Source organism: Gymnoscopelus microlampas (assembly GCF_963454915.1).
Source record: "Gymnoscopelus microlampas genome assembly, chromosome: 19".
Classification (NCBI taxonomy): Eukaryota; Metazoa; Chordata; class Actinopteri; order Myctophiformes; family Myctophidae; genus Gymnoscopelus; species Gymnoscopelus microlampas.
In genome coordinates, this window is record NC_139956.1 from 22,405,752 (window position 1) to 22,678,637 (window position 272,886).

Consider the following 272,886-nt stretch of genomic DNA (forward strand, 5'->3'; position numbering starts at 1 on the left):
TGTAGTGCACTGTCACAACCTGACGGGTCCTTTGTCTAAAAAAGCCTCATTTATACTTACAGTTGCACGCTGGTGTTCTGCACAGAACATAGGAGATCTACAAGCTCACGACGCGTTGCAGCGCGTAACGGGTTATGAGCTTGTAGATCTGCTTTGTTCGGTTGCAGTGCGAGGCTGTACACATCAGGCTTTAAACAGTCAAGCATAGGCGGGCCGTCATTGATCCTGACTCAATTTGACATGCAACGTGCATCTGTGTGTCTGCCTGCGTCTCTCTGTTCTGATCTCCACATTTCTTCTTGTCCTTCCTTACATTTCTTACTCTCTCGTTTTTCACAGCTCACCCTTCCATTTTCCTATTCTCTCCCTCTCCCTCTCCCTCTCCTCTCTCTCTCTCTCTCTCTCTCTCTCTCTCTCTCTCTCTCTCTCTCTCTCTCTCTCTCTCCCTCTCTTCCCCTCTGTGTCTCTCATCCCTCTTCTCTTCATAAGTTATGTAATGCAGCATGACAGGACATTTCAGCCAAATTTGCCTGAAATGCAGAAGATGGATTTTGGGTACAAAACAGGAGGGGTGTGGGGGGGGGGGTGTAAAGAATAAAATCCCTGCATGGATTTATGCCTTTTTTCTCTTTCTTTTTCTCTTATCCCTCTAAAAGAGGGCCTTTTGGGAGAGCAGAGTATTATATGAGCCACTCTACAGTTCCAGTTAAGAGTGACATGAGTGTTGTTGCCCCTGCATATGTGTTTTGAGCAGCCCCTGCTGGCCACAGGCAGATTTGCATCTCAACGTTGAGGATCGTTGCCATGGATGGAAAGAGCAGTGGTTCTCAAAGTGAGATCCGGGGACCCCCAGGGGTCCTTGGAGGGGTTCCAGGGGGTCCCCAGCAAAAATGTGTTAATACAGCATCCCAATAGTTTAATCCATTTACATGTTGGCTATTCAAAAATAGCTAGTTAGGAAGATTTTTGAACTAATCTTCTCTTCTGGGGGTCCCTGGCACAAAACCTCTTCAGTTGGAGGTCCGCAGCCAAACACATATCAAATAGGGGGTCCTTGGCATGAAAAAGTTTGAGAAGCACTGGGAAAGAGATACCAGAATTGTCCTCAACTCAATTACAAGTACTGTTACTCGATTTAAATGTCTTGAAATCTTGAAAGAACTACTGGTTTAGAAGGCATTTGTAGAATCGGCCTCAGGTCTTAATGGGTTAAGTGGGTAAGAGAATGACCCCCCCCAAAGGCCACTGCAGCATCCTGACTATAACCATTTCAATATGAATACATCCAACCAGCCAGTCCCTCTCCAGTTCAATATGAATACATCCAACCAGCCAGTCCCTCTCCAGTTCAATATGAATACATCCAACCAGCCAGTCCCTCTCCAGTTCAATATGAATACATCCAACCAGCCAGTCCCTCTCCAGTTCAGAGCTGCTCTCCAAAGTGCTGAGCATCTTCTCTTTATGACAAATCTGTCTCATAGAAAATGGGTTCAAAACTGAAATAGAATCTCCTCACGATTGTGTCACAACAGCATAACTGTAGGCTACTCTGTAATTTGGTGACTTCCCAAAAGTAGTTCAGTATAATACTGATCTACTTTAGTTGAATGTACACCTTCTGATTTTAGAATGTTCTTTAAAAAAAAGTACAATTATGTGGCAGCTATACAAAGTAACAAGAGTATAGGGGCGGCAGTGGCTAAGGATGTAGCTTGGTAATATCAGAAGGTCCTCGGTTCGATCCCCAGCTCCCCATGGGTTAGTGTCCAAGTGTCCTTGAGCAAGGCTGTGGACCCCTAACTGCTCCACAGCGAGCAGGTTGGTACCTTTCATCATTTCCTCCGCCATCGATGTGTGAATGTGTGTGAATGCGATTCACATTGTTAAGCGCTTTGTATGAAGGTGCTATGTAAATGCACCATTTAAAATGTTTGCCCTTTACTTCACTTTCCCCGGATTATTGCTACCTCTTCAAGTGCATTCATTGATGTATAATTGTGCTGAGATGACAGGCTGTTAAAGGTTCTCTTTTGGTGTGTCTTTAGTTTGATGTGTGACGGCTCTTTTCAAGGTGGACTATACTTACTCACTAATCCTTCTCTTTGACCCGGAGGTGGTGAAGAGAAATTGTCGATGCATCTACTAATCTCTGGTGCAAAATCACTTTGGCAAGCATGAAAATCAGGACAGAGCCCTGCAGTGTCTAGAACAGATCAGTACCTGTGTGGACAGGTGTGCTGGGCTCAGTTGTGCTCATTTTGTGTTTTATTCAAGGAGGATTTGTTTTCCAGTTCAGAGTTAAAACTACAGCAGATTAAATAAATACAGGGCACATAAGTGTACACGTTTAAGTCTGAAGCGCTGTAGCCCACACATATGTTCACAATTAATTACTTGAGTAATTTTAAAAGCCAGTACTCTATTAATTCAAGTATAAATTTGACAGAGCAACTTTCACTTGAAGTTGAGTAGTGACCAGGAGTATCTATACTTGGAGTCAAGTACTGAGGTAAGTAGGCTACTCTACTCCACCACTGGACACTTCTGAAGCGTATGCATGCTTTGATCCCCAGGCACCCCAGGAAGAGTAGCTGCTGCAGCTGTAACAGTACAGTAAGCTAATGGGATCTAATAAATAAATAAAATATTCAATGACGGGACACGTTAACCTCCTGGCCTTGAGATAAAGTCCATCTGGTTTTGAAAATGCTTCAGAGGAACAGCTTAAGACAGTGGTTCTCTCACACCTTTTAATTTCAAATACCCCCATAACTCTGACATCGTACAAATGGAACCAAATGGACCCATAAGGGTCCATTTGGTTGTATTTGTACACTCTCAGAGTTACAGACCTGTAAAGGGTCTATTTGGAACCCCCTCAAGGAACCCTGGGGGTCCCTGAACTCAACTTTTAGAACCCACTGGCCTAGGGCAAATCTAATATATGATGACCATCAGACTTGTTTGTGTTGAAGAAGGTTAGATATCGGACAAATCGCGGTCCCCTCCTGCATTGGTCCCTGCTGATGTAACTGATTATATTGTGAGAATTATGCCTAATTCAATGTTAATTTCTAGGCGCTGACTCAACATCAATCAGCATTTGTTAACAGACTTTAATGAGCTGCGGTAACCTCATGGGCGCCATAGCTGATGTGGCAGTGTGTGTGTGTGCGTGTGTACACACGTGCGCATCCATGCATATAAAGTACTGATCTTTCTTGAGCAGTGTGTGTGTGTGTGTGTGTGTGTGTGTGTGTGTGTGTGTGTGTGTGTGTGTGTGTGTGTGTGTGTGTGTGTGTGTGTGTGTGTGTGTGTGTGTGTGTGTGTGTGTGTGTGTGTGTGTGTGTCTGAGATGGTGAAAACCGCATTCGAGCACCGATGTCTGTCCGGAGGAAAAAAACACGTATGCTGATGACACCATCAGAAACATAATCGTTGCTGTCAGGCAGAAACCTCATATCTGCATAATTCAAGTTTTTATGTGTTTTTCTCCATAAATGAATGCCCTACTTCATCACACAAGAGTGTCGCACAGAAGTACTGAAAATAGCAAATCTACAAGCTCCACATCGCGACACGTTGAGAGCTTGTAGATCGGCTATTTTCAATATTTGAAGTGTGTATCATGTAGACCAGTGTATCATGAAGACCATTGGTTCTCAAAATTGTTCATGTCAAGGACCCCCAAATCAATGTGTTTGGCCACGGACCCACATCTGAAAATATTTTGTGCCACGGATCCACATACAAGATGTGTGCTGTTAAAATGTTTCGTTTTTTTGTTGTGAGCTTGTAGATCGGCTATTGTCAATTAGCCGATGTATACGGTTAAAGTGGTTCAACCGATTTTAATGCTATATTAAAGAGGTGGTGCCATGGTTTTGCACTTTTTCTTTTTGGCATGTGTCTATGAGGTTGATAGAACTTCATTAAGCCCCCTGGTGGTGTTTTTATTGTGTTTTATGTCTTCTCTGACTATTTTGAGTTTCTACCTGGAGGCTGAAACCTTGAGGGTCAAACGTGCCAATAGAAAAACAGCCCTTTAGTGACATAGTAAAAAATATACCCTCCCCCTCATTATCATAACACAACAGGTGTGGGCATGAGGAGGAGGAGGGACTAGGACAGGTGGGTGGTGCTAAGGTGGGGGAGGAGGTGCTAAGGTGAGAACCAGGTATACTTAATTAACTGGAGGCGTGTCCACATAAAAACATAATTTTAACAATATCTGTACACTTTTTTGAAAACATCTTCCTCCTAGTATTACCATAATACCTGATGATCATGTTTTAGGGGGGTAAAAAATCACTGAAAATCACGGCACCCCGTCTTTAACTTTTGTTGGGAACTAATGGTGTATATAGATAGATAGATAGATAGATAGATAGATAGATAGATAGATAGATAGATAGATAGATTAGATAGATAAATACAGAGTAAGGAAAGTACTGGCAAGAAAAACAATAAGAAGCACCATCAATACAGAACAACATTATACAACAGTATGCAATAGTATACACCTATACAACAATCCTATTGATATATCTGCACAACAAACAAGCTAAGAAACAATTTATTGCAGTTGTGCTAAGCTGCGTGGTAATACATCAGTGGGACAGAATAGCTGGGATCTGCTTCGATGTAGCTCATTAACATGAACCCATTTTAAAGCATTGATATTCTTGTTTGATTCCCCCCTGTTTGTTGCAGTAATGAGATACACAGTCTAAATGCCTATTCCTATTACCTTCATCTTTTTACAGTACAATTCTCGAGCAGTTCCCTTTGTACAGTACTGTATGTGCAGATATGCTGGGTCAATAAAAGTGATTGTGAATGTTGATCCTGATTATCGATTGCGATCTAAGAGGAAACAGTAAAGCTCACAAACAGCTGCGTAGCCCTGCTGAGAGTCGTCAAAGTGCAACGTCAGCATCTGCCATTCCGAGGATATCTTTGATCCCTGATGGGTGATAAATGCTTATAGTACACAGTGAGCTTATACTGTAGATTGGCTATTTTAGCAACTTTTGTTTTACATTTTGGAAATTCTTGGAAGTTTGTTTGAAAAGTTTGGAAAATGTGGGAGAATTGGGGAATTTTCTTTCCTTCTTTTTTCAAGTCAAGTCTTTGGAAATATTGGGAATTTCTTTTACCTATAATAATGACATGTCTAACATACATATCGTTGATGTCAGGCGGAAACCTTGTACCTCCATACTTATTATGTTTTATTGTAAATTAATGTCCTACTTCATCATACAATAGTGTCATATCTACAAGCTCACAAGAGCTTGTAGATCGTTCATAGACACACCATTTCGTCTCTGTCGGGTGGAAACCTCATAGGACCAAAACTGTTGCTTTTCAGGATTCAAATTAAAACATAGGAAAAAAATCTAATCTGCAAGCTCAAAATGTGTCACTCCGTGTCGCTTTTTGAGCTTGCAGATCTGCTATTTTGGATACTTTTGAGTGACGCTGTAGTATGATCAAGTAGGGCATTCATTTACGAAAAAGAACACAAAAAGTAAAAATGGCGATAAGATGTTTCTGCCCGACAGCAACGATTTGTTTTACCAAGAGAGGACACAATGACTTCTGTTTAAGTGGCTCAGAAGAAAAGTCCCCTTTACCACTAGGGACAGAGAGTGACTACTATACAACCCATCTTTGCATACAGCATGACAAAGCACTTCCTAGAATGCTTGTTTGGCAATTGAGATGTCTGGAGAACTTCAATCAGCTGTTGCCTCTCTCTCTCTCTCTCTCTCTCTCTCTCTCTCTCTCTCTCTCTCTCTCACATCTTTCATTTCTTGTCTCTGTTGGCTTTTGATTCGTTAAAGTTCCTTGGAGACCCAGCCTGTTGAATCTGTTGTTAATGGCTCATGGCCACAGGTGGCTTCCTTCGCACGCACGCACGCACGCACACACACACACACACACACACACACACACACACACACACACACACACACACACACACACACACACACACACACACACACACACACACACACACACACACACACACACACACACAGATCCCAGTGGTCTCTCAGGATGATAACCGCTCAGTAAATGAGAGGAGCAATTGGGGACCCATGCTTTGCTCAAGGTTGGCGTCCCCTGTGGTCCGGACATGATAGAGTCTCAACTCAATAGACACACACACACGTCACACACACGTCACACACACACACACACACACACACACACACACACACACACACACACACACACACACACACACACACACACACACACACACACACACACACACACACACACACACACACACATTTACTGTACACCCTCCCACCACCATCCACCCCTACCCATTATTCAAACAGAAGATTCAATTTAATCCACTTAATTACACAATTAATGAACTTGAGCGGTGATAGGGGTGGGGTGGGCTCTGGGGCCGGGACGCAAGTGTGGTCTCTGTCTGGCGTTAGCTCCAGCAGGAGATAGAATCCCATACAATTATCCTGTATGCACTTGGCTGGTGATCAGATGGGACTTCTATAGCGCAGTGCAAACACATCTAATGCCTAATTTATGCTCCGTCGGATGACGCTGTTGCACGCAGAAAATAGCCAATTTACAAGGTCATACGCCGAAGTATAAATCATTCTTAATGATAGCGATTGCGATTATGGCTTGTGGGGGACTATAGACTATAGACCTCTGTGCTGTTAGAGCTAAGGTAATGGGCGGGCGAGGGAATGAATGGCTGCCTAAGTGAATGGATGTGTAATTAAAGCATAGGGCACAGAATGAATGTAATTAGCTTATGTATGTGGGGTGTAATGGCTATAGGCAGACGTTAGGAGGGCTGCAATCCTGTTGAGGGAGAGAGGAGAGGAAAGGAAGGCAGGGGAAATGAGGAGAAGGATCTAAGGAAAGGATGCTGCAAAGAGGGGCAGAGAGAAAAAGAGAGTGAGACGGGGGGAGAGAGAGAGAGAGAGAGAGAGAGAGAGAGAGAGAGAGTAAAGTCCTTATTCAGGTCTTTTCTGCTCACCAGTCACATCAAGGCTCCAAATCAATCCTGCAAATTGGTTTGTTCCCCCTACAAGGTTACTAAAATGACGGAGGGATGGAGAGAGAGAGCGGAGAGATGAAGAGAGGGAGAAGGAGGAGGAGAAGGAGGGGATACGAGACGAGAGAGATAACAAGGGGGGTGCACATCCAATGTTGACATATTGTCAGATGCACAGCAGCTCTATTTGTTTGAGCGTGCGCGTGCGGGTGTTTGTGTGTGTGTGTGTTTGTGTGTGTGTGTGTGTGTGTGTGTGTGTGTGTGTGTGTGTGTGTGTGTGTGTGTGTGTGTGTGTCGGTGTGTGTGTGTGTGTGTGTGTGTGTGTGTGTGTGTGTGTGTGTGTGTGTGTGTGTGAAGCAGGGTGAAGGCCAACAATGAGGCTGTTAAACTGTGAAGGGGTGAAGGATTCGGTTGATTGTAGTTGAAGTGAACCATCTGAATTATGGCATCCCAGCTCACACACTACTCTGTCCAGGTGGTAAATAGGTGTGTGTGCGTGCATGTGTATGTGCACGCTCGCGTGCGACCATGCCCATGCGCGACCATGCCCGTGCCCGAGCGTTATCATTTGTGCGTATCAGTGAGCAAGTCTGTGTGTGGGAGAGTTTGTGTTCGTGTGCATGCTACTGTTGCTACCACTGTGTGTGTGTGTGTGTGTGTGTGTGTGTGTGTGTGTTTGTGTGTGTGTGTGTGTGTGTGTGTGTGTGTGTGCGTGTGCGTGCGCGTGCGCGTGCGCGTGCGCGTGTGTGTGCTAGCATGTTTGTGTACAGATGCTCCTGTAACCCTGTCACCATGAAATGTGGAGCCCATTTCCTTCTATTCCCAGCTGAGACGGTGGAATTGGAGAATAGATATATAAATAATAATAAAAACGAATACAAAATGGCCATCGCAACGATTCTGTTATTCTTCCCCTGCTGACCCAGTCCTGGTATGTCTGTGTGTGTGTCTGTCCATGAGCAAACGCACGCATGCATGCAAACTAACCAAATAACAACAACTAGAATTGTCGAAGCTCAGTGTCCGCTCTGAGATTGGGAGGTCGGGGTTCGGTTCCCAAGCCGGGTCATCCCAATAACGATAAAAATGGAGCCCAATGCCTTCCAACTTGGCACTTAGCATCAAGGTTGGATTGGGGGTAAGTCCCTGCGACATACTAGTGTCATGTTCATGGGGTGTACTTGTACATCATGGCTGGGGGATATACTTGTACATCAAGCCACCTCACACTACAGAAACAGGAGATATAGGCTTCATAGGCTTCATGGCACATGGCTCAGCTTTTGTAACTAAGCTGAGCACATGGCTCAGCTTAGTTACAAAAAATAAACTGTATTTTGTGTTTACAAAACTAACAAAAATTAACAAAAATGATAAAGGAAATGTCCTTAGTATTAGTCTTCGTCCATAACCAATATTCTTCGAAAAATGTAAATTAAAATAACCTTGGTACGTGTTGTGTGTTTGTCTCTCTCTCTGTCTGTCTTCCAGGACAACTTTACGCCGGAGTGTAAGTTCAAGGAGTGTGTGTTTGAGAACTACTACGTGACGTACTCGTCCATCCTGTACCGCCAGACGCAGTCGGGCCGGGCATGGTACATCGGCATCAACCGGGACGGGCAGGTCATGAAGGGCAACCGCGTGAAGAAGACCAAGGGAGCCGCCCACTTCCTGCCCAAACTCATTGAAGGTAAAACTACTGTTTATCAACCAGTGGTCCGCAGACCGCTATTGGTATAGCATAATTGCAGGTGGTCCATGGCAGTATGTAAAAAAAAAAAAAAAAAAAAAACATTCAATGGAAATGGGCGAACATTTGACAAAAATAGTTGATTGTTTTACATCTGTGATGATGTGACCAAGCATCAACGAGCACACTGACAACGACGATGCATCCAAACTCATCATGCACAATCTGAAGGTCACTTTATGCTTTGAGCGACAAGTGGCGAATACGTGTCTCACAATGTCCTGACTTTTTAGCATTCACACTGTTTGAGAGATTTTGTCACCACAAAATGTAAACAAGGAAGTGAATGTAGTCTTCTGCTTCTCCATGGTAACAAAGCTTATTTCACCTTTTCAGCCAGTCCAGAGTATGTGACAATTTATGAAGGCGTCTGCGACCTTTCATTTTTCCAAAGGCAACGCAACACCCTCTGTGAAGGTCCTCTGCGTCACATTTTTGTCACCTTGATGTCACTTTCGTTGTGCGAGGCGCCGTTTGACCCTTGTCGCGCAAAGCATAAATTGTTAGCATTACCGCTCACGTGTTGCCGGCTTTAGTGGAAAAGCACATGGGTGTCACTGACCTCTGTCTGCCCCTCTCCCGCAGTGGCCATGTACAGGGAGCCTTCACTGCATGACGTGGCTGAACAGAGTCCCCCCAGGAAAACACCCAAGACCTCCAGCGAGTCTCCCGCACACCAGAATGGCAAGAAAGACCCTCCATCTAAAACCAAAACAACACCCACGTCCTAGCACTCACAGACTCGGTGGGGTGGGGGGTCGGGTGGGGTTGAATGGGCGGACAGGGGGAACACTGGGCACCAGCATGCTCTGGCAGGCACCTTGATGGCGCCACTAGGGCTAACACAATCGCCGACAGTGACACCAGTCCTGTGAGGACTCACGTACCCACAATGCACCGGTGCAAAAAGCCAGAGGGAGCAGTGTGGGACCGGGCAGAGCCGAGCCTCACTTCGAGCAGACGGTGGCGGCACCGATGAAGTGGCGCCTGCGAGGGAGCAGTGAACAACCATGAATGGAAAACATCTCAAGGTGGGACGGCTGCCCTCGAATTGAACAACGCTCCGGAAGGCTTGGCTCTGTCCGTCCCTGAGGCAGGCCAGTGAGACGTGGCTTTTAACTTTATAGACTTTGTGTCCTGCCCACCCCACCACCGCACCCCCACCCCACACACACACACACAGCAGCCCCCATCCCGACCTCTCCTTATTTAACAACGTCTGCGAGCATCGCGGTCCGGTATATAAGAGCAATAACTTCGCGGATAGGTGAGCAACATCGTATAGCGCGCATCGGCCATTTTGCCCCGTGCGGCGTGTGGAAATCCAGCCAATGCCGGAAGGGAGAAACCCACTTCTTTGCGGAACATGTCTTCCTGGTTTTACCCCAACGGCGTGGCGGTCAAATACGTCCCCGACCCCTGTACGAATGGGACACGTGTCACAGTTACTGGGCCCCCAAAAGGCTTCCATGTTAATGTGATGTTTGTCACAGAGCCCTTTGGTTCCTGCCACCATCTGCTAAGCTTCCATCGTCCAAGTGTCAGCGACTTTTGAGAGGTGGCCTGGATACATCGTCTGCCCACGTGCGCATGCGGTGCGGTGCACGCTCTCTCCCCAACGCTTTCCATTCACCTTTGGTGCGATTTGATTAGTTTTTGACACAGAGTCAATTTTCCAGTCGGCAGCACAAGGAACACACTTTCCCCACACACTTTCCACAAGCGCACGCACGCACGCACACACATACACACACACACACACACACACACACACACACACACACACACACACACACACACACACACACACACACGCACACACACACACACACACACACACACACACACACACACACACATACACACACACACACACACACACACTCATCGTCCTCCGGGTCTCTTAATGGAGTCTGTGACTGATCAGAATCTCTCCACTCCTAAAATGAGAAGCAAAGCACTCTCCAGTACGCCACACACACACACACACACACACACACACACACACACACACACACACGAACACGAACACACACAGTCACTGACACATACACATACACACCAGTACAGTAATGTTTGTGCACGTGTTAACGTTGCATGGTTGCAGAGAGGTGTGTGTCCATGCACACGTGTGTGCTGTATACACTAGTAGCCATTAACACAACACACTCCCATCTCTAAGTGATGCATGAGAGGTAGCGTTTGCAACACACACACACACACACACACACACACACACACACACACACACACACACACACACACACACACACACACACACCCAGGACCCCAATGGAAGAAAGGACATTCCTTTGATATGATATTGGTTCTCTGGTCTACACAATCTGCAGGAAATCAGTGAATTTCATAGAACGAGCTTCCTTTTATTCTATATTTTGAATAAATGTTTATTGAAAGCTGTGATCCGTAACATTGATGCCCTATGCAGGTTTTGAACTCGCTAATACTGGGTGCGTTCGGATATGCGCACTGGGAGCACACTCACGTATTGGTTTGTATTGGACTCAGCGCCTTATATCCGAACGCACCCACTGAAAGCCTGTTTGGGGCAGACGATATATTGCCTTTTGAGCTTCATGCAATACCACCTGTCAACCAGTAGTGGTCCTATACCCGACCTCAGATTATAAATGTCTCAATAGAAGAGCAGGGAGACCAACTACAACCGCCACAGTTGTGTTAGTAATTTTGTATTAACATACTCTACCACACGGATTGATCAAAATAACATTTTATTCAAAGAAAACAGGTTATCGATTGCAGCTTTAACCATGAATAATACATTTTTGTGTGTAAGCAAAGTTTTTAAGCGCCTGCAGATTCCCAGTGTACCCCAATAATACCCCTGTTTTGTAGTGTTTCACCCCCCCCCAGAGCAGACCTCTGTGGATGTTTGAGGCTTGGGTGTGAATCATCTCTGTCGGGTGGAAACCTCTCCTGTTCAAAATTGTTAGATTTCAGGATTTAAATTCAAAACCCGGAAAAGTAGCAGATCTACAAGTGCGTCGAGCCTTTGGATCTGCTATTTTTTATGCTTTTGTGTGACGCTGATCAAGTAGGGCTTTGATTTACAAAAAGAAACACAAAAAGTATAATATGGAGATAAGAGGTTTCTGACCCGACAGCAACGCTTTGCAACATTTACCAGTATTTGGTTCGACCTAGCGCCATTTCTCACTGTCAGTCACACCCTGGTTCACATTCATTCAGTTACACACACATTCACCCCTGGGAGCTGCCCTGTACAACCACGGTCCTCAATTGTTGGCCACCACTAGTCTGGCCCGGTCTTTTTTTTTTACAACATTGGTGTCGTCAATTGTGCAGCCGATGAGTCCCGATTTTCGACCACTTTCAACCTGGTGTCCCTGTTTTGAGAAGATTTACAAACTCAAACTGACGCATTGTGAGCTTGTTTTGCCCTATTCATTTTGAAAAGGGTTTAAGTTCAGTTTATGTGTATTTTATATTCAATTGTATGATTAAGGTTCTTTTCATATATTGAGGTTTAACATATATACTTAATTTTAATTGTTTTGTCTATCAAATCAAGGTTTTTCAAATGGATGTCCAGATTTTGCAGTTGTTGTTTTTGTTGTTGGTTCTACAAAATATAGGTCAAAACATCGGTAATCTGTGAAAATCGGGATTGCATCGGACCCAAAACTGTGGCGTTGGTCGGGCTCTAGTTTATATCTCAGAATAGGCTTTAGAAAGGCCAGATTCTTCACGTTCAAAGACTGTTGATCATTTTGTCTTTGCGACTATAAACGTACACTCATGTGACTGCTGCTACTTTAACACACACACACAATCTCTTCACATCTAACTCAAGTGTTCTCAGAGTCTTTGGTTATTATGCAAAAGAAAGCCAAGCCGTCTACACCCGCCGTTTCAATTATCTTTGTTGTAGAGTATAATAGCGGTGTAAAGGGTTCAATCATATTAAGGCTATCATTTCAGTGATAATAATAAAACAATGATAGCTTTTGTTAAGGGCAACGATAACAAACCAAAGTGATGTGTAATTAAAATAGGTGTGATTAAAAACAAGGTCGGCGTAGAAGTCAAGGGTTGGCTTTCTTCCATGTTTAAAGCAATCGCAGTTTTATGCAGCAACGAGGCAATACTGGAACCTAAAGGAAAGAATAAGGCATTTTAAGTTCTTTCAGTTTCTGGTCCTCTTGTTCCACCAGATTTGTCCCTGTATTATATGTTATTTGATTTGATCTCTCCCTCTTTTTTTTTCAGTCAACAGAAAAAGCAATCATTTTTCATAGCGAAGTTTCTAGGTACAATATGCTGTGCCCGGTAATTGTTTTTGCCTAATGTTTATGTATTGCGGGGAAGGAGGGAGGGAGGGAGGGCTCTTCAAGGGCCAGATTGATGAGCAATGCTCTAGGGAGAGGAGACGAGGAGAGAGAGAGAGAGAGAGAGAGAGAGAGAGAGAGACACATAGACAGAGAGAGAGAGAGAGAGGGTTGAAAAGAGGATGAGAGTGGAATAGAGAGAAGCGGAGGATGAAGGAGGTTTAGGAGTTATGATACTACACCCCCCCCCCCACCCCCCCCAACCAGCCAGCATCCATCCACTTCAATGCATGCATTTTATTTGCTCCTCTGTAAGGCAGTGCTGTAAATAACAGTAGTTGGTGGTAACCCAGTGCAGAGCGCCGGCAGCCAGCTGTGTCACACTGTACTGAACTGTCTGTGTCAGATGAAGACTTTACTGTCGTCCTAAACGCACTGGTTCTAAACCTGTGGGCCGGGGCCCACTGGTGGGCCTTGAGGCTGTTGCAAGTGGGCCCCCAAATAGTTGGCAAAAACTTAGATGGGTGGGTCAGAAAAAGTTTGAGAACCACGGTCCTGAAGCAAGGAAGGCAGCAAAGTGTGTGAGGGAATGGAAATGAAGCACGGTATTAATCGGGAGCGGGACCGTAGGGGGTTCTGCCCTCTCTGTCCCTGGCTGCGTTTAGCCCACTTGAAGCCCACCGGGGGATTTCAAACCCCACCCTAATATGACTAACGACCTGAATTAAGCTCTTAAACAACCTTGAGCCGGGTCTGTTTGTCCAGTTTGACCCTCAATCCATCCCCGGGGCTGCTAAGTCCACAGCCCACTGTTTGAGAATTATTCACGAGGCGATTACATTACTTTAATTCAATGAGGCTCCTGATAAGATTTATGGAAGATTGTCAATAAACAAGAGAGATGGAGAGGAGAGGGGGGGAGGGAAGGAGAGGAGAGGGGCTCCAGGAGTTTTTTTTTGTCCAGAAAATGGATATAGCCATGAATTTTATGACACAACTGTTTCTTTTTAAGGGCTGGGATATGTGTGTGTTGCAATACTTTCTACCTAATGTGTCATGTTAAAAAAAAAGTGTCTTCAGTATCCAAACAGATGGTAAAGCAAAAAAAAAAGCAAAGAAAAAAAGAAAGAGGGAGGGATACAAGGGCTACAATATTAGTTCTAGTAATAGTTTGAATGTGCTCTGTGGGAGCACCACGTACTGTAGAGCAGACCACCTGCTGTAGTCTGAGAGATTTAGACATGTAAGAAATTAGCATAGGTGTCTGTCTATCTGCCTGTCTGCCTGTCTGCCTGTCTGTCTGTCCGTCTGTCCGTCTGTCTGTCTGTCTGCCTGTCGGCTTGTCTGTCAAACGCACAACCATCAGCTCAAATGAGTCTCTCACGCAAGTCAAGCAGACATCCCACTGCGACCCATGCAGGTGTTTTGTTAGTGCCGTTTCCTAGGGCTATGATTGAACCCCCCCCCTCCCCTCCGGCCATATCGTCCCCTGAAACTGATTACAAAGCAATGTGTTTCACTACAGACAAGCATCAGGGGCCCTTTCTTCCCTGTAACAAGCCAGCTCCACTTAACACTAGCATCTTTATTGTTGATATTTATATCTTCATATGGAACTCGGGGGAATTAACACTCCCCCCCCCTCCACTATATTTTTCTAGGTTTGTTAATGTTAAAGTAGTCCATGGCACATTACTATTATCCCATTTAAGATGTTATGCAATGAGTAATGGATTTAATATGTAGGTTAGTTTACTTGCATCCATAGTTCAATAAGGCAGATTACTGCAGTTTCCTGACCATTTTTCCCAAACCCAGATCATTTAGTTTTGTTTCCCTGGGCCATGGATGAACAGAAAAGTCGTGTATAGTGTGGGATATTATGTGATCTAGTGTTCTTGCCATTATTCATATGTTTATGTAGGAATACAGCTCATCAGTTTATAATCAAAATACAGAAAGTGTCTGTTTGCAGTGTTAGTTACCTTATTTATGTTTGTGGGAAGTTGGAATTATAAAATAAATAATAATTTAAACTTGCGGAAAGCATGCGTGTGTGTGTGTGTGTGTGTGTGTGTGTGTGTGTGTGTGTGTGTGTGTGTGTGTGTGTGTGTGTGTGTGTGTGTGTGTGTGTGTGTGTGTGCGTGCGTGTGCATGTGCGCTTGCCTCAGTACATTATAGTGGTTTGTTTGCTGTGTTTATGGTGTAGGCCTACTTAACCATATTTCAAGTGTTTGCGAGGGGTCTGGAATCAGCTTCTTCCGTCCCACCCTGTCTGCTCTATGGCCTTGGGGAGGGCGTGCGATGGGATGGGATGGGATGGAGGGATTGTTTCACCTCCAGTAATCCAGTGTGAATCACACACTATAAAGACTGATCGCCATCCATCGCCGCTCATCGACTCGATGCTTCCCCTGCTGGCATCAGAGCTCTCTTCACACACAGCTTAACCTCCCTGATGAATGCCTCTGGCTGCTCCAAAATGTTAACCTCTTAAACCCTCTATACGAAAAACGGACCTGGAGTTGCAATGCTTAATGGTGAAAATAGTGATCTACGTTCACAGTATTTTTGGCGAACCCCCCCCCCCCCCCCCAAAAAAAATAGGAATGCTGGGGTTCAAGTGGTTAAACAACATCGCGTACAGACACACACGCGCGGCTCGCACACACACACACACACACACACACACACACACACACACACACACGCACATGCACACGCACACGCACACGCACAGACACACGCACACGCACAGACACACTGCTGTGTGTGTGCGTGTATGGGTGTATGGATGCGTGCGTGCGCATGTACAGACCTGAGTGAGTTAATTGATCATCGTGTTCCACATACCACAGAAGGGGGTTTTAAATGATGGAGGTTTCCAGATTTCCCCCACTTGCTTCTATCTCTCTCTCCCCAGGGGGGCCCAACCCCACACTTCACTCCCCATTTCTCCCGAGTCAGGAACCCCTCCCTTGCTTACTGAGCGAATTGGAACTGCAGAGTAGGTCGTCTGGGGTTCTGAAGGAGAGCGAAAAAGAGCGAGCAGGGTAGGGAGGGAGGGAGGTAGGGAGGGAGGGAGGGAGGTAGGGAGGGAGGGAGGGAGGTAGGGAGAGAGAGGGAGGGAGGGAGGGAGGTAGGGAGAGAGAGAGGGAGGGAGCACAGCGCAGAAAGGCGTGTCACTATACTGTAGCTAACCGGTGTCCCCGAAGCCTCCCTTTGAAGTTCAACTTCCTCTCCCCATAACACAACTTCCCTTCAACCCAACGGCGGGGCAGGGTGTGTGCCTGTTTGTGTTTGTGTGTGTGTGTGTGTGTGTGTGCGTGTGCGTGTGTGTGTGTGTGTGCGTGTGCGTGTGCGTGTGTGTGCTCCACATGTCTCATGATCCATTTTTCTACATTCGTCAACATGTTTGTCTCTTAACCACTGTCAACCTGGTGTCCTATATGGCGAGCGTGTTATTGTAGGTGAAAATTTCCCCAATTAAAAAAGAAAAATGCGTTTCCCCAAATCCCCTCCCCCCCTCTATATTTACCCCATACATTGACTATCGACTATTTCCACTACTTGTTGTAAGAAAAAGTATATCGTCTCTGTCGGTTGGAAACCTCATACTGAATGTCCAAAACTGTTACTTTTCAGGATTCATATTCAAAAACAGCAAAAGTAGCAGATCTAGGCTACAAGCTCAAATCGAGCTTGTGGATCTGCTACTTTTGTGTGACACTGTTGTATGATAAAGTATGGCATTCATTTACGAAAAAAACTATAACAGTTAGAATATGGAGATGGTTTCTGCCCGACAGCAACGATATAGCGCTTAAGTTGGTTGAATGTGTGTGTGCATACTGTATCTCTGTGTGTGCGCCCGTCTTTGACCGAGGAGAGAGATTATTAGTGGGAGAGTCAGGGAGACTAAACTAGAGAGAGAAAGAGAGAGAGAGGGGAAAATAGAGGATAAATCAGAGGCCAAATCAATGGGCGCCGGTCCCTGGGCACAAAGCAATAAACTCCATTAACAAGGTGCAACCACATTAACTGGGGGAGAGCGGTCAAAAGGATGAATATTGATATTGAAACCAACCGTGTGTTTTATTAGAGCCTTTATTTTTCTAACACTTCGCCCCCCCTGTGTGGGAGCTGGGGTTTGCCTGTTACGTGTGTGTGTGTGTGTGTGTGTGTGTGTGTGTGTGTGTGTGTGTGTGTGTGTGTGTGTGTGTGTGTGTGTGTGTGTGTGTGTGTGTGCACGTTGCTTTGAGCTGGAGTCCCTTCACCACATCTGCAATGCAGCAGAAAACACAAAAAAGAGAGCGAGACGGAGGAAGAGAGGGGGCTCACGTGCTTTGATGAAAGAGTGATGCCACCGAACAGATATTCTCTCTTTTGTGGGGGGCTTTGTTAAAGAAAGGGCTTTTGTGTAGGAGCCCAGAGTGAAGGAACCCCCCTACCCCCACCCCCACCTCCCTTGGTATTAGCTAACAGATAGGGACTATAGAATCAGCCAGGTTTTTTTTTTTTCTTCGTTTAAAGGCACACCCAAAAAGCCCAGGCACATCTGCAATGCACATACTGCAGACCTGCACACAGCCAAGCCAGTGCACATGTGGCTAAATAGGGTGATCTTTATGTACAAATCCAGAGTGTGAAAATTGACCTATAATGGTTCACTTTTACAATCTCGGGATTTTGGTCACCAGAGAAAATGTTGTCACTGTAAGTTTCCGACAATCGCAAAAAGAAACTTTGAGACCGTTTTTTTTTATCCTAAAAACGTCAACAACTGTAGATGTTTGTATTATTTCAAAGTACATTATAACTAAGGGCGTATTATTAACTATTCTGTCCAACTGCAACTTGAATGGCACTGAATGGCAGTGGCGGTCTTGGAGCTTTGGTGCGGCGCCTCACCCTGGGGGCCCCTCACTCTGGGGCTCCTCACTGTAGGGGCTCCTCACTCTGGGGCTCCAACTCGCTGCCGCCTGCCTTGCAATGTTGACATGCAACGTATGAGTGGTTTGGCAGAAACTTACAGCGGAAATGTTTCTTCTCTGGTGATTGGGTCGGGAGTTTACTGGGAACCCGCCAGTAACCCCCCCCCCCCCCCAACTACTTAATGTACACCCATTGTTATGTTGGTGGCGTTACACTGTAAACCGGTGGTTCTCAAAGTGGGGTCTGGGGACCCCCAGGGGTCCTTGAGGGGGTTCCAGGGGGTCCCCAGCTAAATGAGTAAATTTAACTTTAACCCTATATACTTCGGCTATTTGAAAGTAGCCGATCCACATGCTCACAACGTGTCACGATGCAACGTGTCGTGAGCTTCAATCTATACAAGCTCTCTATCTTGTAGAAAACAAAAACAAACATTTTGAATATTTTTGAAACATTTTAACAACACAAATCTTGTATGGGGGTCCCTGGCACAAAATATTTTCAGATGGGGGTCCACGGCCAAATATATATTAATTTGGGGGTCCTTGAAATGAAAAGGTTTGAGAACCACTGATGTAAACTATGCTATACAAAAAAGAAAGAAAGTATTGTTATTAAAAAAAAGAGCAAAAAAAAGTGTATTTATTTATTTTTGTTAAGGAGTCAAGGATTGTGTAGATGTGTATACACAGATTGTGCTTTGGGTCTTTCTCAGTATACACTAAGTATTGTGTGACTCTTGTAAAAGAAAACAATTTGAGAAAATCTCAGTGGATCCAGAAGGGAATGTGTGACCCTACTATGGTATACCTCCTGATGCCCTCTGTGAAACATTGTCCGTCTGTCCACCACACGTGTCCGTTGACTTGGTTTGTTCATCTTCGCTGTTTGAGTACATGTCTGTGACTTTGCCCCCCCCCCCTCGCCCCACTGCAGGACATCAAAAAGCCTGATTTATACTCACGGACCTTGAAACCCACTCTACTCTAGAAACGGACTTAAGTTACAACTGCACTTGGATTGCTTTTTCCCGTCTATACCAAACCTCTTCACCAAAAATAGACGATCTACAAGATCACAATGCGTCGCGTTGTGAGCTTGTAGATCGGCAATTTTTGGCTAATGCCCCCCCCCCCCCCCTAGAATATGGATGCTGGGGGTCAAGTGGTGGTTAACCCCTGAAACCATGAGAATCCTCTGCCACACACCTGTCGATGGGAGACTGACTGACTGACCTTCATCGTTTTGAACGGGATTGGACTTTATTGGCTCACAAGGCAGCATGTGGACTGCTCACTCACCGTCTGTCTCTCTCTCATCTGAGCGCTATACACACAAAGAGTTAAGCTACCTGTGTGTGTGTGACTGTGTGTGTGTGTGTGTGATGCAGTGATCAACTCTCTGACATTGGATTTGATTTCTTTATTTTGTACTGCATGGACGATCCAAGTTATTGTGATAAAAGGTCTTCCAGGAAAAAGAAAAACAAAGAGACTGGTTTTAAGGAAATCCCATAATCTTATTTTCTTCTCTTGTCTTCCAAAGGCAAAAACAAAAAAGAGTGCTTCAGTCTTCCAGCTATACAAAGCCACAACAATGACACTATTTTTCTACACAAAACAATAAATACGGGCAAAAAAAAAGAAAATAATAATAATACATTATATCTCTATATACAAATATATCCATGCGAATGTGGGTTCGGGGCGCAATACATCCCCCTGTCACTGTCAAGGTGGTGTGACACGACTCCATCATCATCATCTTCATCATCATCATCGGATGGAGGCAGGATGATGCGAGGAAGGTCAACCGATATGAATGAGACATGAGCCTGAGACAGGTGCAGGGGGGCTGCCAGTTGTGCGCGCCTGAGCGAGGAGACACAGACGGACGGGACAACAAGCATGCATGCGCCAATCATTTACTGGACACCTTCAAAGAAGAAGAAGAAGAAAAATAAAGTCTTTACCCCCAATATTTACTCTCCCGCCCCCTTCGCCCCCCATCCCTCTCCACACAACTCTCCAGCCCCTCCCCCCCGACCCAGCCCACCTCCCCTTGTCTCTGCATTTGCAATATGATCTGTATTTATTTCTATAATATCTTACACAAAGTCAAGGGAGACATATTATTGGATATAATTGAATAAAACAAACTAATATATTTGTATGATTGTAACCACTGGTCTCATGTGCATTTCCTTGAGTGTTTGGATGTCTTTTCTACATAGAGCAGTGGTTTGAAGTCTTTATACCTTGCAGCCCCCACACACACACACACACGCACGCACACGCACACACACATACACACACACACACACACACACACACACACACACACACACACACACACACACACACACACGTGCATGCACTCACACATGCACGGACGCACACACAACACTTGTGTTTTTTTAAACAAGGTAGCCCCTTAAATACTTCTCATACAACGAATAGTTAAGTAGCTGATCTACAAGCTACTTTGTGAGCTTGTATATCAGCTGATAATTTTAGCTGTTTTGAGAAACTTTTTTAAAACTCTTGAAAAATACAGACACATTTTTGATAATATAATGTCCCAAAAAAGCAAGTTATGATTTTGATCAAGTTATGATGTTTAACATTTTGTGGTTTGATTGATTGAAATCTTTATTAGGCAAAGGAATGTAAAACAACACAGTTACATTTATAATACTTTTGTCTAAAAGGTCCGACCAAAAAAGTCCTTGCGGACTTGTTTCCGTTGGGGTCCTTGGGTTACCTTTGTGCATGTCATTATAGCCAACGCCTTGTAGATTGGCTATATACAAAGTATAAAATGTGGCTCAAGTTTAACTAAAAAACAAAAAACATTATTACTTGAATAACCAGGTCTCAAGTTCCCTTACTGAATACGATGATTACTTTGAATTGTGTTTTTGTCACTTTGCTTCCTGAATTTCAATCTTGAAGTTATAAGCAAATTTAACACGTTTTTGCAATTGTCATCATCTGCAAACTAGTCTAATTAATCACATAACTGTGCCACTTACCAAGAGTGTGATCTTTCCAAAGGAGTCTTGATTTGAAGTCATACATTAGCCGTTTATCACGTTGACATTCCATGCTTTAAAGCTTTTCTGAATCAAATCCGTCCAAATGAGTTTAGATTTTTCCCTGGACTGATGTCTGACAGCGAGCTGGAAGAAATATCTGAGTTTGAGTGATTGTCAAGAAGAGTTTTATTTCCGCCTTTGATATGTGCCTTGGTTGTGTGAACTGTTAATAGTTAGCTTCTATCGTAATTAAATTGGCAGAGAGCCAAATGGCACTGACAGTGAGTGGGTCACACTGTTAAGCTTATAGACAGAGATTCTGCAATTTGTTCGGGTATTCTGAGTGAAACGGCATGCTTGTTCAAGCAAAACACACAGGCAGGAATGTGAAGTACAACATTTGCTGGGGTAAAGGCAAAGAAAACGAGAGGAGAAGCACAAATGTCACTGTGCAACTACTTTATCGGTGAGAAACTGATCCATTGCCTCCAGCCTACATTAACTCACATGAACCATGGTGTTCCTATTCTGGGGCCAAACACTCAGCAAAAATAGCGTATCTACAAGCTCATAACGTGTTGTTTTGCAATGCCTTGTGAAATTGTAGATCGGCTATTTTTGCCGCAGATATTTGGTATGAATTAAGGAGAAGGCCTGGGATAGACCCCTGAGGGACTCCGGTCAAAGAATATAGGTTTTAAATTGCTAAAGAAATGTACTTGGTGAATTTTCTGTCATTCTGCCAGTTGCATCGTTGTCATTTCTCCTCAATTATCATTGGCATGACAATGTCTGCATCACTTTAGTGAGAATGGCCAGACAAATAATCCATATGATATGACAAACTCCTGGCTGCTAATACCCTGAGGAAGAATGACACCGACACAGCCCTCCAGTCAAACACATGCTACTGTAATGAATGATAGAATGCTTCTGGCAGACACACACCAGCATTATGCTCACCCTGAATCAATTGGTTGGCACTGGTAAATTCATCCTAAAACTGGGGTTTGTCTTCTTTATATGGTTACTGTAATTAACAGGTAATCATCAATTCTATCTTAAGACAGTGACACCTGTGATCCACGAGCCAACTGAAGCAGAGGACAGTTGGTTTCATGCCCTGACCATATGCACACACAAAAAAAATTGGTTCCTCATCGGTTTCCTTCTGTGGTGCTTTGGGTTGGTTGAGGACGGTGCTATATAGCATTGTTCCCCAAACTATTGGTTTGGTCTGATCCATTTTCAGGTCACAGACCCATTTTTATGGGTCACGAGTAAATATATTTTTATGTGTACTTGTAGATTGGCTATTTTCACTAGTTTGGGTCCCGGGGAAACACCTAATTTGGCTTTTGGGTCTTGACCTAAAACGTTTGGGAAACACTGCTACGTAGAACTGCTGCTGTACAAATAAGCTGTTCGGTCCCTATGGTTCTTTAAAGATTCTCTACTCTTCAGCTTAGTTTAGAATAGTCCTTAGTCAATAGCACCATTTGACAAAGGTGCTATATACAGTAGCACCTTTAAGATAGGTGTTATATAGCACCAAAAGAGGTTCCTACGGAGACCCTTAAGGCTAGCAGAATTTGTTTTTAAGTTGCGGTAAAGTCATATATGATGCGGCCACGACTTATTAACTTGTGCGCACAAGATCCTTAAGTTGATCCCACTCCTTATTTATCATTTCTTTATCCAATAGCCACATTGATTGATTCAAGTGAATAATAGCTTCAACCCAAAGCCTTTTGTGATGAAATGTCCATATCTTTAGTATTATTCTGGCTGTGGTAACCTTCCCATGTCTGCCAAGACCTGTCGGTCTATTCTAACTCAGTGGCAGACTGGCAGTGGGCTCTGGGGTCCCCCAGGTAGCAAAATTAATATACACAGTAGCACCAAAACCTGTTTACTTCAGCTATTTGAAAATAGCAGATTTACAAGCTCACAATTCGCTTGTAGGACATTTTTAGAAAAATCGTGAAAATAAAATAGAATATTTTTTTCTTTTAACACAAATCTTCTCAAAATGGAGGTCCCTGCCTGGCACAGAATCTCTTCAAATGGGGGTCCACTGCAAAATACTTATCAATGACAAGCAAATGTTTGAGAACCAACTGATAAGAAAATAATATTGGCTCTAAGTCTGTTGGACATAAAGGTAGTAAGTGAATTTATTTGGTTTAAATAAAGTTGTCTTAGTTTTTACCATGCGCCATAATGTCCACAAAGCATTGTGATAGTATTTTATTTATTTATTCTGTATCCTGTGTGTTCTCTCTCCTGATTGGATAACATTGGAGCAGGAATTAATATTTTCTGTGTATTAAAAAGCTGGAGAGACAGGGAGTTACTAGTTACTGACTATTGTAGCCTAATGATTACTAGCAGAATATAGAGCTATTTAACATGTCTTTTTTTTTACAAATAAATATCACTTACCCTACCTTTAAAAACAAAACCAGAACCTTTCATAAAATATTATAGATAGGCCATTAGGCCTAGTATGTGTGTAATCCATAGAGTTATGGTGTAACCTCTCTTTAAGTAAAGCCAGTGGTATAAAAAGTAAGTAGGAAGTACTTTTTTTTTTTTAAAACTCTTTATTTTCAGAAGTTTTATCAAACAATACATACAATCAAATAAAAAAAACAACAGAAAAACAGCAGTAGAAATAAAACATACAGGTAAAAAACAAAAACAGAACAGAAATAAATAAATAATAGAGGTCATGGGACATTTGGTACTAGTAATAATAATAAGACTGAGACATGTTGACAATATTGAAGATCAAATACAAAATACAATATACCACAGGGAGGATACAAACCTCATCAAGGATCTGGCTCGCTATCTAAATAGTCCAGCCACTTCCCCCATCTTTTTTCACCCCTTAAGTACAATTTTGAGTTTTTTTTTTTACTTTACTGGAGTCTTTGTTATTATTTCAAAACATACAGATTCACCACTTCACCATATTGGCCATAGATATGATATTGGCCATTTGAAAATAGCCAATCTACAAGCTCACAGTGCATCGGGATGCGCCGCATTGTGAGCACTTTTACTCAAGCAAATTTTGAATTCCGGGCTTTTACTTGTAACAGAGTATTTCTACATTGCAGAATAGATACTTTAACTTTAGTAACACACGTGAGTAATAGCCTACTTCTTCCAGTAAAGCCCATGCATGCAGGCAGCAGCAGAGCCAGCAGTAGGTCTGGTCCTGCCCCGCCCTCCCTGTGGGGGGTAATGTGAGCGGACAGGACAGCCGTTGGCCTGACTGTCTGAGTGACACACGACAACAACTCTCTCACAGTCTCAGGACTGAACAAGAAGAAGTCTCATGCCAGGATAGTCGCACTGTGTAGGGGGAAACGACACCATAATAACTCGGATTTACAGGGAGCGAAGAGAAGCGGAGTTTTCTCAGGGCGACTTGTTGGAGTTCGGTTCAGCCGCCCGTCCGTCGCCATGAAGAACCTGGACGTGTTGCTGCTGGCGTGTTGCGTGTGGAGCCTGTGCGCTCCGGGAGGTGAGTAATAACCGTAAAGTAGGCTACTGTGTACTTAGCCCGCCCCTGATACATGACTGTCATATATTACGATTACGTGACAGACAGTCATGGATGAACTTCAAGCTGGTGTTTGCACTTTCTCCCCCTTTGGCCCGTACATCTATAAACGCTCAGATTTCAAATATAAAGTGCTAACCCCATGGCCACGGATGTTAGGATTCTGTACGGGCCCTCGGTGTGATGCTAAGTGTGTGGCCATGAAGGTGGGCTCAGGCAGGTCACAGGTGTGCAGGAAATCAGTGGTTCTCAACCTTTTCAGGCCGCAACCCCCATCCCCCCTCCCCAAAATAATCATATTTGAAGTGGGGACCCCTCAAAATAATCACATTTGAACGGGGGACCCCCCAAAACAACCATATTTGAAGTGGGGACCCCCAAAACAACCATATTTGAACAGGGAACCCCCTACCCTGACAAGCACTTGGAAGTGTAGGAGTTGAGGCATTACATTTAGTTTGACTCAGTTCCACAGATACATATTGTGACAATAGCTGATGTTTGACTAGTTTGCATGGTATAGTTTGATGATTACTTTTGATGTGGTCTTTTCTTTTCTCTAGGTATTTAAAAGGTCTTAAAAGTCCTTAAATTGTCACTTTACTGTCATCTGGGACCCCCCCCCCCCCCCAAACCTTGTGGGCCTATAGGTTGAGAACCACTGACATAGAGGAACTGCAACACAGAACACAGTACTTACTACTAACCACTTTCAACCTGACCTATTTTGGGCATCTAATTTTGACAATTTTGACAATTTTGACAAGTGACAATTAGACAAAAAAAATCCAAAATAGCAGAAGTAAGCAGGTGGTTAAGAGAAAGCCTGTGTATTTGAGCATTTTAGTCAGTGGACTCATTCGTCATTCCCCTTTTTAGAGTTCACCTTGATTGATCACTGTTCATTACAGTCAAACAGCACCCACAGGGACTGATCCGTTTAAAACCAAGTCAAACATCCCGCTGAGAGTCAGCTTTGTCAGCTGTAAAGGACCTAGAATGTCACACCTTATGAATGGAACTATTTGTCCTTGTAGTTTTTTTTACAATAACTTTGATAGCAGTGGATCACTCACATAAAAAAATCTAAACCCCCAGGGGTCTATTACGGACCCTCTATTTTCCCTCTGTACCTAATATCATTGCCGAAAATAGCCGATCTACAAGCTCACAGTTGTGATGAGCCAAGTTTTGTAGATCTTCTATTTTCGCTGAATGGCCACAGAATAGGGACGCTAGGGTTCACATGGTTAACTCTGAAAGGGTCAATTCTACTCTCAGAGTTCAATGAACACTCCACATTTGACTGTGTGCAATAGGCTGGGATTGTGCCATCATGTAGGAAATAAAACAACAGGCAAGACATTCTATCATACAGAAGGTTACTCTCCTCTTCCTCTGCTTCCATCTTCTGTCTTTTATTTAATTCCATCCTCTTTTCCCATTCTTTAGACTGAGTGACACAGTGTTTGTTCACCTGTTAGACCTTTTCTTTCAACCTTTATTTAACCCAATAAGACCTGAGGCAGATTCTACAAATGCCTTCTAAATCAGTGGTGCCAAGGAGCCCCAAATTGATATGTATTTGGCCGCAGACCCCCCCATCTGAAATTATTTTGTGCCAGGGACCCCCAGAAGAGAAGATATTTATGATTTAAAAAAAATACATACAAAATAGCAGATATACAAGCTCGCAGCCCAGCACGAAGAACCACTGTTCTAAATCCTAATAGTTTTCTGAAAATGTTGCTTGTTAAAGCAACATCATTAGGCTACAATAGTCAAAAAAATGTTTAAAATGTTCCTTCCTTTTCAGGGTGGCTGAGTTACAACTTAACTACAGCATTTGTTAAAAAAAACTAAAACAACTGCAGTTAAACATTATTATAAAACATTTTGCTGCTTGTACCCCAACATTTCTGTATGAGACTATGAGTAAGTGGCAAAATAATAAACCCTTCTTGATTCCTCATTATAAATCAAGTTGTGAAACTGCCTCAGTGGCAACAATGAGTCAATGTTGGCTAAACGTCGTTGCAAGGTTAAGTCAGACGTTTCTAATCAATCTGTACTTTAAAATCCATTAAATAGCAATAACAATACCTCCCCCGAGACCATTTGCTGCATGTCACTCCCCTGTTCTTTTCTCTCTCTCTCTCGCTCTCGCTCTCGCTCTCTCGCTCTCTCTCTCTCTGTGTGTTTCATGTCTGTCTGCATACTGTGCCTGTCAATAAAGGCTCAGAAAGACCGCAAAATAACCAAAAGTCAGGAGAGGGGGATGGAGAGTCTGCCACCTCAAGATTCGCTACCTACAGCACTGGTTCTCAAACTCTTTCATGTCAAGGACCCCCAAATGATATTTGGTTGCGGACCCCCATCTGGAAATGCTTGGTGCCACGCCACCGTTTCTTTTCAAATAGTCAATGTATATTTTCTAGGTTTAGAAACATTAGCTGGGGACCCCCTGGAACCCCCTCAAGAAGAACGCTTGGGGATCCCTAGTCCCAACTTTGAGAACCGCTGACCTGCAGTATGAGAGTTTGACTTTTTTTCCAGCCATTACTGTATTTGTTGTTTGTTGTGTCCATTCTTTTATTTGATGGTTCAAGTTCAACTACCATTCCCCACAAACACCCTGAACCATGGGATCCATACCCCAGAATATGCATGCTATTAGGGGTTCAAGTGGTTAACAAAAGTGGCATTTTAAGTTTTAAGCACATTTTTTTTTTTTTTTCTTTAATAATTTTTATCCCACGATTTTGTAACCCATATTTTTTCACCCAGTGCCAATTGCCTATGTAATCCTGGGCGCTACTCTCCCTCTGCCAGCCTAGGGAGAGCCCAAGCTGAAGCTCATGCCTCCTTCAATGCATGAGGAGCAAGCAGGCCGCTTCTTATCACCTGACAGGGGGGAGGTTCCCTGGTTTAGACGTAGCGCGTGGAAGGAACACGTTATTCCAACCAGTTCCTTTCCCCTCCATCAGGCGCCCTGGCTGACCAGGGGGAGGCAGTATAGTGACCAGGATTACTGCATGTTTTTGTGAGGGTATTAACTACCCTGGGAGACACGGGGAGAACATGCAAACTCCACACAGAAAGGCCCTTTCACCAACCCCACCTTGGGTATGGGCACTAATGACGCGGAGGAGAGAACACGCCCACAGCGTCCCCGGCGGGAATTGAACCCAGGACCTTCTAGCTGTGAGGCGACAGCGCTACCGACTGCGCCACCGTGCCCCCAAGTTTTAAGCACATTTTAATTTTGATAACTTTTGCCACAATAATCATGACATGTAATTTTCATATGGTCCCATCCCTACCCTGGAACTAGGATGGTTCCTCTTTCCACTCGCTATAGTTCCAAACAGCTCTTTTCTTGACTGCTAACTCTTTTTTTTTCACACACACACTATTTTTTGTTAGGGTTAGTATTATGGAGCATAACCACTTGAATTCCAGCATCCATATTAGTCTGGATGGAAGATTAGCTAAAAAATATATAGATTTGAGGTACAAATGTTACAAAAGTTACAAATGTTCGCTTCAAAATATATATATATATTCAAAGATTTGCTCACATTTTCAATATTTTTCAAAAATAGCAGATCTACAAGCTCATAGTGGGCACAGAGTGCCACATTATGAGCTTGTACATCTGCTATTTTTGAATAGCCAAATAAATCTTAAAATGACATAGATGCGTTCCCGGATTGAATGGGTTAACATCTTTGATTGATTGAATACTTTATTAGTCAGAAATGTAAACAGCACGAGGTCGGCAGTGAATGACACTCCTTTCCTTTCTATGGGATTTAGCTGATAGATGGTTTTTCAGGCCTGGTTTGAAAGAAGCCAGTGGCAGTGATCCAATTTTTTTAAAGGGATGGTGTCTGGGCATTCCACATTTTGGTGGCAGAGCAGTAGAATGAGAATTTTCCCATGTTTGATCTATAACTGGGTGGTACCAGATCGTTGTCACTCCTTCTAGTGTTGTGGCTGTGGGCGTCACTCACTTTGGAGAAGTACTTAAGTCAGGTTAGAGGGTATTGAGGGCACAAGTCACAAGTGGGCCCATTTCCGACTCAAATCAGCAGCTCTGCCTCAAGTGGCCAAATAAGCGAAGTCCTTAGTCATGTCAAATACTTTTTACTTAATTCTAGCTCAGGGTACCGAGTCAATTTAGCGGTAGTAACAGTATTAAATGATAAGTCCCCTCTCCTTCTTTTGCCTCTCTCTCACACGCACACACACACACACACACACACACACGCACACGCACACGCACGCGCACGCACACGCACACGCACACACTTTACAATTTAGGTATTTAGCAGACGCTCTTATCCAGACTCCAGAGCAACATTGGAGTGAAAGGGTTGAAGCCTAGTCAAGAAATGACAGGGTAAATGGTCACATAAATAGAGTGCAATGAAAACAATTAAGTCTCACACACACACACACACACATATACCCTTTGTTAACGAGTGCAATTTATAGTCTCACTCCCAGACGCAGACAGCCATTTAGTTTCTCCTCTTGTTTCCTCATTGCCAGACAGGACAATTTAGAGGTGGGTTGATAATTATTCAAGTTATTGCTGTCAGCTCCCTTATGCAGATCTAGTAGTATAGTGCCTCCTTGGCAGCAGAGCGATGTTGCTTGTATGCATTTCTATTTGATTATTTAAAAAACGAAATCAATTTGAATAAAATATTATTTTTATTCCTTTTTTTTCTTATTTCTTGTGAGCTTGTGAATCGCAATTTTTGCACGACACCGTTGTATGACGAAGTATACTACAGGGCTACCGGGGTCCCCCAGGGTTCTATACTTAAGTTGAGTGTGTAATTCAACTTCTGGAGGAACCCTGTAAACTGCCTGACCCACCTAGACAGCTTCAGTATATTTTCTTATATTAGCAGGTTGCTCAAAGTAGCTGTACTTTGCTCAAAAGGCTAAGTTGAGCCCCCTCCTTTTTCCCCTCTACACCATCTCTTCACCAAAAATCCTAGTCCTAGCGACCACCTCCCTAGTAGTACCCCTTCTTTTCGGCCGCCATGCGTCACCTGGCCTAGCTAATGGAGGTGCCTTACCGGGTGATGGTTGTCATTTATTCCTGTCAGGCCTGATCCCGGAGGGGCCACCGCTGTGCCAGGCGTGATGAATGCTGCGTCACCAGAGCCGCTGATTATAAACGCTTCCAACCTTCCAGCATGGGAAGACGGGAAACGCACAGTTATGCCAGCGGGCGTGGGGTCATTCTGTCTGGACAGGGTCCTGCTTCACAGGGCTGGTGACAGTCAGGCACTCACAAGGCTGTCAATGTCTGTGTACAAACAGTATGCTAGGTCCTGCCAACTCCACAGAATTTTATTAAATTAATCAATCAATCAATCAATCAATCAGTTGTCTGATTATCTGTCTGTCTGTACGTACAGTATTTAGCTATTTGACATTTAGCGGCCGCAGCCATTCTGTGGTGGCGACAAAATGAAGAAATGAGATGGCTGCGGTCAACAACATCCCCTGATAACGAATGGACACTCAAGGCCCAATAATGTATCACAAATACGTCAAAATCCAACTATTGCCTGATATGGCCAGTTTTTATATTTGGCTATTTTCATAAATCCTTCATAAATCGTAATCGAGGCAAAAGTTTGAAATAACAGCAATATTGATTTGAAGTCATATCGCCCAGCCCTACACTCCGTCCTACCATCCTATTGTTGATTAATTGAATACATAGGACCACAATGGAAACACGTTTTTTTGTATCTGCGTGTACCTTGTGCCGTTTACATTTCTGACTAATAAAGTATTCAATCAATCAATGAAAAACCATCCCGTTTGTCTTCCTGTGCCTGCAGACACAACGGAGGGAATGAACACTCTGATGAAGAAGCTCTTCTCCAACTATAACATGAAGGTGCGGCCCGCTCCCACCGCAACACACAGGGTGCCAGTCCGGGTGGGCATGATCCTCTCCTCCTTTGTCGGCCTGGTAAGGGACCACACACACACACACACACACACACACACACACACACACACACACACACACACACAGACACACAGAGAGGTGGAAAAAGTACTCACATTTTTTATTTAAGTAAAAGTATCAATACTGCAATGTAGAAATACTCTGCTACAACTTACAAGTAAAAATTCTCATTATACAGAATGTCGCATTTCACAAGTTTTCAAAAGTTTTCAAAGAAAATAGCAGATGTATGTTCTCTGCAGAACCCCATCTGAATTTATATTTCAAATATATTCCAAATATTTAACTTTTTCAAGATCTTTTTGAAAATAGCAGATGCGACTCGTTGTGAGGTTTAAAGTGCTCATGTAGCTTAGTCACTTCTTTGACCTGGCTGCTTATTTATCACACAATCTGGCAACAGTACACATGATGGTCACAAAGAGAAGTCCAAAGCGCTTCAGCCAGTTGAAGGTAGAAGGGCTCCGTGCTCAACAGAGACAACTTGAATAAGAAGAATAATACCAGGGCACTTCAGGAGTGACTACCCAGATAAAATGCTCACTGGAACACTCGACTGGGTCTGCACCTTTTATCATTGTGCAGGGCTGACTGACGTTTCGACTTCCTCAGAGTCAAACGGGTATTTGGGTAGTCTCTTTTGAAGTGCCCAGGTATTTTCCTCCTTTACTTTCTCACACACACACACACACACACACACACACACACACACACACACACACACACACACACACACACACACACACATTTTCCAGTGCGTGACATCGCCCAGTACAACTAAGTATAAAATAGGTTACCTGGCATGATGTGTACACTAAGTGAGTCAGTAATATTTTATATACTGCACATAGGTCCTTTCTTAAAACAAAGTTGCAAAGTGCGTGCTGCACAGGATGCAGATACGGTACAGAAATAAACAACATAATAAAACATACAGTATACATATTCAGTTAATAAATAAATGACAGCCCCCTTTGCAGGGAAGGCAAGTGGGTAGAGAAGGTTGAAGCCCTTTACACACTCAGCTGATCTAACAGTGAGGCCTGTTCCAGAACTCAATTATCAATTTGACAGATGAACTTTCACTTGTATAGTTGAGTAACATCTGTACTGGGGGTTGAGTACTTTGTCCACCACAGGGTGTGATGATTGACCTTGTTGGTCAGACGATCTGAGTGGCCGAGAGATGGAGTACCGATGCAAAAGTTTTGACCTTGTGTACATGGCCTTTTACAGAATGTGATAAGCCAGGTTCCCAAATGTTTGAATCCATTCAATCTGGGAACGCATCTACAAATGTCTTCTAAATTCTAACAGTTTTCTGAAAACCGTATATTGTTATAATATCAGTGGTTCTCAAACCTTTTCATGTCAAGGACCACCCAAAATGATATGCATTTCATCTAAAAATATTTTGTTCCAGGGAATGTTTGCTTTAAAAAATATATATTCAAAGATTTGCACAAATGTTCATGGTTTTTCAAAAATACAGAGTGCTGCGTTATGAGCTTGTAGATCTGCTATTTTTGAATAGCCAAAGTATAAAATAATGGCTATAGCTAAAATCTAAAATGACACAGATGCGTTCCTGGATTGAATTGGGTTAATTTCTAGGACCCTAATTTTGTTGCATTAGGCCACGGACCCCCACATAACTCTGAAAGTGTACAAATGGAACCAAATGGACCCATTTATGATAAGCAGGTTCTAATCTATTCTATACTTTTAATGGGGAGCCAATGAAATGTTGTGAGGAGTGTGAAGTGGAATCTGTTGTTTTGTGTTCAGCACAAGCTGCAGGTGGGACAGGATTGCCTGGCTGAGACAGAGCGAGAAAAGAGCATTGCATTAGTCAAGTTGTGAAGAAATTGGGTTATGATTATGAATTGTATTAGTAAATCTAGATCTCTGCTTGATGGCATTGATTCGTTTTTTGTTTTTTTTTGCGATGTTCCAGAGTTGGAAAAAGTTGATTTATGTGTGGGTCAAAGCTGAGATTTTAAGTCAAAGATTACGCACAGGTTTCATGAGGAGGGTCTACCATAGGAGACCAGAGGGCCGATATAGTGTTCCACTTTCGACCAATTTGTTACAGCTAATAAGAACGAAGATTTTTTTTAAACATTTGTTAAATTTAATGATAATGTTTATACATTTTTTTAATGTATGTATTTTTGTCAGAATTTAGCTTAATGAAGTCGGATGACATCCATACCACATTAACCCTGGTGTCCCTATTTTGTCATGTCGTTATAGGCAAAGATTTTCCAAAACAAAAACATTAATAAAACAGCAGATCAACAAGCTCACAACATGTCACATCGTGATGTGTTGTGAGCTTGTAGATTGGCTATTTCTGCTGTTCATCGTGTGAGCAAGTAGGACTTAAATGGTTAACCACTCAAACTTAAACCCCCAGCGGTCTATCCTTGGTCCCCTGTTTTCCCCCCTTTTTTTTTACACAAAATCTCTTTGCTGAATATAGCAATACTGTAGGTGAATGTTTGCCTATTTATGCCAAATATTCACCTATTATGACATGCCCAGAATTGGAACACGGGCACACACACACACACACACACACACACACACACACACACACACACACACACACACACACACACACACACACACACACACACACACACACACACACACACACACACACACACACACACACACACACTCTCTCTCTTGCTCTCTTTCCTTCTCTTCCCTTAAACCTCCCATCAAGGTCAGTCACACTTGAGGGGAAGCCACATGGGTTCCTGACTTCTGGAGTGGAACGATCTTGAAAGCTGACCCACTTGGAAGCTCAAATCCCCCCCCAACACCACAGTGTTGCTGTTAGCATTCTCACACACATACAGTACTGTATTCAACGCCAGTCGTGTTACTCATGGCAATGGTCTTCTGGTCCATACAGGAAGTATCAGCTGCTAGGGTGGTGGGGTGGGCGGTAGGTGGCTTAATAGTCCTCTTTCACATCTCTATCTCTCTCTGTCTCTCTGTGTGTGTGTCTCTCTCTCTCTCTGTCTCTCTCTCTGTCTCTCTCTGTCTCTCTCTCTACCAGCTGTCTGCCCGACATTCCTCCCTGGGTTTTAAATAGCAGGTCTGCTTCAGAGGAGTAATGCACCCCCTTGGACAGTCAATCATACCAACCATTTCCCATACAAAGGCACACGCACGCATTGCATGCACTCACAAACACACGCACACACACACGCACCTCCCCTCCCCCCCCCCCCCCCCCCCCCCCCACACACACACACACACACACACACACACACACACACACACTGACATGTTGTGAGCAGCTTATAGATCTGTTTTCGGTGCGTGACACCAGTATAAGTAAAAGGCACAACTCCAACCCCTAAAACTAAAAGTGAAAATTGTCCTCACAGTGTCTATTTCTCGAGTTCATACACATTACACTTGTTGGGACATTTGGTACTTACAAGTATAGTAGTACACACACACACACACACACACACACACACACACACACACACACACACACACACACACACACACACACACACACACACACACACACACACACACACACACACACACACACACACACACACACACACACACACACACACACACCACAGCTGTTGTGACCTCAAGTTATAACCCCTTTATCTGGGAATGTGTGATTCCAAAAGGTTAATCCTGTGAATTATGGTTCAAAGTAAAGGACACCTCTGCTGATTTTGTTTTTATCTGAATCATATTCTTCTATTGTGAGAGGACACATGAAAGTCTGACCAACTGTGACACTTTCTGGTGTGTTCTGTGCCTCCAGAGCTGTCTGTCTGTCTGTCTGTCTGTCTGTCTGTCTGTCTCTATCTCTCTCTCTCTCTCACTCACTCACTCACTCTCTGTCTCACTCAGCCTAGGTGAAACGCAGCATTTTACGTTTTTTTAAGTCATTATTTTCAGCGCTTAAAGAGAGAGAGCACTCTCGAGACAGAACAATTTGGTAAGTGTTGTCAGATTCTCACATCCTTCTCACAATATTAACGATATGAATCCAGTAAAAAAAAAAAACAATGAACTCGCCCTTTAAAAGCAATTACAACTGAAGGCACAGTAGGCTACCAGTATTCACTGCACCTAGAAAAAATAAGGTCTATCAATCGAGGTTGATGTTTTCAGAGCGTATAGATGGGGGAAACGTCACTATAATCCTTCCAGAAAGGATAAAACGGATGAGTGAATCTTCTTCTAATGCCAGTGCCCTTGGACAGATGCACCATATCCTCAAGGAGACATTTAGTTGCTCCACTGAAACTGCTGTGAGAGGGACTTTATCTTCTATTATGTTCTCATACTCACAGGAGAGAAATCAAGAGATTAACGGCACTAAAAAGACATGGTCTCTTTTCACATTGGGTCTGTGATAGAATAATAATAAGCCCATTAAGACCTGAGACCATTCTAGAAATGTCTTATAAATCCTAACAGCTTTCTGAAAAACGTATGTTGCTACATCAGTGGTGCTCAAACTTTTTCATGTCAAGGAAAATGGAATAGCTTAAGTATAAAATAATGGTTAAAGTGGTTAAAATCTAAAATGACACAGATGCTCTCCCAGTTTTAATGGGATAAAGGAACTTTCATTATTTTGACATTATTTGCCTGTTTAGACATTTCTCGAAGCCCCGAAAGAAAGACCAGCTTAGTGACTGGTGCCTGTCGCTGATACAGCAGCCCTATTGTAGTTCCACTTCTTCCATTTGTTTGGGTTTTTAAAATTTCATGCATTTTCATTGTTTGCTGTTTTACTCTGGTTCCCTTTTTGTTATTGTTCTTTTATTGATGCTAATTGTGGTCTAATTATTATCAAATGTATGCAAATCCTGACATTTATGCAAGCATTTTCATTCTCCCTTTTAGAATATGAAAAATGAAGAAATGAGCACGGTTGTTGTCATGGATATGGTAAGTTTGTTTGTGTGTCTTCGCCTCACAGTGGTACCTCATGTTACTGCATGCTTGATGCAGTACTGCTACGTGGATGTGGTTTGCTTGTCATCCTAAGGGCCTTTTCACTCGGGAATTGACTGACGCGTCTAGTCATCAATGAGAGGTCATTATTAAGGGGAGTTGAGGAGGGAGGGGGCAGGCAGTCTGACCGGTGTCCAATGAAAGTGTTGCATTCGTGCTCGTCACGCGCACACGGCCGCCCCCGCCTAAAGAGTTGAATTGTGTTGACCTTTTTTGGTATCTATTCACATGTGGTGCACAGTGCAACCCCGCGGATCCAGGCGGGTCTCGCTCCCCTGTGCGAAAAGCCCCTAATACTTAATTAATGCTCCGTTGTACAACAGTGTTGCTTGCTGAAAGCAGACGATTTACATGGTCACAACTAGGGCTGGACAATTAACCGAAAGTATATTAAAAAAACAATATTTATTACCAATATCTGATTTATAACTGAATAATCGAGAATGTAATCATTATTTCTTATGTATCAACCAATTGACATGAAACAATTCAAATAGATTTTTTTCTAATCGACTAAATCGATTAATCAAAGTAAAAATAGCTGAAGTCATATCGCCCAGCCCTAGTCACAACATTAACTTGTAAATCAGCTACCCAATTCACAAGCGGCATCTCACAACATGTATGACATCATCACCCAATCATCCTACGATTAACTACAATCGTGCTTAATTACATAAACATTTTCATTTGTACGGCAGTGGAGAGACACTGGCGTACACATACAAATGAAAAGGGAATCACTCACGGCAAACAACACACAACACCAATAATTGACTCGGAACATGATAGAGCACTCATATTATATATTATTACCACCTGTGAACAGTACATCAATCAACAGGCCTAATCATTACACATGTGCGGCGTATGCAAGCAATTCCTCCACTCACATCATCTTGACTAACTCAAGCGTGACCCCCGTAGCTCTGATGGCGATGTGTTTATCAGTGTGAGACCCCCCCGACTCATCTGCTTGGAGCTCACACCGAGCAAAGCGCTGTGAAAACCCACTCCAAAAAAACAAATTGCTCGCTGAGCGAGAGCACTCGCCGTTCCTAATCGTAATGCGCGACGTATGCGGAATGAGAAATTATGCTAATGCGAGTCGATATTATGCATGAACGAACGCGCATGGATATTGTCCCCCGTGGTAACGAATGCCAATGGCAGCGAAATTAAAAATAAATTGATGAAATGACAAATTGTTTACGTTTGTAAATGGAAAGGTTTCGCCTTCTGTCTCTTTCTGTTTGGTCCCGCTCCACTGCACGCCGTGTTTTCTTTTTTGCTGTTTTGCTCCCTTTCTATCCTTTCACTGCATTAAAGCTGCAATCCGGAACTTGTTTTGATAAATGAAACGTTATTTTAACCAATCTTTATGGTAGTGTATGTTACTATGTTTATACATTATAACTAGTGCATCTGCAGTGGATGGAGGCGGTCTCCCTACTCCTCCATTGAGAAATGGAGGAGCAACTCTGGTGTCTGGTAAGGACACCTGCTGGTCGACAGGTAGTGCTGCCCGAAGCTCACATGCTTCAGGCAGTACTACTTGTCTATATCTCCCCTGACCAAGCATTGATTCCATCTTGGCAGAGCAGTAGAAATTGGGTCTTTCACACCCAGGTTGGACTTAAAACCTACGGATTGCAGCTTTAAGTGTTTGTCCCATTCAAACAGTAGCTATCTGCAGTAGATGACGGGAGCACTAGACCAGACACACACACACACACACACACACACACACACACACACACACACACACACACACACACACACACACACACACACACACACACACACACACACACACACACACACACACACACACACACACACACACACACACACACACATTACTATACTTGTGAGAGAAACCTTTTAGGGCTGCATTGAAAATAGCCGGAAAGTTGCTGATCTACAAGCTCACAATGCATCACTGCGAGACGCTTTGTGAGCTTGTAGATCGGCTATTTTTCGGTGTGTGACATCACTGCACAACTAAGTATAAAATAGGGAAAACTTTTACCCCAATCCCTAACCCTAAGATTTAGAGGTTAGCCTAACCTATAAATCCTAACCCCAACCTGAATCTATTCATAATTGTAAGTCTTTTTTTTTGAAGCGAACATTTGTAACTCAAATATTTGCTTCTGGGGATTCTACAAAATAACGTCTTCTAAATCCTAACAGTAAAAAAAAAAAATATATATATATGTTGCTATAATATCAGTGGTTCTCTTTTTTCATGTCAAGGGCCACCCAAAATGATATGTATTTGTCTGCGGACTGCCCCATCTGCACACATTTTCACGTTTATGTTTTTTCATCTGCTATTTTTGAATAGTCAAAGAAATCTAAAGTGACACAGATGCGTTCCCGGATTGAATGGGTTAAACCATAAAACAACCATTTATCTTGTGAGGACCAGATAAATGGTCCTCACAATGTCTCACAGATTTCTCAAATTCTACTATAGTTGTGTGGGGACATTTGGCACACACACACACACACACACACACACACACACACACACACACACACACACACACACACACACACACACACACACACACACACACACACACACACACACACACTGACCCATGTCACTGATCCTGGCAGGAATGGACAGACCATCGATTGTCGTGGAAACCTAAGGAGAACGATGGGATTGAGGTGTTGCGTATTCCCGCTGGGAAGGTTTGGCTGCCAGACATTGTTCTCATCAATAAGTAAGTAGTGGAAACACACTGCGGCTGACATTCACACTCAGCACTCTCTCCTCAAACAAACAGCTGAAAGTGAATTTGTGCCCCTGGATGTTTGGGTCATGTTGTTGTGTTTTTCCACTTTGTGTGTGGGGGGGCTAGGGAAGCGTTTAGTTGGCAAACCCTAAATTAGTTTTTCAACCTAATTCAGAATCTTGTTTGTTTGTTTGAACTATTTTCCACTGTATGTAAACTGAAAACTCTCAAACTGAATTGGAAAAGTTAGCAGGGAACGACTGTCTGGTGTGTGTGTGTGTGTGGGGAAGGGGGGGTGGAAATTATTTCAATTATTAAAAACAAAATATTTTTATATCAATGCATTGCTGCATTGAAATGTAGAACATCTCCCAAAAGCATATTTGAAATGGGGCTTAAGTGTTAATTATTGAGCGGTGTAGTCGCTCCTATAAGTGGGTTTGGGACCCATCCGTGGCGAATGTTTTTCTTTCCGTCACGAAAATGTGACTTTCGCTGTACTGTGATTGGCTGTGACGTACTGTGATTGGCTAGCGAGACGCATGATGAAATTAATAACCAATAAATATCACCAATCACTTAAAAAAAAAATACTTTTTTTTTTAAGTGAGCTTCCATCACTGTGATGACCACTGTTGTTTTTGAGCACCGAGCGGTGCAAATATACAAGTGTCACAGCAAAGGGTCTGAATACTTATCTTTGCAGGACGTGCTGTGATTGGCTAGTGAGACACATGATGAAATTAACTTAAAACTTCGCTCATAAATAGCACCGCTCACTTCACACTGGGTGTGATTTTTTTTTTTTTTTTGGGTCCCTGGAGTCCCTTCCTAGAAGTGCAGTGTCAAAAGTATAATATTTCTATTTGAAACGTTGCAGAGTGAAAGCCATGTGCTTGCAAAAACACTATTTTTTATTTATTTACCGGTACTATAATACTCAAGTAAATGTACTTACTTAGTGTCCACCACTGCATAGATGTATAACACTCCCCCACCACCACCACCACAGAGGCCCGGGTTCCATCCCGGCAGCGGTGCCTCCAATTAACACACCTGGCAGCAGGAGGTGGGGACCGTGTCCTCCTGGCTGATCAGTGGGACTCCTCGCTGTCAGCTGACTCCATGTGGATCACAGCACGCATGGGGCTGTCTACTATCTCCCCTCCACAACGGTGGGGGTGTTGGCAGCAAGGTCATCACTGTTAATTAACAGTAACGAAATGATGAATACTAGATGTGTGTGGGGAAAAGATTTTTTTTAAATTAATGAGTAAATAGAAATGAGGCTTTACAAAAAAACGATAACATGACTAATTAACATGACTAATAACTAAAACTAATTAAAACCATAGAGAAGATGTCCTCAGATTTTATCTTTGTGAATTTATTTCATACGTACATAAGTCTACAGTATTTTGGGTGGACCATTTTTTTTATTGGTGTTTTATGATGTTTTGTTGAGTTTTTATTACATAATACTTTTTCTGAGCTTTTTGAGTCGTGTCCTTTACAAGTACCCCACATTACAATCAAATCTACGAGCTCCGTGGCCTTGTGGTTAGTGTCCACCCTGAGACTGGGAGGTCAGGGTTCAATCCCCAGTTGAGTCATATCAAAGACTATGGTACCCAAAGCCTCCCTGCTTGACCGTCAGCACCAAGGGTTGGATTGGGGATAATTCCCTGCAACACACAGTACTAGCGTCATGTCCAGGGGGTGTACTTGGACATCAAGCTGCCTCGTGGTTAAGGAAACAACAGATGCTGTAGGCTCCTGACCTACAGTATGGGCCACATGGCTCGGGAAGACTGCTTAATTGCTGTACTTTAAAAAACTAAAACTTACATCAAAGTTAATAAAAACTCAACCAAAACTAAACCTTTTGAAAAAACACTAACTAATGAGCAAACCCTCTTTAAAAACGAGTTAAAACTAAACTGAAATTTAAAACAAGCAAGTAGAAATGAAATAAAAATGAAAAATGCCAAACTTTAATAAGCTTTGTTGGCAGCGACCATAGGCAATGAAAAAGAAAATGTGGGGGTAAAAACTTAATGATAACTTTTCAGAAAACAAACAAAGAAACAGCACAGCTCCCTGCCATGACCAACTAAATCCTTTGGCAATGTATTCGCTTTGCTGTTGCTAAGTCTTACTATTTCACAGAGACTGTAGAGAACCTTGAAAAAGCAATACTGCAACTTCCCAGCCATTATTGCCAACAGCGAGCCAGAGTAGTGCTATTGCACTGTACACAAAGTACACCCAAAAGAATACTGTATGCACAGCACAGCGTGGGCACTCGTACATCGGAAAAGCTATATAACAGCACTTAAACTAGTTAAGATACTCTCTGGCTTCGATTATAGTCTCTGCTTTGGGCCATTATTATTCAGTACAAGTGATCAGGTGAATGCACTTATCGAGTGCCCCCCTTTTTATAACGTGAATGTATTCTCTCTCTCTCTCTTTGCCACACACACACATACCCTTCGTTGCTATCGGGCAGAAACCTTGTATCTCCATATTTCAAAATGAATGCCCTACTAAGTAAGGCATTAATTTGGAAATAATAATCATACTAGTGTCAAGTGAGAGTGAAAGTGGTTAAGTGTGTTTCATACATATTTAACCAATGAAAAGTATTAAGAGCTTGTGACTACATTTATTATTTTGTCACAAGCTATTTCTTTTAAAGTTAATTTATACATTGGATCCATTGGATCACAGGTTCTTTTTTTTCCATTTCCTGAGTACTGTAAGTAATGGTTTTGGACATACAAGGTTTCCACTCGACAGTGACGCCTTTGCCTTGCTCATTGTCGAGGCTCCCATTAGCTGTGCTGTAAATATCCCCAGTGCTCTGCTCGTCAATGCTTTATAGGCAATTAAGCAGCATGACTCCCCAATAACGGATCGGATGGCACAGCTCAGCTGTCCCGGGCGCGTGCACACGTACACACACACACACACACACACACACACACACACACACACACACACACACACACACACACACACACACACACACACACACACACACACTGCCCTTTTCGTTATGATCAATGTTTGTCATTTTTTATCTCACCCAGCACCTTCACAGGGACAGAGAGTTTAACAGGGGTTTGAGGAGACTTTTCTCCTCTCCAAGCCACCAGGGACATAATAGCCAGCCCTGCTGCATGCTGACAGGCTGCTACATTCACGTGTCTAATTGTCGTGATGTCTCTGTTGTGTATTGTATTCTTCTGAGTTTAATGGCTACAAGACGTCAGCCTCGACGTTAGCGCTGCTGCGCAGACGAGGCCGGGTATAGGCTCTCGTTCTCTGGTCCGCTGTAAGAAACCCCTTATCTCCATACAGTATTTTAACTTTTTGAGTTTTTTCGTGAATCAATCTAAATCGAGCCTACTTGATCATGCCACAGCGTCACACAAAAGCATCAAAAATAGCAGATCTACAAGCACGAAGCTTGTCGATCTGCTATTTTTTTATTTGAATCCTGGAAAGTAACCGTTTTGGACATACGAGGTTTCCACCCGACAGAGACCATATGCATTGACCACACTGGCTTGCGAGGCGTCCTTGTACTTCAGAACTGTAGCTGTTATTGCTACATACATACATACATACATACATACATACATACATACATACATACATACATACAATTGTTAAATTGATCTAATGGATTATTTAAAACATCTAGCTCGTTGTGAGCTTGTAGATCGGCTATTTTCAGGGGTTAAAGTGGTTAAACTTATTTTTATGCTATTTAGCTGGGGTTCCCCTGGAACAACCTCAAGTACCTGTGGGGGTCCCCCAGATGCCATAGAACTGTGACCATATTGAGGGCTAACTGCAGGTACGGTATAGTAAGGACTAGGGTTGTCCGATATTGGCTTTTTTACCGATAACCGATATACCGATATTGTCAAACTCTTAATTACCGATACCGATATCAACCGATACCGATATATGCGGGGATTATTGTGATTAGGGTAAGCTCAAATTTCATATCACACACACCATACAGTAAGAACTACTGTAAATTATAAAAAATTAAAAAAAAATCAACAACCGATACCGATATATGCGGGGATTATTGTGATTAGGGTAAGCTCAAATTTCATATCACACACACCATACAGTAAGAACTACTGTAAATTATAAAAAAAAAAAAAAAAAAAAAAAATCGAAAACCGATACCGATATTTTCCGATATCGATTTTTATGCTAATATCGGCCGATAATATCGAACATCCCTAGTAAGGACATAGTGATGTCAATGAACAGAACGGAGACTAGGGTTCTATCTACAGTACATAGTTAGATTTATTTTTACGCTGTTGACTAGAGCAGTGGTTCTCAAACTTTTTCATATCAAGGACCCCCAAATTGATATGTATTTGGCCACGAGCCCCATCTGAAAATGTTTTGTGCCAGGGACCCCCAGAAGAGAAGATTTGTGTTATTCAAAATTTTCCAACACTTTGATTAAAAAAGTTGAAAAATAAATAAATAGCGGATGTATAAGCTCACAGTGTTGCACAAAATTATGCGCTTGGGACCCCCTGGACCCCCCAAGGACCCCTGGGGGTCCCCGGACCCTACTTTCTCAACCACTGGACTAGAGGCTTGCCAGTTGCCATCTATGAGAGTGTGTGTGTGTGTGTGTGTGTGTGTGTGTGTGTGTGTGCGTGCGTACGTGCGTTCATGTGTGCGTCTGTCTGTCTGTGAGGAGTTAAGTCCCTTACACACCTGGAGCGTGTATTTCGTGTGATTAATTAACAGTAATTTAAACTGCTGTTTGTACATCCACAAAGAACACCAATATTACGGGGCCATGAAGCCACCGAAATTATTTTTTCGAAACAAGGTCAACTTTTCAGTGCGAATAAAAGCATCAACCTTTGTGCTCAAGGCGTAACCAAATTAATAGTTTGATGTGAAATATTCGCAGACCCAGTCCTTGTTCGCTTGAACTCGTCTAACACACAGGAGGGAGGGGACATCAGACATGTGGGACTTGGGGACGATTTGAGTGTCAGCCAAGTCCAAAGTCGCACAGTAAAATCCTACGTTAATTTAACTTTGACAGTATAAACATGGACCCAAATCCATTTGGGTCCATTTTTACACTGCCACAGTTAACCATATTAACCATGACATCCCTATTTTGGGCCCTTCGTTATAGGTGACATTTTTAAAAGATTTTCTTTTTACAAACTCCAGAATTTCACAATTTTGTTTTTGTTTTGTTTTTAAATATATTTTTTTAGGCGTGTATGCCTTTTAATGATAAGAATACAGTAGGCTGACAGGAAATGGGGAGAAAGATGGGGAGTGAATGCAGCAAAGGCCGTAGGGATTGGGAGTCGAACCCGCGACACGCTGTCAAGTTGGATTACCAGCCTAGGTGCCCATACAGTTACGCCAACTTGTCTGGGCTGTATTTCACAACTTTAAAACATTTATAAAAAAGTAGATCTACAATTTCATTGCATAGATTTTACTGTGTGCTAATATCCACTATCCACAAAGTATTTCTATTTCTACAGACAACTGTTTTCTATGTTGAACTCCAGCAAATGAGTCTAACTAGCGTAGCAGTGTGAGGCCTCAATTAGGTGATTTGCCTGTCGTTCTCTCATCAGGCACCGGGTGGAGCCAGCGAGCGACAATGTACAGGTAGCAGCCATCAAACTCTTCCTCTCTGGAGGGGCCGGAAGGCTGTGGCTGACTACTGCTGTGGTTACAGGGGGTCCCCAGCAAAATGATTGATAGTTAGGAACCAAATAATCACGCTGACAGTGTACAAATGGCAAATGTAAAAATAGAACCAATTATGGGGGTCCATGGCACTGGGGGTCCTTGAAATTAAAAGATTTGAGAACCACTGGACTACTGTTCAGGGTCCCCACGGTCATGAAATTCCTGGAAATATTTTGAAATTAAAAAAAAAAAAATCCAGTACTGGAAAAGGTTTGAAATTGATCAAACATCATCAAAGGTCCTGGAATTTATCAAGGGTCCTGGAAAAATATTTGGCTATGCATTGTTTTTGGCTATTGATTTTGTTAAAACAAAACATTTTCATAAACATGAATAATATTACACGAAATATGTAACATAAGTAGTTTTTCGCCGAACGGGCTGTGTGACGGCAGCCTAATGTATGTCTCAAACTTTATTTTTGCTACACTGCCTATCTTTGGGCATTCTACATAGGAGTAAGAGACACATTATTGCGCCGAATGATTGTTATATAGGCCTGGAAATTGGGCTAAATATTCTGGAAAAGTTTTGGAAAAGTTTTGGAAATTCATTGCTAAAAATGTGTGGGGACCCTGACTGTTGTACTATGTAGTAAAATGTCATTGCTTTTAAGTCTCTTTGTGTGTGTGTGTGTGTGTGTTTGTGTGTGTGTGTGTGTGTGTGTGTGTGTCTGTGTCTCTCTCTCTTCCCCCATATTTCTGTTCCTCTGTCTGTCTCTCTGTCTGTCTGTCTGTCTGTGTGTCTGCCCGCCTGTCTGTCTGCCTGCAGTAATGACGGTGTATTTCACGTGGCTCTGAGCGTGAGTGTTCAGGCTTACAGCAACGGCAGGGTGACCTGGACACCCCCTGCCCTGTACCTCAGCTCCTGTGGAGTCCAGGTACACACACACACACACACACACACACACACACACACACACACACACACACACACACACACACACACACACACACACACACACTCCATTAAAACCGGGAAAGAATTTTAGATTTCTTTGGCTGTTCAAAAATAGCAGATATACAAGCGTCCCTGTTCTTGTAGATCTGCTATTTTTGAAAAAACGTTGAAATTATTATTTTTTAAGTATTCTTAATGGGTTAAAAAGATGGTAGCCTGCATCTTTCTAGCTGCGTGTGTGAACGCAGCATCACAATCACTGCAGCACCTTTACCTTTTCCACCTTTCTTCCTCCTCCTCCTATGACCTCCCCTCTCTCTCTCGTTGTCCAGGTGACGTACTTCCCGTTCGACTGGCAGAACTGCTCCATGCAGTTCCGCTCGTACACCTACGACGCCACCGAGATCGAGCTGCACTACACGCGCGACGCCAAGGGCAAGGAGATCAAAGAGATCCTGCTGGACGACGGCTTCAGCGGTGGGGGAGCTGGGGAATGATGGAGGGATGGGGGGGGGGCGGATAGAGATGGGTGGAAGGATGGAGTGAGAGACAGAGACACAGGAAGGAGAGATGGATGGATATATATATGTGGATGAATGTATTGTTGCTGTCGGGCAGAAACCTCCTATTCCATATTTTAACTTTTTGTGTTTTTTTCGTAAATTAACGGCCTACTTGATCAGCGTCACACAAAAGCATCAAAAGTAAGAGATCCACAAGCTCGAAATGCGGTGTGAAGCGACGCGTTTTGAGCTTGTAGATCTGCTGCTTTTGCTATTTTTGAATTTGAATCCTAAAAACGACCAGTTTTGGACATAGGAGGTTTCTACCCGACAGAGAAGATGTATGGATAGATGGTTAATTATAGATTTTATTTATAACACACTTTACATTCTTGCAAATCTCAGAGTGCTAATCATGAATGTATGCATATGAATGGATGGATAGATGTCCTTGAAAGGAAAACGTTTGAGAATCACTGGTTTCGGGGGGGGATTCCGCCTCATTCGCCATGTGAACGCTGTCTCCCACAGAGAGCGGCGAGTGGACCATCAGACACAAGCCCAGCAGGAAGTTCCTGAGCGAAGACAACTTCGAGGACATGGTGTTCTACCTGATCATCGAGAGGAAGCCCCTCTACTACCTCGTCAATATCATCATCCCCTGCCTCCTCCTCACCGTCATTGCCATCATCAACTTCTACCTGCCCCCCGACGCAGGTAATGGCCACACACTGCTGACAACACATGGTGGCGCGGCCATGTCTGTCCGTCCGTCAGTCTGATCACACCTACTGTATGTCACACTGCCGATCCGAGTCATATTGTTGGGGGCTTTGTCAGAGTACCCATTGTACCTCAGAAGCCTGGTGGCCAAATCTGGTATTGCAGGACTTCCGTGTTGGGGACGCTACTGTGCATGCTTCTATCGTCTGAAACGCTAGTGCGCCTGCTCTATTGGCTCCAACGTTGGAGCCAATATAGGAAGTAGAGAGGTCCTTCCAGGTGCTTCATGCGCTTGTGAGCAACTTTCATTGAAATGAATAGGTGGGGGCGGGGCAGTCTGCCCTCTAGATATATTCTAACTCTATGATGTCCACCTATTATGACGTGCTCAGAATAGGAACGATCGGTTCATCGATCGGTAATCTTTTCTTCAGTTTATTGGTGAGCCATTTATTACTGTAGAATGGATTCAGCCTTAAGGTCTTTACACACCGGGCGACACCGGCGAAAATAGCGAATATACGCAAAATTCGGACTCGTTCCGAATAATTAAAAGACGCTTTTTCGCTTCTCTTTTTCGCTCCATGTACGGAGCCATTGACTTTATAAGGTTTAAAAAAAAAACGCATTATTCGCACGAAAAAATCGCCCCGGTGTGTAACAACCTTCACACACCACTGTACCCTTTGCATTCTACCTGTAGAATGGTTTCAGCCTTAGACATTATTGAACCCTTTACCTGGGAGAGACATAAGAATGGCATTATTCCCTTCAGTCACATACTGTACAGTGGAGTGAATGGCCTTATCTGTTTAGAAAAACAGCTCAACTCACAACACAAGGACACCTAGAATATTTGTGTGTGTGTGTGTGTGTGTGTGTGTGTGTGTGTGTGTGTGTGTGTGTGTGTGTGTGTGAGTGAGACCATTGCCACTGCTTTGACATTTAGTCACTGGGGATATACTCCACTATAGCACACATTTGTTCTCAACCCTATTCATGGTAAATCAATACTAAACATGTGCACACCGGTGTTGCAGACGGGGAGAGATTACAGTCATTATTGGACAATTACAGCCGTGAAGAGTACGACCCACCCTTGCGTTATACCAGGGCCATATTACAAATCGTTCCCATTTTGAATTTCATGTGAACAAAGGTTTAGACCCCCCTCGGTGTAATGAGACCCTGTTCTCACAATCACTCTGCTTATTTGAACTCAAACCCTTCGGTATTATTCACACCCAACTGTGGAAATCCCTTCGGGAGTCCTCTTTTATTACCCAAGGGGGAGAGGGCGTGTGTGTGTGCGTGCATGTGAGAGAGAAGGCAGGGTTAAGGTTGAACAAAACACGTAGCTGCATTGGGAACTCCTTCTATGTATATGGCTGAGTCTTGGTGACATGATTTGGACGATTTGGTCCGCTATTTTTTAATAGCCAACGCTAAAATCTAAAATGCCACAGATGCTTTCCCGGTTTTAATGGGTTTTAATGCCAAAAACACAATTAAACCGTTCAATTGTGACAATTGATCGTCAAGTAAAAGATCACACCCTGTGTGAAGTGAGTGGTGCCTTTGATGAGCCCCGTATTGACCCCGTATTGATGTTGTCATCAATGTTTGTGGACAGACATACATACATACATACGGACACACGGACAAAGTCATGTATAGGAGTGGTTGCCTTCGGCACCACTCAAAAATGTGATTGTGACAGCCCATGTCCATGTGTCTTCCAGGTGAGAAGATGGGTCTGTCCATCAACGTCCTGCTCACCCTCACCGTGTTCCTGCTGCTGCTGGCGGACAAGGTCCCCGAGACCTCCCTGGCGGTCCCCATCATCGTCCAATACATCATGTTCACCATGATCCTGGTCACCTTCTCTGTCATCCTCAGTGTGGTGGTGCTCAACCTGCACCACCGCTCCCCCAACACGCACAGTATGCCCATGTGGGTCCGCAAGGTGAGGGCCCTCTGCCAGCTGTCACCTCTCTAAATGTGACGTCCTGCTGTGAGTGGGTCTCTTGTTTGTTTGTGTGTGTACTCTACCATGTGTTACTATTGTCATGGGGGCCAGCTGTCCCCACAGGTGTTGTAGAACTTGAGAAATCAAAACGTGTGAGTCATGAAAGAAAAATGTTGTTTTCGTGGGTTGGGTTTACAATTAGGAAAGATTCATCTTGGGTTTAGGATGAGGCACATGGAGATATTCTGTTTTCAGTGTGTGCGCAACAGTGTTAATTTTGTTGACTAAGACTAAAAGACTAAGATTTTGATATCTAGTCGACTTAGTAAGACTAGACTAAGACTAAACCATTTCAGATAACTAAAATAGGACTAACTAAATGGTGTGTTATTCAAAAGACTAAGACTAAAGACTAAATCAGAATTTGATGTCAAAATTAACACTGGTGCGCAACTAACTGCAACTCGACTGTTACGGTTGGGTTAAAAATGGCAAAGAAATGGTAAAAATATCTCTTATTGCCGTCCTAAAATGCTGATGTCCTCACAAGCATAGTAATTATACATTTTGGGTGTCTGCATACCAGAGCATACCAGAGATAGTTCACCCCAAAAATAACTTTTTTTCTATGGATTACACACCCCACAGAAACTTGAATTCATGGAGATTTATTTGTTTTTTTTCGCATTCCTGAGACAATAATTTGATGAACGGCTGCGGCTCCGGTAAGAGACTCAAAGTGTCAACTTTGAGTCTCTTACCAGATACATTAGCATCCTTTCGCCGGTCATCAAATTATTGTCTGAGGAGTGCGACAAAAACAAAAAAATCTTCATGAATTCAAGGCTTCATGGGGTGTGTAATCGATAGAAAATAACTATTTTTTTGGGTGAACTATCCCTTTAACATCTGCAAATGTTCAATGTTCAAGTCTTCTTGTGAAATGAACATGATCATCATATTCTGTATGACTGTGTTGTGGCAGTAGTAATGACAGTGAAGAACACCCTCTGGTGTAATGTTGTGGAATTGATATTTTAGGCCAGAGTGCTGTTTGAAGCCGGGCAGGATCTCCTTCCAGAATGAATGGTAGCAGTTAACCACTTGAACCCCAGCACCCATATTCTGGGGGGGAACATTAGCCAAAACTAGCAGATCTACAAGCTCACAACATCCTCTCAGGTCCGTTTTACCAAGAACAGAGGGTTGAAGTGGTTAAAAGAACAAGGCATAGACAGAGCATTGAAATAATGTATATGCCATACTCCAGCTCTACAGCATTCATAATGTTAACACATTTGTATTTAAGACAGAAAACTATTTCATGGATGAAAATAAAACACAAGCAAATAGTAAACTTAAATGTAAATATTTTGGGACTTTTGGGAGATGCAAATTATGAATTAATACATTGATACAACTAGAAATACTGCACAGAAATGCACTAGAAATACTGCACAGAAATGCACTAGAAATACTGAAGATGCCTCCGCCAACTAGTTGTTGTTTACATACTGTATGTGTCTGTCCAGACTCATAGTATAGTATATGGAATGAAGACTTTGAATGAATGAACATGTTTTGTGATGTCACTGTCACCTTGACCCTTTGACCACCTACTACTAATCTGTTCATCCTTGAGTCCAAGTGGACATTTGTACCAAATGTCATGACATTCACTAAAGGCACTCCCGAGATATTACATTCACACGGTTCGAACAGACATGAGGTACTGCATACTTGTACCAAATGTCATGAAATGCCCTCTAAGAGTTCCAGAGATATCGTTCACAAGAATGAGACAGACATGAGGTCACAGCCACATTAACCTTTGACCGGCGACTTCTAATCAGATCACAATGTTGGAACGGAAAGACGGATGGACTTTGATGGACTTTCGTACAGGCGGACAATCCGGAAACTCAATGCCTCCAGCCAAGGCTTTCGCCACCGGAGGCATAATTATCATCAGATGAATCGATTACGTAAAAATAGTCTGTGTGTGTCTGTGTGTGAGATCATGAGCACTTTAATACTTCAAAGGCCTGCGGTCATCTTTGTAATCATTCGGTTTTGGAACTTTGCTGTCATGGATTAAACCCTGTGGGGCTTAAACTCCGTGGATCATAACCAACTCCCTTTGACCGCCACGTGCGGCAGCGCCATCAGAACGGCCCAATGGAAGCCGTCCCTCGCGGCCACCCACCCACCCCGCCATGTTGCATATCGGAACGTCCCGCCGCCGCCAGGGAAAGAACGAAAGCCCCCCCCTCCCCTCCCTTTTTCTGCTGTCAGGAGATTTTCCGCAGCTATAGTGAAGATAAAGGCAATCTCTGTGACAGCTGCCTGCTTCATGTTCCTCAGCTGTAGGGACTCAAAGCGCGGCCGCATGACGTCAGGCCCATCCGGCCTGGCAGCACCCACCCAACGAAAAAAACCCTGCGGTGCCTAAATCTGCCTTTCAGCATTTCCTCGCTGTCGTGTGGAAACCTTGTATGTCCAAAACCGTTAGCCTACTTTTCAAGGAAATGGAGCGAAAGAACCTGTGTTCCAATTGATCCAACGTAGTTATTACTTATTAATGCTTTTCATTGGTTCAATGTTTATAAAACCCACAGACAGAAGTAACCACTTTAGCTTTAAAAATAAGTGAATATAACGGATCAAAACGGCGCATCGCGATGCATTCTGCAAACATAAAAAAGTTTGACGAGGTTTTCCGCCCGACAACAACGATATCCTTCTCAGCAGGGGGCCGACAGTGATGCCAGGAAGGCCGGGATGTGTGAGGAGAGTGGGCGGGGTGGGGGGGGCTTCCTGGTTTGAGTAATGAGGTGGGGGAGGAGGGGGGGGGGGCTTCAGGCTTTCTAGTGAATTAAGGCCCCGTGATTTCTCCTCACCCACCAGAATGTCATGTTATACCATTAACCTCCATCAATAGCTCTGGCCCTTTACATTATTTAAAGCCAATTATAAGACTGGTCACCCCTCCCAGTGGTGTTAAGTAACTAAGTACATTTACTCATGCACTGTACTTAAGTACAATTTCAGGGTGATTTTCTTTACTACGGGAGTATTTCCCGTTTTTGTTACTTATACTCCATTACATCTCTGTGGCAAATATTGTACTTTTTTACTCCACAACAATATTATTTGACAGCTTTAGTTACTAGTTACTTTGCAGATTTAGATTACTACAATTACTTGCAAAACATACATTATTAACCACTTAATTGCTAATTTATACTTCAGCTGATCGAAAATTATAGCTGATTGCTGTTTTCGAAAAGGTTGGACACATTTAGAAAAAAAGATCGAGTAACGTTTACTTTGGTTCTGTTGCCAATACTTTGGTATTTGTGTCCTTTTGAATTCAGGACTTTTACTTGAGTATTTCTACATTGTGGCATTGTCACGTTTACTTAAGTAAAGAATGTGAGTAGTTCTTCCAGCACTGCTCTGCTCAATAATCTCCTCAGATCAGCTCAGATGCAGGACGTCTGTATGATTTAATGGAATGGAATTTAAATTTAAACGCTTTGATTGGGTGATGGAGAGAAGAAAGAAGTCTTTTGACACTGTGTGTGTGTGTGTGTGTGTGTGTGTGTGTGTGTGTGTGTGTGTGTGTGTGTGTGTGTGTGTGTGTGTGTGTGTGTGTGTGTGTGTGTGTGTGTGATTGCATTACTATATATGTGAGGGCAAAATGTCCCCACAACGAGACAACAAGATAAGTATAGTAGAATTTGAGAAACAGACATTGTGAGGACGATTTTCCTGGTTCTCACTCACAAGATAAATGGCTGTTCAATTGAAAAATGTATTTTTTAGGGTAAAATTCACACACACAAGCAATCATAAAATCGTCAATCGTCACAAGCATAGTAATACCACCATGCATGAGCGCACGTTTTTGGGCATGCATGTGTGTGTGAGAGAGAGAGAAAGAGAGAGAGGGAGAGCTTTAGATAATTAAATGGAGATGGTATTAATGCAGTAAATGGGACTTTAATATCGTTGCTGTCGGGCAGAAACTCCTTACCTCGCGTCACCAGGCGTTCCACCACTGAGGAAAGCCTGGTATTCGTTCTAAACTGGCCCGTGTGATCCTCTTTAGAAAAAACGGGGGAAAAAGAATCCTGGTCGGTGTCACATTGTTTTTGTTCCCCACATAATGAGAATCAATTCGTTTAGTCGCGCCACGAGTTAGAATAAAAGATGGTTATACCAAACGATTATTATACCAAATGAAACGAAATGATTATACCAAACTAAACACATTTTAAACTAGGGGAATCGTTTTGGAAGTCCCGGTCTTGTGTTCCAGCCACCTGACGACGTAAAGCTATTTCCACTCCGACTGGATCAGTAACCCGAAAATGGTATTGATCCCAGGCTTCTTATCTCCATATGCTAACTTTTTGTGTTTTTTCGTAAATGAACATACCACTTGATCATACTACGCGAGCGTAGCAAAAGTAACAGATCCGCAAGCTTGAAAGGCGGCGCGAAGCGACGCGTTTTGAGGTTGTAGATCTACTACTTTTGCTACTTTTGTATTTGAATCCTGGACATACAGCATGAGGTTTCCACCCGACAGAGACGACATTAAGTGGAAATGCTCAGTGTTCAGGCTTCAGGCGTACATGTGTTATCTACATGAGATCAGTCTACTATGCTGCCATGGATTTCATCTTCATTCTATTAGTAGTGATCATCACGCACATGGAATGTGACCCACTGGAAATAAGCTCATCAAATATTCCCATTGATCACACGTACCTTACATGCGGCGGTGGAATACAGACCGTGGACAGATTTAAAGATGCAATTATGGTTCATGTATCATTGAATTACACCATGTTATATTTAATAATCATTGACATCTGTCTATAGTATGTGTATTTTCCCCCCGGCATGCGTGTGAATGCATACCTGGGTGAATTTTGTGGTAATAATAACCAGAAAATCACTAGATGATTTTTATGAATCACTTTCAACTTCAATTTTTTCCATTATTCTCCAACATTTACAAAAATGTAAAATTAACAACAAATTGCGAAATTACCTTTATTAATCCCATGGGAGATTCAGTTTCAGCTTTAGCCAGCTGGTGGCTGCTCAGAGGCGAGGCACTCGGTGGGGGCTGTTAGGGGTTAAGTGTCTTGCTCAGGGACACATTATGCAGGGTGGGTAGGGAGGCGAACCGGTGACCTTCTGGTGACCAGACGGCCTCTTTGGCCACTAAGCTCCAGCCGCCCAGGTACAGCCGGCCTCATTGTGAAATCAGGTCTCAGTAGTTGGAGTGAATCTCCTCCGGGCTCCATGTCCTATTTTCACACTCCAGTGGTTCTCAAACTTTTTAATTTCAAGGACCCCCACTTTAGCATGTAATAGGGCCACGGACCACCATAACTCTTGAGAGTGTACGAATGGAACCAAATGGACCCTTAAGGGTCCATTTGGTTCCATTCGTATACTCTCAGAGTTAGAGACCCATAAGTGTACATGTGGTTCCTAACTATCAATAATGTAGCTGGGGACCCCCTGGAACCCCCTCAAGGACCCCTGGGGGTCCCCACTTATATTCTTGACTTATTGGTGAGCTGTTAGGTGAGAACTATAACAGGTGTCTAGGTCAGCCAGGTTGAGGTCATTGGAACGTGACGTCATTTGATTTGACCTCACAGCAATGATTCTCAGCCTTTTTGTTTTTTATTTCAAGGACACTCAGTTTGACATGCATTAGGCCACGGATCTACACTATAAAATCTGTGCGTATGTAACAATGAGAGCGTACAAATAGAACCAAAGGGACCTGTAAAGGCCCATTTGTTTCCATACTCTATGTACACCATACACGCTGAGGAAGGCTTGACGCCGAAACGCGTGCGTGTATGCCCGTGCCTCACTTAAAAAGTGCCAGAAGGACTTCGGAGTGCTCGCTACTCTTTTCATACTTCATCCATATGTACACTCTCAGAGTTGCAGACCTGTAAGGGTCCATTTTCACCCCTTCTGGTCCCTGGACCCTATGTTGAGAAACGATGCCTTACAGTGTGTTGATAGTGTGCAATGGATGTTGCTTAAAAGACACCTTTCCTGATTCTGAAGCAAACTTCTCTGTTCAATGTAATGGACACTTTTACACTGTGAGCTAAAATGTTGAAGTATGTCGTCAGTGTCTAGGATCACAGTTTTATCTGAGTCTACTTTTAGGGCCAGCCGCGGTTGCGGCCGAAAGGTTCCCGGTTCGATCCCCCGGACAGGCGGGAAAACTCTGGTTGGGGAAGTGAATAGCCACCACTTACCCCTCCCCCAACACACCTGAAGTGCCCTTGAGCAAGGCAATGAACCCCCAAACTGCTACAGTGGAGCTGCTCAGTGGCCAACAGTACAAGACTGTGGTTGTACTGGGCAGTTCCCAGGTTTTAATGTGTGAGTGTCTGTGTGAATGTGAAACAGGACGTTGCTGAAAAAGAGAACTTGTGCTCAGTCAACCTCCCCTGGGTAAATAAAGGTAATACAAAAATAAGTCAGTATGGTCTGCAGATGTGCAGCTATATGGTAGATATACTCTAAAGGCAAATTATGCTAAATAGCACTAAAACAGTTCTTTGGCTCATAATCATAGGGCAACCTCTTTTGGTGATATAACACCTATCTTAAAGGTGCTACTGTATAGCAGCTTTGTCAAACGGTGCTATAGAACCATCAGCGGTGCCTCTAAAGAACCATGCAGGGACTGAACAGCTTATTTGGGTGGCACCTCGACCGTCCCAAAGAACTGCTGATGAACCAGTATTTTGTGAAATGTATACCATAATATTAGTTTGCAAAGAGATTTGAGGAGAAGAGATAATTTTACATACTTTGAAAAAATGGCTTTTGGTAGTTAGGAAACTTTTAGTAGATGATCATGGATCATGGTGCTGTAAATCAAACTATAAAAAACAATTTGACCATAGTATGAATCACTGTAGTGGTTCATACTATAGCTGATCAGTGTGAATGGTTTTCATAAAAGGACATAGTATACATCTGCTTTTAGTTTAATTAAAAGCCTTCAAAGCCCCTATTCGGAAATTATAGGCCATAATAAATATAGGTGTTTTTATGTAGATAGTTTAAAACTCATGTGTATTTCATTTCAGGGTTTTATGGGTGTATGCTGGTGTGTAATGTGCATATCGTTTTACTGTGTGTGACACTAATGATTTCACACTATGGGTTGTGCATTCAGGAGTTATATTCACACATACTGTACATGCGTCTCGCATGTGTGCGATCAGCATGGTTTCAACCTTGAGTCCCTGGTAGTGTCATTGAATGCGTTCTATGCATTCTGAGTTCTAGCTTATAACACAGGTCAAAATTCAATATATTCATATTGCGGAACTGTATGCTGGCATATTATGAATAGGTATATATTAACAGAACAATTATATTCTGTATACAAAACAAACATATACAGTGTGGGTTACAAATTAACGTGATAACATTGAGCATCTGATAGATCCACGACAATTCGTTACTGCAGATGTGGTACGTCATTTACATGTATAGGTGCAAAATAGAGTAGTTGGATACCCCTATAATGTCATTCGCCGCGCCTCCGCCCAAGTGGAGCATACTATGAAACTCTGCTCTCATTGTGTCTCTGTCTGTCTGTCTGTCTGTGTGCAGTACAGTATGTGTGCACTGCACTGCCTGTGTGCAACCAACAGAGTGGCGCCAGAGTGCAGTCAAAACACACACACACACACACACACACACACACACACACACACACACACACACACACACACACACACACACACACACACACACACACACAGTCCGTAAATGCACAATATTTTCGAGCTGCGTTCACTTCCAGCGTTCGCGCGTCTTACTTGTTATAATATCAATGGTATCAATATCAATCAGCCAGGTTAGTCGGGAAAATAACCTGTTTGTACCAACCAGAAAGTCACCCAGCTCTCACCATTACGTTTTTAGCCACTTTAAACCTTACATCCCTATTTTGGGCATGTCAAAACAATAAAAAAAAATGAAATACAAATTAGATTAGATTAGACTTTATTGTCCCAGAGGGATACTTATTTTCACCGCCTGTTGAACATAAAAAACACATAAGAAACAGTAGCATTCAACACTACAACATACAGGTAAAGACAATACAATACATGTAATCTACAAAAAACATCCATACTTCCCAACACACAACATGTCAGCGAGGCAGTTTGTTTAATGCTGCAATGGCTGAGTGGACAAAACTCCTTAGCCTGGCTTTGCCAGGCTGATCACGTGGACTCACTCACGTGAAACTCCTGCTAAACTCCTGCTAAAGGCCAGTGGTGGAAAAAGTACTCACGTTTTACTTAAGTAAAAAAGTATCAATTCTGCCATGTAGAAACACTCTTGTAGATCGGCTATTTTCAAATTTATAAATATATATAGGGCTGAAGTGGTTAGTGTGTTTTGTAGCCTAATAATAATTAAAAATCTACAAAGTAACTACAAGTTTTCAAATAATTGTAGTGGAGTTAAAGTATAATATTTGCCTCTGAGATGTAGTTGAGTACTGAAAACTGGAAATACTCCAGTAAAGTAAAAATACCTTAACACATTCACTGCCAGGGGTTTTCTAAAACAGGCTGCAGCCTCTGCCAGCATTTTTAACGATTTTCTTAATTTTCAAGTAGTCACAGAATATTTATCTCGAGTATGATCGATCCCCTGATGGTTGCTAATCACAGAGGGTTTCACTGTGCTTCCGCAAAAAAAAAGGTACTTGAGTAGATGTACTTAGCTACTTTACACCACTGCTAAAGGCACAATTTTTCCATCTCTAAGTCATCTCCGTCCAGATGACATTATCGTGAAGTGATCTGACTTGAGGTGGTGATCATCAATGTCATGTGCTATTGTGAGTGCTAGGCTTGGGATGGCTGTCCTTCAGCGGCTCTGTTGATGACTGTGTTAAAATGTTTCGAAAATAGCAGATCTACAAGCTCACTACGCAATGCTTTGTGAGCTTGTACATCATCTCTTTTCTAATAGACAAAAGTATAAAACAGGGCAAAGTATAAAATTAAAGCACAAGGACACTTTAGTAGAAGTTTGGGTTGCGTAGTTACCTAATGTAACTTGTCCAATTGGGGAGATATATTGCTCCGTTGCGCTGTTAATTAGAAATGAATAATCCCCAAATAGTCTCCTCATTGTCCTACTTGGTGAAACAGTTTTTCAAAGTCACTGGCTTTTAGCACATGAACGAACGCAAACAATAGTCAATGAGGAGACTATTTTTGGATTATTAATTTCCAATCAACGGCAACACAAGGCAATATATCTCGCCAACTGGACTAGTTTAAACCATGACAAGGTACAAGGCACAACCCAAGCCTCTACCAAAGTGTCCTTCAAGTGATTAACAGTAGTTTTCTCCCACACAGTGCATCTGTCTGTGAAAACAGACAGATGCACTGTTGGAGGAATCCTTGTACAGGCCATTCTGTGGCCAGTCTCCTGCAGAACAGAGTCATGTAGAGTACAGCACTTTGAACAGCTGCTCTATTTGCATCTTATTGAATTTGCCAGGACTACATTGTGTGTACCAGGGAGCAGTGTAGTGAAACATGGACAGGAGGGAAAGTCAAACTCAGTCCAACACAAATAGAGGAGGATAGAGCTGGAGGGAGTTGTGGTGGAAATAGTAATGTAGTGCCTCAAAGTTTTGCATTATACTTATCGTTGCTGTCGGGCAGAAACCTTGTATTTCCATAATTTCAATTTTTTAATTATTTTTTATTCATTAATGCCCTACTTTGTCATACTATAGTACCTCACAAAAGTAGCCGATCTACAAGCTCACATGCGTCGCAAGCTCTTAGATCTGCAATTTTTAAAAAAAAGATTTAAGTGAAAGTAGTTAAGTGTGTCTGTGGGTTTTCTAAATATTTAACCAATGAATAGTATATACAAGAGTAATAGGATCCATCGGAACACAGGGTAGTTTTTCCATTTTCTGAAAAGTAACCGTTTTGGACATAGAAGGTTTCCACCTGACAGGTCAAAACCTTTGGCCGTCTTTAGTTGGCTTTTTAAAAAACCTGTTTTTTTTTATTTAATTTCATGAAAAATAAAGTTTTTTTTATTTTGCTACATTATTCCCAGAGACATTAAAGGCTTTTAAACTAAATTTATAGATTTGTCTCGTCTGAAGTGTGCTTGAAGTTACCCTAAGGGCTTCCGTTTCATCTATCAAAAGTAATTATTTTACATTAAGCGGATTTAAGCATCGAAAGTAAAAGTGAATTACCTTAATCCAAAACTGCCCCTATGAGCTTTATGAAGATTATTTTTTATGGCACAGTATTACAGATGAAAGTTTAAGGAAATCCAGTTTTAGTTTTATGTTTGAGGGTTCTTTTTGAATACTGAAAGGAAATTGCATTCACCCATGAGAGACAAGGAAGAGAAGAATCTCCCTTCACTTCAGTCAATTCAAACATATCACATATTGCAAATCGTTGCTTTTGGGCAGAAACCTTCTCTCCATATTTTTGTTTTTTCGTAAATTAATGCCCTACTTGATCATACTACAGCGTCACACAAAAGCAGATCTACAAGCTCAAAACACGTCACTTCGCATGCTTTTCAAGCTTGTAGATCTTCTTTTTTTTTATCCTGAAAAGCAACAGTTTTGGACATATGAGGTTTCCACTGACCCGACGAAATATGCATTTCCTAATACAGTGAATCTGAACCTGGGGTCCGGGCCCCCCTTGGGATCCCAGGCCTCGTCTGGAAGTAGTCCAACATGTTGCACAAAATCATAACTTGGTTTCATCCACTGTTTGCCTACAATATAATTATGTTCTTAATGTGATATCAAACAGTGGTTCCCAAACTTTTTAGCTTGAGACTCAAAAGAGAAATTTGATGTCTCCCCGGGACCCAAACCGGGGAAAATAGCAGGTCTACAAGCACACAACTTGTAGATCTGCTATTTTCACCACTTGTTAAGTATATACAATGTATTATGTATGAAATTCTTTTGTAAAATGTTTGATCTTTTTTTTTTGTCTTATGAAATAATAATTAACGCAATTGTAGGAAGTGAAAAGGGATATTTACTGGTGTAGATGTAGGCTACTGTACTGACTGTCATGTTCTCTCCTCCGTCAGATCTTCATCCACACGCTGCCCCGCTACCTGGGCATGCTGAGGCCCAAGGTGGAGACCCCCCTGTCCCTGGAGACCCTGTCCCACCGCCACCGCGACAACATCATGGCCATCACCCGTGCCGGAGCCGGAGACGAGTACTTCATCCGCAAGCCCATGAACAACTTCATCTTCCCCAAGGCCAACAGGTGAGGCCAGAGGGTCATCTGGACCGGTGTTCCCCCAGCGCCATGGGGGGGCGCCAAAGACCACAGGGGCGGGGGTCTTGTCTGTTTGGAGGTAGTCTAACCAAAATTCATAACTTGCATCTTTGGGTCTATATTCAAACAATCTCGGAACCCAGAGTACAACTGAAAAGGAAAAACAGCGACCGCTGTTCGTTCCTCCTCAGTTACACTCTGGGACAATGCCGACGAAGCACACGTGCGCAAGGAAACCGGGGTTTAAGTCTGCCTTCACCGCTCCACTTCCGGGTGGTGCGACTACATTTTCATTCCCACTAACAATATTTCTACACAGAACACTAACACCACTTCTCCCAGAGAACATGGATCGTTTTGGTTATAAGCCCACTTGTTTCTATGATGAAAGAGTAAGTTCAAATGTGAATATCTTTCCGTGGGTTTGTCTGCTCCGCGGACGCTATTGTTAAATTAGTTTTGGTTAGTTTCCAGCAGGGAAGATCGACGGACACGTGAATCCCGCCCACTACATTTGATTGGGTAAAGCGCGGCCTGCTTCCTGATCTGAAGGCACGCCCACTCCCACACAGTGTGTACACGTTCTGACGAACCTTCAGGACAGATTCCAACGCAGTGCAGAATCTGTTCTTGAGAGATTAATATTCAAATAAATCCCAAATTTTCTACATTTTTCAAGATTGTTCCCAAATTGTCCAAAATAGCAAGAATAGCCGTTCTACAAGCTCACACACTTGTAGAAGAAGTATTTCGTTGTACAAGAAGTATATAGGGCTTAAGTGGTAAACTCTTGGTTATACAAGTGTGTGTGTGCGACTGTGCATGCGTATGGGGGGCGTCTCAGTTTATGCCTGACCCAAGGAAAAACTGTTGGGAACCACGGGTCATATTGTTGCTGTTGGGGTGGAAACCTCATATGTCTGCTATTACTTTTCAGGATTCAAATTCAAAAAACGCAAAAGTAGCAGATCTACAAGCTCAAAACGCTTTGCGCCACATTTCTGCTTTTGTGTGACGCTGTAGTATGATCAAGTAGGGCGTTCATTTACAAACAAAACACAAAAAGTTAAAATATGGAGTTGACCGGTTTTTTCCCAACAACAACAGCATGAATGTGTGTTTATTATGGAAGTGTTATCTTGGGGTCAAATGGACAGAGCGCTGCCTTGTCTCTGTCACTCCTACTGGGAGGGGGACTTCACTGCACTGAAGACACAGGGGGTTACGTGTTTGGAGGAGGGTTCTCAGCAGCAGTGGTCTAAAGTAACTAAGTGCATTTACTCAAGTACTGTACTTAAGTACAATTTTGAGGTATTTTTACCTTACTGGAGTACTTCCAATTTTCAATACTTTTACTTCTACTCCATTACATCTGATCTCAAAGGCAAATATTGTACTTTTACTCCACTATAATTATGTAAACATTTTTGTTACTATTTACTTTGTAGATTTTGATTATTATTGCAAAACCGCTTCATACTTATATATTTTGGCAATTTGAAAATAGCCGATCTACAAGCTCACAACGTGTCGCTTTGTGACTGGTTGGATTTTTGTACATTTTATACATTTGACAACTTGTGAAATGGACCTTCTCCATAATGACTACTTTTACTTTTGGTACCTTAAGTATATTTTGATGCCAATACTATTGTAGTTTTACTCAAGTCAATTTTGAATACCCTAACTTGTAACTATTTCTACAATATGGTATTGATACTTTTACTTGAGTAAAAAAATGTGAGTACTTCTTCCATCACTGGTCCAGGGATACAAAGCTTTTCCAGTCACGACCTGCTTCTCTGACCTCAAGTGTGTGTGTGTGCGCGTGCGTGGGGAGGGGAGCTTGTGTTGCATACAAAGCAAACCTTTCTTGTGGAGGACATGCAGGTCAGGCCAGTGGAATGATAAATGAATGAATGATCTGCATTTTATTGATCGTTTTTTTCTCAGCAGACGTTTTCGCTGACAAGCCTAGGACCCCGGTGAACCCCTTAACCCCGTTCAAACTGCACGCATATGGGATGTGACAACCGCTCTCATGAAATGATTACTGGCACGAAAATATTTATTATATGGTCATTACCTTACCATAACCACATGAACCACGCTAGCATCTCTATTCTGGGGTGAACGAGGGTCAAGGGCAGTGGTGGACAATAACTAAGTACATTTACTCGAGCACTGTACTTACAGTAAGTACATTTTTGGAGTATATATATTTATTTTTCTGCAAGCACATGACTTTAACCCTGAGACAAGTGAATGGCCACCACAAGGGGTGAATTCCCCTTCCCCAACACAGCTGAAGTGCCCTTGAGCAAGGCACTGAACCCCCAACTGCTCCAGTGGTGCTATAAGACTGTGGTTGTGCTGGTCAGCTCCCAGGTGTGGGTGTGCGTGCACGCGTGCGTACCAGGGTGTTGCTGAAAAAGAGCATTCGTGCTCAGCATACCTACCTGAGGTAATTAACTCATTCAGTGCCAATGAAATAAAAAAAATATTGCAAACAGTGCCAGCAATTTTTCACTTTTTCAAGTAGTCACAGAATATTTATCTCCAGTATAATCGATCCCCTGATGGGCGCTAATCACTGAGGGTTGCACTGTGTGGTTTCACAAATGTCAACGAGGTCATTGGACCTCGTTGACATTAATTGTCTGCCTTTTGAAAATAACATAATAACATTGAAAAATACATAGTAAAAAAAGTGCTCAGGAGCCGAGATACAGCCTTTATCAGTAATAAGTTAAACAAGAAGTGAATGGAGCAGCAAATCTTCAAATGATGATATATTGGTACGTTCTTTTAAAAAAAATGTTTTTAAACACGTCAAACACCTCATTGGCACGTTGCGCCATTGCGGTAAAACACGTGAAACACGTCAATGGCACTCAATGAGTTAAAGGTTATAAAAAAACATCCGTTGCATTTCAGGTCCTACTCAATAAGGACATTTGCGTTCATACATACAGCCCCACCACTTCAAGTCTGGATTATATAACAGTAATGTCCAGGTTACAGTGCATGTGTGAAACCACTATACATTTTAAAATAGTTAAATTGTAATATTATCAAACACAATTGTCCAAACATATCAGACAGATACATTTCCCAAAAGAAAATGCATGTCTAGGGATATCAAAAGCGAGGCATGTGGATCCCCATCCCCTTAGCAAATGGAACCCTGTCCAAAACTGTTGGATTTCAGTATTCAAATTCAAAAGTAGCAGATCCATTAGCTCGAAACGCGCGTGTGGATCTGCTACTTTTGATGCTTTTGTGTAACGCTGTAGTATGATCAAGTAGGGCGTTCATTTTCGAAAAAACACAAAAAGTTAGAATATGGAGATAAGAGGTTTCTGTCCGACAGCAACGATATACAACATACATGGTTGTGGATGTGGTGCGCCTGATGTTGATGTGTCAGCGATATTCTGCTGATGCAACTGTGTTTAATGTCAGCCATATCTAACCACCAGCAAACAAACATCACCTTCCTCTTCGCCTTTATTTGGTGACACAGACGGATGATAAAACGGTGATAGACGACATAAAAGCTCAGTGTTCTTGTGGTGGTGGGTTGTAGCTTTTTATTAGGACCACCTTCACTGTTGTGTCAAACTTCTGAAGCCATCCATTGCTACTATGATAAACATAAACAACATGTCTCCCCTCATACTAGAGGCCTATATGTCTGGTTATATTGTCCATCATATCTTTTATGGACACCATGTAAAGATATTGTACCTTTTCTCAAAGGTAACGATGTATCCTTGTATTGGATGCATGGATGCCAAACTTTGCGTGACATTTGTGGCACTGAAGCAATATAAGCGATGCTTGAACGCTAGTGACCCTATTCTGGGGAAAGGTAACAGCGTTCCGCAGTCCGATGGGGGGAGCTACAGTATACCCATGGGGGACCCCATTCAATTAAGTGTATAGGGTTTAAGTGGTTTAACACGTTCCTCGATTTGTAGTTTTATACATAAAATGGCTGTTGGGTGTTGTTGCATCCTCGAAACTTCCTAGAGTGTGTGTCAGTGTTGAGAGCAATATACAATATGGTTGTGTGTGAAAGTATACATCCAGAATATATAGTTAGTCTTGAATATATATCAGTCCTCTGACAATATTTGGTAGTTCCTATTATTGTCTGTATATATAAAACATTTTGTACTGGGTAGCTCCCATGGCATGAATTTATGTAATTGTAAGTGTGCGGCAGGCGTACAGTAGCTGTTAATCAGCATCTGTGCTTGGGTAATTCTTGCTGGATAAAACAAAAAGCTGTTTTAAAAAATACAAAACAAAAACATTATTACAATTGGATTCAGGCGGTTAGCAGACACTCTTATCCAGAGGGAGACTCGAGTAAATTGCATGAACCTTAGTCAACAAACTAAATAGTCAAGTAAAGTGCAAAGAAAATCTAAATAACATTCTTAGCATATCTGGACAAGCAAACAGGATGTCTATCTATCTAAATAACAACATGTGGAAAAAATAGCCAACATCTGCATGCTACAGTATAACTAACATATATCAAAGGCAACTCAAATTGATACACGGAAAGTGCTAGGGGGGAGAGGTAGAGTCTGAAGAGGTGAGTTTTCAGACTGCAGTAGAAAATTGGGAGTGGGGAAAAATGAGCCTTCACATGCAGTATACAGTATGAATATTCAAAATGACTTCACATGGCTTGTGTGTGAATGCTTTCCCAGAGCTCCAGCCCTGAGTGGGTGGCATATCAATGTCACCGTATTTATCTTGCCAGTTTGTACCTGGCTGCCAACTACCACGCTCTTAGACTTTGATGTCCTGTAAGCTCCCAACAGATGCTCCCCTGCACACATTTTCATGTCGAGGAATACAATTTGAAAGGCAGATCTGCTCTTCTACCGAGACATTTAGATCATTTAGGGTAGGACCACTACTGGTCGACAAGAGGTATTCCCCGAAGCTCAAAGCGCAATATCTCCCCTGTCTAAGCTGGCGTTCTTTGTTAGTTCACTGACTGAATGTTCGTCTCTCGTAAAGGGAGACCTGGGTTCAAATCCCTGACAGAACATACAGCACATTTTACAGACTTAAAGCTTAAGCAGACTTTACAGCCTAAAAAAAACTAATTAATAGACACTAGAATACTAGGTGTACCATTTAATTCAAGCAGCACTCACGCTCGTACGATACAGTACAGTACAGAACAGAGACCCTGCTTTTCTTCTCTGCACACTGTCATATTCCCATTGTGGAAATAACAGCGACCAGCACAAATTGTCACTGGCACGTTAGCCCTGGATGGTTTGTGTATAGGTGAGTGGAGGGGGGGGGGGGGGTGTGGGAGGGGGGTGTTGAGGAGACTCTATTAGTGCAAAATGATGAGGCAGCAGTATCCCTCCAAGCCTCTCCACACACACACACACACACACACACACACACACACACACACACACACACACACACACACACACACCTCCTGACCATGCTTAATTGGGTTGTAGCCGGTGCCTTGGCTCCGTCATCGGCCAGTTTTAGTTTAATTATTGTGTCTCAGCGGTCCTGTTTCTACTCGCTGACGAACTGACACCGTGAGGGATGGGAGGGGTGGAGCGAGGTGGGTGGTCAGAGAGAGAGAGAGAGGGACGTGGTGTGACCATCAGGTGACATGCCAAGTGGAGGATTAAGGCCCTCAATCGGATTTGAAGGACCATGTTTGGTCCCCTCCCAATGGTACTGGGCTGGCATTATGCCTCTCTCTCTCTCTCTCTCATTATGCCTCTCTCTCTCTCTCTCTCTCTCCTTCTCCCTATCATTCTCTCTGTCCCTTTCTCATTTGATCTTTCTCTCTCTTCCCCTTTCTCTCCATCCTTTCTATCCATTTTGACCTCTCTTTTCTTATCACTTTCTCTCTGTCCATTTCATACTCTTTTTGCCTCGTCTCTCTCTCTTGCCCCTTCTCTGGCATTCCTCTCTCTCTTCCTCTCTTGACCTCCCAGTGGTACAGAACGATGTCCCCAGATCACACACCGCCTTCTTACGTTCATCCCAGCATCAAAACATAGTGCTTCATCCCCTCCTTTCCGCTTCATCTCTTTCCATGCCTGCTGAAACCGTTCACTTCATTTAACTGGAGTCTGTGCCAGTGTCGCCATATTTTGTGAGAGAAATAAGCAGCCAGGTCTACGAAGACAAGCCCAAAAGAAGCGACTAGGCCACATGAGCAGTTTAGACCTATACACTGTATACATCGGCTATTTGAAAATAGCTAATCTACACGCTCACAATGCGTCGCAATGCTTGTAGATCTGCTATTATCAACAAATCTTGAAATAAATTGTGGAATAATTTGAAGATTTTTGAAACTTTGAAAAACAAATCTGGTTCGGGGCTCCCTGGCACAATTTTTTTTTTAGATCAGGGACAAAGGGACAAATACATATTAATTTGGGGGTCCATGACATAATACAAAAATTTGGAAGCAAGCCCAAATCCCAATATTTTCAGGCAACTTTACAGAAAAAGAAGCCCAAAGTATAATAATAAGCGGGACATGGCAACACTGGTCTGTGCTCGGCCTCAGGAAGAGCCTGGATTGTCCTCTGTGAGGTCACAGCCTCAGTGCCCGCCACACACCAGCAGACAGAGGCAGTGTATCGTAGCATTGTAACCCCCCTGCCGCTTCCTGCACGGAATACCAAGCAGTACCCCCCCCCCGCTCCACACACACCAACCAGACAGATAAAAAGTCGGTGCTTGTCGTGTGGAAACCTCGTCTGTCCAAAACTGTTACTTTTTTCCAGGAAATGGGGAAAAAATAACCTGTGTTCCCCATGGATCCATTGTAGTTGTTATTTAGTCACAAGCTCTTGTAACTACTTTTCATTGGTTAAATATTTATAAAACCCACAGATATACTTGACCGCTTTCATTTTCACAAAATTTGCTAAAATAGCAGATCTACAAGCTCACGACGCGTTGTGAACTTGTAGATCGGCTAGTTTTGCTACTTTTGTGTGACACTGTAGTGTAGTATGATGAAGTAGGGCATTAATAAAAAAAATGTATAAAGTTAAAATATGGAGATGCAATGTTTCTGCCTGACAGCAACAAAGTCTTCTTTATGATCCCAGTATGCAACCCCCAAGACGCAGCGCTCCACTGCCCTCCGGTGGTGAACAGCCTGAATCGCAGTTCAGTTGAGATTGTGTGTCTTTTCTCTCTTTTTTTGGGAGAAAGTCTCAGCGTTGACCTGCGTTGTCTCCGGAAGTGGGGTGACAGGTAGAGGTGTTTAATTTAGGAGGTGTTTCATAATGGAGCAGATGTTTGGGATGTAGCGGTCGATCCTGTGAGCCAGCTTCATTTCCCCTCACAGTATTTAGATTGGGAGCAGGGTCATTACACAGTAATTAACTAAAACTGTAATTAAAACTGAAAGGTAAGAAGTGCTATAGATTATTATTTTAGAGATTGTGTCTCTTAAGCAGCTTGGCATCTCTGCAGGATGCAGCCTATGGAAATCCATACTTGCATGTCATTGCTCAAGGACACTGAACCTCTCAAGGCACGAAGACTCTCTCTCTTGACAACTTCTGGCAACGTGCCCACGCGAGTAACACACAAAGTCCCAGTAGACTATATCACAATGCTTGAATGTTTGTAAACAAACAGGTATTTCCGGGTAGAATGTCTATGGATGTTTGAGTGTCCAGAAATTAGCTACTATGTCTAGTTTGTCCAACTGTGGCTATTTATAACAAAATACTATATTTCCAATAGTCGATAACAATTTAAGTGTTCTGTTAAGGTTAATTGATGATACTGCTCCAATGCGACGCTGACGCAGTTATGCGTTATCTAGCCGGAAATACATTTTGTGACATGTCATGATTATTCGGTCTATAGACCTTTTTACAGCAGCCATTTTGACATGAAATAGTAGAGTAAACATAGGTGTTACCAATGATACTAATTAAGGTTCCATTACATTCAGGTCAAAACAGAGTCAGGTTGCTGCTTTTTATTTGTGCAAGTTGGCTAACTGGAAATACTGCTACAAAATGGAACATAACCTTAGAATCATTGATAACACCTGTGTGGGCCTTATACTACTGTTTCCCAAACAGTGGGTCGGGACCCATTTGTGGGTCGCGGACAGATTTTTGTTGGCCGTGAGTAAATATCCCCTTTTCCTATATTTAAAAATATATATATATTTCAAAAGATTTTAAAATGTTTAAAAAACACCATCACAACTTTTCGTCAATTAAAAGCAAGTATTTCATGAACAAAATCAGAAAATCTAATAATTTCCATAAAAAATGTAAAAAGTAGTGAAAATGTGAGCTTGTAGATCTGCTATTTTCATTGGTTTGGGTTCCGGGCAAACGTCTAATTTCTCTTTTGGATCTGGAGCTAAAAAGTTTGGGAACCACTGCCCTATACTATTGTCAGTATACAGTATGGCTGCTGTGAAAAAGGTCTCTTGCCACACACAGACACAGCAGCAGACTGCAGAAGTTTCCCTGGGCTAACCCCCCCGGTCGTGAATGTCTCTGTGAAGAAAAAGTGCAGGCTCAGCAAACCTGGCATAGATAAATAAAAGGTTCCCCCACACCTACGGTATACAGTGCCTCTCGGTCAGCTGCAATCTTTTATTTAGCTCGTAATGCTGCTCGGTCGCTCGTGACGGCGGTGAATAATATAACGCCACCCCAGAAAGCAAATTCTGAAACGTTATTAAAAGGCACAGACTAAAAGGCTCTGTGTCAGCTCTCTCCTCCCGGTTTCCCACAGAAACCGCTGGCATCCCATAACGGCCTGTCGGTTGACCGGTTCCTTGGGACGAAGTGAAAAAAGTTAGCACGCCTGTGTGTGCGTGTGTGTTTCTTAGTTAAAGCAAATGAGTGCAGTCAGCAGATGTGGCAGAGTGAGTGTGTGAGGAGAGCGGAGCAGCACCTCTCACCTTGTGTGTTAACCACAGTGAAGCACAGGGGTATACAGTATGTATACAGTATGCACAGATTCATTATCACCTTTAATGAATCTCTATACGCCACATTCCTCATCAATGTCAGTGTGTGTGTACTGTGTGTGTGAGATTGTTAGAGTTTTACAGTAATACAGTGAGTGAATGATATCTGACACACCTGTCTGCTTTGTGTGCATGTGCGTGTGCGTGTGCGTGTGCGTGTGCGTGTGCGTGTGCGTGTGTGTGTGTGTGTGTGTGTGTATGTGTGTGCGCAGGTACCAGCCGGAGGGCATGTGCACGGACCTGAAGAAGTTCATAGACGGGCCCAGCACCTATGTGACCCTGCCTGACGAGCTGAAGTCGGCCATCCAGGCCATCACCTACATCGCTGAGGCTCTGCAGGCTGAGAAGGACTACGAGGCTGTAAGTCTGTCTGTCTGTCTGTCTGGGTCCATCAATCCCCATGTCTCTCCCTCTGCCTTCCCCTCTGTCCAGGCTTGGGCCGATTTTCGATATACTGTACTGCATAGATTGCAAGATTTCCCAAATATCGCGTCTCTCTTTTTGAAGGGGATTCATCTCTGGCTGTTTGTCCCTCTGTCTGTAATCTACCAGTTCTGTCTGTCGAAACATTGTTTTGTTCCACATTTTATTTCCGGCTGTCCACAAGTTTCTACTGAAGATTAGTGTTATATAAGACGCGCCCACAAAATCTTGATCTCACGGTCCACCACAACCGTAAGGTTCACCCTCACAGTTGTACAGATGAAGTTCTTGTGGGCACAAGATCAGGATTCCACAGTCACGTCTTATATCTGGAGGCCACGGCACCTTTCCTCTCCTGTATATTGCCTCTGTCGTTTACCCTCTGTTTTCCTTTCCTCCTCTTCCCTTTTTCCTCCTCTTCTACCTCTTTCTCTCCTTCATCACCCCAACACCCTTCTCTCTTCTATTTCCTACACCTCTCTCCCTTTTTACCTTGGTGTCTTCTCCTCTGGCCCTTCATGATCCTCGCCACCTCTCTGTCTCTGTCTCTCTCTCTTTCGGTCCACACTCATCCAGTTGAAGGAGGACTGGCAGTACGTGGCCATGGTGGTGGACCGCATGTTCCTGTGGATCTTCGTGGTCTTCACCACGTTCGGCACGCTGGCCATCTTCGCCAACGCCAGCTTTAACCACACCCCCTCTGACCCCTTCATGCACTAGATCATGGGTCTTCAACAGTGGGGTCCGGGAACTGTCTGAAAATACATATTAACGTGAATCCAACACAACGCTACACATTGACAGTGCTGTCAAACAAGTCTATGAAGCTATCTATGAAATCTATGAAAAAGTTTAATCTGCAACACAATTTTATACAATTATGTAGTGAGGGGGGGATCCCTGCTTCATCTCTCTCACCTAAGGGGCCCTTGGACTGAAACACTTTGAAGACCCATGCTCTCTAGATCCTCTGGATACCCTCAAATCAACTGCTCTCCTCTCTTCTCTTCTGTTCCCTTCATGCTGATACATACTTAGTATGGGCTGTGTCATATGGCATCAGCGACGTCACGTATTTTCAGGACAAGGAAAAAAGAAGCAGTGTTCCAATTGATCCAATGTACATAATGATCTAGTCACAAGCTCTTGTTGATACTTTTTATTTGTTCAATATTTATAAAAAATAATGAAATAGCTGAAAAATCGCATGGCAACAGGTTGTGAGCGTGTAGATCGGCTATTTTCGCTACTTTTGCGCAAAACTCTTGTCCAATGAAGTAGGGCATTAATTTACATTAAAAAACTCAACAGTTTTAGTAGGTTTCTAACCAACAGCAACGATATTTTGTCATTTTGTGATATGATAATGACACGTCGTTTTTGTTATACGACACGGCCATTCAAGGAAGTGTGAATCGGCCTTCAACCTTCAGCGGTGCCTTGGAGTTAATTAGATGAATGGACGGTCATGTCGTTCCTCTACCATTTCACTATTTCAGTCATGTAAACAACACTATGCAGTGCAGTATGAGTCACATTAGCTAGCGCCCAAGCAGTTGCACTAGCTCTATGTTATGTACACTCTCAATTAGAAGTGACACAACAAGATTTAAAAAAATATTTAGATGAGCATTATGCCTGAAGATCTCACTGACTATCATTGCTTTAACCACTTCAGCCCTATTTTAAAATAGCTAAAATTGCCGATCTACAGGCTCACATGTCGCATCGGGACACGCTGTGAGCTTGTAGATCTGTTATTTTAAACATGTTTGCCATTTATTATCACCTATAATGACATCGCCAAAATAGGGAGGCCATGGTTGAAAGTGTTCATTCATTAATTAATTAATCATGGAATTACATAAGAAAGTCACATCTAGTGAGGAGCCCCCTGCTGTGTATAAATTCCTGTCCTTCATCATTTCCCATCTGCAATGCTCCGAAGAAAATGTGCCCCAGCTTTGAGGAAATCTGTATGCCATAGTATGTGTCCTACATTGATTTGAGTGTCAAGTATACTAGCCTAGCCCTTTTTTAAGTGTACTACAACCGTGTATGTATATAATCTATTCTAATATATTACTAATATATTAATGTGCCAGTTAGGACCCTCGGTCTGAACCCAAGAGTGTGGAACCAATGTTAGATATCTGTGTGGTGCAAACATGTAAACATAGGGAGAAAGGCTGTTAATGTAACTCTAAGAGTATGAATAAATATTGACCCAAATGGACCTTTACAGACATATATACAATATATTACTGTTGTTGTCAGTATTTTGTTTTGTGAAATATACTCAATTCTGTTTATAATCGTTTGCTTGTAAATTAAATAGTTCCATTTGTTGAGTCACAGAGAGATTGTTTAACTAGTGTAATGATAAGTGTGTGTGTGTGTGTGTGTGTGTGTGTGTGTGTGTGTGTGTCAATACACCGTAAAGAGTGATTTATATTTAGCTGCGCACCGAAAACAGCAAATCTACAAGCTCACAACTTGCAGCACCCGGGATGCGTTATGAGCTTGTAAATCAGCTGTTTTCAGTGCGCGACACCGGCGCACATACGCATAACGGTGGCTTCGAGGCCTTGAAACGTCATATATTGGATCTCTCACTCAGCATCTGGCATATGGTGCAATTGTGACAGGTCAAAGGTCAAGGTCGGCAATGAGCCACGCGCCCCGGACTATGCACACCTCCCGGGTGTTTTAGAAATGCATATGTGGAGAATCTGAAGGGTCCACTTGGGTCAGTGTTTGCGCTGAATTAACACAGGAGGATTTTACTGTGGTGTGTGCCTTTCATTTCACTGTGAGAATGTGCTGGAGTGTGGCGCCGTGCTTCACTCATATTTCTATAGCCACGGTAATCCCCATGTGTATTTTGGCCTGCCGTGTGTGTGTGTGTGTGTGTGTGTGTGTGTACGTACATGTGTGCAGAAGCTATTCTTGTGTGCCACAGAGCCCCCAACTTGATTCACCAGCTGTAGCAATAGATGGTGGAATTCCCATTATATAGGAAACCTGTCCTGTGCACCCCCCTCTCTCTCTCTCTCTCTTTCTTTCTCTGCTCTCCCTTTTGCTGTCAAACGCTGCATGCATTTACCTTCACACCCTTGCTCTGCATTTCATGTTCACACACACACACACACACACACACACACACACACACACACACACACTCTCTGTTAATCTGGTCTTGTGGTGTTTTTGTTTTTTTTAAATAAAGATCTGAGGAGGGATATCAAAGACTCCATCTGTTGTCAGAATGTTGTTATCGTGCCATGAGGAGTGTAACCCTGGCCTCGTCACCTGCCACCCCTGCTATTTATAACACACACACACACACACACACACACACACACACACACACACACACACACACACACACACACACACACACACACACACACACACACACACACACACACACACACACACACACACACGCACGTACGTATTTGAATTGGGGCCAAATGTCCCCACAACATCGTAAAATGTGAGAAATAGACATTGTGAGGACAATTTTCCTGGTCCTGACATTATAATAACAGATTTTGTAACAGATTTTGGAGAGTTTACAATAAGGAAAAGATTGGGTTAGAGGGTTAGATTAGACAATTATAGACAGAGGTTAGATTAAGGGGTTAGGGTTGGAGTTATGCCTGCCTTATACTTTGTTGTGTGCTGGTGTCGTGCAACCGAAAATAGCCGATGTACAGTACAAGCTCACAACACGTGCACGACACCAGCACAAAACTAAGTATAAACAGGCGTAAGTCCCAATGGGGGGAAATCTGTAAACAGAACAGACAAGCTCAAAACTTGTCGCTTCGCACCGTTAGTATATGGAAATATGAGGTTTCTGCCCGACAGTGACAAAATGTTGCTCATGCATAATATGTGCAGCAAGGCAGCGAGTGTCATTAACAGAACCATTCGATCGCAGAAAGTCAGCGATCGTCGTTCTCTTAATAACTGATGTCACCGTCCCAAAATCTGGTTCCAGTGGACGCCCAAATATTGATTTACAGCTATACTTTCCAAAATGTTTCTTGTTTATGCCCACAATTACTGGCTATATCCATTGGTTTTGTAGAAATGTGTCGCAATATGAGGCCTTACATATAATTTAAAAAAGTATTATATGTAGCTGGCCCCCCATTTATAAAATAAATGTAAATGTAAAATAGAATATAAATAAATATAACTAAACTAAAAAAACTTGTCCCCAGAGTTCTCAGGTGCCAACTGTTGTGCTTTGCAATCGTTTGGAGTTGACAAGACAAGTTGTCCCGTCAGGCCAAACAGGGCGCACATTCGATGTGATGGCGCGCGCACACACACACACACACACACACACACACACACACACACACACACACACACACACACACACACACACAGAGGACTTATATTGGGAGTGACAGCAGGTTCTGTGCCATGTTTATTTCCTGCTCTCAGCTCTCAACCTGTCCTTGATTTACAGCATGTTTGTGTTTCCTGTTTCTACTGTTAACCCTGCCCGTCTGTCATGATGCCACACAGAGACAGTCAGCGGGCTGGAATGACCCGACAGGGGACAGAGAGGTGGGTGTGTGTGTTGTGCCTGGGGGCTCAACCAGTTAGTGTGCTCTGAGTTGCGAGAACTCGGCTTTGAATGTGACTCCGGGGACCTGTACCGTGTGTTTCTCCTCTCTCTTTCTCTCTGCCCTCGGTTTCCTGTCCGGCTAGTGGCTACACAGTTACAGACCTCAATGAACCCCCTCAATGAACCCTGAGGGTCCCTCGGCCCCACTTTGATTGGTTAATCATTGGCTAATGATAAAACACTGGCAAACTGTGTGTGAACCTGCTGATTAGATTTTTTTGGGGGGAAAAACTGTTATTGAATAGAAAGCAATAATTATTTGCATATTATTTGAACATCAAATTTGAACATTAATGAAATGTTATGGTCATAATTTTAAATAACTCGTCAGGAGGCACTAATTGCAACTCTTATTTGTAATGTTATATTCTTAAAAAGGTGAGTTATCATTCATAGCATCATATGCTAGCTATGTTTTTTTTCTTGCAGTTTCCCAAACAAAATGTAAGTAGAAAAGTAGGGTCAGAGAGGCTTATTGTCGGTATCAGCCGAGAACGCGGTAGTCTATCCCCGTTTCAATGTGCCAGACTACAGGGATTAAAGTTCTCAGTCCTGGGGACTGATTTCAGTCTTGAGGATTCCATGTGCCATGTTTAAAAATCAAAAATCACATATTGGGACATGGTCTGAAAATAATTTTCAGTCTTGGGATTCTTTTTTGCTTTAACCCCTGAGACTACTAGAAGATGGATTGCTGAGGTAGAGCGCAACACCTAACATCAGCTCCCAGTAACTACCGCATAACGTGATACTCATGCGCTTAGGTGGTGATTCCCAGGATGAACCCATGACCTGGTGCTCTACCGACTGAGCTACCCGGACACTAAGTATAATGTTGTAGTTGGGTGAAGTGGATACTTGGATTGAGAAATCAGGGAAAGAGTACTAAAGCCAAAAAAGTTCAAGGAAAATGGCAAAAATAAATAAATAAAAGAGGGGGGGGGGGGGCAACAGAGGATAGACACATTGTAGTGACTACAAATAGGTTGATGCCTCAGGCCCTGTTCTGACACTCTTAAGCCTGATTAATACTTGCGTGCCGGTGTTGTACTCAGTAAATAGCAGATACAAGCTCACAACGTGTGACAAGTTTGACCCGTTGTATACAGTATCTTGTATATCTGCTATTTACGGCATGCAGCACCAGCGTGAAACTAAGTATAAATCAGGCTTTACTCAGAGCAACCTATCACAGCAACATAATCAAATCCTCACTCCTGTTCACTGACCCGTAAGGGTTAGAATGAAATGACCACTGAGGATTTTACTGTGTACAACAGAATCTCCGGTGAAACTTTGTAACGATCTGTCTGTGTGTCAGTCACTCAATACTGCTGGATTGAGGTGTGTGTGTGTGTGTGTTCTATATAAAGTTCAAGTTTTGTGTCTGTCTGTGTGTCTGTGGCAGGCAGGCAGGAAGATATTGCCCAAATATGGACATGCCAATGTCTTGTTATGCGGATTATGTTGTGTGTTGTTTACAGTACTTACTTACGTTGTGTCTGACACCACAAAACTATATGGAGATCACCGACGTCAGTGCAAATCACCGTTGTTAGGCCACGGTTTCGGTCGTCCTGTGCCATCAGACCAGAGCTCGAACAGCGAGAGAGAGAGGCAATAGCGGTAGAAAGAGAGAAAGAAAAAGAGGGGGTTTCAGAGGGCACCTATTTCATCCACACATTGCGCAATGACGTCGGACCAGAGCTCGATCGGTGAGAGAGGGGGGGCAACAGAGAGCTTATTTCACCAACGCGATATGAACCTAAACATCTGTGGCTGATTGACACAAAGAGGGATGGGGGGGGGGGTTTGTACAGCGAGTGGGAGAGAGAGCCTATTTCACCCATGCAATAACCTGCATATGCAGGTACTAATGCTGAGCCGGTCATCGCTCCGCCACGCGCTGTCACCACAATAACCTCTGCAACGCCAGGCAAGCTGATAATGCAGTGCCAAATGCCATGTTTTGTGCTTGTATGTTTATCTATGCACACATACGTATATATTTTAAATACTAAAATCACAACATAAGGAGGTGAAACTTCAGATCACGTCCTCAATATCTTGACAATGACATGTAGTGCAATTTGGCGGACAAGGTCAGCGATGCGCTAGTTTTAGAAATGCATGCTGACAATCTTTGCTCTTTTCCGGGAAACATTAATGATGGCGGGACTTAAATAGGGAAATGCAAGATGAATCTCTCCATGACAATGCACTCGTTGAGGATTAGCTCCTAGACGGGCAAAGATGGGATTACCGCTGTTAACAGCTAACCAACCACATGACTCACTGAAACGCAGTCAAGTGTGATCTAATTGGTTATTCATTCAAACGCCGCGACTCTAACTGTTCTTCAGAATTAGAAGTGTCTTGTGAGTGGCCAGCTTTAGTTCGTACCGTGCTTGACAGCTGGCGTCCCACCAGTGTTTCCAATGCCCTGCATACCAGACACTAGGTACAGTACAGTAGCACACTGGGCATGCCTCCCATTTCACCACAGGACAGAAAGAGAGGGGGGGTGAGATGGATGCACTGCACTTTAAAAGCCTGAGTGGTGTTTTGACCACTTAAAGGCATAGTTCACCCAAAGAAATTATTTTTTTCTATAGATTAGTCACCCCATGTATACTTTGTCGACAAGCTCACAACGCGTGTGCGCTTGTCGATTGGCTATTTTCAGCGAAAGCTTTCCCCACAATAACAGAAAACAGAAGAGACACTAGTATAGAGCCCTGAGGGACTCCCCTCAACCATATAGGGTTTAAGTGGTTAACTCTTGATAGTATACAAATGGACCGAGCATCCATCTATATGAAGACAGCCAACTGTGTTCATATAGATGGATGCTCGCCAGTGTCCATCACCACAGTCTAGGGGTTCCAATCCACATACTTTACTCCTGCACCACTCCAGTGCCCGTTCTGACAGGCTGTATTGGCAGTTCCACTTGCACAACACACCCGTAGGTCCTCGGCGTTACACACGCCAAGTTTGAAGTCAATTGGTCAAACGGGTCTCGGTTATGTGGAGGAAATACACGCACACACACACACACACACTCTGTGCATTTATGGATATGAGCATTGTGTACATAGTTTATGTAGGTTTGTATGTAGTATTTTACAGTGTGGCTCCTGTGTGGCGAGCCGTCTAATAGACTGTGTGTGTGTGTGTGTGTGTGTGTGTGTGTGTGTGTGTGCACACGTGCGTGCGTGCTTGCATCCGGGGATTATCTTGCAAACCACTGGATTGAGACGCTCCAAGTATCTTGTGCACGCTGCCATTACTCTAAGGAAGGAACAGTTTTAAACCTTTTCAAATATAACATATTTGAAAACTTTATACTGGAAGTCAAAGGAGAGGCAATGTGACAGCACTGTCATTATTCCGTCATGATGTTGTTTTTGGGACGACATGTCCTTTGTGTTAAGGCCCAGAGCGCCAGAGCGCAAATATTTCATTGTATTTTTAATACAGATAATAATAAAGTTGAACTTGAAGCTGAACTTGGAAGAAGAAAGTGGTGGCTGCCCAGAGACAGAGAATGAGAGATGGGAGGTTAAGGTGAAGCACATTGCTGTCGGGCAGAAACCTCTTATCTCCATATTCAAACTTTTTGTGTTTTCTTACGTAAATTGCCACCGTACTTGATCATACTACACTGTACTATGATCAAGTACGGTGGAAAAAACAACGCTGTAGTGGTAAGTACAGCGTCACACAAAAGCATCAAAAGTAGCAGATCCACAAGCTCAAAACTTGAATTTGTAGACTTGCAACTTTAGCTATTTTTGAATTTGAATCCTGAAAAGTAACAGTCTTGGACATATGAGGTTTCCAGCCGAACAGTGACGAGCAGCATTGTCCCAGATCTGAGATTGCTGGCTGGCAAGATGCCCACCCTCTGCAGGAGATGAGTGCCATCCCCCTGCAACTCCTCGCTAAGCTTAATTTATGCTTTGTCGCAAAAAATAGCTGACCTACAAGATTGCGACGTGTTGCGGATGCAACTCGTTGTGAGCTTGTAGGTCTGCTATTTTCAACGCGTGGCACTGTTGTTGCGATGAAGTACGAATCGAGCTTTAGCCCCCCTAAAAGCCCATCCCACCCCCTGCCAGGGTGGGGTCATCACCTTTTGCTCAACCCCCTTGTCCCGCACACAAACAAATATAACCTCGTTGTCATAACCCATGGTCATCCCCCCCCACCCCCCTCCCCCTCCACCATCCCCACACAGCCCTTAACCTCTGTTTTGGAGCACATGCCGACAGGTGCCTGTGGTTCCCATGCACAAACACACTCCCTCCCTCCCTCCCCACGCGCCCAATGAGGCCGTGGTTTTTCACTCGGGGAGCCGTGGTCATAGATGAGGCGTAGGAGGAAGCAGGGGGTGGGGGCTTAACCGTAGGCGATTAGCATTTGGCATCGGTAGAGGTTGCTAGTTAGCTGTGCTTGTGTATAGACTTCGGAGCTGAGTGTGTGTGAGTGTGTGTGTGTGCATGTGTGTGTGTGTGTGTGTGTGTGCGCAAGGGTGTTCTTTTTGGTCATGTCCCTCCATCTGGGTACCTTGGTGACGGAGGATCGAGGGCCCCACCCCACAAGAGCGGACGCAGTGGGGAAGCTGTGGTCCACCGGCCGGCCGGAGGGAAAGGGCAACAGCCTGCCAAGGTGATCTTTAGTGGATTATTGACAGTGAAGAGGACAGTGACGGATATGACAATGAGGATAGACACTGTTCTTATCATCTTATGTGGATGCCTCTGTCTCACTTCCACTGGTAAGCCAGTTGTGACAGACGTGCATGGTGTTTTTCTGCTTGTTTTGTACATTTTACATTTGTGACTTGTGTGTGACTTGTGGTGACGTGTGTGGAGATGGTGTAGTGGTGATTAAAGCAAACAAAAACAACATGGAAACATACATTTTCTTGTTCGCCTAGCATTTAAAATCGAGGTGAGCTGTCTTCCTCTGTTGTCTTCCACTGTAAATGATGACAAAATGCAACAGTTTTAAGCTCTTTCTAAGCTCGACACCCAAAACACAGACTCATGGTCCGATGCAGGCTGTGAGTTCCTATGCCTTTTCAATGTAAAATGGATTGATTTTTTTGCACTCCATATCTGAGATCTTTGTTGTTGGAGAGAGAGAATGGAAGCGAAAGAGAAACGAGTGTGACTGCCTTTGACCTTCACCACCTGCAAGCCTGGTGGTGTGGGGTTGGTTGGGTTGGGAGGTTGGTGTCCCCCTCTGAGGGTGTCCACAGGTCAGAGGGTGGTGGCTGTGATCTCCCTGCATATCCCATCTGCTGTGTGTGTGTGTGTGTGTGTGTGTGTGTGTGTGTGTGTGTGTGTGTGTGTGTGTGTGTGTGTCTGTGTGTGTTCGTGTGTGTTCGTGTGTTGGGGAGGCTAGGTCTTTCCCTTCCTATCTCCTGAGTGAGTTGCAGAAAGCTCACAGGTGTTAGAAAAAAGCCTCTAAAACAAAAGTCTAAAAAATCCCACAAAGCTCTTGTCCCCCTGTGGAACAAATAATGAATGATATTAACAGTTCATTGTTGGATAATCAGAGGCTATTTTTGTCCTTGATGGAGGCGATATGCCCGCTATGCCTTTGATCCCATTCCCAAGCAGTGTATCGATTACAATGACTGCATTCATCTTTCACTACCAACAACGAGAACGACCACCACCTGGTCCCGTGGTCCTGTCCCCCTGTGTCCATTATCTGCATTAGGGGACACTAACAGAGTACTCAAGTAACAGATTTACTTGAGTATTGAACTTAAAGTAAAATTATAAAATAGTATCTGTACTTTACTTGAGTATTTGTGTTTTGGATACTGATGACTTTAACTTTCCTGCATTTCAAAGACAAATATTGTACTTTTGACTCCACTACATTGCTAGCCTAGAAAGGGGGGAAAGTACATTTTGAAATAACCACTTAAGCCCTATTTCAAATCCTATATTAAAATTGGCTTAAGTGAGGGGCGGGCGGGCGGACCACGTCACTCTGAGTCACATCACTCTGACTCAGACATAACCATAAACAAACCTGATGCGCCCATATATAGGCATGTCACTATGTCTCTGACATAATCATAAACAAACCCTGATATGTCCATATATGGGCATGTATGGATATCCAGTTGTCCAGAACAACCGATCCAACAATATGTCCAGTTTTGGGCATGCCAATATACAAGGAAAGGGCATATACTAATGACATCAGGGATCTCCACATATGGGCATAAAAGTGACACAGACAGACAGGTACAACGGGTACTCTGACAAATCCCCTGACACCATGACTCAGACATATCGGTCAGATCGGCGGTGGGACGAACTCTAGATGTGAGGGCAGCATAGCGGCCCAAACCTCTAGTATAATGAAAATAGCGGATCTACAAGCTCAGCTCTGACGCGTTATGTATTATTTTTAAATGTGTTCGATTTTTGGGATTTCTTCTTAGTACTTTTGAGTACTTCTGACTACATAAGTATAAATTTGACTGAGCAACTTTCACCTGAGTAATATTTCACCAGTAATTTCTATACTTTGACTTAAATACTGGGGTTGAATACTTTATGCACCACTGAACCTGTCCCCCTGTGTCTATTATCTGTGACTCTTTCACTCCCCCTCGCATGTTGGTTTCCCTACATGGGAGGAAAAAAAGTCACAGCCAATCTATGCTTCGCCGTACAACCGCGTTGCTCGATGAAAGTCAGTTATTTTCGTCAAGGGACAGAATAAATTAGGCTTCAGTGTGTCACCTGTCAACACTGGAGACAGGTGCATGACGTTTTGTTTACTACTAAATCATTACAATTTCGTAATTTTCCACCTTACAGAAGTGACAGAGAAAACCCAAATCACAGTCACACCCAAAAGTAGACCTGTTTTTCTTTGAGTTGAGGATGTATCTCCAGTAATCTTTATTCATTTGAATTACAGTAGTTGGAAAGCATAAAGTAACGTACCATATCGTCACTGTCAGGAAACCTTTTATGTCCAAAACTGTTACTTTTCAGGAAACAGAAAAAAGAGCATATCCAATGTAGTTCATTAATTAGTCACGTTTTGTGAATACCTTTCATTGATTCAATATTTATAATATCCACTGACACTGACTTAACGACTTTAACAAGAAAAAGGAAAAAAAGAAATGCAGATCTACAAGCTCAGCTATTTTTGCTACTTTTGTGTGACACTGTAGTATGATTAAATACGGCATTAATTATGAAAAAAAAACGTTGAAATGTGGAGATACAAAGTTTCTGCCCGACAATGACGATATGCTATTCCGGTGAATGCTTTTTAGAGTGGGACACTGTGCACCAGTACGGGTAGTGCACATATTTTTAGCATATGTGGTCCCAGAGAGACTTCTAAACCTTCTTAACTGGTGTAACTCTCCACCCCTTTTAATCTGCGGTAATAATCCAGTTCTAATCTAATTTAGTAAACCACTTAAAGGGGAATTTCACTTGAAAACACTTGTGGGGTCATTTTCACGTCTAATTGAACTTTTTTTGTGCACCAAAGATAGCTTTTAGGTTACTTGAATCAATATTTATTTGTAAATGTATTCATTTGATCAAATGAACCCTATGAAAGCGCATGCAACTTCAAACTGTTAGACTCATTGAAAACACACTGATATTGCCCTTCTAATGAATTATTTTGCTATTTTCAAAATGTTTGAATATTTAGAAAACTTTTTTGGCAATTGATTTTTTTGAACATCGATTTCTTTTTGAAATTCTTGGATATTTTGGGGGGAAATATTGCCTATAATGACATGATATTTTTTAAAGTGGTTAATCTACAGTAGCTTTCTAGATTAGGGTATCGCTGGGTCACAGCCTATTAATTTCTTAAATGTTTACATTTGAATATTCAAAAAATTACGACTGGATTTTCTGTCTCACATTCACTCCTTGAATTCCCTCACCCATATTGTCCTCAATGCCTCTACTCTGCTCTGATGTTCTTTATTAATGACTTTCTCTGGGTTGCATGAATAAATATTTCATGTATTCATAAAACCCAAATGACCCAAATTCATAAAACAATTGCCTCATGGTAATTGCTCATTAAATCCAGAGTACAGATGATTATGTTCTCTAAGACCATTTTCAGGTCTGCAGTCATTTTCACTTTTAATTCACTCCCATACTCCTCTCCCTATCGTCTTGTCTTTTCTTCTAGTCTCCTTCTATATGACTGTATACTCAGTCATGGTTGTTATGTCACTACTTTTAACCACTTAAACCCTATATGGTTGACTAATATCTTTGCTGAAAATAGCCGATCGACAAGCTCACAACACGTAGCAGCGTGACGCGTTGTGAGCTTGTTGATCTGCTATTTTCTGCGAAAGTCTTCCCCACAATAAGGATGCTGGGGTTTAAGTGGTTAACTTCCTTAAACCGTGCACCGTAGGTACATATCTGCTATAATTTATTACATCTTCTGCTATATTAATGGCTAATTTTACCACACACCTTACAGTATGGCATATGGCATTTGCCTAGATGGACTTATTGATGCCTTGTGCGTTTTTAAACGTTAACTGTTCTTAGCTGTGTATAGTTGGGTCTGAACTGATCTGAATTGTATTCATTTCATTGTTTTTATATCATGTTTTCTTGACTTTTATTCAATGTAGCACAGATTAAGATTTGTGTCAAATATAAAGTGCATTACAAATAACATGTATGATTATTACCGGTATGTATATCCATACCATGCACCTAATGTACTGTATTTCACACTGCCATATTGGTATCAGACTTTTTTTCCTGTTTCTTTCTCTCTTTACACCTTTCTTGGAACTGCAGTGATGGAGCTTGTACTGCTTTTTACACCTATAAAACCTGTAATGTGACCAGTACTGGACACAGTATTCAACCCCAGTAGGCTACTTGAGTCAAAGCATAGATACTCTAGGTCAATATTACTCAACTACAAATGAAAGTTGCCCTGTCAGATTAGTACTTGAGTTAAAAGTACTGGAGTACTTGCTTTTAAAAACCCTTATATAGTATATAAGGGTTATAGTAAGTATATGCAAAAGTGCATGCTTTTAAAAAATACTATTCAAAAATACAAGTTACAAAGTACATTTTCTTTTTAATATCAGCATTTCTATATTAATATTTTGACATTTTCCTAAATAATTCAGATTTTCCAGAAATAAAAAATAATATCAATAATAGTCAAAATAGCAGACCTGCAAAGCTGCTATTTCTACTAGATTTGAAATGGGGCTTAAGGGGTTAATTCGTAATGTACTTTTTCTTTGACTATAAATTTGGTGCAGTCAAAAGTACAGTAGTTTTATCATTTATTATGAATAACACTGTTCCAATGTGACGCTGACAGCGTTATTTACCCCAGCCCGGACATGTTTGGTTGTGGTGATTTTATGATAATTTGGTCTGCTCAGGAGCGTCGGAGACAGAGAGGAGACTCCATCAGAAGATCTTCAGGAATTACAACCACAAGGTCCGACCGGCACGCTCATGGTCGGAGCGAGTGATGGTCCGAGTGGGGATGACGCTCTCCCAGCTCGTCAGCCTGGTACGGAACACACACACACACACACACACACACACACACACACACACACACACACACACACACACACACACACACACGTATGCATGAACGCATGCACAAACATACATAAATGTATGTTGGTATTACTATACCTATGTACCCCTTTCCTTTTGTAAATAGCAATTTATTCTTAATGACTTTACCTGGTTAAATAAAAAATATATATTTGTGAGGATATCATTTTCTATTATTTTGTTGTTGACATTTTTAACCCTAATCCTAAAGCCTGAGTTACACTTATTTGTTTGCCGGTGACATGCAAAAAAAATACAACCAAGTAGAAATCAAGCATAATTCTAACCGTAACCACTAAACCTAACCTCTAAATGCCCAATCCTAACTCTAGCCCCAACCTGAATCTTTTCCCAATTGTATGACTCACTCCCCAAATCTGTTTTTGCCAGGAAAGTTGTCCTCACAATCTCTCAAATTATACTATACTTGTGGGGACATTTGGCCCTCACAAGTATAGTATTATAAGTACACACACGCACACACACACACACACACACACACACACACACACACACACACACACACACACACACACACACACACACACACACACACACACACACACACACGTTCCCCTGGTATCAGTGGCAGCCAGCTAGCCGGCGGGTGCTTAGCCCAGTGGCGCTGTATGGCTATACCAATCATGCATACCAATTAGTTTCCATGGAGTAGGATTGAAAGTAACAGGGCTGTCACGCACAACAAGATATAGTGGCATTCCTCATGTCTCTCTCGCTCTCTCTCTCTCTCTCTCTCTCTCTGTTTACAGAATGAGAAGAATGGCGAGATGACGACCAACGTGTTCATGAATCTGGTAGACGAATGCTAATGTTAGGTTGGGCTCTCCAGAAATATATCGTCTATGTCGGGCAGAAACCTCCTATCCATGTTTTAACTTTTCATGTTTTTTCGTAAATTTAACACCCTACTTCAGGGGCCTGGGACCCCTAGGGGGTCCTCAGAGTTACTGCAGGGGGCCCGCCAGATCTTTGTGTGACATTACATTAAACACTTGAACTCTAGCATCCATATTCTGAGGAGAACATTAGCCGAAAATAGCAGATCGCCTCGCAGCTTGTAGATCAGCTATTTCCTGCGAAGAGGTTTGGTGTAGAAGGAAAAATGAACAGACCAAGTACAGAGCCAAATGTCACGTTAACACTGATGATAGTGTTGTCAAACAAGTCTATGAGGCAATGTATGAAATTTATGAAAACGTTTAATCTGCAACACAATTTTATACAATATGTAGTGGGGGGTCCCTGCTTCATCTCTCTCTCAGCTAAGGGGTCCTTGGCCTGAAAAACTTTGAAGAGCCCTGCCCTACTTGATCATACTGCAGCGTCACACAAAAGCATCAAAAGTAGCAGTAGCAGTAGCGTTTTGAGTTTAAGTACTGTAGATCGGCTATTTTCAGTTTTTTTTTTAAATCATTCATTAACCGTAATCGAGGCAAAACGTTGAAATAATAGTAATATTTATTTGAATTTATATCAAATCGTCTGTCGGGTGGAAACCTCAAATGTCCAAAACTGTTACTCGCTTTCGGTTTCGAGGTTGTGGATCTGCTACTTTTGATGCTTTGGTGTGACGCTGTAGTATGATCAAGTAGGGCGCTAATTTACGGAAAAACACAAAAAGTCTGAATAATGAGATAGGAGGTTCTGCCCGACAGAGGCAAAATATTCCTCGTCATGTCCTATCTCTGTGTCCCTCTTCTCTTCTCTTCTCTTCTCTTCTCCTCTGGACCTTCCCTCTCCTCTCAAATGGACTTGTCACTTTTTATTGTTTTTTTTATCTCCCCCACCGTTCCCCCTGCTCTGTTCTTCACCCATGCTAATTAGAACTCTGCACGGCCTCCGTGTGTGTGTGTGTGTGTGTGTGTGTGTGTGTGTGTGTGTGTGTGTGTGTGTGTGTGTGTGTGTGTGTGTGTGTGTGTGTGTGTGTGTGTGTGTGTGTGTGTGTGTGTGTGTGTGTGTGTGTGTGTGTGTGTGTGTGTGTGTGTGTGTGTGTGTTTGTGTGGTGACAGTGGAGACATCATTGGGATTTAAATGATTTATCAAAGGCACGTGAAATGACAGCAACATCAGAGTGCTTCACTAACGATTTTACTTCCTCCTTTCTTTCTTTCTTTGTTTATTCTTTCTTTCTTTCTATCTTTCTTCTCTTCCTCTCTCTTTCCACCCAGGCATGGACAGATTACAGGTTGTCATGGAACCCAAAGGATTATGACGACATTGAAGTGTTGAGGATTCCTCCCAACAAGGTGTGGCTTCCTGACGTCTACCTCATCAACAAGTGAGCTTCCTGTGTCATCCATCCATCCATCTGTCCATCCATCCATCCATGTTCCTTTAACTATCAAGCATCATTCCTTAGTGTAATACCCACCATTTACCGCTGAACTGTCTGAAACTGAATTAAATGGATGTTTACATAAGGCATCATCCGCAGCATCGTGTGTCAGTGTAACTCCTACATGTTTGTCCTCGTCTGTGTCTCTACAGTAATGATGGACAGTTTGACGTGGCTCTTTTGGTCAATGTCCTGGTTTATAGCAGTGGGTTTGTGGAATGGCTTCCTCCAGCCATCTACCGCAGTAGCTGCTCCATAGAGGTACACCATGCTACCCACAGGCAACACCAGTGCTGTTTAATGTATCATAGTTACTAATAGTTAGGATCAAGTAAAAAGAAAGACACCATACATCAAATTATACCATGGAGTTTAAATTCTGTCTGTCTGTCTGTCTATTGTTTTTCTTGTACTTGAACATGTTATTAGCAACCTGCAGCCTACAGAGGCTGAAATGTAACTGCAGTACTCCTCCACTCCCACAGGTGCAGTACTTCCCATTTGACTGGCAGAATTGCAGCATGGTGTTCCGTTCCTACACCTACGACTCGTCTGAGGTGGAGCTGCAGTACTCCCTGGGCGATGACGGCAAAGAGGTCCATGAGATCGTTATCGATGACAACGCTTTCACAGGCTGGTGAACCCGTCTCACTCGTTTCATTCAATTCCTCGTCCAGCCCATGCATCTTAGTTGAAAACGCCCATAGAAACACGTGAATCTGCTTTGCATAATCTCCTAATGCCCTCTTTAACCACTTGAACCCTTATATACTTAGTTGACCGGAGTCTCTACACTAAATAGCCGAAAATAGTCTATTTTCACCAGATTCAATCTGGTACATTATTCTGGCAGATTGAGGCATGACTGATGAAGTCTTCCTCTGTGGCTGGGAAAAGCCATCTGTGCACAGAAATGGTCATAATGACGCATAACCTTTGTCTGAAGAATATATATACATCCAAGTTTGTGAAACCAAGCTGATTTCCACATTCGATTAATGCCTTTTGATCAGATGTCCACTCATTTGTTGTACCTTGATTTTAGTGAAAAGAACCGGTTGAAATTCTTTTTAGAAGTATATGTGGCCCTCGGCCTGACTCAGGCTAATTAAAGTGCCCAGTGCTGTGTCGAGACCTTAAAAGTATAAAACCGACTAGACAGCCTCCCACGGACGGGATCCACATCAGGTGGACAGGGCACCACCCGCATGTTGCCAAACAACTCGGCCAGACGGATGGAGTGTCCATTGCACAGCCTGGCCCTTCATCGGCGGTGGCGTCCCTGTCCCCGTACTTCCGCCCGTGGGAGCTGCCCTCCTCCTGTGTCAGGTCTCCGTCTCCTTCTTCTCCTCTGCTTGTTCTGCTCAATCTCTTAGTCCACTTTCCCTTTCAAACATTTCCCTGGGTGCGCCCATGTACCCTCCCATGCGCTCTGACTGGCTCTGCGCACTGCCAACGTGTGTGTGCCCTGGTTGGCCGAACGTCTCTCCTGCGTCGCTGGCTACTGTGCCCAGCTGCAGGCATTTAACTCATTAGTGCCGGTGTCTGTCAAAGGGAGTGGTAGGATCAGTGGCAGGGACATAATTATTAATACACATAACGCAAATAAATCAAATATACAACTCATACAATTCAACATGCAACAAAAGTAATAAACAAAATCACTGCAAATCATAATAATTGTAATAATATCAGTCCTGCCGACTGACTCGACTGAAAACCAAGTATATAGCATTTAAGTGGTTAATGTCAGTTCACGAATGAGGGAGAGAGAACGAAAGAGAGAACACTTCTCATCCCCTTTTTCGTTGTGGCCACCACGCGTTCCATTTTGGCCCTTTTCACCTTGCTGGTCCCCACGTGCCTCAACGCCTCCTCTGTGTGTGTGTGTGTCCCTCCACAGAGAACGGCGAGTGGAACATCTGTCACAAGCAAAGCAGGAAGAACGTCAAGGACAACCTGTACGAGGACATCACCTTCTACCTCATCATCGAGCGCAAGCCTCTTTTCTACATCATCAACATCATCGTCCCCTGCATCCTCACCAGTGTGTTGGCCATCTTTGTCTTCTACCTGCCCCCCGGAGCAGGTCAGTATTTAGAATTAGAATATATATATATAGAATTAAGAGACTTGTGTCCTGCTTCTGGTCTCCTAAATCATTGGTTCTCAAAGTGGGGTCCGAGGACCCCCAGGGGTACTTGAGGGCGTTCCAGGGGGTCCCCAGCTAAATGATGGACAGGGACCAAATGGACCCTTATGGGTCTGTAACTCTGAGAGTTACAGACTCAGAGTTAAATTAACATTGATTTTACAATATGAATTGGGGTCCCAGAGACATACATGCCATTAAATGGGGGTCCGTAGCCTAATGCATGTCAAACTGGGGGTCCTTGAAATTAAAATGGTTGAAATCACTGCTAGAGAGCCGTAAAAATCTGCTATTATGGGGGTCCCTGGCTTATCTTTTCAAATGGGGGTCCGCGGTCTAATAAGTGTCTATTTGGGGGTCCTTGGCACGAAAAGACCACTGTCCTAAATGACCCACATGACCCAGACACAGGAAATCTATCGAAGTTGCGGTGTCCTGTTTTCATCCTACCATCTTTGGCTGCATGGTGTCCCTTCATCAAAATGCTCCGTACTTATATATAAACTACATCAAGCAAGTCTTGTTTGAGTGGAAGTTGTATTTGTTGTCCAAAGCAAGCCTAAGTGCAAAAGCTATTATGATAATGCTGAGCGTTTGTCTGCGCATGTATTTATATCGATCCACGTTTGTCCACCAGAGGGTACTAAAAACACAGAAACAATCTGAGTGAGAGATGGCCAGAAGTCTCCAACCATGCACACTTCTAACTTGTTTGTAGGTCAAAGAACAAAGAAAAGTCAAGTCAAAGTGTGATGGTTGGGGTTGGAGCCATGTATGACAGACACTGAGAGAGATGTGTTGTCCCTGCCAACTGAGAGAAATTAGGTCTTGGGCTTTTGAGTAGACCTGGAACCAGAGTGCACAAGCAACACATCTCATGTGAAATCAAACAAGCTGTGAGCACATGGCTGTGTATTTCCATATGATACTGTCCTGTGAGCCACATGTCATTTGAGCATGTAGAGAGATTTGAGTGTGTGATTGAGAGTGCCATTGTTCCATAAAAGGTTTTAAAAATAAAATGCATTTATTTTGGGTTTTTATGTAATGTGGCTTCGTCAGATATTTTTACATTGTCTCAGCACACAAAGCAGACACCAGTAGATGTGTTTAGATTTGCTGCCAAGCCTGCCATGCATCCTAAAGCAGTTTACAAAGTTGTGTGCGGGTAAAAAAGCAGATCTACGAGCACAAAATCTTTTCAAATGGAGGTCCATTTGAAAAGATTGGCCAATTACATAATAATTTGGGGGTCCTTGCCATTAGAAAGTTTGAGAACCACTGTTCCTAAAGCATTCCTAAACCGATCCCGTGTGGTTTTCAGGGGAGAAGATGACCTTGTCCATCTCCGTCCTCATTGCTCTGACCGTCTTCATGCTGCTGCTGGCCGACAAGGTGCCGGAGACGTCCCTGGGCATCCCCATGATCGTCAACTACGTCATGTTCACCATGATCCTGGTCACCTTCTCTGTCATCCTCAGTGTGGTGGTGCTCAACCTGCACCACCGCACCCCCAGCACACACATCATGCCCCCGTGGGTTCGCAGGGTGAGGGAGGGCCCACCGCCAGACATGACCAACCACTGCCGTGGTTAGTTGCAGTCATGACAAACGGACGTGTTTTGCCTACCCAGGCCTTCATCAGTGTTCGAGTAGCCGAAACACGTCCGTTTGTCATGACTGCTGCTGCGGTAAATTAAAGAACTCAAAGAAAATTCACCTTGTGAGTGCGGACTGTTTCTATAGACTGTTCACTGAGAGTCTGCACTCGGGACTTCTGTCCCCTAGTATTTGGATAGTTGAGATTATTGTAATGAGGCTGTCCTTTTAACTCTCTGTCTGTATGTCAATGGTTCTTAAAGTGGGGTGTGGGGACCCCCCAGTGGTCCTTTGAGGGGGTTCCATGCAGTCCCCAGCTATAATTAAATGATTTATAGTTAAAAACAAAATGACTCTTAAGGTCTGTAACTCTTTGAGAGTGTACAAATGGAACCAAATGGACCCATTTGACTCTCAGAGTTATGGGGGTCAGTGTCACTGCCCTAAATATGTAGTGTTGTTGTTAGTAGGAATAAACACAGAAGTACCTGGGAGGAAGTGGACTAAGAAAGGGGAGGAGCCAAACCAAGTTCCTATTTCTACACAAAAAGGGAGGCAAAATCAAAGGGGAAGTGAATGGGTTCCCAGATTGTGTCCTAATACATAGCAAACGGGTAGTCTTTAAGATTAGAAAAAAAAGTTTGAGAACTGCTGCTGTACAGTATGTCACTCTGTCCTCATATTGACAAAGGGAGATGATACACAAGAAATATCTGCTTACGATTTCTACCGCCTGGCATGATGGATGTCTTTGTATGGATACCATCACTTCTGCCAGGATCACTGGAAAGTCTGGGCGTGTCACCCCTTATAACTGCACTTCAGTTACCACCTGCTTTCTGAACATGTTCTGTGTGTGGCTAATAGCACAAAAAAAATCACACCCAGTGTGAAGTGGGCGGTGTGTGGTCATCACAACATGACTCACTTAAAAAAAAGGATAATGAATAGCAGTATGGACTTTTTTTTAAGTCCATACTGCTATTCATAGGGCTGCACATGTGTCATGTGTTTCGCTAGCCAATCACAGTCCTGAATTTGCAAAGTCAGCCAATCACATTACAGTTAGTGGTGATGACACTAGCTGTAATGTGATTGGCTGACTTTGCAAAAGTATCGATTTGCATTAACAATGGAAGGGTTAGGGGTGTAGACTGCGTTGTAGACTATTGGCCAATCACGGTGCAGGATTGGTCAGTGTCCAAAACTCACTTATAGGGGGCGGTTACACCGCCCCAAAAAAGAAGAGTCAAAAATAGTGAAAATAGACGATCTACAAGCTCACGCGATGTGGCACGTTGGGGGCTTGTAGGTCGGCTATCTTCACTATTTCTTTGGAAACTTTACCAATTATGACATGCCCCAAATTATTTTATCAAATGATAAATTATTATTTATAATGAATGAAATTGATTAACTGTTTCACTGGTAACTCTGATGTGTGAATATACCCCGTGCAGGTGTTCATCCACATGCTGCCCAAGTACATAGGCATGCAGAGACCCAACACAGAGGACTCTCTGCCCCCGGAGGAGGAGCCCTGCAGGGAGGAAGCCCCCGGCCTGGGCTGGAGGCCTGGAGGAGAGTACGTCTTCAGGAAGATTAACCCTGACCTGGTCATGCCCTGGAGAGGCAGGTAAGGCTCACCATCCACACCTACACATTGTAATAAAGTTAAGAAACATGGCTCTCCTGATCTGTTTCTACTGGTGCATTTGACCAATGTGCCACAAAATATAGAGTGTTACCGCGGTCCCACAGGGGTCCTTCAGGGGGTTCCAGGTGGTCCCCAGCTAAATGATTGATGGTTAGGAACCAAATGGACCCTTACAGTATGTAGAACTGGACTGGTCCTAATTCACACTGATTTTACACTGTCGATTGAAGCCTCAAAGATGAAAAACTTAAATTATCAATTGGGGGTCTGTGGCCTAATGCATATCACACTGGGGGTCCTTGAAATTAAAATAGGTGTAGAATCACTGCTGTAAGGGTCAGTTTGACATTAAACAAGTTCAATTAAAAACATCTTTTGCTGTAGCCTATTGCTTGAAAAATCCTAGAATGAATGTCCCTCCATGACAGTAGAACAGACAATGAATGGGGTTTCTGTGATGAACACTGGCCATTGTGTTGGTCCAAGCACATAGGGAAACATTCTAATGAATACTGTGTTCAGCACACACTGAAAACTATTCATCAACCTGTCTAAAAACATGCTATTTTTGGGTAGCATGAATCTCCCTCAACTGTTCCAACAATAGCTCTACTCACTACTTTACCGTATACGATTTAATCTCTTTATATGCAGAAGTCAAGGTTCTCTAAAATATGACTCTGTATATAATACACATATCTATCTACTACCATGGAGATGATGGTTCTCATCCCCGGGAGCGCTTCCATAAATTCAGCTCTGCAAATGGGAGTATAAAATCTCAGAAACATTAGCTTAAGCTTGGAACCATTTAGCTTTTCTGCAGCACCCCTGCCACCCACACACTTACCTCCCCCACCCACACATCCACTCACTCACATGCACAGACCACCTTGGATCGTACTCAGAAGATGACAAGCCCCTGGCTCGAACTGCTGAAAAGAAATGAAGTGCCAAAGAGTTATGGCGCTCATATTGGAAGTTGTCACCATGGCTGGATGTAGTTAAGCTGAAGTGATGGCCGCGGGGGTCAACGGTGCAGCTCATATACGGCTGCTCTCTGGGCTGAGATGTGCTGATCTTGATCTAAATCCCATTTATTTTAGTGTGAATAAGACGCGCCCAGGGCATGAATCTCTAGTCTGAGCCTAAATATCTCTGTCACTGTCAGGTGGAAACCTTGTTTGTCCAAAACTGTTACTGGAAATGGTTTAATATTGGTTTAATATTTTTTTTTAAACAGACACAAATAACCCCTGTCACTTTCAAAATACTTACTAAGTATTATAATTGCTAAGATAGCAGATCCGCTCGGCTACTTTTGCTACTTTTGTGCGACACTCTTCTCCAACAAAGGAGGGCATTCATTTCTGAAAAATTAAAATAAATAAAAGTATATAAATGTATTAAACAAATGATATGGAGATACAAGGTTTCTGCCCGGCAGCAACGATATAGATGTCTGCTGCCAGACTTGCTATTACAGTATAGCTCACAGTGCTGTAGAACTACAGCAACTCAGTTAGCCGACTGTATTTCTTATCTCATTTCGTATGCAGTCCCCAAGTGGATAGCTAGCGGACAACGACCTTGACAAATTGTAGTGTGATGAGGGTGCACTCGTGCCACTGTTGGGCGGAAACCTAGTATGTCTAAAACCCTTACTTGTCAGGAAATGGAAAACAACATGTATTCCAATGGAAGTTATTATTTTTTGGACAGATTTAATCACTTTCAGCCTGGTATCTATTTTTGGCATGTCATTACAGTGAATCATTATTATTTAGTTTAAAAATATATATATTTGAAAATAACAGATCGACTGTGGATGGACTCTTTTGGCATGACACTGTCATAAATATGGGCATTCATTTATGGAAAAAACAATACACGCCTCCCCAAATACAGCAAAATGGTCTCCATGCGGGAATGTGGTCAATGCCGCTATAAAGGCGATGTCTACGTGCAGCTCCGCAGACGTTATTTTCCCAGCCAGCTAGTTGACGTTCCCTGAATATCTCAATATTTTCACACTTTCTGACCCAGTCTAACCCCTTATGTCCTGCCTTCAACCCTCTCAGCGATGATGAATGGCTCTGACAGGTCCACTCGGTAGGCCGAGGGCGGGTAATCTGCCAGTAACCCACCAGCCTTGCCATGATAAACAGGTCCGCGGGCCACAAGGCCCTGCATGTGGTGGGTAACTCTCATCCTGTTCCAAGGGCATCAGTTTCAGTCCCAGCTAAGTCCCAGGACCCCCGTCCATAGTCGCCAGGCCCTAAGTCTCTGTTTAGGTTAGGCATTAGGGGGTAATCCCAGAAATGGAGGGGGGTGGGGGGGGGGGGGCCACGGCATGATGGGTAGTGGATGAGAGTGAAGGGTGGGTGCTGAGTGATCCGGGGTAAAGGACCATTCTGGCTTGTTTTTGTTTAGGAGACTGCGACCGTGCTTCATGGCACATGGAGAAGTGCGTGCGTGCGTGCGTGCGTGCGTGCGTGCGTGCGTGCGTGCGTGCGTGCGTGCGTGCGTGCGTGCGTGCGTGCGTGCGTGCGTGCGTTGTTGGCTGTTGTTGTTTAATTTAGATATTTATTTTAGAATTAGTCATACAATTAGGAAAAGGTTCAGGTTGGGGATAGGGTTAGGATTAGGCAGTTAGAGGTTAGGGTTGTCTGATTTACACTTTACACAGGTTGGCTATTTCGGATGTGTGGGTGTGTGTGTGTGAGTGTGTGTGCGTGTGCGTGTGCGTGCACGCACACGTGTGTCCATAAGCCTGTGGTAATGAATAGAAGCCATGGAATGCTAATGGAATGCAGCATGGCACACAGCCCTGAGACACATAGTATTGATGCACGCACGCACATGAACATATATGCATACAGAAATAAATGCAAGCCCACACATGCATGCATACACATATAGAAATACATTTACACTATACAGACGTACACATGAAGAAGCATGCGCCCATACACTTCTTCCGGAGTTCGGCTTTCTTTATCTTTTACTGTCTAAAAGAGGTGGGTGAATTGTCACGGTCGTGTCCCTGATGACATGTCATGATAAGATCTACGCTCTCTTTATTGCACACATGCGACACACAGACATGTACTGTATACATACAAGGAGGTGCCAATCTGGCTGGTATGCCCCGGATGGTGCCAGGGCGGATGTCTTTAGGAGGTGGCACGTCTATACACTCTGTGTGTGTGTGTGTGTGTGTGTGTGTGTGTGTGTGTGGGGGGGGGTTGGATTTGTGTGTAGCCTCCTGCCCCTGTCTTTGTTTCTCTCTGTCGGTCTGTCTGTCTGTGTCTCTCTCTCTCTGTCTTTCTGTCTGTCTCTTTCTCACATGACATTAACCTAATAATGTTACAATTAAACTACAGTATAGATGTGGCGAATTCAGAAATAGATGTGGCAAATTCAGCTGTATTGTCACTTAACAAGTGACAATACAAAAAAAAGAGTGGGTGAAAAGGAAATGTGTACAAGCTCCCAACATTGTAAAAATAGCCATAAGAGAATAGAGAAATGAACAGAGGAAAGTCGGATAACAAGAGGACACAATGTCAAATATTCAAGAGTATGGTCAAAAATAGAAATAAAATTAGAAGGCAGAATATGCCTCCTGTGTAAGTGGAAACAACGTTTAGCAGCAGATATAAATAGTTTGATTTTAGTCCATTACAAACTGCTGTGAAACAGGGCAGGTATGTTAAAGGACATTACGTCCCCTGTGAGTCCACCCTCTATAATCCGGTTTGGACAGTGGCCCCCCTCACTGTGTCATGCAGACACACACTGTCCACCGCACTGTGCTGGAGAGACAAGCCTTGACTAAGTTGTTACAGCTTTAGCAGCTTGACATTCAGCTGTATGCTAGCCGTGTGCTGGTGGCATGGCAGTCTATTAGCTATAGCTGCCCCCAGAGGCCATATGCACACCCTTGTTAGCGATGGTGATGGATTGATCATGTTCTACAGCTAGATGACAGTCATGAGCACATATAGCGCGCACACACATGTTTTTTTAGAGCTTCATTATTGGCAAAGCATATTTGCACATCATGTCAGGTCAGGCCTACACAGTAAAGCTTTTATTTTTTTATTTTCATTTGCATATTAAAAACAGTACTTAAAGTAATACTAGGTAACGTTTTCAGTAAAACTAAAGTTAAATTGTATATCTTTTGTGAGTGGCAAATGTTTCACAACACCCACTCCAAGAATTTCACCCCCGAAAGCCTTTTATTTATATATTTTCTATTGAACGCCGTCGAGCATGACGTTCCCTCGAAAATGACGTAATCTGTCCGGAAATGGAAGCGGAAATCCACGGGGTTCCTGTTTGGCCAGGAACTACCGCGCCGGTTTCCTGTTTGGCCAGGAACTACCGCGCTAATAACAAAAGGAAACTCACGCTGATTTTAAGAGATTGTATGATTTGAAGAACGAAAAAAAACAGAAAAAGAAAACACAGCTCACGGTAACTAAAGCTCCACTGGCTAAGAGAAACGATCCACAGATCGTATAAAACAATTAAAAGAACGCTTTTTGAAACACTTCCGTCTTCCGGTGAAAACGAATGGAATTCTGGGTAACAGAGGATAAACGAACGGCCTGCAGTGACGGTAATGACCAGCAGAGGCTGCTAAAAGTCGTTTTTTGGAAATTTGCACAGAACAACTTTAAGGTAATAATTATTAAAAGACACAGTAATAAGTGCAGGTGAGAAAGGAAACCCCATATAGGGCTTATGCAAGGTTCTTACCTAAAATAATAAACAAGTAGTAAGTTGAACATAGTAATCAAACATCAGACACGACAAACAAGTACCAAGTGTGTGTGCGTGTGTCCGTGTGTATGCAGAAGTAGTGCAAAATGATATGGTAGAAGCAAGTGGAGAGGCTTGATTCATCAGGCTGGCCCTCAATATATGTTTAAAGTTACTGAGTGAAGATGAGGAGTTGGCAAAAACAAAGCATGTTATGTTATTATATTGCATGTAGTGCCCATTAATTTGCATGGGACAAGCAATTGTTACCTATTACCGTATTTTACAAAAAGGGGAAGTTCTCTATAAGCCTCTAGGCTTCTAAACTTTTCCTACATAATATGGTTAGATTAGATTAGATTTATTGGTCCCCGTGGGGAAATTTGTCTTCACTGACTGTACATTACATAAAGGACAATTCACATCACACAAGACAGACAACAAGCAACAAGACAACTGGTGTTAACACATTGAACGCCAGAGGTTAATTTCATAATGTACCTACCAGTGCCAAGCTCTTTTTGTTGTTTTTTTGTTTTTTTCATGTCGTCATAGCCCCCGCTAAATCCGTTTAAAATCCGCGTTCATTTGGTTCGACACAAACACGGGATCCGTGAAAAACAAAAACAAAAAACTGCGAGCCGATCCGTGCCTCCATTTTGAAGTTACATGCGAGAACGTTAGACAGGACGATGTGGTGAGGAAAACCACAAGGGAGATAAATCGATTCTAAGCTGATGCCTAGACAGGAAACGGATGCGAGCGAAAAAAACGGAACCAGTATTATTCCGTTTCCGTTCGGCCCCGGAACCGGAAATGGGTCAAAAAAAATTCCGGAAAGTGCACTTTTTCGATTTAACATGGGAAATGCGAGTCGCGTAGATCTACGCGACTGGCACGCTGCGGCTTTAAATCGGTTCGCGTAGATCTACGCGTCTGGCGTTCAATGTGACATTTTTTTTTTCAGCAGGGCCTTTTATTCAGGACCTCGATGGCTGCAGGAACCAGGCTTTTTCTAAAGCGGGCCCTGTTAAATGGGAGTGTTCTGTACCTGCGCCCTGAGGGCAGTGTTGTGCCTGAACGCGTTCAATGAACGATCGTTCATGAACTCGTTCATATTTTGGGCGAACGTGAACTGAACGTACTGTATATCCGCTAGATGAACGTTATCGTGAACGCGTTCATTCTGGCGTTTGTGAACGGCGTTCTCTCTTCGTTCAACTTCGTTCAAGAGTGTCCCAAATTTCCATGGTTACATCGGTTTGTCATGTTGTATTTCATCCTATTCTGTGTTTCCGAGGCGCCTTGAACGCACCATCAGCCCCAAAAAAGAAAAGCAAGGCGGTGTCTAACATTCATCTGCGCAGCGCGCGGAGCGCGGAGTCCGAGCAGCACAGACAGTTACGGCCACTCGGCCAGGGCGAAGAGCTGACACTTTATCCGCTCTGCGAAGATCATTTCCCGGCCACAAGCATTTGGAAGTTGACTTGTGTCTCTTCCAAAGTATCGGTGTTGTTTCCTTGGCTTCACTGCCGACAAAATTAACTTGAAGCTGGGCTGAATTAATAAGTAAACACCGCGGAATGGCGAAATGAGTTTGGGATCATGTCACAACAACAACGTGGCTGTGTAGCACCGTAGCCTAACAGCCGACTTTAGGACGGTAGCCCCTGCCCCCGAACCTCTGAATGACCGTCATATTGTAGTCTGGACGTCCGACCCGACTTTATTTTGGCATTAAAAGTGGACTTCTGCACCTGGCTTTTGATGTTAACAGTGTCATACACTCACTTTGACAAGCCCCCAGCCCGCCCCCAAGATGAATGAAAATCTTTAGAAAATAGCAGATCTACAAGCTCACTATGTCGCACCGTGACCTGTTGTGAGCTTGTAGATCAGCTATTTTCCAATAGCCAAAACTTAAATAGGGCTGAAGTGATTCATGTATTTGTAAAATCTACAAAGTAACTAGTAACTCAAGTTTTGAAATAATTAAAAATAAAGTACAGTACTTGAATAAATGTGCTTAGTTACTTTACACCACTGGACATAATAAATATAGGGTGCTTTATGTATGAACACCAGAGAGGATATAATGTATAAGAAAATTAAATAAATAACATTGGTTTTATAATGAATTGGATAAATAATAGAAGTATAGTAATAATAATAAATAATATATTTGGATGCATCCTGCTCCATATACAATACAATGCACTGCTTTTCAGTTCATCATTCAAGTTTGAGCCAATAAAAAATATGCGATTAATATGCGATTAATCGCACTAATATATATTGAAAAAAAGAACGAAAAAGAACTGAACTAGTTCATTTTTTGAACCATGAACTTTAGTTCAAAATTTTGAATTATGAACTGAACTTTGAACTAGTTCATTTTAAAATTTGTGAACTGAACTTTGAACTAGTTCATATTTTAAGTGAACTTTCCCAACACTGCCTGAGGGTAGGAGATTGATGAATTTGTTGAGTGGGTGGGTGGTGTCTTGAACTATGGAGTTGGCTATGCGTGTGATGGATCTATTGTTCAGTGTGAGTTCAGTTAGTTTTCTTCTGTTTTTAGCGGCGCTAGCGGATCCTGCTCTATATCTGACTTTGTCCGTGTTCACCGTCAACGTTCTGATTGGTCAGGTCCGTCAACAAAGTGATTGGTCAAGCTTCACGTGACACATGGCTATAAACACATTATAAACACATATCGATGACAAAATGTATCAAAGGCGCCGCTACCTTCACACAGGGTGTGATTTTTGTCTTTATTGACTCTTTATGTGCTAATAAATTAAACAAAACATATCTAAAATCTTTGTTGATATTTTGTATATCAAATATGTATGTGTTGTTTGTATAATGCAGGCTAATGTGACATTTCAGACATTGGAGGGAGGGAGAGAAGTGACAATGCCACCTGTGAAAGGCAATGACAGCGGAGCTTAGGATGGCTATCCCATGACTCAGTCAGTCAAGTAACATAAAGTAAATACAAAGGGTCATTCCAAAATGGCATAACCACCCTTTGATAGAATACAGTTCACCTTCCTAAGCCCCTGTCTATTAGCTGATTGAAATCACGAAAACAAACCAGATGTGATGCTTATTATAGCCTATCACTGTATATTGTATACACACGCTGTTTAAAGTGTTGCAAAGACCATGCCCAGTTGTCGTGCATAAACTGAATACTTTCTGCAAGGCCCTGGCTCCATTGGAACTTGCAGCAGCACATGTGACGAACCCCACAGAGCAACCAGCAGACATGAACCCTAGTGACAGTCCACATAAAGTTCACTGATGTCATAATGTATAACACACATCCATCTTCATAGAAGCAGAGGGTGGTAACCCCTTGTTAACACCCCGTTTGCGTGGTTGTTTGACCCTGGCTGAATGTGTAACATGACCGGCTGTGACGTTGGCATGACCTGACTTCTTATATCAGGAAGATGTATGGTATAGATTTAGAGAGCAGTGTGATTTTGTTAGGGAACAGAAAGACAAGTTTACAGTTGGACAAATGAAAGGCTATATAAGCAGCCACTGTTGTTGTTGGCATATTCAAGGTTCATGGTTCTTCATTGTGTTACATCGGCTCCTCAGACATTGCAGAAGCAGCATAGTAACGTGATAAACATCAATAGTGATAGGAAACAAAAAAGAAAAAAGAGAGGACAGAAAAAGAGAACATATATACTTTATACATAATATTTGGAGTCTGTGTGTGGGGGGGGGGCCTGGCTGCCCACTCTCAAACCCTCTATTCTTTATTGACCGGGGTCCCACAGGGGTCTATACTTGGTCTACACATTTTTTCCCCCACCAAATCTAATATAAACTCACAACATGTCACAGTGCGTTGTGGGGTTGTAGATCTGCAATTTTTGCTGATTGTTTACCTATTTTCATTGAATGTTTGCCTATTATGACATGCCCAGAATAGGGACGCTAGGGTTCATGTGGTTAATATATTTATGGTGGGTTAAATACAGAGGAAAAATACTTGTGCAATGCCCAGATGGCAGATCAAGAAAACAAACAAACAATATATGCAGTGCATTATCGATGAGCAAACAATAAAAGGCAGCATTTTTTTTGGGATAAAATCTTAGCGTGTTAATTAGCTGAAAGTACCTTCATTTGTATAAAATGGACCTTGACATCCACTTTAACATATACACCATACATTTTCCTGTGTATAGTTACAGAATTTGTGCACTGTATATCAAGCTTTTTTTTTCTTTCTTTTTAATTTTACAATGTTTACGGCACTATATTAATATTGTGTACATTTTGAACATCCCTGTTCATGGCGTTCTGTAACATAATTTAAACATCACATCACTGAATTATCCTCCTGAGCAAGAGGGGTACAAAAACCACAGCATCTCAATTGTCAAGATTCTTTCAGAATAGAAGATCTACAAGCTCACAACACATAGTGATGTGGCACGTTGTGAGCTTGTAGTTGCTAGGGTTAAAGTGGTTAAACTGATGTTGATGCTATATATTAAGTAAGTTTGCTGGGGGGGACCCCTTGGAACCCCCCTCAAGAACCCCTGGTTCTTGAACACCATTGACATAAAGATGTCCACACAGTGGATCTTCCTCCCAGAGTTCACAGCGTCACAAATTATTGATCCAAGTCCAACCCTGTCACAATGTCACCCCCTCGTGTCAGGAGCGTGCCATTGTCACTCAGGCGGTGGGTTGGGTGGGGGGGGTGCACCAAAGAAAGACGGCCAGTCCTTCTGGCGATTGGCTCGAGGGGACACAAGGACACCCACTGGCATGTGCATGAAGGATTAGTGAAGAAGTACTGACAATCTAGGTCAGCATGTCCTCCACTGGACAGTGACAGCCAGTGTCAATGGCCAGCAGAGTATCCCCCTTGGCCAAGGATGACCTTAAAAGAGTAGTTCACCCCCAAAAAAAATATTTTCTATCAATTACACATGCCATGAAGCTTTGAATTCATGGAGATCCTTTTTGTTTTTGTCACATTCAAAAGCCAATTATTCGATGACCGGGTGGCTGCTCAGTAGGAGACTCTTTGCGTCTCCAACCGGATAGGCTGGTCATCGCCGGTCATCGAATAATTGGCTTTGGAATGCGACAAAAAATATTTTTTTATGACTTTAAAACGTTTTTTTTATACTTACAGGCTCTTTTTAAGTTTGTACTTTTTCATTTATTTAACCAGGGCAAAACCAGATGTCAATATCCTTTTCAAGTGGGCCCTGTTCAAGAAGGCAGCATACATATGGTTTTACCCGCCTGTCTATCTGTGTCCCGTTTATGCTCATATATGGAGATCTCTGTATCTGTCTGTCTTCCTGCCTGTGTCCCTTTCATGTGCATATATGGAGATCGCTGATGTGATCAGTATATGCCCATATATGGGCATCGTTCAGATCGGTGGTTCTGGACAGGCTCAAAGCCAGGCACCGTCCTCGCTGATGTGCGTGCAGAGTTTGAAGTCGGTTGGTCCCATATGTGTGCATGCCCATATATGGGCATAGCAGTCAGATCGTCGGTTCTGGACAACCGGATCTCCATATATGCCTATATATGGGCATCAGTCGGATCGGGGTTCTGGAGAACCGACTATCCGACAGACCGGGCATGGCACTCCCTCGGGGCGACGGACAGACAGACACATAGACGGACAGACATTGTGCAGGTTTATAGTAGGATAACAGAACTGGGCTCTCTCCAGAGATCGAGCCCACAAAAAAAAAGTGGGGGGGAGGAAGAAAAGAAAAGATGGCATCTCCGGGCCTGTCATCAAGACCTGTGCTGATCTGGTACCAGTATTCACCACCATATCAACCTTCTCCCTGTCTCATTATGTGGTCCCTGCTTGCTTCAGAAGGTCCACCATTGTCGTCTTACCAAGAATGCCTCTCCAACTGGCCTCAACGAGTCAACGACTGCCGCCTGGTCGCGCTGACCTCAGTGGTCATGAGAGGCCAGTAAAAATGTCCCAACAGATCCACTGATTATGGCATTTCCCAGGTTCTGCATGCCACCCTCTCCCACCTCAACAACATGGGAGGGTGATACTCTATGTTATTTATTGGCTACAACTCGGCCTTTAACACTACAGTCCTCATCAGGCTGGCTAGCAAACTGGTTGACCTGGAATAGAACCCTGCGGTGTACGCCTGGGTCCTGGACAGGGTGGCCACGTTCTCAAACCCCAGGGCTCAAGGCTCAGAAAGAGGTTTTTCTTCCTGAGGCAGTCGGATCCCTGAACAAGGACAAGGACAAAAAAAAGATTGCAAAGGACAAGGACAAAAAAAAAATGGCAATGTGTCAATACACCCTTGTAGTTTTTGTGGTCACACGGTTACTTACACCAATATGCATATACAGTACATGTAGTTATGCATTATTATGGTGTATATACCTTTGTGTACATTCTATAAATCAAGAGTAGATTACCGTCCACATTCTGCAAATTCCCCATTGCTTGTACCTATTGCCAATTATTATGTTAATTAAATTTGCTAGTCACTATTATATTGTTATATATATATTTTGTATTGTTGTTGTTTTTTAGAACATGCCACACCGACATTTCACACTGCTTGTACCTTCTAGTAGTGAGTGACAAACAAACCCCCTTGTCTTGAATCAGACATTTCTCCAGGAGCAGTTCCAGTATAGTTAGTTATTAGTTGTTTTTACTTACTTAAAATAACAAGACGGGGTCCAATACTAACAAGATGTTAGTCTTGCCCAAATATTTGGAGATGGCGGGATGTTTTGCATCTTTTATTCTGCGCATTGCATGATTCAATTTGCCATTGTGTTGAAAGCTAAACTAGCTCTTGTAGATCCTTGCCATAATGACAATAAAGGCGCACGCACCCAGCAGTCTGGTGTATCGATGATGTAATTTCCCATCTCCAAATCTGTGCAGTGTTTCAGCCGCAAGTGAGCCCCGTTGACTTCCATCATACTGAGATGGGTAGCCTTCCTAGAGAACTGCAGTACACCTTAAAAATTATCAAAGACATAAAGCCATGCAGTCATTTGTGAGTTTATGAACACAACAATTTATGGTGGAATTGGCTGCAATGCCAGAGCTAAAATCGAGCGCCAAACTGGTCAGGGGCAGCTCCGGGGTCCATGGGTTTTTAAAAGATTCTAGACCATGTTGGACAGCTCTGTCGAGTCTTCTTGAATCTCTTGAGTCCATTTCAGTACCGGTTTGCTGTCCTGCAGTTCCTGGAGCAGTTTGCTGTTCCCTTTCCTCGTTTCCTCATTTATTGGATAATAGTAGAAAATAACCAAGCCAACCACAATGAAGAACACAGGCACAGCAGACATCAGCAGTTGTAGGGTGAAAATAACCTCATCTGGTTGTGTACAGCCTCGAGTAATGTAGCCTGCAAAATATAAGCTCAGTGTGGAAATGCCCAGGGCTAGTCCAGAGGCAAATTTGCCAAAGAAGACGTAGAATGAGTAGAAGATGGCCTCATGGCCAATGGAGTCAGGATTGTGCACCTTAAAGTCATCGATCACATCAGGAATCATGGACCACGTCAGCAGTAAGGTTGCGCCCATGCTCGCTCCAGTAAAAAAGGAGCAAATGTAGGCTAAGATCATGTTGCTCTTCACTAACACTATCAGAATTAGGAAGGGAACCGCAAGCAAGTTTCCAACATAAAAAGCCGTCTTCTTCCCAAACTTAGTCAAAAACCAATGCCAGAGGGGGATGCTCAAGGTAGCGGAGACCATGCTGACCAGCAAAATATCTTGGAATTCATCTTTGAAGCCCAGTGCGTAGATGCAGAACACGGCAAAGTTCCCCTCCAGGAGATAGAAACCTGTTGCTGTAGTGAGGCAGGCTATGTTCAGTACGGCATAGGGTCCATACCCCACAACCATCCTTATTGCCTGGAAGAAAGACATGGGCTCTGACCGGGCACCACGGGATTCTTTTTTCTCTTTAACTCCAAAGAAGAGAACGGTGGCACAGAAAATGTAGATGCCGCCGATGGCACACGAGGCCATCATGTAGGCAAATTTCGTGTCCTCCATGGAGATGGAAGGAGCGGTAGTATTGAAGGCAAACATGGAGGTAGAATTGTTGAGTTCCTCTATGACACCACTGGACTCAGGGATGCACGGCGTGCTGGCCATGCCCACTATCTGCCCCGTGACGGCTGTACCGATCAACATGCCCAGAACCTCCACAGTCATCCTATAAGCGCTGCACGAGTCTCTCTCCTTCTGCTCTGAGGTGATGAACATGGTGAGGGAAGTGTAGGGCACATGGAAGCAAGTCTGTAGTGTCTCAAAGAGGCAGTAAAACACCAGGTAATAGTAGAGCTTGCCATGCTCAAAAGCGGGGACGAACCATACGAGGAAATATGCCAACACAGCGAGAGGAGTTGACAGCACAATCCAGGTCAGATGGCGTCCGAACCACGTCCATGGGCTGCGGGACACCAAAAATCCCACCGTGGGGTCTGTTATTGCATCCCACGCTCTGCCTGAAAACACGATTATGGAGACATGGAAGGGGTTCAGCTCAGCCACGTCAAGTAGATAGATCTGCAGGAAGAAGCCCAGGGCAGTTGCTGTGATCTGGTAAGGCGCCCCACCAATGGCATAGCACAGTTTACTGCATAATGACAAACTGTTCCTCGGCTCATGCTTCACAGCTACTTTAATGACATCTGAGTTGATGCCATCTGGGCTGATGCCATCTGGGCTGATGCCATCTGAGCCGACTGCCTGATTATTCACTAAACCGGACACCTCTTCTTGGGCCATAATAACTCTGTTTATGCCAGAGCTGTCGGATGGATGTAGTAAGTTTGAAGCTTTACCCTTTTAGTCAGTCAGATGTTCTCCGTAACTCTTATCTCTGTTCGACATCTAGGTGTGCGACATCTAGAGGTAGTCCATCCTACTTATAGGGTGAACCGAACATTGGTCTGACTTCACAGACAACACAAACCATTGGCCACATCACAGGTTCTAGTGATGGGTACTGACATCACAGACTGGCCTCCAAGTGCTATGATAAGGGATATTGCACTAAGTAGACTGACAGCAGGTTCAATGGGTATTCTCCAAACCTGCCTACCGATGATGTCACTGGCAGGCGGGTTTCTGAACTGTCGACAGCCCTCCTCTGAGACACAGACCAAGTAGACATAAACGGTGCCATATAAAGAGCATTAGTGAGAGGACCATTAATATCCTTGATGTCGGGCAGAAAACTCTTATCTCCATATTTTAACTTTTGGTGTTTTTTTGTAAATGAATGCCCTACTACTTGATGACGCTACAGTGTCACACAAAAGTAGCAAAAGTTCTACTTTAGCTATTTTTGAATCTGAATCCTGAAAAGTAACAGTTTTGGACATAATGAGGTTTCCACTCGACAGAGACGACATGAAGATACAGTAGGTTGAAGAAACATAATGTGCTTCTCCCCCCTCTGGCTGTGTGTTAGGACGGAGAGCACAGTGCAGCTGCACAGATACATGGACACTGACAACTACTGTCTCATCCTGCCTCCCAACCTCAAGTCAGCCATCGCTGCTGTTACCTACATGGCTGAACAGCTGAAGCAGCAGGACACAGACGACTCGGTGAGACGCATGCACGCACGCATACTGTACAGTTTCTCACTGCATACATACGGTACAGTGATTATAACTTAACCACTTAAACCCTACATACGTACATGGACTGAAGTCCCTCAGGGGGTCTATACTTGATACCTCCCTTTTCCCTCTACACCAATTCTCTTTGCCGAAAATAGACGATCTGTAAGCTCACAACGTATTGCGTTGTGCCCTTGTAGATCGGCTATTTTTTACCGAATGTTCACCTATTATGACATGCCCATAATAGGGACGCTAGGGTTACTGTTGTTAACTAGACTGGGATCAAGCTGTTTTGCATCCAGTTTTGTGATCCGGTCTAGAGATATAGCGGATATAACTTCGCCTCATCAGGCGGGCGGAAACCATGGAAAAAACACCTGCGCTCCTCCAAAATGATTCCCCTCAGCCAGAGGCGTCATAATTAGTTCCTTTTGGTGTATTCTGGTTACTTTCATTTATTTGGTATAATAATCATTTGGTAAATCTGTGTTTTTTTGCAATTCATCTCGACTGGCGAGACTCGATTTTACTCGATTCGGCGATTCATTTGGGGAACAAAAACGTAGCCTAGACCAGAGCACACTAGTCAGTTTGGAATGAAAACCAGGCTTTCCTCTGTGTGGAAAGCCTGGTTAGTCGTTAACTGCTTGTTTGTGTGTGTATACTGTTTGTATGTGTGTGTCTGTGCAGATGACAGGAGACTGGCAATACATAGCGTTGGTGGTGGACCGTCTCTTCCTGTGGCTGTTTGTGGTCATCACCACCCTAGGAACCTTGGCCATGTTCCTGGATGCCTCCTTCAACTACACCCCCGACGAGGCCTTCCCCTAGACACACACACACACACACACACACACACACACACACACACACACACACACACACACACACACACACACACACACACACACACACACACACACACACACACACACACACACACACAGACTGGCTGGGATTTCTGACACTTGTTATATCGCCCCCCTGTGGAAAATCCTATGAATATCTTCGTGAAAATGACTTGCAAATTCACACACACACGCACACGCACACGCACACACACACACACACACACACCTTGTTGCATTGTGTGCTTCTTACTCTTTCGGTGTTCTTAAGAGACTGCCCAAAGTGACTTTCCATGTTTTCATATTCCATATTTCTACTGACAACCTCAGAAAAAAAGGGGGGGAAAGCATTTTGTAAGTCCAAGGTAGTATTTAGAAATGTGTGTACAGTAGGTATAGAACCATACAGAAAATGTCTGTTCCACTCCCTATGTTATAATAGAATTCACAATATAAGTATAGCTACACAATAAAATCCAGAGTTTTCATTTAACTCTAAAGGTGTATGAACTTGTTACAAAACCCTCCGGATTGTACAATAGCTAATAAGACATAATGGTTACACTTTCACGGTTCTGAATTACTTTTGCTTAATTCATATTATGTAATATATTGTGATCTTTATTTAAACTAAAGTTTTGAAATACACTTCCTTTGAAAGTAGAAAGCTGTACTGTAGTCTGTATTTTGATCTGTTTTAATGATGGCATAGCTGTTGTAGCTGTGTCCACAAATACATGCCACTTAAAGTTTTGTTTGGTAGAACCCTGGGTTGTGTTGCCACCTGGGAATGAAGTCCAGACATTGTCCATTGTCTTCATCTGTTGCTTTTGTGGTCTGCTATCGAGAAATCTGCATTGCCCAGCAACTCTCAACAACATCATATCAATCATAGGCAATGATGCAAAATGCCAGAGCATATCGTCGCTGTCTGGCAGAATCCTTGTATCTTCATAATTTAACTTATTTATGTCTTTTCGTTAATTAATGCCCTACTTTATCACAGTGTCACACAAAAGTAGTAACAGTTTTGGACATCCAACACAGATAAAAACATGGCAGCAACAAGTCTCTTTTTTACTTAAGAAAAACTTTTTCCCCAAGTTCGCCTTCCCAGTCACCTTTCCCTCAAAATCATTGAAAAGATATTCTATGGCCTGCTCTCGATACTGACGCTGCTAATGACCCAGAAGGACAAAGTAAATAATAATTGAATTAAATTATAACAAATCAGATTAGAGATCAAAAATGAGGGGAACTGTGTGATCAGATAAAAGTGAAAGGTTGAATGGGTTCAACATAAGCTGAGTTCATACACGCACTTGTGTCACACACAACCAAAACATTTTCTATTTTCTGTCGATCCTTGATACTGCCTTCTCTTCAGTGCTATGGGACAACACCCATGTGTATCCTCGTGAAACACACTACAGCACAAAGCATCTGAGATGCATGTACCGTAGCATTCTGTATGGTCAAACTGTCCATACAGAATGCTTGTGGAGGCTTGCGTAGCCTCCACAGAATCGCTGGTCTGTGAGAAGAAACACCGTCCAATTACCTCAGTAAAGAACAGAGAAAAATGAACCCACAAGACCAAGAACACAATGTGTGTGTACTGTCCTGCTGCCGTGGCACAAAAGCCGAATGGCGTTGCATAAGAGAAAAAGTGAGAGGGCATGGCGAGAAGGGCGCCATTCCCCTCATTTGCAGACTGTGAGCTTTTCAGGGAAAAGCCGTGGGCCCAGCATGTTTTATTGCTAACGCCTCAGTGACTTCCAACGGTGCCTTAAAGTACTTTAATCATTGGATTTTCATTCCACTCGCCCGCCCCAGATCCAGAGGGGGGGGGGGGGGGCTCTGGTGGGAGAATACCCCAGAGAGAGGTGGTAGTGTCAGGGGCTGATTTAGCTGTTTTTCCCCCCAACTCCCATTGAGCATTGTGCAACGGCAAAAACCAACTAGACAAATGTGTGTTTACGGGAAAGTAGATAGTAAAAGCAGGGAGATAAAGAAGGAAAGAAAGTGATGTTCCTTTTGTGTGCTCGGTGACTTGGGGCCCCATTTGGAACGGCAGCCAAGAGGACATCAAATAAATCAGGTTACTAGTAGCAACACTTCTGGTGCAGCCTGAAACTGTATGAAGAAGAGGCGCTACCTCTCTCTCTCTCTCACCTCCTCCTTGTCTTATCTTCTTCACTTATCTTCACCTAACACGTCACTTCCAACCCTTTGTAATCTTCTGCTATTTATTTTTCTAACCTCAAATCCATACTTTCTCCTCCCCTCTTCCTTGTTCTGCATCTCCACCTCCACATCAAAGTGATACAGATTCCTGGAGTTACGGGGTTGTTGTCCCTGGCAACAATGGTTTCTTTGTTGGACATCAGAGTCAAAAAATAATGACCCTCTCCCCTGGCCCTGGGCACAGTGCATACCAGCTTATAGGGCGGAGAGATCGAAGGAGAGAGGCAAATACATGTAGTTTTGTTAAAAATTCCCTGTAAAGAGCTGGATTAGAAGGGGTCGAAGCTGGGATTAATTACTGTTTTTGCAATTGGTTTGCTCCTGATGTACCTCTAGGGCTAGGCATTTATAATGTTAGGTTTTGAGTCTTGTTTATTTAAATGCATATGTATTGTATTTTGTGATAATGTATAATTATATTTCAATGCGCACCCCTGCATACTCACTTGCACTTTATCACTCACACATTCAATCATTCATTCAATGCATTGTTTACACATACATCCCAAGGAGTGCAATGGAAATAAGCTGTTAGCTTTATTGCGTTTTTATCCTTCTGATAATAGTGGAGCCTATGTATGTATTATACATTATACTTACATATATACTGCATTGTCAAGAAAGATGTCAAAGAACGGTAGATGGATGGAGGGATCTCACTGCAAATTCACAGAAAGTAATATTGATTATTTCGTATGAATCAAATGCAGACCACTGTGTTTTGACATTAAACAACCCCTAAAGCCCCCCTCAACTTGACTTCATAACTTGTTACCACACTCTTTTATCTCCAAACAGTGTACGGTTGTGGTTTGAAATGGCACATAATGCTGTTATAGCAACCAGGCAAGACTTGTTTCTCACAAGGCGATATAAAGTGAAAGTGAGTATAGTAACTTTTGTCCTCCACCTCCTGTAAACTCTATGGCTGTAGAGATAATGTGTACCGATTTGCCTGATATTTGGACAAAATCTGTAGGCGTAATATAAAAAATGTGTTTTGCAAAAATCCTGTGGCCACCTGTGAGGCCACAGGCCGATGTGAAAAATCTTCAGGCCTCCAGGGAGTGTGCTTGCACAGTTTCACGCCAATCTGTCCAATAATACCGGAGATAGCTGGTCACAGACAGACACACGGACGGACGGACGAACAGGGGCCAAAACATAGTCTCGGACATGCCTTCGGTCTGGTGGAGACAATGAAAACATGCATTCATGTTCCTAACTGTTTATAATTGTTGTCGCCAGGAGACTATGTTTTCGTTCTCGTCCTTCCGTGTGTCCACCACGCTAACATTGGTCAAGCTTCACGTGACACATGACAATATGTTGAAAGGGTGTGCTTTGATTGGCTAGCGAGACGCATGATGAAATAGAGCTCTATAAATAGGTATGTCACTTCAAAAGATCATTTATATCTTTTGAAGTGAGGTAAGACAGGACAAGACAGTACTGGCGGAGACCTGTGCTCCGAGGAGCACATTTTCTAGTTTAATACTTATTTTGATAGTAGTAGTAGTGGTATTTAGAAAAAGTTCCAAAGGCTGGATTTGAACCAACAACAACCTCGAGTTTAAGAAACAGTGATTCATCTCCTACACCACAGAGGCATCGAAGATGCTGGTGACAATTAAATACTTAGGTCAATAGGATTTAGAGAACTATGAAATCACAACACATGTTGCAAGCTTGTAGATCTGCTATTTTTTTTAAATTAAAGTAAATTAGTAATGTGTATGTGGCATGTACCTTACCACTGTACCACCCAAGGATATTTTAATATTAATAGCCTGATTGTTTTTAGATGTAGAGTGAAAAAGTTCCAAAAGCCAGATTTGAACCAACAACCTACCAGCAAACAACGATTCATCTCATGCACCCATGGTTATATATCTAAATCCTATGGAGCTAAAAACTTAGCTCCATAGGATTTAGATATATAGTTATACATATGTGTGTGCATACATATTACATTTTATCCACCACAAAGTAATACTGCACTTAAATAGATCATATTTCAAACCATAATCGAGCAAACAAAAAGTAATACATGAAGTGCACTTAATGAGACTTTCCTCTATATGGCAGGGCCTCATAGAGCACGCCTCCAAAAGCACCTTCACTTCTGCCCCTAGGGGCACCACAAAATGCACATGGAGAAGAGGTAATAACTGCTTTGTTCGGAGTGGGAAGGGAGGGCAAGAGATGGAGCAAAAGAGCAAACCAGATGAGTGGACAAAAGAAGGAAATGAAGGGGAGGAGGCAAGGAGAAGGATGGAGGGAGACGGGTGGAAGGAGGGAAAGAGAAGCCCCATGAGCCATCTTGTACTGTGAGAACCAACCATCCATGCAGAACCCATCATAAAGCTACCTAAATCAACTAAAAGCCCCAGGACCGGTAGGTGTGCATATTCCCATTTACCTGGCAGTGGGAATGATTTCCTCCAGGCTTATGGCTTATTACTTCCTCTCCCAGCAATGCAGTACTTGAGCCACAGTGTGAAGTCAGATGCTGTGTGGTGCCAAGCTGTGGTGCTAAGGACAATGGCCGGTATTGTCTCTTGGTTTGTGCCCAATCACCCCAGGAAGTGGTCACAAAGGAGGGTGATGAATCCATCCACTGTGACAGTTCATGTTGGATACAGTGCAGGTTGTTGTAGTTGTCACCTTCACTGCATCACAAGGAATTCACTGATTAGGTGGGGTAAGAGTGCACTACACTAAACAATACAATCACATCTATCATCCACACATCTGTGACCTGGCTTGCTGTATGTGGCTGCACCTTGCATTGTAGAAGGGGAAGCTGAGAATCCAGATGATTTACATTCCCGGGTCTGTGAGAGAGTCAGATCAACAGTCTTCTGAGATCGATGATCTGTGGACTCGGGACAGTCACAGTCTATTGTGTGGAGAAACACTGAGGCTACTTTGATGGAACTGGACTCACTGTATGCCTACACAATGGCCCCTGCCAGGCTACTACTATAGAGTGTTGTACACTCACACTGAGGCATGTGCACTAATCTCTTAATAATCCCTATATATACTTCGACCAGGGTCCCCCAGGCCCAGGGAACTGTACTTGGTCCCCTCCACTTTTCCGTCTACACCAAATCTCTTCACATAGCAGATCTACAAGCACACAATGCGTCACAACGCGATGTGTTGTGGGCTTGCAGATCTGCTATTTTCTTTCTTTTCTTTTTTTTAAAAGATATTTTTGTCTCCGCCAGGAGACTATGTTTTCGTTCTTGTCCTTCCGTGTGTCCACCAAGCTAACATTGGTCAAGCTTCACGTGACAATATGTTGAAAGGGTGTGCTTTGATTGGCTAGCGAGACGCATGATGAAATAGAGGCCTATCTAGTATGTCACTTCAAAAGATCATTTATATCTTTTGAAGTGAGGTAAGACAGTACTGGCGGAGACCTGTGCTCCGAGGAGCACATTTTCTAGTTTGTTTTGTTTTTCTGCCTTTATTGATAGGAACAGTAGACTGACAGGAGATGGGGGGGGGGGGGGGGGGAGACATGCTGCAAAGGTCGTCAGGGATGGGTAGTCGAACCCGCGACACACTGTCAGGCTGGATTACCAGCCTAGGTGCCCAGACCGGGCCTAGATCTGCTATTTTCACAGAATGTTAATTTCGCTGAATGTTTGCCTATTATGACCCAGAACCCAGCTTCCCAGAATACGGAAGTTGGGGTTCATGCATTTGGTTAATAAACAAGACCTCCCCCTAGAGGTCATGCTGCTCCTAAGACCCAAATGGAAATTTGGACTGAAGGTTTGTGCAAGAGGAAAGATGGGCTCACCAAAATAAAATGTAGGAGATATTTTGAACTGAGGGTGGAGTTAGAGGAAAGGCCATTCGGTCAGCAAAATCTGTATGGGTTTATCTGAAATCTATCCATTACATTATGAGACATCTTGAGTACCCCGAGCACCCCCCCCTACGAAGGGGGGGGGGGGGTGCTCGGGGAAAAATCTTGGGGAAACAAGTTAACAACAACACTACACTGACTATAAAACAGAAAAACGTTAATAAAAACAATATGCAAGTATAATCAATCAATCAATTATTCAGCGGTGGTCTCTTCATGTTGTAGTTTAGTAATGAATGGCTCAAGCTGCTCTCAGAGCCCCTTTAATGCCAGGTGAGTACAGGTGATGGCCCAGACTCCCACCCCTGGCACTCCTGGTACCCCATGAAGACAAAGGCATACATTTGCATCACTGTATAGGCGAGGGTCGCTCTGCTGAATGGATGAGGAGGCGGGCTAATGGTCCGACGGCAATAATTCTGTTTGGATTTTTTTCAATGCCTGTTTTTCAGAATTTCAAAGTACTACAATATTGAAGAATGGGACAACTGGGATTTAAACATGGAATATCTGTGCTTAGAGTCTGATCACTATCCCATTACACCATCTCTCAGCAGGTATCTTCTGGTGGTTTTGACTTGCTTTTTAGTATTTTGGCCTTGAAAATGTCAAAGTTCTACAACATTGAAATATGGGACGATTGGGATTTGAACATGGAACCTCTTTGCTGAGAGGCAGTATCCCATTACACCATCTCTCACTGTCTCTCAGCAGATGTCTCTTAGTACTCTTGAAGTGTTTATACTGTATGTCAGTCTTCAGTTAGTAAAGTTGAAAAGCAATGAACCAAAGAAGGACTGGGATTTGAACATGGAATCTCAATGCGAGTCTGATCTTTAGACCACTACATGACTTTATCATCCCCACCCATGTTTCTCAAGGTATAAACAAGGATTGTAACATCTAGTCCCATTCAGGTATGCGGTCAGGCGCAAGCTTGGCTCAGGGAGGAGGACGTCCCTGCCATGCAGAGTCCACTGCACTTTGGGTGATAACATCATATCCTGTGTTGTTTGTAAAACTAGGTACTACACCCCTAATTCTGCTTTCGTGAAATAGGCCCCCGGTAAGAGTAATTTGATCAGACGGCTATATTTCCCGTAATTAGGGAGGCATAACCCCCCCCCCCCCCCCCCCCCAATTTCTTATCGGGTCAATAGGTTTCTGAGTCAGAGAACAACCTGTTACTTGCAAGCAACAGGTGTTCTGGCCCAGACCCCATTGACGGGCAGCCGTGGAAAGTAACTAAGTACATTTACTCAAGTACTGTACTTAAGTACAATTTTGAGGTATTTTTTACTTTAGTGGAATATTTTTGCTATTTTCAAAAGATGTTTAATGCAAGTTTCAAATGTATACATTTGAAAACGGGACATTCTGCATAATGAGTAGGCTACTTTTTTACTTTTGGTTACTTTAAGTACGTTTTGATGCCAACACTGTTGTACTTTTAGTCAAGTAAATGTTGAATACAAGACTTTTACTTGTAACAAGAGTATTTCTACATTGCGGTGTTCAGGTGTTGATACTTTTACTTAAGTAAAAAATAATAATCCACCACTGCCCAGCCGTGAGATAGGCGGGTCTGTAGGCTACCAGGAGACCTCTTCATTTAACTCAGTGCATCAGCAGACACATAATACACACCCACGTCCCACCTCAGCACGGACCACCTCACATCACCAAGGACTTCTCGTTCTCGCTACAGAACTTCTAAAGAACTTCTATAAACCCAACAGGTGGAACAGCATTGATCGGCGGATACTTCAATTGCGCAGGAAAAACGCAAAATTAGAAGAAGTAGAATAAAAACGGTTTATTCTGGTTATTAGCCTACTGGGTTTGTTATTAAACCAGGCGGTATTCACACAGGTTTACCAAAACATAAGTGGATCTACAGACAGACAGAGCGGTGGATTTATTTACGTGCTGTCGAAGAAAAAAAATAACGTATTCATTACACTTATCTACTAAAAACTAAATAATAATACATTAATAATAATAATAAATGAATTAAATAATAATAATAAATAACAATAAATAATAATAAATTACGCTTATTTACTAAAACAGTGTGTTTACAAGACAGACAGAGAGGTGGATTTATTTACGACTAGAAGACGCTCGTAGTCAAAAAAACAAATTCTTTATTACACTTGATCGTGGACTGATCTCTGCCATTTATTTTATTTTTTTCAAGATATTTTTTAGGGCTTTTTCCCCTGCCTTTATTTGATTGTAATTTCAACATAACATGGCCAACTCGGGTATCCAGCTGTTAGGATTCGCCCTGTCGCTGGTCGGTATCATTGGACTGATCATAGGGACCGTGCTTCCACAGTGGAAGATGTCCGCCTACATCGGTGATAACATCATAACGGCGGTGGCCATGTACCAGGGCCTGTGGATGTCCTGCGCCTTCCAGAGCACCGGGCAGCTGCAGTGCAAGATCTACGACTCCATCCTGCAGCTCGACAGTGAGTAGGCTACCGACCATCTTCAATAATCACCAGTGGTGGAAAAAGTACTCAATGTTTTTTTTTTTTTTACTTAATTAAAAACATCAATACTGCATTGACAGAATCTGTTACAAGTAAAAATCCGGAATTCTAAATTTACTTGAGTAAAAGTACAAAAGTATTGTCATCAAAATGTACTTTAAAGTAAAAAGTACGTAGAAAGTACTCATTACGCAGAATGTCCCATTTCAAAGTTTTCAAAGAAATCTTTTGAAAATAGCAAATCTACAAGCTCACAATGCATTTTCAAATGGCCGAAATGTAGGCTAAATAATAGGGCTGAAATGGGTAATGTATGTTTTGTAATAATAATCAAAATCTACAAAGTAACTAGTAGCTACAGTTTTCAAATAATTGTAGTGGAGTTAGTTAGAGATGTAGTGGAGTAGAAGTAAAGTAAAAGTAGCCTACTGAAAATTGGAAATAGGCTACTCCAGTAAAGTAAAATAATACCTTAAAACTGTACTTAAGTACAGTACTTGAGTAAATGTACTTAGTTACTTAACACCAGTGGTCACCGCCAGGCTGTTTATCATTTTTCTTCACAACTCGCTACATTCATTTGATGCGTCGTGCATCACGCGGCCACTATCACGCACCATTACGCACTATTACGCATGGGCGTACTTTGACAGGAACTGCCATCACGGGTAGAATGTAACGGTGGTTGACATGCTGACTCACTTAATTTATCACCTGTGCATTTGCTGGTCTATTTACATCCTTTCTACACAGTTAAATCCTATTACTTCATCCATTTGTGACTCTGATAGTGAACAAATGTATTATTTGGTCACATTTTTGATGTACACAATCTGAGTTAATCTGAGTTCTATTATTATAATTTGTTTCAATTTAGAGTAGCCAATAATTTTTTTACCCAATTTAGTCTTGTGCCAATTGATTCCTCCCCACACACCTGCCACCTGCCAGTGAGGAGCCCCCACCGGGAGGACATAGAGCCTTCGTCCTACTCCTCTCGCCCAACACTCCCCGCTGACAGATTCCACCCCAGACAATAGGAATACATATAATGACCAATATCACCCTCCACGACCACAGGTCAATTGTGTTCGCATAGACGCCCGACAAAGCCGGATACACCACAGTGGATTCGAACCCACAACCTCTGTGGTGATGGGCAGGGACTTTACCACTGCGCCACCCGAGCGCTTTTATTTAATTTTTCTATTTATTTTACTTTATTTTACCGGTACCATTCAGACCAGGCAATCAGTTATTGTCCATTGTGCTTTAACTGTGGGATAGTCCCCTCTTCCTCAAGGCCATGTGGAATAGAAAGTGGAATGAAAGGACCTCAACATAATTGATAGATGTATTCAGTTGCTCTGGCCAGTAAAGCCACCACATATAGGGTACATTGTAATCCCCATTCCTAACAGTTTTGCTTAGCAACCTCACCCTATGGTATTAGGCCTGCATTTCTCCTCTTCATGTCACATTCTACTGTACCCCCAGCCCCCCTAACACTATTCACACAACCACACACACATATATACACACACACTTTGTTCGCTCAGTGTGTGTTTGTTTTTTTCGGCACTGGAGCAGACATGACCCATGCAGAATCCCCATTCTGAGGACTGGGTTGGGACCATGTTAGGGCACTGATGATGAATTGTCACAGAGGTCACCTTTCCACACATTACAGGTGGACTGATTGAGAGAGGATAGATCTGGTGACTCTATTGCACACACAGGAATTTCACCAATCTTAGAGGATTATCCGGAGTGCTAATGCACCTGAAAGTGTAAAACAGTTGACATCTGTTTTCAGGTAAAAACAGATGTCAATTTACATGGAAGTTAAACTAGAATTGTTCCCGAAAGAAAGAGTGTCTTGCTTGTTGTGACATCTTATTGAGGTCAACAATGCAGCTCCTTATTTGCCTCTCCAATGACTTCCATAATAGAGTTTAAGTTGAAAAAAGTTCAACTTAATACTACTTGAATAATACTTTTTGAAGTTAAATTTCAAAAAGCATAAAACATTTCCAAAAGTTGAATTCATGGCCTGGATTCCCAAAGAAATAAAAAGATCGAATGATGCCTCTAGAGTCCAAAGTTTTGAGGAGAGTAATAAATAGTGGAAACAACATGGTCTCTCTACCCAACCCAGAGAGCCCACTAATTAACACTCCCCCACAATGCCAACCATGCAACCCTCTGTCATGATGTCACAGACCTGTGTGTGTGTGTGTGTGTGTGTGTGTGTGTGTGTGTGTGTGTGTGTGTGTGTGTGTGTGTGTGTGTGTGTGTGCACATGCACAACAGGTAAACCTTCTGTACTGTCCACACCTCATGCCACCCCGGGGACTTGATAGACATAGATTGTTGATAGGCATGGCACAAAAATCATCTACGGTAAATGCTCTACATCCAACCCATCTATCACTCTTTCTATTCTCTCTCTCTCTCTCTCGTGGCCTGGTTCACTTGCTAAAGAAAATAGTTCAGAATAACAGGTTTTATTTGTTTGAAACAAAATGACAAAATCTTGTCAATTAAAAGGGGACCCGTTGAGGGTCTGTGATGCGTGTTGGGACAGCTCTCATGGTTTGTGGTTTGAATGAAGGGAGTTATGTGCTGGAGGGTGGTAGGTAGGGAAGTGTGCATGGTGAATAAGGACCTTTTGTTAACTGGAACGCAGCTGAAAAGCAGTTTCGTCATCATCATCATCACTGTTCCCCTCCCATCTCATGCCCCCCCCCCCCCATGGCCTTGCTGGGTGGTTTTGTTTGTTTGGGCAGGGCAGGGATGGCCTAGACTGGCACAGACTGGTTCTAGGTGGACAGAGGGAGAGAGGAGGAGGAGGGTGGGGGCATCCTGTCCTGTGATGGTTTTATAAAGGGTCTAACAGATGAGGGGGGTACTGACAGCAGCTTTTCAATGCCTCCTCTCTCAAACAGCAGCAGATGGGAAGGGAAAGAGAGAGAGATAGAGAGAGAGCAAGCGTGCATTTGTGTGTGTGTGTGTGTGTGTGTGTGTGTGTGTGTGTGTGTGTGTGTGTGTGTGTGTGTGTGTGTGTGTGTGTGTGTGTGTGTGTGTGTGTGTGTGTACAGCATTTAACGTTATTGAAAATAATAACCGCTCTATCAATCCTAGTAATGATAATGATGATGATCACTGTGCTACTGCTAACAACTTTATCTTGAGATAATTATAGAATGTGTGTGTGTGTGTGTGTGTGTGTGTGTGTGTGTGTGCGTGTGTGTGTGCGTGTGTGTGTGTGTGTGTGTTGCTCTATGTTGAAAGCTGTGTACACAGCGTTAAGTGTATGGAGCAATGGAGCTTTAACTATCCTAGTAATGATAATGATGATGATGATAATCACTGTGCTCCTGCTAACAACATTGTCTTTAGATAATTATAGAATATGCGTGACTGTGTGTGTGTGTGTGTGTGTGTGTGTGTGTGTGTGTGTGTGTGTGTGTGTGTGTGTGTGTGTGTGTGTGTGTGTGTGTGTGTGTGTGTGTGTGTGTGTGTGTGTGTGTGTGTGCATATATGCATACGTGTTTATGAACGTTTTGTTTTTGTGTTGTTCTAATTAGTTTTATCCAGTCATAGTATTTTGTTGTTGTTGTTACTGTCACTAATTGTTTTATGTTCATTATAACAAAGAAAAACACACACAGTACGAGTCTACTTTGCTAACTAACTTGCTACCTTAACCGCTTTATCGTATATGTCATTAAAAGCATAAAAAATATAGCTGATTGACTGTTTTGAATAGCCAAAGCATACAATAGAGCTTAAAGGGTAAGACCACTTTGGTAGAGGTTTGGGTTGTGTATTGACCTTGCCATGATGTAACTCCAAAGGTGGGCAAGAAATCAAAAATAATTGCTCCATTGATTAGAAATTGATAATTCAAAATATGCTCCTCATTGACTTACATTGTACGGTAAAACAGCTCTCAAAGTCACTCTTTTAGCACAAACGAACGCAAACAAAGTTGATTCAGACACTATAGAACATCACCAAACCCAGTACTGTTTTTTTTTTAAATACAAATGTCAACTTCCTGTTAATTTTGCCATTTTTAATAAGTAGAAAACCTGGACTGGATCCGCGGATCCGGATCCAGATCTTCAAATAGTAAAATCAACAGGAAGTTGACATTTCTATTAAAAAAACAAACAGTACTGGGTTTGGTGATGTTCTATAGTGTCTGAATCAGCTATGTTTGGGTTCATGTATGTGCTAAAAGAGTGACTTTGAGAGCTGTTTTACCGTACAATGTAAGTAAATGAGGAGCATATTTTGAATTATCAATTTCTAATCAATGGAGCAATTATTTTTGATTTCTTGCCCACCTTTGGGGTTACATCATGGCAAGGTAACTACACAACCCAAACCTCTACCAAAGTGGTCTTACCCTTTAAGTGGTTATTCTTAAAGTCTCTTCTTAGTGCCATTCAACTTCATTCTCTCTCTCTCTCTCTCATATATATCCAGGTGCCCTTCAGGCTACTCGCGCCCTAATGATCGTTGGCATCATTGTGTCCATTGCGGGACTGGGCGTGGCCTGCATGGGGATGAAGTGCACCACCTGTGGAGCCAATGACAAACTACGCAAGTCCCGCGTGGCCATGATCGGTGGCATCATCCTGCTGGTGGGAGGTGAGCAAGTAACCAAGTACATTCCGTTGCTGTCGGGCAGAAACCTCCTATCTCCATAAAGTAATTATCCAAAAGTATCAGATCTGCAAGCTCGAAGCAGCACTAAGTGACACGTTTTGAGGTTGTAGATCTGCTATTTTTTTATTTGAATCTTAAAGTAAGTTTTGGACATATGAGGTTTCCACTCGACAGAGACGATTTATTCAAGTAGTCTACTGTACTTAAGAACACCTTTGAGGTACTTTTACATTCCTTGAGCATTTCCATTTTCAATACTTTATACTTATATTCCTCTACATCTCAGAGGCAAATATTGTACTTTTTACTCCACTACAATCATTTCAAGACTTTATTTACTAGTTACTTTGCAGATTTTTATTATCAATACAAAACCTATTTTCTGTAGTTCTGCTATTCGAAAATAGCTGAGTGAGTAGAGAGAGTGGGTGGGAATCGGAATGTCGGGTCTGTAACTTTGAGAGTGCACAAATGGAACCAAATGGACCCGTAATCCAGTATGCGCTATCATTTGACAGCACTTCAAATAACATCCAAAACAGTACTGCGTTAAGTACTGCATACACACAGAGCATAAATGCATAATAAACAGGAGGTATGTACATGAGGTTAGATATACAATAAGGTGCAAAAGATTGGCATGTGAGAGAGAGAGGTTAGGGTTAGGCATAGTTTTTTGTAGAGGTTAAGGTTTGGGTTAGGGTCGGTTGGTCAACATGCGATGTTGCGAGCGCTACTGACAGAGCTGCAAAATGCGACGAGATGGTTGTGAGAACGGATTGGTGAAGCAGTAAAAGCTATTTCCCTACCCCTGGGGACCAGAAAATACTCCCCACGTCCCCCAGCTCCACTATGGGACCAAAAGAAGAAAAACAAAGCATAGTTGCACAACATCTCATCAAAAGCCCACCCGAGTCAGTGCCAATAAATCACTTGCCTAGATGTGAGAGATGTGTGTTGGGTGTAGGAGGGTTCACTCCGGAGGCCATTAGAGTGAATGGAAGCACTATCAGCCGGCGCCGATCCTTACATAAGAGGGATGATAGCACTAAAAGCTAATTGTGATGGAGCCAGGAGCTAACGTCTTCAAAGGGATAAGTCCTTTGCTGTGTGGATGTACTAATGGATCGTTGTGCTCTTTTTATTACCCACGTCTCTCCTACACAGGCCTGTGTGCCATCGTGGCGTGCTCCTGGTTCGCTCACAACGTCATCCGGGCCTTCTACAATCCTTACACTCCCGTCAATACCAAGTAAGTTCCCACATTCCATTCTGTTCTCTTGTTTTAGGGTGATTTATACTGACAGTGGTTTCACACTGGTGTACGACACGGCACGAAACCAACTATAAATCAGGCTTTGGCCGCCCACCAGTGTTCACGGCATGATCCAGTCAAAAGAAATACACTAAATAAGATTTTAATGTGACCAAATTGCAACTTACTTCTCCCAATGGGTAAACTTTTACACTTTTGGAGTTTAATGAACACCTTGCCGTTTTCTGCTCCAGCAGTGTTTTTTTCCCCCAACGGTTTCATATTGATATTAATATCAAGGAGATCTGATTCTGGTATCGGTCTGAGGCAAAAAAAAGAAAAAGGTCTCGTCTGCAGAAAGTTTAAATAATTTATAAATTACTGTTAGTTTATGGCTTCCCACCTCTATGTCTCGCTGATATTGTGCCGGTAAAAACAATACACTAAAATATTCATGACCAGTAACTGTGATAGTGCCTTCAATTGTCAAGGGAGCCCGCACATCTAATAGCTCTTTTTAACTACAAAAGGTAACCCAGAACCTTCCAGAAGCTTTAACTTTTGTTAGTTTTTGTTTTTTTTAAGTATACGTTCTGAATTCTAGGTTCCCAGAACTCAGGGTTAGTGGTACTACATCCTGAGCAGGGCCCAAATGATCCTTATCTGAAACCGAGCCGTAGTTTATGGAAACAAATCCAGAACCTGTGAAATACATTTCATGGCGCTGCATGGTTCACTTAGTTCTTGTAGTGGAACAAGAGCCTTTAGAGGCTCTCTTTCTTCTGGTGAAGTGGTCAGGCAGCCAGGTCACTTCCTCTCCTCTCCTCTCTCTACCAGGTTTGAGTTCGGTATGGCCATCTTCATTGCGTGGGGCGGCTCCCTGCTGGACGTTCTAGGTGGGGCCATGTTGACCGCTTCTTGTCCCAGGAAAAAGCATGTGTCCAAGTACCCGTCCATGATCGCCGCCACTGCTGTCCGCCAGGGCTCCTCCAGTAGCACAAAAGAGTATGTGTGAGAGCGACCCCTGCTGCTTGGGACCCCGACTGAACCGGATAATGAAGGAATTACTGTGTTTTTTTGTCACAGAAGGAAGTTGTGAATCAAACAGAGGGAATTATGCAAAGAGGCGAAGAGATTTTTGTTCTCTAGATACTGTATGTAGTCCCTTAAGACCCCCTGGTTACCATGCCGTAATCCTAATTGTTTCTTGAACGATGACTCTCACCCCATCCAAACATTCCACAATTGTTTACAAGCAGCCTTCGCAAATACATTATAATTGGATCCCTGAATTAATGGACGGTCCCTTAGAGTGTGCCCTCTTGAATTGGAGCCATAATAGGGGGTTATGGCCAACAGTCACACCTCCATGGTATTAGCATTTCCTATGTAATTGAAAGTAATCAATTCCAGTGTGGTGCTTGGGATCCTCTCTTGGTCTACTCAGGGGTTCTGTACAACACAAAGGGAGTCATGCTGTGTCAATATACAGTAGTGTTTGTATTAACCGTTGCATGGTTATAAATATAGGCCTTACCATAATCCGGGTGCGGCTTCGCACCAGGGCTGACTGTATATACAGTACGGTGACTGTATGACACAGAGGATTCTGCCACACTCATCCGCATGGACTTCTTCATACCTGTCTGTTACAAACTCTGCTCAGATATGAAATACTTTTTAATGCAGTCATCATTCCACCAACAGGTGCCTTGGTTATTATTAGTATTATTAGGGGGTGCCGTTATCAATGTAATAAGACTCAAAACCCAGTTTTCACACAAGATTCAAATTGTTGAAACTTTTATCTATTTATGTTGTTGGGCATGTCATTCATTGTTGTATTTAGGATTAAATGTATGTTCATACATGTAGATTAGCACAAATAATAGTGTGATATGATCCAACACAACCTCTGAAAGATTTTAAATGTTTTCCAAGTCATTATTTTTGAGAAGGAAAAGTTTTTTTAATGCTTTGATAGTATGTTTTATACACTGCGTTTATCTAGTATTGTGATGAAAAATGACTATTTTCCACAGGACAACAGTTGTAAAACATTGTTTTAACACATTTCCCATTTGCAAAAATACTTATAATAAAGGTTATTGCAATAATAGTCATTGTTTGGTGGTCATAGCAAGTTATAACATTACATGAGGATATCGTCTCTGTTGTGTGGAAACCTCATATGTTACTTTTCAGGATTTAAAAAATAGATCGACAAGATCTATTGTAGATCTGCTACTTTTGATCTTTTTGTGTGACGCTGTAGTATGATCAAGTTGATTTACAAAAAAAACAAAAAAAACTGTTAGAATATGGATATAAGAGGTTTCTGCCCAACAGCAACAATATAAGGCCGTCTTGGAATCAACAGCTCCCTGGTTCGCTGCCCAGTTTAACCCCTAACTGCTCTCCATGTGCTGTATTAACCACTTGAAATACTGGTGTCCAAATAGGCTCTGTGCATAACTATAGTCCCAGGTTTCCAGAAGGTGGCATACCCATTTCCTGTTCCGGTTCATTTTTCCATAGCATCGTTTGATTGGCTCAGCAGCAGGTTTGAACTGGAAACATGTGAAGGTGTCATAATGTGTTTCCAGTTCACATCTGCTGCTGAGCCAATCAAACAAAGTTATGGGGAAATGAACTGTAACAGGAAACATGTATGCCAGCTTCTGAAAACCTGGGGCTACAGTCATGCTCTGAGCACATTCCCGGGGAACATTCGGTGGAAATAGCTAACATCGCTGATATACAAGCTCACAACGTGTCTCAACGTGGCAGATTGTGAGTGTGTAGATCAGGTATTTATGGATTTGGTGTAAAGGGCCCCATGGGATCTCCCAGGGGTCTAAATATAGACCCTGGGGGACTCCGACCTTTTACGTGGTTAATAGTGCCCACTGCTCCTAATAGTTAGGATGGGTAAAAGCAGAACACACATTTCACTTATGTGCAAATAAATGTAGTGACCAATAATTCAATTATTGACTTTCAAAATCAGTGACTATAAAATCCAAGAGGTTCCACAAAGGATCATCTTTTATTTCCCCAAGATGCAATACGAAAAGGCTTCCATTTTCATGCAAATTGTAAGAATGCACAACTACTCCATCTAGCTGCGACTGGTGGGAGCTGCTCGTTGACTCTACAGTGCATCCATTACTAGGGCAAGGTGATACGGACAAAACCAAATATCACAATAATGTTTTGCCAAATACCTCAATATCAATATTGTGACGATAATATCGCATTGTGGCGATATAATCAGTTTTCTTCTTTCAAACATTTTCCAAAATAGCGAAAATAGAGTTTAAGTGATTAAAACCCAGGAAAGACAACACTTGTCATGTCACAATATTACAATATCCAAAATCCGAGATGGTATCTAGTGTCATATCACTATAATGCCCAGCCCTCAGGACAAAGTCAACCAGCAACCAGATTACAGACCAACAAATTGATGACATCATCATATGTCATACACCCAGGTCCTTCTAGCTATGGTCAGCGATCATCAAAAAGCATATGCCATAAAAAGAATTGGAAAGACAGCCTCAGCAACACAGCATCATTACTAGCCATCACTTGTTTTTATAACGTCATTCACATTACTGCAAAGTCAGGAGCTGAAGTCAACACAGTTTCCAAAACCAAAAACACTGTGTGAGCGCGTGGTGGGGTTCAGAAGCACAATTACTCATTCAGCCAGACCTTGAATAACTTCTCAAGTGTTGTTCAAAGTGAAAGGAGACAGGTTGATGTAGCATTGAGACATCCATGAGAACCCATGCCAAAGTCTAGTTTGACAAATCATTATTTCTCCACGGTTGTTCAGTCAACTGTAAACACCAACAGCTTGAGGCCTCCCCACCCAGTAGACCATCTAGAACTGTCCATGATGGCATTATGTTGCTGAGTCTGCCTTTTAGAGCTACCGGTGAGGTGAATAACATTTTAGTCCACATGACCTAAAAGAGCCACAAAAACCACAATGTGTTTTAAATACTAGAGTGTAAGCCCTTAATAACGGGATACCGGTTACATGTTTTCCAATGCTTCGACAGACTCCATGCATAGAATTCTGCAACATGTCACGGCACATAACAGGCATTCCGACAAAGTGCACCAGTATTCATTGAAAATGTAATAGATCTGAATCAAGAGGTGATCTTAAACGATATCATTGAGAAACAAAATACAAAACAAGTATAATAAGCCATAATAACACACAGTAGCATATCTTGTGTCTTTTTTTCTTTTCTTCTTTTGAGCAATAAATAATTAGCAGTTGTCATCATTAAACAGTTTCAAAATAGCGAGCATTCATCCACAGGATTATGGTACATCACTGATGTAAAGTGAGAGAGGAAGAGAACGATAGTCACGGCACAAAGCTTAAGGTTTAGCCTGCAATGCATGTCACACATTTACAGGCTGTCGTTCCGCCAGACGTGTCCGTCTCTCGTAAAATCTGTAACTTTCACCAAAAAAAGGGAGGAAGGGAGGGAGGGGGCAGAAGGCTGGTGATGGGGGGTGCTTTTCATCTTATAATCTACTCAGTGCAACTTTTAAGAAAGGTAGCCCTTATTTCAGAAGCTCAGAAGAACATACATACTCTGTAGTATCTTATCCCCGACGCAGAACGCCTACTGAGGTATACAGTACAGTAGAGAGCAACACGGTACAATTCATTCACAGTCTGACCAAAGTTAGGTTAAAATAAACACTATATACACGCAAGGTCTGAGCTTTTCTCTGGCAACAGACTTGCCATATTTGTGCCATGTTCAGCCATGTAGAAGCTGCAGTAGGTCACTTGAAATGATCAAGGCCATATATCTGATCTGATATGGAGTTTGGCGACCCGGGAGACTTTTTGTTTTTTCTTGGCACTTCTTGGTGATTTTTAGGAGCAGGGTGCGAGGGATACTTGACATTGTCCATTGTTGTTCATGATGTCCTCCAAGTCCTCGTCCTCCAAATCCACTGCGGAGGAAAAGGGCAAGGATTGTCAGTGCTTCTGATAATGGAAACAAAAATCATATCTCTAGCACCACGGTGAAGTCAGTACTTTTCTGAAGGCCTAAATATATTTGGGTTGTTTTACTGATATGTTTTTTTAAAGGGGGTGTATAATAAGTCACATGGTTTTGTTAAAAGTTAAAGCTCTATATTCCAATAATATAGAATAATCATTGCTATAGAGTGTTTGTTCAGTAACAGAGGTCTCCCATCTCTCCAGCTCTTTAGAAAAAGAAAATATATTTTCAGGTTGGGATGCCAATGTTATCCATTCAGGACAGCAAAGCCCAATAAGATCCATTTATAAGCTTAAATTTCATAGCGTTCCAGTTTTGTCAATTTTGTCTGCCCACTCATACATTGAGTTTAAAGTATGCATGCATGCACTGGACAGAACAGGACAGTCCAACTGAAATCCCTAACAGTCAAAATAGATTTTTTTAAACAAAACATACCCGTACACAACATCACATTGTACACTTCAATAAATACAATTGGCACAAATCAATTTACCACAAAACTAGACATTGCAGCAGAAGCAGCTATTAGTAAACATTTCCTTACCCCCAAATTAAATCAGTGTGGGTAGTTTGGAGATCTTTCAAAGCCCATGGTCTAAAGTAAAACAAGCTTCTTTTTGCCAGCCTCTGTTCGCAGAGGGGGAACAACGTAGCGGAGCCAAGTGTTTGATCTAAGAGTGAGTTGTTGATCAAAACAAACTCAGAGCAGATATAAGAGGGCAGGTTTCCAAGGATGGCTTTGTAGATGAAGGGGTACCAGTGCTGCCTGTATCCTGTATCAGTGTATCCTGTGAGGTCTCTCTCCTATCTCAACCTGAAAGGTATTTTCCGTTTACTAAAGAGCTGGAGAGAAGGTAACACCCCTGTAACTGAAAAACGCTCTAGCGATGATTACTCTCAGAATATAGAGCTATTTAATACTTATATTAACATAAAATATCACTTAGACCCCCTTTACCGTTTAGTACTTAGAATCATATCAAGAGCATTTGGTGTGGTGCAATCCTACCTCTGAGTTAAACAAACAGATATCATCATATTTAGAAAATGGTCTATAATATTTGTGTATGCCTTGTTTACAAAGCATATGTATGAGCTTAGTTAAAAGAAACAAATTGCAGTCCGGGGACCCTCGGGGTTCATTGAGGGGTTCCAATGGACCCTTTCAGTAACTCTGAGGGTGTACGAATGGAACCAAATGGACCCAGACCCTTACCGGTCCATTTGGTTCCAGTCACACACACTCAGTTTGAGCTTGAAATTAAAAAGTTTCAGAACCACTAGTCTTATATGACACTGAAATGCTTACTTGGAAAAAAAATAAGCAAAACCAAACCATTCATTCACTTTGCTCACCTTTCTTGGACCGACCAATCTGGCCGAGTTTGGGCGCCCTCTGCCCGAGTCTCTGAGGGTTGGGCTCCCCGCCGTGGTGGCCGTTGACCTGAGGGTGTCCCGGGTTGTACTGGCCGGCCGGACCGGCCTGTCTGGGCGGACCACTGGGTGGTATGAGCTCAGGGATCGCTGGTGATGCCCCGTACATCTCTGCCACGGAACCGCCTGTCTTCTCCGTAGTGTCCACTAGATGTCTCCACTTACCACCAGCCTGTCCGTCACGCTGAGACCGCCCGTTACTTCCGCAGTGGCATTCAACAACGATCAATGTATGGAGTGCAGCAAATGCCAGAAAATGCAGAAAAGCTATGATTGCAGCTGTGAGCCTGTGAATGAAAATAAAGAGTGTGTCATGGTCCCAACGAATAACAATACATGTCAAATGTACAAATTAAGTAGCTGCAGATACAGAAGAACCAATGCGTTGTATTTGTTCTCCATTAAATCTTCCAGATCATCATACGTTAATTAATCTAACAGGTGGGTGAGATAGATTCCTCCAGTCCTAACCATCATAGCTAAGTTACACAACAATAACGTCCCTGCCGTTGGATCCACTCCTTGTAGTATCTCCGTTTTTACGCACGATTACCACAATCGTTAAAAACCGAACGCTTATTCAATAGTTGAACCTAAGATCGATATAATTTTACCTCTCCGCAAAAACGAGGCCGTAGTGTTTAAGCAGAAAGAATCCAGTAAAATGCGGCGGGCCGGGTGGGCAACCGTGTTGTTGTTGATCGCATTCACAGCTTTTTCTGTTGGCATTGGAGGAAGTAGTGCATTGCATTTAAAGGGGCAGCACCGCTCTATCGTCGTCAAGGCCTTTCTGTCACTGTCTGGGGATTTCCTCTGCGTCTGAGTCACAGCGACCCCGGCACGTCACGGAGCGCCGGTTACAAGCAGCGTTGCCAGATGTTGTGAGAGAAACGAGCCAACTGACTATAGGCATTATTTCTCATCAACTACCAGCGCGGCAACAATTATCCCGCTTATTGCACGTAGGCCTATACTTAATAAATTAATTCATAAATTGACCCAAAAGTAGCTACAAAACCAAGTATTTCCTTGCTTATGGTAATGAAAGTATTCCATAAGTGTTGCGCTGGCCAACACGGTCACCTTGGAAAAAAAGTAAGTGTTGATCAAATAGAATCAATATTCGGTTACTGATCAAAAGTCTGTTATTGAGTTCATCTGCCATTATTCAGAGATAATTCACTGCTGAATTCAGCGATTGACCAATCAGAATCAAGCATTCAACCAAGCCATGTAATAACCATGTAGTGTACAGTATACATCTGCTCACAACAGTGTGAGCATGTGTGAGCTTGTAGATCTGCATTTGTTTTCTTAAGTGGAAGATTTTTTTGCACATTCTAACACAAATCTGATACAGCCCCCTGGCACAAAACATTTTAACAGGGGGCTATGGACAAATACGTAATTATTAATTCATTTGTGGGTCCATGACATGAAAATATTTGAGAACCACTAGTTTAAATAATAATTAAAACATTAGGAAACAAGCTCAAATAAGCAACTACACTTTAGAAACAAGCCCAAAGAAACCTGCAACTGCCAATATTTACAAGCAACTTACCAGAAAAACAAGCCCAAAGTCACTTATAATAAGCAGACATGGCAACAGTGGTTACAAGCAACACATAATGACTGTGTGAGCTGGCTAATGGATTATTATATAGTGGAGGAGGGAGTGCCAAAGTGCCCCGAGCACACACAATAGAATAGAGTGACTCAGCTGTCAGCAGATGCACTCAGCAGTGTGATGCTCTTTGTGTTGTGTTGGTAAAGAAAATGACTAGAAACTTTCTGGATGTTATTGATATAAGCAGCGTCACCAACTGGGTCATACATCTAATACTGTAATAAACAATACAACTATACGATTGGAGTACAGAAATGCCACCACATTATATAGACTGGTCTGATTTCAGAGACCTTACCACTCAAGACCACAGGATACAGGCGGATCTATGATGTCAATTATCTCCCTATTTGGGCAAAGTTTCATTGACTTCAGTTATAAAATACATATTTGGGGATTTACTTCCATTTCATACTGGCAGTGTAAGATGCACACACACACACACGCACACGCACACGCACACGCACACGCACACGCACACGCACACGCTCAAACTCAAAATCTCTTATTTTGGACCCCACTTGCAATATCCCACAGATTGAGAACCTCTGATCTAGACCACTGCTACAAGCCACACCAGGGAATATGAATGTCGCTAAAACCATCATCAAACAGAGTACATTACGCACAAAGCTGCAAACTTTTAAGACCCCACCTTTAAGGGTGAGTCCTTTAAATACAGGTTACCTTGGAACTTGGGTGAATCCTCTCCTGGTTCCTTCCTGGTTCCAGACAGGGGACATATTTCTCTAATTCAGGGTAAATTTAGACTCCCATCTGCCTACTTCTTACAGTTTATGTTGTTGGCCCCCTCCTTTTTTCCGTCTATAAAATCAATTTGCTGAAAATCGCCCAATAATAGGGACGCTATGCTTTAAACAAAGTGTTAACTACTGTGATGGCCCCCTGGGGCCTTTGCCAGGATTGTGGATTGTGTGCCTACTGTAACTGTCTTGCAGGGTGCTGATTGGTGCTGATAGGTAATCAGGGGAAGGGGAGACACCTGGCCACTGTCTCCCACAGAGTATAAAAAACCTGCCCTTCCTCATTATAACATCCGTTTCGACGTGGGGTACACCCTAGCATGGTCACACAGAGCGCATTTGTGGTTCACTTAAGTTTGCATTATTTATATGTAAATAAAATCACTCCTTTTTTAGTTAAAACTCTCTCTCTCGTTTCCCCTTTATTTGTTGTGGCTTAGAGCCGGGCCATAACACCACACAAACCCTGGTGAGGGGGCCAACACTCAGCGAAAATTGCTGATCTACAAGCTATCACAAAGGATCAGTTTATGTGCAATTTCCTGCATGCACATAATGTGTGTGTACGTCAGTGTGTGTGCATGTGTGTTACTTATCTCTATCTCCATCACATATCAGATTTGGATTGTGAAATGTTGAGTAATCGGCCAAAAAAAAAACCCTAGGAGAGACATGTCCTGTCCTGACATATCTTTCTAGATAAGTAACCCCCAGACACCCACATAATGTAGGTGAACTGAATATTCAGGAGTGGCTTATACTGTAGCTGCTGCATGAGGACAAAGAATCCCAGATGCTTTTTGGTGAAGAGGCCAAACACACTTACTCTACTGACAGCTGCCGTCATGTCTAAGATCATCTGCGTGACCCTTCTCCTCATCATTCTAACTGACATCTTCTGTCACAACACAGGTAGGTGGGCCCTTAGCACACTTCGAAGGGAGTAGCAACTTATATTATTTGAAAAGTAGTTTTCATTGAAGGTGGTAGAAGAAGCTGTACGTCTTATGGCTACAGATCATCTTTATAATACATTTTATGCCTTGTGTTTGCCTACATCATTTGTCACAGTTACTGATTGACTTGAATAGAAGAACGCTCGCCCCAAAACACAGAATCCCAGATGCAACATTCGGCACGGCGTCTCGCTCGCTCGGCGGTGCCTCTCGTGGCTCAAGTCCGCTTCGTTTTAACATTTTTTTTGCCTAACTTAATATTATGGGTTGGGTTGTCTGGTCTCACCAAGCGGGCAGAGTGGTCCGCCTCACTGGGGACGAGCGTTCCACGCCAAGTGGGGCGAATGGTCCCCCGCTGGGGGCGAGCGTTCCGCAGGAAAGAAATGAGGCAAGTGTGTTTTTGGCCGAGCGTTCCGGGCGGTTACCATTGACGGGAGGCATGCGTTAATCCGACAGACCTTTTCTCCGACTATGTGGCATCCGCGTGCGGTTAGGGTGCGGGTTTGGTTCGGGTTTACTGTTTAATGTCGGAGCACTGCGCTGTCGGAGGAATGCGCTGTCGGACTAACGTATTGCACCCACCATTGACTTAGTCCATCAAAGTACGCCACGACACCTCTCCCAGGTGTTCCATTATCTTTCCTCTGTCAATAGGTACATTTGGGTTTCACTGTAAATGTATGAAGTGGTTAATAGATAATGCATTACACCTTTGTGTCAATGATTTGTTGGAATTTGTCTTTTTTCCCATCGTTTAAACAGTCCCCGGACTGCAAGTAACCAAAGGTCATCTCCGTAAGTGCCGGTGCAAAGGTGAGAGCTGCTTCAGCTGCAGAATTTAATGTGGTCTGAGCCGTATTATAATAATTCCCTGAATAAGGAGAAAAACATGAACACAATCTAAACTAAGCTGTATGAGTGGGTGACAAATAAAACCCTCTTGAACCTTGAATCCCCCATTACTCTGTTTCTTTCAGTGTCTCCCAGTGGAAGGCTCAAATGCAGATCACCGCTGTTTCCCCAGACCCCTGGAGAGAGGCAGCGCCTGATCAAATGCTTCTGCTCCAAAACAAACGAGCACAGTAAGTGAGCCGAAACTATGTATAGTTCTACATTTGATTAGATATGTCACACTTAAAATTGGATGTAGCCTATGTTTAATACATTTAACATAGGCATTTAATTGTCTGCCTGTGTGTCTGTTTTGTATGACTTTGGGGGAGAAATTATATTGTCTCTGTTGGGTGGAAACCTCATATGTCCAAAACTGTGACTTTTCAGAATTCAAATTCAAATACAGCAAAAATAGCAGATCGCTTCACGCCGCGTTTCGAGCTTGTGGATCTGCTACTTTTGATACTTTTGTGTGACACGGTAGTATGATCAAGTAAAAAAAACAAAACACAGTTAGAATAAGGAGATAGGATTCTGTCCGACAGCAACGATATGATGTATTGTCTTCATGAGCTATTTTCTGTGTGTTTGTATTTCTGCAGAATTCAAGGAGTTCCAGCCGGTGTGCAGACGTTGGCGTCTCGGCAGTCACACCGTTCCCCTCACGTTTGTTTGAAAGCTCCATGCACTGGACAGAGAGCAAAGTCTTTGTATTACTGTGGCTATTTTCAGTAAAGGTAGATAGGGTCGATTTATTACAGATGATTTACCTGCATTTATCTCTTTGTATTCAGTTTGAATGTATTTTTTGTTCCTTTGTTCTGCATCAGTGCTTTCAAATTTGAATGTACAGCGTAGGCACAGCATTGTCTCCAACTTTAAATTGTTGTCTTTACAGTAGTTCCCAATCTTTTAAGCTTGAGACCCAAAAGAGAAATTTGATGTCTCTCCGGGACCTAAACTATAGTGAAAATAGCTGATCTACAAGCTCACAACACACGTTGTGAGCTTGTAGATCTGCTTACTTTCACTTACTTCTGAAAGTTTTCTTATTTTTTCTTATTTTCTTATTCAAGCAGTGACACATACCAAGCTTATAATTCAAACAGTCCAAATACACACTTACTGTATTTGTGCTGAATTCATAGATAGCTAATGACTGACTTTGTTGCCTGTCATTAATTAATAATGTAGTCTACCTTCAGTTCCTGTAAAATGATGCCACTGTGGATGTAATAATATTATGTTGAGTTTAGTTAGGGTTCAATTAGCTGGTGGGGATGGGGCGGGGGGGGGGGGGGGGGGGGGGATCCATGCCTCTGCTTTTGAAATCGCCCCGTCTGGTTGTTATCTTTTATGGCTGGTGGGGATATGCTTTATCCCTGCTTCTGTTCAGGCTGAATTATTAATACAATAATTAATACATACTGTCTGATCATGTTTGATATTTACAGAATGTTTGATTATATCACAATTTAACAATTTAATTAAAAATGATACATAAACCACATTAAACCTGGGGTCACTATTTTTAGAAATCTTGTTTTTCTCCGAACATAAAATAAAAAGCGTAATTACATAAGGAAGGAATCACATTGCCACACCCTGTGAACATGTAGATCAGCTATTTTTGAGATTCGTCGAATGAAGAACAACTCCCCCCTCTTTCTGTCTTTTTTTTTAACATGGCCCCTATGGAAGATGAGAACAGCAGGGATGGATTGCTTCACCTCACTGGCCTGATCTATATCTCATTTATTATGAGGGCCGTGGGAAAACACAAGATACCATCACAGCAAAGCTGCAAGGATGATAATGTCCTCTCCTGATCCCCTTACACTTGTTTCCAATCTATCTATCAATCGATCAATCAATCAAACAAACAAACAAATCAGTCAAAGCAGATTTAGCTTGTTTGTCTCATTTTATACTTTTTGTTTCATTATGTGTGTGTGTGTGTGTGTGTGTGTGTGTGTGTGTGTGTGTGTGTGTGTGTGTGTGTGCGTGTGTGTGTGTGTGTGTGTATGTGTAGGTAGATAGACAGACAGACAGACAGACAGTGAGAGAGAGAGAGAGAGAGAGAGAGAGAGAGATGGAGAGAAATAAATTCATGAGAAATGAAATAATACAATGTAAAATAGTGCACAACTAAATATAGGGCCTACAACCACGCCACAATTTCAGTGCAAACGATTCAACACAATACAAACAATAACAAGTTAGGGAATGTGTAAATGCAGCGTGTGCGAGTGTTGCTTTCTTGTGTGTATGTATATGTGTGTGCGCTGTGTGTGTGTGTGTGTGTGTGTGTGTGTGTGTGTGTGTGTGTGTGTGTGTGTGTGTGTGTGTGTGTGTTCATGGGGGTCGGTGAGGGGTGATACAGGGTGGTTGGGTTACAGTTCAACCCGTTTGGATAGCATCTCTGTTTTGGGTGAAGGCATAGTGCAGGGCTGGGGCCGCTGGGCTAAACAGCAAACAATGATTAAGGTACAGTACTGTATGCTGTAATTCTCCCATGAAAAACTACTAGGTGTTCTTCTATGCTAATAGCAGCCTACATTAACATCTATATAAACATATTATATATAAGCATCAGTTAGTTAGTGATTGTATTTGTCCCTGTGGAGACATTTGGGTCTATAAATGCACCACAGTGGAGATGGACAGTAATATTAAAAAACACATATATAATTCAATTTAGTTTTTGGTCATTAACACAGTATTATCAGTGGGAAGGAGTGTGTATTCTGCATCATCCAACCTGATGAAAACACAGTAACACATGGCCACAATTGCAAATAAGTATTTGTTCTTAATTTGTTCTGGCTGGTTAAATACAGGTTTAAAAAAGAGGAAACGGTAATGTTAATACTTACCCAGATATGAAATATAAAGCAAAATAATGTAATTTATTTTGCGATATTAAACATTGAATGAGGTCTAATTGACCCTATATTTAATCCTATTTTCCAATTCCTTCCTATTATCTTTGAGGTCAGTTTGACTCCAGGCTGTTTTAGCTGTACAAAACATATCCGAATAGCAACATGTTTTGGTTGTTTTGGATGATATTGAGGGCTCTAAGACATGCAATTTTATAATCTTCAAAAACGTACTCTGATTCAGGGCCCTAACCTAATCATAGCAGTAGTAGTTCACACAACATGGAGGAGAGTGTAACACACATGATATGGAATGGACTACACAACTGAGTGGTGCAGAATACCTGCACATTATCTCCCACTGACATTAGAGTGACAAGTGGTTCTGGCCAATTAGCAGTCAATCAGGTCAGGCTGACCTACAAAGGCAGCCAGTTACTCACACCTGCAGTCCTGCACTAATCAAACCAATCCCCATCAAGATAGAGTCAGTTCAGCTGTTGAGGTTGAAGCCACTGCTGCACAGAGCAGACAGCACAGAACACAGAGAGAAGTTGAGATTTAGAAGAATATAAATATATGCAAACCACAGAGAAGCAAGGTAACTCACCCGTTGTTATAATTTCATTTGAAGAGTAACAATTTCATTTGAAGAGTAACAAATAAGTTAAGATTACTTTGGTTTTAATGTGTGGTATTGTTTGACTTCTAGAACCCAATTGTGGATTCACTGGGGCAGCCATTGCATTTCATGTTTGTGCCCAGCCTGTTTCACAGAATCGGTGAGACTGTTCATTCTTTTAATTTAAGGGATGATGTTTTTTGCAATTTGAGTTAATGGTGAACACATTCTAATGTAATAGTTTAAAATGGAGTTTGTTTTCAAGTGTTGATTACAAAATGTATGTAATCCATTTTGCATTGCATTTGACAAGAGTGTATTGAATTCATTCATGTATTAAAGTACATTTGTTTGGTTAAAAAGTATGTACAAAGATTTAAAAATGCACAGTGTTGCATATAGTATGCACAGAGTGTTGCAAACAGTATTTCATTTATTGTTTAATTTAAAAAGTTTCATGTAATGTTATTTCATGGTTAAAAACTGAATAGAAAACAGACCGTAGATACAATGATACTGATTGGATTTCTCTGACCCTGTCTGGTGACAGGTCAGGTTTTTTGTTGGATTGGATCTTTTCCAGTGACCGTTCCAATTCATGGCGAGCTAACCCACCCAGGATCTAGAGAGTGATTGACAGCGAGCACTGGACAGTTCTACTGCACTCTACTGTGTGGTAGGCCTACTTCTGCAGACTCCCCCACTCTCAGCTGCAGTACTCCCAATTCCCCCTCTCTCCTCCTCTCCCACACACACACACACACACACACACACACACACACACACACACACACACACACACACACACACACACACACACACACACACACACACACAATTCCCCTGGAACTTGGAACTCACATTCGTACCCCCGTACGTATTGGAACTCACCTGGAACTCTGACACGTATACTGATACCTACCCTCCTGGTTTATCCTTGGAATTCTGACCCCTTAACACATATACTGAAACTTACCATACCTCCTTAAATTGGGAATTGTGACTGAGTGGAAATAATTACTTTATTTAAAGGGTGGATGTTTATGAGGGGCCGTTTAGGCCAAAAATAATGAAACACTTTCACACACGCTAACGAGACAGTCTTATACTTACTACTGAAATGCTTATACATTCAATTTTGAGACACTTTCACACACGCTGATGAGACACTCTTACATATACTACTGAAATGATATACGTTCAATATTGAAACACTTGCACACTCACTACTGAAACACTCTCACATACATACATACTTTGTAAATCGATGCACGTTCATATATGAAACTTTATACATACTCATCTGAACACTTACGCATACATATGAGAAACACATACACATACATATATACTTCTGTGTCATATACACATGCATATGAAATGCTTGCACGCATACAAGTTAAACATTTATACATTTATATCTGAAACACTCACACATACACGTATGAAAAGGCTGCATGCATATTGCTGAACACTTGTACATTTACAACTGAATTTCTTGTATATTATTACAAACTAAAATGAAAACTTTAGTTGCATGTGCAAGCCTTTCACATGTATTCATACGAGTAATTTCAGTAGTATGTATAAATAAATTCAATAATATACATACACATAATTTCAGTGATATGTATAAGTGAGTTCGGTATAATGTATAAAAGAGTTTCACATGTATTCATACAAGTGATTTCAGTAGTATGTATAAATGATTTCAATAACATACATACACATAATTTCATTATAATGTATACAAGAGTTTTACATGTATTCATACAAGTGATTTCAGTAGTATGTATAAATGATTTCAATAGTATATATACATAATTTCAATAGCATGTATAGATCATTTCACTATTATGTATACAATAATTTCACATGTACGCATACAAGAAATCTCAGTAGCATACGGAAGTGGTTTCAAGGTGACCCTTGTGACCCCAGTAGTACAGCAGCTTAATGGCAAATTACAAAAGAATCGTTCCCTTTGTGATGCAAGCATGTAATTTGGCACAGATACTCTCTAAGGGCCACTCTTATGGAAAAGGGCGCTCGCCACTAAAAAATCCAAGATGGCGCCCATTCTTTTCAAGATGGCCGCTACCTTAGCAGAGAAGATAGTGATATAATCTTTCAGGTTGTGATACAAGGATGAAATTTGGCACACATACTCTGTAAGGGTCACTCTTATGGAAAAAGGCGCTGGCCGATCAAAAATCCAAGATGGCGACCATTTTTTCCAAGATGGCCACCACCTTAGCGAAGCAGTAGTGATATAATCTTTCAGGTTATGATACAAGGATGAAATTTGGCACACATACTCTGTAAGGGTCACTCTTATGGAAAAAGGGGCTGGCCACTAAAAATCCAAGATGGCAACCATTTTTGAAGATGGCTGCCACCTTAGTGGAGCATATAGTGATATAATCTTTCAGGTTGTGATACAAGGATGAAATTTGGCACACATACCCTATAAGGGCAACTCCTATGGAAAAAGGGGCTGGCCACAAAAAAATCCAAGATGGCAACCATTTTTTAAGATGGCTGCCACCTTAGCGGAGCAGGTAGTGATATAATCGTTCAGGTGCCTCTGTGGATGGAATCAAATGCGTTTTTTAAAGTCTCTGAGGCATAGTACAGCAGTCAGGTTATCCTTCTTCACCTCCTCTATCAATCTCCTTAGGGCCAAGATCTGGGTTACGTACTTCTCCCCTCCAGAAAGCCATTTTGGTTCTCTCTCAGGTGAGGGTCGATGGCCTGCCGAATCCTGTTTAGTATCATTCTGTTGTACACCTTTGCGGTGATACATGTCAGGCTGATGCCTCTGTAGTTGTCAGGCTTTGAGAGGTCTCCAACTGTAGGCACTGGGATGATGTTGGAGAGAGACCATATTTCAGGCTGGTTGTTGTGCAGTAGAGCAAAACACCAACACACCTAGCACCTAGCCCGATCATTCATCCAGTGCCATTTAAGTCCCATGTGATCTATACACCTTCCGGATAAGTATAGATACAAGTTATGAATAGCCCCGCTTACCCTTGGCTCGGCTCTTCCGTGCTGGCACACCCTGTCAATTCAGGCACGGGTATCTAACTACATCTACTAACTATTACTAGCTAATTGACCAGAGCTGTTAGACAGCATTTGGGACACTGATAAGCTATACTATTACTACAGTATTAGTAAAACTAGCATTTGGGACACTGATAAGCTATACTATTACTACAGTATTAGTAAAACTAGCATTTGGGACACTGATAAGCTATACTATTACTACAGTACTAGTAAAACTAGATTAGCTGACATTGAGTTACACAGCAGTGATGCCACAATTGTGCCCTGGTTGCTCAATGACATTCACTCTATTATAATAAGCTATATACTGTAAGACAGTGGTACAACTCCTGGAAGTCACCTTGACTGGCGGCCATGTTGATTTTTTGGGGTGGTCAGCTCTCCTTTTCATAAGAGTGGACCTTGAAGAGTATTTGTGCCAAGTTTCATCCTTGTATCACAACCTAAAAGATTATATCACTATCTGCTCCGGTAAGGTGGCAGCCATCTTAAAAATGGTTGCCATATTGGATTTTTAAGTGGCCAGCGTCTTTTTCCATAAGAGTGGCCCTTACAAAGTATGTGTAACAAATTTTATCCTTGTATCGCAACCTGAAAGATTATATCACTATCTGCTCTGCTAAGGTGGCAGCCATCTTAAAAAATGGTTGCCATCTTGGATTTTTAGTGGCCAGCCCCTTTTTCCATAAGAGTGGCCCTTACAGAGTATGTGTGCCAAATGTCATCCTTGTATCACAACCTGAAAGATTATATCACTACTGCTCCGCTAAGGTGGCAGCCATCTTAAAAAATGGTTGCCATCCTGGATTTTTGATCAGCCACTGCTTTTTTTCCATAAGAGTGGCCCTTACAAAGTATTTGTGCCAAATTTCATTCTTGTATCACAACCTGAAAGATTATATCACTATCTGCTCAGCTAAAGTGTCTTGAAAAAAATGGTCGCCATCTTGAATTTTTGAGTGGCCAGCGCCTTTTTCCATAAGAGTGGCTCTTATAGAGTATGTGTGCCAAATTTCATCCTTGTATCATAACCTGAAAGATTATATCACTACCTGCTCCGCTAAGCTGGTGGCCATCTTGAAAAAAATCGTCGCCATCTTGGATTTTTGATCGGCCAGTTACTTTTTCCATAAGAGTGACCCTTACAAAGTATGTTTGCCAAATTTCATCCTTGTATCACAACCTGAAAGATTATATCACTATCTTCTCTGCTAAGGTAGCGGCCATCTTGAAAAGAATGGGCGCCATCTTGGATTTTTTAGTGGCGAGCGCCCTTTTCCATAAGAGTGGCCCTTAGAGAGTATCTGTGCCAAATTACATGCTTGCATCACAAAGGGAACGATTCTTTTGTAATTTTCCATTAAGCTGCTGTACTACTGGGGTCACAAGGGTCACCTTGAAACCACTTCCGTATGCTACTGAGATTTCTTGTATGCGTACATGTGAAATTATTGTATACATAATAGTGAAATGATCTATACATGCTATTGAAATTATGTATATATACTATCGAAATCATTTATACATACTACTGAAATCACTTGTATGAATACATGTAAAACTCTTGTATACATTATAATGAAATTATGTGTATGTATGTTATTGAAATCATTTATACATACTACTGAAATCACTTGTATGAATACATGTGAAACTCTTTTATACATTATACCGAACTCACTTATACATATCACTGAAATTATGTGTATGTATATTATTGAATTTATTTATACATACTACTGAAATTACTCGTATGAATACATGTGAAAGGCTTGCACATGCAACTAAAGTTTTCATTTTAGTTTGTAATAATATACAAGAAATTCAGTTGTAAATGTACAAGTGTTCAGCAATATGCATGCAGCCTTTTCATATGTGTATGTGTGAGTGTTTCAGATATAAATGTATAAATGTTTAACTTTTATGCGTGCAAGCATTTCATATGCATGTGTATATGACACAGAAGTATATATGTATGTGTATTTGTTTCTCATATGTATGCGTAAGTGTTCAGATGAGTATGTATAAAGTTTCATATATGAACGTGCATCGATTTACAAAGTATGTATGTATGTGAGAGTGTTTCAGTAGTGAGTGTGCAAGTGTTTCAATATTGAACGTATATCATTTCAGTAGTATATGTAAGAGTGTCTCATCAGCGTGTGTGAAAGTGTCTCAAAATTGAATGTATAAGCATTTCAGTAGTAAGTATAAGACTGTCTCGTTAGCGTGTGTGAAAGTGTTTCATTATTTTTGGCCTAAACGGCCCCTCATAGATGTTTATGGTTGTATGACACAATTGTCCTATTTTGATTTCTGTTAGTTGATTGAACTGGAACAGAACAAGCTTGAATTTGATGTTGACAACTGAAGGTTCAGGTTAGAAGGGTGCACCCAAATTAGAGAGACACAGTGATATGTGAAGTGGCCAAGCAATTGCCACAGTGTTTGGTACCAAAAGTATTTGTATTTCCCCATTGTTGATGTTTACATGTTTGTTTCTTTTATGTTTATCATTTTTCTATATAAATAGCCGGCAATCAGTTAACATTTTGTGTGTCTTAAGTCCTTTAAGTATTCCCCACAGCTCCAGCAGTCGAACCTACACTAAACCTACTAGCCCAGATTACACTATAGTGCCTTGGGTACTATAAATTATAACTAGAAGTGTCACTCACCGACTAGTGGCACAAGTGAGCACTACATTTGGCGAGCTAGCCAGGAGCTGTGTTAGATGCTTAATTGTCAGACTTATTTGGTTATCACTGATCTATAACTGTTTACATTCAAAATCTGGTATCTGAACAAAAGTCAGGCAACATGGAAATTGTAATGAAAGAATCGATCAAAATCCCCAACTCTGTAATAGTTAGTGGACTAACAGGCACATCTGCTGATGATGAAGTCGATACTTATCTTCAGAAATATGGTGAAATTAATCGACTCATCCCCATTGATGACAAAAAATCTGATTTTCACCAACACTGTATAGCAGAGTTCAAAAGTGGCACTGCCATGGAAACATTAGAGCCCTTGCTGCCGCTTAAGCTTAATAGTTCCACTCTTGCAAATACTGGTTACGAAATACAGAGTTTGGCAACTGTTTATACGCTAAATGCCCGTGTTAATGCTACCAAAACATACATGGACGAGCTGTGTGCAATTGCCAGCCTGAGTGGAAATTCTCTGGCGCAAATGCTAAAAGAAGAACTGGAGAGTCTTACGTTGTCTTTCACTCCTCCCCCTCCCCCCTCTTCCTCTGATCAGAGGCAATTCATCTCCACAGAACAACCAGTACCAGTTGATCCATTGTCTTCTCAAAGTTCACTCCCTTCTAATCCTCCAGTCCTTGAATCCCCTCATTATGCAGCAACTAAAAACCTGACGACTCAATGTCAGCTACATCAGCTGCGGCTCAGGGCAGATTACCGCCCACAATTGATTTAAATCCACCCAACGTGCAACGAGTGGTGGTCGAACATGTCGTTCGCAGTAGTGAAACCTCATCACACTTCACTGCAAGTAGACTTCGAGCATTTTCAGGGAAAAACCCTCGACCCAACAATGAAGCAGATTATGACACCTGGCGTGCAAGCGTTAAAGTCCTTATGAAAGATCCTAACGTTTCTGACTTGCAGTGCACACACCGCATACTCGACAGTCTCCTTCCACCTGCTGCGGAGTTAATCAAGCATCTAGGGCCTCAGGCTCAACCCTCTGCCTATCTTGAACTACTTGACTCTGCCTATGGAACGGTGGAAGATGGTGATGAACTCTACGCAAGGTTCATGACTAAACCATTTCTCTTATTGTCTCCGCCAGGCCGAAAGGCATGGCGAGAGAGTATGTTTTCCACCCCGTCCGTCCGTCCGTCCGTGTGTGTCCGTCCGTCCGTCCGTCCGTCCTGTCTGTGTGTTACCAGCTAATCTCTGGCACCGTTGGCCCGTTCGCTCCCAAACTGTGCACACACACTCCCTGGATGCCAATTCAGAACCTCTGCCCCAATTTTTTCACATGGGCCTGTTATAGCGCCACCAGGAGGCCGATTTGTGCAAAACACATTTTTTTACACTACCCCTACAGATTTTATCCAAACTTCATGCAAATCGGTACACAGTATCTCTATAGTCATAGTCATGTGATCAACACGGATCTGTCCGATTTCCCATATTCCATCCTCATTGCCTATGGTTGGCTTCCAAAGTTTACAGGATTGGTCCGTTTTGAACAAAAAGCCTCAAACTATGCACGCAGCTTGCGATTTCCGTGGAATTTCACACGCACATTCCCACTAGGCCGAGGAAGAGATGCCACCCTTTTCACATTGGCCTGTTATAGCGCCACGAGCAGGTCTAATTTAGCAAAACACATTTTTGGAACAAAATGCCTCAAATCATGAATGCATTGTCTGATTGCCGTGAAAGACCTAAGAATAAATGGCACCCTTTTCACATAAGCCTATTATTGCGCCACCAGAAGGCCAGAATAACGTACCTGACCTGGCAGAGACCTGTGCTCCGAGGAGCACTTTTTCTAGTTGCTGTATGCTTTCCTTATGCTCTAACTTAATTGAAAATGACATATAAGCAAAGGTTTTCTGCCAGTGAGGCCGAACATAAAGTACCTGACACATACACTTGAGAGAGACAGACAGACAGACAGACACTTCTCCTAAACCCAGTGTACTGTAGCTTGCTGAAAACAACTGATTGATTGAATATTTTATTAGACAGAAATGTAAAACAGCAAGAGTACAGTCAAAAACTTTGTCTAAAAGGATAACACCAAAAAGGTCTTTGCGGTCTTGTTTCCTTTGGGTTCCTATATTTTAAAGCTAATAACACTACATGCATTAGATGCATAGTCAGCATTATTTTTAGCATCACTGCCTGGTGTTGAGGTCAACCTAAAAGCAGATAACAATCCTGTTCAGACCTCAGAAGAACGTTTACTGTAAGCAGAATGTCAGCATATTAGCTGACTCAGTAGAGCAGACAGTGACTCTCTGTCTAAGACAAGTAAGCACTAACAGTATTTAGAACTCAGGGACAGTTACTGTAGATGTGTGTCGTTGGTGTCAGGTGAAAACCTTTTATGTTCCTTTTTTATTACTATTTCATTTTAATAAAACAAGTTGTGAGCATATAGATCTGCTATTTTCACTGCTTTTGTGTGACAATTTTGTATGACGAAGTAGGGCATTCATTTAGGGAAAAAACATAAAAAGAAATATGGAGATACAAGGTTTCTGCCGGAAAGCAACGATGTTATATGTTATTGTTTAATTCAGAAGAAAAATTAGGGGCCACAGACTTATGTCGTTAAGTGGTACAGTCTTGCTTTAACCACTACAGTATGATTATTTTAAGGCTTCACTATTATGCACTGGATTCATTGTTTTGTGTGTGTGTGTGTGTGTGTGTGTGTGTGTGTGTGTGTGTGTGTGTGTGTGTGTGTGTGTGTGTGTGTGTGTGTGTGTGTGTGTGTGTGTGTGTGTGTGTGTGTGTGTGTGTGTGTGTGTGTGTGTGTGTGTGTGTGTGTGTGTGTGTGTGTGTGTGTGTGTGTGTGTGTTTACACCAAAACATCACAGGTAGGAACGCACACACAACTCATGTCCAGTTGAGAAGGCTGGAAAGTGAGAAAACACCAGAGAAAAGGAGAAGCAGAAGCTTCATACCAGTCCAGGATATCCCCGAATATTAAAACAAGGCCTTTGGTTACTGAACACAACACCTCACTTTAACAGGTAAGTCTGCTATTGTGTCGTGTGTCATAACATGTCTCCACCCAGTAAATATATGTACAGGGGACTTGGCCCCACCTCGTAAGGCAACATGAATAATTCCTTAAGGCATATCATTAGGCTCATGCATGTACTGTAACTAGAGGGACAGGCTTGCATGGCGGAAGGTTTTGTCTTGTTGAGAGATGGTATATAAGAAATCATAAGCAACTGATGATTCTCTTAATGAGATTCTATTTCAACCTGAGTGCTTTTCTCTGACATGTCGTCTCTTCAGCTCGTGGGTGCATGGATGTGTCACCCTGCAACCAAGGGAGAAATGCCCATGTCACATTGCGAAGCCGGCTCAAGTTACTATACATAGATGATATAGCTGTGACAAGATATCGTGTCTTATCGTGTCTTATGAATTTTTTATGATGATTTTATGTTGATCTTCATGCACACTGTGTTGTTGTATTACTGTGTTGGTTATAGAGCGTCGTTCAATGGGCACTGTGCGATTTATTGGCAGACTGTGCAATACTGTATGTTGTTGTCATTGTATTCTTAACAGCAGTTACTGATCATGTGCGTGTCCATGACAAATTCCTCCCAGGGACAAGTCTATCCTATCCTCCTATCCTATCCTATTAGGTACGACTTTGAGTCATCCACTCCTCTCTGATTTGCCAAAATTGTCAGAGACTATTCATAGCTACAGCACGCAACCACCTTGAACGATACAAACAGGACAATACTGTATATTCTGTTTTATTTTCATTTATTAAAAGCTTCACTACAAGCAAACCAAAGGCCTTACAAAGGTGTGACGTTATAATATTACCTCAATATTCTTTTTAATTCGCCCTTTGTGTGTGCAATCAAAAAAAATGATGTTCTAAATTCTTAGGTGTCTCTACTTTCTCTGCCCTGCATGGCGACAGTAATGAACCCAATTATGAGCCAGGAGTCCCAGGTAGTGATGTCCCAGCCAGGAAGAAGCAGAGCACCAGGAGAGTGGAGCACGGGACTGTGTGACTGCTGGCAAGACATGGGAGACTGTAACGGTGCGTTTTAACAGCGGGCAACTCTGGGCGATGCCGGGCGATATCGCCCAAAAAGATAAAGAAAATCCATCTTTTGGACGATATCGCCCGGCTTCGCCCGATCGCCGGCTCTCATAGACTTTCTTTATATTTTGGGCAATATCGCCCGATAATCGCCCAGTATTGCCCGCTGTTAAAACGCAGGGTAAGTGTCTCACCACAGACAACAGACAGTCATGTGTTCCTGAGCCGACATGGTTTAACATACGTTTATTTCCCTCAATGTACAGGTAATGCATGAGCAGGCGGTAGTGCTACTTTTTGAAGTGGGGGAGCGCATCTGTATACCGCTTTTTCTCCCCTATACACCAAATCTCTTTGCTGCGACACGTTGTGAGCTTGTAGATCGGCTATTTTTGTTCATCAATTGAACAAAACCAAAATCCTATTTTTTGAACGCTCCTCTGTGCTCGCCTGTGCATGAGTGTATGTTAATAACATACAATCTTGCATTACTTATTTCTTGACTTCAGGATTATTGTATTGAACTACTGCTGTGAACAAAATGCCTTTTTGGTATGACTCACTTGTCTCTCTGTCAAACACCACACTTCCTTGGAATTACCACTATCCATCTGGTGTATGGGCATTATAATCAAAAATGTTCAAAATAGCCGATCTAAAAGCTTACAGTACGTGTTGGATAGCAACACATTGTGAGCTTCTAGATCGGCGGGTTTGACACCCCTGTATGACGTTGTATAAAATAGCGCTTAAGTAGTTAAAAATAAGAACTTTGTCCAAGTGAGTTTTAGGGCGGTTCAAACAGTGATATTACTAGATGCCCTCATATCCTTTATATTATTGAAACTGTAATTACAGTTGAACAGAGGGCCAACTTCCATTACACCTATGAGACACAGCACCATATTGGATGTGTCATATGGCACAAACTTTGCAAAACAAGTGAGACTTGAAGTGAGTCATAAAAAAAATGCATTTTGGTCATAGCAGTAGTTCATGGTTCATAGTTTCTTCATACTACAGGGCACCAGGACAGACACAGGGTTGTAAACACATATTTATATGACACATGACTGACCCACATACTGTATAACCAGGTTATATTTGTGAATTCTGGTGTATGTATGTTCGTCATGAGCCCTTTAAACCTAATATACAGTGGCTATTTTATATAAAGAAATTGAAAATTGGAATATTTTTGAAATATTTTAACTATACACAAATCTTGTATGGGTCCCTGGCATTGAATATTTTCAGCTGGGGGTCTGCAGACAAATACATATTAATTTGGGGGTCCTTGACATGAAAATGTTTGAGAACCACTGGTTTAAACAACATTAGACAGCAAGCCCAAAATAAGCAACTACACTTTAGAAACAAGTCCTAAAAAAAACGCAACCCACAACTAACAATATTTATAAGCGACTTTACAGAAAAACAAGCCCTAAGTCGCTTGTACGCTCTGCTTATCTCCAAACCTCACCTCGGCTTGGCCTTGTGTGTGTGTGTGTGTGTGTGTGTGTGTGTGTGTGTGTGTGTGTGTGTGTGTGTGTGTGTGTGTGTGTGTGTGTGTGTGTGTGTGTGTGTGTGTGTGTGTGTGTGTGTGTGTGTGTGTGTGTGTGTGTGTGTGTGTGTGTGTGTGTGTGTGTGTGTGTGTGTGTGTGTGTTCATTCCAGGTTGCTTGGCTCTGTGCTGCCTCCCAGTGTTCACCTGTAAGGTGACCAGTGCAGCGGGCGTCTGCCCCTGCCTGCCACTGCTGGACTGCATGGGCTGTGTGCCGCCTGCCTCCCTAGCTGTGAGGGCCACTGTCAGGGAGCGCTACGGCATCGAGGTAACACACCCGTATGCAACAGAGATCAACAAAGATTGCTAACCACTTGAACCCTCTAACACTTAAAAAACTAAGATCTAAGATCTGCTATTTTTGGCTAATTTTCTCTCTATATGGATGCTGGGTTCAAGATGCTGGGTTCAAGTGGTTCACTCTGTTAAAAACATTCTGCTGTCAGTGCATGCAAAAAGGAAAATACAATAGGTGGTAAATGGTGAACCTAAAGGATAGGCCTGGCCTCCAAAACACTTGCTTTAACCGCTTATGCTGAACTGCGAAAATAGCAGGCTACAAAATGCATCACATTGTGACACGTTGTGAGCTTGTAGATCTGCTACTTTTGAAACTTTTGAAAATCTTTGAACATTTTGGGACTGTATTGGAAATTTCCGCCTATAATTACATGCCCAAAGTAGGGACATCGGGTCGAAAGTGATTAACAATACAGTATGTGAAAATTATCACCCAGGCCTTGTCATGCCAACTGAGGGAAGGCAAGGACTTCTGATATCAGACATATAATAAATGGTTAAAGTGCTGATAAAATGTTACTGTATATTTCATAGTGCATAAATATAGGCCATGAGTACAGTATAAACTAGAAAATGTGCTCCCTGGTGGTAAAACTGTTCCTGATTAATTCTGTTTTACCTATTTATATTACATATTGTGATGTCACGTGAAGCTTTTTTTTTCTTTTTTATGGAATAACATCTTTATTTCACAGACATCGTGGTTAAACAGCTTAATTTTAAATCATTTCTCCTAGATGTCTTGTTGACAATTTTTAGGCAAGCAGAAACACACAGAACAGCATTGTTTTGGGTCGTCGTATGTCATACGGCTGTTTTAGAAGATTATGACACTCAGTTCCTTCATTTGCATGTGAACGTCAAACTAGGAACCCCAATAAATGACATAATAAAATAGAATAAAATGATAAAGTTACATTCAGTTCAGTTTCACACGCAAATGATGGGTGGGTGGCTCGGTCGGTACAGTACACAACAGCTGAGCTGAGTTTAGCCAACAAGGATAAATGACACACACAAACTTGAGTCCAAACATGAATAAAGAAGAAACTCTGACACAAAAAACATAAACATAACGTGAACCAGGAACTGCATGAGGAAATAATAATGATATGCATTCTGCAGCCACATAGCAGTGACTAAATCAGAAGCCAACAGTATGTAGTGTCACCCAGAGCTATTGAGTAATGACACTCTTTGAAACTTTTATCTTTGAGCACACCAAAACAAATTCCAAATCAAACTGTGCATTATTTTTGCCAAAGAATGATTTAATATTGCATGATTATTCTCCGTTTACAAGAGATGTCTAATAGCGGCGTTGTAAATCTCTCTCTCAATAGCTCTGGTTTCACTTAAGTTCTGCCGTCTGTTAGCCACAATGAAAATATCCGATCTACCAGCTCGGATGTGACGCGTTGTGATTTGTAAATCTGCTATTATTGCTGCACAACACCGAAGTACGGCTAGTATATATTACGCATAAGCGATCTTTGAGAATTTCTCCCCCAAAATAGTTCCGCCAGAGTCAATGTGGTTAAGAAGGTAGTCACTGCTGTGTCTTCAAAAGAGCAGCTGTAAAGCTGGTGACAGGCACTGTAGGAAAGACTTCAAGGACACAACTCAAAAGACACAATGAAAACGAGTGTTTGGGTTCACAGGTTCTCACTGAAACCGTTCGGCTGAAAGGTGGCGACTGACTCGTGAAAATCTAAACAAAATGCTGGGAAAAAACAACCTATCCCTCTGCAAAATTCTAAAACAGGCTTTCTTCAGGGCCGTTCTCACAGAAATACTTTTTTGATCTGCCAGCCTCTCTTTTTTTATTTGGCGCTGGAAAATTGTCACACTGTGTGTGACAATGCGGTCATTCACCGCCTGACGTTGAATTGTTTATCACAACCATGACAAGTCCACGTTTATCGTTATTTCTGCTACGCTACTTGTGCTAATAACACAGATGACAGGAAGTTTGAGCACAGCAGTGGTTGATATGTTCGAACGTTGCAGGCATCAATAAACACTCCATGCGAGCACAGACTCTGTCCCTTGGTTTTTGCTTTATAATTGTTGAACATTCAGAGGACACTGGGTGGACGGTTTTTGCCATAACCAAATAAGGAATATAGACGGCATCATGCCATGATGCTAGCAGACGAGACACAAACCCTGAGGTCAAACTCTGTCGGCTGTTGGTTGGCTAGCATAGGCTAACGGTGTCATCAACCCGTTTAATGTAACGTTAGTTGTTAGGGGGCAAGGTTAACTTTAACTATTCACCCTCATGACTTTGAAATTGGTTGACCACTGGGTAAGGGCAGCTATGGAAATTTGTACCTTACTGTCACTTCAATCAATGTCGCTTGACCAAACAATCAAAATCAAGGAGAGGCAGCACAAAGAGTACAACGATGAAAAGAAAAAAGACGACATAATTGTATCGCCTTGCAGCTGCATACAGTTGCATTTAATTCAGTTTGGGTAAATTGTTTCATATTCAGTTTAGTTATTTATTTTTGTCACACTTTCTGTGGACACGGCCCGTAAACGTACATCCATAACATGACACAGGAGCTACACTTCTAGAATGTGTATTGCCACATCTAAAATAACATAATTCTCTCAAAAACGGTTCGAAGTAGGAAATGACTAGCCTGGGATCCAGCCTGATTCGCTACGTTCGGCGGACTTTTTTCTCTCTCTCCGCTTATCAGTCTGGAATGCCTCCTATCTCCAAGGGAGGCGGGACATGACAAACGTTTCGAGTCGTGCCGTGGCTTCTGATTGGTCTGTGGTGCGGGGCGGGACAAAAAAAAACAGTGTGATCGTTGTGATTCGTCATTCGTTTGAACAACATCCAATCAGCAACTATGTTGCCTAACGTAACATAGTTCCAGTGTAGTTCTGCAAAACGAGTCAATGGGGTGCATTCCAGACTGAGAAGCGAAGAGAGAAAAAAAAGTCCGCCGAACGTAGCGAAGCAGGCTGGATACCAGGCTAGGAAATGACCAACTACAGATGCCAAATGCTGGTGCATTGACACTGATGCATTATGGCTTTGTTCAGAATTGCAGGCAAATCCTATGATTTGTTTCTCATATATTTAGGACTGACTATCCACACGGTTATGTAATAACATAAATAACTAGAAAAAGTGCTCCTCGGAGCACAACTCTCCGCCAGAAGACTTGTGTTGGTTCGAAGGTCGCGAAGGTCGCTATCCCTCTTGTATATGTAAGTGTCCTATCCATCCTGTCTGGGTAAGTGTCCTCTTCCGTTCATTCTGTGTAAGTGTCCTATCCCTCCTGTCCTATCCGTCCTGTCTATGTAAGTGTCATATCCCTCCTGTCTATATAAGTGTCCTATCTGTCCTATCTGTCCAATAAGACAGATAGGAACAATTGGACCGCGACTACTTGACTACTTCCGGTTCGAAGGTCTGGGAGTGAGCTAGTGGCCGGATTTTCGGTATTGGAATCTGGCTTATCACAGTGACACATGTATTTATAGGTCGCTATCCCTCTTGTATATGTAAGTGTCCTATCCAACCTGTCTGGGTAAGTGTCCTCTTCCGTTCTGTCTGTGTGAGTGTCCTATCCCTCCTGTCTGTATAAGTGTCCTATGTCATATCCCTCCTGTCTATATAAATGTCCTATCTGTCCTATCTGCCAATTATGTATCAGCCATGCAGACATTTCATGGTTCCCGTCTTACCTCACTCTGACAGTGGCGGAGACACTGTCAGAGTGATGCCATGTATATATAGGCCCGGTGGCGTCACTAGCCAATCAGATCACAGTATTTCACGTGTCACGTGAGGCTTGACCAATCGGTGTGTCATGTTTAGAAAGTGAAAACGCAGTGATAACAATACTCTCCTGGCGGAGAGTAATAAGTGATCAAATCGGATTTGTGTATTTAGACAAGTGATTCTTAACTTTCTTTCATTTCAAGGACCCCCAGTTTGATATGCACTAGGTCTCGGACCCCCATTTGATACCATTTTCTTTTTAAATTATCCATCTCTGGGATCCCAATCTACACTGTAAAATCCTCTGTGTTAATTTAACTCAGGGTGTCTACAAATGGAACCAAATGGACCCGTGGTTCCATTTGTACACTCAAGAGTTACAGACCCGCAAAGGTCCATTTGGACCCCTGGTGGTGCCCGGACCCCAGGTTGAGAAACAGTGATCCACCCATCTGCATCGGTTGCTGTGGTTTACGACATAAGCCTGGTTTATACGTCAACGTGCGACAGTCACGTGCCGAAAATAGCCAGGAGGATAGATGTACTATTTTCAGCGCACAACGACATATAAATTGGATTTGGGCTGCTAGTCTGAACACATCCTATGGCAGTGATTCTCAACTTTTTCTGGATCAGGGCCCACGTTAAAAATGTATTTATTGTTTTGTTATGTAATAAAACACAGGGCAACGTTACATATCATGCCTTTAAATAATGCCTTGCAAACATACCAGCCAACTAGTTAGAGCAGTGGTTCTCAAAGTAGGGTCCAGGCAGAGACCCTCAGGGTCCCCCACAGGTCTGGAACTCTAAAGGGTCCATTCGGTTCCATCTGCACTCTATCAAAAGTTACGGGGGTCCCTGAAATTAAAAAGCCGGAGAACCACTGCAGTAGAGAAAAGGAACTGAACCAGGCAGAACAGACAATAAGTGATACATAGATCGAAGATGTTTTTGTGAGAACCAACCCTCAGTCTTGTTTGTAATTGGTTGAATCGTGTCACCGCTGCTCCCGATGATCTGACAGTCTTGTCTCGACTCTCCTATGACATGACATCACCCCCCCCACCCCCCATCCCATTCCCACACACACTTCCTGGCAGTGTGATCGTGTCACTTCTTCTTCTGTACTTCCTGCAGCAGATTGAGGGCGGCTGTGTTCTTTGGCTCCACCTTCAGGAGGCGGTTGAGGTCATCCTCGCAGGCCTTGTTGTCCTTCAGCTGCCTGTGAGCCTGAGCCCTCCTGTACAGAGCCTTGATGTTACAGCTGTCAAACAACAGAGCCTGGTCACAGTCCCGCACTGCCTCCTTGGACTGTTTCAATGACAGGTAGCACAGTGCCCTGTTGGTGTATGTGGTAATCTCTGCGGGGTTGTGTTTCAGACTCTGTGTGTATTTGTCGATAGCTTTCTGATGTTCTCCTTTCTTCACCAGAGCGTTGCCCTCCTCCTTCAGCATTTGACCCTTCTTCACGTCTTGCTCACTGGGAGCTGCTGCTGTGTTGTGCGTTTCCCTGGTTCCTCCGTTCTGTGTGTTAGCAGCGTTAGCTTTACCATGAGAGCTAGCAGCATTCAGCATCGCTTGTCTCAGCGTCAGCGAGACAGTGGGGATGGCCGGAAGCTTCTCCCTCCATGATAGTCCGTCCATCTCCATCAGAACCTTGGTCATCCTGCTGGTGCCGTCGTGTGCGGACGGTATGTTGTTGTCCACCGCCAGGGCGGTTTTATAGTCTACGTAGGCCAGACGGTAGCGCTCTAGAGCCTCGTAGGCCGCTGCTCGGCGCAGGAGAGATTTTACACTGAACGGAACTAAGTCCAGAGACGTGTTGCAGTCCTGGATGCATTGTGCACAGTTGCCATCCTTCAGGTAGCTGGCTGCTCTGTTAGAATAGACAACACTCAGATCCTCTGGACTCTTACCTTTACCCGTCTTCTCCAGTTCTTTGATAGCCTGGCTGTATAGCTCAGTGGCCTCTCCATACTGGCCCGTCTTAAAACGTTCATTACCAGCCTGTTTCAGCTCCTTCCACGCCTGAGACTTGCGTTTCTGTGGCATGTCTCTCCGATACTGAACAGCGGCTGTGGGGACGTGTATCACCTCTTCGAGGTTTAAACCAAAACCTTGCGTGAGAGCTGCGAAGTTATTCCAATCTACGGGTCGTTGTCGTCCTGTCATCAGTGCTGCCGTGTCCTCTGTTCATGTGTCACCATACTGGAAAAGCACATGGATGATCTGCTCTGTCTCTGCAGGGTACTAGTTCTAGTTCGCTCTAGTGATGTGCATATCGATACTGTCACGTGAAGCTTGACCAATGTTAGGTGTTCACAGACGGACGGACACACACACACACACACACACACACACACACACACACACACACACACACTGACGGACAAACTCATGGCAATGACAAATCCCTGGGTAATAATCTATATACTGTATTGTTAATGCAAAGTTAACCACTTTCAACCTGGTGTATCTAATTTGGGCATAAGTGAAAATTTCCAAACATGTGACCTCAGGTTGAAAGTGGTTAAGTGAATAGATTAAAGGACGACTTCACCCATTGTCCACCTACCTTCATATAATTGGTCCTCACTAATTAGTCATGATAAAATGGTACCATTTTGTTGTGTCTGTGTCTCATAGGAGGCCTGTGGACACTTCAGAAACCCGCACACCAGTGACATCAGCGTTAGGCAGTTTAAAAAAAAAAAACAATATTTCCCTTTTTATTTTTTTACGTGAGATCACTTTCCAGGAATAGAAAGCCTGCAGTTTCTATTAGCTTGGATTCCCCCATCGATGATGTCACTGGTATGGGCGTGTTTATGAAGATAGGTTGAACATGGGTGAAGTCGTCCTTTAACATTAATGTCAACTCTAAATAAATAAAAAGTCCCATGGGGGATTTTCCACCAGTATGGGGGGGAGTTGGCTCAAAACAGGGAAGTTGCGATCTTTGTTGGTATGAAGCCATTCTGTGAACCGTCAACTGTTGCTCTTGTTTTTGATAAATACTACGAGATACTACAAGTAAATGAAAGCAATGTTTTTTTGAATTCAACAACTTTAGACACAATGTGTTCCCACCACCCATAGAGCTGTGTTTGTCCATAGCAAGCCCTCATGCTGTGGTTTGTAATGCGAGAGTTAACCCCAGATCTGGAGAGACGATCAGGCGTCACATTCTTAGTCACTGATCATTGCACATGGCCAATGCAAGGCAGGTCTAAACAACGCAAAAACAGTGCAACAGGAATATCAGTCGATTGTTTATGCCTGTGGTTCTCAAAGTGGGGAGTGGGGACCGGGGACCCCCAGGGATCCTTGAGGCGGTTCCAGGGGCAAAATAATCTGTTTAACCATTTCAAGTTAAAATGTATCAAATGGGTTAAGATTTGTAACCCATTTGATACATTGACTACTATTCTAAAATAGCCAATCTACAAGCTCACAACTCATTGCAATGTGACAGTGTGAGCATGTAGATCGGCTATTTTCAAAACAATATTTTAAATACATACAGTATATATATTTTTTAAACATTTTAACAACACAAATCTTGAATGGGGATCCCTGGCACAAAATATGTTCATATGGGGGTCCGTGGACAAACAACATATTAATTTGAGGGTCCTTGGTGTGAAAATGTTTGATAAGCACTGCCTGGTTTGTGCAGTGAACAGAAAGTCCCCAGCATGCTTATAGCAGGACCAGAGAGGAGGATGAGAAGGATAAGAAAAGGAACTGGGTGTGGGCTGAGGCAGGAGCTGGAGGCCTGCCACAGGAGAGAGCAGGTGACTCCTCTCTCCTGGCTCCTATGGAGGTGGAGTGGGCTGTGGATTGTTGTCAATACTGCACATCTTGAGGCATGTACAGTAGGTTGAAGCTAATCTGAATGGGTTTCCAGATTGCAGTGAAGCAAATACTGTATGTGTGTGCGCGTGTGAGCGTGTGTGTGTGAGCGTGCGCGCGTGTGTTAGTTTATTTGTTCTTTTAGTTTTTTCCCCCCCAAGCACTGCTGGGAAGTATAGAGAATCCTATTCATTTATGATACATTCTATTTCTGATAACATATAAATTAGGGTTATACATTCTAAAAGACTTTGTAGAGTTGTAGATTTGTAGAAACAGAAAATATATTTATTGCTAATGTCAAATATGGTTTGACTGCTTTCAAATTAATTAACACTGAGGATCAAGCATTGTAGATAACATTGTAGTTATAAGATTATATTACTATCATTATTATCAAAACACCTTGATGATTTTGCTGCAGTAAATTCATTGTGTCCTAAGAGGGAGCTCTTGCACATCAGAAACAACATTTATTTCCCCCAAATTCCTTTGGCTCAATTTATTGTTGTGTGGGATTTGTATATTTTGTTTGTTCTTCAGTAGCTAAAACGTAATTTAACCAATCTTTATGGTAAAGAGTACTGTATATTATACAATATAGTAGCCTACATTTATAGTAGTAGTGATCTCCCTACTAGTCCATGAAAAATTTAGACCCTGGTGTCGGGTAGGACACAGACACCTACTGAGTAACACGTAGTGCTGCCTAAAGCTCATAAGTACAATATCTCCCCTGACCAAACAGGGGTTCCCAAGGGTGGCATGGGCCTACTGGGCCCAGGCCCAGGGGCCTAAGAGTCCAGGGGGCCCCTAAGCCAGAGCCTATGTGTGAATAGGCCTATGTGTGAAAAAAAAACTTTTAAGTGCATGTTTATCCTGTTAGTTTACTTATAGGACTTTAGAGGGTAGAGCAAAAAGCAATTGCAAAAAAAAAAGAAATCCTGTTGAGATGCAGGTGTGTTAATATGGGGTTGGCATTCAATGTAGCCATATGCATATGCATGTACCCTGTAGTTGTGCTCTTGCAGTTCAACATAAATGTTGTGGTGTTGACTGTTGGGGGGGGGGGGGGGCTTTTACAAGTCTGTTCCCAGAGTTCCGTCGTGACAGAGCGGTAGAAGTTTGGTCTTCCACTCAGGGTTCAAATCCTGGGTGGAAACTTATGGATCGCAGGCTCGCTCACAGCCTTACATTTTATGTTCACCTTTCCCACCTATGTTCACAGCTCTTTCTGTGTGTTCCAGGGAGGCGTGTGGAGTGACTGTTTCTATGGTTGCTGCTGCTATCCTCTGTCTTGGCTCCAGATCTCTCGTGAGCTGAAGAGACGAGCAGCGAGCCACGCCAACTCCACTCTGTCATCCTCCTCTTCAGTCAGGTACACTGCTCTGACCTCCCTGCAGGGGGCGCACTTGATTTAGACTCCGTTTTTTGGGGGCTGGCAATAAACACTTCTGCTGTTCAGAAGTTGGCATGTGTTCCTATAATAAGCTCACATGGAGAGTCACCCTTTAGTCACCCTTCCTGTAGCCACTCCCTGTTTTGCATGAACTCCAGCTAGTGATTTTTACACCCTGGGACAAAATGTATCCCACAATGGAAATGTCTTAATTCATGATGATAATAAATGTCATTTTAGATATATTTTATTTTGGCCAGAATGGATCATTGAAGTTGCCACAAGCTTTTGTGGTTCAGTCAGGTTATTTGTATTTTTTATTTTCTTCCCCCAGTGTGTTAATTTGATGTCTAATGCTTGGACTGCACTATTTCTCTGTTTCTTTTGTAAAAATTGTAAGTCTGTGTTCAGATGTTCTTTTCGTAGGCCAATATATGTGTGTATAGTTAAAGGACACACCTGTCATCTTCCCGTTGAAGAAAAAAGTGAATGTGACTGACTCTTATGGAGGTGTGTCATCATATTAAAGCATATTATCGTTAATGGTATCCTATTCCATTCAGTAGGCATTCCCAACATCTTTTTGAGTTTTATATTAATGCAACATTCCATGAATGAAAACATTTTTTTCCCCCTATAAATCATAATTTCAAAGCAATCCAAAATTAAAGGACCATACTACTGTCCATTTTCAACATTGCCCACATAGTTTATGTACCTAACCCTTTCCCCCCAAAATTGTCAGTAGCTTCAGCTTCCCATTAGCCATTATTGTGACCAAGAAGCCTACAAAGAAATTGTAGCTGTTCCAGAGAGTGGTTGAATTTTGTGGTATTTGATTTTATTATTTGTCTGAAAATATGAAAGGTGAATATTGTTTATTTTGGGTTATATACTGTATTGTATGTGTATGGAGTATGGTGATATAGACATATGCCTTCCACTGTTCTCTGCGTTGTGGCCTGCTGTAGCAGATATCACGTGACGTGACAGCAATCATGGCAGCATTGGGTTCACATGCGTGAGTTTAGGTGCTGGTAATCTGAACAAACAAAGTTTCAGAGCTGTGAGGAGCTCTGTCTGTGTCAAGAAGAAAATATAAAACGATAAAAAGTACTAACACTCCTGAATATAACTGGGCAGAAGGCGCACACGGTATGTTACTTGTTTATTTTGTTGGTCTGTACAATGCTTATTGTTGTTTGTTGTGTGTGTTTATGCAACAAAAAATGGACATTTCATTTGTTATGTGGACATTTCATGGACATTTAAAAAGAATACAGCATGCATGGCTGTCAACAAGGACATAATTCATGTTTATAATTCATTGTGGTTAAAAAATATTATTTGTTTTATGTCATTTAATTCACAGTTTTTCACGTTGTCTCATCTTGGGAGAAATAAAAGCCCTAGTGAACATCAGTTGGAGCGTGGTTTACTCTGCCTCAGAAAAAGACAGTTTAGGAGCAGTTATAGAAATATACACAACCCATACAGAAATGTGCATAGTTAATCATACATTTGTAATAGATCCAACATTGTCATACTATCTACTAAGTAGAAATAGGTTGGCTTAAGAAGAATGTCATACACAATGCACCTACTGTACAGGACATACTCCATGGATACATATTGCAATAGGCAGCTACACAAGAAAAAATATGTTTTACTTACTGTAGGTGTCATAGGTGTCTGCGTGTACATGATCAACAAGTCCATGTGGACTGTGATGCATAACAAAAACTAAAAGGCATTTTAAGACACACATTATATATATATATATATATATATATATATATATATATATATATATATATAGTTACAGTTTAATGAAGCCCTGTCTCAACACTCTTGTTTTGTGTTCACATTATTTATGGAGTAAGTCGAGTAGGTGAATTGTGTAAGATTTTCTTCTACGGAGGCTGCCCATAGTTACACAGTTTAATGAAGCCCTGTCTCAACACTCTTGTTTTGTGTTATTCACATTATTTATGGAGTAAGTCAAGTAGGTGAATTGTGTAAGATATTCTTCTACGGAGGCTGCCCATTAGTTTGACGTCTCAATAGTTCAATAGTGTGAGGTTATGTTTAGGCATAGTTTTTGTGGGGTTAAGCTTAGTTATAATGTGTGCCGTCGGACCAAGGGTACTTCGGAACAATGGGCCTTAGGACTTCTACAAGCCAATGTATTTCTTCTTAGTAGACAGTATGACAATGTTGGATATATTTACTATAGAGTACAGAAGTCCTGACGTCACTCGCTCATCCCCAGGTTCGTAAAGTAATTTCGCTATGGAGAATAACATTGGGTCATCATAGAATCGTCTCATATAAGAATTGTGGTCCAAAAATAAACAAACTGTATCGGCGATATTGTCAGGGAGGAGGTTCTGTATCGTTTATGATAGTCAGTCACTTATATTTGATACAGTCTGTTTCTGGCAAAAATTTAACTAATTCGGCGGAAGTAACATTATCGTTTTCTCACCGTCAGTTGATGCTTCATATCCATAAGAGTAAAACCGCCGGGGTAATTAATTATTATTCAAATATTTTTTCCAAAAAGGTACACATACAAACACATAACAAACAACTACAAGACACCACAGACACTAGTACTCAATACCCAATGAAACGGATACACATACCATCCAATTACTAATTGACCGAAAATGCAAGGACATTTTAGTACAATACATTGGCATGAAAAGCGGTATTAATATCACAAAATTAAAGTCAATGGATCTATTTACAAATGTATAGTTAACTGTGTACATTTCTGTATGGGTTGTGTATATTCCCTTGTAGGCTTCCTGGTGACAATATGGCTAAAGGGCTGATTGATGGTAGTATGACTGGCTACAGAATTGGTCATATCTCAGGAACAGAGATGTTGTTGTGATCAGGGTTTGAAGCCCAAGATTTTAACCACACACACCAACACAATCTTTACTGAGGTCATTGCAGTCATACCTCTCTGTGTTAGAAATATTTAGAAATATTGTTATAATGAAGGAAACATCATACATTGAAAATATGCTGCCTTCATTGAGCTGTTTTACTATGTTAGCCAACTAGTTTGAGGTATAATATCGGCACCATAATACAACACTTTCAGGTCTATCAGGTTCTTTTCAGAGGCAGTGCGTGCAAGACTGCATGAATGAAAGCATGAATGCATCTGTGATTGAACACAGTCTAACGTTAGAACATATTGATTTGTTTGTTTATTTTTGGTTGGGACTCATCATATGCTTTGGTGTTGATGTCGTGAAAAAGAGGAGAGAATTAACGACACAGAGCAACCACGAGAGAAAGATAAAGATAAAAGACATTCTGTGGAAATGACACAGTGTAAAGGAATGTTGGCAGTGTCTCAAATCCTTCAAGTCTATAGTTAAAGAGAAGAACAGGCAAAGGACAGGAGTGGCTGACTGAATCCACTGGTGTAAAGTAATGGTACATTTACCCATGTATTCTACGTTACTAGTTACTTTGAAAATATAGATTATTAATAATTAATACTATTATTATTTGTATTATTATTCTCAATAGCTTTTAAAAGCCCACAACATGCTGCTTTGCGGCATTGGCTATTTTCAAACAGCTAAAGTAGCCTATAATATATCAACAACAATTATAGTCCAATAAGATGATATGCATGATTCTGAGATCTATATATATATATAAGAACAATTCGATTAAAACACACAAAATCTGTTACTGAGCGGTGTTACTTTCCATTCTGATCTTCCAGCTTAAAACAGTACTTGGATAACCATGCATGTTTCACTGGTTGCAGCTGCATTGCTTTACGTCCATACAGCAATATTGAGTAATTAACTACTTTAACCCTGGTGTCCCTATTTTGGTTATGACATTACAGTGGAGTTTATTAAGATGTTGCAGCAATGCTAACAGAAAGGAAGGGTATCAGATAGCCAGTATCTGTAGAGCATTACTTCGGGCGGCCTTGCATGGACCTCACCCATCTTAGAACTCGAACTGAGATCTTCATTGTGATCTCAACTAACACACCTGTAAAGTTTTATGAAAGCATCCTGCACAGTTGTGACGCGTATTGCATTGATAAAATCTGTCCACAGACATATAAACAGCCCAAACAGACTCACAAGGTGAAAACAATATACCAGCCATCCTGTCGTGGCTGGTAACAAGTGCTAAGTCTAAAAATAAAGCCATTAATGGGAAAACATGGTTTATGTTTATGTATTATCTATGGCTGAATAGACAAAGGCATATATTGATTTAGCTATTATGGTCCTATGGACCTTTGGAACAGCTTGCTGAAGGATCTGCAGGTCTCTGAATCTGTGGACGTTTTTAAAAGAAATCTTAAGACACCTTTTTAGCATTGCTTTTACTTAGGTTTCTGCATTACTCTTGTTGCTTTTAATTTATTTTAAATGCACTTTAATGTATTTCTTAATGTACAGTCTTTTATCTTCTTGCCTTTTAATTGTTTCTTTTAAATCTCTTCTGTGAAGCGCATTGAACTACACTTGATAAAATGAGCTATATAAATAAAGCTTGATTGATTGATTGATTGATTGATGCTGGTATGATCCTCTAAGTGTCCTCCTACCTTTTTAGAAATAATATGTAACATCAGAAATATAACAAAAATGACCTAGAGGCAGAAAATGCTTCTGATGTCATTGAGGTTTCCGCACAGTTTCAACACAGGTAGAGCGCAACAGCAGAAGAGCTAAGCTTTATATTTGTGACAACATTTGCAAAGAACAAGCACATACTGCATGGAAACACACAAGAAAAAGGATTGACTAAGTTTACCCAACTGGAAAATGGCCAAAGGGAAGGGCTAAAGGAAAATCCATAGGGTCACCAAAATCAATAAGGTTCATCCTGGAATCTTCCAGTTAAATTACGCAGTTCGTTGTGTGAAAATTAATATATTGGCTAGAGGGTAGCGATATGGCTAGATGGGGCCACTCAAAATGTAGGGTTCATCTTCCGGGGAGCATGCATTTGCTCAGCAAGTTGTAAGTTTAGCAATCTGTCCACTAGGCCATTGATCAACTTATAGATCGAAGACCGCAGCTGCAAAAAGAAAGAAGACTTTAAATAGAAGACTTTTTTTAGAAGACTGAAGACTGAATGAATGAATGAAGACTTTAATTATACAATCTGAGGGTAATATTAAAGCTGAAGTTACTGTGCTCTTGAAAATCAGTGAGCTATAGTACACCAACATTCAACATTTCTGCTGTGGGCTACTATCCATCTTATCACATCCCCCATGGTAAGACACTGAAACGGATTATCAATATACAGTACAGTGCAGTCTGTATACCGCTGATGTTTGAGATTTGGTGGGTTGCGTGAGGGTCAGACAATCTGATGTCTGAACAAAAACTATGCACACGTCATTAAACAGGACAGACCAGTTAGTGATATGCATCCTCCAGTCTGCCATCACGTTCACCTCTGTCCTCCACATCTATAAGATGCTGTGCTCCTGTGCAAGTTCTCAGTCATCCAGGTCATTCAGATCTAACCGAATCCCTCATCCATTGACAAGACCCAGGTAAGACAAAACACTTGATGGTTTTGCACGAGGTAGACAATCATGATAGGGAAAATGTATAGTATTTGACAATCCTCTCCAATTAATTGGATTAGGGATTCCGATTATCTTATTCTATCTATTACTTTTTCGATTAATCGAGTGAGCCAGCAGCACGAGGCTGTGAGGAATGAAAATAGCTGATCTACATGAACAGCTATTTTCACTATTTTTGAAAATGAATTAGTTTGATTAACTATTGCAGCTCTACCTGCAACCTAAGCCATGTTTAAATTGCCCTGAGAGCTCTGATTTATGCACTTTGTTCATCAAAGAAACCACAGAATGTGAGAAATAATTTCTTTACCACAGTTCAGGGGAGTTCTTTCCAAGCAGAAGACAGCATTCACTGAGACGTCCTTTGGGTATCTTTCATTTAATTAACAAACGTATGCTGCCCATGCCTAACTAAATAATTGATACCCAAAGGATATCTCTGGGAGTGTAGCTGATACTTCTGCTTGGAAATCAGGTTTTTAAACCTTCACCATCCATCCACATTATTTAGTCAGGATAAAATTCTGATAAGGTTCTGTTGTATAGAAAGACACTTTGAGGCTCAAAGGTGAACAGTTACAGTATCAGCCAGTCTGTGAGGAAAGTAAATGAAGGTCATGTTTGATCACTGTCAAGTGTCCACTCCTGGTCTTACAGTGTCCTTGATAAAGACTGGCATGACACCTCTGCTTTCTCCAGAAGTACTGCTTATGGATGAGCCTGCACTCAACTTCTAAATTACATTTAATTAAATTGACACAGTGAATGTTACTATGTATGAGACACAGTAGAGCAGCCAAAGCTCACATTTGTCCATTTGGTTGGAATCATGAATCCCACAATGTCAGACTGCACCGACTTTACATTACTAAAATACCCTTTTCACAAAATGTCTTGAAGTTTGGAATGAGGAAATTATGCTAACATTTGAAGTACACATTCGATATTTCATTCGCGCACATTAGGTCAACCTAAAAAGGATATAACTACATATTGACCTGAAACACGGCATGTCATAATAACTTTGTGGAATGTTGTTGGTCATTGACTTCAATTAAAATTCCCGGTAATGCTGAATCATTTGTAATATCCGTGTATAACCAATGAAGATTTTGCAATTTCCCCAACTTCTGTGTACTTGATTTCCTGTAGAAGCTGTCACCATGTCCACGAATAAGATGGTGGTCAACCAGCCCAAGCCCTTCATAGCAGCCACAATCTCCAATGAGTGGAGCTCTGGGATCTGTGACTGCTTCGAGGACCTTCCAGGATGTAAGTGTGGCAGCGTGTCAACATTGTCTCATTTTAACCCAGGGGTTCTCATACTTTTCATGTCAAGGATCCCCAAATTGATATGTATTTTGTTTTAAAATAGCAGATGTAAAATGATTGTGATGCTTTACACATTTAGCTGAGGACCCCCTAGAACCCCCTCAAGGACCCCACTTTGAAAACCACTGGTTTAACCACTTAAACCTTCTATTCATGTATTCTATGTAACTGTACTTGGACCGCCTTTTTCCATCAACATTGACTCTCTTTGCCAAAAGTAGCTGATCTACAAGTTGCGACGCGTTGTGAGCTTGTAGATCGGCTATTTTTGGTGAATGTTCCCCACATAATCGGGATGCTGGGTTCAAGTGGTTAAACTTTTACAAGCCTTTACTAGAGTAGCAGGAGGAAGGAGGATCAATACATGTTTATGATGCACACAACAAACAAGTAGAGAATGAAATACTGTTGCATTTCTATCCTGATTACATCATGCATGTATTACATAACACATATATCTCCTTCAAATATGTTGTGTTGTTGAGGAATGTTAACAGATGGCAGATTTGAAATGTCACCATTCCAAGGCAATGATCTTTATGATAACATATTAAGCACTTCTTCCTGTTCACGTGGCTGTCCTCTGACCAGATTATCCGGTATCCATTTCTCCCGTACAAAAAGACATGCTGCTAGCAAAAAATGACACTTTTTAATTAAGTGCATAACCCAATATAAAGTACATAGTACACTCATAGAGTGTAGTAAATGAACACTTTGTAAGCACATATAGAGCATGGCATGCTGATACGCAACGTGTTTGGAGCTCAGTGATCTTCCTCAGGCAACATACAGGACGTACTCCTACACCAGTGCCCTTGAGCAAGGCACTGGGCTTAGAGCTGGAGTTGCTGCCTACTGTTTCTAACACGTTGACACATTGCTGAGGGCTGAGAATCGTACCTGGCTGGAACCTCTGGATTCCCAGGCGGGCTCTCTAACAATTCAGCTATGGCTGCAGACACATGAATAATATTTTCCTTTTCCTTTTCAGGTTGCCTGGCGTTCTGGTGTCTTCCCTGCTTTGTGTGTAAGACCTCACATGAGGCCGGGGAGTGTCTGTGTCTACCTCTGCTGGATGCTTTTGGGTGCATCCCACCCATAACCATAGGCCTCAGGGTGTCAGTGCGCCAGCGCTACGGCATCGAGGTACACACACTGACACTAGCAGGCTTCACGGATTAAAGTTCTCAGTCGCCAAGACTGATTTCAGTCATTTGGATTCGATAGAAGCCAGCATGTCTTCTAATATATAAAAAATAGCCGATCTACAAGCTCTCAATGCGTCTGCGACGCATTGAGAGCTTGTAGAAAGGCTATTTTCGGTTATTTCAAGATTAGAGCATTTGAAGTGAAACTAGCAATTATGTTCAGAAGTATCTTCCATAATATCTTAATCGTCTCGGATATTTCATATGAAAGCAAAGGTTAAAGCCTGAATCTGTGATTTCTTCACATGGTTGGCAGTATGTAGAACAGCAGGAACAATATTACTAAAGCATCCTAATTGTACATATATTGTATTCATTGTTTAGGAATCGGCGCAAGTGTGTGTGGGGGGATCCTTTCACACGATTTCACAAATCGCACATTAGGACATTTTCAGTCGTGAGATTTAAACTAGCTTTAATCCATGAGGCTTGTAGATCTGCTATTTTCACTATATTTAGAAACTTTTAGATTTAGTTTTACATTTTTGAATTCTTTGAAAGATTTTGAACATTTTCACCTATGTTGCCAAAAACGGGGACGCCAGGGTTAATGTTGTTAATGACTTCTTATGCACAAATTAGATTTCGCTTGTTGCTACATATATTGTCACACGTCAGATAGAGTCTAAAGCAGCTGCCCCAATTTGCCTTGAAGCTGAAATAGAGTTATTTATGAATCTTGTGTAAATACACATCATCATCTCTAAACATGCCAGGATATCCATAGTGTGCCCCACCCTTTACGGTGGGAGTAACCTTTTCGTATTTGTATTTATATCTATCTATACACAGTTCTTTTTATACCCATAGCAGGATACATTTGTTTATGTGTGATGATGGCATGGTTCAAGGTAACTGGCATACTAGAAAAAAAAGGCAGGAAGATTGCTGGATTTAATTTCCCAAGCAGTGTTGGAGACGTTATTTTGAAAAGTCTAGTACCTATAATAAGTAATAAGCAATGTGTTGTATTACTTTGTAACTTATACAAGTACCGGTAGTATATGTTACTCATAAAAGTAGTATTGTTATGTTATGAATTGCTTACATATTTTGTTATCTCCAACACTGCTTGCAAAGAATATCCAATTACTGGGGCTGTTAATGTGTCACCTAAACCTGAGCTCAGATCTGTCTTAAATTTGTTTTGTTTTAATTACATTCAGTCTGGTTGGCAGTATTCCATTGGCAACAATATATCACCTCAGGCTCAGATCAAATGCTTTTTGAAAGTCTCTGACATTGATTCATGACCCTGACTCCAAACCAGCTATGGAGTGTAACTTTTAGATGATGCAAATCAAACTTTACAACAGACCTTTCTGTCAACCACTTAAACCCTAAACTTAGTTGACAGGAGTCCCCCAGAGCTCTATACTAAGCTCCTTCCTGTTTTTCACTCTACACTAAATATCTTTGCCGAAAAATGACCAATCTACCAGCATGCTAAAATATGTTTTTATACTTGCTTTTATGTTGTACTACTGACAACCCACCATATCTCTCTCTCTATCTCTCTGTCTCTCTCTCACCCTGCATCAGGATACAGTTTGCAGTGACTGTGTGCAGGGCTGCTGCTGTGGACCCTGCAGCTGGTGTCAAATATCAAGAGAGATGAAGAACCGTTCGGTTCCCGTCACCTTCATCAACACCATGTCCAGATAAATTAACCATGGATCAAACAACCCCTCACCCCTGTGCTGCCACGACCCTCGTCACAGTTACAAATGCTGTCGTCGTCGTCGTCTCCTCCATCATCATCATCATCATCATTATCACCATGATCATCGCAATATTTACTTAACCACTTAAACCCCAGCATCCATTGCAGATCGACAAGCTCACAACACGTCGCAATGTGACGTTTTGTGAGCTTGTCGATCGGCTATTTTCAGCGAAAGCTTTCGCCACAATAAACAGAACACAGAAAATACGCTAGTATAGAGCCCTGAGGGACTCCGGTCAACCATATGGGGTTTAGGTGGTCAACCACTTGAGACCTATTTATACTTTGTTGTACGACGGTGTTGTGCAGCAAAATAGCACATCTACTGTACAAGCTCACAGCTTTGTAGATCTGTTTCACTATTTTGTTATGCTTGTACATTTGTTTTTTTGTTTTGTTTTTATTATTATAATTTTTTAAATGTTAGAACATTTTCACTTATAATGACACGTCCAAATTAAGTTTTTCTTCAGTGGAAACTACTTACTTACTTCAGTAAGCATGCTATTAGCCTAACTCGTGGAATGAGCATCCCTCTCTGATGCCGTCCTGTTTTATCTTCTATAATCACATACAGTATGTACCCGTTTGCCTCGCACGCAATGACCACACGCCATGGGTCCGAGGAATGCCACCGGCTAATATACGTAGTAGACTGAGGATGAATGCATGAAGGTGGAATGTAGTTTGGGCGTTACATACAATGGCTCGTGTACATGCACTGTCACTCACACATAGGATTTTACAGTGTGCTGATGCTAATCACAGCCAGAAACAAGCACCATTTTGAACTCATAATTAATAGCCACCTCCTCTCCTTAATACTTTGTAGACATACATATTTTAATGCTTTAATACTTTGTAGATATGCCACCTATTATATTCATTTCATTTTTTAATCACAAGATCATAGTGACATCTATTGTACAGTTGCACTGTATATTCAGACTAATTTATTGACTTCTTCCCTTTTAGTTTTTTAAATGACATCTGATACAGTTTGAGTGTTAATATTTCTCATTTAGCCCGTACTCCCTTTATTGATTGATTGATTGATTGAATACTTTATTAACTAGTTTGTTTAACATGGTAGTACAGCCAAAGGTTGTGGTCCATTGTAGATATTCTTAGCGTGTATCAATCATGATATTATTATTTTTTCTTTTCTCAGAGAACAAAACTCTAAATTGGCTGTATGTGTACACAAATTATTATGTAAATCTTCACTAGCAGTGCAATAAATGTCTTTACAGTAGCCAACATCTCTAATCCTTCCTCTTTGAAGTTGACCGGATGATCATTGCTCCCTGTGCAGTGGAACACACTGTCTAACCACATCAAAGAGCCCCACCCACCCACCCTTCAAAACATACCTCTTCAGACTCGCATTCTACCTAATAAAATTTGTGTCTATATTTTTCCCATGTAAAGACATTTTGAGTACTTTGAAAAGTGCTATATAAATCTGAGGTATTATTACTAATCATTATTACAGTGAACCTCTGAGACAGCTCAATTGTACTGAATGAACCCCAGAAAGTGGTGTAAAGTCACTACTGTAAGTACATGTACTCAAGTACTGTACTTAAGCACAATTTTAAGGTATTTTTGACTTTCTTCAGTACTTACAATTTTCGATTCTACTTCTACCCCACTACATCTCAGAGGAAAATATTGTACTTTTACTCCATTACAATATTTAAACTTTAGTTACTAGTTACTTTGTAGATTGAGTACTTTTACTTTTGGCACTTTAAGAACATTTTGATGACGATACTTTTGTACTTTTACTCTAGTACATTTTGAATACGGGACTTCTACTTGTAACAGAGTACATCTTCATTGCAGTATTGATACTTTTACTTAAGTAAAACATGTGAGTACTTCTTCCATCACTGACCCCAGACAGCACAATCGTATTGTATGAGCCCCAGACAGCTCAATCGTATGCAAACCATCAACCTCAGAGAGCTCAGTACATGCAAACCACACCAATGCAAATCACGACTGTGTCCAAGCTCACTTCTTCCATGAAGTTCCAGACCTCAACGTGGCTCAGTCGTGTGCTGTACCAAAACTTTGCCCACAGTCCACTCAACATCAGGTACGTGTATGATTCTGTTGTATTAAATGTACTATGAACATTAACCACTTAAAACCTATAGTCTCAGTGAAATGGACTTGATTTACAACTGTACTTGGACCGCTTTTTTCGGTCTACACTAAAATCTCTTGACCAAAAATAACCGATCTACAAGCTCAATCTTCTATTTTTGGCGAATGTTCTTAGGTTAGGATTTAGAAGGCGTTTTTAAAATCGGCCTCAGGTCTAAATGGGTTAATATGATACCAGATGCAAAAATTACAGGATTAAAGGTGGGCCAACAGATAGGCCAACTTCAGATATTGACTAGTCCATATAGACAACAATATCATCAGTTGCTTTAAACAATATCCTTAACTCACGACGTGATCAGCTATTTTCGAGGAAAAACATTTTGGCAAATTTTGGCAAAACTATAGTACAATTTCAAATGCAGGCCTTACTTTAACAGAGTACTTTTATAGCGATGTATTACTTTTACTTAAGTAAAACAATCTCCGTAGCCTACTTCTTCCACCACTGGTTGTTACACATATCTGGTTCTAAGGGCTGAAAAAGCAGAGGTCTGGGTGTTAAGAATCATGATGTCATGATGGGAGGAAGTTGCTAGTTGTACATGATGTGATTGTACTTGGTATAATATTGCCCGATAAATATACATTGTAGATGTATATTATTAAAACCCAGCTATAATTCGAATGCTCTGGAAGACTCTCTACTGATAACTGTGAAATCAAATGTATATTGAAGTAGGCCTATATCTATTTTTATTTGTTTATACAGAGCTTGAGTGACTTTACCAGGGTGGACTTCTTCCACTCCTGACATCACAAAAGATCATTTACTGGATGTTTTCTGAATGTTGCGGTGGGACAGATTTAGTTGTTAAAATGTTCTAAAATTGTATTGTGAAGTATGATGCTCTGATATTGTCTCTTCTGATAATAATAACAATAAAAACAAGTAGTACTGTTTTCCCACATTATTTGAATTTCCTACATTTAAAATGATTTGAGATGTAAAATCTCTTGCCGGGTCTTTGAGTGAAAACATTGGCACAGTCAGTAACCTCAGGCGCAATGTGAAATTCATGGGAAAATGTGTCTTGACTTATGGTAAACAGCTGTCAGCCAGTGAATGCCCAAGGCAGCCGCTTGGTTCCAGGGTGGTTTGGGAGTGAATGGTGTTAATACTTTGCCTTATGGAGATTTAAATGAACCATATCACATGGCAGAACAATAGAAGGAAGGAAAAGTGCTGTACACGAGAGTGTGCTGAAAGCTTTGTTTGGTTATTTGGACGTAGGCCTACATAATGTCATGTCAACATTGAGGAATGTTGCGAAAGTAAGAACTGTGAGAAAAAAAGGAAAAAAAAGAAAAACCTCCATTGTTTTGTTTGTGTTTCCTTTAGACTCCTGGTCGATCACCATGGCAACAAACATGATCATCAATAACAGCCAACAACAGGGATCGTCGCTCATAGCGATCCATTCCAACCAGTGGAGCACCGGTATCTGTGGCTGCTTTGATGACCTACACGTTTGTAAGTCACTGTGTTGTTATCAGAGGTGGAAAGTCACCAAGTACCTTTACTTGTACTTGGGTACAATTTAAGTACAATATTAGGCTAATTTACTTTATTGAGTATTTCCATGTTTTTATACTTTAAACTTCTACTCCACTACATCTTAAAAGCAAATAACAAAGTTAAATGATAATAATTATTTTGCAGATATTTTGTTATACTTCGCTAGTCGAAAATAGGCGATCTACAACACAAATTGTTGTGAGCTTGTGGATCAGCTTTTAAAAATATATATATTTATATCTGAGTAATCATCCGAGTACTTCTTCCACCACTAATCTCTGGTTCTGCAATGGTGTTTACATGACTTGTATTTGTACACACAAATGGTGGCCAATGGTGTGAGTATATATTTATGCTACTCGAATGGTTAGTTTAAAATTCCTTCCCAGGGGTCTACTTGGTCCCCTCCTTTTTTCCCCCTACACCAAATCTCTTTGGCTAAAATAGCAGATCTACAAGTATGAGCTTGTAGATCTGCTATTTTCATTGAATATTTGCCTTTGTTTGGGATGCAAGGGTTCATGTGGTTAAATCGAAATAGTACTTATAGGCTATAAGCTTTTATATCAGCTTTTCTGCTTTATAAACAGGCTGCACACGTACAAAGGACTACATTTGTCACGTAGAACTGAACTGTACACAATTTATATGGAGATAAAACACTTCAGAATCAGAACTTGAGACATTAAAAGTATTGTGTGCTGTTATTGCACCGAAACTTGCAATGACACTGTGAGATAAGAGTGTTTATCAGTGGTAACCCATCTCTCTCATCAGGTTGTTTTGCCTACTGGTGCTTCCCTTGTTTTGCCTGCACCACCACCTCCCAGTTTGGAGAGTGTTTCTGTCTGCCCCTGCTGGATGTCCTATGGACCGCGCTTCAAACAATGGGCGTACCATCATGCACCCCGCCTGTGTCCATGGCCATGAGGAGCGCTGTGCGTACCCGCTACGGCATCCACGTAAGTTGACGCAGGAAAAATGAATGGGGTCTGGAACGATGGAACCAGAAAATGGCCGCCACTGCTATGCCCTATTGCCCAATGAAATTGCCTAGCAACACCGTGGCTCGCTCCTTCAGACACGCGACCCACTGAAGCTGTGTTCAGCACTGGAACTGGTGGTTTTAAAACCTGCAGGTTGGGTTTACGGTTGTGCATAGGGGGGTTACAGAGGTGTTTGTACCTTCTTGGAGGTTGGCTCGTGAGACTAGTACCTCCTAACATCCTCAGCCAACGTCTCTTCAAAACAATCGCTGCATTGCTGCTGGCAGAACAAAGCCTTGGTCAGAATACGGAAACAAAACAAAATAAATCACACCCACCTAGAATGTCTGACCAATCGCACACAATGTTCTGTCTTTCTTCGAAGAACATCTCGTACTGTAGGCGCAGGAACATCCAAACTTTGTTTTGAGAGGCACTGCCAAAGTTATGAATGATTCTTTTTTTGTAGTCATTGTCTACCCTGTCCGAATGTAGGTTGGACTATAGCTGCCTTTAGCATTTCATCACTGTTGGGCAGAAATGTTATATCTCCGTATTTAATCTTTTTGTGTTTTCATTTCATAAATGAATGTCCTATGTTACTTTGTCGTATGTTGTGTTGTTACACAAAAGTAGCAAAAATTGCTGATCTACAAGCCCACACATTTACATAGTTTTGTCCTGTAATGACATGCTTAAAATAGGGACGCCAGGTAGTATTAAGAAGAGCTTGTGACTAAATAATAATGGCATTGGATACATTGGAAGAAACATAATCTTTTCCAATGACAAAATGTTTCTCACCAGTATACCATTATTTCAAGCCACATTTGCAAGTTGTTTTGTTATTGCGTTGTTGCCTTGTGTAACTTACAATAACAAATGTTTATAATGTTTCCATGTTTCTCTGTTCAGGGGGACATGGCAGGTGACTGCGTCTACGCCACCTTCTGCAACATGTGCTCCTGGTGTCAAATGGCCCGCGAGATCAAGAGACGCAGCCAGACGCTCACCGTCATCAACACCCAGCCCACAGTGGTGGCCAACCAGCAGTTTATAATGCCCATCCAGCAGGGCATCATCTCATCTCAGCCCATCATCTCCTCCGCTGTCTCCCAGGGTGTCATGACTTCAAGGATCATGTAACCTATGACCCCCCTCAGCATGTCAATGGGTTCCTGCACTTAGGGCTGGGCAATATGGACACAATATTTTGAAAAATACCTCAATATCGATATTGTGATGATAATATTGTATTGTGACGATAATATCACTTTTTTCTTTCTTTCCAATATTGTTAAAAAAATATTATCTCTACAAGCTCACAACGCGATTGAACATTTTTGTTGTAACACAGGGTTTAACCACATGAACCCTTGCATCCTTGATTCTGGGCTGAACATTTGAGGAAAATAGGGTGAAAACAGGAGGCGAGTGAAAACAGGAGGCGGCCTAGTATAGATCCTTGGGGGACTCCGGTCAATGAACTGTATAGGGTTTAAGTGGTTAAGTGATTAAAACCTATGCCAAATCACTATATAACAATATCCAAAATATAATATCTAGACTCATATGACGACGTCGATATAATATTGATATATTGCCCAGCCCTAACTGTTCATTCTAGTATGTGAAACTTTCTGAAATAGCTGTAATGCATAACTACTAACTACATAGACTACATACATAACTGCAGAACTAGCGGCTTCTGAAGCAAATGATAGTTCCTGGAAAAGGTGTGTTACACAGATAATGCATGCAAATCTGCCTCGCTCCATTTAAACTCTGTATTTATAGTTGTGCACTCATGCATGTGAGCCAGTAGAACTCTCTCCCGTTCCATGCCACTCTTGCGGGTCCATTGTTACACTCTTTCTCAGAGTTAAATAAACACTCCTGATTTTGCTGTGTACTGAAGGCATGTGAGCCAGTAGAACCCTCTCCTGCTCTCCTGTTCCATGCCACCCTTAAGTCCATTGTTAATCTCAGATTTAAATATAAACACTGATTTTGCTGAGTGCTGATAGCATGTGAGCCAGTGGAGCACAGTGTTGCCCAAAAGAAGAAACTAGGTTACATGATTAGTTAATCATTCCACTTTTCACAGTCAGCTTGCACTCTCCAGACATTCTCCACACATTCTCCACAGACGCTTACCACTGCACAAGGACTTTCCACAACTGTCGATCCCCCCCATATGCCCATATGCCCATATACTGATAACATCAGGTATCTCCATATATGGGCATAAAAGGGACACAGGCAGACAGACAGATACAGATACAGAGATCATCTACTTATGTTGAATGCACTTATTGTAAGTCGCTTTGGATAAAAGCGTCTGCTAAATGACCGTAATGTAATGTAATGTAAACTCCATATATGGGCACAAAAGGGACACAGACAGAGAGACGGACGGACGGACGGACAGACAGTTAAAACGGGTGCTATGACAATGGGTATAACGGGTATTGCATAACAGGGTGGGGCATGCATTCCCTATTTTCGTTTCCCTATTTTGTTCCCAACTTGCATCGGTCCCAAGTAGGCCGGTGCCCGACGGGCACAGGTCTAGTACATATTAATTTGGGGGTCCTTGACATGAAAATGTTTGAGAACCTATGGTTTAAACAACATTAGGAAACAAGCCCAAATAAGCAACTACACTTTAGAAACAAGCCCTGAAAAAACGCAACCCGCAACTACCAATATTTACAAGTGACTTTACAGAAAAACAAGCCCAAAGTTCCCTGTGTGGTGGACCTTGAGGCAGCCTGTTGTTCCAGTGCCAGGGTTTCATAACTCCACAGAGGGAGGCAGTGGTGGAAAAAGTACTCAAATTCTTTACTTACTGTAAGTAAAAGTACCAATACTGCAATATAGAAATACTCTGTTACAAGTAAAAGTCCAGAATTAAAAATGTACTTGAGTAAAAGTACAAAAGTATTGGCATCAAAATGTACTTAAAGTACCAAAAGTAAAAGTACTAAAATGTTTGAAAATAGCAGATGTACAAGCTCACAACGCATCGCATCGCAACGCGTTGTGAGCTTGTAGATCGGCTATTTTGAAATAGCCTATGTATAAAATAGGGCTAAAGTGGTTAATGTATGTTTTATAACATCATAATTTACATCTGCAAAGTAACTAGTAACTAAAGTTTTCAAATAATTGTAGTGGAGTAAAAGTACAATATTTGCCTCTGAGATGTAGTGGAGTAGAAGTAAAAGTATTGGAAATTGGAAATACTTAAGTAAAGTACAAATATCTAAAAATTGTACAATACAGTACTTATGCAAATGTACTTAGTTACTTTACACCACTGGGGGGAGGGCAGAGAGGAGGTGTTCCAGTGCCAGGGTTTCATAACTCCACAGAGGGAGGGCAGAGAGGAGGTGTGTGGAAGGCTGCAGCACACTGATATGACTGTTCAGACACGCGTGCCGTTATCGGAATCATCAACGCTCATTTTATTTTCCCTCGCCAGTGACCTTGCTGCTTCCTCCCACCCTATTTCACTCTTTTCCCTGACATCCCCCGACTTTACTCCCTCGCTCAAGTCTTTTCTCCTTTTCCCTTTTATTCCAACAGAACAGTTTTGCATTCATTAATAAAATATAAAGGCTGGTGTGTTGCATTTTTATGAGAATATATTTTTTTTAAATTGTTGAAAGATTGCCCTGTTCATCTTAAACAGAGCACACTACTGTGTCCCCTATGGCAGTGGTTCTCAAACGTTTTCATGTCATGGACCCCGAAGTTGACACTTATTAGCCCGTGGACCCCCATTTGAAACGATATGCCAAGGACCCCCTTAAGATAAGATTTTTACGGCTCTATAGCAGTGATTCTCAACCATTTTAATTTCAAGGACCTTGCAGTTTGACATGCATTAGGTTACGGACCCCCATTTAATGGCATTTCTATCTCTGGGACCCCAATTTATATTGTAATGTTAATTTAACTCTGAGAGTGTACAAATGTACTCAGAATTTGTACACTCTCTGAGTTACTGACCCATAAGGGTCACCGGTATCTATCATTTAGCTGGGGACCCCCTGGAACTCCCTCAAGGACCCCTGGGGGTCCCCGGACCCCACTTTGAGAACCACTGCCCTATGGACACTGCCACCTTTTGGATTGAGTATGTAATCAGGAACAAAGGAGCAGCCCACCTGCACTCAGCAGGCTTTGATCTACCCCCTGGTACACCTACCATAGCCTCGATGTTGCTGTGCTGCTCCTGGCTTTTCCTGGGCCTCTTTCTGGGCATCAGTGTCTGGAGAAGATCCTGGAGGAAAAGAACATTTGAGAGATCAATTTGAAGACATTTCCCCCTAAATGAAAAGCTTATTATCTCAATGGGAATGCTTTATTTCAGTGGTAGGCAACAGGCCAACAGGCTCTTTTTTATAATCTAAATATCCTATAAGTGCCACATTCAAGGATGTAGCCTGCACAAAAGGATTACACAAGCATTTCCATCTGCACCTGCATACTGACAGTTCTATCAGTATGCAGTTATAACGTATTGCAAAGGTTTGTTGCATGGTCCAGTTCCTAAATTAGCCATTGATTGGTATTCTGGCCTGCCATCTCATTGCTTAGAAAAACATTGGCCAGAGGCCAAACTTCCAGACCCCTCTTTATTTGATGTCTGTGATCACAGTTTCAGAGTACATCACCACAAATGTTCCACCTCCACTGTAACACACACATTAACATTAACATTTTTCTTTCACCTTCCAATATAAGTGTTCTGACAAAGCGTCAAACTCTAAAAACTGTAAGATGTCACATTATTAACAGATGTTTAGCAAATAAACAAAAAAGGCACATACAGTAGTAACATGAGTAGCCAAATAAAGCAACTTTTGATATTGTGTATTTTTTAAATACTTTTTTTTTTTACAACGATTATGTGCTCTCACCACCATGCACCACAAGATTCCACCCTGCAATTAAAACGTTCCACTTTTAGAATTAGTTTGCACAAAACTGAGATTAAGGTCAGTTCTAGCAAAACAAAGAACCCATAATGATCCCCGACTCCCGGCCCAAAATTTGGCTTGACAAATCAGACATGCACTCCACTGGTACAAACTGGTCTATCTGACATCTCACATTTCACTTTAGCAAATGCACCAACACAAAGATGGTGGCACTCCTCATAATAAATGAGGAGATTGTCATTAGTTTTGCTCAGTTCAATGACACAGTGGCTACTGGCTGTACATAAAGGAAGGCTATTGTACGAATCTTGATCATCCGTCAAAGACAAGCATTGGAACTCAAGGTACTCTCGCTGTAAGCTTTCTTTAAGCATACTTGTATCTGTTTGCTTTTGATCTGTTTCTCACTTCACACATATATTTGCCTGCATGTTTAAGATGAGTGTTGTGTAATTATTAACAGACATTTTCATAGAAGTGTATAGGCTGCTATCAATGTAATAATTATTTCACAAATAATCCTTAGAGTCTTTTTTACCATAAATAATAAATGTAAATACAGAATATTTGTAAATAAATAGATTCTAATTATAATCACACATGGGATCTTATCACAAGCTGGTTGAATTCAATGCTGCAATGACAAATACAAATACAGTAGGTTAATGGATCATTATTTTTTATAGTGTCTAAACAGGTTGTTAATGCCTAATTTATTCTGACGGTGTTACACAGCTTGAAGACCAGCTACACTGGCATATTCCAAAGTATAAAACTGGCTTTTGGACAGCCGATAAAGATAATATCTGGCCCAGTAAATTGTTTTGTAAATTGTTTTGTAAATAATTTACAATATGTGACTGACAGTCACACATAGGTAGGTTGCTGTCCGGCAGAAAACTCTTATCTCCATATTTTAATGTATTGTGGGGTGTTGGTGTGTATATATATATATATATATATATATATATATATATATATATATATATATATATATATACACACACACACACACACACAGTTTGGGACATATGAGGTTTCCACCAGACGATATGGACAACAATGGATTTGCATTGATGAAACTGGGTACAATTAATGCATAGTTCTATTTCCATTATTTGAATGTTATGTTTTCACTGATAACTTTCCTCTTTTTAGACTTTTGGATGAAAAACTTCTCTCACATTTAAAAAACAAACCAAAAGCTACGTTTCTCATGCCTGGCTTAATGCATTGTTTCTCTCTGTTCTAAGAAGAGTCCTTGAAACACAAGAGCTCTTGTTCGAAAAGGAGCATGACTGTCTGCGCGAAATGATTACAAAAGCATTTCTGTCTGGCCATGCCAGGCTATTTCTGTATGCACCTATAACATTTGCTTCCAACAAATATTTGTAATAGTAGTTATACCACCCACATCTTTATTTATCAACATCTATACAAATATAGTTATAATTGTATTTCGTGTGTTTTGTCGCATGTTCCAGGTCCTAAATTAGCCATAGATTGTGTTCTGGGCCACCATCTAATGGCTTAGAAAAAGAATTGGCCTCGGGCCTAACTTACTTGCCGACCCCTGCTTTATGGGTTCAAGTGCAGTTGACAATAAAAGTTAGACTGCATCATACATTGACCAGTAAAATAACTGACTGCTTGATATTTTTCATCCTTTTCTTATGCTCTAATAATATTTCAAAATGCATTTTATTTATGGGGCCTCTTTCGGCTTGTCATCCTGAAACATAGCTTTACATCAATGCCTCTTCTCCTCCATAATACTGTAGTTCTACTCCGTGTTTTTTGATTCTTACATAGCTCACTGCATATTTTGACATCTGCCAATTGCATACCGTTGGCAAAGCAGACAATAATTTAACACGTTTGAACTGCAATATGCAGACTGAGAATATCCATGCAAAATACACAAGTCCGTGAAGTGAAATGTACATGATGTATTTTTGTGTCGATTTGTTTTCTACTGAACAAGTGACATGTTATAGATCACCTATTATTTGGTCTGTCTGGTGGGAGGAGCCATGGGGTATATAGGTGTGAGCTGTTGTATTTTTGACAGTCTGCTGTCTGTCGAGGTGTTCAGGAGCTGTCAGTCTATAAGGAGGTGAAGTGTTATATTGTAATTATATTGAGATAAAACCCATGGTTAAAATGCATTTGTTAATTATAGAATTTGATGGCCTAAGCATTTGATCATTTGTTGTATTTTATTTTATTATAATGCTTGGATTTATTTTACATTTGATCATTTGAAGTTTGAAGTTATTTGTTTTTGAATATTTCTTTATTTTCTATCTGGGTCTTGCCACTTTATTTATATGACACTGTTAAACTCTACCCAACTGCGTGCCTTGCCATCTTTAATGTGAATGTCTGGTCGTACTAAGAGTACAAAAGGGTTACACACTACCCTCACCCGTGACAGGGGTGTTGTTTTGAATGGGTTTTTAATTACTGTAGGAGCCAAATGGGGTTTTATATTTGTATTTGTGCACTGGACTGGATTATTGATATGTGATAGATGTAGGCATCGCATTGGCACTTTGATGGAGGGAGTGTCTCTGTGGGTGCTGCTCACCTGAAGGCTGGTTTGACCGTGGGGGTAGGGTTAGCGGGGAGGGATCATTTCTGCTGACCGCATTTTGGGGAAATGCTCATTGTTTACTCTATTTCTTTGCACAGATTTATGTGTACAGATTTATTGGAAGTTTGTATTGTAATATTTGGTGATACTGAAGTAAAGTTGAACTTTCGTTTGGGTGTGAGTTCCTTTTAGTTTGCGTGTCACACAGGTTTCTATCTCCCAGTCTTAGCCTGCCGGTTGATGAATTTATTGGGGATAGCTATATACTGTAATACCGTGTTTTGAAACTTAATTTGAACCTATTTCATTACGCTGTGGTATAATGACAAAGTATTCTATTCTATTGTGCACATTTATAAGCATGGCCTCTATATCTGTTCGAGGAGAGCCCAGCCTGAGAGAATAAAATAGTTTTTTTTCTGTGTGAATTCCAGCTTCTTCAAAAGGATGGGTGTTTGTGGAGCAACAACTCTCTCACTCGGCCTGCTGTTCCTGGCCAGCAGTTGTCACGGAGGAAGGATTCTAGTGTATCCCGAAGACGGCAGCCACTGGATCAACATGGAACTGATGCTCAGAGAGCTGCACTCCAGAGGTCACAGCCTCACGGTGGTGCGCTCTGCCAAGAGCTGGTACATCCGTGAGAACTCTCCCCTCTACACCTCCATCACGGTCACACCTCCGGACGCCCCCGGTGGAGACGTCGGGAGCGACTTCTATGCCGAGCTCATGCAGCGGTCACTGGAGCTGCACAAGAAGTCGTCACTCTGGCGCTTCATCGAGCAGCAGAGGGACGTGGCGGACATGCTGCGGATGTTCCACGGTGCAGCTCTTCGTTTGATTTCCACCGTTTTGGAGGATTCTTCCCTGATAGCAACGCTGAAGGAATCTGGCTACGACCTATTGCTGACTGACCCCGCTTTCCCCGCAGGGGTCTTACTTGCGCAGTACCTCCGACTGCCGATGGTGTACAATGTCCGGTGGCTCAATGCTGCTGAGGCTCACATGGCAGTGGCCCCGTCTCCACCTTCCTATGTGCCAATGTACAACTCTGTGTTCAACGACAAGATGAACCTCCTGCAGAGGACGGAGAACTTCCTAAGGTATGCAGCCAGCATGTTGCAGGAAAATCTGGTCATCCTGCCTGTCTACAAGGACCTGCTCCAGCGCCATTTCCCCCCTGGAGCAGACCTGCTCTCCATGCAGCGCTCAGCTGATGTGTGGCTCATGAGAGTGGACTTTGTCTTTGAGTTCCCCCGGCCTACGATGCCCAACATAGTCTACATAGGGGGCTTCCAGTGCAAGGAGGCCCTGGCCCTCCCTGCTGAGCTTGAGGCATTCATGCAGAGTTCTGGGGATCAGGGAGTGGTGGTGATGTCTCTTGGGACTCTGGTGTCAGCTCTGCCTTGGGAGATGACCGAGTCCATTGCTGCAGCCTTTGCTCAGCTCCCTCAGAAGGTGGTGTGGAGGTATCTGGGCAGCAGGCCCTCCTCCCTGGGAAACAACACCTTGCTGCTGGACTGGCTGCCCCAGAACGACCTCCTGGGACACCCCAAGACTCGCGCCTTTGTTGCCCACGGAGGCACCAACGGCTTGTATGAAGCCATTTACCATGGTGTCCCTGTCCTCGGTGTCCCACTGCTGTTTGACCAGTTTGACAACGTCCTGCGGCTGCAGGAGCGCGGGGCAGCACAGGTGGTGGAGCCCACCTCTCTAACCACAGACAACTTCTTGGAGGCCCTAAAAGACATCCTGGAGAAGCCCTCCTACCGACAAAATATACAGAAACTGTCCCGGCTGCACCGTGACCAACCTATGTCCCCGATGGACACTGCCACCTTTTGGATCGAGTATGTCATTAGGAACAAAGGAGCAGCCCACCTGCACTCAGCAGGCTTTGATCTACCCTGGTACACCTACCATAGCCTAGATGTTGCTGTGCTGCTCCTGGCTGTCAGTGGGGCCTCCTTCTGGGCATCAGTGTCTGTCTGCAGACTGCTCTGCTGCCGGAGATCCTGGAGGAAAATAAAAGCAGAATAACGTATATAAGTGTAGATATTTTTTAGTCTTGAAATCGTCATGGGTTCTATTTCTATTTGAAACGTTTAAATCAGGGGTCTTCAACAGGGGGTCCGGGACCCCTAGGGGGTCCTCAGAGTTACTACAGGGGGTCCGCCAAATCTTTGTGTGATATGATTTCTTTTTTTACCTTAACCACTTGAACCCTAACATCCCTTTTCTGAGGAGAACTTTAGCCAAAAATAGCAGATCTACAAGCTCACTGTGAGCTTGTAGATCTGCTATTTTTGGCTAAGAGTTATAGGTGTAGAGGGAAAAAAGAGCAGACCAAGAAAAAAAAAAAGTTTAATCTGAAACACAATTTTATATAATACAGAGGGGGGTCCCTGCTTCATCTCTCTCTCAGCTAGGGGGTCCTTGGCCTGAAAACGTTGAAGACCCCTGGTGTAAATAGATACAATTACATTTTTTGGATATGTGAATAAAATGACTATATTAGTCATTTTGCATGTGAACATGCGTAGACGGTTTTCTGCATATTGAGTACTGTCCTTTTAAAATTCTATATCTCTGGAAATGCTATTCATTTGATTCACCCTCAGGGTACAACTTTCACCTTGAATCATCCATCAAATAGCAGACTGGTGACATTTTAAAGGAAACATGCAACAAGTGATTAGACCCTCCTCCCTTTGAAACCATGTTGTAAAAATACTGCCTAGTACCCATTGTCTCAACATTCCCATTCTTCCTCAAACAATTTCAATTGTGCAGAATTTTCCTCTCCTGCACCACAGCCAAGTTCACCGTGGGTAAATTGCTCAAATGCACCATCTGCAGAGAAGGCTTGTTATGAGAGCTTAAGACTTGCTGTCTATTCTGTTCTATGGGATTACTGACACTGGTTTAAATCTGGTGCCTTTGCACATCAACAACTAGGATGTGCACTACAGAATGTTGGCAGATGCCTGTTGAGGATAACTGTTGAGTGAGATACTTACTAAATATGAACTAATATTTACTGTTGGTAGTCTGTTCTTAGACTGTACATATACTGTATGCATTGACATATTCACTGTTGATAAACTGTACATATATATATTACCCGGATACTCACTGTTGAAGGCCTGTTGACACTGTATAGCATTCTCATATTCACTGTTGATATAGTCTGTATACAGTATATCCATTCATATATTCATTGGTGATACTGTGAATTTGTACTTATATTTGTTGATAGACTGTTGTACATTATGTTCATAACTCGTTCATTGAGAGACTCTTGTGTCAGAACCTAAATCTAAGTGTTTTTATTTTATATTGGCTCTTGACTCTTACTCATGTTCCTTTTGTTTCAGCCTTACTGCCGTCGCTATGACACCTGAATTCCCCCCCGGGGATCAATAAAGGAGAAATGTCTGCGTGCATTGTGCCAAGTTCTGTTGAGTTCTCTTTTTGGCAGACTCTGCCCATGTGAGGCCCTTAACATTTCCTCAAACCTAATCGATCAAGATACACTACTGAATGCACTTCCTCTGCGCTAACCCAGTGGTTCTCAACCTGTGGGTCGGGACCCACATGATGTTGGGGGGGGGGGGGTCCCCAGATGACAGTAAAGTGACAATGTAAGGAATTTTAAGACCTTTTGAGAAAAAGAATGTAATGAAGAAAGACCATTACTGCATCAACAGTAATCAACAAACTATACTATAAAAACTGGTCAAACAATGGCCTTGTAGATTTATTTTCACAATATTTATCTGTGGAACAGAGTAAAACTTAATTGTAATGCCTACAATGCCAAGTGCTTGACAGGGTGGGGGGTCCCCAGTTCAAATATGATTATTTTGGGGGGTCGCGGTCTGAAAAGGTTGAGAACCACTGCCCTAACCCAGTGGTTATCCAAGTGGGGTCTCGGACCCCCAGTTCTTTTTTCCATTTCCTAAAAAGTAACCGTTTTGGAGGCTCCCAAGGTTTGTGTGACAGACGGAAAGACTGAAATTTCCACTTGCCTGTGGAAGACTGCCCTGTACCCGTGTAATCAAAACTTGCTTGAGTAAAAAAATTATTATGTAAACAATTCATTAGATGCTAAAAGGCAACCTCACAGGGTGGGGGGCATTATGCAATTTGTTGAAATGCATAATGCCAAAAAGGTCTGCACTGGTATTCACACATCCATCACCAGATCCTCCTGACGTCCTTCTGAATAACCCTGTCCTGTTCCTGAGGGGGAGGGAAAGTCTGACATAAAGGGTGAGAGAGCGGGAGAGAAAGAGTGCGTGTGATTGTGTGTGTGTGTGTGTGTGTGTGTGTGTGTGTGTGTGTGTGTGTGTGTGTGTGTGTGTGTGTGTGTGTGTGTGTGGCGTGTTGTTGTTTTTCTTTTTCTTTTTTGTTCTGGTGGAGAAAGGCGTTCTCCTGCCGCAGGATGTTGCCTTTAAAACCGAAGAAGTGGGTTTCCTGTGGAGGAAACGATCACACAGTAGACAAGGCCTGGTTCGAGACTCTGTGCTCCCAATGCACCGGCACCAGGTCATCAAGCGGCAGTGTGCGGAGAGCGGCATTCGGGAACAGTCCCTTCGTCATTTTCATAGTCATGAGAGGTGAGTGAACAGAGTTCATGTGATTGAGCATGGTGTGAAAGCCTTTAACCACTTGAACCCTATATACTTAGTTGACCAGGGTCCCCCAGGGGTCTATTCTTGGTCTGTTTCTTCTTTCCCTATACACCAAATCTCTGCAAATCTCTAAGCTGATCTACAAGCTCTGTGAGCTTGTAGATCAGCAATTTCAGTCAAATATTCCCCCCAGAATAGGGACGCTAGGGTTCATGTGGTTAAAATGGTGACCTTGTTTTCATTTGTATGCACCTGTTGACAATCTGATAATGTGACACAAAACTGTCTTTTTCAAGAGCCTTCCGGTTGTGGATCCTAGGTTTAACCAGGTTCATTCTCTGTTGTGTGCTTTTCAGGCAAGAATGGAAACGAAGACCCGACTGACACCTCACATGCCATGCAAAGCCACCTTCCCTGCAGGAGCCAACCTTAATGAACACAGCAATGGCATGACAATGGACCAATCATAAGTGGATAGAGCCAACTGAAGACATCAACTGTCACCTTTCGGTAGATGTATTTATTTTTTGTCTGCTCGGGAACATTTGCTGCCACACCGTCTATCCTTTCAGGTGGGACTAAAGTAAATCGCATCTGGTTTCCCATGTGAAGTCGTCACCTCTGACACCACCGGAGACATGTCCAATGACAGCTGCAACCTCCCTCTGGACTCAGACACTGTTGGTCTGACCTACATCTACAGCCTGAGCTTCTCCCTGGGTCTCCCCAGCAACCTGCTGTCACTGTGGGGACTGTACCACTTGGGCCGCTCTGGCGGGGGTGGCTGCCAGCTGGTGTACATCCTCAACCTGTTGCTGTCGGACCTCCTCCAGCTGCTCACGCTGCCGCTGTGGATCCTCTACCTCCAGGGGGGCCACCGCTGGCCTTACGGCCGGACCGCCTGCGAACTGGTGGGGTACGTGTTCTACGTCAACGTTTACGCCAGCGTGATGTTTCTGTGCCTGATAGCGCTGGACCGCTGCCTGGCCATTGTATACCCACTCAGCAGCCGCGGGGTGAGGACTGTGAGGGTGGCCGCAGTGTCCGGGGTGGCAGTTTGGACGCTGACCTTCCTGTTCTGCCTGGGCGGTCTGCTGCCCTCCGTGTTTGACTCTGAGAGACTGTGGTGTCTGGAGCAGTACCCAGTCAGCCGCAGATTCGCCAACTTTAAGATCGCCACCGTGGCCTTGGGGTTCCTGCTACCTTGTGGGATATTGGGGTAAGAGCAATCTATAATCTATCAATCTAGTCGATTCTATTCTATTCTACTCTATTCTGATACATGGAACCCCACAGGGTTAAGTAATGGCTTTCTTGTGTAGCACAGTATCTCAGCCTGAAGCCCAAAAAGCCTATTATATCTCCCCTGGCCAAGGCGGTATTCCCTCTTAGGTTAGTGGTTAAGATGTTTGGCTTTAGTGTCCCTTCCCACGCAGGAGTCCTGGGTTAGAATCTTGGGTGTGTTACATTGGTGCCGTGAACGTCGGTCTGGTTTCCCAGTGGGGGAGGTGAAAGGGAGTTGAATGTGCAGGGTAGCTCAGCCGGAAACTCAAAAAGCCTAATATCTCCCCTGGCCTGGTTCTCTTATGCTGGTGATTCAGATGTTTGGCTTTAGTGTTCCCTACTATGCAGGAGATGTGGTTCGAATCTTGGGTGTTACATTTGCATAGCATTTAAATTGATTTATTATTTTCAAACACACCTTGCTTTTATGTCCAACTAGTACTTTAAACATTAGATTTTTTTTGTCTGGTGAATTAGGTGAAATATTATTATTGAGTTTTTACCGGTTAAATGAACATTCCAGATTTTGTTGTGCAGACTCAAAGCGAAGACACCTTCACCATCACTATAAGAGAGAGAGAAGAGAAGATTATTATATTATCCAATGGAAAAGCAACATAATTAGCGAAAGACTTCTGCACAAACACATTGTGGGTGGAAGTGTTTAAATATGGATGCTTTTGTTATGTCTAAATGGTTCTTTTGACGTTACAAAAAAAACATATATATATATTTGGGGCCTAAATGAGGATAAATGCAATTGTAACCCTAAACAGCACCGCTGCAAAAATGAAGCATTGATGCTTCTAGTAAGTTAACACAGTGGTTCTCAACATGGGGGTCGCCACATGATTTTTTTTGGGGGGTCCCCAGATGACAGTGAAGTGACAATTTAGTACTTTTAAGATCGTTTTAATACCTAAAAAATAAATACCATTACTCAAAAAGTAATCCATAAACTATACTATAACAATTTTGACCAAATTGTCAAATAATATAAGAAAGAGGGAAACATTTTGAAAACAGCCGATCTACAAGCTCAGATCGCTATTTTCACTATATTTATCTGTGAAACCGAGTCATGTAATGCCTATACAATTCCAAGTGCTTGTCAGGGTGGGCGGGGGGGCCAGTTCAAATATGATTATTCACAGCCTGAAAAGGTTGAGAGCCATTGAGTTAACTGACCTCCCTGGCCTCACCTGCATCCTTCTCCCTCCTCCAGCTACACCTCGGCACGCATCGGGGTGACGCTCCAACGGTCGCCCTCTGTCTCTGACCACGAGCGTCACAAGATCGTGGGCATCCTGGTGGTCATCACCATCAACTTCATCGTGGTCTTCGGGCCCTACCACCTGGTGGGGGGATACAGGTTTGCAGTGGTGTAACTGTAACACATAACTAAGTACATTTACTCAAGTACTCTACTTGAGTATAATATAGAGGTATTTTTTTTACTTTACTGGAGTATTTCCAATTTTCTGTAGGCCCACTTTTACTTCTACTCCACTCCATCTCAGAGGCAAATGTTATACTTTTACTCCAGCATAATTATTTGAAAACTTTAGTTACTAGTTACTTTGTAGATTTTGATTATTATTACAAAACATACATAACTTACATACATACAATTAACTTTGCACAGTATTGTATATTTGTCTGTCACTAAATGTTTCAATTAATTGAATACACAGGACCCCAATGGAAACAAGCCATAGTGCTTTCTTGGGTTCAATCCTTTTAAGGATTAACTGCTATATCTATATATTTAGGCCTTTTGAAAATAGCCGCACAAGCTCACAATGCACATTGTGAGCTTGTAGATCTGCTATTTTCAAAAGATTTGTATACATTTGAAAACGTGTGAAATAGGGCATTCTACATAATGAGTAGACCTAGGCCTACTTTCTACTTTCGGTACTTTAAGTACATTTTGATACCAATACTTTTGGAAGAAAAAAAAAACATTTTAGTTATTTTTCCAACACTGCAGGTTTGTTTCCCTGCTGCACACGGACGAGCCGTGCGAACTGGAACGCTCCCTCTTCCTGGTCTACCGCCTGTGCTACGGCCTGACCAGCCTGAACACGCTGCTGGACCCGCTGTTCTACATCTTCCTCTGTCCCGACGCTCGGCTGGAGCTGCGGCGGTCCCTGCCCTGCGTGGGAGTGGGAGTGGGACAGGGACATGGACACGGCCGTGGTGGTGCTCCAAACCCCTTCATAATGAATCCCAGAGGTCACCCGTTCCACAGTGACAGCGCAGAGAGGAACATTGTGACGTCACAGACAGAGACAGAGAGCATAAGGATGTGATTTCGTTTTTGTTTTTTAGTTGTTGTTTTTTTATGTTTTTGAGGGGTTTCCAAAGTGTTTGAACATTTTTGCATATGACCAAAATCAGTGGTGGAAAAAGTACTCACATTTTTTACTTAAGTAAAGGTATCAATATTGTTACAAGTAAAAGTCCGGAATTAAAAATGTACTTGCGTAAAAGTACCAAAAGTATTGGCATCAAAATTTACTTAAAGTACCAAATGTAAAAGTACTCATTATGCAGAATGTCCCACTTCACAAGTTTTCCCAAATGTTGTACAAATATTTTGAAAATAGCAGATCTACAAGCTCACTCGGCTATTTTCAAATGGCCAAAATGTATAAAGGGCTGAAGTGGGTAACATATGTTTTGTAATAATACAAATAAATAATAACCGAAAACTGGAAAGTAAAAATACCTCAACATTTTACTTAAGTACAGTACTTGAGTAAATGTACTTTACTTTACACCACTGCCCAAAATAGGAACACTGGCCAGGTTGGTTAATTTATGTAACTGACGCCACCTGCTTGATACAGCAAAAGAGATGCAATTGTGCCACCCAGTGGACATGTTTATGTACACCATGCAGAACAAAACAAAACATGCGTTTTGCTTAAAATAGACAAACAAGAATGTTGTTTTCTGTGACTGTGAGTGGCTGGCTGTGATATCTACAATAGATGCTTTAAGATAGAGGTAGGTCTATGCCACATGGCCATTTTAAAGATGACCATTTTCTGTCGCCTATTCTTGTAAAAGTGCTTTTTGGAACGTTGTTTTCAATTCGATAAGATTTTATAATAATAAAGTTTCACAACAAGTTGTCTGAAGACACTTTACAAGACACTTTTATCCCATTGTTTTTATTTTCATTTTTTATTAGAAAAAAATAGAGGCTGTTTTTTCAGTTTGATGTTTATGACTACAAACATTTAAACTTGTTTCATTGTCACATTGTATGTCTATACATCAGCATTTCAAGAGCTTTAATACACTATATGTCTTCAGATCACACCTTTAAACAGGGTTTGGATATCATACTATAATTCTAGTAACCGTCTTGAGTAGGTGCGTAGGAAGCGTAGGTGAAGCTAGCCGGTTCTCCTCAGTGGCTGGACCAATTGCTCTGATTTTGCACACAGCCATTGACCATTACCATCTGAACTTAACTGTGAAGCCCGTTTTTCAATTTCATCAAATCTCAGCTTCTTATTAGCGCTTTTGTGTCAAAGAATGTCGCCATGGTTACGGGGCTGCCCAGCTATGGGACGAACTTCCTCCCGGGTTGCCAGATCATGTGCGCATATCCCCCCACGGATGCGTCGACCGGGTATGGTCTAGTTGACTATAAATCAAATATAAAAAATGTCTTGCCCTCCCATATCTTGATATAGTAATAATGTGATTGTAGATATTTTCAGTGGCCTTGTGGTTAGAGTGTCAGCCCTGAGGTTGAGAGGTTGCGCTTAGGCTTGATCGTTATCTGTTTGACCAGTACATGTGCTGATTCACTCTCATCTGTGCAAGCATTCTGACCATGCAGTGACCATGGCCATGGCATCACATTCAAGTATATCAGTATGCTCTAATGCAGATCTACTTGTGACGCCATGGCCATGGTCACCGCTTTATCAGTATGTTCACACAGATGAAAGTGAGTGAATCGGTACATGGATGGTCAAACAGATAAAGGTCAATCCTAAAGGTGACTCTCCACCATCTCCACCAAACAGATTACTTCAGACTACTTCAGACTACAACAGACTGTTGGCAAAAGTTGGCAAACAAGTTGTTATATGTTCAGGTCATTCTATCACGTTACTGTAATAGCCTACAGACCAGGAAAAGACAACATTTAATCACAATCACAATCTGTTGAATTGGCCAGGATTGTTCACCTAACCTTACAAGCTATAGAGTATGTTATAATATTATGATAACCAAAATCCTAGATGATAGATCTCATATCACAATATATCAATATTATATTGATATATTTCCCAGCTCTACTACCAACCATCAGTGAGGTTTGTTTGTTTTTAGATTTTAGATTTAATTTTTTAAACAGCTGCCAACAGAATTTTACTTTTTTTTTACAACAGAAGAAAAAAAATGTCATTCAGTCCTGTGAAGCTCAGTTATGTTGAGGCAAACAGTGAAATTGGCACTTTACATGTTTAACCACTTAAACCCTATATACTTCATTCACCGGGGTCATTGACCAATCGTCTGTATACATTTCAATTCATTGCATGGGCTTGGACGGCCGGCGAAGGCAACCGGTGACAAAGCAACTGTAAACTGTTGTTGTTTTAGGACACACCTTTACCGCCTTAACCACATCGACTGAATGGCTCCGCCCAGATAAGGAATAACCACCCTCCGTCATTCACTTTTTTTTTTTAAATGTCTGAATTATTACCACCCACCTCTAGCCAACACAGAATCAGAACAATACTTGGTCACCTCCTTTGTTCCCTCAACACCAAATCTCTGCGACAAAAATAGCAGATTTACAAGCTCACATGTGACACATTTTCAGCTTGTAGATCTGCTATTTTTGCCGAATGTTAGGCAATTGTAGCCGAATCTTTGTCTATTATGACATGCCCAGAATAGGGACGCTAGGGTTCATGTGGTTAAAAAGTACATGGACATGGAGGTCATGGTCAATAGGCAATGTTGGACATCAAGGACCTGCACAATAAATACATGTTTTCTACTGTAGGAACAGAGGAAGAAATCATTTCAACATGTCAGCAGAGGGACATTTTTGTGTTGGCACACTTCTGCTGAGAAACGTCATATCATGCCATACAGGTTTCTGTGGTTTGAGGTTGATGCACTTACACAAAATTACTGCAAACCCATGTGAGTTTCACATGTGTTTCTGCCCTGAATGAATGCTTGTAAGGCTCATTTGACGTAAACAAACACCTGCAAGATAAGAACATTGTTTTCTATAGTCATTTTTATCAGTTCATCTCATAAAATCCCTCACTTCAAATCTAAAAGCAACATGCTAAGCTCAGCGTGGGTGGGCAGACTCATATGTACATAATACTGACCTCTTCAGCCTAGGCTTTGGTCATCACAGACACATAAGCATGGCGGATGTAATTTCACTCAACATGGTGGTGCAAGTGATTTTCGTTTTGTTTTGTTAAAGTAAGTCTTACATATCTGTATTCTGATAGCACTAATTGCTATAGCGTGTTTGTTCGTTAACATGAGTCTCCCCCTCCTCGTCTCTCTCCACCTCTTTGGTAAACAGAAAGTACATTTTCAGGTTGGGATACCAATGTTGTCCAATCATGAGAGAGAACTCAGACAGGATACAGGATAAACAAGTGAAATTGGAAGTGATGAAACAAATGGAACTGTAACACTATAAAATTGAAGCTGATAAATGATCTTTCTGGGGTTCTCTCTCCTGATTGGTTAAAATCGGTATCCCGACATGAAAATGTGTTGTACGAGAGAAAGGGGGACCCTTATTACTGAATAAACACTCTATGTCAATGATTGCTAATGTAATATAGAACTTTAACTTTAACCTTTTTTTATATCACTTACACCACCTTTAAGAGTTTGGAGGATCCTCCCCCTTATATTCTTCTGGAGTCAGGCTAGGTCTAGGGAGTGAAGATTTCCCCCTCAGCAGGACTTCAGTGTTGTTGATAGACACCTTCGAGCTTCGCCTTCGAGCCAGGTCCACCAGGTCCTCAGCCATTACGGTCTCCATCACGGCACTCAGGGACTGCCTTATCTTAGTGCACAGGTCTGGGCAGCTGAATACATACAGGATCGGGTTGAGAACGCTGTTTAGGAAGGAGAGGCTCGCCACGGTGGGCAGGGCGCGTGCCGCAAGCTTCTGTGCGGAAGACCCGTCGGGGGAAACGACTTCCATAATGCTGAAGAGGTGATACGGAAGCCAGCACACCACAAAGCTTATTACCACGGCTGAGACCAGACGCACGAAACGCAAAGGCCGCCGCGAGCCTCGGCGCGCCAACCTGGTGGACACGAGGATGTAGCTGGAGATGATGACCAGCAGAGGCCCGAGGAAGGCTAGTAACATTTTCATGAAGGCAAGGGCCTCTTCACGTGCTTCACACACAGACGCCAGATCCTCAACGTGTGGGAGGAAGCGCGCATAGTTGTAGTAACACTGGACTTTGCCATTGCGCTGCGGGATGGTGTCACGGAACAGGTAGAAAGGCACGGTGCAGAGCAGAGCCATGGCCCAGAGCAGCCCGCACACTTTCCCCACCAGCTGCACATTCCTGTGGTTCTGGGCCCAGACGGGCCTCAGCACCACCAGGCAGCGGTCCAGAGAGATGGCCGCCAGTAGGAAGCCACTGACAAACATGTTGAGGAAGAAGACAGAGGAGTGCAGGCGGCAGAAGGTGGTGCCCAGTGTCCAGGTGTTTCCGCTGGCCATGAAGAGGGTGAAGAACGGCAGGGAAGCGGTGGCCAGCAGGTCAGAGGCGGCCAGGTTGAGGATCCAAACGCTGATGACCGTGCGGCGTATGCGGAAACCCACCACCCCCAGGATGAGGACGTTCTCCAGGATTCCAAAGGAGGAGATGATGCCATGCAGGCACACCGTGAACAGGCCCAGGGCACTGACCGTGGCCGTGGAATTGGTCGCATTGCCGCTGACATTCGCCATCTGCTGGATGAGGGGGCAGTAGACAGGGCTGCTAGGTGTGCTCATCTTGATGGGAGGAACTGCCCCGATGCCCTTGGCCCGGTGGTGTGTACTGTAGCTTAGATTTCTGCCTCACAGTGATAAGATCTGCAGCAGAAATGATGGGAAATGACACACTGCTGATTTCAGTTTTCAAGGTAACAACTTAAACTCCTATATACTTTGTTATATAGTACATCATGGTCTATCCATGTAGCAATGCAACTCATTGTGAGCTTGTGCTATTTCCGCAGAAGTTTCATTTGAATCTTTGCCAAAGACATGTCCAGAATAGGGAAGCTAGGGTTCAAGAGAAAAAAACAACAGACGATCCGGGCACTCAGGAGTAAAAAAGAGAAACAGCCTTTATTTATTAAAAGGCCTTTTAATAAATTAAGGCTGTTCCTCTTTTTTACTCCTGAGTGCCCGGATCGTCTGTTGTTTTTTCACATGTCTTGATCCCGTTTGATCCGTGAGCACCATTTACACTTTTTACTATAGTTACCTTTTTTATCTCCTGTGAGCACATGGTTGTTCTTGTTTTTTCTAGGGTTCAAGTGGTTGAAAAAACATGTTAAAATCCTTTCTAAATGTCTAATGTTTATGTTTAAAACATGAAGAGAATATTGTTTTAGAGTAAAATGCCTCCAATCAAGCTATGGTGGCAGGAGATATTGCTGGTGAGTGAAAATGCTTTTGACATAAATTTCCATCACTTATGGTGGATACAGACAACATTGATCATAATGGTCTACTAGCTCATTTAATTGTCTCCATCACTAATTATTCTTTGATCTGGGTAACTTCAATCTCTATAGTTCAGCGCCATTTAAAGCACCTGTGGTTTATTAATACTGCCATGTGTTCAACATACAAAATACAGCTTCGACCCCTAAGGTGAGACAAAATAATATATTTAGTTAAACTGCTCAACAATTAACAACTATCTTCATATCATTGTCTCAACATTGGCCACAATGATTCTGCTATAGCTTCCCCTTTTCAAACCTGCCAAAAATAGCTTATGTTGGTTAATATTTTCCAGGAACAAATGAAAGACAAATATTGTGCTGTGGTCACTGAGCTAAATTATGAATTACAGTCGTAAATTGCATGGTGTTGGGTGTTGTGACAACACCAGTGACTGTAAAATGGGATTTGACTTTCTGAACATTTTCATTCAATTGCATTTTGGAATTTCCCCTCTTCAGCGGTCAGTAAAACTAGGCTACCTGAGAACCCATGAGGTTCAAACTCAGATAATAAAAAGATCACCATCTGCAAGCAGCACTTGCAGATGGTGATCTTTTGCAGCATCACAATCTGATCATCACACTTATCTCCCACATCCTCTGCCTATCAGAACGTAAACGTGTACCAATTGTCACTTGGCACAAAAAGGCCTACATATTATGCCTAATGTAGCCTATTATGTACCATGAGATAGGCTACAGCTACAGGCCATTTCTACCAACTTAAAGATTGTAAAGTGTATACGTGTGTAATTTGGTATAGCCTATAAAGAATATACTGCTGTATTTTCAGCTTCTACACTAAAAGCAGGCTACAATAACGACAATAATGAGCAGACTACTTTTCACTCACTCAGTTATTAAATTATGAATACAAGAACGCTCGCCCCAAAACACGATCGAACGGGGCCAAATCTGGCGACCTCGGAACGTTCGCCACCAGGTATTCCTAAACGTAACCTCAGTGAAACTATGCTGCCTAAAACTAAAAAAAACGAACCTTATTCCTAAACATAACCTCAGTGAAACTATGCTTAGACCTAACCTTATTATTCCTAAACGTACCCTCAGTGAAACTATGCCTAAACTTTAATCCTACACGTACCGTCAGTGAAACTATGCCTAACCCATCCAATGCACTGGCGATTTGGCTATTACACATAAGAAAATCATAAACCTTTAGGCCTACCTGGGTTTCCAGTTAACAGCAAATTCAATGACTTGTAAGTTGTACGGTCCACTGATCTGTCAACTCGTTGCACTGGTTATGAGGTTATTAATAATATGATGACTGCACATCAGCAGAACAAGGCGCACGCGTAAAGACGCACAACACACCTGCATATTACAAATAAATAGCGACGATCAAATCAAACGAATATACTGGTCAGACTCTACGATTTCTCGGCGAATGTGTTATTATATACCTTAACTGAGAGAAAACAGAAGAACACGGAGGATCATCACCCAGTGGAACGAATCGCGCAAATGCACCACGTTGGTTAACATCCTCGTTCCAATGCCTCCTCCTCCTCCTTCCTTCCTTACTTCCTTCTGACGCGCTGAGCGCGGCTCACCTTCTCGGCAGGTCTGACAGCAGAGCGATTATACTTCTGCCTGTCAAATAAGAGCCCGCACGCACGCGCATGCACACACACGCGCACGCGCGCGCGCGCACACACACACACACACACACACACACACACACACACACACACACACACACACACACACACACACACACACACACACACACACACACACACACACACACACACACACACACACACACACACACACACACACACACACACACACGTTCAAACCAAGGTGACTTCTTGCTGCATGTCCTCATTAGAGACATGGATTGATTGTTTTTGTATTGATTCTTGTAGGCTATATATCTGTCAGAATGAGAATCGACAAAAAATATCCATATCGTCAACTGTGTCAAGGCTAGTGTCTTCTGGTGTTATGTAGGTCATTATTGAGAAATAACCCCCCCCCCCACATGGAGGGTGATGGCATCCCTCAGGTCTCATCACCCTGAATATTCATTTATTATTCAGATTTTTCTTTTCATATTTCATATTTATTATTATTCAGAGTTTATTTGTCAATGACCACCTGCTATCCAATAAAGAAATACGTCATTTGACTCAAAATAAGCCTACAACAAAACTGTTTTTGCCTTTCAGCCATTCAGACATGCAAAGCCATTCATTTTGCATGCAGGTTTATAGCTGCATGTTTTGTTGGCTTCCTGCAGGCTATGTAAAGTATTATGCATAACTGCTGTTGCACTGGCCTGCTACAATAGTAACCAATAAGCTGCTCGGTGATACCTGCTACTATACCAGTTTGTGGTTGTATTTGATGAATCAATATTTGTGGGCATTTACAATGTTGACAAGAAATCACAACAACAAGCAATGCAGAGCAGTGACGAAACGTGTAGCTTGTCACACTTTGTTGAAACATTCTGTATGGTCTGCTGAAAGATCTGGCCGGGTTTGTACCACAGGCTGAAAATACCAAGCATTTTGCTTCCCCTATCTGGCTTTTCTTTCTACAGTAGGTGTGTAGCCTAATTATAGCCTAATTGTTGTAGGCTATGACAGATTACTCCTCTAAACAAAGAAACCACTGTACACACTCCAGTGATATATTCTTGGCTATAAATCCTGCTGGGTGATAATGCCTCTGCGAACAGAAATGCTTATGTAATGTGTGTGTGTGTGTGTGTGTGTGTGTGTGTGTGTGTGTGTGTGTGTGTGTGTGTGTGTGTGTGTGTGTGTGTGTGTGTGTGTGTGTGTGTGTGTGTGTGTGTGTGTGTGTGTGTGTGTGTGTGTGTGTGTGTTTGTGTGTGTGGGGGGGGGGGGGGGGGGCTGCAGGGCTCCAAAGCAGTCTGGATTTAAACTGTTGCTTTTCTAGATTCCTGAGCAAGAGAGATGAGCATAGTGACACTGTATGCGGGTTAGTTGGATATGGAATATCAATTCCAGATACATAGTGTATATACCAGGCCACCACTTTGTACAATCATCTTATTAGACTGGTCTCCCAATAATGTTGAATTAAAGCATAGATTAGTATTCTAATTAGGCTACTGCCCTCTGTCATGCTGCACCAAGCCCCTGTTTCACTAGGAAACATACTGAACAAACAATAATGAAATTAAATACCTTCCAAATGTCATTTCATGCTGTCTTTAAAAAGTGCACTTACATTAATTCAGGAGTCTCCAACAGGGGGTCCGGGACCCCTAAACGCCTGGCAGCGCGAGGCCTTGTGAGCTTGTAGCTTGTAGATCGGCTATTTTTGTTTTGAGTTGGTGTGGAAAAAAGAGCAGACCAAGTACAGAGCCAACGGTCAAGTTGACTAATATTGAGGGTTTAAAAGGTTAACTATCGGAAAATATACATTAGCAGGTTGAAAGAACACGTTAAAATCCTTTCTAAATGTCTAATGTTTATGTTTCAAACATAAAGAGAATATTGTTTAAAAAATATTGAATAAAATGCCTCCAATCAAGCTATGGTGGCAGGAGATATTGCTGGTGAGTGAAAATGCTTTTGTCATACAAAACATTTCCATCACTTATGGTGGATACAGACAGCATTGATCATAATGGTCTAGCTCATTTAAATGTCTCCATCACTAATTACTCTTTGATTTGGGCATCTTTTCAATCCCTATAGTTCAGCACCATTTAAAGTATACCTGTGGTTTATTAATACTGCCATGTGTTTAACATACAAAATACAGCTTCGACCCCTAAGGTGAGACAAAATAATATAAGTTAAACTGCTCAAAAATTAACAACTATCTTCATTGTCCCAACATTGGCCACAATGATTCTGCTGTAGCTTCCCCTTTTCAAACCTGCCAAAAATAGCTTATGTTGGTTAATATTTTCCAGGAACAAATGAAAGACAAATATTGTGCTGTGGTCATTGAGCTAAGTTATGAATTACAGTCGTAAATTGCATGGTGTTGGATGTTGTGACAACAGTGACTGTCAAATTAAATTTCAAATTTTCATTCAAATGCATTTTGGAATTTCCCCTCTTCAGCGGTCAGTAAAACTAGGCTACCTGAGAACCCATAAGATTCAAACTCAGATAATAAAAAGATCACCATCTGCCTTCAGCACTTTGAAGACTGCAGCATCACAATCTGATCGTCACTCTTATCTCCCACATCCTCTGCCTATCAGAACGTAAACGTGTGCCAATTGTCACTTGGCACAAAACAGCCTACATATTATTATGCCTACTGTAGCCTATTATGTACCATGAGATAGGCTACAGGCCATTTCCATATAGCCAACTTAAAGATTGTAAAGTGTATAAGTTTTAAATTAGGTGCAAACGGGTGTGTAATTTAGTATATAAAGAATATACTGCTGTAGCTTCTACACTAAAAGCAGGCTACAATAACGATAATAACAATAATGAGCAGACTACTTTTCACTCACTCAGTTATTAAAACGAATACAAGAACGCTCGCCCCAAAACACGATCAAACCGGGCCAAATCAATAATTTCATTATTGTTTGTTCAGTATGTTTCCTAGTGAAACAGGGGCTTGGTGCAGCATGGCAGAGGGCATGAATCCAACTATCTATGAAATCTATGAAAGTGAAAACGTTTAATCTGCAACACAGTTTTATACAGTATATAGCGGGGGTCAGTGTTTCATCTCTCTCTCAGCTTGGGGGTCCTTGACCTGAAAAACGTTGAAGACCCCTGCATTAATTAATAATGTCATGATTTGTGTGTGGCAATTTAAATCAAACCTGGATAAGCTGCAGGTTCGAACTGGGGACCTTCTCACAGACACCCAAACTCCTGAGGTACTAGTGCACCCCCACAACCACATTGAGTTTGAAAGAAGCCCATGCAATTAACGTGCATGTTTGATTAAGTCCTGCTTTGCAAAACAACGTTGTACGAAGACAATGCAAATTACATAATGGCATGCCAATACATATTTACATACAAATAATAAAGGATTTAAGGAAGATATTAATTTCACAGCGTCACCCACTTCCTCAATAGGAGCTAGCCTTTTCTGCTGGCTAACCTGTTGTCTCTAGACTGTCGTTTGATTGTATATTCTGGGCGTGTCATAGTAGATTCGGTGATTTTAGATGAAAATAGATTTTCGGTGAAAATAGCAGATCTACAACTCACAATGCATCACAATGCAACATGTTATGAGTTCGTAGATCTGCTATTTTGGCGATGTGGTGTGTGTGTGTGTGTGTGTGTGTGTGTGTGTGTGTGTGAGTGTGTGTGTGTGTGTGTGTGTGTGTGTGTGTGTGTGTGTGTGTGTGTGTGTGTGTGTGTGTGTGTGTGTGTGTGTGTGTGTGTGTGTGTGTGTGTGTGTGTGTGTGTGTGTGTGTACATTGTGAAGCACTTTGGACAAAGGCGCTATATAAATGCACCATTTACCATTTATACTGTGCATTCTCTTGCCTCATGTGGAGGGTCCGACGGCCCCTTTGGATCCTTGATCCTGGCTCAAGGACAGTTAATAGACAGATGAAACAGAATAACAGCTGTACCGGTGTAATATCGACAGGTGCATTTGTCTAAATTGGTTAGATGGTTCAAAGCAGGGAGACCGTTCCTCCTAATCAGTGTCGTTTCCCATGTGTGCGTTGAAGACTCCCAGTAGAATTAAGGTGTCCCCTACCTACCGGAGCCCCATGGTGCTATGGATGTCTCCAGTGATACTCCACTGTAAAACAATGGTTTAAATCGTATATTTTGACAGCCTGTACCAGATGTCACACAGATGTGCATTCCAAATTAGCCGCAGTGTCCAGTCAGCAAGGAAGAGCACATTTCCACGTTTTGGCACAGGCTGTCACAATACCCACATTCTCCATCCCAACTTGTCATATATTGCAGCTTTGTCTTCGAGATATAGCATCAAGATAAACCGGCTGTGGCAAGCTGGAGCAAATATCCCCACAAAAAAAATGAAATTAATTATAATAATAATACAATTGTCTCTCCTAAAGCCCATTTGCTAGACAGGAGAGAACTTGTGAACCTTAACGCCCAAACAAATCGGGGATCCGGCTCCTGAAAGCCCATTTGTAAGACAGACGAGAAACAAATAAACAAAAAACGTGGCGCTGCCTCTGCAAAAGCTCTTTCTTTTGCCGAACAGGAGAGAATCCCTGAACCTTGACCCCACAACCCCGAAAAGAAAGACAAAAATACGTACTCTGGCTTTGCTACAGTCGAGAACCCCCGAACCTAAACAATGCCCCCGTCCCAAAAAAAAGTGACTTACAACAATTATTAAATAAATAAAAATAGGACTCTGGCTCCCTGAAATCCCCATTGCTTCTGTCTAAAATAAAGACTTAAAAAAAAGAAAACAAAAGAAACAAAACAAAAATCGGGGCCCTGCCTCCGCAAGAGCCCTTCTCTTACTTCAACTTCAAGTTTATTTATCACATCACAAGTTTACAGATATCCACGATTTGCAGTTACATACTGTGTAGATAATTAGGAGAAAAGAGACAAATGAAAAAGTGAAATATCAAAACAAAACAACATCAAAATATAGCATAATTGTGTACTGAAATTAATCAGTTAATCAATGAATTAATACAAAAACAAGATAGGGCCTAACAATGGCATGGCTACCATGTCGATGTCAGACAGCATTTGGCCAACCTGTGATGTCAATCGTCTATGACATATGACTCCCAAGAGGTTTCAACCCCATCCAAACCCCATTGGCTTCCATTAATATAAACATATATTTAAAAGTTAGATCATTCCAAAAAATCTGATCATATTGATCTTGAAATCTGAATGGAACGGCAAGAAATGTGGTGCTGATTGGTCCAGCTGTTTGCGATGTAAGCTCCGCACACACACACACACACACACACACACACACATTAATCACATAAAAAAATGTGAACGAATATGTGGAAATATCAATGCGGGTAAATGCTGTTGGGAAACACCATTGATAAACTGATAGAACTAACGCAACATCCTTGTCATCATAATGCGCAGGTGTGACCAGGTGTGCTGAAGCTCTTAACGTGAGCTGCAAACTGTGAGGTCCTTAGAGACGTGTATGCTGATGAGCGTGAAGTCACTGACCCTCTCCGTTGCGACGCCGGCGATGTGTATGGGGGCGTGCTCTCTTCTCGCCTTCCTGTTGTCGGCAATCAGCTCCTTGGTCTTCTTGGCGCTGAGAGCGGAACTCCTGCTTCCGGTAATGTGGGGGTTGCCACGGTCTCAGGTGAGGCATCCCCAGCGCTCTATCCCTGCAAGGGTAGGGGTAGTTTACATAGTTTGTCTGATAACAATTGACAGTTATTCCTGGAAGCACCGGACCCCTGCAGGAAACATCATAGGTCTCAACGTTGGACTGATGACAAGTATGGTGGTTCTCGAAGATTGGTTTGTTGGGATGTGAGGTTCGTTTGAGCTCTATAATGTCTGCATCGAGATTGTGGTTATGACGAGGATAGCGTTTCGCTGACGCTGGACCCCTAACACGAAGACCATATTGATTGGGATAACAATCATTTGATCTCGACGGTTTTGTTCCTGGACACAGAAGGCCGCTAGGATTATTTACTTCAAACACAGTCGGTTTAATTACGTGACGTTTCTGTTTCTCTACATGGGCTCTCTTCTGTCTAATATCCTCCGACTTAAGATATCTGTCAAACCTAGGACATATGTTGGTCTCCGGTTGAATCCCAAGGCTTTCTCTAGTAATATTCCCATGAGGCTTCCTATAAACCTTGGCACATTCATTAGCAGTTAGGTCACCAGTCCAGTGGCTGCTGCGTTCAATTGGATTGGACGGAGCCCAGCGTTTTTTATCATCAGCACGACAGCAGTACATCTCGTCCTCTGCTGGTCTCATGTGGTGGTGGCGTTCAAACCGAGGACACAGTTTGGTATTCTGACTCGCAGGCCTGTGACGGCTGCTCATCTTGTTTCAAATGGTAAATGGTGCATTCATGGAGCGCTTTTTTCCAAAAGCGCTTCTTCTTCTGTTCTGCTTCTAATTCAAAGGGATTGCTGTAAATCGAATGAACACCGCATCAACTTACACACAGTATTATACCCACAGTGCCACGTCATATTATGCAGTGACGTCACACACACGCTAATTATTATTATTATAAGCATGTTGTAGCTTAAAAAAGCAAGGGTCCATTTGGTTCCATCTGTACTCTTTTGTACCCATGTGTACACTGAGGACTTTACAGTGTAGATTGGGGTCCCAGAGATAGATGGGGGTCCATTGCCCATTACATATCGAACTGGGCCCTTGAAATGGAAAAAGCTTAAAATGTATCTACTGTAGAGTCGTATTCCCAAAAGGCAGCACAATGGTTAGTGGCCATATCACCGGTCCAGTGGCTGCTGCGTTCAGCAATTTATGCAGACTGTTATAACCACAGTGCCGTGTTATATTACACAATAACGTCAAGCAAATGCTAATCAGTTATTTTGTAGCCTAAAAAATTGCAAGTCTTTTCATGGCATTAATTTGTTCAGTAGTAGCTGGGTCAGTCAAAATCTACCCGTCAAAATGCGAACAATAAGCATTCATATTCTTTAAAAACCTAATTATTTTCATCACAAATGCTGTAAATCCATTAGACCACTGCAGCCACACTTACTGGTGGTGTAGTTTCGGCCATCATTTGGCCATCATCAGGGACCTGATGATGGCCAAATGATGGCCGAAACGTTGTGTCGTGGATCCATGTGCATGTTTTAATTAATAAATAAGTGCACTGATGGAGCAAATGGCTGTGCGCGGTCCCCCTTATTCTCTAAAGTAAATTTACTTGAACCTGGCACCAGCACTGGGAAGGATGTGCGCAACACTACAGCATTTTTAACCACTTCTGCTAAGCTGCCTCCTCCACCCCAGCCTCCACCTTTTTGATTAGAGTCTGGCATAGGCTCAAATACTTGTGATTATCATGTATATCTGCTTGTTTAAAGTCTGGCATAGGCTCAAATACTGGTGATTTTCATGTATATCTGCTAATTCAAACTAATATGTCAATGCACTGCTTATTGTTGACATTGTATCCCTATGGGGGATTTGCTTAAGCATTCCCTGAATATATGCTTAGCAGGCTGCTTCGACAAAATTCAGTGAATATTCTCCCAAGAGCAGAGCTTTGACGCCAAGCTTAACTGAATTCCATTTGTGGCAATAAATGGTTAAATCTACTTTGACGTGAGTGTTTCTGATTGAAATTACATTAACCACTTCAGCCCTATACTTTGGCTATTTGAAAATAGCCGATCTACAAGCTCACAAGTCACAACGCATCGCTTTGCGACGTGTTGTGAGCTTGTAGATCAGCTATTTTCAAAAGATTTTTATACACAACAAACTCGTGAAATGGGACATACTGCATAATTAGTACTTTTACTTTTTGTACTTTAAGTACATTTTGTTGCCAATATGTTTGTACTCTTACTCAGGTAAATTTTGAACAGCGGACTTTTACTTCAGAGTATTTCTACATTGTGGTATTGATACTTTTACTTAAGTAAAACATTACTTAAGTAAAAGTAACTTAAGTAATGTTCTTTCCCACTGCTGGTCGTGTAGTGATATAGGAGCCTTTTCTGTTTACTTGCAAGGTACCAATTTGGATCAAAGGGCTATTGAAGTAATAATATGCATTTCCTTGTTGTAATCACTAGTAACAACAGATCACTTTTATTGGCCTACTGTATACTGGTGTGTCTTTGATATTTTCAGGCTAAGTTACATTGAGATCCAAAGCAATTTTAAGCACTGACTGTAAACCCTATATACTTCGCTGTATGAAGAATAGCAAGAATAGCTGATCTACCAGCTCACTACATGTTGGCAGCTTGTAGATCTGCTATTCATTTATTTTTTGAATATAATCTTTTTTTCTACAGGGTTTAAATTATGAATGGACAATGTGCAATTTGATGTGGTTATAATCGAGTGAATTGGTAGAGTGAGCAGTCTGAACTGTCAGCTGGTTGAATGGGTGATCATGTTTCCATATTGAACACACGGATGGTACCATTCAGATGTACTGGATCAGTAACTGTATGGTGAAATAGGATTGGGTTGGACAGAGAAGTGTGTAAGTTAAATATTACAAGACAGGATGAGGTCTAATAATGGCGTGGCTCCCATGTGAATCTCTAACATCATATTGATGATGATGTTAGTGTTGCCCAAATATGGAGAGACGGCAGGATGGCGGTGGGATGTTCTGAGTCTATTCTTCTGTGCTTTGCATGATTCGATTTGTAGTAAAGCCGTTAGGTTGGGCAGCACCCAATTATTATGATTATTTTCAGAGGTGGAGAGTATGTTTTCGTTCTTGTCCTTCTGTGTGTCCGTCCGTCTCAGCCAAGCTAACATTGGTCAAGCTTCACGTGACACGTGACAATATGTCACGTGTCACGTTGTCACCAATGCTTTGATTGGCTAGCGAGACGCATGACGAAATAAAATCCTATAAATAGGTGTGTCACTTCAAAAAATCATTTATGTTTTTTGAAGTGAGCTTCCATCAGCCAAGCTAACATTGGTCAAGTGACACGTGACAATATGTAATATAAATATGTAAGACAGGATTAATCAGGAACAGTACTGGCGGAGACCTGTGCTCCGAGGAGCACATTTTCTAGTTATTATTGTCTCCGCCAGAGGTGGAGAGTATGTTTTTGTCTCCGTCCTTCCGTGTGTCCGCCAAGCTAACATTGGTCAAGCTTCACGTGACACGTGACAATATGTTGAAAGGGTGTGCTTTGATTGGCTAGCGAGACGCATGACGAAATAGAAACCTATAAATAGGTGTGTCACTTAAAAAAATAATTTATATTTTTAAGTGAGTAGTAGTAGTAGTAGTAGTAGTAGTAGTAGTAGTATTATGATGTTGTTGATGATGTTGTTGTTGTTATTATCATTATTATTACTCTCCGCAGGAGAGTATTGTTTTCACTTTCTAAATATGACACACCGATTGGTCAAGCCTCACGTGACACGTGACAATACGGTGAAATACTGTATAAATACATGGCGTCACTTTGACAGTGTCTTTGCCACTGTCAAAGTGAGGTAAGACAGGAACCATCACGAAATGGCTGCATGGCTGATACATAATTGGCAGATAGGACAGATAGGACACTTATATAGACAGGAGGGATATGACACTTACACAGACGGATAGGACACTTACAGTACACAGACAGGACGGATAGGACACTTATACAGACAGGACGGATAGGACACTTACACAGACAGGACGGATAGAACACTTACACAGACAGGACGGATAGGACACTTACACAGGCAGGACGGATAGGACACTTACAGTATACAGACAGGACGGATAGGACACTTACAGTATACAGACAGGACGGATAGGACACTTATACAGACAGGAGGGATAGGACACTTACACAGACAGGAGGGATAGGACACTTACATAGACAGGACGGTTAGGACACTTTTACAGACAAGACGGATAGGACACTTATACAGACGGATAGGACACTTATACAGACAGGACGGATCGGACACTTATACAGACAGGATGGATAGGACAGTTAGAACATAAGAATTAGAACATTCCCAACACAAGTCTGGTAAGAGTGAGGTAAGACAGGAACAATCACGAAATGGTTGAGAAATGGCGGATACTGTAACAATTGGATAGGACACTTACACAAACAGGACGGATAGGACACTTATACAGACAGGAGGGATAGGACACTTATACAGATAGAACATTCCCAACATTCCCAACAGCGGAGAGTTGTGCTCCGAGGAGCACTTTTTCTAGTTATTATTGTTATTATTATTATCATTATTATATGATGTACTACTTTTTTAAAGATTTATTTATCTTTTTATGCCTTTATTATATAGGACAGTAGGCTGAGAGGAAAATGGGGAGAGAGATGGGGAGTGACATGCAGCAAAGGCCGTCGGGATCGGGACTCGACCCGGACTACATTGTAGCCTAGGTGCCCGGACCGCTACGCCAGTGGTCCGGTCCATATGATGTACTTCTGACCATGTACTCACTATTGGACAGTGGGGAGCAGCTGACGGCTGAGCTGGTTGATAAGACAACAACGTTAGCTGGAGGTGTGAATATGTCTGAAAAGATCACATTCAGGGCTTCAGTGGCATATTGACAATTGCTTAATTGTCTTAGTTGATAAGCAACTAAAGCAAGCGTAGTGTTTTGCAATTTCTGATTCTGGAAACATAATTTTAAATAACTTTCCAGTCTGTTTACAGAGTTATCTGATGTAAAGTGGGTTATTTCCTGCCATTTCTACATGATAAGCGTATACTGCACAACAATTAAAGATGCTGAACCTCTGCTCTCGTCACCTTATTTTTATTTGGTAAAAAAAAAAGTACTTGCACCCTTCCTTGCTCTTTGCCTCCCTGACATACTGTGGTCCATGAAAGAAGTTATATAATTCAAAATTATATTTCAAAGATACCTCAAGATATTATTACAACGATGTAAAAAAAATGGAATCTTAAGCTAATTTCATTTAAGTCATTAAATTGATCAACAGAACAGAACCAGCCTACCACCACAAATGCAATACAGAAAGTGCATTAATTAATACATTAATATGTATTCCTTATTCTCTTCATATGTGCAAACAAATATGACGAAAGTTACACATTTTGATTCTTTGATTTACATTATCATCTAATGCAGCTACGCGTTTTAACACACTGCCGCTGCTTGCAGCTTGACACTACAGTATGACTAACTGTTGATGTCTTTTACAGTCGTGACTTCTAGGCAACAGAGAAGTGACCTGCTCCTCTCCTACAACTCTGGTGGACATCAGCGCAGCATTCGATACTGTAGATGATTACATTATGATTTTTATTACACCGTATCCAGTACAATGCTGCATGGTGTCAACAGCACTGCCTTGGATTGGTTTGCATCCTACCTCAATAACAGAAGCTTCTCTGTTAATATTGGCGAGTTTTCCTCTCCCCCAGCTTGTCTCTCCTGCGGGGTGCCACACGGTTCCATTTTAGGTCTAATTTTAGGTCCCATCCTCTTTTCTATTTACATGCTTCTCCTCGGGCAAATGGTTAAAAAATATAACATCTCATACCACTGTTATGCAGATGACACATAGCTGAGACCAAACGACCAGTCCAAATTAGTTAGCCTGACGAGCTGCCTTGAGGACATAAAATGTTGGATGGCACAAAACGTCCTACTGCCGAATGAAAGCAAGTTTGAAGTTGGGGTGTTTGGTCCCCCTGACACGCTAATACAAAATGGTCTTGGCAACCTATCCACCCTTGTGGAACCCCATGTCAAAGACCTTGGAGTGCTCTCTGATTCCGCAGGTAAATGCAGTGGCAAAACTGCAAAACATTACATTTGTAGTTCCATTGCCAAAATCAAGCCATTTCTCTCTGTCAAAGATCCTGAGATAGTCGTCCACGCCCTTATATCATCCTGTTTGGATTACTGGATTAGCAAGTCATCCATACCCCGTCTGCAACTGGTCCAAAATGCCGCGGTTAAGCTTCTCACTGGTACCAGCAAGAGAGACCACAATTACCACTGGCCTGACCTCTCTCCGCTGGCTGCCAGTACGGTAGTAGGCCCCCTCCTACATTGCTGAGCTTTTAACTACGGCGCCTCCTACTACCTCCAGGTCTCTCAAGTCAGCTGACTTGGGGCTACTAGTTCCCCCGAGAACTAAACTCAGGCTTAGGGTGACCGCGCCTTTGCTGTCGCAGACCCTAGACTGTGGAACAGCACACATCTGCTCCCACCTTTGAATCTTTTAATTCCAGGCTCAAGACTCAAGTATTTTATTCACTAGCATTTGAATCCCACCAATATGGAAGATTTTTGCTGTTTTTAATAATGGTTTATTTGAGTTTTATTATTGATTGTTTGTTTTTGCCTTTTAGTTAGTTGTCTCGTTGATGTTGTTCTGTACAGCACTTTGGTCAACAAGAGTTGTTTTAAATGTGCTTTATACATTTGATTTGATTTGATGTAAAGTGGGTTTTATGTATTGTTATTTCATGCCATCTTGACATGATATGAGTGTACTGCACATTTGACTGCCATTAATTATCTAGTAGCCGGACCTGTGTTGGTGGCGTAGACTGGGATCAATGTGTTTTCCAAGTTGCAGATCTAGAGTTGAACAATTTTCAACTTACGACGACCAGATGAAAATGACAAACGTGACAGGCATAGTGTCCCTTCTGCTGACATCTTTCTGTAGCATATTATAAATACAGGGCACTCCCATTGAAAACAGGCATCACCACCCACATACTGCACAGAATGCTTCTGTATGAAACAGCGACATCATGGCCCATCCTAATTGAAAGACAAGTGGGTGGAGGTAATGCGCGCACCAAAAATATGAAATGACACAGTCTTCCTTGGCCTACTTGGCAAGACAAGTTGCTGATTTGTCCAAGATTAGCTATTTGGTGTCCATGTGAGGTCCTTAGTGATGTATATGTCGAGGAACTTGAGGTCACTGACCGTCTCCACCGCAATGTCAAAGTATGGAGTGCACTCTTCCCTGCTTCCTATGTAGTCGACTTGGTCTTCTTGGCATTGAGCGCAAAATCCTGCTTCCGGTAAGGTGGGGATATGTGTGATAACAATTGACCGTGGATTAAGCCAGGATTTTCCAGTTATCCTGGCTGAATTTAGCTTTGATTCGGTTTCATGAAAGCAGTGACATACAACTTACTGTGCTGATTTATTCTGTGCGACTAGCCTGCTCCAGGCCAGGCAAACAGCCAGACTTGATTCATCCTGGTTCCTTCTCTGAGACTTGATTCATCCTGGTTCCTTCTCTGAGACTTGATTCATCCATTCCTGGTTCCTTATCTGTTCAGTCACTCATCGGACACCAATGGGGTTTTCACACTTATCCCATGTTCGTGTGTATGTTGCCTCATTTTTATTAGTCTGCCATTCAGTTAAATAGGCTGCTGTTATTATTTAAACATTGTAATTTTTTATAATTATTGATTTGATCATCAAAACAATGACGAGACTGTGAGATCGTCTATGTTTCTTTTCACTTCTCAGGATTATATTTTCTGTTGGATTAGGATTATTGACTGGATTATGTGGATTTATTATTGATCTATCCCGAGGGACTTATTGCATTACCTTTTGTTTGTTTGTTTGTATTGGCTCTGTTTTTCCCAGAGTGAGCATGTGGAGATGTAAGGGGACTTCACTGTTTGCCCCTACATGCGTGTATGTGCATTGAGCCTATAGATGTCAGTTGCCTATTTATGCCGGCGTGATCTATTAAAAATAGATGTATATAAAACTATACCCTTAGAGCTTTATCATTTGTCCTTTATTTCGTTTTTTAAAGCAATGAGTTTAATAATAATTAATAGTAAACATATGAATATAATCAAATAGGATAATAATTAAATAATTAGCATGTTTTTTGTAATACCTGCAATCAATATTTACAAATCTGATTGTTACAAATGTTACTGTTATTTTGTCATTACAGTATGAAGACTGTTGTTCATTATTGTTAGAGGTTATATGAATACATTATTGCAGTTGTTTAGATTATCAGAAATGGCTGGTAAAGTTGTAAAGACGTTTTCAATTAAGCCTAAGTATAGTATTATATTATTCAATATTATTATGTACAATTATGACATTTTATTATGTTTCAGTTAAGAGCAGTAATAGTACATTTTTTGGGCTAGTTACACATTCACGTTTGTTGGCAAGGTTTTTTTCTCACTGCCTTATAGCAACCAAGTATACTTTTTTGTTTTGTTTTACATACTATATGCTTTACTTCCTTGTAAGTGCATCTTTTCCATTTCAGGATCAGTAAGTCTGTAATTGAACTCGTAGGCTGTTGAAGAAATCTGTGGTTGACCTCATGGTCTTTTGAAGGAAGCCATGAATTGCTCATTCATCTGAATGAATTTAACCTGGCTTCACCTAGTAGCACTTCTGGCTTGGCCTACTACGTGAAACACATTGAGATGCATTGACTAGACTTGGTCAAGCCTCGCTTGACCAAGTCAAGCGAGAGTCAGGGACTGACTCGGACTGACTCGGCACCCTGAGTCTTAAATCCTGAATGGGTTTTTTCTTCTTGTGGGGCCCTGGAGCCCTGCAGGCAACACGATATGTCTCGAAGTTTGTCAGATGACAAATGTGACGTTTGTCCTTGAAGATAGGTTTGTTAGGTTGTGTGGTTCGTTTCAGCTCCAACATTTCCAAAGACAGAGACTGGTTAAGACGAGGAAAGCGTATGGCTGCCAATGGACCCCGTAAGGGATGACCATATAGATTTGGATAAGAAATGTCTGACTTTGGAAGTCTGGTCCCCGGGCGCACAACAGTGGGAGCATCTATTTTAATCAGAGTTGGTTTAACTGATGTACGCCTCTGTTGCGTTGCATGAGCTCTCTCCTGTCTAACATCTGTAGCCGCAAGATATCTATCAAACTTATGACATATTCTGGCCTCTGGTTTGATCCCAATGTTTTCTCGAGTCATGTTCCCAAGAGGCTGCCTAAATATCTTGGCACAATCGTTAGCGGTCAGGTCACCGGTCCAGTGGCTGCTGCATTCAATTGGATTGGGCATGGACCAAGGACTTCTCTCAGCACGACAGCAGCACATATCATCTTCTGGTTTCCTATAATCGTGATATTCAAGCATAGGACATCTATAGTTCTTCGGTCGAATTGCAGGCCTGTGACGGCTGCAATGGTGATCTCCAATTCCAATCAAGGGACATTGTTTCCTCTTCGGTTTAATCACAGGCCCATTACAGCTGCTTATCCCATTACAGCTGCTCATCCTTCCGTGGGCGGTCCTCGTATATCCACAAGTGGAATGAACTCCACTTCAACCTACGGAGATATTATACCCACAGTGTCACGTCATATTATGGGGATGACGTCACAGAAATGCAAATACATTTTTGGTGGCATAAAAAAAGAAAAGCCATTTCAGGGATCCACCATTGTCCCTGTACCCAAGAACACCTCCCCAGCTGACTTGAATGACGGCTGCCCGGTAGCGCTGACCTCAGTGGCCATGAAGTGCTTTGAGAGGCTATAAAGGATGGAAATCTGCTATGTTAGGCTGTTATTTTTTGAAAACCTAATTGGCCAAATTGTAAATGCAAGTTATCAGCATGAATTGATTGAACTGAATATTTGTATATATTTTTTTGAACTTTTTGTTTGTTAGAAATAGAAACAAGCCTCTGGCTTTTTTTTGTGAATAGCCATTTGACTCTTTGTAACGTACTGCTGTACATTTAAATTGTCAATACAATATTAAATCAATAAAGAAAGTGGTCAAATATGATGTATAGAGACAAACCACTGATCAGAGACAACAATGCCACAACACAAAGGTCAATTGGATTACCACCATAGTGTGCTGATTCTTGTACCAAATTGATTAAAGCAGTGTGCCGGTCATTGATAACAATGCCTTTGTAGGGGGATCTAATCATTTGTTCCTTATAGTGAATATATGTTGGCTGCTTGTGTCACAAGTTCGGAAATACGTTCTGTGAATTAATCACATGGACCCTAGCATCCCTATTCTAGGATGAACATTTGGTGGACACATTATGAGCTTATAGATCAGCTACTTTCGGTGTAGAGATTATGGGCCCTATTTAGGATTTCTTTTTTTTTTTACTATTTTGCTAAACATTTTAAAATAGTTCAAATACCCGATCTAAAAGGTCACAACGTGTTGATGTAGATCGTCTGTTTTCACTATTTTAAAAATGTTTTTCAAAATAGTAAAAAATATCAAAAAGGTTTAGGCATGAGGGAGGGGTAAGGCAGTGCGCAAGATAGGGCCCTTGGTGTAGAGTGAAAAAAGGAGGGGACCAAATATAGACCCCTGGAGGACCCTGGTCAACAAGTATTTAAAAGTAAAGCTGCTCTGATATGATTGTCCCTTAGTGCCAACTGAAGTGAGTGGCGATGTTGATCAAATCAACAGCTGGCCTACTCAACAGCTGAGAAGTGAGACTAACACTTGTTATAAATGCCACTCCCCTCCCCCTGCATTAACATACATTGCTGACTTTTCTCTATAAAAATGATGGTTAGAGCCCCAGAGCTCACCATCACAGTGAGCTGGACCTTGAAGAAGCTTCACAGTATTCATCGTCTCTATATTATACTTCCTCTTCCTCCCCAGACCTGCATCGGGATTTGAACATTGCAACAGGTAAGACAATCATTGTTGTAGCAATGCCAGCATTATTTCTGTTTTATTTTCAAATGTCTGTGAAGCTGTAGGGTATATGGTCATGTGTTAGTTATTTCTTACATGAAATGAATGAAAAGTGAATGCCCCTTAAGTTTTTATTCTAACCGTTTTTCGAGGCACAATAACGTTTTTTTTTACTACTATGGTACTATTATGTAATTTTTACTGGTATTTCATAACATGTAAACAACGTATCAACAGATTCAACAAATGATATAAGTAATGACTACGTTATTTTGAAAGATATTTCAAATGGCAGACATTGGTCAGGGCATGACAAATGCATAATTCAACAACATTATTATTACTGCTACAACTGCTTGTACTACTATTACTGCTGCCACTACTACTACTAGGCTACTGCTACTACTACTACTACTATACTACTACTATACTACTACTACTACTACTACTACTACAACTAATTATTATAATACGAGTACTATTGCTAATTATAATGTTATTGCTGTTGTTTCCTGTTCTAAGATCTACATTTCAGAGCAGGAAGTGAGACTGGCAGACTATAATATGGGGCATCACACTTCCCATTTGCCTCATCAGGAAGAGGAGCTCACCTGTCCTTCGATAAGCTCAGAGGTCCTCTGCGCCACGCACGGGGAGGAGCTCAGGCTCTTCTGTCTGGACGATGAACAGCTGTTGTGTGTTGTGTGTTGTGATTCAGAAAAACATGCCCGACACAAGTTCAGAGCTGTGGACGAAGCATTGAAGGATTGCAAACTGGAACTCCAGGAATCACTGGAGCATTTAAACAATAGATTGAAGTTCTTTAATAAAGTTAAAGCAAATTCTGACCAAACAGAGATTCACATCAAGGTTCAGGCCCAGACCACAGAGACAGAGATTAAGAAACTGTTTAGGAAGCTTCATCACTTCCTACAAGAGGAAGAGGAGGCCAGGATCATCACTCTGAAGGAGGAAATTGAGCAGAAGACTCAGATGATAAAGGAAAGGATTGAGGGGCTGAGCAGAGAGATGGAAACCCTCTCAAAGGCAATCCAAGCCACAGAGGACCAGCTAAAAGCTGACAACCACGTCTCATTCTTGCAGAATTACAAGGCCACGGTGGAAGGAGTCCAGGCTGTCCAGCTCACCATGCAAAAGCCACAGCTGGACCCAGGAGCGCTGATCGACGTGGCCAAACATCTGGGCAACCTGACCTTCAGAGTCTGGGGCAAGATGAAGGAGATTGTCTCCTACTCTCCTGTGATTCTGGATCCCAACACTGCCTCCCCGGAACTCATCCTGTCTGATGATCTGTCTAGTGTGAGATATGGAGAGAGACAGCAGCTTCCTGACAACCCAGAGAGGTGTGACTTTGTTGTTCTGGGTTCCGAGGGCTTTAATTCAGGGTGTCACAGCTGGGATGTTGAGGTTGGAGAAAATAGAAGCTGGTTCCTGGGTGCGGTAGTGGAGTCTTTCTACAGGAAGGATAGAGGGGATAGACGTAGACAGCGGAAGATAGGGTTTAGTAATGGTGAATGTAGAGCAGTCTACTCATCAGGGTCAATCACTGATATCACTGATCCTCTCCCAGTGACCCAGGATACCCGGAGGATCAGAGTCCAGCTGGATTGCAACAGAGGAAAGCTGTCCTTCTCTGATCCTGATTCTAACACACACCTACACACTTTCACACAGACTTTCACTGAGAAACTCTTTCCATTCATTTGTAATTCTGATGATGATAATTGTATGTCTTTGAAGGTGTTACCTGATTATTAATGGCAGGTTATTAATTATGATTTTGTCATTATTTAATTACCATATTCCGTTTTTAATTACTTTGGTTATATATATATATATATATATATACGCGCGCACACACACACACACACACACACACACACACACACACACACACACACACACACACACACACACACACACACACACACACACACACACACACACACACACACACACACACACAGATTGAGAGAGATTAAGTATACTTATTTTTGATATCATGCTTTTATTTTGTATCATGATATTATTTGATAGTGACTGCTGAACAAGTTATCTACATATTTACAATGTACCTTTGTCTCTTATCTCAGGTACTTTGTAAATATGTAGATAACTTGTTTTTGGCCTTCTATTGTTCTCTGTTGATCTCCTTCCCACTTAACCCCCTACCCCTCTTCTTTTTCTCTCTCCCCACTCTTCTTTCTACGGAATTTAACGTTGCGATGGGAGTGTTGTACAAAAACGAATTTCACCCACTTTCTTACCTTGTAAACCTGTGATGTGACGATAAACCTGATTCTGATTCTGATTCTGATTCTGATTCTGATTCTGATTCTGATTATTGATAATATGCTTTTATTTTGTAGTTTGTATCATTTATCATTCATTTTGGAATTATATTGGTTATTATGGCAACATGTTTTGAAATCGATTATTATATTGATGATTGTGAAATTAAACAGGGCCACAGAAATATCTTGTTTTTAAATTTGTGGTTTGACCTCCATCTTTGTGCATGATTGACACTTTATTAGCAGTTTAGGGGGGGGAAAGCACAGGAAGGTACAGTTCAATACAAGGTCTGCTTAGAGGATTTTAAACCCAAGAAAGCCTATTGCTTGTTTCCATTGGGGTCCTTTGTACTAAATTAATCGAAACATGTAATGACGGACACATATACAAATACAATACTATGCAAAACATCAAAAAGTTGTACCATGCTATTTTGGTTTCAATCCAGTCATTACCTTGTACCACCACCAGAGGGTGGCGTTGGAGAGAGAGAGAGAGAGAGAGAGAGAGAGAGAGAGAGAGAGAGAGAGAGAGAGAGAGAGAGAGAGAGAGAGAGAGAGAGAGAGAGAGAGAGAGAGAGAGAGTGTATGAAGTCCCAAGCCACCTATTTTACTTATAATTGGATTATGAATATGATAAATGCAGACCTGTCTATCAATGTAACATTGGAAATAACGACAGATAATCGAGACAATAAGATTATCATGATCAGATGATAACAATAATAACCTTGAAAAAAATAAGAAAGCAAAAAGCACAAAATAAGAAACACTCATGGCTAAGAACAAAAATAAGGAGGAATGTGTATTGCTTCCTGCTTGAGGCCCAATGAAAGATGAATTAAACCCACCAACCCATCCTATATGGTTGCATCCTTTGTCATATGTGGTTGTTTTTGAGTTGTGTCAACACCATAAAGCAGTTTCCTTATATGAAACTCACAATAAAGTGTTTATAATTCTGCAACAGCCCAGACAATGCTTGAAGTGCATCAGCAAATTTACTTAACAAATCCAGAAAATGCACATACTGTACAGGCCTAGCCAACACATCCAAGCGTAGCGAAGAAAACAATGATTGACATAAACACATCTGCTATGTCCATGTTTATATGTTGACTCTATAACATGTATTAAAACAGTAACATGGCTTGATCTGAGAATCATGCTGATTGTATTCAAGGCAAAAGATCCGGCCCTAAATTGTGCACAGGACAGCTTTAATGTCTACGTGATGATAACGAGGAACAAAGGGGAGATAGTCACAGTGAAATCTGTATCCTCTGTCTACATTGCCTTGAGGGATTCTTGGGGCTCCTTGGAGATAATAAGGAACATTCCTCCTGCATCTGCTCAGCATTGGACCATGTGAAAGCACAGTGGCGTTCTCATGCCACCCTGTGGTCATGATTTCCATTGCAAATGCCTGCATTAAAGGAAAACTTCACTAAATCCCATCCCATCATAATATATCGGTTCTCACCAATGCTCAGTTATGTTTACTTGCTCTGTGTCTCAGAGGTGGGCTGTGAGTATTTGCATGGAGATGGAGTGTCCAACTATGATGCAAGTTAAATAGCATAACTCTGTTCTTTACATTGTGGTGTTCATACTAGGGAGTGGGTGGGCATCTTCAGCCAGCTACTTTTTACTGCCTTTTTATAGTTTGTGAGGTGTTTCTCCTTTCTGATCATCACACTACAACTCTGTATGCCAAGAATGTCAGACTGCTTTCACCATTGATCACTTAATTACCAAAACATGCAATATATTGGTATTCTATACACAGCTGAAAGCCCCTTTGAATTGAAAATGCAATGAATAAGGTGGAATAAAAGTGAAGTGGTCCTTAAATGACTTTTGTAACTGCAACATATTCTCACCCCAAGGTGTCACCTTTGACCACCTTGACCCCTTGTTTTTTCCCTCTACACCAAATCTCTTTGCTGAAAATAGCTGATCTATAAGCTCACAACGGGTCACTCACTCATTTAGCTTAATCTCCAGATGAGGGTATCTTGCTGTGTTTGTTTGTGATTGTTGTTTTCCACTGCATAACTGCAGGAACTTCTGAAAGGAAAATAAAGTAATTTGAAGTTGAATACGTTATCATCGTTATCTTGATAAAGCAGCAAAATATGGCGACTTGGTAGTTGCAGATTGAAATTGTGTGATTTTTTTACCCTTTCTTTTTTAAGCTTGGGAAGCAAAACGATTCAGTTCAGTATATGTATTAGGACAAACAACAGACAATATTCTCTTGCCTATAGTGTGGACCTCATGGAGGGTCCCACACACTGCTGGATCCTGGCTCCTGGCTCAAGGAGTGTTGTTCAGCAGTAAGAATAAACAGAGAAACACTTTGGCCTGCAGTAACAACAGAGTAATAACAGCTGTAGTGGTGTAACATCGACACCTTAAACAGGTGCTCCACTGCTGACAGATGCCAGCTGAGAACATTTGGCTAGGCTGGTTAGTTTATATCACTCATGAGAACAAATTATTTCCACTGCCATTCATGTGCAGGAGGTATAAAATACATTCCAGAAACATGACACTAATTACAGCCTCTTACATACCAAAACGACTTTATACCATGACAAAATGCTAAATTGCTTAGATACTGTCACAAACGCATATAGGCATGGCAGCTCTTGAAGTGAGCCCTTCTGTACTTACTGTATGTGTAATGTATTTGTGATCAGAGGGAGAATAAAGTGACATACGTGGGTGGTCAGAGTAATTTCCGTGGCAGGACTGGTGTTAATTGGGGGTGGGGAGACCAATTATTTCAGCAGGTGTGGTTTAGATTTTATGAAATGTCTTCCAGTTTGTGACACTGCTAATGTTGACCTCTGACACATCATGCCCTCTCTTCTTCACAGCTGTTTCCATGTAGGCTATACTAGCTCTGCACAGATTACCGTTTCTGCTGCTCTTTGAGCTTCATTCATTCAAAATGCGTTTGTAACCATTATCTTCACAGTTGCATATATACCTAACTACTTTACAATTGTGGAAAGTATATAAGTATATTTACTTCAACTATTTGCAACTTACTATTTACTGATTTTGATTATTAATATAAAACATACATTAGCTGATAAATGGTGATGTATTACAGTAGCAGCACACAAAGTAGTTTAAATTTGTACTGTTCATAATGTATAGAAAAGAATAGTGGCCTCTTGAAAAGACATAACAGCATTGCAGCATAACAAATAAGACCACACAAACATCATTGCCACTGCATCTCAGGCCTTATTTTTTTACCCTTTTGCAGTTTGTTCCACCTCTCACCCCTCGTGAACCAGGGTTATTATAGTTAACTAGACTAACTAAACTAGACTAGTTATAGTCTGTCAATTTGGTCAAATGTATCAACGTATAGTAAAAAGCATAAGGAGGCTTTGGAGTTTGGTGCATATGCTTATTGAGACTAGAATGTCATCACTGTGAGCCCATGTATTGCCTTCTCAAAATGTTGTTTGCATTGTAATTCTGGACTGACAAATACCCCACAGATTGCAACAAACATGAAACCAATTACCAAAACGAGCAAACCCACTCTGAAAATTATTAACTACTTACAGAAACTAAATGTACAGAACAAGAAATAAGAATGAAATAAAAATAAAAACGAATGAAAATACAATCAAAACTATAATAACTCTGCTGTGAATGTCATTAATCACACAATCAATACATTCAGTGGCCTACATGTAAATTAACACTGTGACATGCAACTTTGTGAAATTATTTGTTGGTGCATTTGTTTATTAGTAGTAATACATGAGATGTTATGTAATCATTTCTATGACATAATGTTATGACATGCAGAGTAGTTTTCACACTGGTCCTCACTCATCAATGAGTGCGCAAAATGTGGACATGATGGGAGGCATTTTTAATCTGAGAGAGAGGACATAACAGTCAGCAAATAAAACCAATAGATTAAGTCAAAACGGGATTACGCTCGTTCCATTGGTCAAACGCATAGGCCGGCCCTTATTTATTAAACCAATTAATGGAAGCTGTAATTGACTAGTCGAAGCTACAGGCCAATAAAATGTCCTCGTTTGGTGTTGGGCGGGTCTTGTGCAGTGTTGCCATGTCATTATTATAAGCGACTTTGGGCTTGTTTTTCTGTAAAATTGCTTGTAAATGCTGGTTGTTGCGGGTTTGCATTTTTTTGGGCTTGTTTCTAAAATGTACTTGCTTATTTCGACTTGTTTCTTAATGTTGTTTAAACCAGTGGTTCTCAAACCTTTTCATGTCAAGGACCCCCAAATTAATATTGCAGACGGCACTCACGGCAGACCCCCATCTGAAAACATTTTAAACCAGCAGTGAGGGACCCCATACATTAATCATTTTTATTTTTATTCAAATTGTTCACATTTTCTTCTGTTACTTTTTTGAAAATAGCGTTGTGAGCGTGTAGTGAGCTATTGATTTTTTTTTGCATATATCGCATACGGTTTAAAGTGCTCATAATTATGGCTCAAATTGCTTCTTTTGGGCTTCTTTTCCTAGACCAGGCTGCTTAGTGCTTATTTCTCTCACACAATCTGGCAACACTAGTCTTGTGCTGTTCAGGGGTGGGGTCTCCCAGGTCATTCAGTACCTCTCTCATTCACTCTATCGGCGTGCGTTTGAGGGGATCGACGGGCGGCTGGAGTAAGAGGAGTTGCCGGGGCAATAGTGCACCACAAACAGCCTCTGTTTTTTCCCCTGCACGGGAGGAGGACGGACGCTCTGCCGCAAATATAGCATAACGGGACAAAAGAAGAACCGTTCGACCCCCAGCGGCGACTTTTTGTTGTTGTTGCAATTATTATCCAGCAGCGACTGCGCCTGTTTACCAAAACGCAACCAGAACCAGCTATCTTCCATTAGCTCAGCTAGGTTAGCATCTCCTCTCCTGTATCATCAAGGTGTTGTAGCTCAGCTCTTATTTATCCCTCCGTCGTAGCATCGTTAGCTCGCTTCACCTCCCTCTCCTCCTCCTCGAAAGGCTCATCGAAAGCGTTACGCGACCCAGCAAAACCTCCCGGAGACAACGCAGGCTTTGCTCGGGCGACCCGGCCGTCTGTAGCCTCGCTATCGGTTCATCATCACCACACCGCCACCATCACACCCATCTTCTCCAGCAACCCTTCACCTCTCCGTCCCCTCTCTCTCTCCCTCCCTCTCCCCCATCCTCTCTCTTCTTGTCTGTCTCCCCCAACCACCCGGAACACTGGAAATCCACAAGCGACCGGAGAGCGTCGGCGGCGGGGTCGACGGGCCGGTGAAGCTGGCACCGGAACCCATCGCACCCGTAGCGGCTCCGGCTTCAGACACGCTGAGCCGCGGCGGGGAGCTGCCGACAGCCATGGACGGGCTGGCCGTGGAGGTTCGCGGCTCCAACGGGGCCTTCTACAAGGTAACACACACACAGTGTTGCCATGTCTGCCTATTATACGCGACTTAGGGCTTGTTTTTCTGTAAAGTTGCTTGGAAATTGTTGTCTTTTAGGGCTTGTTTCTAAAGTGTAGTTGCTTATTTTGGGCCTGTTTCCTAAATGGTGTTTAAACCAGTGGTTTTCAAACATTTTCATTTCAAGGACCCCTTAAATTAATTAATTTTGTTTGTGGACCCCCATCTGAAAATATTTTATGCCAGGGACCCCCCATACAAGATTTGTGTTTTTTAAATGTTTAAAACATTTTCTAATTTTTCTTCAAGGATTTTTTTTGGGAAAATTTCAGATCTACAAGCTCACAAGGCTGCGACGCGTTTGCGAGCTTGTAGATATGCTATTTTCAAATAGCCACTGCATATAGGTTTGAAGTGCTCAAGTGCATCGCTTCTTTTGGGCTTGTTTTCATAGACCTGATTGCTTATTTCTTTCACTAACCTGGCAACACTGGTAACACACCGTGGGCTAAAAAGACCAGTTAAACCCCCCGATGAGTGGGTCGCAGAGCTGCTAAAAGTTTCAACCAAGGCTAACTAGTTAAATAAAGGTTCAGCCCGTCCGCTTGGCTAATGTTAGCGTGGTAGGGGTGGGCGATCCAAACTAATCAGGATGGGCTGGCTTCTTGGCCATTGTGGGGTGGGTTGCTGCTAGCTCATGATAGCTTTCAAGCTAGCTCCACTTGTCATCATGCAATGCATGGCCTATATTTGAACGTTTTCAGCATGTCAGTGTGATTATCCACCCCCCCCCCCCTCTAAAGGAAAACAGATTGTCATAGTTTTGGAATGGCAGGCATCATTCAGGGTTATTGCTGGCTTGTTTTGCCAGTGTGGGATGTAAGCTTTTATAACAATAGCTAGCTCGCTAATCATAGTTGTCCAGCAGATCTTGCATGAAAAGTGTGACAGGATGCTACATCTAAGCAACCATGCTACAGTGTGTTTTAATAAATTAGCTAAAATGTTTAGCCTAATCAACTGTCTTTCGGGGTGCAATCTATGGGAAAGATACACTGGGCACTTGTGTAGGTGTTTAGCTTTCAGTTCTTTATTGTCTTCAAGGGAAAGTAGTCCAGTTTCATATTGAGTCACGTGGTATTGCAGTCATCATTGCTGTGCTTGTTTTCAATCTAGTGAATCTAATGATGACATGGCTCTTCCTTACTTGCAATGCTCCTCATTTATTATATTAAAAGGGTTGTTGTTGTTTTTTTATCTTCTACCGCTTCTTGGAAGTTGTTGACACTGTTTGGCTTTTGGGCATGTAGAACAGATTCAATCTAAAACCAAACGGGACACAACAGAGCAGGTGTCCTGGGGACAGTGAGCCTAAGCATCTTGACAACTGCAATCATTGCCAGTCAGGGCAGCATCCTCCTCACACTTAATCTGCTTTTATCCTGCCTCTTAACTTTTGCAGTATCACCTCCCTTGATCCAAAAACACCTTTAGGTTGCACATCACACTATGCTATTCGTCACTTTCCTGTCCTCCTCGGGCCTGCATTAGGTCAACTGACGCCCTGCACCGAGCACATGGCACTTTAGAGATGAGCCTATATTTACTCCCCGCATGCCGCCTCACCTGTCGTCCTGTTTTACTGTGTGACAGTCAGGCTCAAGCATGAATGACCACTTTCCACTTAACCCTTTTACTTAACCACATAAGCAGCCCTATATACCTACTTCACCATCACTGGTGTCTATCAGGGGTCTGTATTTGGTACTCTACTGTATTCCCTCAACACCAAATGTCTTAGTCGAAAATAGGTGATCTACAAGCTCAAAATGCGATGCGTTACAAGCTTGTAGGTCTGCTATTTCCGCTGGATGTTCGCCCCCCAGTATAGGGACACCAGGGTTCATGTGGTCAAATGATCTCATATCTCCCATTTTATATATGGAACCTGACTGTTAGTGGCATTCTAAATGCCACGTTATAGAGGATCTTTTCTTTTCATTGGGTGGTGTTTTTGGTTTAACCTATTGCCTGTGTTGTGTGTAGGGGGAATTGTATTTCAGAAAGGTGCTTTTTTACACAGCTCAGTTGTTTTTACATCATAGCGAAGTCAGGGAGGGTATTGAAATGTATTTATGAGTCAACATGGTCATCATTATGAACCTGTGTGACTGATTATGCACCTGTCAGGAAAATGGCGCCCCAGTCCTGTTTATAGCCTGCCCTTTGGCAGCAGTACACATACAGCCAGCAAACTAAAGAGAGGCTAGATGAGGATTCAGTTGAGGGTTTTTGGATTGCAGTAATTGTGACCACTATTTGCTTGGAATCTTCATGAACCTGCCCTTGTAAGTGTGGTACTGTAAGCTGTTTAACTTGATGGAGGTGATCTCCCCATGGACCCTCATGTGGCCACAGGCCGTCAGCTAGTGACTTCATTACAAGTCTGTCAGTGGCCACTCAACTGTGCAACACCCCGCACCAATCATATGCCCAAAGGAGGGTTTTCCTGCCCTTTGACATGGCTGGTAGTACTACGTTGAAGCGATACCTTCCCTGACGTAACCCACACGACTGTCTCCTCACACAAGCTCTGGAAACTGGAGGATGCTCCTGTATTTTCTGTTGAGCCTGCGCTCTGTGCTTCTTTTCTGCTGGCTGACTGAAACCCTCCAGCTTGACTGGCAGTCCCATAGGCAATTTGCCTTTTGACGTCCCCCGATGGCCATTCATAGAACGGCAGCGGAGCTGTTCTCGGATAATAAAACTTTTGAGTTCTACTGGATTGTTATGTGGAAATCCTAGTGCTCTGACATTTGCAAATGGAGCTTACACATATAACATCCCCACACCTGGCTGAAACCCTAGTCAGTTTTCCAGGGAAAAAAAAACTGCCGCCTTTCAAGTAGATAAAATTCTCACCCCCTCACTCTTGCACTTGCACCCAACCGCCCAACCTCTCCTAAGGTTCCATATAAGGCAGTGTCACTCTGCATGCCCCCCACTCCCTCTACTTCAGAACCCCCACCATTCATTGCTGTGGGCGTTGTTGGAAGGTTATAGCACAGTGTGATTTGTGACACGGGACCAATTTAGGGGATCTCTCACTCTCTCTTTGGTAAAAGTTGTCGCATCATGTATCACACATCTCTTCATATAGGCCAGGCCAAGCGAGCTCTCCCTTTCCTTTGTGGCTTGATGCACATGGCCTCATGTACACATCACTCACACGTAACACATTTTACCAAGACCTCTTCCACCGGCCACACAGCAGGAACATTTTACTCTGTGTGCGTGTAAATGAGTGTGTGATGATTTTCCAGACTGTGCTGTCGGGAGGAGTCTGAGCCCCTCCTCGTCACTAACAGCCAGAGAAAAGTGTCCGTGACGTGATATCTTGGCGTTGGAAATTGCCCTAGATGTTTTTTTCAGCAGCAATGAAAGTGTCAGTGTAGCACAGCTCGCAAGCCGATTGTTGTTTTGATGATAACTGGAGCTGTCCAACCGGGTTGTAAATTAATGTCGAGACTTCCTTTCCTGTACCCCACAGTCATCACTGTCTCGTAGTATTGCTTAAATTTGTCATTTTATTTGTGGTCTTAACATTGTTCTCCTTTCTCTTTCAGGGCTATATCAAGGATGTGCACGAAGACTCACTCACAATAGTATTTGAAAACAAGTAAGTTTTCAAACAATGAGTCTGGTTTTCTACCCAGTAAATCTGTTGTATGCTAACCATATGCAGCTTAACCCCTGGTTATTGGGTGTTGCATTGATTCCTCATGTCTCTTCTGTTAGCCCGGTCTTGTCCACACCAGCCAAAAAATATCCCCCTCTTTTAGCACCTGTGCTTGTCGCACAGCTGTCGACACAACTCTCTTAACAGGTTTTTACCTCCTATTTTTCCCCTACCCCCTCTCCTGTCCTACTAGTGTACCCCCCCCCCCCACACACACACACAGACCATGATACCAACCCCTGTTCCGCTTTATCTACTTGGCTCAGCCTGGTTGTCCCTAAAAATAGTCCCCCGAGGTATGCATGCAGGGCGGGGGGGGGGGGGGGGGGGGGGGGGGTAGTGGCCCCTGCCATTCTCGGGATGGTTCTTGTATTCCACCTCCTCCCCCTCTCCGTGCTTGACCACATGGAGATGTGGAAGTAGTCAGTTGTGTAAAATACATCCTGCATGAAGGATGCCCCCCTTTAAATGGCCTGTGTTGGCGATGCTTGGGCATCGAGTGTATTTAAAAGTCTCAGCTTGAGGAGAGTTCATCATGGAGTCATCAATGTAGATGTCGGATGAATCACCTCAACCTGGCTCTGAAGATGATGGATGTTCATTTAGTCACGGAAGCCTTATTTATACCCCGCCTGCACTGCTTTTGAAGGTCAGACGGCAAACTCCAAAGCACTCCAGCATTCTCTTGGGTTCTCATCGAGTGTTTTATGTAAAAGGAATCTGACAGTGGCCATACAGTCCAGCAATGCTGAAAACCCTGCCGTCAAAGCCAATGAACCGATTTTAATTATATGACTTGCGTTTCACGATGTGTGCGTTGATGGGGCTGCGCACCCCTAGGCGGTTGGCACACCTCATTACCGAAAGCAAAGACTGTTTGTAATGTTCAGTTTTGAGAGCTGTTATAATGTTAATTCTGTTTGTAGTCTGACTCTTTCTATGTTTGTCTTTCATCTCCCCACCAACACCCTAAAAGCTGGCAACCAGAGAGACAGCTGCCTTTCAGTGATGTGCGGCTCCCGCCCCCAGCCGACTACCACAAGGACATTGGCGAGGGAGAGGAAGTGGAGGTAATGCATATTGCTGCCCACCTCTGTTATTACATGCGCAATGGCTGTAAAGTTGAAAGCTTTCTCGCTCGGCATTAAGATTATTTGACTAATATTTCAGAAGATTAACACAGGTCAAGTGTTTTGTTATGAGAGTCCGGACTCCCATCACCATACACTCGCCAGCCAGCCAGCCATACAGACAACACGTCTAATAATCCTGACCTCTGCCAGTGCAGCAACTAAAAGGCTTGACAATGGTTTAACAGCAGCTCTCGTTTTGACACATAATTAGACAGGATTACGTTCTGGAAACGGCGTTACAATCTTTATTTGATTGTCACTCCAGCTCACAGTTCTCAACGGAGAATTATTTTCACCACTGCAGATGATATGTATAAATATGGATATTTTCTCTGTTGGTGGAAAAGAGGGTCGTACATTTGTCCAGCCTTAGTTGACAGTTGACAAACTGTCAGAATTGCTTCTGGATGATGAGTGAATTAAACCGATTGTTAACAAATCCATGCATTTTGCAATTTTTTTTACATCCCAGGCTGGTCTCTCCTGGCACCCCAAGCAGGTGTTTTCTCTGTTCTGCTCTACTAATCGTTTGTCCGCACCCGGAGCAGTTTGCCGGGTGTACATAGCCTCACCACTCTTTTCCCCGACTGTCTCTCCATGCAGGTATACTCCAGAGCCAACGAACAGGAGCCATGTGGCTGGTGGTTGGCCCGTGTCAGAATGATGAAGGGAGAGGTGAGTTGGCTTGGGGGTGCAACAGGCTAGTATTGGGCTATTTACTGACTAGGACATCAGGTGGAAACATGGGTAGCGAGATGGTGAATAAGTGATACCGCAGTGTTGGGTTAGTTGTATTACAAAGCGTTTTAACATTCTAAATGTTAATGTTTTAATGACAAGTTGTGAATGCTAGTTTTGTAATTATCCCTTTGTAATTAAGTACTGCTAGTCCAGTGCAGTACATCACCTAACCCTAATCACTCGTGGAATAATGTTGATGAATTGCACGTCCGAGGACCACGGTATGCCATGTGTAGCTTCAAGGCGGACCTGTGGAAAGATGTCTTGTAAAATGACCAGCACCGTCAGTCTGGTCTACCACCATCATACCTGGCTCAAATTATATCTTAATATTCTCCTGGCTTGTAAACACTGGGCAAAATCTACCAAACACAGCTAGAGCATTTTGGCTTGCATTTTGATGCAGGGCTGTCTGCCATGCCCCCAGTGTGGGCTGCCGGTTGAGTAGTGGGTCAGTGGGATTGGGGGGGGGGGGGGGCTGCATTAGCCGGTCTTACAGTGCTATAGTGTCAGGGGAACTGCTGGTGCTGTTATTTGGAGAGCCGTGTGATAACAGCCTGCAGGAATGTCTAGTGTTGACTGATGGCTCCAATTCTACTCTTGGAGCACAGAGTGCGTCGTCTTGACTCGCTCTCCCTCCTCTCACACGGCCCCCCTTTCTCTTTGTCAACATGTTTTCCTCCATCTTCCCTCTCTTTTCAGTATTCTTTTTTCTCTCATTTTCCTCCATCCGTTCTCTCTCTCCCCATCTCTCTCTCTTCTTGAAGGAGTATTGCTTCATTAATCAAATGAATAGAGCTGTGGATTGAATTCTTAAAATGAAATGTCATTTTTGAGCAACTTTGGACAGGACACCTGATGAATCTTTAATGCGATATTGCAGTGTAGGTGTTTTCTTGGCAAGACATCAGAAGCAGCAGGTTATATCGCTATCGCAAATTAATACCAGCCCTTTAGTCAATATTTCACATCAAGGTTGTAAACTGTCAAGCAGACCTGCCATTTAGGCCTGATTTATACTTTGTAGTATGGCGGTGTTGTGAGCCGAAAATAGCAGATCTGCTATTTTTTACATTCAACGCTGTTGTACAACAAAGTATGAAGTAGGCATTAGTCATCTCGGTTTACTGTTGACACGTCATTTGTCGCCACATCACCCTGAGAACACAAGTCCTGATGACTATATAATATTTTTTCAGTTCTACGTTATCGAATATGCCGCATGCGACGCCACATACAACGAGATCGTCACGGCGGAGCGCATCCGGCCACTCAACCCCAACAGCCCTTCCTCCCGGAACTCCTTCCACAAGGTCCCCATCGCTATCCCAGAAGACCTGAGGGACATGTAAGTCCCCACTGCTCTCTCACATATTCAAAGTCAGCCTTTGTTGACCTGTGTCCCCCAGGGGTCTCAGGGTCTCTATCCCTCGACACCAAATTTCTTTGCCGCAAATGGCAGATCTACAAGCTCACAATGCGTCGCAACGTGACATGTTGTGAGCTTCGCCAAAAAAAACGATGTCTGGTGACATCTATATTCAATGTATGGGCTAGAACAGTGGAGAAAACGTCCGCTAACAATACACCTACTCCCACCGCTTTGAAAAAAAAATGGGGGACCGCCCTAAAGGCTTTGCACTGGTTCTGTAATGTTTTTGTATTTTAAATCTCTGAATTGTTTCCACCCAGTCTAAGCCCCTAGATTGAATTTAGATGTCATCAGACTTATTTGTGGGGTGGAGATCTCTGATATGTCTTAACTACGTGAGACTAGGCTTCAAGTCAGTTCTGATGTGTTTTTACTGGACTGTTACTAATACTTCCCAATGGCTGAATGTGGTAGCCGGTGGCGTTCAGCTCTGTTATGGGTCACAGCGTGCGGTGGTGATGTTGTGATGACCCAAAAGCTGTCACATGAATAACAAGACACTCTCCTGTGGATTATTTTGTCATCAACAGCTGTGCAAACGACAACATTCACAAAGACTTCAGGAAAGCCATCGGAGCCAACTGCATCTTCTACAGTGCCCAGTCACACGAACTCATTGTGCTGGTTAGTACTGTTTGCCCAAAGCAAGTGTATAAAGGACAACAACTCTAGTCTGTGATGTCATCAAACACCACTTTTTGGCTTCATTTGTCAACAAAAGAATGAACAGTGGCCATAATCATGGCTATATGTTTTTGTTGCTGTCGGGCAGAAACCTTGTATGTCCATGTTTCATCTTTTTACGTTTTGTCATCTTTTTATGTTTTGTCATAAATGAATGGTCCATTTTATACTTCGTTCCTATGTTGTATGACAATGCTATGCAAAAAACAATGCAAAAATATAAGATCTACAAGACCTCACAGAGGTTGTAGATCTGCTATATTCAAACAAATATTTAAAATGTTTTGGACGTTCTTTTGCCTATAATGACGAGCCCAAAATAGGGATGCCAGGTTGTCTGTGGGTTTTACAAATATTTTTGTGTAACCAACAAGAGCTTGTGAATAACTAAGTACATTGGATCCATTGGAATACTTTTTTTTTCCATTTCCTGAAAAGTAACGGTTTTGACATGCAAGGTTAACGCCCGACAGCAACGATAACGATATACAACGCTGCACTTAACCCTTCCCCATTAACACACACTCACAGAATGTGTTTCTCAACTTTTTATTACGGAAGGAATGCCATTTTAAGTGGCTGTTTGAGAGACTCGAGTCCACAAGGTTATTCTGTCAGTGGAGCAGCTCTGGAATGTGTATTGATGACATAATGTAGTAGAGTCTTTGTTCTTGTTTCATGTTCAAACATAGATTTTTTTTTATGCTCCAAGACCACTGGAGTAATTTGGAATTGTCTCTTATATCGGCCTCTCTCCTGTCCCCTTCTCGTCCATACAGTCTACGAACGAAACCACAGTAAAGCGCGCTGCGCTCCTGAGTGACATGCATTTCCGCAGCATCCGTACCAAGCTCATGCTCATGTCCCGCAACGAAGAGGCCACCAAACATCTGGAGGTAGATGCATCCTGTCTAAACATGCGCACACTGTCAAAACATGAGGGGGAGAAAGCTCACCTTGCATCTGTGATTACCAGCACCTGCATTCACACAGTATTTAGATTTAGAAGCAGATAGAATAAACCTTTATTGATCCCCAGGGGGAAATTCATGTGTCATAGCAGGAACAGCAGTAAGAGTATGTAATCATGTGGATGTCTTTTCTACTGTTGGATTATATGACTTAAAAGTGTTGTTACTATGGATCAGTCTCATCAAATGACATTTGATACGTCTTAATATTTTTTCTAACAAACAAAATTCAACATTCTACTGCCTCTGTTAAAAGTCTTTATTTACTTAAATCAGACATGTGGCAAAAGTTTTGCCTATAATCATATATACAAAATAGGGACACCAGGTTGAAAGTGGTTAAAGGTGCGTGAAACCGTAAACTTCAAAATCAATTTACGGTTTCACGCAGGTCAAAAACAACTGCAGATTAAATACATAACTGGTTAATTGGCAACGCCTCTGCCACTAATAAAACGAATAATGGTTGTCAGATATGTGTGCTCAGAGCCATGAGGGAGACGATGTGGATGCATTTTATAGTAGTCAACAGTAACGTCAATGCACATTGAAACACGCACCTAAATGTAATTAATTTGATTAGATGCAGTTGTGTTGCTTACATCACAGTGCACTACAAGGTCTGTATAATGCAGCCTACAACGTTTTTACCATGCTGTAGTTTTTGACCCTTTAAGACCTGAGTCCGATACCACAAATGCCTTCTAAATCAGTAGTTCTGACAATTTCAAGATTTTTCAAAAATGTTCAAAAATAGCTTGTATATCTACCATCTTTGAATAGCCAACGCTAAAATCTAAAATGACACGGATGCATTCCCGGTTTTAATGGGTTGTTTACTGGAACTGGAAAACAAACGATAAAAAAAAATCAGCCTATGGTTTCATCCTCCTTTTACGTGCAACTGGGCTCACACGAAAATTCTCAACACAAAATAACCTCCTCCCTCTCTGTCCTCTCCTCAGACCAGTAAGCAGCTGGCATCGGCGTACCAGGAGGAGGTGAAGGTGAGGGAGGACCTGATGGGCCTCGCCATCGGCTCTCACGGAGCTAACATCCAGCAGGCCAGAAAGGTGCTGGGCGTAACAGCCATTGAACTGGAAGAGGAGAGCTGCACCTTCAGGATCTACGGAGAGGTCTGTCGAGTCAAAACATCATTAGTCGAGCTGCGCGAGAGTTTATGCATGTATGTCACCCTGTGTGCAAATCTGCCCTCAGAGAGTGCTGAAAACACCAAAACACGACTCTACAACTATGGATTCTTATTTCCTAAGCACATTTCATTCTCGGGTTTCTGAAACAAAATGGTGCTCCTAGTGGACCCATATTAAAGATATTATGGGATGGCTCTGCAAGAGGCTAGCCATCTATGAGAGGGTGTGTGTGTGTGTGTGTGGATGTGTGTCCGGAGCAAATGTCGCGAACCGCTGGACTGTTCAGCAGCAAAACCTTTATGCGCGTGCCTCCACAGATTTTCTCACATATGCTTTATACTTTGCCCAAATTTGTAGTCATACGTCATAGATATGTCATAGATGATTTATGTCACAAAGAGGCCACATGTAGTCCAAGATCCACATGGAAGCCATACCGTTCCTGTGTGGATCACAAGATCGTCAAAAACATTTATTTGTGAATGGGTTGAAGGGTGCTTTTAAAGCCATGTGCATTTATAAAACAAGTTTGTGTGCTGTTGTACATAATGGTGAGTCAGTCATGTCTTGCTATATGTCGTTTGACCAGCAATAATGCTCAGTGCTCATGTTTTCTGCTGCCACACAGACCCCAGAGGCAGTGAGGCAGGCTCGAGTGTACCTTGAGTTCAAAGAAGACTACTTCCAGGTACCCAGGAACCTCGTAGGTGAGTGGACAATATCGAATACGCCTGAGGGAGCTCATTTCGCCAACTGCAACATCAGAGAGACCTGTATAGCTGATCTGTATCACTTAAAGGGGAAATCCACCCATTTTCAATATTTAACTATGTCATTAATATAGCATAAAGGAGTTGTGTGGAAATAAGAAAAAAGTTCCCCCCTTTCTGTGTTGCCTTGAACTGGAGGATTGATTTTGGGTTTAACATTGCAAATTACAACATGATGACTCATCGTGTTGTAATTTGCCATGTTAAACCCAAAATCAATCTTCCAGTTCAAGGCAATACAGAAAGGGGGGAACTTTTTTCTTATTTCGACACAACTCCTTTATGCTATATTAATGACATAGTTAAATATTGAAAATGGGTGGATTTCCCCTTTAAGGTCGCTGAACAGTTAAGCCTGAGTTATACCTTGTTTTGCGTGCGGGTTTCGTGCACCAAACATCTTTTGGTGTGCAATACCTGTGTGAAACTAGCAGAGCACGTGAGCGGAGCGGGTGGAAATGCCGCTCGGCGCTCCAGGGGGCTTGTTTCACGCTCGCTATTCGCTCACGTCGACTCCCCCCGCGCTCCGCTCCCCGTCGCTCCTCACTCACGTTGATTTGCGCAAATCTCGCTCCATGCTCCGCTCAAACCGGGTCGCTCAACAGTAAAAAAAAAAGAAAAGAAAAAGAAAGTAGAAATTCTAATTAAATCTCGGTGCGCTGTGCACTGCTGGATGTGTGTGTCTCTGAGTCCGTGCGACCGGGCATGCTCAAACATTCGGTGCGCGGCCCCCGCGAGGGCGGCTTGGAGCGGGAGGCGGTCCTCGCTCTGAGTAGCGCTCCAACCTTTTTATAAACCAGCTCCGCGCTCACGTCAAAATCGCGTCGCTCCGCTCCGCTCACATGCTCTGGAAACTAGGTATAAATCAGACATTTACCAACAGTGCTATATATTGTCTGTCTTTTTTTTGTGTGTAAGTTGTATTTATTTATATGCCCCCACACCCGACCCCTAACGATTCCTTTCTTTTTCTTTTCTCAATGTCCCTCGTTTGTTTGCTTTCTCTCTATTTCACGCACATGCACACAGGCAAAGTCATCGGCAAGAACGGTAAAGTCATTCAGGAGATTGTGGACAAGTCTGGAGTGGTTCGCGTTCGAATTGAGGGGGACAACGACAAAAAGCTTCCTAGGGAGGAGGTAGGCAGGCAGGGGGCTGACAGAGACGACATTTCCAGCAGCAAAGAGGTGAATGACCGCTCGCCTGGTCTTCCAACCTAAACAAAAACAAAAAAGCAACCCTCCTTATTCTACTTTCATGGGAGTTAATGTCCAATGTGTTGTTTTCCACCTTTCTGCTGCCTTGTCTGTCTGCCTAAAATAACCCAGTGTTTCCATTGCCATTACATAAATGTGTGTCAATTTTGTTTGGCTCTGAGTTTCTGTTGCATCCTTTGATTTTATTCTACAAAACATAATGTCATAAATATATCTCCACTTACAATGTTCCCTTTTGAGTTAGTGGAACCGGTTTGTTTTTCAAAATCTGTGATGCCTCTAAACCCGTGCCTTGGACTGTCCTCAAAATGAGACAAGTATTTCGGACTAAAGGTCCTTGCACACAGAGTGTTTATTTTGTGCCTTTCATTGATTCGCATTCATTTTAACTGCTGTTTGTGTCAGGAGTACATACACACACAGAAGGCGAATATTACTTGGCGATAAAGCAACACAATCATTTCTTTCACCGCAAATAAAAGCATCAACCTGTATTAATGAGGCATCACCAAATTAATAGTTTGATGTGAAATGTTTACTGACTCCATTTACCTCAACATAGACTGACTCTGCATCTCCCTCTCTCTCTTCCACCACCACCAGGGCATGGTCCCATTTGTGTTTGTAGGAACTAAAGAGAACATCAGCAATGCCCAGGCTCTGTTGGAGTACCACGTGGCCTATCTGCAGGTGAGTCTGTCCTCCGTCTCCCTTGCACCACTAGAGGGCAGCACCAACCTGGCCTCTTGTCCTGCCACTCAAATGCACATCTCAGTTACTGTGGTCAAACATCATTTCTATCTTCTGCCCTCAGTTAAAGCTATTTTGAGTCTGAAGTTCTCTGAATCATTCTTCTCGTCAATCATTACTGGTAGTTGTCGGTTGGCACTTGCGATAGTTACACTTAGAGCCTGTCCGATGTTTGAGCCCAAACCCTAGATAAGCAATGTTTTGATTGATATTTTGTCAGGAGAAAAAAATATTTCGACTAAATTTGAAAAATGGATTAGATAAAAAGAAAGGACACACCGGCTGCATAATTGCTGATACCGACAAAAAGGTCAAATCATTGCTGTTATATTGGCCAAACCGTTATATCGGCAAAGGCTCTAGTCACACTTTTTCAAGGAAGGTAGTTTTGGGGTCATAGGGTGGGGACCAAGCTCCTAGGAGGCAGGATTTTGGAGAGTTAAGGCAGGTGTATGTGCCTGGTCAATCCAAACTGGTCACCTGTTTCTCTCCCTCCCTCTTAACAACCAACGCCACATGTAAAAAAAAAAAAAACTGCTGAGGGCGCTTCATTTTGCTCTCACCCCGTGGACTATTTTAAATAGTAAGGAGGGGGCAGCAGGAGTTTAGATTACCAGCTATCTGGACTCTCAGCATCCTAAAAATAACACCAGACCCTCATCCCCCGCTCCTCCTTCACGCCCCCTTTGGCCACCTCCCGCAAGGTGCAGCTGTCGTTGGTCGAGGCAGCTGTCAAAGTTTGAGCCGACCCGCCCCCATCACCACAGGAACTGCTGCCAGTGCACTTTAGCACTTTAGCCCAGCCTTTAGACGCCGGTGTTGACCCGGTCCCTCCACCGACACCCTTCCTTCCTGTCGGCCCATGTGACTCGGCTGAAAAAGATGAGCTCATGGCATTCCTGAATGATAATTTTGCCTTTTTTTGAATATAACTGTGATCTAATCTAACATGACAAACTCACGTGCCAACGACTGCTGGCTGTGTCCCCTGTAAACTCTGTCATTTTCCCATCAATTTGTCAGACATCGATGCATGCATACATACATACATACATACATACATACATACATACAACAAACAATGTTCTATAGATGGCATGGCCCAATCCCTGACATTGTCTTTGTCCGTAGGAGGTGGAGCAGCTACGAATGGAACGCCTGCAGATTGACGAGCAGCTCCGACAGATCGGCGTCGGTTACCGCGCCCCGCCCAGCCGGACCGGGGGCCCCACCGGTGACCGGGAGAAGGGCTACATGACAGACGACAGCAGCAACAACTCGCTCCACACTTCGCGCACGTACGGCGGCCGGGGCCGTGGACGCAGAGCCTCCAACAGCCAGTATGGCTCCGGATATGGTGAGACATGGGAGCCCATGATGCATCTCTGTTCATTATCCACGTGAACCCTACAGGTAGCAGTGGTTAATTCCTTGTCTCTCACGACGCACAAAACACGACGTGTTGTTCACAAAAAGCCCCTTCCCCTCACACTGTTCCTCCTCCAGGCACAAACTCCGAGCAGTCCAACGCCTCTGAGTCCGAGGAGGCCATCGAACGAGACCAGCGGCCCCGCGGTGTGGGCGGAGACGAGAGGGGCTCCCGACGAGGGGGACGGGGTCGTGGTTCCAACACGGGCAGAGGCCGCGGTGGACCTGGGTCCAGACCCACCAACTCCATCAGTTCAGGTGGGCAAAAAGCCAGCATCATATTCCCTCAGCGATTATCATCCCAACATTTTACTAAATTAGTTTGAACTCTTAGAGTATACATTGAACACTTATGGTTTAGGTCTTGCATTAAAATAGAGTCAACACGAATGGGCTGTCCACACCAAGCACTATTACTATAACTATAAAAATATAGTTTTAAAAAGTCAAATGGATGGCAGAGTCCACACTACAACTATAACAACAACAATGGTGAACAATATAGTTACAGTCATAGTTGTGGTGCTTGGTGTGGACGGCCCTAAAGAGTTAAAGTAAAATGAGGAATTGGCTGTGTATGTTTTCTTGTGTCTGCTAACTGTAATCCTTAAATTGTCAAAGTTGTATCAAGTCGGGTTTGAGTGAGGCGTTGGTGCAACACCTTGTAAGAATATTCAGTGACAACACTTCTACCATCTTATTTGAGGAATCTTTTGTAGATTTTTAACCAGTTAAACCCTATATACTTTGTTGTCCGGGGTCAGCCAGGGGTCGATCCTTGGCCCGCTCCAAATCTCTTTGCTGAAGGTTTGGCCTGTTAACCTATTAGTCCAGGGGCCAACACTGATATTTTCACAAATTGGTACCACCTGAGGTGGCCGTAAAGTTTTTGTATTTTTGTATTCCTACATGTCTCTAGTTTATATTTTGGTATGATACATCTTCCAATTCAGTAGCTTAATGGCAGTTATCACTACCTACCAGCTAATGTATCCGGTAGGAGACACAAAGTAGAATCTTTGTGTCTCCTACCGGAAATACACCCGGGCATCAAATTATTGCGACAAAAAACAAAATATATCCATGTATTCAAGGCTTCATGGGGTGTGCAATTGATAACTTCTCAGATTTTTGGTGTTTGAAAAAAGACTGCTTTCCATAAGCTTGTAAAAGTTGACCCTCCTTCGGTCTAGGGTGGTCATAGCTGAATGGGTAGAGAGTCCCCCTGGGAAACTTAAAGGAGGAGTTCACCCAAAAAATGATTATTTTCTGTCAATTGCACACCCCATGAAGCCTTGAATACATGGATATATTTAGTTTTTTGTCGCAATAATTTGATGCCCGGGTGTATTTCCGGTAGGAGACACAAAGATTCTACTTTGTGTCTCCTACCGGATACATTAGCCGGTTTACAGTGATTACTGTCATTAAGCTACTGAATTGGAAGATGTATCATACCAAAATATAAACTAGAGACATGTAGGAATACAAAAATACCAAAAATGTACGGCCACCTTAGGTGGTACCAAAATCTGCCTTGGCCCCTGGACTATGACATGCCCAGAATAGGTATGCTATGGTTCATGTGGTTTGCTTTGTATCTGGATGATACAGCAGTGAGATAAATAATTCAGCACCAGATTTATACCTACTGACCTAATAATAGTGAAGTCATAAATCAGTCTAACACTATTACAGTTTGGTTGCTTCATAAAAATTGGAGTGAGTAGTAATAATATTGGAATTTGGTTTTTGTAGTATGCATATTTAATATATTTTCTCATTTTGATTCATGCATCCCTCCCAAATTGTGCCCTAGCTGGCAAAATGACAGTTAAGCCGCCTCCTGGTAAATAAGCAGCCAGACAGCATTTGCTTTGCCATCCTGGGGACAATGATTGCCATGCCAGTTACCAAGGCATGTTAACATCAAAGGCTACGCCATATCTCTTTTTGACTCTTTCACTTGTAGTTCTGACTTTAGAGCACTAAACTCTAAAGAATTTACTTCCAGTACTTTGAACTCTGAAGGAGTAGGGAGTGTATAGTTCGAGGAATTTCTTATTGAGCCAAAAATAACTTGGAATAATGGCTTTGTAGCAGGCAGCAGTGCAATCTGCCATTTGTGAGAGAGCCTACGTATTAGTGTGAACTATATTAGAAGTTATTATTATAACTTTACAGTACCATTCTTTTGAAAAGCATACATAGAATTAAGGCTGCAATAAGGTTTCAGTGATTGCGCATCACAAGGATTACTTGCCTGCGATTATGTCGTCTGTCTCCATTTTAAAGGTCTCTAAGCAGAAATCCATAAACTGTTCAAGCTACTTGGGTACAGAAGTAAACCTGCAAGACCTCAAAAGCGTCGGCAGAAACCTTGTATCTCCATGTAGATTTTCTTTTTCATCAATTTATATATAAATAGATAGATAGAGATATGTGTATATATATATATTTATTATTTTTTCCCCATAAATTGATGCCCCAATATTATTATATATAGTTTGACAGTGTCATACAACAGTGTCACGATGCGTTGAGATGCGACACATAGTGAGCATGTAGAACTGCTTTTTTCCCCCCGATTTTGTGGAAAACATAGCATTTGCTTTATGTTTTCACCGATAATGACTCGCCCAAAATAGGGACGTCGAGTTGAAAGTGATTAAGTTTGTCTGTGGATTTTTATAAATATTGAACCAATGACAAAACGATGTGGTTTTGGACATATTCCAGGGTTTCCCCCGGACAGTGACAGCTATGTAATTAATGTCTTTGTTACTACACTGCCTCAGTCTTAACGTTCTGGTCTCTCCATCGCATGTGCAGTGCTGAGAGACCCAGACAGCAACCCCTACTCCCTGCTGGAGGGCGAGGGTGAGCTGGCGGACGCCGACACCAGCGAGGGCGGAGCCGGAGGAGACCGCCGGAGACGCTCCCGCCGCCGCCGCAACGACCAGGAGCCCAGCGTCATGGACGCCGCCGGCGAGTCGGACGGCCAGGCCGGCCCCAGCGAGAATGGATTAGGTGGGCAGAGCCACGCGGCCATTTTGTCTGTTAGCCTAAGCTGCTGTTGTGAATGATGCATAACAATGTTTATCCTGTCGCTTGTTGTTCAAAGATACACCAGTTGCAGTTGAGTTACAAGGATGATGTTTTATTGGCCAAACGTAGAATTAAATATATTTATTCGAATTTTTTTTTTCTGGACACTGGACAAAATCTATATTGAGCTGTTAACATCCTATACATAAACGGCAAAAAAGCAACTCACTTTGACGTGGTAGCTGGTGACATATCCATATATTATGTCAACTGTGCATCCATCTTGGTATTTATAGGTTGTATTTAGACCATGTGATGCCATTAGTGAGATCCCATGTGAGGTATTATTTGTGAAGCTGGGGTGGGACCAACCCGCCTGATGCACTCACTCACTGACTGTCTGTGTTTTTTACATGTCAGATGAAGAGGGCAGGCCTCAGCGCCGCAACAGAAGCCGCCGTCGCCGTAACCGAGGCACCCGGCCAGAGGGAGGATCGGCCAGCCGCGACAGACAGCCTGGTGAGCACCTTTTTTAGGTCTTTGCAGTCACAGTGAACTGTCATGGTGTTGCGGTCGGGCAGAAGCCTTATCTCCATATTTAAACTTTTTGTGTTTTTTCATAAATTGATGCCCTACTCGATCATACTACAGCATCACACAAAAGTATAAAAAATAGCCGATCTACAAGCTAGAAACTTGAGCTTGTCGATCTGCTATTTTTTATACTTAGAAATTTTAATCCTGAAAATTAACAGTTTTGGTCATATGAGGTTTCCACCCGACAGAAACGATAGTCCAGTGGTTCTGAAAGTGCTGTCTTGGAGTGGTTCTGAACGTGCTGTCTGGGGGATTCTAGAGGGTCCCCTTCAGAATGAGAAACGGTTCAATTTCACTAGAATTTCACCGGCTAGAAGTTGGCCCAATGAGAAAATATATAAGAATGATTGATCAAAGGAGGTTTCACTCTCTCCACTGTTATCTCCCTATCTACATTATAGACAGTTGTAAAATTGTGTAGAAAATCACAACAACAATCTTCTGTTATGGGAGTTCCTGGCACAAACTCCTTTTTAAATGAGTGCCATGACCTTGTGCCTTGTTGATCATCACCAGTGTTTTGAATTGGATATACAAGCATGTGCAGTGCTGCACATGCTTGTATGTTGTATCACTGAAGTAATCACAGAAGTTGGGAGGGAAGTAAGCACAGAAGTTGGGAGATGTATTAGGAATGTTGAGGCCTATGTGTGATAAAGCTGTATTATTGCCGTGGCGCAATTATTCAATTTATCCAGATTTAATGCTAGATAACCCATTTAGACATGAGGCTGATTCTATAAACATTCTAAATCCTAACCTAAGTTTTCAGAATTATCTGTTATTTTTATTATTTTGAGATTTATTTACAACTAATGTGACACAGATGCTGTCCCGATTGAAAGGTAAAAAGTCGGATAGTTTGCAACAGGTCTAAATGGGATGGGAAATGTACACGGTATGAATAGACTTTAGTGTTAGGCTAATATTAAATAGCGTTGCTTATTAAATGGCAGAGATGACACAAAAACAAATGGCTTTCGATGCAGAAGGGTAGTGAAGCCCAATGAGAACGCAACGCAGTCTTCACACCATGTTCTCCTTTAATAAGGATTAAGACTGGACTATATAAGTTGTCAAATGAAATAAATGAAGCAAATTATTTAGGCTACATCTTTTAACTGCAAATAGGCCTAATAACGGAAGTCATCGGTCTCAATTAATGAAATGAAACAAGCCTTTTCATCCCAAAAACCGGGGCAAACAAATGCAGTAGGCAAGACTTTCCAGCAGAAGAGAAGCTCAGCTTTGTTGTCACAAGTTGAACTTGTGAGCAAAAATGACAGGGCCAAGGAATGTAGTGTAGAGGGAAAAAAGGAGGTTGCAAAGTTCTGACCCCTGGTCAAGAGTGCGCGGGATGATGAGAATGAACTTGTACAAAAAACCTGGTAGGGCCTACAAACTTAACCACTTAAACCCTATATACTTAGTTGACCGGGAGTTCATTCCGAGAAATTCATTCAATACAATCATTTTAATGCATTATCATTTGGCATAATGGTGGTTTCAATACAATAATTTGTGTTATCAATTAGCATATGGCTGTTTCAGTTCCACTTCAAGTGCTCTCCTGTTCAAGTTTAAGTGCACTGCTGCAATAGTTAGGATGGGAAAATGCAGAGGACAGATTTTACGTCTGTGCAGATGTGAAGTGACAAAAAATACAGGGCACAGTACACATCAAAATGGTTTCAAAGTGCCTTTCTGCACAAATGGAATGGATTCTTTGTGAGTTTATATCTAGGCTGCTACTTCCAAAACACAGCGATGAAAATATATTTAATGTAGGAGGTGCATTTGATGGCAGGTTTTGTTGTGGTCTTTGACAAAGCCTCATATAAATACATTCTGAATTCATTCCATGGTACAGCTAAAGTCAAAAGGGTATATTGTTTTTTAATACCACTGTAGATTTCAAATCTCTCTCCTCTCTCTCCAATGCTCGGCTAATATTTTTCAATGGTGTGTTTTCAGTGACTGTGGCAGACTACATCTCCCGCCCTGAGTCACAGAGCAGACAGAACCTTCCCCAGAAGGAGAACCACGCAGGCCCTGAGCCCAAGGTATGCATGGATACACACGTGTACTGTATACACGCCACCCTTGATCAGTAGTATATACTGTATACTATATAGTTGGGTTTTTATCCTGGTGCAATACTGCATTCTTGAATATTAAGATGTTAATGAACCATATGAACCTTAGCATCCCGATTATTGGTCAAACATTGTGCGAAAATAGGTGATCTACAAGCTCACAATGAGTCGCGATGTATTGTCAGCTTGTAGGTCGGCTGTTTTCGGCGTAGAGGGGGGAAAAAAGGAGCGGACCAAGTATAGAGCCCCTGGGGACCCCCGTCAACTAAGTTACAGGGTTAAAGTGGTTTGAATCATGCAATCACTACTTCTGTGTTTGATAATTAGAAAATAACTGTTTGCACTATTTGCATAACGGTAACATTTTCCGATATGAAAAGTAAGTAGGCCAGCGATAACGAGCTTTGTCCTCTCCTCCCCCCCAGGAGAACGGGAGCAGCAGCAAGATGGACGACCGCACGCCCTCCAAGCGCTCCCCCAGTAATGGCATGGCCTCGGCCAGCGAGACCTTGACCCTGGTCAACGGGGTCTCGTAAAGGAGCGGCACTCGCCCGTCTCACACCCACGTCTAGAGCAAGACTTCTTGGCAAACTCTGTCCCTGCTTGCATTAACTTAAAACCATAAACAGATGAGTGAAAAATTACCTGACAAAATACCTGAATTCATACGAGAGAGAAAAACTACAAAAAAACGACAAACGCATCTACTTAAAAACACACGTAATGGTGTATGCTATCCTATCTATCAGTACTTAGTGCTTATTTAAAAGAAGAAGATAAAAACAACTAGCTTGCCAAAAAAGAGCTGGTGGATATGACTTGATTTTTAAAGAAATACTGAAACACAAGAAACAGGACGAGACTCTTTTGTGTTTTTGTTGTTTTTGAAACGGTTGTCTTTATTTTTGTTCTTTTGTTCCCTTTTTTTGTTTCTTGTTTTGTTTATTGTTTGTTTGTTTTCCGTTGTTTATCACTGGTTTTGGACTTTGCGGTCGCTCGCTTGCTCTCTCTCGCTCTCGGCCGAAACCGAAGCGTCTCTTAACGGTGTTAAACGTGTTAAAGGGGGAAGAGGAGAGACGACGGTACTAGGCGACGTAGGGAGGGCGGCATACAGGCGGGGCGGTCCAATAGCTTCTGTGACACGTCGTTCATACCCCGAACCTCGGGAGGGTGGAGACAGACCGACAGTCGAGACGAGACAGATGGAAAGGACGTATAGTCAAGAGATTGGGTTATTGATAGACATTGTGCCTTGAATTAAAAAGAAAAAAAAAACTTGAGTTTTACATTGAGTTGTTTTTGGTTCTCACGAGGAAGAGAAGAAAAGGGAGAGGTTTTTTTTTCCTGTTCTTTTATTTTTCTTTTTTTCAAATGAGGAGAAAAGACACTTGTATGGGGGAGGGGATGGAGTTAGGAGTAAAATGACCGCTTGCGCGGCAACTGTGGTAGAGAGGATACAGGATCGGAGTGAGTGACCGGCGAGAAGATGGAGGAAAATTTGCCTGGTGCCAAACATGAAATTCAAGGCGCTTGTCCTCAGTAAGAGTAGAGGTGGACAGCGTTGGGGGGTCAGCGCGTGCGTGGGGAATGCGTGTGCGTTTGTTTGTGTGTGCGTGCGTGCGTGATTGGATGTGCAGAGTTGAGATGTCTGGCGACCAGCGACCACAGAGCTAAGCTGGGAGGGAGAAGTCACTAAGTGTCAGAAGTAGTTCCAGGCAAATCACAAGGCGAGGGCCTCTCTGTTGGTCAGTCGGGCTTGAGAGGTGCTCTGCCGTTTGGCCACCTCGTCTCACTTCACTAGAGGGTCCTGGGCAGTGCCCGTGCAAGACAGACTGCAAAAACAGCCACCCAGACAGATTTGTGCACTCAAAAATATGGATTTGGACAAGACGAGGAGATCTATACTGCGCCTCTGTCTCCAAGCAAGGAGTAAGGGGACTGGGGACGGTGTGCACTACCTTCCAGTGTCGTATAAACTGCCACAGCACACGGCTGCCGGCACACGCGAAGACGGGGAGGTGGGGGGCGTGCGCAGAACGTGGGATCGGCACAGTTTTCAGACGAGACGAGAGCCGTAAACACACGCACACTGACCCACACACTCGCACACAACGAGGGGTGAGCGCGCACAACACAAAACGGAAAACGCTAACGGAACACATTTGCGAGTCAGTCACACGAGGTGGTCGCCTGCACGCCGCAAAGCAAGATGGCCGCAGCCGGGGTTTAACGTGAAGCGACGTGGTTTGTCCTGTACCTGGAAGGTTAGGCTGACAAACAGGAGGGCGATAGGAGAGGGACTCATGGAACCTCAGTGGCTCTCGGCTCATGTATTTACTGTTGTCTTGGTTACCGCTCTCAACTTTTTTTTGTTATATTTCCACATGATAGAAAATATTAAATAAAAAATGGAAGTGAAATCAACCTCTCCTCTGGAAATGAACTTTTCTGATCTCTGTCTTGTGAGTTTGCAGTCTATTTTTCTAACCTGCATGGTATTAGTTCATGAGTAAATAGGTGGTGCCTGCCCTGTGCATGAGGAAGGGTGTTAATTAATCTGACTGACAAAGCCATTGTTTCATTCACTAGAATTGCTGCTAATGTACACATTGAATGTCTGACGTAGGAGCTCTTTCCTTTTTAAAGAGAGAAACATTTATTTGTGACTTGACACACATTACCCCACTCATAGCCCAGATGTATTGTTTTTCTTTTTTCAGGGGGAGGGTGGTTAACCAGTGGAAATGGTCCATCCTTTTCCTCGTCAGTGTAGGTGACATACAAGTGTTAAACTGTAGGGGGCGACATGGTGCATGACAAGCGTGTCCACATGACCAAAGGTTTTTTTGAGAGACTGATGAATGGGAGCGTGTTTGATGCGAGATGACCCACATGCTGTTACCCGGTTCTGCTCACCTGTATGTCGTGTTTTTGTTTTTTTTATGTCAAGAGTATGAAAACATTTGGCTATTTGTACCTTTTGGTTAAGTTGCGTGTGTGTGTGTGTGTGTGTGTGAGAGAGAGAGAGAGAGAGAGAGAGCGAAAGAGAGAGATGGAGCCCTATCTCGTACCAGTTTGTTAACCTTTATACCTCACTGTGTATAGCCTGATTCATACTCTGGTGCACAACGGCACCACGTGCTGAACATACTAGACAAGCTCACAACACGTTTCATGATGTGAACTTGTGGGTCTGCTATTTTTGGCATGCGCCGCTGTCATGCAACGGAGCATAAATTAGGCATAATGTGTGTGTACTGTATTGCCCAATGTATCTGCCCCAACCCTCATGTCCTGTTGAAAGGCTGCTTGTGTGGCTGCTGAGTGTCTGTGTGTGGACGCTAGTTGTACAGTCAACTCCTCACTCTGTCAGAATTTGTCTCTGGTTTTCTCACTCATGTTCTGATGGCAATAAAGGACTTTTCATTGTTTGGTATACATCTTTCTCTATTAAGTTTGTTGCTCTTGGGAATTTCTAAACAAAAGAGTACCTAGGCTTCTTGACATAGAGAGATGAAGGCCAATGTTTGTCAACCGCAGCATGCTATGATGCATGTGATTGATTAAACAAAATAACTTCTAATGAGAGAAAATAATAGCCACACTTAATTAGAGAAGCAACTATTGATTATTCTATAGATTACTTTTCTATAGATTACTTTTTAATAATCGAGAAGCGTGTTTTTTCTGGACTTTTTTTCAAACAAATCAAATTTGTGATCAGCATGATTAACCACTTAATCCGTATGTTATACAAGGGAATACGCTGTCTATTTTCAGCACGTATTGTCTCTGTAGTCCCACGTTTCAGTGGCATACTCATTTCCTGTTCCTGTTCATTTCCCCATGACTTTGTTTGATTGACAGCAGCAGATTTGAACTCGAAATACAGGACATCTTCACATATATATCCAGTTCAAATCTGCTGCAAAGCCAATCAAATGGAGCTATGGGGGAATGAGTATGCCAACATCTGAAAACCTGGGACTACAGTTGTGCAAAGAGTATTGTGTATGCTCACTTCTAGTGTGCGCTGCAATCAATTTTAGTGTTGTCACAAGTACATCTTTCAATACATATTGATTCTGAATATTTAAAACAGTTTCAATGCTAATTTATTGCAATGTTGATACCAGTTGTGCATTCTCCTTTGACTTATCATTGCTATCTTGTGGACATTATAAGAAAACTAGCATTTTTCCCTGTAGAATTATACCTCCCTGTAGAATTTGAGCTCATTGCCTTCAGAAAACATTGAGACCCTATCGCAGGGGTATTCAACTAGCTTAGGCAGGGGGCCACAATTGTAAAATGACTTCAAGTCGGGGGCCACAAGACAAAAATAAAATGAAAACATGTTCATGATTGGTTTAACTGAAGGTAGGAAGGTTTGCACTCTTGACTCAAAGCTTACCAAAAGTTAAATCGGAAACCGTTAAGAAATTTATAACTGGTTGGTTAAACAGTTAATTTATTATTACGGGGCCAGGCTTCCAGCATGGACCCGTTTTGTTATTGGTATTATTCCGTTTCTTTTTCTGCCACTTTTGGCAGTTCTGGCTGAACCGTGCAGTCGCTTTTTATGAAACTCGGCCATATGATAGATGGTCATGAAAAACGATCAAGAAATAATTCTCACAATCTTTCGTCAAAAGGTGGCGCTATAGCACTCAATTGAAAAATGCCAACTTTGAACAGTGTACAACTCATGCCCTGTTTCACCTACAGCCATGAAACTTCGATGCACACATGCGTCTCCTCATGCTGAACAACTTTCACACTCTGACTTTTGACCTCTGACCTTTAGATCTCCCACCATTTTGAATTATATGAAAAACAGTTAAAACCTATCTCCTCCTGGGATTTTTGAGTAATCTGCACGAAACTTTTTACACATGAACTTTGGACCTATGCCAAAAAACGCTTGCAAAATATTTTCCATAAGTGAAAAAATGAAGCTTTAATGAGCCAATGAATATTGCAGTTTTATGATAATTATTCATCTGCCCCTAACACATACATGCAGACTTACCATTCTTTGAAACTTTGCAGAAATGTAAAGGGCCATTCCAAATATCACTGAAACCAATCTTACTCCAATTGGTCAAACGGGGGCGCTATAGCAATTTTTTGAAAATTGAAACTTTAAACAGGCAAAAGTCATGCCTCGTTTGGCCGACAGCCATTAGACCTGCTTACACATGTGCCTTGACTAATGAGGAACACATCTATCACGTTGACCAGTAAGCACCGCCCTTAGATTGTCCGCAATCTTGAGCAGTTTGAAAAACACTTAAACCCAGGATTTTTCAGCTATTTGCGTGAAACTGTATGATCAGTGTGATCTCTTTTTTCAGAGGTTTGTCTGTTGGTCCAATAGCGTCCCGCTTAAGTGTATGTCTCACAACCTCAAGGTCACAGGTTCAAGCCTCACTTGGTGCAGACTTCATCTAAGTTGCATTTCACACAACATGACTATCAATGAATACATTTGCAATTGTTAAAGATAACATGAAATACTTAATTGATTGTTTTTTACATACTTCATTGTGAAAATAGCTGATCTACAATCTCACAACTTTTCAGATAGCAATGAGAGTATGTTTTTTCAATGTATAACATACTTCATTGTGAAAATAGCCGATGTACAATCTGACAACTTTTAATGGTTTGTGAGCTTGTAGATCGGCTACTTTCACTAGTTTTGGTTCTGAGGAGATGTACAATTTCTTCATTGGTAAATGGTTTGTGAACGAGTGATCTTTGTGTTAGTGAAACAGGGGCTTGGGTCATGACAGAAGGCAAGAGTTTGTGATCCTCAACAGACAATATCAGCCTGGACAAAGCTATAGCACTATAGGTAGTGTTGCAGCTACCTAAGAGTGCCTCACGATCGCAAGGTTGCCGGTTCAAGCCTCACTTGATGCAGACTCATTTAAGTTGAATTGCAAAAAACATGACTCAATCTATTCCGTTTCCATGGCTCTCTCTCTCTCTTCAATCTATTCCGTTTCTATCTTCAATCTATTCCGTTTCCATGTCTCTCTCTCTGTCTCTTCAATCTATTCCGTTTCTATCTTCAATCTATTCCGTTTCCATGTCTCTGTCTCTTCAATCTATTCTCTCTCTCTCTCTCTCTCTCTCTCTCTCTCTCTCTCTCTCTCTCTCTCTCTCTCTCTCTCTCTCTCTCTCTCTCTCTCTCTCTCTCTCTCTCTCTCTCTCTCTCTCTCTCTCTCTCTCTCTCTCTCTCTCTCTCTCTCTCTCTCTCTCTCTCTCTCTCTGAGGGTTCGGCCATAGCTGAGTGGTTAGTGAGCCCGCCTAGGGAGCCAGAGGCTCTGGTTGACCCAGGTACGATTCCAGGCCAGGTCAGCAAATGTGTCGATGAAATGAAATTTGTCCCTGAGCAAGACTCTTAACCCCTAATTGCTCACAGGCCCTCATTGGAAACAAGACCGAAAGGACTTTCATGAACTGACCTGTTAAAGGAATTATCATTTCTCTTTCTCTCTCCTGGCCCCGTATTATCGCTGCTTGCAGCTATATTGTTATTTATTATTCGATTTCTTTTTGTGGTGCAAAGGTACTCTTACCCTCAAAGTGATGCCTGGAGGTAGACATGAAGCTGCAACTGCTCCATGACTGCTGCCCAATTCTGCCTAACAAGTTATACGTTGTATACGGGCAAAAGAGTGACCTTGAGATCTTCTAATCAATGGAGCAACTATATGGCAAGGTAACTACACAACCCAAACCTTTACCAGTGTGTCCTTGCCCTTTAAGTAAAGTATCTAGTGTTAAAATGTACTTAAATATCTAAAGTAAAAAGTACAAGAATCTAAAGTAAAAGTACCAAGCTTTTCATAGTACGAAGAATCAAGACAGCCAGAAATGTATTTTTTGTTTCTCTCCTGGCTTTTTATTTAACTGATTTAAACTTTTTGTAAAAGTTAAATAAGGCAATAAAGAGACTGGATCATTTGTCCCAGTGCTATTCTTACAGGTGAATGATCTCGCATGTAAGTATGTCTAGTTTACCATTCCAAGTAGCTTATGGCTAGACTCACTACTTTCAGAATGATGTAGCTTTCAAGTAGGCTAGTTCAGCTACTTTTTTCACCATGTAGTTGGGTAGCTTGACAAAAGCTACACCGCTACATTTTCAGTGGCACATCAACATTAAAGAGCACAACATGAGTTTTGAGTGTGGTTCGTCCATCACCTACCAACTCCCTCTATTAGTAGATCACATCAAAGAACTAATTCTCTATCTCATCCATTAGCTTTGACATAGATGGAATTTTGAGCAGACCCCTTGACACAGCCGTGTGTTTCATCCAATTACTCAATATAGCATCCCGGGGCTGAATGGCATGATGCTCTAACTCTCAACTAAATGTTCATGAAACACATAAGAGCTTGTGCTCTTATGAAGCAAGTAGACAGAAATGATGCCATCTTATAATGAGCATTAGTGAGGACTAATTATATGAAGACACGCTGAAAATCTGTGAAGTAGGCCTTTGGCATGCCATCTTATCAGCCAGGTGCTCAAATAAACCACACACACACACACACACACACACACGCACACGCGCACACGCACACGCGCACACACACACACACACACACACACACACACACACACACACACACACACACACACACTGCAGTCTCACAGTTACAGTAAGTAGGAGTGATGCATTGTGTTGTAGGTCCTCCCCTTCCATCCATCCACAGGTTACTCTCCAGTGATCAGAGGTAGAAGTTAGATTCACACCTGTAATGAACCATACGGTACCACTGTTTATACTCGCTGCATTCATGTCAATCTGATTTGCTGCTGACCTTCACATCTTTACTCTAAGCAAATAGAAGAAAAATAAAGAAAAAGAAGAAAACCAATTACAGCAAACAGGTATGTCCCTGACACATTTCCTCTTTGCCTGTATAGCATGCCTAGGGTTGCTCAATTGTTAGTTAACAAGTGGTTTATTTATGGTTATAAATGTTTTTCTGTTTAAAAACAAATTAACTGGTACAACATTTGTGTGAGTTGTTCTACATTTCTGCTACCATTTATGTTCCGTAGCCTAGTATTGAGATTGTAATCAGTTGGAGCCAGCATTGTGAACATGCCAACAGATATAAATGTAAAGATTGATTGAGTCATTGTCAGACTTGACGTATCTTATATCATTGAACTATCTTGAAATAGCAATGTGACTTTAATGGATAACCGTGAAACAACTTTTACATCTATTCCAGGCAGGTTACAATGTACTCATCTCAATATTTAGCAAGAAAAAGTCGTCCCTGTGGAAGCTACATGGCCTCACATTTTTTAACACATTTGAAATAAATTATTTACGCTGGTATCTGCCATTTGACGCCCAGCAACCTTTCATTGTGTATGAGAAATTAAATGTATTGTTGTTCCTGGAAACAGAGAGTTCCCAAATATCTTATCTTATGTTATTAACGATATGTGTCATTTGTATATAAGATATTGGCCTGGTTGCATAACCTTTCTGTTTGCCACCCAGTATGAGTAATGTTACATCCGTGACTGATTAATTCTTATCAGTAATTCTCCTTAATGCACAAAACAATACACTTCAGTATCAGTCAATCAATCAAATCTCAAAGTAATACAGAGTAAACACATTTCTCTAAAATACACAAAACTGTACATAACTAGAAAAAGAGTAAATAAAGTAAATCTCACAAAGGTATAAAGCCTAAGAAGTTTGATTGATTGATTGATTGAATACTTTATTAACAGTTTGCAAATTAGTACAGTAGTATCTATAATACAATTTGAATCCTGCGCCATGTCGTTGTATGTACGTTGCATCACTCTTTATATGGTTATGGCTGAGTCGTGTGACATGAGCGTGACGTCAGAGGTCCGTGCTCACAGGTCTGCCATGCCAGGTGTGAGTAATCACAAAGTGGGTTTTGGTCATTGCAGAGGTCATGCACGTCACCTGTTTGTCAAGTGGGTATTTTCATAGCCTGGCGTGGATTTAGGGGAGCACAAAACTCTCTCTCACACTGTGAGGTGCCGGTAATGTGGCACTGCCAAGTGGACGCCGCGTCACGCTAGACGTTCGGGCCGCGTAGCGGCCCGAACTTATAGTGATTATACAATGGTGCTAAAAGGATAACACATAAAGACCTACGGGCTTGTTTCCATTGTGGTCCTGTGTATTCAATCGAGAACGTGAAAACCAGTATCGCTAAGAGAATGCTTTGATAAAAAGAAACGTTTTTCATCCTTTTTTAAAGCATCAATAGTGGTCAGGCTGAGTATTCCACAGACTCTCGTCTGTGGCATGGACAAGTATTTTAGAGTGAGTGTGGTACGGCGATGTTACTGAGGTGGTAGACAGAGTTCTTGCACAGATGTTAAATCTGTGAGGTCATCTATTCACACACCCAGGTTGACTGATGATGAGAGGGGAAAGTTCTGGCCAGAAAGGTTGATGCTAGTTGGGGATGATTGAACCTGGTCTATGGGGTGCCAACTAGTCTCTTGATGATGTATCCAGACGATTGGGTTAGTTTTAGTTAGTTTTGTAAGCAGTAAACACACAATATAGTTTCAGTTAGTTGCCTCATTTTTATTTTTATTTAAATTAACTAAAATGTTGTTGTTTTTTCCCCAAGCTTTAAGCCTCCTACATGCTACAGAAGAATCCATCCGACATCAGAACTTTCTTGCTATGACGGTGGATGGTAGCATGTAGCCCCCTTCACTCTGCTTTGTTCAAGTCCAGAGAAGTCCAGTTTAGGGCAGAGGCAGAGAGCCTGATAGTGGAGTGTAGATGGTTGAGGAGGAAGTCATGATGGACTGTGTCAAATTCTGCAGTCAGATCAAGGAGGATGAGAAGAGAAAGGGAGACGCCATCCGCCATCATCAACGGGTCATTATGTGACCCTGACCTGAGCTCTCTCTCTCTCTCTCTCTCTCTCTCCATAGACATGACATCCCCTGCAGTTACAGTTCAGCCGGGCGTGTATCGGTCTGCTGCCGGCTTAAAGAACCAGGTTTGGAGTACCAGTGTCTTCGGCTGCTTTGAGGACATGCGCATCTGTGAGTGTCCTAGGAAACGTCTGCATGTGTATGTCTGTGTCTGTCAGTGGTGGAAGAAGTGCCAGATTACTGTAGTGTAGATTAAGTAAAAGTAGCTATAACACATATAAAAATACTCTGTAAATTGTACTTAAGTATAGTATTTGAGTAAATGTACTCAGTTACTGTCCACCACTAGCGTGTGAGTGCATGTGGTCCTGTGGGAGTGTGTGTGATTGAGTGCCTGCATCTGTGTGCGTGTGTGTGTGTGTGTGTGTGTGTGTGTGTGTGTGTGTGTGTGTGTGTGTGTGTGTGTGTGTGTGTGTGTGTGTGTGTGTGTGTGTGTGTGTGTGTGTGTGTGTGTGTGTGTGTGTGTGTGTGTGTGTGTGTGTGGGGCGGGCCGATACTCACATTTTGCTGTAGTGCCCACATGTATGATATTTCCATTGTGTGTCTCTGCCAGGCTGCCTTGGTTACTGGTGTACCTGCTGCTTGGCTTGTAAGACTACCTCAGATTTTGGAGAGTGTCTGTGCTTGCCTCTGCTGGACTGCTGGACAGGTGGGATACCTGCTGCTTCTATGACAATGAGGAGCACTTTCAGGGAGAGGTACCACATACAGGTAAATATCACACAGTTAAAGGTTATTACAGCAGGGGTCCTCAACCTGCGGGGTGGGGCCCAGGTCGTGAGGATAGAAGTGGGCCCCCAACTAAAAACACAATGCTACACAAGATTTTAGTGATAATATAACATTCTTTACAACTTCGAAAAAGTTTTGTCGGAAAACTGGTCTTGATTGTCGATAAATAGGAACTTAATGTTAATCCCATTGATCCAAGCCAGGACACACATAAACATGGTCTGAAAATTCAGGCCCCATGGCCCACCCATCTGACCACGTAACACACCAGCTGATGTTAATTGGCCTGTGTTCAGGGGAGGGAAGCCGGGCGGGGAGGGTGACATGTGTCACTGCATGGTGAAGTACTCTTATGGGCCGGGGCGACACCTGTCAGCAGGGAGTGTTTTGGCGGCAGGAGTAGGACGGAGGTGCTGCTTTCTCTCGGTGGGGGCTCCTCACTGGCAGGTGAGCCAGTAGGGTAGAACAGCTGTGACAACGCGCAGTAGTGTGTGGGGAAGAAATAATTGGCATAATGACTACATTGAGGAGAAATGAAATAATAATTTTCTCCTCTAAATGAAAAAAATAATAAAAAACTATTGTTGCACACACAACATCCCATGGCAATGTGAAACTACTAAATGCTTTTTGTTCTGTTGCTCTCCCCTCTGTCTCCCCAGGGTGATATGTGTGAAGACTGCCTTATTGCCACCTACTGCTATCCGTGTGCCTGGTGCCAGATGGCCCGTGAGCTGAAGTTCCGCAAACAGCTCCAGACCAACGTGACCACGTGGAGAACGGTTAATCCAAGGATGTAGTGCCTCTCTCAGTGGACTTTACCTGTTCATGATAAATATTTATACATGTAAATCTATAAATGAACAATAAACACAATCCTTCAGATTTTAGCACTTAAAGGTCTGTTGCATGCATAGCTAAAGGTAAACTCGAACCAATCTTATCACCACACTATATGTTTGAACACACCCAAAATCAAGATCTTTTACTGATAAGCCTTTAGAGGTTTATTGATCATGTGACACTTGCTCATATTCAATGTTATCCTGACTCCACATCCTGTGGGTGTGTGTAATGGCTGTGTGCATGGTAATTGCCTATTTGGTGATCTCTGGAAATATACAGGGTCAGTAACCATCCACTACAGATGCCCTAAATGAGTATTATTTCCAGTGAAACTGCCCAGAGAACGATTCTCATCTGTAGGGGCACCCTTTCAATCTGTTAATCACTGGAGAGTAACCTGTGGAAGGATGGAGGGGGAGGACCTACAACACAATGCATCACTCCTACAGTGAGACTGCACTTAGTAACTCATAAAACACACACACACACACACACACACACACACACACACACACACACACACACACACACACACACACACACACACACACACACACACACACACACACACACACACACACACACACACACACACGATTTTAAATATGCTGTCAGAAATGTGCTTGAATTTTCATATTCCTGGAATTGCATCATTGATGGCGGATACTATTTGCTACGCTTGTCTCATCCTGTCAGTCTGTGTCTCCCCCTGCTGGGCATTTACTGTTATGAATATCATCCAACTAAAAACTGATCTAAAACACATTTAAGCAGTGTAGCACAGAATATATTTAGTGGCACTTAAAGGAGGAGTTCATATTGAAGCCATAACAATGGCTGACATCTGAGTTTTTAATCCCTTGTCCACTCGCAGCACTTGGGAATAAACTGTGTGTTTGTGTCTCTCGCACTGTCTTCACAATAAATAAACAACAGAGAGTACATAATGTCTCCTTTATTCTTTTTCATTGCTTGCCTTCCTCTCTTGACCTATCGTTTTACATGGACCAAGATCTTTTGTGCAACTAAATTCCCCAAAGTCGCACGTGATACAGATGGGTGTTTTCGTTTTGCTCCAGAAACATAACACATAACACACACACTGTGTGTGTGTGTGTGTGTGTGTGTGTGTGTGTGTGTGTGTGTGTGTGTGTGTGTGTGTGTGTGTGTGTGTGTGTGTGTGTGTGTGTGTGTGTGTTTTATGAGTTACTAAGTGCAGTCTCACTGTAGGAGTGATGCATTGTGTTGTAGGTCCTCCCCTTCCATCCTTCCACAGGTTACTCTCCAGTGATCAGAGGTAGAAGTTAGATTCACACCGGTTATGAACCATACAGTACCACTGTTTGTACATTCATGCCAATCTGAATTGCTGCTGAACTTCACAAACAATAATCAGGTATGTGACTGACACATTATCTCACGCAGCGTGTTGTGTTAGTGTTCATTTAGAAATGTCACTCTGATGAACTGGTAAAGTAATTGTTTTCATAATAGCTTTGTGATTTGTTTCCATATTTCTGGCAGCATTTCATGTTCTGTATAGTTTTGAGGTTGTAAAAAATTGGAGCCAGCATTGTCAACATGCCAACAGACACAAATGTAAAGACTAATTCTCAGAATAACCAGATTTTATGTCATTTAATCCTATCTTGATTTAGTAATGTGACTTTTTCTTTTTCATTTATTGAAGACTTTATCGACAAATTGCAAACAGTACACCAAGTGCAATTACGCAAGCAAAGCTAAAAGGATAACACAAAAAAACCCTGAGGGCTTGTGCGGTCCTTTAATACTTTAATAGATTACAGTGAAACAACTTTATAGACAGATTACTCTATCTACAGTATATACAGTTCTATATTCTGAGAAAAAAACACAAAATATTCTTAAAGGTCATTACATGTCAGCACATTGTGAATAATATTGTTCATTAGACCAACTAAAAGCATCGTTCACCGGCTCAGCTTTCAGCCTACTGGGAGCTAATCCCTTTTTGAAGTGGCAGTGTTTTCCTCGAGGACTGCTTACCTATGGGCCTAATTGTTTACTCCTAACAACGGTAGACTTCTAGACTTTCTCTGTGATCTGCCATTTGATAAGCACCAACTTCCTTGTATATCTGAGAAATTATATATCACGTCCTGTCCCACTTCAGTCATTTCTGGAACAAGATATGGTTAGAGATCTCAAATATCTTAAGATGTTATACTACTGGCCTAGTTGCATAACGTCTCTGTTTGCTGTCGAGTAATGTTACATCCAGATAAATAATTCTTATATCATTTCTGTTCAATGCATAAAACAAAAAAAACACTGCTGTATCAATGTCATTTATCAAGTCATGTATGCTCTGTTTTTAATGTTGTGGACTACGGATGAAAATTAGCATCTCTGTGTATTCACAGTGTATTATACAGGGTATGTATTGTTAATTAATCCATGTTGTCCCTCCCAAATAAACAAATAAATGAAATGATTTTTTGAGGGGTATGTTATCGTTTCTCTTTCTCTCTCTCTCTCTAGACATGGCAGTCCATCCAATGACGGCCCCAGTAGTTACAGTTCAGCCAGGCATGTATCGATCCCCTGCGGGCTTAAAGACAGAGACTTGGAGCAACAGCCTCTTCAGCTGCTGTGAGGACCTGAATATCTGTAAGTGTCTCTTGACCTGAAAACAAGCATCTGCATGTGCAAATCTCTCTCACTCTCTCTGTGTTTGTGCGTGTGTGCGCACGCATGTGCGTGTGAGTGTGTGTGCGTGTGTGTGAGAGAGAGAGAGAAAGAGAGAGATTGTGTGAGTGATAATCTCTTTTTGCGGCCTTGCCCACGTGTATCATATTTCCATTGTCTGCATCCCTGACAGGCTGCCTCGGTTTCTGGGCCCCATGCTGTTTGGCTTGTCAGATTAGCTCAGATTTTGGAGAATGTCTGTGCATGCCTTTGGTGGACTTACTAACGGGATGCACTGTCCCTGCCGCTACTCTGGCCCTGAGGAGTGCTATGAGAGAGAGGTACCACATACAGGTAAATCATCACACAGTGAAAAGTTATAACACTTTAGAGCCCTATGTCTGAGGAACTTGGACTAACAGTCCAATATATATAGCATAAAGCTTCATGCTATATATATTGGTCTATATTATTATTATCATTAGTATTATTCTTTGTAATAAGTGTTTCTGCTGTTTTGGGTTGTGTCCCAAGCACTTAGGTCCTCATGTACTCACGTGTAGATTTCTATTGTTGAACACTTGTGGCCGAAACATATTGGTTTAATAAAGGCTGCTCCCTCTTTTTAACTCTGAGTGCCCGGATCTCCCATTTTTTATCTGATGTTTTATCCCATCTGATCCAGGGGCACCTTTTACTATTTGAACTCTGTTGACTTTTACATATCCGGTGATTACCTGGTTGCCTTGTTCTCTCATACAAACACCCTGTTCAACAAAGTGTTTACTGTCTTATTTTATAATTATGTGTGACGTGTGTACTTTTGAGAGTCTGAAAAGAACCTGTCTCTCTCTCGAATTTTAGCTACAACACAGTGGTCTCTCACATCATCAGCAAATAACAGAGTATCGTATATGAGGGACTTTAAGACAGTCCGGTTCATTCAACTTCTATGTACTTGTCACAGTGGAAGACAGATAAAAAGCAGAATAATCAAAAAATAGGTGTCATTGTCATATACTCAATTCAAATGTCATCAAAAGAGCTTAATCCACACAGCAGGCACACAGCAAATGTTGAACACTGCCCATGCAGCCAACTTCAGTGGGCCGACAGACACACACAGTTCACAATCCAGCCAGTGCATAATCTCTCAAGACTTTGTTTTACCGAATGGGTTCCCAGATTGGCCAGTGCATGGAGAGTTTATACGTACAGTGCAAATACCAAACCAGCTGTGAGGAGCAGGGTGAGAAATGGTGATGAACACCATCCAGAAAACCAGATAGCGATAAGCATTAGTAAGTGTACAGGAAAATCTAGTGTTAATTTAACTCTGAAAGTGTAAGAAATTGATCCAGATCCAATTTTAGAGTTTCAGAGTTAAATTTATACTCCAGATTTTGACTGTGACACAGTCTGTGTCAACCACCGATGAGTACACACATTGCACAACATCCCATGATAAAGTGAAACAAGTGAATGATGTTTTCTTTGTGGCTCTCCCTCTCTGTTGTCTGCTCATTCAGGGTTCCATGTGTGATGATTGCTGTATTGTCACTTGCTGCACACCTTGCGCCTGGTGCCAGATGGCTCGCGAATTGAAGCAACGCAAACGGCTCCTCCACGCCACTCACACAACCACCTTGGAAGTCCACATGAACCCACCACCACACGCCCCTGGCTACTCTCTGTCTGGACACCCTCAGCCCATGCCCACCACGCTCTACCCGTCTATGCACTGACATTAACAATCGCTGGTGTAGTGCTACCAAGATCTAGGACAACCACTTAAGTGGGCTGATGGCAGTGATATAAATGTATAGCCAATGATAGCAGGTTGTCAATTAGTGGAGAGAGACCAAGTTGAACTTGAGTCAAGTTTATTTCTATAGCCCTTAACCACTTAAATCCTATACTTTGTTGACTGGAGTCCCCCATGGGGTATTCCCTTTTACACCAAATCTGTTCACTGAAATAGCTGATCTACAAGCTCACAAAGTATCACACCGCAATGTGCTGTGAACTTGTGAGCTTATAGATCTGCTATTTTGGATGAACACTTGCCCCAGAACAGGGACGCAAGGATTCAAGTATCACTCAAGGGACTTTACTGGCGAGGCCCACATTTAACAAAGCTAACAAAACAACACCTTAAGTCCTTATAGAACTGTCAGTCAAGCAAAGGAAAGTTCCCAAGAAAGAAACCTTGACGGGAAAAGAAAATTACGAAACCTTGAGAAGAATCACAAAAGAGGGGGGGCCCTCTTCCAGGGAGAAACTATTTGTATTGAACCACGAAGGAAACTCGATCAAACTTGAAAATAAGACCACAAAGTTGAGTCATTAATTCCAAACAAGGAGAACAGTTTCAGTTGAGCAGTTTAACTGAAGTCCATATGGCATTTTAGAGAACAAAGAGAAGAGAAAGAGAGAGAGTAAAAAGGTAGAGAGAAAGAGAAAAAGCATATGAAGCATATAAAAGCATACAAATGCATGGTTCATATGCATTTGCATGTGTATTTGCGAGGGGTGTAGTGGGAAGTAGAAGTAACATTTTGCCCATAAATGTCAAGGTTGTAAAGAAGAAGAGCTATAAAAAAAAAGAGGTACAAATTCTCAGAAACAGTGATTGTGAATGCTGCCATTTTGTAGGCTGTCTCTGACACTGGCAGGCCAACTTGATAGCTTACTAAAAATAAAGAATCATCAACTAGTTTCTTAAAAGTGATGTATGGACCAGTAGTTTTTGCAGAGTCACTTTACTGCTGCTTCAGTTAATGTTTTCCACCCTGGCTTTTCTTCTTCTTCTTTTTAACTGAAAGTATGGATCGTTCTGAAGGATCAGCCAGCAGAGAGATTCAACCACTGTTGTGTTCACATCAATGGGATATTTGCTTTTATTCATGTCATTGGATTAGCCACACATTTCACATGCTCTGCCTTGTGTAATCTACAAATAAATACAAAAAACAACACCAAAAACCTATATAAAACAAAGATAATAAACAATACATTACCTTTACATTTTTTTATATGCAAAATGTAAAAAACATAAGTGGGTATGGTGTATACCCTCCACTATACCACTGTGTGCAATCTCTGCCGAAACTCCTTTCAGGAAAAGTGCAGGGTTGGTTAATTTGTCCATCAAATTTCATGTTATAACATGGACCTATCTGAACATTCATCCATCCCAGCTCTTTCCTTTTCTTTTTTTAATCAAGGGAATTTGCAGAATTTCCCATTAAGGATGAATTTGGACCAACAGCAAGGCCGTGACATATGACTAATCCCATTGTCAGGCTTGGTAACTACATGTGTTGACGATAAGGTCGTGGAAATGTTCAACTCCACCTAGGCTCTAGGGGAAACACGTGATATCCCCTTTGTTATGAAGGTGTCCCAAATGCTTTGTAGCGCTCCTTCCTTGCCACCAGGCTAACCTCATGCCAATAAATGTCCTTTTTATACATTATGCGTTATGCATTATGAGTTCAATACCTGCTACAGATTTTAGTCAATCAACTTTCAATTAATTAAATCTGGAAGTCTTTATTTTTGCTACATGTCCAAAAATAATGGTCCAGCACGCGCGCGCACGCACACACGCACGCGCGCACGCACGCACACACACACACACACACACACACACACACACACACACACACACACACACACACACACACACACACACACACACACATTAAGTGTGTGCAAAGATTATGGGAGCTTAATTCATCACATAGACAGTTTTTCTTCCATCTGTAAGTTGCTGTTTTTGTCGTGCACCTGATTCTGATTGCATTTGCGCTACCTCTCCTATTCTGAATCAGTGGTTCTCAAACATTTTCATGTCAAGGACCACCAAATGTATGTATTTGGAGCCCCATCTGAAAACATTTTGAATCTGTGTTAAAAATGTACAAAACCAATCCACATGTTTCACAATTGTTTTTCGAACATAGCTGATCTACAAGCTCACAACGCATCCCAACACCATGAGTTGTGAGCTTGTAGATTGACTATTTTCAAATAGCCTAATCACAAAATAGGGTTAAAGTGGTTCAACTGATTTTGATGCTTTTTGACACATTTTGCTTGATATATAGGAGACATGACAGGAGTTAGATTCAAACTTGGGTCCTTTTGAAGTCATTACAAGATCTGAAAAATATTCTCAAACTTGAATAGACTTAGCAGCCTAAATATTTTGAAGTGACAATAGCCTATTTGTCTGGGCCATATTTTAATCTTAACACAATTAGTGAACTAATTGTAAATTAATTGCATGGTGCTTGGTATGTAAAATGATTAATTAAACTTTAATGCAATAGGCCAACAGCTTGAATCGTACTTGTCCATCCTTACTTGAATCTCACTTGTTGAAGTCTGGTGTCCCACTTTGTCTGAATTAAAAATATCTTACTGTACAGAAATAATGCAACAACTAATAATGAAAAACACAAAGCCCAATCTAAACGAAACAGTTACAACAATATACTATTATTTTCTACATAGAATATTGTTCAGTCACCTTTAGCGCCATCTGTTTTGATTGATTGATTGATTGATTGATTGAATATTTTATTAGGCAAAAGAATGTAAAACAACACATTTACATTTAAAATACTTTGTCTAACAGGTCCGTTCATAAAAGTCCTTGCGGACTTGTTTCCAATGAGGGCCTTGGTATTGGGGGCTATTTCAATACACCACAGCATGAATGAGACTACTTCCGTCGTACGGCCGAGTCGGGGTGGAAAATAGCAGATCTACAAGCTCACAACGCGTCGCATCGCGACGCGTTGTGAGCTTGTAGATCGGCTATTTTTGATTTGCACAACTAATGACGCCGCAGGGGCGGTTATTTTTTGGGGCGTCCGCAAAGTACAGATCAGACCGCTGATTGACCAGAACGTTTGACAGACAGATTTACTGACCAATCACACTCCTGTAAAGGGTTACACAGCTTCCGTCTCCTGGGTTCCGCTGTGACCGCTTCTCCGTCGTCTCGTCCGTGTTGTCTTCGCGCGGGCCTTTAGTTAGTTGGTAAGTGATGTTTTATGTGTTTTGCACCGTTTTCTGACTTTATTTTGCATTTATTTGTTAACACATATTTACGGTCTCTGGTAACACGTGCGTTGTCACGTACACAATGCTGATTTATCAGCGCTGGGATAAAAAACGCACGATGTTAGCGGTGTGCTAACATGCTAATTATTCCAACCGGTGTTACAACAGCTTGTCTTGACGGTGACAAGGAAGTGCAACACACGAACTTACTGGAGTTTCGTTTGTTTTCAATATTAGTTTTATATAGTTTTCTATTAAAGGAATTCTCATGTTATATCATTGTACGTTATATTTACGTTAGGTTGACCATTTGCGACATATTGTGTTACGTTGTCGACCTTCTGGGTTGGGCTCCATCCAAAATAAATTAGTTTTACTTTCTATTTCGTGGTCATGACGTTGAGGCAAATGCCACCATTTGCTGCCTTCTTTGGCTTGCACCTCTTTTTACTTTCGCTTTGCATGTGCATTGTTTGAATTACATGCATGTATCTATATTCATCTGTTTTCCCTTTACCTTACCCTTAGGGGAGTTTCCACTGGAGTGACAATGGTGAAGATTTTCATCGGGAACCTCTCTCTTAATGCTGAGAAGGAGGAACTCGAGGCTCTTTTTACACATTATGGCGCAGTGACCGAATGTGCCAAGTATAAGAACTATGCCTTTGTCCACATGGAAGACCGCAAAGCGGCCACCAAAGCCATCCGGGAGCTTCACCTGTACAAACTGCACGGCAGGCCCATCAATGTAGAGCCGAGCAGGGGGAAGAACCAGGGCCCGGCCAAGCTCCACATAGCCAATGTGGAGAAGGGCTATGATGATGAGCTCCGTGATCTGTTTTTAGAGTATGGTACGGTCACAGAATGTGCCATTGTCAAGAACTTTGCCTTCGTACACATGGCCAACTCGGATGAGGCCATGGATGCGATAAAGGGCTTGGATAACTCTGAGTTCCATGGTAAGTGAAAACAAAGTATTGGGCTATTTATGTACTGATAAATTGTCAGCCTCTTGGCCTGTTCTGTCATTTCCATTTGTATCCTTTCAGGTAAACGCATTCATGTTCAGCTATCAAAGAGCCGACCCCGAGGGGGACCACCAGACATGGAAGATTATGGACCTCCAATGCCAAGGGGGGGAGGTTATTTCCCTCCTCGCTACCCCGTGGATAGGCCAGACCACCGCGGCTACCCTGCCCCACCTCCACCCCCTCCCCAGAGACGACCCGGTTACCCCCCGGAGCGTCCCTCTCCCTACGGTGAGCGTCCCTCTCCCTACGGTGAGCGTCCCTCTCCCTACGGCGAGCGTCCCTCTCCTTATGGCGAGCGTCCCTCTCCCTACGGCGAGAGGGATGGTTACGGCGCGCCGTTGGTTGATTACTATGAGAAGTACAGAGCTCGTCCCTACAGTGCCCCCGCCTATGACCGCCCCAGCCCCATCCCGCCCCCTCCTCCACCCTCAGGTGTGGTAAGAGATCACCTCTCTGCGCCGCCCCTTGACCCGTATGAACGGCGCCCACTGCCCCCTCCTCCGTCCTACTACGGCCGCGACAGAAGCCCCCTCAGACGTGCCCCTCCTCCTCCTCCCCCCGCAGCCGGTAACGGCTACTCCTACGAGCGTTCCCGGCTGTCTCCGGTGCCCAGGCCTCCGATGTATGGAGCGCCCCGTCCCAGGGATCCCTTTGCAGAAAGGGTCCCTCCACCACCGCCCCGCTTTGCCAGCTACTAAGAACACCGGAAATTCAAGGTGAGATACAGTACCAGCAAGGGTGGTCTTTTGTCATTTACATGTCTTATACATTCTGATGGGTCAGGTTTGACAAATTATAAAAAAATAAAGCGCTGACATTTATTTTTAATATTAAATTGAGGCATAATCTCGCTTTAAACTGTCACCACAAGATCAGATGTTTAATTTTCGCACCTGCTCCAACTAAGAAATCAGTTTTAAAACCTCTATAATCAGGCACTGCTGTGCTGAGTCTTAAATATTGCTGCCTTAATTTTCAAAGATGAGACTTGCGCGAATCTTATTTTTTTTTTAATTTTATGAGTAAAACGCGCTCCTTGACATGTTTGGTTTGCTCTCTTTCCAGGTTTAGAATATGACAAGATCGTCGTCGTCTGCTGATGCACGTGGCGCTATACCCCCCCTAGTCTACGGCGGATTGCGTTGCGTTCGCCTGAGACTAACTGGAAGATACTGTATTGCGGACAGTCCCGTTCTTAAAAACAAAATTCCATGTCTTCGATTCACGTCTTCTTTTGAGCTGTTTTGCCTTTCTGTCCTTCTGCTTGTTTGACTGTTCAAATCCTTAAACTGTATGTGCAGTGTAGGCTGCTGGTATAGGTGCTTAGTCCATATCAGTTTGACACAATACTGTTAATGGCCAAAAATGTATTTTTCTCAGTCTTTCGCTACATGGGATAACATCTGAAAACAAAACACATTTTTTGGCATACTCTCATAACAAGGGACTAGTTAATTTAGTATGCATTTGTGTAACTTTTGTAAAAAACAAAAAAAAATCAGATTGCAGGGGTGTGGGTCTGTTCATTCGACGTTCTCCTTAAAAGGACTTGCTAATTTCCAGTTTAGTACGTCATTTAATTCCATATCCTTTGTGTGACTGGTGGTAAAATAACCAATCGTTAAGATTTGCGCCGCATGTTAGCATGACAAATCAAGTTTCCAGTGTGTTTTATTTTTTTAGAGTTTGTGTTAATTTTTCTTGCGACTATAGAAATCCTATAGCATCGTTTATGTATGATTTTATTTTCTTTACAGATTGCTTTTGATTTCAAAGCTTTTTAATAAACAAATATAACCAAAAACGACACTCGAACTCTCAAATCATTCCTCGTTGGTTAGACTTTTCTGTAAAATTAATTTGCTGAGAGGCGGTGGGGTACCATCTAGAAGATGTTAATTTTCCAGTGATGTACAGGCGTTTCAAATTAATACGCTATGAATTTGAAGTTCTCCTCTATATCCTTGTAAATGGATCCTGTTGCTGCTTGAGCTTTGCGAAGGCCCATGACTTTTCTTGCGACACCTGATCTAAAATTTGCATTTTCCATCTCTCGGCCCTTCACACTAGATAAAGTGCTTTTTGTTGTCTTAAATTCTTATTATAGTCTTTGCTTATACCCCAACTTGAATTTAGTATTGGTGTTCTTAGTATTTGTGCTTTTTGTAGGTTGTTAGAACCATGATCTCTGCATATGTGTTGTGGACAATATGCAGCAGACGGCCGCATCATGGTAAGTGGCCGCCAGGTGACGGGCAGCACCCTGTTAATCTTGTAAGTACTACCTTAGTGTATTTGGACACTGAAGCATACCAATTGGTGAAATGAGATTTTTCACTAAATCAATTTTATTTCCTTGTATTCTTTACTCTGGGTACAACCTTTATTTTCTCCACAGGCCTGAGCTCCAGCAGCAAGAAGGGGAGCCGACTGTCATGGACCATGTTTGAAATCTGTTCATAATGTGCTTGGTCACAGGCTAATAAGATGACACCTCGGGCCTAGGTTTGGCTCCTATGTTTGAAAGGTAATGTGTGCATGCGTGTATAAGCACCTATATCCAGTGCCTCATTTACAAATGTTGGCTTATGACATGTCCAGAACAGGGATGCTAGGATACATGTGGTTAAAACCAGGTGTAAAAAACACATATGCCGTATCATATTATGATATCCCTAATCCAAGCCTGTATCTAGTCTCATATCACAGTAATTATATATTGAAGTGTCCCACTTGCGTCCTTCAGACACTTGAGTTTTGAGGGACACCCTTGTCTAGGCAGTGTCTGGGTGCTACAATGAGCTTCTATTTCCTCACTACTGATACAACTGCTAACTGGGATATTGAGAGCACTTGGATATTAATGTATAACCATTACCTAATCTGTGCATGTCTATTACTTTAGGATGCTCTTTGGACTTCATTTTCACACCTTTCACCTTAACTAATGATGATTAACCACATTAACCCTGGCGACCCTATTTTGGGCAAATATCACAAAGGTTGTGAGAATAGATCTGCAAGCTGACAACACGATACATGTTGTGAGCTTGTAGATCAGCTATTTTCGGCAAAGAGATTTTGTGGTTGGAAGGAGGGGTGGGGGGTAACAAAGTATAATATGGTTTAAGACAGTGGTTAAGAAGGTTTTTGGGTTATGTGAGACGGTCTGAAAATGTCTCACACAACCCTGAAATTGCAGTTGAAGAATGTGATGCTTAAATCTCTAGGGCTGCATCTGTCTTCTTGGTGATTATTCAATTGTGGTTTTGATTAATCGAATAATCAAGAAGCACTTTTTAAATATTATTCTTAATTGTGTATATATCAACAAATCGATTAACCACATATGTTATACTTCATTGCACGACGGTGTTGTGTAAAAGATGAATGCATTGCCTTGTGAGCTTGATTGGCTGTCTTCACTATTTTTGTTTACTTTTGAATAATTGACATACCCAAAATAGGGATTGATTCTTTATTTTTTTTTTTAAATAATCGATTGAATTGATTGGTTAGATTAACTGCACGTTAGATTAACTGCACCACTTTTAATCTCCCTGTGTTCCCCTAATCAGCCTTGTGTTCTTTCTGTAGGTAATAGAAGTGGTCTTTCCAACAGGCAGAGGACATGGCCCATTGGACAATATCCAAAGAAGGTCCTCGGGAATTCCCACTTGGCTATATCCTTGTAACTTGCAACACCAAAATATTAGGCTTAAGTTGAAGTGAAAGTTCCTCAAGTTAACATTTATCAACAAAATGCCCTGACAATTTAACTTATTCATATAATTCTTATGGTTCTCCATTTACATATGATCTACTAAATATTGCGTATGAATGAACATGCCACAAGTCCTACACAAATGACATTGTAGCTACTTGTTCAACTCAGCTGACCTAATGCATACAGCCATATTTATACTTTTATAAATACTTGAATTTTACTCTGAACATAATTAACAAATTATGAAATTATATTTATGTTGTGTTAAGACTGAAGCATAACATAACTATATGTTGTGTTAAGACTGAAGCATAACATAACTATATGAAATCTTGTGTAATAAATGTTCAGGTAGTGTAATGTTCATTTGACATCACTGTCCAGTAAACTACTGGAATAAAACAATTGAAAATTGACATTCCATGTTAAATGACAACATAACAGAAAACCACATTAGATTACTTTTGAGGAGCGGTCAAATAGCAGTTTGGTCATATTCCCAATGCAAATGTAGCCAGCAAGAGATTATCATTACGTAGCACAAACACTTAATTCAATGTACAGTAGCATGTTGACGCTTGCTGAACGGATAATATGGTATCCTGGACATCTATGGTAATGTGTATTACTGAATACTCACTGTGGTATACTCTCAAATACTGCTACATGCTATTGACGCTACATTCTATGGTATGATCAATGGTTGATGGCTGTGTAAATAAATAGTGATGGGAGATGGAGAAGGTACATGGGGCCTGATCCACCTGATAGTTCTATCCTTCAAGATAGCATTTTTTATGTACTTTTTGTATTATCTTGGCTACTTTAATAAGTGAATTTACCCTTTGGATCAATAAAGTGAATCTAATTGTCTACCACTGGTTGGTTGTGATTTTAGGAAGTTGTGTACTGTGGTCCACCTCGGCCCTTTCACCCCTTTGTTTTGGAGCTTCCGGAGTCTTAATACCTACTCATCCAAACTGGCAGAGTACCCTAGATTCTAGTGGGTGCAAGCACCCTTTGAAGTCAAACTGTCAAAGGTACTAGTAAGTAGTGAGAGTATTTTGTTCCTGTGTTGGCTGCCGATTTGACAGGATATGTGAGGTAACAGTAAGGACATTGATCAAATAGATAAACTCATCAGTCTTGCAAAACTACATTCTGTAGCAATCAGTGACACATGGGGTGGGGAGAGCCAATTGGGCGAGTTAACATTGAATGAACCTGAAATTGGCTAATGTGATGGTCAACACAGTATTACATTCGATGTGCTTCTAATTGAGCAAGAATTCTGAAGTGTCATTTCTTGGCTTCCCCTTCAACTTTTACCTCAGGCATGTTTTATGACATGCATAATCAGATCTCATTTGACAAACTAGAAGTTGCTATTGAAACTTGGTTGGTTGGACTGTCCCACCTTGCTGCACCCGTCTCCTGAAAAACTGGCTTCAGGAGTGACAGTTTAGGTCAGATCCTTGTGTATTTGTGTCTAGTCTGACTAGAACATATGCATGGTAGTGTCACTGCATATGTTCTGCTTCCTGGTATGCAAACAGTACATGAGGATCACTTGACAAATAGCACATGTTCAAAGACCAAGTATGCATAAAAAACTATTTTCAAATGGAACTCTGCGAGAAACGGCACCTACTGCACAATTATCCCCTTCTAATCCTGTTTCATGGAGGAAATTAATGCCTGATCCTACCAGGACCAGCTGAATGGTGTCTGTTTGCTGATGAAACCCAAACCCACATTTAGGGCAATTCATGTCTTTGAGCTGGTGGCAGCACTTTGATCTGTTCTACTGACAGTTGTCCTGTGGCTGATAATAGAAGTCTGACAGGAGGGGTGCGAGCATGACCACATGCATTTTATAGCAAGAAGACAGCTCTGTGCTTTGTTTGACCCGTTTTGTAACCCGAGTGTCATAAGGAAGTAGCCTACGGGCTGAATAACTTGAATTCCGGACAAAAGATATAAGCTGCTCCAACCTTTTCGGGGAACAACATTGTGCAAGAGTCTGAAATAAAGATCTCTAAAAGCAGATGTAAATAACAGTACAAAAACACTTTATTAGACTTACTGAGTTTAACTAAGTTGTCATACTAAGATAACAGATGTATAGGCTATTGTAATCTATATAATCATAGTGATCATGTATCACAGATTGGAAGATCCCATGCAAGTAAGCCTATAATAATTAGATCAATGTTATATAATATAACGCTAAGCTATCTATATAGTATTTATGTACAGTACACATACACACAGAAGACTATACACAGTCAGGCACATGGATATGGTCAATGATACAGTCAGAGTTAAACTAGACGTGGACAACTTTAAGGTCTTCCGAGAAGCACTTTGTGGTACAGCACATCAATATATAGACACATTAAAGGAGCTTTCTTGGCATGATAAAACATACGTTTACATTGCCAAAGCAAGTGTTGACATATAATAAAAAACAAAAATATAATATATAAATATAAAAAAAGTAAAATCACAACAGATAGATTAAAGATAAACACGTAACAACTTGTAACAATGTATTTAGACCTATTATGATCAAATGCAAGTTGATAGTTAAAAGGCTCAGATTGTCCAAACATAGAACGACGACTGGACGTGGACATTTATTTTTAAGGCTGGACAAAGTCATGTTGATGGAGCATTAAGGTCTCATCTGTCTCCAGTGGTCCTGGACCTCTGAGTTCTGAAGAGAAGCCGTTGGTCAGACAGTGGCATGAACCTGCTGTGTCCATAACGGGGGTCATACTGGGCGCCTCTGTGCCCATCTCCCTGGATGGAGGCGTCATCAGCACTTCAAACTCCACTTCAAAGCTGGCACTGGCCTCGCCCGACACACGGACAATCAGCACCTCGTAGTCCAGGAGCCGGATCAGGGCTTTGTCCGGGAGATCCTTCCTCTCCAGGTAGCCCAACACAGACCCATCGACATACACCCGGCCCTTCTGGCTCAGGTTCTGGAGGGAGAAGCGCATCTCGGCGTCGTTGGGTGTGCGGTAAGCCTGGAAGGCCAGCTGTTTTCGGGACACTCGGTTATCATCCAGGGTGAAGGTGCAGGCCTGCCCATCACGGCCAATCCTCAGCGGGTCTTCAGCCTGGTGCTTCTGTCTGCTGCCCACCGGGAGGAGGCGGTAAAGTCCTCTGGCACCCTGCTGGGGGTGGTACAGTTTGATCTGCAGACAGGTCAGGAGATATTCTTCTGTGTCCATTGTCTGAGATGCCATCCTTCATGTGACTGAGAGCAAAAGAAAAAGGTAAACAAAATGTAGGTGTGACCAGAGGTGTAAAGTACTTAAGTACATTTACTCAAGTACTGTACTTAAGTACAATTTTGAAGTATTTTTGACTTTACCTGAGTATTTCCAAATTTCAGTACTTTTACTTCTACTCCACTACATCTTAGAGACGAATATTGTACTTTTATTTCACTGTTATTCGAAAACTTGAGTTACTAGTTAGCCTACTTTGTAGATTTTTTTTTAATTTAATTTACATTTTGGACATTTGAAAATAGGCAATCTACAAGCTCATGTGCGATGCAACCATTGTGAGCTTGTAGATCTGCTTTTACATTTTTTTTTATATTATACATTTGAAAACTTAAATGGGACATTCTGCATAATGAGTAGGCCTACTTTCTACTTTTGGTACTTTTTAAAGTAGGCCTAAATTTTGAATTCCGGACTTTTACTTGTAACAGAGTATTTCTACATTATTGATACTTTTACTTAAGTATAACATGTAGGCTACTTTTTCCACCACTGTGTGACACTGTCGGGAATAATAAATACATAACTTACTATAGATAGGCGTTTATTTATGCCCGTGTGTGCATATTAAATACATTACCTTTAAGGTGCTCAGATGGCGCCGCCAATGTTTAATCCACCTGCCAAACGGGGCCAAATACACAATAATAATAACCACGGAGAAAAGTATGAGAAAGTAACGGTGTCAACTAGCTCTAACGCTCATTGTTTTAAAACAAAAAGGAAACTACGCTCTTTCGTAATAATCAGAGCTCACAAGACAGGAGAGAGTTGGGGAGGGTCAGGGGAGGGGTGGGTACTTTCCTAGCCATGGTTCACAAAACTTCACATGTCATGTTTCAGGGCTAGTACTTTCCCAGAACTGCACACACTCTATATAAATATATTATATAACTCTCAAGGTAAATACAATAACCTTGATAACCCTATGGCAAAAAGTCGCTCTTATTTTGAATAACAGTTGATCCGAAGAGATTTATTTTCTTATCATGAGCTCTGTTCCTCTTATGATAAGAGGAACATTTTATGTCTTTACGGACAATGACAATCATTATAATGAGGTCAGATGTAGTCAAATGTTGCGAGCTGATAAGAGTCTTATCAGCTTTGGAAGCAAGCCAGAATAGAAACCAACCGCAACCAGATCCATATTTTATATTTAGAGGCAACTTTACAGAAAAAGAAGCCCAAAGTTGCTAAGCGGACATGGCAACACTGCCAATCGTGTCTATGGTATCTATGATCGTAACCAGGAAACACGATGACGTCACATGGGCGGACACATATCAGTATCATAGAAACTGAACCTCAACCCATTTCCCATTCAAACGCCATTTTCCACAGAGAGGACGAACGGCAGCGGACGCGTTCTAAGGTACGTGGATGTTTTAAAACGTTACAAACAACCGTTCATATTGGTTCCACAACACCTCACAGCTATCAGAAAGGTAGAGTATTAATGCATCGTCGACGGAATGTGTATATTTTATGTTTAAATCGTGCAGAAAAAGTGTTGTTTGAACCGGCAACAGCAGCGTGGTGGTGACGCTCTGATTAGCTTAACTTTAGCTTAGCTAGCTAAACTGGCTAACTAAAGCTATATGGTTTTATTTCCTGCAAATGTCTAAAATTCATCTAGTCGGATTGAGCAAGATGCTGGCATAAATGCGTATGCTGATGATTTATTTGATTAATTCTCTTTAACTTAGATACCGGTAGGTAGCCATGTAGCTAGTTATCCATATGATAGAGGGACACACAAAGGCCCACTAGGCCCCTGTCTGCAGCTCACTGTTGCTGACCATCTTCATGCCATTGAATCTGCATTGGATGGAAATAGGACGCATTTTGTGATGCACTATATAATATGATGGATGATCGTTATATTCTTTAAATAATTTCATCATCGTCTTAACCTTTTTATTCAAGCTCTCCATACAGTTGAGGAGGGACAGGCCCTCATTTTCAATGTAGCCTAGAAACGATACAGAACACAATACTCAACAGGCGGTCATTCGTTCATATACAGCAATACATAAATCAGAAGACAGAAAATATTAAACTAAATAATTTAATAGAATAAGAATCCTCTGTATTGTTGCATCACAGGTTAAAGGGTGTAAAACATTTGGTGAAATTCGTTCTTTGCACATGCTCCCATCATTTTGTGGTTTAATATTTCATGAGAGTAAAGAAAAGGCCATAGCCACAATGCAGGATTTATTTGAATGTGAAACCAACCAAGGTCTACTTCAGGGGTTTAATATTTAACCACAATAACTTTGTTAACAGATCCATCACAATGGTCAAGATATTTGTTGGTAATCTTCCCCGGGAGGCGGACCAGGAAGAGATTCAGGCTCTGTTTACCCAGTATGGCACAGTCACAGAATGTGCCATCATCAAGAACTTTGCCTTTGTCCACATGGAGGATCGTAAGGCGGCCACAAAGGCTATCAAAAACTTGCACCTCTACAAGCTGCATGGCACCCCGATCAACGTAGAGGCGAGCCACGGGAAGAACCAGGGCTCGGTCAAACTGCACGTGGCGAACGTAGAGAAGGGCGCCGACGACGAGCTCCGCGCCATGTTTGAAGAGTATGGCACGGTCACGGAATGTGCCATCGTTAAGAACTTCGCCTTCGTACACATGGCCAACTCTGATGAGGCCATGGACTCGATAAAGGGGCTGGATAACACAGAGTTCCAAGGTAATGGGGTGGGGCAATATTGTGAGGTTAACTGGTTGTTTGTGTGGTGTACGATGCATTCACAGATGCATGTTATCGTGACTAACTGTTGTACTTTTGTTTTTGCTCTGTCTTTTCTTAGGAAAACGTATTCATGTCCAGATATCAAAGAGCCGACCCAGACATGATGAGCGAGATGACTATCCCCCTCCCCCGGACCAGGGTGGATACTGGCCTCCACGTTACCCGGGGGAGAGGCATGAGCCTCCTCCTCCTGGCTACATGAGGGGTCGCCACCTCCCCCCGGGTTACCCTGTACCTCCCCCGCCACCTCCCCCCCCTAGACGAGCCGTATACCCAGAGCGTCCTTACGAGCGCGAGAGGGAAGGCTATGGAATGGTAGATTACTATGAGAAATACAGGGCCCATCCTTACAGCCTCCCCTCCTATGACGACAGGCGTGCCGGCGCCATCCCGCCCCCTCCCCCACCCGCAGCTCGTTTAATGACCGCCCCCCTTGACCCTTACGACCGTCGTCCCCTCCCTCCGCCCCCGGCCTCGCCGTACTACGCCCGAGACCGTAGCCCGCTCAGGAGGGCTCCCCCGCCACCAATGGCCCCGCCCAGTAACGGCTATTCCTATGAGCGCTCCCGTCTCTCCCCCGTCTCCAGGGTCCCGGCGTATGGAGTACCCCGTCCCAGGGATCCCTATGCAGAGCGGTTACCCCCACCGCCACCTGCCCGCTATGCTTATTAAGCGAGCCCCTGGCGTGCGAATCAAGGTGAGAATAGGTTCGACCAATAAAGTGTATCTTAAAAAGTGCCCCTGCGCTGCTGTGCAAAGGTAGAAAAAGCCTGCACCTTATCAAGTCTGGTACAAAAAGCAAGATATGAAAAAGGATCGACCATAGGGGTCAATGTGACAGATCCTACTCTCGTTGGTAGGCCTGTGCTTGCGCTGGCGTGGATGGATCGCATCGAAAAGCTGTCAGTCTTCACTGGGTTCACACTAGATGCAGAGGCGCTACAAAACATATTGACCAGACAGCGAAATTATCGCTGAATACTGGGAGTCTGCACCGCTACGAATAGCCCAATCAGTTAACATGGGTGCCAAAGAAACTGGCGGGCAGACACTGCAGTTCATGAGGCTTCCACGTCGAGTGTGAACCCAGTGTTAAGGTTAACTCAGTAGACATCTTTATGTATTGACCCAAAAAGCAAAATACACGCTGCAGAGAAAAGTAAAATTCTTGCTGGTGAAGATGGAACAACGTGCCTTTGGTCTACATCGCTGCAGACACTTGACTTGTGTGATTTGCTCTTTTTTCAGGTTTTAACTATCTGACAGGATCGTCGTTCGACTGCGTCGCCGCCCGCCGTCTCCTGATGCACGTGACTCTATGACCTCCCCTCGTCTGTGGCTGAGCGCGTTTTGTTCCCCTGCCACGCTCACAGGAGGAACTGTATTGCCGACGTCTCTTTATCATTTTATTTTTTAAATTAAGTTTTGGGACACTTGTTTTTACACTCGTTTTTTTTACCCCCTTGTTATACTTTGTCTTTGTGCTGTAGCTATCTTCTTAAATCTTAAATCGAAGTTTGAGCAAGGCGTTTTTTTTATTTTTACGTTCTAATATTGTGTGTGACAGGAACTTGAGTCCTCAGCAACAGTTTTAAGCGATAATGTGAAGAACAGACTTGCGTCATTTTTATGACTGCAGTTTAAAAAAATTGATCATGTCAAATCATTTCATGTTTGGTACAAAATCTAATTTGCACGTTGCTTCCATCATCTTAACCTCGCTGATTATTGCTACATAAACCTGCATTTTGCAGTATTGTAAACTTAACTGAAGTATGTGGAAAAAAGACGTACTAGATAACTTAATTATGTAGGAAAATAATTGTTTAGATACAAAGCGTTTCAATTGTACCCTTTCCTTGTCAGACCCATGTTTTAAATAAAGACCTGAGCTGTGCAGTGATGTTAATGTTACTGATAAATGTGCTCAAAACCATGCTCATCGATGACCGTAAAACGTTGTGACTTCCTCTTTCAGTCGTATACTCAGCCGAGTCTCTCGCCATTACGGTAAATGATCCCTTGTAACTTTGTTCGACTTGCAGTAAAGAATAATTGACTTGCCATAAACGCTGCGTCGATTCCTTAAGTATCTCTTTCCTGACCTTATCTCAAACACCCCACGTTTGTCACTTATCTACCTCCATTTATAACATGTCCCTTTCTCTACCATCTTTAATATTGCACTGGGTTATAACAGGTGGAGAAGGGGCTTAGCATTTACCATCCCCTCTTGTCCTCTACTGTTTGTCATAGTATTCTGACCAGCCTACACTAGTGTCTGGCAAGGCCTAGGGGCCTTCTGAATCCACAGGTAAGTAAGGGACTGATGATTTGACTGTAGATGCTATGGATGTATTTATGTATTAATCTGTCAAGAATCAAGGTCCATTCACACCAAGCACTATAACCATTGTTTTTGTTATACTTGTGGTGTGTACGCAGCTATAAACTAAGCAATGTTATAGTGCTGCTTGGTGTGACTGGCCCTTGACGCTTGCACTTGTTGAATGGGAAGCTTGTGGGTTGGACTGGCATTAAAAAGGGGATTAGATATCATTGTCTTGGGACTAATGTGTACACAAGTCATGTATGTTTTAGTAAATCTCAGGGTGTAATACAGATCTAGATTGATATTGATAGTTTGAAGTGTTTCCAAGTTTGTTTGTTTTTTAGCATGACAGTAGGTTGAGTTTGTTACATAAACATACAGAAGCGCAATCGTTTTTGTAGGCCACAATTATACATCTTGCAAAAATAAAATATTTTAAATGGATATGGCTTCTTACTTGAGAAATATTAACTTTGTATTGGTAACTTTGAAAGGAAATGGATGACTAAATGTGGCACACGTTAAATGAAAAGAAAAGCCGAGTTCTTGCTATCTTAATGTAAATTATTTTCCGTTCTCCAAATGTTAGCCTATTGACATTCCATGAAAAGGACTTTTACTGTAGGGTTCATGTGGTTAAATACTATCATATACCCTATTGAACGGACTATACTGTAAATTAATATATCCTCTAGCCAACCTCTGTCTTGGGTAAGACTGCATGTTCAAGCCATTATAGGTGGCCCCTTTGTTCTTATATCTGAGAATTGCATTTGATCTTAATGGAATTTTCCAGGATAGAAATGTCCCTAATCACAAGAGTAAGGAAAATGAGTGAAATGTATAAGGCTTCTCTGTCAATTTTCTGGAACTGCAAAACAAACGTCTAGTTCTGCATCATGGGCTAAAACCGCTTCAGTCTGCCTTGGCATAAACTCGACAGCTGTCAAACACTTAGGATACCAACCATTCCTTAACAGGATAAAGTTGGCACTGTCTGTATAGAGATGAGCTTTGTTGGACATTAAGACAGTGTCTGGTCGTTAATAGATAATGGTGGTACAGTCTGAGATTAGTTTACCCTGAATTAAGTGGTTGCAATTAAAAAACAAATGAACAATATTGTATCTGTTTATAGAAGCTATTTAGTCTCATTTTATTAAATGTGGTCCCCGTAGTTGCCCATAATGGCCAACAGGGGGACCATGTGCACTGTTCTTTGGCCCCATCAATATCCCAACAAGCAGCAGTCTAACTGGAATAACCTACCATTTTCACTCTATTCTAAAGTAGTATAATGTAAGATGAATCACACCTTTATATTTCGGTTTATGGTATATCTGTGGAGCTACAATCAAGTGTGAAGAAGACATCTGATATAAAGCACAGGGTAGAACCCAACATGGCTGTCGTACTTGGTGTTCAATTCAGGAAATAAAACGTCACCTTGCTAAACTAATGGCCTAAGTCATTTTGAGGAATATATATATATATATATTTTTGCCTAAGTCAGCTCCTCAAGACACTGGCCACCTCTGGTAAAATTGCCTATCTCCTAATTGAAAAGGATCATGCTGTTCCCTCCCCTTTTATTATAATGGCCTATCTCCCTCAGACCCTGGTGTGACTTTGGACCAAAATAAGCATTTTTTTTGGCCTAAGTCACGTGGTTTTGTGATTTAGGCCAAACAATTGCCTAAACCAGTAAATAATTTGGCCTAAGTCAGATTTAATCCTATTTAAATCTCTTATGTTACATAACTGACAGACAGTGTTATTTTTATTTTAATAGTCATAATTTGTTATAAACATTTTGGGTATAACTAACTAAATGTGTTGGTCAGGTCCATGAAAGAACAAGAAATGTGTGTTCTAGTACATTGTGTGAGCCAAGCCATGGCTTGGCTGATGGCTCATTGCTCCAATAGTATCTAGTGCAGAACCACGGCTTGGCTCACACTGTATAGTCTTTAAAGGTAATGCCTCACAATTACAATTTAGGCATTTAGCAAATGCTCTTTTCCTGTGAAAATTTAAAGTGTGAGATTTAAGTCTGAGAGTGTTAGGATACCAGGTAAATATCAAACCTTGCATCTGTCTAAACATCATGGTATCTAAATAACAGTCTTGACATTTGTGGTCAAGAAAAAAGTATCTTTACAAACGTGAACAAGTAACTAACATATCTTATATCTGCATAGTGAATAATACTGCAAATAAGGAGTTTAATTTTATAGTGCTGCTACCCCATTCCAGAATATGTAGCCTACTTTTGTCACAAAAAAAAAAGCTAACACATTTGCGTCAATGACACATGAATGTTTATTAACTTGGCATTGGGATATGACCTTAAGTTATAGGTAGACCTTTTAAGAGTGAAATTCAGCTGCATTCCCATTTAAAAGAACGTTGTGTGGTGACATATTCAGAACAGACAGGAACTGGGGCTGACAGACCAGGTCAGTAACAAGAATTAATCACTGTACCACACGTTGAACAGGAATATATTTGGTTTGTAGTTTTTGTAAAAAATATATATATATTATGAGAATCCTGTGGTGGAGCCCCCCCACCACCACCACCACTCATGAAGTTGGGGGAACTCATCAAGTTATTGCTTGCCACCTGAGGAGCCCACAGCTAACCCACAGCTACTAAGTAATGTAGTCCATGGGCCAGACCAGAATTTGGTATCCCCAGAGTCTACGTGAAGAGGACCCACTCCCTCTGTAGTCTGTACATATAAAGGGCCCATTCGATGGTGA

General features: G+C 42.2%; 18 protein-coding genes across 25 annotated transcripts in view; 13 read left to right on the forward strand and 5 right to left on the reverse strand.

The window, feature by feature from the left end:
• The window catches only part of fgf11a (fibroblast growth factor 11a), a gene marked incomplete at both ends in the record, with an annotated part of 123,513 nt that extends 113,981 nt beyond the window's left edge, over window positions 1–9,532 (forward strand). The window contains 2 exons of the mRNA XM_084042962.1: window positions 8,543–8,741; window positions 9,387–9,532. Coding sequence (XP_083899088.1) covers window positions 8,543–8,741; window positions 9,387–9,532 — 345 coding nt within the window. The remainder of the gene's footprint in view (window positions 1–8,542; window positions 8,742–9,386) is intronic.
• A 14,859-nt stretch (window positions 9,533–24,391) lies between these two features.
• On the forward strand, window positions 24,392–72,370 carry chrnb1 (cholinergic receptor, nicotinic, beta 1 (muscle)). Its single transcript, XM_084042961.1, has 11 exons — window positions 24,392–24,642; window positions 30,555–30,688; window positions 35,597–35,641; window positions 38,336–38,445; window positions 45,007–45,115; window positions 45,468–45,612; window positions 46,170–46,355; window positions 48,104–48,327; window positions 59,524–59,708; window positions 68,970–69,117; window positions 69,757–72,370. Exons 1-11 carry the CDS (start codon window positions 24,582–24,584, stop codon window positions 69,898–69,900), a joined length of 1,491 nt encoding a protein of 496 aa, XP_083899087.1. The 5' UTR covers window positions 24,392–24,581; the 3' UTR covers window positions 69,901–72,370.
• A 3,151-nt stretch (window positions 72,371–75,521) lies between these two features.
• Window positions 75,522–106,490, forward strand: chrnb1l (cholinergic receptor, nicotinic, beta 1 (muscle) like; the record flags this gene model as incomplete). Its single annotated transcript, XM_084043161.1, has 12 exons — window positions 75,522–75,546; window positions 78,417–78,614; window positions 83,289–83,422; window positions 84,246–84,290; window positions 85,665–85,774; window positions 85,984–86,092; window positions 86,317–86,464; window positions 87,735–87,920; window positions 89,308–89,531; window positions 91,043–91,218; window positions 105,503–105,641; window positions 106,350–106,490. 12 exons carry the CDS (start codon window positions 75,522–75,524, stop codon window positions 106,488–106,490), a joined length of 1,635 nt encoding a protein of 544 aa, XP_083899287.1.
• On the reverse strand, window positions 103,180–104,814 carry LOC311035081 (sodium-dependent lysophosphatidylcholine symporter 1-B-like; the record flags this gene model as incomplete). Its single annotated transcript, XM_084043162.1, has 1 exon — window positions 103,180–104,814. The coding sequence occupies one exon, from the start codon at window positions 104,812–104,814 to the stop codon at window positions 103,180–103,182; it is 1,635 nt and encodes a 544-aa protein (XP_083899288.1).
• An 8,360-nt stretch (window positions 106,491–114,850) lies between the features above and the next one.
• cldn7a (claudin 7a) lies at window positions 114,851–122,527 on the forward strand. Its single transcript, XM_084043301.1, has 4 exons — window positions 114,851–115,117; window positions 119,639–119,803; window positions 120,989–121,073; window positions 121,914–122,527. The coding sequence occupies exons 1-4, from the start codon at window positions 114,895–114,897 to the stop codon at window positions 122,089–122,091; spliced, it is 651 nt and encodes a 216-aa protein (XP_083899427.1). The 5' UTR covers window positions 114,851–114,894; the 3' UTR covers window positions 122,092–122,527.
• Window positions 122,528–122,655: 128 nt separating this feature from the next.
• LOC311035249 (uncharacterized protein) lies at window positions 122,656–128,345 on the reverse strand. The gene is made up of 3 exons (XM_084043342.1): window positions 128,176–128,345; window positions 127,484–127,848; window positions 122,656–126,071 (listed from the first exon to the last, which is right to left on the reverse strand). Exons 1-3 carry the CDS (start codon window positions 128,310–128,312, stop codon window positions 125,992–125,994), a joined length of 582 nt encoding a protein of 193 aa, XP_083899468.1. The 5' UTR covers window positions 128,313–128,345; the 3' UTR covers window positions 122,656–125,991.
• Window positions 128,346–130,696: 2,351 nt separating this feature from the next.
• Window positions 130,697–133,320, forward strand: LOC311035001 (uncharacterized protein). Its single transcript, XM_084043056.1, has 4 exons — window positions 130,697–130,867; window positions 131,674–131,724; window positions 131,889–131,993; window positions 132,408–133,320. Exons 1-4 carry the CDS (start codon window positions 130,729–130,731, stop codon window positions 132,479–132,481), a joined length of 369 nt encoding a protein of 122 aa, XP_083899182.1. The 5' UTR covers window positions 130,697–130,728; the 3' UTR covers window positions 132,482–133,320.
• A 10,664-nt stretch (window positions 133,321–143,984) lies between these two features.
• LOC311035470 (placenta-specific gene 8 protein-like) lies at window positions 143,985–157,368 on the forward strand. 3 transcript variants are annotated; one of them, XM_084043698.1, is made up of 4 exons: window positions 143,985–144,127; window positions 145,017–145,173; window positions 146,853–147,007; window positions 155,896–157,368. In XM_084043698.1, the coding sequence occupies exons 2-4, from the start codon at window positions 145,041–145,043 to the stop codon at window positions 156,067–156,069; spliced, it is 462 nt and encodes a 153-aa protein (XP_083899824.1). In that variant the 5' UTR covers window positions 143,985–144,127; window positions 145,017–145,040; the 3' UTR covers window positions 156,070–157,368. The 3 variants fall into 3 exon arrangements, with proteins under 3 accessions (XP_083899824.1, XP_083899825.1, XP_083899826.1); XM_084043699.1 differs by having other exon boundaries at window positions 145,017–145,167; XM_084043700.1 differs by having other exon boundaries at window positions 145,051–145,173.
• LOC311035468 (mitochondrial import receptor subunit TOM34-like) lies at window positions 151,650–153,058 on the reverse strand. The gene has a single exon (XM_084043696.1). It carries the CDS (start codon window positions 152,963–152,965, stop codon window positions 151,904–151,906), a length of 1,062 nt encoding a protein of 353 aa, XP_083899822.1. The 5' UTR covers window positions 152,966–153,058; the 3' UTR covers window positions 151,650–151,903.
• Window positions 157,369–161,486: 4,118 nt separating the features above from the next.
• Window positions 161,487–173,341, forward strand: LOC311034421 (uncharacterized protein). Its single transcript, XM_084042302.1, has 8 exons — window positions 161,487–161,616; window positions 162,805–162,924; window positions 163,979–164,133; window positions 165,738–165,850; window positions 167,958–168,025; window positions 169,439–169,570; window positions 170,393–170,577; window positions 171,517–173,341. Exons 2-8 carry the CDS (start codon window positions 162,816–162,818, stop codon window positions 171,745–171,747), a joined length of 993 nt encoding a protein of 330 aa, XP_083898428.1. The 5' UTR covers window positions 161,487–161,616; window positions 162,805–162,815; the 3' UTR covers window positions 171,748–173,341.
• A 2,470-nt stretch (window positions 173,342–175,811) lies between these two features.
• On the forward strand, window positions 175,812–180,245 carry ugt5g1 (UDP glucuronosyltransferase 5 family, polypeptide G1). Of its 3 annotated transcripts, none has more exons than XM_084043772.1 (2): window positions 175,812–175,897; window positions 178,584–180,245. In XM_084043772.1, the coding sequence occupies exon 2, from the start codon at window positions 178,597–178,599 to the stop codon at window positions 180,184–180,186; it is 1,590 nt and encodes a 529-aa protein (XP_083899898.1). In that variant the 5' UTR covers window positions 175,812–175,897; window positions 178,584–178,596; the 3' UTR covers window positions 180,187–180,245. The 3 variants fall into 3 exon arrangements, with proteins under 3 accessions (XP_083899898.1, XP_083899897.1, XP_083899899.1); XM_084043771.1 differs by having other exon boundaries at window positions 175,848–175,908; XM_084043773.1 differs by lacking the exon at window positions 175,812–175,897 and adding an exon at window positions 177,636–177,669.
• A 2,270-nt stretch (window positions 180,246–182,515) lies between these two features.
• On the forward strand, window positions 182,516–187,149 carry LOC311035046 (putative G-protein coupled receptor 132). The gene is made up of 4 exons (XM_084043125.1): window positions 182,516–182,768; window positions 183,140–184,002; window positions 185,293–185,439; window positions 186,061–187,149. Exons 2-4 carry the CDS (start codon window positions 183,422–183,424, stop codon window positions 186,380–186,382), a joined length of 1,050 nt encoding a protein of 349 aa, XP_083899251.1. The 5' UTR covers window positions 182,516–182,768; window positions 183,140–183,421; the 3' UTR covers window positions 186,383–187,149.
• Window positions 187,150–187,340: 191 nt separating this feature from the next.
• Window positions 187,341–193,350, reverse strand: LOC311034875 (prostaglandin D2 receptor 2-like). Of its 3 annotated transcripts, XM_084042905.1 has the most exons (3): window positions 193,021–193,335; window positions 191,585–191,625; window positions 187,341–191,187 (listed from the first exon to the last, which is right to left on the reverse strand). In XM_084042905.1, exon 3 carries the CDS (start codon window positions 191,104–191,106, stop codon window positions 189,970–189,972), a length of 1,137 nt encoding a protein of 378 aa, XP_083899031.1. In that variant the 5' UTR covers window positions 191,107–191,187; window positions 191,585–191,625; window positions 193,021–193,335; the 3' UTR covers window positions 187,341–189,969. The 3 variants fall into 3 exon arrangements, with proteins under 3 accessions (XP_083899031.1, XP_083899032.1, XP_083899030.1); XM_084042906.1 differs by lacking the exon at window positions 191,585–191,625 and having other exon boundaries at window positions 193,259–193,350; XM_084042904.1 differs by lacking the exon at window positions 191,585–191,625.
• Window positions 193,351–217,118: 23,768 nt separating this feature from the next.
• On the forward strand, window positions 217,119–240,070 carry fxr2 (FMR1 autosomal homolog 2). The gene is made up of 17 exons (XM_084043748.1): window positions 217,119–217,893; window positions 221,513–221,565; window positions 222,602–222,695; window positions 223,362–223,433; window positions 224,699–224,847; window positions 225,462–225,555; window positions 226,395–226,511; window positions 227,552–227,722; window positions 228,369–228,447; window positions 229,540–229,697; window positions 230,331–230,417; window positions 231,609–231,834; window positions 231,984–232,163; window positions 234,738–234,935; window positions 235,374–235,472; window positions 237,525–237,613; window positions 238,072–240,070. Exons 1-17 carry the CDS (start codon window positions 217,843–217,845, stop codon window positions 238,180–238,182), a joined length of 2,028 nt encoding a protein of 675 aa, XP_083899874.1. The 5' UTR covers window positions 217,119–217,842; the 3' UTR covers window positions 238,183–240,070.
• Window positions 240,071–245,423: 5,353 nt separating this feature from the next.
• Window positions 245,424–249,791, forward strand: LOC311035145 (cornifelin homolog A-like). The gene is made up of 4 exons (XM_084043224.1): window positions 245,424–245,561; window positions 247,629–247,742; window positions 248,185–248,342; window positions 249,026–249,791. Exons 2-4 carry the CDS (start codon window positions 247,631–247,633, stop codon window positions 249,161–249,163), a joined length of 408 nt encoding a protein of 135 aa, XP_083899350.1. The 5' UTR covers window positions 245,424–245,561; window positions 247,629–247,630; the 3' UTR covers window positions 249,164–249,791.
• Window positions 249,792–256,855: 7,064 nt separating this feature from the next.
• Window positions 256,856–262,586, forward strand: LOC311035333 (RNA-binding protein 4.1-like). 2 transcript variants are annotated; one of them, XR_014599700.1, is made up of 6 exons: window positions 256,856–256,931; window positions 257,484–257,914; window positions 258,005–258,702; window positions 260,156–260,260; window positions 260,385–260,513; window positions 261,584–262,586. XR_014599700.1 is itself a non-coding variant. In XM_084043480.1 (4 exons), the coding sequence occupies exons 2-3, from the start codon at window positions 257,506–257,508 to the stop codon at window positions 258,682–258,684; spliced, it is 1,089 nt and encodes a 362-aa protein (XP_083899606.1). In that variant the 5' UTR covers window positions 256,856–256,931; window positions 257,484–257,505; the 3' UTR covers window positions 258,685–258,702; window positions 259,052–259,795. The 2 variants fall into 2 exon arrangements, 1 of the variants encoding a protein (XP_083899606.1); XM_084043480.1 differs by lacking the exons at window positions 260,156–260,260; window positions 260,385–260,513; window positions 261,584–262,586 and adding an exon at window positions 259,052–259,795.
• Window positions 262,587–264,281: 1,695 nt separating this feature from the next.
• tifa (TRAF interacting protein with forkhead associated domain) lies at window positions 264,282–265,712 on the reverse strand. Its single transcript, XM_084042768.1, has 2 exons — window positions 265,596–265,712; window positions 264,282–264,981 (listed from the first exon to the last, which is right to left on the reverse strand). Exon 2 carries the CDS (start codon window positions 264,968–264,970, stop codon window positions 264,359–264,361), a length of 612 nt encoding a protein of 203 aa, XP_083898894.1. The 5' UTR covers window positions 264,971–264,981; window positions 265,596–265,712; the 3' UTR covers window positions 264,282–264,358.
• Window positions 265,713–266,344: 632 nt separating this feature from the next.
• Window positions 266,345–270,565, forward strand: LOC311035237 (RNA-binding protein 4.1-like). The gene is made up of 4 exons (XM_084043324.1): window positions 266,345–266,390; window positions 267,308–267,726; window positions 267,848–268,486; window positions 269,038–270,565. Exons 2-3 carry the CDS (start codon window positions 267,318–267,320, stop codon window positions 268,459–268,461), a joined length of 1,023 nt encoding a protein of 340 aa, XP_083899450.1. The 5' UTR covers window positions 266,345–266,390; window positions 267,308–267,317; the 3' UTR covers window positions 268,462–268,486; window positions 269,038–270,565.
• The last annotated feature ends 2,321 nt before the right edge of the window (window positions 270,566–272,886 follow it).

Coding starts and splice junctions, on each gene's coding strand:
- chrnb1 (XM_084042961.1), top strand. CDS start 24,582: ATGAAGAACCTGGACGTGTTGCTGCTGGCGTGTTGCGTGTGGAGCCTG. Junction 38,446..45,006: donor GACATTGTTCTCATCAATAA/GTAAGTAGTGGA, acceptor GTCTGCCTGCAG/TAATGACGGTGTATTTCACG. Junction 45,613..46,169: donor GCTGGACGACGGCTTCAGCG/GTGGGGGAGCTG, acceptor TGTCTCCCACAG/AGAGCGGCGAGTGGACCATC.
- cldn7a (XM_084043301.1), top strand. CDS start 114,895: ATGGCCAACTCGGGTATCCAGCTGTTAGGATTCGCCCTGTCGCTGGTC. Junction 115,118..119,638: donor CTCCATCCTGCAGCTCGACA/GTGAGTAGGCTA, acceptor ATATATATCCAG/GTGCCCTTCAGGCTACTCGC. Junction 119,804..120,988: donor CATCATCCTGCTGGTGGGAG/GTGAGCAAGTAA, acceptor TCTCCTACACAG/GCCTGTGTGCCATCGTGGCG.
- LOC311035249 (XM_084043342.1), bottom strand. CDS start 128,312: ATGCAATGCACTACTTCCTCCAATGCCAACAGAAAAAGCTGTGAATGC. Junction 127,849..128,175: donor GGCCTCGTTTTTGCGGAGAG/GTAAAATTATAT, acceptor TTTCATTCACAG/GCTCACAGCTGCAATCATAG. Junction 126,072..127,483: donor GATTGGTCGGTCCAAGAAAG/GTGAGCAAAGTG, acceptor TTTCCTCCGCAG/TGGATTTGGAGGACGAGGAC.
- LOC311035001 (XM_084043056.1), top strand. CDS start 130,729: ATGAGGACAAAGAATCCCAGATGCTTTTTGGTGAAGAGGCCAAACACA. Junction 131,725..131,888: donor CCGTAAGTGCCGGTGCAAAG/GTGAGAGCTGCT, acceptor TGTTTCTTTCAG/TGTCTCCCAGTGGAAGGCTC. Junction 131,994..132,407: donor CTCCAAAACAAACGAGCACA/GTAAGTGAGCCG, acceptor GTATTTCTGCAG/AATTCAAGGAGTTCCAGCCG.
- LOC311035470 (XM_084043698.1), top strand. CDS start 145,041: ATGGCGACAGTAATGAACCCAATTATGAGCCAGGAGTCCCAGGTAGTG. Junction 145,174..146,852: donor AGACATGGGAGACTGTAACG/GTGCGTTTTAAC, acceptor TGTTCATTCCAG/GTTGCTTGGCTCTGTGCTGC. Junction 147,008..155,895: donor GGGAGCGCTACGGCATCGAG/GTAACACACCCG, acceptor TGTGTGTTCCAG/GGAGGCGTGTGGAGTGACTG.
- LOC311035468 (XM_084043696.1), bottom strand. CDS start 152,965: ATGACAGGACGACAACGACCCGTAGATTGGAATAACTTCGCAGCTCTC.
- LOC311034421 (XM_084042302.1), top strand. CDS start 162,816: ATGTCCACGAATAAGATGGTGGTCAACCAGCCCAAGCCCTTCATAGCA. Junction 168,026..169,438: donor CACAGTCCACTCAACATCAG/GTACGTGTATGA, acceptor TGTTTCCTTTAG/ACTCCTGGTCGATCACCATG. Junction 170,578..171,516: donor GTACCCGCTACGGCATCCAC/GTAAGTTGACGC, acceptor TTCTCTGTTCAG/GGGGACATGGCAGGTGACTG.
- ugt5g1 (XM_084043772.1), top strand. CDS start 178,597: ATGGGTGTTTGTGGAGCAACAACTCTCTCACTCGGCCTGCTGTTCCTG.
- LOC311035046 (XM_084043125.1), top strand. CDS start 183,422: ATGTCCAATGACAGCTGCAACCTCCCTCTGGACTCAGACACTGTTGGT. Junction 184,003..185,292: donor CTACCTTGTGGGATATTGGG/GTAAGAGCAATC, acceptor TCCCTCCTCCAG/CTACACCTCGGCACGCATCG. Junction 185,440..186,060: donor CACCTGGTGGGGGGATACAG/GTTTGCAGTGGT, acceptor CCAACACTGCAG/GTTTGTTTCCCTGCTGCACA.
- LOC311034875 (XM_084042906.1), bottom strand. CDS start 191,106: ATGAGCACACCTAGCAGCCCTGTCTACTGCCCCCTCATCCAGCAGATG.
- fxr2 (XM_084043748.1), top strand. CDS start 217,843: ATGGACGGGCTGGCCGTGGAGGTTCGCGGCTCCAACGGGGCCTTCTAC. Junction 229,698..230,330: donor ACATTTCCAGCAGCAAAGAG/GTGAATGACCGC, acceptor CACCACCACCAG/GGCATGGTCCCATTTGTGTT. Junction 234,936..235,373: donor CCCCAGCGAGAATGGATTAG/GTGGGCAGAGCC, acceptor TTTACATGTCAG/ATGAAGAGGGCAGGCCTCAG.
- LOC311035145 (XM_084043224.1), top strand. CDS start 247,631: ATGACATCCCCTGCAGTTACAGTTCAGCCGGGCGTGTATCGGTCTGCT. Junction 247,743..248,184: donor CTTTGAGGACATGCGCATCT/GTGAGTGTCCTA, acceptor TGTCTCTGCCAG/GCTGCCTTGGTTACTGGTGT. Junction 248,343..249,025: donor GGGAGAGGTACCACATACAG/GTAAATATCACA, acceptor CTGTCTCCCCAG/GGTGATATGTGTGAAGACTG.
- LOC311035333 (XM_084043480.1), top strand. CDS start 257,506: ATGGTGAAGATTTTCATCGGGAACCTCTCTCTTAATGCTGAGAAGGAG. Junction 257,915..258,004: donor GGATAACTCTGAGTTCCATG/GTAAGTGAAAAC, acceptor GTATCCTTTCAG/GTAAACGCATTCATGTTCAG.
- tifa (XM_084042768.1), bottom strand. CDS start 264,970: ATGGCATCTCAGACAATGGACACAGAAGAATATCTCCTGACCTGTCTG.
- LOC311035237 (XM_084043324.1), top strand. CDS start 267,318: ATGGTCAAGATATTTGTTGGTAATCTTCCCCGGGAGGCGGACCAGGAA. Junction 267,727..267,847: donor GGATAACACAGAGTTCCAAG/GTAATGGGGTGG, acceptor GTCTTTTCTTAG/GAAAACGTATTCATGTCCAG.